Source organism: Podarcis vaucheri, assembly GCF_965113315.1.
Source record: "Podarcis vaucheri genome assembly, chromosome: 3".
Taxonomy (NCBI): Eukaryota; Metazoa; Chordata; class Lepidosauria; order Squamata; family Lacertidae; genus Podarcis; species Podarcis vaucheri.
Window position 1 is genome coordinate 9,756,916 of NC_138761.1, and position 288,358 is coordinate 10,045,273.

The 288,358-nt window shown below is 44.8% G+C and overlaps 1 protein-coding gene across 2 annotated transcripts; it reads left to right on the top strand.

The window, feature by feature from the left end:
- The first annotated feature begins 2,611 nt into the window (after positions 1-2,611).
- On the top strand, positions 2,612-160,068 carry BCL11A (BCL11 transcription factor A). 2 transcript variants are annotated; one of them, XM_082217504.1, is made up of 4 exons: positions 2,612-3,265; positions 10,376-10,705; positions 141,531-143,255; positions 158,754-160,068. In XM_082217504.1, the coding sequence occupies exons 1-4, from the start codon at positions 3,211-3,213 to the stop codon at positions 158,825-158,827; spliced, it is 2,184 nt and encodes a 727-aa protein (XP_082073630.1). In that variant the 5' UTR covers positions 2,612-3,210; the 3' UTR covers positions 158,828-160,068. The 2 variants fall into 2 exon arrangements, with proteins under 2 accessions (XP_082073630.1, XP_082073629.1); XM_082217503.1 differs by lacking the exon at positions 158,754-160,068 and having other exon boundaries at positions 2,613-3,265; positions 141,531-148,392.
- Positions 160,069-288,358: the final 128,290 nt, after the last annotated feature.

Sequence of the window (288,358 nt, forward strand, 5' to 3'; positions counted from 1 at the left end):
CAATGAGCTTGCCTATGAACGAGAGCCTAACGTGTGAATGAGGCAGCAGCTCCTGGGTGACCTCGTGTTAAAGAAAGTTAGTCGGTGCCTGGGGCGGTAGCGGGAACTGCTCCCAGTCTCCCTTGAACTCTATGGGTCTTCAGTACGATTAGGCCTCCACATGCAGGGGGCTGCATGATGGGCACGATCCAGCCAAAGTCCCGAAAGGCAAGCATCCACGGAACTGAATTCTCAGGGCACGTTCCTAAGTCAGTGTGCAGCCTGAAGCAGTTTTGAATCCCGTTGACGGGCCTGGTTCAGCAGCACGTGCCGAAGACTGCAGCTCCCAAACGCCCTTACTAGTGAGTAAATCCCCTTGAATCAAGTGGGTTTCTTTCTCCACAAACAGGCACAGCCTACACGTTTTTCCCAAGGAGGCTTTCAACTGCTTAACTTTGGCTGGATCGTGGCCAGTCGGTACGTAGCGCTTTGGGTGGCGCTTGCGAAACGCGCTTTGCCTGGCCAGTGACACGCGTCGCCGCCGCCGCCGCTTTATGCCTCTTCTTAGCTCAGCAAGACTTGTCCAAGCCCTGAGCGGAGTCTTCTCGCCCTTTGATTCTTGCAGACCTGCAGCTTTTTTCTTTTTGGGCATCCATTACTTAGATCCGACCCACCAAGCCCATACTTCGGCAAGACCATTCCTTAGCCTTGCAATTTCCATGCATTTTTGGTGTGCGTGCAACGCATAAAGCTGCAACACCTTCTGCCCCCCCCCATCTTCTGCTTCCTATCTGTTCTTCAATAAGGCTGCTTGCTGTTCTCCCCCTCTGCCCCATTTTGAACCTGAAACAATATAATTGGGGGGGGGGGGGAATCACCAACGCCTTCTTCCAAAGTCCACTTCCCAGAGTTTACCTTTTCTTTCTCTTCCTCCTTCTCACCCAACCCCTCTCCTTCTATAATTTATATACTTTTCATGAAGAAAACTTTCCCTAAACTTTATCCTTTCCTATACTTGTGGATCTCGTTCTTCCCTTTCCCCACCAAATAAAGGCTTTTTTTTTTAAAAAAAAAATTATTTTGATGGAGTGGGGGTCCTTTGCTGACCTTCAGCTGTGCTTCCCTTTCACCGTTCTACATTTTGAATACGGGCTTAATCGCTGGGAGACAGATGCACTCCCCCCCTCCTTCGTCAATTTCAACTCCCCCTCGTCTGGTTCATCTAGTCTGCCTCTTACCTTTAAAACGTTACACCCTTTTTCTTCACTTATTAGGTCTCTCCCCCTTCAGTGCAATGTGGGTGGAGAATCACAAATGTGATTTCCTTCTCCATTTTTTCCTAATCTTTTGCCTCTTTTAAATATATACGTATAGTAGACACCTTGCTTTTTAAAAAAACAACAACACTTAAAACATTTTCTCTTCCTTATACAGTATATATTTGTACAGTGCGTTGTCAGGGACTGAAAGACCAGCCCCAGGGTTGCTTCCTCATTTACAACCAGGATCTGCAACCCACTTACTTCAGAGTAATCCTATTGTCTTCCCAAAAGAATGAACCCTCAATGCTGCTGCTGCTGCAACAGGTCAACTTCTAACTCTCCAACCTGTTCTAACCTGTCTGATATTGCTGCTGCTGCTGTTTTTCTCAGTAAGATTTCAGTGCATAAACCCGGGCAAAAGATGGCTGTCACTGGCCTGCGGAGTGGGGCAGATGTGAGTTAGGATGGAGGAGTCAAGAAGGCTGGAAGATATTACGATCCTATGCATCTTTTCATCGAAGCAAAGTCGGCTGTTGTCAGTAAGGCTTCTTCTCAGGCTTTTAAGTATTCACTGGGTTACAGTGTCTACTCAGACATAAACACCACTGAATTCAGTAGAACTAGCTCTCAGGAAAGTATGTACTATCACACGGCCTCTCCCTCCCAAGTGGACATTTTAAACTGTGCGCGCTTTTGTCTGTTGCAGGGCGAGGATTCGAACTCCCCCTTGCTGACCAGGGAGTTTTTATCTCTCCCGCGGGGCACTTCATTTCGCATTAATTCACGCCACGGCCACTTGCTTAGATTTAGACCAATTCGAGGGAGGGAGCGCTGCCCATGGATGCGAATCCTGACAAGCCAAGGAGGAGCCTCCCTGGTTAGGAGCAGTGTACCTGCCCGCTGGAGCGAGGCAGGCGCGCGCCCACAAACGCCGGCTCTGCCGTGTGAACTCCCCGGGGACAACCCGCGCGACAACCCTGACATTCTAGGCACGCACTTCGCCCGATTGCCACCACTTCCCCCAAAACCCCTTTCTTTTTAATTGCGCGCTCAATTGCGAGCAGCAACTCGCTGCGAAAAATATTTTAAAAAGGCGACACCGGCTTGCCGTGGCTTTTGACTTTAGAGATGTTTGTTCTCTTTACGCGCTTTCCCCGCCCCTCTCCCTTTCTAGCTTTTAAATTTCCCTCCTGGCTTAATTTAAAAAAGAAAGAAAGGAAAGAGGCCCCCCTCCCTTTCTTCCGAAACCAACGTGCCTCCTTTTCTTCTTGGTCACTCACTCTCTTGCTCCTGGGCTGGTGCGCGCCTTTACGCACGCCTCTCTCGCCTTCCCTCTGCCTCTCCACCCCCCCCCCCGTCTTCTACCACTCCTCCCTCCGGAGGAGCAGCCGCCGCCGCCGCGTGTGCCTGATGCCTCGGAGGGTAACCCCCCCCTCCCTGGCCATTGGCTTGCCCTGCGCCGGGCTCCCCCCCTCACTCTTTTGCTTGATCATGTCCAGCCCCCGATGACTGTCCATTGGCGTGGCGCAGTCCTTCCCTCCTCCCCTTCCCTCCAGTTTCGCCCTGCCCATGTTTTCTATGTCTGTGTCCATCCAGTCGCTTGACGTTCAAGTTCGTAGGGACGTCACGTCCGCACTTGAACTTGCAGCTCAGGGGGGCTTTTTGCCATTTTTTTCATCTCTCTTTCTCTCTCTCTCTCTCCTTTCTCTCTCTCCTTTTTTTTCTCCCTCTCTCCCTCTTGCACAGAAAGGGAAAAAAAAGCAAAAGAAAAAAAAGCAAAGCCATGACTGCTATCCCACAATTCATCTTCCCCGCGCCATCTTTGTATTATTTCTAATTTATTTTGGATGTCAAAAGACATTGATGAAGATATTTTCTCTGGAGTCTCTTTCCTTGCTCACCCGGCGCTTCCCGATGTGATCCGAGCGAGAGAGCTCCGCGCGCGCCCGCCCGAGCCACCAACACCACGATGTCTCGCCGCAAGCAAGGGAAACCCCAGCACTTAAGCAAACGGGAATTTTCACGTAAGTAAAACCTTCTCGCCTCCTTCCTTTCTACCTCCCTCTCCCTTGCAAGAGATAGAATATATATAAAATAATTACATTTGGTTTGCATTTTGCAAATTCCAACCTTTTGTGCATGCATTTTTTTTTAGTTTGCAAGGAACACAAAAAGCAACTCACCTTAAAACTCAGCCCCCCTCTTTTTATCGCTACCACCTAGATTACTTTTCAAATAAGCTCATGTTGGCAAGCACGCTGTCTCTCAAAGTTCCGTTTATTTTCTTCTTTCTTTCTCCAGTTGATTCGGCTATATTTTGCCGGAAGAGAGCGCGAGTGTGTGTGTGTGTGTGTGTGCGTGCGCGCGCGCCTGCAGCTTACAAATGAATTGCAACTTAAAGCAAGCGAGCAAAGACACATTTTTGTGTGCTTGCGAGGTGGGGTGGGGGGAGGCGAGCTTTTGAAAAAGGAGGAGGAAAAAGTGAGAAAAAGAGATGTGTACGGTTTGAATCGGGACTCGATGCTCTCATTTCACACGGGCAAAGAGATCGAGATTAGGAACTCTTGGGGCGCCTTGTCATAGAAGGAGACATCCCCCTTTTTTTCAAATCCGCTTTGCTCCCTCGGTGGAGCCCTCTTTTTTGTAGACACTAAAAGGTGCAAAAGGGGGGAACCTTCTCGCTGCTTCTTTTGTCTCCACTGGCGAGATCTGGGGTGGTGGGAGATCGCCCACCCCCACCCTTCGCTGCGTGTCCCGCTCCTTTCTCTCTCTTTCTCTCTCCCCCCACCGCCAAGCTCCGCACAGCGAAAGGGCAACGAAGAGGGCAGACGTGGTGTCTGTTTTGGGCCGGAGATCGGCTGCTTTTCTCTGCTTCTACCGCCACGATTAAGCTCTCCTTCCTCCACAACACCGCCCCCCCAAGCTCTTACCAACAGTCTTTTTTCACCCCCTCCCTCCCCCTTCCCTCCTCAGCACCCAAACTCCTGCTTTGCAGAAACTTGGGTTTCTGCATGCATGGAGCGAAGAAGGCGAGAAAGATCGCAGCGTGTGCGTGTGTGTGAGAGAGGAATTCCCTTCCTCTCCCTTCCTCGTACTATTTTTTGGAAGATTTTCAAGAAAAAAAGAAAAAAAAGTGGAAGTGGATTTTGATTGGGAAAAATCTCGTGTCTGAATGTTTACAAGCGCCTCGTGTGCTGCGGAGTCGCTGCCAGGAAAACAGAGCAGGAGAAGAAACGGCTTTTGGAAAAGGGGGGAAATGAATACAACGTATACGCAGAGAGAGAGAGGCGCACAAATGCAAGCTATATAGATTTTCTGTTTAAAAAACCCAGAAGGCTAGATCCTGTTGTCTCTGATCACAATGGGAAAATGATTACCAATAGTAATAATAATAATTAACAACCAACCAACCCAGTCTTAGACAACTCAGTACCAAAAGGGTTTTTCCGCCCTCCTATTTTTTATTTAAATGCTGATATTTATTTAATGGTGTGTTGTTGTTTTTTTTGCAACGCACAGGCTTCCTTTCTCCCAGCCAAGCGGTGCACAAAAGCTTGAGCCGTGCTTGCTAGCAAACACAAAAGGGAAGTCTGGTCTGGACTTGAGATGGTTGGTTGAAGGCGGGCTGGCGAGGTGTGGGGGGTGGGGAGCGAAGAGAGGAAGAGATGAAATGTACAAGTAGTGTTTGCAAAAGAGAGAAATTTGCATGCTTTTTTTTTTTTTTGAAGGCAGGGGAGATGTTTTGTTGCCCTTTCCTCTTCTAATTTGCAAGATTAAAGCCCCCTCCCCTGCTTTTGCAAAAGTTTGTATTGTATCCTCCCCCCCCATCCATAACCTCTGTCTGAATTGCAATGCAAAGTAATATCGCTTTTGCAACACATTCGCTTAGTTGAAGTGACCTAGCGATAGATTTTAAAAGCAACACCCCCTCTCAAATTGCATGGGTTAAAGAAGATGTATTTTAAGAGCTTCTCCGCAGATTATTTTCCTATCTCACACCCCCTCTTCTGCTGATTTCTTACATTTTTTTTAAGATGCAGAACGGTGCGTTGTGTGTTGCAACATAACTGTCACACTTTAGGACGTCCTATCGCCACCCAAACACGTTGCGAGATTCTCCCTTCCTTCAGCCAAACTGATAACCTAATTTGACTCTTTATCTCCAACATACCATGGTGGGAGTGGGGGGGTGAGGAAAGAAAGAGCAAAACGGTTCTTTTTTGGGGGGAAGTCTTCCCCCCGTGGAACCACCCCCACTTCAAGATTTGCAAATTAAATCCCCAACCTTAAATCCCCTGGCTTCCCACCCACACCAAATTCCTAGAGATCTTAACAGTTTAAAAAAACGAATAGACACATACACAAAAATGCAACCTGTTTGTTTGTTTGTTTGTTTAAATCATATAGGGGAGTGAGAGTGTTTTAGGGGCACTAAGTACAGTTGCTATGCAAGTTTTGCTTTTCCTGTCCCCACCCCCAATTCTGAGCCTTGGGGCACAGGGTGGAAAAGGAGGAGATGTGGGGGGGGGGGCGATCTGTGTGGGAGTGGAGTTAAAACAATTCTTTGCCTTTTTTAATTTTAAAAATGCAAGTTTTGGCCACTAGGAGGCAGAGTCAGATCAAGAAACCCCAGCGAACTTGAACCTGATCCGTTTTGCTCCCATCTTTTAATTTTCTACATTTCTCGTTTGGCAAAGGAAGAAGGTGTGGGTGGGGTGCGCGTGTGAGTGTGTAGAGATCCCCCCCTTCTCTCCCTCCTGCACCCAATAATTCCACTCCTCCTTCTTTGTCTTTAGTTTTTATCTTAGGGTAATGCTTCAGCTTCCAAATTGCACCTTTGCAAGCAGCCCTCCTTCCAGAATATATCAGTTAAAAGCTTTCATTCTTCCTTTGAGACCCACTCCCACTCCAGAGAAATCCTCCCGCCGCCTGCCCACGTTAAGAAAAAACAGAAAACGGCGAAATTAAAAAGAGGGAAATAGTTGATCCTTTGACACTTGGATTTGCCCTGTCATACCCTCTTATTAAACATGTCCTATATAAAACACTTAAGTACAGAGCAAGCAGTGTGAGACCACCCTCCCCAAGACATATGTTAAAATCTTTCCCACAGATGCACCTTAGATTGTTAAAGAAGGCAAACTCTGCAAAGATGCCAGGATGTTTTCTTCCCGGCGACTTTTTGATTCTTTGGCCTGACTTGCAAGACCATCTGCTTTTGTTTGGGTGGCTTGGTGGGGATCTGTTATCCGCCCCTCTCCCTTTCCCCGGACCCTATTTGAAAGCTGATCGCTGCTTTTGAAAATAAATAGAGCTGGGTTTTTGTTTTTAAAGTAGATCCAAAAGAGAACGGCTGGCCCCAGTCAAGGAGGCCAGGAAATACCTTGGCTTGTCTTGCACGTGTTTGCAGATGAGGCTTCCCTGCCTAGCACTTCTCCCCCCTCCCCATTGTGTTTTCCGCTCTTTCCCAAGTTCGCTTCCAGATCTCTGTTCACCTCAATACTACACGGTCACTCCTTTTCTTTTTTCGTGCGTGTTTTAATTCATCCTCCTTCCACTTCTCCAGCTCCGCTTTCATGTGCTTCTTCAAACCACTAAACTAATCCTAGCATTCCCTTGGAAGCAAACTTGAATCTGGGTGACCAAATTCTATTTTTATTTTTTATATATATATTTGTTTAAAAAAATCTTTTTGGAGGGTGCTATGTGTTCAGTTTCTCTCTGTTGTTTCTGGTTGAGGTTTCATTGCTTGTTCCTTGTAGATCCATTTTTTGAAAATGAAAGGCACATTTTAAAAAAATTAATAAATCAGGAACATGCCTTCTTGTTTTTCTTTCCTCTTTTTTATCCTCCCTTCTGCTCTTTGGAGAGCATGGCCCCGTGAAATACTGAGGTATAATAATAATAATAATAATAATAATAACAACAACAACAACAATAACAACAACAACAACAACTCCTTATAAACAGCAGCTAAGATACCTATTTTTCTTGAGGATCCATTGATTTGAGCAGAAAAATCAAATGCACAAAATATAGTGGAACTGGTGGTCACTGGAAAAAAAACTAGCATGCAAACTAGGATTAGCAGTAATAATAATAATAAGAATTAATAATAAATAATTAGGTGCTTGTGTTTTGCACCTGGTTTCAAATAACAGCAATACCATGCTTTCTCTGCTTTAGGAAAGCTTTTGGAGCAAGCTCTGTGCCAATCCTGTTTCAAACACTACGCTATCATTCTTCTTAATTAGCAATCATTTATGTTAAGAGCACCGAAAATATGTGCAGGGTATGGGTTTTATATCTGTACATTTGAATATCTTGTTATTTTCAAGAACTTTGCCTCCTATAAAATTAATTGGCTGAATGCAGAGGTGTAATCAACAACGTTTTTCAGCTGCCTCTTCATTTACTGGTTTTGATGAGAATTCAACCGGTTTCATGGGCTTCACAAGAAATCTCTTTTGATGCCCATTATTTAGCATGATTTTTAACTGCCTGGAAAAAAGGTTCTGTCTCACCTTGCTTAACCATATTACTAATTTCACAAGCACTTCAGGCCTAAAATATTGCAGTTTTTTCTAATTGCTAGGGAGAAGTTGCTGTCGCTGAGAAATATTTACTTGTTCTGACATTTTTGCTGCTTAGACTATGCTCTGAAGTTTGCAACTGGGTTGGTAGTGATGGTGATTATTTCAAGTTTTAAGTGTCTTTCAAAGGGAGAACATGGCCTTGTGTTGCTTGCCACTTTGTAAAAATGCAGCCTGATAATATTTCTCCTGAAATAAAATAAAAATCGCAGATGTAGAAACACTCATATTCTCCATTTTCTCTCATTTGGACTATTAAATACTAACACACATGATTCTGTCAGTGTACTATTTATGTCACTGTACTATTTATGGTCAAAGGATCTGATATGAAACCTCTGTACAGGAGAATTTACAGTATAAGTAAAAACCTAACCTCTATATTTCTGTAATTGACCTTATCTTAAATTAGGAGCAAAGCTTGAGGCAAAATATGTATATAGAGAGAGACTGTATCTGTAGGGTACTATTTGGAGTCCAGATACGAGGGCTGCAGTCTCTTAAAATATTACGCTATTCTGCATGGTTGGGAATTACTCTTGATTCCCCCTTCTTCCAAATACTCTACCTAGATAGGACTGAAATAAATTTAACCTGAGTGTGCTGTAATTTTTTCATGCACTTTATCAAAATCTGTTCCAATATGGTGCAGTCAAATTAAAAATCTATTTTTTGATTCTCTGTGGCTTTAAGTTCATTAAACGTGAAATTGGCCGCATGCTAAAGAAGGTCAGGCTGATTAACTGTTGAGGTGTTGCATCCTGCCACACTTTCCTTAACTAGCTGCGTTTGATATTTTGTAAGGACACAATTTCATGTTTGTAGTTGTAAGTCCTGGCTCGTAGATCCAGAGAAATACACTCTGGACTAGATTTTTCTCTTTCTCTCTGAAAGACTCTTTTTGCCAGCAGAAAGTAACAAAAATAAAAAAGAAAGAAAAAGGAGTTGAGATTGAGAGCTTACTAATATGAATCTGCCTTGTTAAACTATCCACTGGCAATAGTGTGTGCAGAAACAAGCTCTTAATGGAGCTTTCTGGAGCTCGTTCAGGAAATTAATCAACTCTTGACAACATTAGGAAAGGTTGTTCAAATCTAAAGAAAGGACTTAACCACTCTGGTTATGAAAGCTGGAATTTAGTTGTCTTTATACAGATTTTTACCTTATCAAGGCCAGCAGTGTTAATACATTCTGAATGATTGGGGCATTCCTTTCTTGGGGGTGTGTGTGTGTGTGTGTGTGTGTGTGTGTGTGTAAATCCTACCTCAGGCTAATTGGCTTATTTTCTTAGATCTTCAAGAGTGCCTTATTTCTCAAAATTGTAAGGAGCAATTGTTCATAGATATATATTTGGATATAAAAATATGGGTGGTGTGGTTGAAAATCACTTTTAGAAAACACGACAATAATAATACAGTAGGTCGATTTATAGAATCATTACAGATTACCTTTGATTTTTCTGTTTGTTGGATTATTTTAGAGAGTTGTTCTTGGCTATCCTCTGCATTCCTACATGTACCTGTATATATGTGGCACAGAAATGTCCCTACGGAAAATGTAGGGCTCTTTGGGTGCTGTGTGCCACCTGTCAGACGCTCAAGCAAGCCTTTTTCATCATCTTGTGATGATACCTTCTTATAATATACATGTACATGCATGTTTATGCATACCTGCACCGTAAAGCAAACACATACCATCCCTAACATAAGATATAAGAGTGTAAGAACCCATGCAGATTTTCAGTAAAATAAAATAAAAATGTGCATGGGAATATAAAGAGAGAACTTTCTTAGCCTCACTTTTGGAGAACAGGAATAACCATATAATCGGTGATTTTAAAGATTATTCATTCATTGTTAATCTGGAAAAAGCAGCTTTTTCGGGGCCCTCTAAAAGAGAGAGAGAGTAACAAAAACAGGGAGAGGGAGTCTGAATTGCTCATAATTCATTATAGCTTCTTTTGCTTCTGATGGGACTGCTTGACATCGCTGATAAATTCGTTTTCCTGTTGAATGACAACATGCTATAAAGAGGAAGCTCTTTTGCTGTCTTGCGGTCGGGGTTGGACTGGCTTTATCTTGTTTGTCTTTTTAAAAAGCAAAAGAAAACTTTAAAAAAATGGGGTTGTGTTTCATGCCATGCCCCTGTGGTGTGTCATCCCCCGAAGTTTATTTTATGGAAGGGTCTTAATGACATTAATGTAGTGCCTCTTATTCCTGAAGGACTGCTGTTCAGAACACAGCGGATAATCTTTTATTTAAAAATACCCATAGCACTATTGCTGATTTTGGGAGGTGAGATAGCACAACTTTTCAGCTTTCCTGGTTTTTGTAATGTTTGGTCTGCTGTGTTCAAGGACAGTGCATGCCCCTTGCCCCCTGCCTCTAAGCCTAGCTTCTATTTCTTCTACTTCTAATTATCCTCTGCCAGTCAGTGTGGGCAGTATTGAGCTAGACAGGCCACTTCTCTTGACTCAGTTTAAGCTGTCTGTGTTCCTACAAGGTTCCTGACCATTGTCTTCTTCTCTTCCTTTGACTACAGCCGAACCTATCGAAGCCATTCTCACGGATGACGAACCAGATCATGGTACGTTGGGAGTTCCAGAAGGGGACCACGACCTCCTTACGTGTGGCCAGTGTCAGATGAACTTTCCTTTGGGAGACATCCTTATTTTTATTGAGCACAAACGGAAGCAATGCAATGGCAGTCTTTGCCTAGAGAAGGCTGTGGATAAGCCCCCTTCGCCCTCGCCGAGCGAGCTGCGAAAAGCATCCAATCCCGTGGAGGTTGGCGTCCAGGTCACACCCGAGGATGACGATTGTTTGTCAACGTCATCTAGAGGAATTTGCCCTAAACAGGAACATATAGCAGGTAAATCGAAGCGATGGGGGGGGGGGGAATGGGAACGTGGGAGAAAGCACCAGCATTTTGTTGGGGGGGGGGTTCCTATTAGAAATCTAGAAGGCCTGTTTTTCTGAAATTTCACCTGGCAGTTCACAAGATAAATATGTCCATGTCAAGTATGCACACACACACATACCTTCCTAAAATCACAATTCCTGTGCTGCTCCATTGAGTTAAGTTTCCAGCTGCTTTCTTTTCAACTTCCACACCTGTCCTTTTGACTCCTGCTGGCTGTTCCAGGTGTGGTCATCCAGAGAGTATATGAGGATTAGGTTCCCTCTACCCAATAGCCTGTCTTTGTGTCTGCATTTCCACTGATGCCTTCCTACATACTTCAAGGTGGGAGCATGCCATTGCAGCGTCAAACTTCACAGTCGTGTTTTAATGTGGTCACACTGGTGTTGACACAAATGTTTTGTGCAGTAAACGTGGTGGGACAGAAGCAGGAAACGCTTCTAGCAGGAAACACGTGCTAGGGAGACCTGATTGGCAGCTGCCCCCTGCTTGTTTCAGGGATGTGGGTCTATCTGCTGCATTTTATCTGCTTGTTGTGTGAAATGCCCACTATAACCCCAACACAGCTGTGCAAAAACGATTCCTTTGTAAACTATACATTTGGACTATAGGGTCAGTCCTTGCCTCTTGCTCCTGGTTCAGTTATTCTTGTTATTCTCTTGGATCCAGAGATCCATGAGGTTTCCTTCCCCTCACTTCCATCTCCACAAATCCAGCCCCACACCACTAAGCAACGATGCAGAGAGGGATGGAAAAAGCTTGCTTGGCCTTCTAGTTGGAACCGTCTCTGAAGCCTGTGCTTTGTTAGTGCCAGCCTGTCAAGGCACATTTGAAGATGGGGAACCCCCACCCCCAAGTGTTTAGATAGCTAAAACCTCAGCCTGATCACAACGGTCTGTTCCAGGGTGCCAAAAAAACTCATTCGAATGCCACAGGCCTGCTCTATCATTTATTTATTTTTAATTGTAGCTGCTTTCCTCATGTCTGCTAGAGCCGGTTGCTTTCCTTTCTCTTCTTTTAATTATTTTGTGTGTGTGTGTGTGTGTGTGTGTGTGTGTGTGTGTGTGCAAACTCTGGCTTGCAAAGGGTGTGTGTAGAGGAGGAAGGGTTAACTTCTCCCCCAGCCTCCGATCCATATTGGCTGTCACGGAGTGGGTTGTAATTAAAGGCAGCCCCTTGGCGAAGTGACACGGCTGACCTTGACTTTAAGATGCCATTTTCCACTGCCCAGGCCAGAGTAGAGAGGGCAGTTGCTGAGGCGCGCAGGCTCGCGTATTCGAAAAGTTTAAGGGCACGTTGGAAATTTCAAAAGGTTGGTTTGACAGGGGAGGAGGCCTGCTTCCTTGCAATCCTGCCTCTCCAGCCAAATGATAAATGCCCCCCCCTCCCGCTGTCTCTTGTCTCTGATGTGGTTTTGACAGATGTATCTTGATTTTCTTCAGAGGCTTTACACCGCCACATGCCACCCATACAAATGTCCAAGGTGGATTGGCTTTCCCCCCCGGGCAGTGGCACAAATCCCAATGCGTAATTAAACGGGGCGAGGGGGGGGGAAGAGAAAATAAAAGTAATGGATGTCGTTCCCTGCAGCTAATTATCTATCTATCTATCTATCTATCAATCATCTATCTATCTATCTATCTATCATCTATCTATCTATCTATTTATCTATCTATCTATCTATCTATCTATCTATCTATCTATCTATCTATCATCTATCTATAATTGTAATTACTGGCAAAGCGCTTTAGCATTTGCATGTATGTGTGTGTTTCATAAAAATAAAATCAAGTGAAAATATGTTTGGATGTTAATATGAGATCCGTTAATTCCGCCTGGCTAATAAGGGCCCTATTCGTTGTTACAATACAGTTGGCAAAAGGCGGCTATCCCTTTAAAGAGGAGGAGGCGGCTGCTTTTAAAAATATGCAGCATCAGAAATGACATAGATCTGTTAAGTAAAAGGGAAGGCTGGGAGAGTTAGCATAAAGTATCACTTGTGCTCTTGTTTTAATAGCCTAAGGGATATTGTGGTATTAGGAGAAGGACTGTGTGTAAATCACATGCTGTATTGCATCTCCCTGCCCCATCTGGCCTTATACACAATCTCTCTCTCTCTCTCTCTCTCTCTCTCTCTCTCTCTTGCTAAGTAAGGGTGCAGTTCAAAGTCCAGTTAAATTGGCATAGTCCTGTCTAAAGTTGGTAGGGCTACAGCAGCATAAGTAGTCTGGCATTTTCCCCATCTCAAATGTAGGAACAGAAGGACATTCTCAGTCCCCCCCCCCCACCTAAAATACAGTAATTAAAATCATCTTAATAGTTCTGGAACATAGTTGAGGCATCAAAATTTGTCACATTTTTGAAATTTTATCTTTCTAAACATTACAGTTTAGGTTTCGGGGCCGCTAAGATTGGAACTTAAGTGTCATTTGTGTGCACACAGGTTTTGCAGAGTCGGTTGTTTTCTTTAGTGGAATGGCGTGTGTGTGTCTGAGTGAGCATGCATGGGAAGCAGTGCTTAGATTTTATTGCCGAAATCGTTATTTTTCGTCAGAGTTAGAACACAACGAACATTGAAAGTGATTGCCAACTTCAAAGCATCCAAAAAGCCACAATGTTTAATTCGTCCATTTGCAGTTTGCTGGAATTCTGAATTTGAATGAAGTTTTGTACTAAATGACTTATATGTATAAATCACCACATACATTATTTTCTTCAGATCTTTTTTGTATGCATCTTTAGTAGAACTTGCATGTCCCCTCATGTTATTAAAACCTTGTACTTCCTCTGAACAAACAAAGAGGCAGAGCAAGCAAATAAATACTTTTTACTAGGCCAGCCAGATCCAAGTTTTCAGATTTTGTAGGATTCTTCTTCAGGTGTAAGTTTTCCAAAATAAGGCATAATGCAAATAAGCTATAGCTGCAAATTTTGGGTTGTTTTTTTGTTTTTGTTTTTTTGCTTTGTCTGAAGAAGAGTTCTATGTGATATGAAGGTTCCCACCCACTGTTTTGTGGATAGCAGCAACTTAGCTATTTTAATTTCATTTATCTCTAATTTTTAGTATACACATTTTTTGCCCTTTTAAACTTCTAACTGTAATTCCTAAAAGCTTGGCTTGATTGGTTTGCATGTTAAAAATGTAAGTCAGCTTCTATTGTGAACTTCAGTTATCCAGCAATCACTATCTGTGTTCCACATTCTGTATTATGCATTATTTTGTGGTTGTCCCCTGCATAACCCCATGTCAGAATTGCTCTGCATAAGCAACACTCCCATTTATCCAAACTTCTGATTATCTTAGGCTTTGTGTGATCCTCACCACTTGAATAAATAAGGCTAGTCCTTTATGTGTATTGAAATTAAACAGCAAGGCTGCTGATTGGGCAGGCTTTTTTATTTTTAAAAAATCAAAACTGCAGTGTGATTATCTTTATAGTATGTAGGTTAAGCTGCTGTAGCGTCATGTGAGGCTCTGACCATTACGTCACGTGCCATCCTTGTTCCGAACAGGAATGAGGTATGATTAGTGAGTCCAGCACTTTCCGGAAGGATTTTCAGATCTTTTGTGTACTGCAGGCTTGCTAAATCACCAAATATGGAGCAGCCCTTCTGTGATGTAATGTGGTATTTACATATTGAACAGCTTTGTATAAAAGACAGAAAGCAGTGTCTGTCAAGCAAGAATTAAGGGGTGTGTGTGTGTGTGTGTGTGTGTGAAGGGGAAGACCCAGCAAAAGACCCGCACTGTATCTAGGTGTTCTAGATATATTGTTTGGTTTGAGATGTGACAGAAAGGCAAGAGGAGAGAGATGGCTTTTGTTTAATGCATTTCTACTATTTTGCTGAACTTTGACGTGGGTTGCATTGCTGATGTGAACAAGCCATTGAATAAGTTGCTCACAGGTCCAGGATCAACATCCTACCAAAGGCTGGTGAACTCTGATTTGTGTCATCAGTCACTGGCGATTTGCTTTTCACCAAAGCAAAAACGCTTTTGCCTTCTTTCTATTGGTCCTTGCAGCAACTGGTAATATTGGTTTCCATTTTCGAGGAAACAAACCGAGGCTGGAGAGGCAAGAGATGTTCCCAAAGTCAGAATATGAGTTCAGAGAGGAGGAGGCAGTTCCAATTTCCCAGTTCTGTGTCTGGCGTTTTTCCTATGCTGGGCTTAAGATTTGGGGGCACAATTGTAGTGATACTTGGCATTTGTACAGTGTTTTCAGAAATTCAGAGCTCTTCATGTTACTATGGTGAGATGCTTTCATCCATCTTCTCTCCTCAAATTGCTCAGAGAGCTGATTTCTAACATCTCAACATAAACACAGTATATACGCAAGGTAGAGCGACTGATCCAAAAATAAGATCATACCTCTTGCTTGCAAATTTAGAATAACTGCTGTCCCCTTCATCCTCGACAACACTTAGAATCCCTACCCTGTGTATAAGCGTTCATTGAAACTGCAGATAAAAATACATAATTTTTTTTAAAGACACACACACAAAATTGATTCATATTTATACCGTCTTTTTTTTTTTAAAGGAAAAACATGAAAGGTGACTTGAGTGATTAAATACAATTGGCCTAGAGTTTTGTCATAGCCTGTTGATTTTGCTTTGCTGATGGTTGTGGGATAGGCAGAATGGAACATTGTTCCAGCAGACGTATGGACTAGATGCACTTAGAACTACAGTTCATCCAGTCAAATTGACTGGCAGTAGATTTGAGGCAGACAAATTACACAGTTAATTTTACAGAATTCTCTGCCACAAGGTGTGATGGCAGTCACTGGGATAGATGGCTTTCAAAAGGGATTAGACAAATTCATGGAAGAGGAGGAAGAGGAGAAGTCTCCCAGGGGCTATTAGCTTTGATGGTTAAATGAACCTCATATCCAGAGGAAATATGGCCCTGAATAACAGGAGCTGGGGGGGGCATAGCAAGGGAGGGGTGTTGCCTTCAGGCTCTGCCCATAGGCGTCTTGGAGGCATCTACTTGGTCATTGTAGGAGGCACAGTATGCTGGGGCTCCCTTTTGTGCCTTTTGTGCATATGCAAGAGTACTGTTGCAAGATTCTCTTCCAGCATATGGGACCTGTATGCATTATAGGTGATGAGGTGACTGTCTTTCACTGTTTCTTCCAGAGTTTATTAGAAAGTGAGAGTACCCAAAGAATTCTGGGTTTCTCTTTCTCAAGTGGAAAACAGTTTTCATAAATCGTTGATGCAGCCGGGGGTGGGGGATCAAATGTTGCTTCCTAACAATAATTATGATAATTCCTCCCCCCCTTCTATAATCTCATTTCATTTCCCCCTGCCCAGGCATTTTAAGCGATTCCAAGACAAATTTTGACACACCATTGAGCTAACGTTTCAGTATAAACTCAAGTGGTGATAACCTCTCCGTTCCCATTCTTTGAATTCCAAGTGAAATTAACATTTTCTCTCAGGCTGAGCTAAGGGCGGGGAACATTTCAGGGGGTTGATGGGATGCCAGAGAAAGGTGGCCACACGCCCACACATTCCTTTTTCCCCCGTCTCTTGCTGTGCCAGTCCTGAAAAAGAAAAGACTAGCTGACCATGACATTTGGATGGATGGGCAGGTGCTGGAGTGGGTGGGGAATCCGGTGTTTTAGATAACTGTTGAAGAGATGATCTTTCATGATAAGTGTCTAGGAAAAAACAGAAGCAAAATCCTCCTTTGTAGCAACGCAAGAGCAGGTCTAGTTAAGAATCCTGCAGTAAGGCGTTTATTGCCCTTTTTCATATTAAATACGGATACTCATTGAGCCATTTTCTAGTCAGTAAGCTTGTGTATTACAATAAAAGGCTGTTTTCTTAGGATAAATGATGCTTAGGGTTCACTGCTTTGAAGCAGAAGAAACAAGCTACTGAGTCACTCTGCTGTGCAGTGAGATGATGCATCTTTTAACTCTCTCGTTCTAGATAGAGGAAAGCTAGAACTGTCATTGATGTGATATTTCAACAGCCCACATTGTACAAACGATAAATTCTCGCTTCCTCCCCCTCCCTGCCCGTTCCCTGAATATGTGCGTTCATTAACATCTAAGCATATGGGTTAACTTGTCCACAGGCTCTGGAGTGACACAGAATTTTTTAGTTGATGTTGATTTGTTGCAGCAGCAGCAGCAGCAGGAAAAAAAAATCTAACCAGAAAATTAATAGAATCTGTGTATCAAAAAGTGCATGCATCTGGCCCTTTAAAACCTCTTATAGCAATGTTTCGCAGCCACTGACCAGACTTTGATGATGTGTGGGGAAAGGTGTGGTAGACATATGTGGGCAAGAAGATAAATGCATAGCTAGGTAATCTTTCTCTATTAGCTTTTAAGAGCCTGTCCATTATATAAATTTGGGTGGCATATAGCGGTGGGGAAATAGGATTCTGTGCTTCAGTTATACCTAACTGGATTATGATATGCGTATGTGCACCTATATATTTAATTTGCGAATATGCATGGATCTTCTATATGCCGTACAAGAGAGGAGACCCCCTTTAAATCATGACGCATATTTTTTGTAACCTTGCTTTCCATACAAACCCAGCCATACATTTCTCATGTCATAATCTATTGGGAAATTAACCCAGTTAAGTGTGATGTGCTTCCTGCAATTAGAAAGTAGGGGGTTTGTTTGCAACCCCCCTACCGGCCGATATCTTCAATAAACAGACTAGGTGTAGAACTAACCCATTTGAGGTTATAATGTTGTGGTGTGCAAATGGATTTTTTTTTTTAATTTAGCAACTCTGAGGAATTGAGATATTTTAGATTCCAGAAATTAAAAGTTGAAGTTTGGATGGGCAGGTGGGAAACAGCCCCAGTGCGAAGCCCCAGCCATTAGTTGACCTTTCTCAATTCAGAAGGACACAGAAGATTGTTTTAAGCTGAAAAAATTTGGAGGGATTTCCCAAAGGCAAAAGGAATGCTTCCTGGATCACACCATGTGAGCAGCATTTGTAAATAAGACACAGGAAAGGTTGTGAACTGGCAGGCTGGCTGTTGTTGTTTTTTGGTCAAAGCACAATGTCAGAGCGAGTCTTTCCAAGACAAATTGTAAATAGAACCGTCACAACAATTGCACGACTGAGCTACAGAAGTGCCTGCCTTTCTCTGGCTGGACCGTTGTCAGAAGACTTTGCAGAAGCTTAATTAAACCCAGAGGCCTGTTTGGATGTGAATTTTTACTTCTGTCAAGCAAAGAAAAGCCATGCTATGTTGCAGACGACCCCCAAGTTCTTCTGATTTGCACGCACAAGAGGGGAGCAGTTTTGGAGCGAGATGTATGTGTGATATAATTGGCATGTGTGTGCTTCCCCACGTTTGTTTCTCAAGTTGCAATTTGGGAGAAAGCTCCACGTGTCTCGTGTTCATCCTTTGTATATGGGAACAGCAGGTGGGGTGGAATTGTACTGGTTTTTCTCCACCCTCTCCATTCCAGATGATTGATGCAAAAATCAGCTGTTTCTTCAAACATATATATGGGATCTCTTTTTTTCTACACCACTTCCAAAGTGTGTATGTATATGTGAGTGAGTGTGTATCTATATTTATTGTGTGTGAATAAACAATAACAGCATGCAGAGAAGTTTCCTTCTGATTGAGCATAAGTATTTCAAAGCAGCCTCCACATGGGCTGAAGTTCCTCGAATTAACACAATTTCTTCTCTCACAAGAGTATCGTTCAGCACAAGGGATTATGAATACCGTCATTCTTTCTTTCTCGTTTGAGTGTCTGGCATTTAATTGTCGCACAGCCAATGAATCGAAATAGACCTGGATGCAAATCAAATAGATCTGTCTATTTATCCATTTATCCACATTTCAGTTTCCAGTCATTATATACAGTGCTTTTTTTCTTAAAAAAAAAAAAAAAGGTTTAGGGGTACCCTCATTTTCCTACTCATATTGAAATACTACCCCTCAATGAGGCCGAACTTAGATTTACAAAATGTTTAGCGGTATGTGTACTCCCAGAAAAAAGCACTGATTATATATATATCTATATCTGTATCAGCTCCAAAATAACTTAATAAATGCAAGGCCTTGTGCGGCTGGACTTGCTTAGACAATAAAAAGATTGATTTATGGGGGCTCAGCAGGGACACTGGAGGAGGGGAGGTTTGTGTGTGTGTGTCTGTGTGTGTCATGGGGGGGCAAGTAGAGTACCAATGAATAAACAAAATATTTTAGATCAAAATGAAGAGGAAGGAAATAATGCTTTCATGCAGGCTTCTAATATTGTGAAACAGATTGAAACTATTTCAGCTTTGTGAAATGCCAAGAACCCGCATTCTTTGTGTGAGCCTTTCAAACACAAAACGAGAACCAAAGTGACATAATAATTTCAGACAGTGTATGTGAAATATGCATGCGTTTGTCACTTAGAATATGCAGAATGTTTCGGACAAAATTCACTTTTCAGACCTCATTCAGTTTGATACAATATTGTACAGCAAAACCAACTTCTCTCCCCCCCCCCTCCACAAGCTGCAGTTAGAGTGACCAAAACCAATATGGTATTTTGCTATATTAAAGTAATAGTAGAATTAATACATTTTCCTATGTATCAATAATAGGGTTTTTTTTGGGGGGAGGGGCAATCTTTTAAGTAGCATTGCTGTGAGAATGAATGCTTTGTTTATGCATGTTTAACTGATTGGGTGCATGTTTGAATATAGAATCTCACAGAGCAATTCTAACTGGGGTGTGGCGGGAAAGGGATTCTTTACTGGATCCTCAGCCCTACCTGCCAAGGTGCCCCCCCCCCATTTTCATTGCATCATGTCCGGGCTGGTGCTGCACAGGGGTGCATATTGGGTCCCTCATCAGGAAAGTGTTGGCTTTCAGTCCAGCAGATCCAGCTCTACTCCTTGTATGCTCTGTCCTCAAAATTCCCCATTTGGGGGCTTTCCCCTAGCTACTGCTGGCAATTGCATGTGCTCCAATGTGGTGTCATGTAGGGGGGTGCCTTTGTTGTGGTGAAACTCCCCCTGTTGGCAGAGCCCAGCTGGATCAGGCGCTGTGATTACAGGCAACTCCCTGCTTCTGCGGGGGTTGCGTTCTGGGTCAAAGTGCTTCGGTGGAAAACACATAAGCCCACCCCATTCTGCCCCCCCCACTCTGCCCCCATTTCTCCCTCTTCCCGGTCCAAAATGGCATACGCGTTGGCAGTCATGCTTCAGTTGGACATGCCTAAAATTGTCACTGCCTGTACTCTGCTCAAGATTGCATTACACAGGAAGAAACCCTGGTTTGTATACTCTACAGGACGGCACCTTGCTCATTCAACCTCCCTCATGAGCGTACCTGTATATACACCGTGCTGGTAATGTGCGAAGAGGCCCTGTAAAGAGTCTTTCAGATTTTCTCCTTATTGCCTGGAAAATCTACATTTTGTATTGTGTACAGTGTGCTCGTCCAGTTTTGTTTGCTTTGGTCATACCGCTATATCAAATTGTGGAGTAAATAAGATTAGGAATGTCTTTTGTAAATAATATCAGGGAACATGAGCTCAGCCAATAGTACTTCATTAATTTTCATTTAAAATTGATTTTCCTTGTCCTCTTTTCCAAAAAGTCTTGTTCAGATGAGCATATAAACTTCTAAGTTTTATAGTTCAATCAGTGAATAACTTGATCCATGTCTGTTACATCAGTCTTATGTTACTGCTTAGATTTTTTTTTTACAGGATCCTAGAACAGTTGGTATTTCATAGGACTATGGGCTCACTAACTACAGGTTTTCATATATGTATACTGTGCTTACAGATTAAACACATAGGAATAGCTACTATATGCAGGAGTGTTTTGTATGCTGCAGTTCTAATGAAGTGCAAAAGTGTTCGGCAGAGAATGCAGCATCCTGAGAACCTTGCTTTTAATTTTTCTAAGCAAAATCATACAGGCAAAAAGAAAAACAAGTTTCTAGCCCGTAAAGATTTGAAGATAGGTGTGAAATCTCAGAAGCTGGGGAAGGGGGAGCCGGAAGAGAATTTCCAGTGACCAGGTCTTAGCTCTTTATAGGTCCTTGTGGCTGCAAAATGAAAGTAGATATGCAAAGTTGCTATTTCTGCATAGGTTATATGCTATTGAGACTAGGCTACCTATGTACTGTTCAGAATTATACATTCTGCATACATGAGAATTGTAAGTGTTGAAGGATGGTGCATGTGAGGAAATATTTGCTCTTTTGCCACTTGTGAAGCCAACTAAATTGTTCCCATCACAGTGAGCAGATAGTAAAACATGGATGTACAGAAATATAAACCCATGTTCTTGGGGACATACTTTCAGGAAGGTTGCCAATGTGTGTTTCTGTGCCTGTCATAACTGAAGGGATATGTAGGCCCAGTGCTGCCTATTTAGATGTCCTGGTCAGAAGATATCTCTGCTCCTCTTTCTGCTCATAGAGCAGCCTTACCATACCATCCTTCCTTTATGGCTTGCATCACCTTCCCTTTCATGTCTTCTCCACTTGGAACTCAAAGTTCTACCTCTACCTCCCTTCATCAGTCTTCCCTCATAGATTTACCGCCTTCCTCTTTTAGAAGGAAGACTGGTCTATTCCCTCCCTAGGGTTAAGCAACTAGGACAAATGTTGCATCTGCCCACTAGATGATCAAGCCTAGTGGCAGGAAGAAGTTAGGTGCAGTTTCTTTCCTCAGGGAGGAGCTGTCTACCCCCCCTCTCAAAACACATTTGTGTTTCAGATGGCATACAGTGGTACCTCAGGTTAAGAACTTAATTCGTTCCAGAGGTCCGTTCTTAACCTGAAACTGTTCTTAACCTGATACACCACTTTAGCTAATGAGGCCTCCCGCTGCCATTGCGCCGCCACCACGCAATTTCTGTTCTTATCCTGAAGCAAAGTTCTTAACCTGAGGTACTCTTTCTGGGTTAGCGGAGTCTGTAACCTGAAACGTCTGTAACCTGAGGTACCACTGTATTCCTGAATCATACCTTTGTGTCTGGTGACCCTTACTGAATCTGGGCTCACCATTTGGTTAAGAATAAAATAGGCATCTCATCTTCCATTGCATTAAAAACCAAAGGGAACGAACCTTTTGTTGATAAAAGCTGCTATAGATATTATGAGGTAGAAGAAAGTAACAACAAGGGCTCATAAAAATATACTGACTTCGTTTTTCGAAAAGCAATTTAATCTTGAATGTATCCCAAAGTGAGCCTTAGCATCATTCTGTTTATTTTCCCTGTCCCTGAAATCTTTGTCTCTGTGTTTCAAATGATATACTGCAACATTGCAATGGTGTGTGCCTGTGCTTGCGGGGGAATGGGTGCTTCTCTCCAGGACCAAACATCTTCTCACTGGGCATTGTTGGGGTGCTCATCTATATCAGCAAACTACCCTGGGCTGAGGTGTCTCACCCTTGCTAGCATGGTCGTTGATAAAATCCTGCCAAGTGGTAAGCAGGGTTTTGTGAACCAACAGGTGCAGATGTGTGGTTAAAAGTGGGATAGAAAGTGTTGCAAAATGGCTGTCTTTGCTCAAGTTTTAAACAGAACCGAAGGCGCATCTTTGTGTTGAAGCTCCTACCTTTGGAGGGAGAGAGAGAAGAGCTCCTTTTTCTCCATGCCAACCTAGTTTTGATGTTGTCTGAATTAGGAACATCTTCCTGCTATTTCCCAGCCCATTTTAGTATGCAAAGGTGCTCTTGATGAGGCGTGGTGGAGTTTGCTAGGCAGCCTTTTCCTCTGCTCCTCCTGCATTTTAAAAACTTATTTCAGGGAGGTGTGTTTTGCTTCCCTTCGTGGGGTGAGCCACCCCTTGCCAGCCCCTGAGCACATTCCTCATTCCGAGGTGGTGTTGAGTCAGGTTGGTGAGGGCAAGGTTTGAGGTATGCGTGTGTGTGTCTGTTTGTGGTGCGGGAAGGTTAGTCCCGATCCCTGCGGGGAATATGTGTTCTTCATTTGCCTTTACAATTGGAGCACCTCAGAGTGGCTTTCGGGTATGAGCTCAGATGGGCGCATGTAAATAATCTGTCAGATGCAACCCAAGGAATATTAATGTCCCTTCACCACCACACTATAATAAAGCTGTACACAGCAGGCTTAATATGGAAGCAGTCTGGGGAATTGTAGAAGACTTAGGTAGCCTAGAGAGAATGACAGCAGTGGGGGGAAAAATGTTCAATATGCCAGATTTTCCACAGGGTTGTTTTCTGTGATCTGAGATAAAATGAAAACACTCCCTTTTTATTTTTCATCCAATTTTATATAAGAATAAGACCTTTTCTGTCTCCTCTTCCCCACCCCTTCCTTTACATTTTAAACAAATGAATATAGAGATGGACAGAGATAATGTGAGGATGGCGTGATGAGAAATACCTTCCTGTTACTTGTTGAAATCTTTCGTTTTGTTCAAGAATGGCCACACATTAATTCTTAAAGGCAACAGCAGTCCCTTCATCTGATTGAAACAAAGGAAACACAGTTAACATATGCTATGTTCTGCATTCTCTTTTGCTCACTGCCAAAAAAAGAAGCAACCTGGTCCTTACATTCGGAGTTGGTTCTCTGTTGCCTTGAGATTTACAACAAAGCTAAATCAAAATGTATATTTGGGGAGGGGCTGTTCTGACACCCACCCACTTTTAAAATAATGCATTCATTTAGCAGAAGCAACAGCTGTCAAAGTTTAGCAAAATGTACAGAGGAGACAAAGAAGAAAGTGCCTTCCCCTTTAACAACTATATGCATTTTCTAATGGTGGAAAGAAATGAGTTTTCAGTAAGATGTTGAATTTGAAGTTTTCAGACTGTGCATGGAGGTATCCGTTCTCTTCCCTAGAGAACCAGACTAAATAGTCTGATGCAATCACAGGGGGAGCTTTACCTGTACAGATTTCTGTTTAAACAAATACACTTTTCTATATTGAATGAATATATGTAAACCAAGTTTGGATCAGGTGTTATCTATATATTTTATCATCTATAACCATATCTGTATCTGTTTACCCCTTGACTATGCAGATTGAATATCATGTTTTTCAGTTGAGATAACAAAATAGCAGCCTTAGCATCAAGAAAGCAATCGGATCTTAATCTTTCTATGAGATTGCCATTGAGGAGAAGCTCCTTTAGAGTGTGCTGCTTGTTTTGCAGATAGGCATTGTCAGTGTGTTATTTTGCTACAAATCGGCACCACTCCTTGAATTCACCCTGGAATAGTTGAACGTTGAGCATGATGACGAAGGGATATCCGGGGAGAGCTGGTCAGTTATAAACAATGAGCTCTTGTTTATATGCTCTCGGTTCTTTAATGCCACTGCGGAATGATTACACCGACAATTTGATCTTAGAGCTAGAATATTTTTTTTTTAAAAAAGCACACACAACATGATTCAAAAGCTCAGTTAAATTGGCCCTTCACTCCAACACCAACAATTATTTTTAAACAATAACAGAAGTCCGAAATAGCATTCTAGGTTCTGTTTTAAGAAATGCAAGTACTGGGGTCTTTGTTTGCCTGAGAGTTTGAATTTTAGGTTGGTAGCTTCAGTTGGGTTTAATTAGCAAGGTAAAACGTAATTAGTATTGCAAGCTTTAAGTGATGAATTGATGTGATTAATCAATGATAGCTTTAATCACAGATTAAAATTCCCGCCAGTTAATAAGTATGGCTAGCAAAAATGTGCGGGGCTTATGAATGGCTGATTACTTGTAGCCCACACAGATGAACTTGGTCTATTCCACACCAAATTTGATTTTAAAAAAACAACTTGAAAGATTGAGTTTCTTTCACCTTGTGTCTCAAGTTAGCCAATAGTTTCTCTTTCAGAATGAAAAATCTAAAGCCTTTTTCCTAATGGTAAGAACTATGGGCAACTGAAGTAGACGGTGATTAGCTGAAATCAGTATCAATATTTCTGCTGAAGAAGGGCTTCCCCACTTTTCCTTTTCCTTTCCCCTTTCCCCTTTCCCCTTTCCTTTTCCTTTTCCTTTTCCCTTTTCAAACAAATACTAGTGGGACTTGAACTGCTTTTTTTTTTTTTAACTTTACTTTGGTTCCAAGGCATTAGTGTTAATTCTATTCCATTTCTCCAAATCGGATGAAAAGTAAAATAGAAGGAAATACAGTTTCTTTTCTAACAGGAGTGTTGACTATGCCACACTAAAGAGAAATTACCCACTGTCTTCAGGGGATTTCTCACAAAAGCATCATCAAGCTTTTTTTAAAAACAACAACAATATTAAAAATGGACTTTTTTGTTTATGTTTATAGAAATCCCAGATAGTGTGTGTGTGTGTGTGTGTGTGTGTGTGTGTGTGTATCTTTTAGTTGTTTGCCAGTACTAAGCGCAATATTTACAAAATAAAATAGGCAGCGTGACAACATTTCATGTATTTTATATTTCACATACGGAACCATTTTATAGATCACAGTTTAGCAGCTGACAAAATGTGGCAAGGCAGGTGAAACGTGAGGTCCCTTTCAATAAATAAATAAATTGGACTATGCAAGTCTACCCCTGACATACAGAAATTCGTATTTATTTCTCATTGGAGCTACTCAGGAAAGTGTTAAATCTTTATATATTATTATTTATAATTACCACACTGTTAATTAGGATGATGATATTTTGTAGAGTAATCTACACAATAAACTTCAAGTTCCTGCCCAGAAAACTGAAAGTCTTAAATTTGTATTTTCAGTGACTGGCAAGAATCTCTGTGTTGTGGAAAAGTGAGTTGGTCTTCTCCCTTTCTGTGTTTTATGTGCAGCATACCACGTGTGTGACAATGTTTCTTCACAAGGCTGCCTGATTTGTATAGTCCCCCCCCCCATCAAACAATGGAAGAAGACGTCACAAACCTTCCTCATGTGCCTCCTCCTTGAGAGGTCTGGAGGGTGGCAACACGAGAACGGGGCCTTCTTTGCAGTGGCTCCCCGTTTGTGGAATGCTCTCCCCAGGGAAGTTCACCTGGCGCCTTTGATTTATTTGATTTGATTGACATCCTGTGCCCTTTTAAAATGGGTTTTTTTGGGGGGTATTGGTTTGTTTGTTTTTAAATTGATTATGTATTTTGTGGTTTTATATTTTGAATTTTTCTGTGAACTGCCCTGAGACCTCTGGGTATAGGGCGGTATATAAATTCAACAACAACAAAACAACAACAAAACAACTGATTATCTATGTGATTGGGCCACACAGTGCGCCTGTTCCTCTCCTCTACCTCAAGAAACTACCACCAGTAGCCTGGTGAAATGTACAAACCAGGTCTCAGTTTTGGCAGGCAGAGGCCATGGAGCCAAGAGGCGAGATTAACAAGGGACAAATGCGCGAGAAAGCTCATTTGCGTATATATTCAGGCTTCCTTTCTGCTGAGGCTGAGGATTAAAAAGTTAGTCTGAAGGGTTCATCGTGGGAAAGGAAGGTTTTGAAGAGGGATTTGAAGGAGGTAGCATGAGACATAGCAGCAGGTTAAATGAGTCCTGAGAGGGAGTTTCAAATCAGATAGATGATGAATCTGAAATATTTTCAGAACTTTGAAGGCCTAAAATAACCCCCTCCAACCTGGTGCGCTTGAGATAATTTTGGATTCCATCAGCCCCAAAATGGTAGTGCAAAACCATCTTAAGGGTTGTGATGATTTGACCTAAACCATTCCTATCCCTTGTTATTACAGTTCTTTGTTTTATTTTGTTTTGTCCTAAGAAGGCTCCATAAAATAGCTCTTTGTCGACTGCACACGTATTCCAGTAATAATGCTTTTTTTTTTTTTGCATCATAAGCATATGGTACCTCCTAAAGACTTACTGAGAAGTGTTACTATTTGGTAATAAACTGTACATCATTTTATTTACTGATAGGTTTTGTGTACCGCTAAGTGAGGCGGCTTGGGGAGAGGTAAGAGGTGGTCAATAAAGAAAAATTAAATTCTTATAAAGATACTCATGGATCTTTGAAAACAACTGATGTCCCTTTTAAATTGCTGCATTTTGAGGATCTTCAAAGGGGATAGTGTTTCTTCTGATCTTAAAGCTTGTGTGACTGGTAAAAAAAAAAAAAGGAAAAGGGGGGAACAAGGCCTAGTCTACATATAAGTTGATGGCTTTAACAAGGCACATGCTTATTTGTACCAATAGATATTTCTTTTTCAAAATTCTGTATGAAAAATAATTTGCTCACTCACAGCAGATGCTGTTGTTTGTCTGCCTTTTGCATTTCCCATGATGTCCAAGGTTTAATCATTGTGCCTTGGCCTTTTTTATTTGGGCTGTTTATTTGTTAAATTTGTACTGCAACTTTTGATATGTTGTGTTCCAGGTGACCACACCTCGACAATTGGCAAGGGAGGGAGGCTGGGGCTTGTAACATGTTTTGCTTGTGCACTTGAATATGTCATACATGCACCTCCAAAAACTGTTTGTTTTCCTCTGGTAATCACTCCAGGGAACCAATGTAGGCAAAAAAAAACCCCATTTGTTATTTAGTGCAAGATTCATCTTTCTGCCTTTTTCCTTCTTTTCAAGTTTCTGTAGATGCGAACATTTGCTTGAAAGGGCCAAACTAAGATTTGATCACTTAGTAATTGTGTGAATCATTATTTTTAGAAAGAGCAACATCACAGTTCTAACCATGCCTGCTCAGAAGTAAGTCTTATTGAATTCAGTGGAGCTTACTGATTGCAGACTAAATATCAAGTGTGGTTTAGATCTTATCAGAGAAGATGGAAAGGCTTTAACTCTTGACCTAATTGCACCTGCTATTTGCATTGGAAGGAAAGCTTCCATTCATCAGTGGGAACGTTGCTCCCAAATCTAATAGCAGAAGCAGGGCCCCCAACCTAGACTATATGACCACAGTGGAATACAAAGGGCTAAAGCCCCCTTTTTGCCTCTCTAAGGGTCCCAATCCAGATCAGACCCTGGACAGTTGTTGCTTACTCTAAAAGAAACCATTAAATCAGTTCCTAAGTGGATCAATTGTGCCACCTCTGCTTTGGCTGAAAGTGTTGTTCCTTGCTAAAAAAAAATAGACACAGGAGGGCATATTAATAGGACTAGTCATTCTTTGCCCTGTGCATGTTCCCCAGCCCTTCACCATAACTAGGAAAATAATTTATGCAAAAAAGCCAACAACTGCAGAATATACCATGCAATGTTTGCATAATCTATACAGGTGACTAGTATTTACTTTTTCTTGTTACAGATTTTTTAAAAGAAGTTTATTTCACACATAAGACTTTCTGCCATGTGTATCATGCATGTAACATGCAATATTGGAAGCAGCCAAGAGTTAGGAAGTGAAGTGTTCAAAAGGGATGTGACGTGAAGACAGCTTGAGCAATTTTGCCTTCAAGAGCCATCGCCAGGCATCTCCCTGCTAGTGTCTAAACTTTTGTTTTTAATCCGATTTCGATTTACTCTGTCACATTCCATATCCACCCTCCTCCTGCCTGACTCATGTAAAGTAATGTTAGTGTCAAAAAGAATTGGTCCAAACTGGAAACCTGTAGCTGATACAGATGTCTGTTGATGGCGCCTTTCACGCAGTCCTGAATCCTAGTCTTTCTAATAAACATTAAGATGTGATGAGTTAGCGAAGGACGTGTCGAGGAGAAAGACAGTCTAGGAAGTAAAGATGGCCAGGATTGTGGTATTCTCAGAGACCGTAAGTAATGATTAGCTATTGGGATACTGTACTTGGAAAGAGTTGGAGAACATGAAATTATATGGCTTTGCAAGAAGCTGACAATGACAGTTCACCTTGAAGGCAGACGACTTTCCCTTTTCTTAGAAAACCCAAGTACTCAAGATGTTTTCCTAATGTCACAGTTATCTCAAGACAAAGCAGCGGCATAAGCCACTGTGTGGTCCTTCTCTCAACAGCACCTATTATCTTCATGGCACATATTCAGACATCAGGAGGGCATATTTGCAAACCAAACACATTAAACTGGAAAGGTGTAAAAGTGGGGAAGAGGGAGGGGATTTACAATTAGTTACTACTAGTTGTAAAACTGGGGGTGGATTGGGTTGAGAGGGTTGTGAAGATTTGCGTTTGTCGTATGCTTTATCCTGTAGGATCAGGTGGCTTGCAATAACACACACACACACACACACACACACACACACAGTATATGTGTGTGTGTAAGTATGTCAGTGGTACCCAGTGGTGAATGACTGCTGGTGGAAGGAATGTGTTGTCCAAATGGAGAGGGGCGGTTTTTGAGTGCCCCCCTTTTCCCCTGCAGTGCCCGGCACCCTCCTAAAATCTCCTCCCATTATATTTATTCATACACATACAGGTATCTTTGTCCTTTTAATATTTAACCATCGGTATATCATAGGGCTTCAAACTGGAATCACTATATTGGATTGGTCAGTGTAAGATACAGCCTTATGCTCCCCAGAAGCTTGGCCAAGGGGGCCATAGGATGTGTTGGAGGTACTGCTCTGTTTGCAGAAAGAGAGACCCACCGGTGGAATGACCTATCTGCTTATGAAGGTCTCCTTCAGCGGTGCTGTGAAAAACTCCACTTCTGTCCTGCCAGCAGCGGGGGTTAAAAGCAAGGCATATTGGGGTGCTGGGGTGCCTGAGAAGATGTAAATCCACAGGATCCTGTTGATTTTTTTAAAATCCCGAAACTACACCACTTCTAGAGTTTGGGTAGTTGATTCCGTCCCATTGTAGTCAGTTGCGCTAGGAAACAAACCAAAGGGAAAGGAGTTACCCTCCACTCTCTGAAAAGCTGCACCCTCCACTTCTTGCCCTGAGGCTCTGGAAGTGGTGGTAACTCCACCACAGATTCTCCTCCCCTCCCCTCCATAGTATTATTCTGTAAAGCTTAAGTTGCTTGGTGGGGTACACATTTTACCCAGTGGTTTTGAGAATGAAGCGCTTACTCATTTTTTGAGGCTAGTTTGATCTTGATGGCATACTATAATAGGTAATTAAAAAGAAAACCATAAAGGTGTCCTAACATTGAATGATAGCTTTTGCGTATTGAATTGTAGTTATCTTACAGTTCTTTCAACATCACAAGAAGCCGCCAAATATTGTCTTTGGGAATATGCACATTTATTTAAACTTGATGAATCGATTAAAAGGTAGGTGTTTAAATGACTGAAAATTTTCCTGAATCAATTGGCAGCTTACCTTGCAAAATATAGGCTGTAAAGAAACAATTGCCGAAATGATCTCCTGCTGATTTTTTGGCCACCAAACACCTGCTAAAATAAATATAGCTGTGTTGCTTCCAGAAGATACTAAGGCTTTGTTAGGTGTGACTCAGTTGCTGATGGGGAAAACACCCGGCAATGCATAACGGGAGCTTCAAATCACAGCTGGAATTGCCTTCTCACGTGGGTTGGCAGCATTTTAGGTGAGTACCTTTGCCATTGTTGAACATAACCTTGTGTGGGGTGGCTTTCGTAATTACCAGGCAAGCTGGCTGACCAATGTGGAAAACCAATGGTTACAACATGGAGGCATTTTTTTCACCATGTAGCAATGTTTGAATTGCACCTCGGAGTTTCAATGACAGGAATTTTTGTGTTGATGGCAGTACCTACCATTAATTATTTTCAGGCCCCAGCTATCCCTGGTACAGGGAATTCTATCGAGATCCCAATCTCAGCAGACCATAGAGGTTGCCTGAGATGTGTACTTGGAGGCAAATGGAGATTATTGTTATTCTTTTTCTTGTTACTGCTATATTAAATGAGACTCTGGTAAATGTAACAACTCTCCATGCCACCATGAATCTTAGATATGTTGAGCAGTGCTTACTTCAGTGAGCCTTGAGTTCTATAGGTCTACTTCAGAGAATACCCACTAGGATTTGCCATTAAATATCGACAGTTTTTAGGAAGTAGATTCCTACATCATGGGCTTATATAACTGACAATCCCACTCCCCGTCAGCTGACATCCTCCTTGGAACCGATCCTCTAAAAATGGCAGGTGTTTAGATTTTTCTAAATATCACACAAAATCAAACAACTTTATCATGCTCTTAAACGTTTGCCTTCATTTTCATTCCTTCCTAGCCATTCTGACTTACCCCTTCTTTTCAAAGAGCAAACTTTTTCTTTCTTCCTTCCTTTTTAAAAAATTAATACCAGTGTACTTTGATGAGAATGTTTTTATAATACATTTGATGTTTACATGGAAGATTTGTCCGGAGGGGAGAGTGGTTTCTTCTTATTTTTTTCTTTGGAGGGTGGCAGAAATCTTGTTAATCTGTTCTCTGAGAGCAGCTCACAATATCACCCATAAGCGAGTCTGTGTTGCTTTTGATAAATTACCATGTTTAGAGATATGTTTGGCTCTGAAGGGCTTAGGTTTCTGAACAAAGTCCTCCGCATTTGTTTTTCGGCCTCTGTTTGTCTTCAGCGCCTTTAGCTTGACTCGGAGGCCTCTGTTGAAGTTGAATTGCAGTCTGGAAGAGAGAACAATTTTGCATTTTAAAAAAAGGAGGAGGAAATCATAGGAAGAAAAACCCTTTTTGCTTTTTGGATGAATCTTCCTGATAATTTGCTAAAGCTCATTTGAATTTTAAGCACTTCTTTAATCTTCAAAGGCTAAATTGCTTTATGAATATGCATGGTGTGGGCAGACTTTAGTTCATTACCTAGTTGTAAATTCTAATGACCATTAGGTCCTTGCAGTAATTGCGAATTGTTTTGCATTTTTGATTGGCCTATTAACATGTGCAGTCTGCACACATCAGGCCAAACTGTCAGGCTGCTGCAGGAGAGGGGGAGAGAGAGGGGAGGGGGGGAAAGGTGAAAATTGTTTATAGCGCTAAGATTCTTAGATTTTTTTTCCAATCTCAGAAAATTGATGATGTAGAAAAAAAAATTAAAGCAGTGTGTTTTCAACCTCCCTCCCTTCCTCAAGATTGAAAGTTCACCAAGAGATTTGACATATTTAATTTACATGATGACTTTGCACTCCTTCATTAATGCAATTTGCATATGAAGCTGTTGTTAATCACTTTTGATCATGTTTTGTGTATTAGCTGCCTCAGTAGCTCTTCTCCCTCGGATGCTTCAGTCGAAAGCAACAAAATGATGCCTTCTTTCTTGCCAAGTTTCCTTTAGTGAATTGAGGAATTAGAAGTGTAACCTGGAGTAATTAAATATGTTTTATCCGTTCTCTTTTAATGTTAAGTACAGTTTGTGGAAGTGTAGAATTAAATTGCTCCCATTTGGGGGAGACATTTCTTTTAACAAATTTCAGCCATATCTCGGTCTATAGCTAGCACATGCCCCCCTCTTAGGTAAAACAGGCATAGAAGGATGAAATGCACTAGGTTTCCCTGTTCCTCCCCCTCACCCCCGGCCAGAGGGCTGATAATAGTAAAATGGAATGCAATGCAATCTCTCACTTTTTCAAATGATTTACTGAAATGTTTGCTTAATGAAAAGGTATGGAGACTTTGTTCTTCCATTATAGATATAAAAAAACCTGGAACACACCACCTTGGTTTCCTTCTTGTACTCCCTCCCTCCAAAATGCAGTCCTCAAATGTAATGTGTGTGTGTGTTTGTTTGTATGTATGTATGTATGTATGTATGTGAGACACGGGATGTTGCTTTAGATTGAGCCAGACCATTGGTTCATTTCGCCCACTATTATCTGTTCCGACTTGCAGAGACTTTCCCAGCTGCAGTGCAGATTAAACCTGGAACATTCTACATACAAAGCCTATGCTTTATCCCTGAGCTATGGCCCTTTCCCAACATGGTGTAAGGCACAATTAGTTAATTAATTTCATTCATGAATCACTTCCCGGGAAACTTCTCAAAGCAATTAACAGCAAAAGCACATATAAAAACTTGTTTCAGTTTCATTGTTTATGTGGAACAACGGCGAAGTCCAGGGCAGCCTGCATGAATTAGGTGTACACCTTACAACCAGTAGTGGCCCATGAGGAGGGATGGAGCTGCCCTCCCAACACAGGTGTGGCTGCCGCTCCTGGATGGAGGAGGGCAGGGTGGTGGTGAGATTTCAACAGTGCACACACACGGGTGGAGCCAATCTGGCACTTCCACTCATGTGCCTGTGCAGTCTGCACTATGGACATGTTGAGTGGGCAGCTCCACCTTGCCACACCAGGGCTCTAGGTTACATCACATTCCCAAATCCTCTGCAGCATGGTAGAAATGGCTCCTGGAAGGTAGAAACCTGGGAAATTAGAGCTCCAGGGTATATCTGTTGATGGATCCAAGAGTAGGAAGTCAAGAAACTACTTCATTGAAAGTCCACGAAAGCTCATGCTGTAATAAATTTGTTAGTCTTTCAAGGCGTCACAAGACTCTTCGTTATGTTTAAGGAGGGAACTGCTAGCATAGGAGGCCACCAGGAAGAAGGACTCCGGTTCTGTTGCATGACGGCTATAGCCTACGTGAGTTCTATATTAACCTTGCAGGGATTCAAGTCCCAGGTTGATTGATTTTATTTCATAAAAGTTATACGCTGTTTACAGAAGGACAAAACAATAAAATCAAGAAAAAAATACAGCAATACTTTAAACATACAAAAGGTAAGACACTAAAACAGAATAAAATTATGTGGTTAAGACAAATGTTAATTCTTCTTGGCTTCCGTTGATATCCAAATAGTTTCAGAGGGTTAGTAATGCCAGAGTTAACCACAGGGTTGAATATTACAACAGACTTGCAGAATATTTACTCACTTGGTACATGTGAGAGTTGCCCACAGACCGCCTGGTAAGTGTGGGATATTGTTATAATTTTGAATAACGCATAGCTGGAATATATATATATGGACAAAACACCTCCTCCTCTCTCTCTCATTTCCTCTACTTATTGATGCTGAGTTGGTGCCTCTTCCTAGTTTTCTTTTGTTTAGCCCACTGAAATGACTGACACAGGTATGTAGGAACAAGGGGTTACAGAATTTTCTTATGAATTTTCTTACAAGCTTGTTCGCAAAGTGGCACTATTAAAAAACAACAGTACTGCTTCTCAATGGTCTCAGCCCTTTCAACGAATGTAACTAATATATTAATATTACATTGAAGCCAGTGAGGTTTCCTTCCAGGTAATATGGCATATAGTTGTGTGGATGCACTCATAAGGTAGCAGAGTGCTCCTGGCCTCTGAATATTCCTCTTGCCTATAGTTTCTTTTTCTCTCCCGCACCCCCAGTTCTTTTCTTTCTCGTGTCCCATTCATTCTCTGCCTGTGTGTGCAACAGGGTCTGGGTTTTAAAAACAAAACAAAGAAAAATTCCACATCAAGGAAACCCAAATTAGATGCTGAGACGAAATGATGGAAATTAAGTAAATTTGCATGTAATTGCATACTTTTTGCCTAGTTCATTCTACTTCTAAGATTCAGGTGTTGAAAGCATTTAGTGTGTGTGTGCCTGTGTGTTAGAGGGGTGGGGTGGATAGAGGCAGGGAGGTGGCTTTCAAAGAAGGCTAGATAAAATTCACAAAGGATAGGGCTATCCATGGCTGCTGGTCATGATGGCTCTATGTAACCTCCAGGATCAGAAACAATATGCCATAGCATACCAGTTGCTAGGAAGCAACACAAAGTGAATTATTGTATTAAGGTGCTTCCAAATGAGTGCTTGTTGTGGTCTTGGTGTTAGTAAATGCAGCTCCCCTCCCCCAGCACCCACATGATTCGTTATTTAATGTGGATTTTTTCCATTTCTGGGGAAAATCCAATAAGCCGAAAAACCTATTGCCAGGGGCCTACTTACAATACCTCTGTGATCTGTTTACAATATTAATAATGCAAGGGTGCCCTGGCTGGAGGCACCCTTAATGTTTTCCTTGTAGACTTTCCAGGGGCATCTGGTTGGTCACAGCAGGAAGCAGGATGGTGGGATAGATGGACATGTGGTCTTATTCAGAGAGTATTTCTTACGTTCTTAATGTATTATATATGTCTATGTATTGTAGTCATACACCTAAAAAATGTAAAATGCGAATGCCACAAATAACTGTTTGAAAACACTCGTATTGTACAGTTGTGCTCAATTAGAGAGGAGTGGCTGGCAGTAACTCCCCACATGGTGTACACAAACCTTTATACGTTGCTGCAAAATGTATGAGATGGCCCCTCAAGTCCTAACTGGTCTGGTTTCTGAGCTGCTTTTCACCATTTTTGAGAGTCATTGTAGCATCGCGGCCAAAAGGCAGCTGGAGGATGCAAGGTTCACAACAAATGATGCTTCTGCCATTAACCGTCAAGATGGCCTTAGGCAGGACCACAAAGTCTACCTGCAATATGTGGATAATGATACAGACCAGTCTTATAGGGTTAGTGCAGTGATTGTGCTGAAAATGACTGGTTTGAAGGCTTAAATATGCAAGAACTGTGCTAACATTTATTTTTAGAGAAGCTGTTGTCCCTCAGCCTTCCACCCACACTTACCATGGCTTGAGAGCTAGTTTGCTACTTTTAGTTAGCAAATTCACACGAGGACTGATACGTGCCTGTGTCAATCTAGGTCATTCCTCAACTTCCTGTGACTAGTTTCCAATGTTCTGCAGACTTCCTAATCGTTAGGATCTAACCCCACTTGCAGTTGTGGATTTCACACCTGATTTGTGTGTGATGAAATGGTTAGTACAGGACAGAATATACTGTGGGTTGTTGTTGTTTATTTGAAGAAATGAAATATGGATTATTTACATACATGGCACCAATTTTGTGCCAAGAAAAGGCGCATTTTGCAACTTATAAGCATTATGCAAATGTAACCTATTAGCTTATTTTGGAATGTTTATTATGCTCCGGCTTGTCATGGTAAAGGGCAAGAAAGGCAATGGAAGTTACTGACGCTGAAGCCCGGTCACTGAAAATCTGGGTCAGCCAGAATAATCTCAGCCTTGAAGATGTTTGGTGTAGTTTCAAAAACCAATCTCTTCATCTGTGAGGACTAAATGTTTGCTTGGCGCTTGCCAAGCTGGAGAAAGTGAATCGCCATAGCATGGTATAATTAGGTCTTACAAAGGAAAAACAACAACACAGGAAAGGGGTGCACAGTAAAACAATATAGCAGCACTTGTTCTCCTGGGGAATCAAAAATAAAGAAAAACTTGAAGCTCATTCACTTGGTCAAGAGTCAGGCCAAGGCTGAGTAAGCAGCTGTACAGTGGCACCTCAGGTTAAGTATTTAATTCGTTCCGGAGGTCCGTTCTTAACCTGAAACTGTTCTTAACCTGAAGCACCACTTTAGCTAATGGGGCTTCCTGCTGCTGCCGCGCTGCCGGAGCCCGATTTCTGTTCTCATCCTGAAGCAAAGTTCTTAACCTGAAGCACTATTTCTGGGTTAGTGGAGTGTGTAACCTGAATCATATGTAACCTGAAGCGTATGTAACCCGAGGTACCACTGTACTGAAATCAGGGAGTCCAGGTGAAAAAGACAGGGTTTCCGAACCTTTTAACAGTTGTATAGAAGAGGGAATTTCAGCAAGTGAGGCAATACCTCTTTCTACCTCTTTTTTTAATCCGGCCATTCTAACTGAAATCCCGACCCAGAGGTTTCCCAAGAAGAGGTTGCTTACGGTAAATAGCTTGAGCAAGCATGCTGGTCTGATCTCCAGGCATGGTATATTTATATCAGGCATAGCAAATCCAGAAGCTTCATAACACCTGCCAATCATCGGGGGGCAATGTTTGCACTCACATTTCCTTCTGCACCACGTGTGATCTCAATGGGCTAAGTGCACCCAATCTGTAGTAACTTGCCAGGTTAGGTTCTATTCTCAAATCTGGTATTGATATTCTCAGTCCCGCAGCTTACCAAAGTGGTTGTGTAAAGTGGTGAGGAGACGGGGCGGTGATGGCAGAGTGAAATGTGTCTCTGTTCCTTCATTGGCCCCATGGCTACTGCATTTAATGCAGTTGTGCTAAGCCTTTGCTCTCTAATGGAACTTTTTTCCAGTTCCTGTACCCCAACAAGCTCTTCCAAAATTAAGCCTCTTAATGATGCTGTTGTTTTCATTTGTTTTTATTTTATACACATTTGCTGCTGGCTTTAACAAGCTAAATTGGGTCACAGATACCTTTAATGAAAGAAAGTGGTTAATGAAAGAAAATAAACTGTGCGAAGAAGTAGCCATTTTGCAAGAAATAGCACCAAGTTCCCGTTTCAACCTCCAAGGGGACTTGGTGCTGCCCTTTGTGACTCCAGCCACACCATGCTAAAAGCATGCTTCAGTTTGAAGTTGTTAATATTCAGCTGGGAAACAGTATCCAGAACACCAATAAATTATTAAGCTTGTGAACTTTTTTAGGCAGTAAGATGAACTGATGAGGTCCATCTATGAGTTCCAGGGGTGTGTGTGTGTGTGTGTGTGTGTGTGTGTATGTAATGGTTTTGCCCTTCCTGACTTCCTAGCCTTTGGTCTGTGTCCAAGTGTATGTATAATTGATTCCATATGTGTGATCATTTTCTTGATGGAATTGCTTTGTAAGATATGAAGTGCCCTGACTCCTGCCCAAAACATGACAACAGAGGCTCTAACTTGTGTGTAAGAGAGAGATCTTTATTTGGGCCAGTACATCTACAGGCTCAGCAGCAGGCATAGCTATAGGAGTTCAGGAGCAGGCATAGCTATTCAGGAGTTCAGGAACCAAAATAGAAGTTCAGAACTGAGCAGAAGCAATGAAGGTGTCCCAATAGGTTACCATATCCCTCCCGCCAACCTGAGACGGAAGGTGGGAACCTCCATCTTTGGTGTCTACAATTTATCATCCCTTCTGCTTCTTCCACATTCTCCTCGTCGGTCTAATCCCAATCCTGACAAGGTCATGGATGTATCTGAAGATGCATGAAATGGATAAACTGGCTAACAGGAAATTTGGGAACAATAAGGAAGTAAGCATTTCCACCTATGTGCTGGAGCAGTAGAAAGAGGCACCCAATATCAACTTGAACCATTTCTCTTTCATTGTCGGACTGCTAACCCAACAGTATGATGTACAGGGATTTGTCCAAATTCCAGTAGAGCAGATAGAGCATTTTTACTGGTTGTAGCTTCTAGTGTATTTATTTGTGAACAATTGCCATACGTGCTTTTCTGATGCTAAAGAATGAAAATATTACAAAGTCCTCCAAAGCAGAATAAAGAGGCTTGCATTTCTTCGTTACCTTAAAAAGAAAGAAAGAAAGAAAGAAAGGTGCAGTATGGCCTCACTGGACTGCTTTAAAACATTATGGCATTCTCAGTGAAGCATATTGGTAAGTGTAAGCAGATTTTGTTCTGTTTCTGAGTAAATTGCACACAGATTTAAAGTCTGGTGCATTTGTGGCAGTTCAGAAACTTCTCAAATGTCAAATGTACAGATAATTCCAAATGAAAGACAAAAAGACTTCAAAAATCTTCCATTTTCTTCTGGTTTTGCCTTCTCCCCCCATATAGCCCCCTTTTCTTCTCCATATACAGTGGTGCCCTGCAAGACGAATGCCTCGCAAGACGAAAAACTCGCTAGACGAAAGGGTTTTCCGTTTTTGCGTTGCTTCGCTAGACGAATTTCCCTATGGGCTTGCTTCGCAAGACGAAAACGTCTTGCGCTTTTTTAAAAAAGCCGCTTGAAGAGGCGCAGTTGCGATGGACCGTGCTTCGCAAGACGGAAAACATCGCAAGACGAAAAGACTCGCGGAACGAATTATTTTCGTCTTGCGAGGCACCACTGTACCAGTTTTGTGGGGGGTTTGCCCATGTAACACTCATGCTATGCTGACATAATGACACTATTACAGCAACTGGGCAACCTATTACTGGGTTCCATCCAAAGCAGTGTTTTTAATTGGTCCAGTAAATTTTAGGATGAGGGCTACCAGCATAATTTGAGGGAAGTGGAAGGTGCTTTTAAAAGAAGAAAAGGCAAAGAACCCTGACTTTTTTTTTGTTCCCCTCCAAATATTTCTGATTTCAAAGCTCTCCACGGGTGGGGGTGGGGTGGGGGGAGTGTCTGAGGCCAACATGCATAACCGCGGCAAACAGTTTTGAGGCAAAGCCACAATAATGAAAGACATATGATCTGAAATTCGATCAGCAAACATATGCCGATGCCAAGGAATTTTTTTGCCATTCACATACCAAGATTCTCTTACTTACTAATCCGTTGCAATGGAACCCATTTAAATGAACCATAAATGGAGGGGACAGAACCAAATTGTAGCATACGTAATAGTAGACCAGGATTCTCTTGTTCAGAGAATGATTAATGGAGGAATGAATTCTAATAGGCTCACTTTTTATTGCATATGTTGCTATTGTTAAATACGTCACTACTTAACATTAAGAAGTGGACTTTCTGAATCTAAAATACATCCCCCGTAGCTCTAAATGAGGAGCAAGGTGGTTAAATTAAATTTTAAGGCTCTATTTTTTATTTTTTTATTTTGTCTGATAATTCCACCCCACCCCAACTCCTTGTTACATTCAACTAAAATGTAAATTATTTTCCGGTCCTAATTGGATTTAATTATTTCTTTAGGAGGGGATGGCTGGGAGGGGGTGGAGATGGCATGCAGCTGTCCTGGTGAAACAAAGGATCTAGCATGGGGGGGGAAACACCCACCCGAATCCCCTCCCCTTAGCCTCGCAATGTTGGTTAATAAACATTGCAGAGGATGCAAATTCTGAAAGGCAATTCATGTTTTGGATAGGAAGTAACCATGCAGCTGGGTCTTACTTACAAATGTGGAATCATTAGCTACCACCATTTTTTTCTCCCCCTTAGGTCCCGTTTGCAGTTTTCTGCTAGAACCTGTACCTGACTCATTAAAAAAATGTTGAGATAAAGCTAATTGAAAATGATATATTAGCTGAGCTCTACGCCCCAAATGGGGGGAAAAATTAAAATCTGCAATATTACAAAATTTTATTTTCTAAACTCATGGTAATAACATCATTCAAATAATACGGAGAACAATATTGTTAAATGCAAGTCTCTGCAAGTTTAGAATCAGTAGATATTTTGGATACCGATTCTAATTAAGGAAAAACATATGCTCATAGTTCCAGGAATTACTGTATATACTCGAGTACAAGCCGACCCGAATATAAGCCGAGGCACCTAGTTTTAGCACAAAAAACTGGGAAAACGTATTGACAAGTATAAGCCAGTTCACCACACCACAAACCTGGTGGTGGCGGCAGCGGTAGAGGAAGAACAAGCAGCCCGAAATGGCTGCTTTCTGGCTGCTCGTTCCTCCACCGCCAACAGTGGCAAAGGCGGCAGAGGAGGAAGGAGCAGCCCCAAATGAGCCCTCCTCCCAACCACGGCTCCTGTGCCTGCCCTTGTGAGAGGCGGGCAGCGGTGGCGGCGAGAAAAGGCTCCTTTCGGGCTGCTCATCCCTCCTCTGCCTCCACCCGCCTCACTCGAGTATAAGCCAAGGGGGCTTTTTCAGCATAAAAAATGTGCTGAAAAAGTTAGCTTATACTTGAGTATATACGGTAATTAGTATGGGTTGGTGAGCCAGATCCTATATTGTGCAAGATATACAGGACAGAACAGGATAGGCATAGGTCATTAGGGGCTCACAGCTGCTCTGGAACTTTGCAATGTGAAACGAGTCATGCCATTTGTCCGTCTAGCTCAGTATTGTCTGTTCTGATTGGTAGCTCTGAAGGTTTTCTCTCCTAGCTGTACTTGCTTTAGCCAAGGGTTGAATCTGCATGTGCTCTACCCCTGATGTATGGCCCTCTGTATAGGATAAAGGGGGCAGCTGTTTGGATACAGGGAGTGTGGCTAGCTTCCGACACTGGAGTAGATTGTTGAGTGATTGCCTTGTGGCACTGCAAGGTGCATAATTCATGTTTCCATGCTCTAGTGCTTCTGCATGCTACCCCATAGGATGGGCTATTACTCTTAACGAGAATGTATTGACTACATCACAATGTATAATTTGTTATGTAGATTTTTTTAAACCCTCCTTTTTGAAATCTTGGACTGGGTATGAATTGTTTAAAAGGGACGTCGGCATGAGGAGGTTGGCTCCGTTGTCGACTGGAACTGTTTCATTCAGTATTGAAGAAGCCACCAGTTAAATACACACGTTTTGGAAAAGACCTGTTAGGATAAGAACATAAAGAATGGGGACACTGCTTCATTTGACCATTTTGCCCAGAAAATGCAAAAAAAAATCATACTGAAAGACTTTCCCCTGGGGAGGGAGGGGTACAGTGTTCACTTTGTTGATTTATTATTCTGTATGATTGTGAATTTTTGAAAATTAAAATGATAATAATATGTTATTATTTTAAAAACCCACTGAGAAGTATAGAATAAAATACTTGTTTTAATGCAAGAGCAGTATCATCTAAAATTTTTCTGTGCTGAAAACAGCTGAACCCCAAAAAGTCTTTACCTACTTCATTTTAATAACAGTTTATAGAAGTATGTGCATTTGTGTATTTGCAGAACATGGGCTACTGGGGGAAAACAAATCCTTCCCAAAAGTTGTGGTGTGAGTGACTGTGGCATAGATTTATGCCCAGTAACATCTTTTGGGGGACAATTTTGTGCATGATTTGGACTCTCTGGTTCAAGTCCATTATGGTATACTGGATCCTGTGTAAATAATATGTCATTTGATCTGCAAGTACTGATTCTTTGGACACTGTGATTTGCACTATATTGATCGCTCTGTGCTCAGTATCTGTTTACATTTTAGATTATCTTGCTTCCATGGTGGTGGTGTAGTTGGGGTTATGCCAACCCGCCCCCCCCCTTTAGGGTTCCCTATGACTTTAAATGGACCAGAGTCTTGAGTTTTACCACTGTTTTGGTCCCTTGACCTGCATCGCTTCCCTAAAACCTCAGTGCCCGAATGCGATATTTTGACTGGGAGAAGGAAGGCCTTTGGATATTCTTTTAAAGATGGTTATACTAATTCTGGGTAGAGTCAGAAGTGGGTTTAATCATAAGGAAAATGAGGCAGAATCTGTCCACCAACCTTCTTAGTAGCATTCTTCTGCGCCTCCCACCCCACCCTACGGCCAAGTCAGCATAACAGTATTCCCATATAGATGACAGGCTGTTTTAAGGAAGACAGTAGTTCTCCTTGACTAAAATAGTACTGACAAGTCATTTATTCTTTGGAAATATAATCCTATACACACTGGCTATATGAAGTGATACCCATAAATGGTTTAACAACAGTGCCAACAACCCTGAAGACCTTTTCACAGAGAGCTCTAGCACACCAGGAGCCAACTTTTAAAACACACTATCAAATTTGTCCATCAGTTGATTACACATAATATTTTAAATTCTAGTCATTTGATTTTTACCCCTCCCCACATGATAGTACATTTGTATGCATGTTTTCTTGGAAATAGTTCCTGTTGCGTCTGAAAGAACTTGCTCCCAATTAAGAGCAGGTTGGATGGTTTCATTAGTTACAATGTACAGGAGCTCTTGATTCTTATACATGAGTCAAAAATTCTTGCATATCTAGCAATGTTAATGAGTGTAAAAGCATTGTGGGATTATTAGTAAGTGCTTAACCATTCAAAAAAAATAGTTACAGTTAATTTTGTTGTAAAAATACTTTTACTGTAACTGAACCGTATTAAACTACTGGCATTTGCTTTGTTGTTGTTCCTCATTGACTTACAGTTGTGCCCCCCCCCATACCCAACTCTAATTTCTGGCTACAGCCTGTTTTTAATTTTGGCTAGGCAATACTGGAGTGCCTGGCGTGCTCTGGTCCATGGGGTCACAAAGAGTCGGACACGACTAAACAACAAACAACAAGGCAATACTGCCTGGCTCTTAATTGATTGTGTTTAGTTTTAAATTGTGACACCCTCAGTTTTAGAGATAACGAAGACTGGACATTTAAAAATAATTTGTATGAATTTGTAAATCATCTTTATACCCACACCCACACCTTAAAATGCTTTAACCCACCTTGAGCCTCCGAGTAAAGATTGGGGTTGCAAAATTACTAATAAAACTAACGAAATCCTCACACCCCTCCCATTAAAGGAAAAAGAGAGAGGGAGAATGATTTTTGTGGTCAATAGCAACTGCTCCTGAGAAAGTGGTAGAGGCAAAGAGGTTAGTAGTAAGAGGGCAAGCACACAAAGGGAAAATTGTACATTGAGATCATTATTCTGTTGTGCCTTAGTGTGGCCAGACTGGTTTGGCAGACAGAATGATAGATGGCTTTGTGAAGGGTCCCAGGGTGTGCCCTGGACTTGAAGCGTTATGTTTATCTTGAATGGAAAGGGAAAAGCGCAGACATAATCGATGTCTAGTTTTTTAGGACTGAGAGGGTCAGGGAAAAGGGCCAGCATGGGGTGAATGGTGGGGGTGGTGGAGGGAGAGCGGGGAAGGGGGGGTTGGTTTAGACTGTGGTTGTGGCTGCCTATTAACGGATGAACTTGGCTGAAGTCCAGAGCATGATGAGAGAGTGTCACATCCCAAGAGCAGCGAGGCCTTTTCAATAATTTTTTTTTAATGCTTACTGACTGTGCATCAAAAGCTCCCAGGTCTTTTGGCTAAAGGGGAAAAGGGGGGGGGGAGAGGGAAGAGATGGAGACAGCTCAATTCCCCCATCCCCCTGCACCCCCCCAAACCAGTTGAGACCAGTCTTTTGGCCACGCAGACGGCTTCTGTCATCTTTCTTGGCTTGCTGTTAAGAAGAAGAAGAAAAAAAAGAAATTGTGTTAGTGCCAGTAACCTGAGGGCCCAAGACAAAAACGGGTTTCAGTTTTTTCCAATAAGCAAATTAAAGTGTGTGTGTGTGTGTGTGTGTGTGTACGAATTGTCATGTGTTAAAGAGTGAGGGAGATTACAGTTTGAAAAGTGTGAACGAAGAGATATTTGACACAGGAAAATAAGGAGACTCCCTTACGTTAACATCAACCAGAGGTTTGTATGGTTGCAAGTGAACAGATGAGCAAGCCATTTCATGGTGTTCTGTGCTGTGCATTCTCAAATCATGCTTTATTGATCAAGTCAGCATTTGTGATTTAAGTCACTGTGTGACATTTTGAAACTCGTCAGTGTGGGATGACTGCCATAGCCTTGTACTCTATACCATATTCCTGCACATATTGCAAAGACATGGTGGTTAAGAGTCTGAACTGTGTTCAGATTTCACTTCTGCCGTGAACTCACTACTTGACTTTAGGCAAGCTTTACCACTGCTTGCTTATTTATGTGGCGCTATTGATGTACCAGGTGCATCTTTTAGTTGCACCTCCCCATCTCCATATGGTTATAATAACCTTGGCTTGCCTTGCAAGGTTTTTGAAAGGATTACTGAGGTTTGCGAAGTACTTTCAGTACAGCACTCAAAAATATTGTATAAATTTAGTACAGCAGCATTGTGGTTAAACGGCCTTCCATGTGGCCGGACATTACAGGCAACTGGCACACTGAATGGCTGCAAGGCTCCCCACAGCCAGCTTTACTTATTTATTTATAAAAAAAATATTTATATACCACTGTTTCATAGAAAAAACATCAAAGTGATATACAGTTGTACACAAAACCATACAATAAAAACCATATAAAAATAAATTAAAAATTGGTTAACTATTGTGCAAAGATTTATTCTTAATTGCCTGCAACAGGCGTCACTTTTATAGGCAGCCATCTTGTGGCACATGACTGTAGTAGGAGAAGTCTCACATCAAACCTATTTATGTGCTACCCACTTTCTATATCCTGCTGAAATATTTGTTGGTTTTTAAACAGGCCTGTTACATAGGACGGCTTCACTCTGTTTATTTGAAGAGGGAACTCTGGTCAAACAATAACCTTTTCAGAGTTAAGGAGATTTTCAAGGCCTTGTTTTAGTTTAAGGCACTTCACTTTTGCATGTAAAATTCATGTCATGAAAAAAATAACAATAAAATTAAATTCATGTCATGGCAGAACCCAGTGACGTACTAATTCAGGCTTGTTGAACTCCAATCTGTAGGCTGGTTTCTGCCCACAAAACAATTTTATTGGTCCTTGGCAACAAAATTGTAGCACGCTTCATCCATAGCTCCACTTGCATGAAAAGGAAATCCAAAGTTGTGAGGGAGCAATGTTTGAATGTTGCATCTCTTGTTTTTCTATAAATGTGGAACTCTTGCTGCTAAGTGGCCCCAACTTTGCCGGATAGTCTGGCCTCCCATGAGGGTCTAGCTTCTTTGGCGAAGTCACTTTAGCTTCTCAATCTTTGAATAATCAAATGACTCCTGAGGATACAGAAGTTGGCTACCCTACTCCATGCAGCCCCAAACGTCAGGGCCGGCCTAAGACATTTTGCAGCCTGAGGTAACAGGCGACATGGCACCTTCCACATCCCATGCACAAAAGCTGACAAGAATGGCAATTGAATCTTCCTTCAGCACTGGCAATGAAGCATCCTCCTCCTCCATACCTGAGGCAGCATGCTGGGTTCAGTGGTTCAGGGCTGGCCTTATGGCAAACACAGCTCTACTGCCTGCCTCTTAGCATGCGCCGCCTGAAGCCACCTCCTCACTCTGCCTCATGGTAGGGGTGGCCCTGTCCTGCCAAGCATGTATTCATGCCAGTCTGGTGTAGTGGTTAAGTGCGGTAGTCTTGTAATCCGGTGAACCTGGTTCGTGTCCCCTCTCTTCCACATGCAGCTGCTGGGTGCTGGGAGGAAGGGAAAGGAGAATGTTAGCCGCTTTGAGACTCCTTAGGGTAGTGATAAAGCGGGATATCAAATCCAAACTCCTCTTCTTCTTTTAAATACATCTTTGTTTATCAGATATTATTATTGTGGTGGTGCATGTCTAGAGATATTTCATGAGCAGAACTGGAAATAGGAAGTGTTTATCCTGTAAAAGTGCATGTTGCTTGTAGTCTCATAGAAGGGAAACATATTTCACAGGGTGTGTTGCATTAAATAATAATAATAATAATAATAATAATAATAATCATTATCATCATTACTATATTTATACCCTGCCTTTTCCTCTGATGGGACTCAAGGCAGCTTGCAGTTCAAAACAAGAACCACTTAAAACACAGAAAAATCAATCATTAGAATGCAATTAAAGATTGATAGAATTAAAACTTACTGATGAAATGGCAATAAGGTATAGAGTTCCGTTTCTGTTGACAGTTCATGGGGTGAAAATGGACATGTAAATTTTATGACATGGTTATTGAATTGTAAATGCACTTTACAGGGATAGTCAACATTGTGAGGGACAGCTGGGTTTGTTTCTAAGGTTTAGGAACAGGGTCTTTATGTGCTAGAATTAGATGTTCTAGATTATTTATTTCCGTTTCTTCATCTGTTGCTTTGTACATGTACTGTCGCTGCCATGTGGAGCCACTTCATATAGCTTCATGTGGCAGAGCATTTGTCTTCAGTAGTACATCAGAATGTGGAAGGGCAATTATGCCATGGTACTTGAGACTCTTTTTTTGGCAACATGATAACTTCCGTAGCAGCCCCTAATTCTTAGGTGAATAAAGCTATTTTATGTTGAGTCAGACCATTCTTCCACGTAGCTCAGTGCTGTCTGCACTGCCTGGCAGTGGCTCTCCGGGGAGTTTTCCCCAACCCTATGTGCAAACACCTAGGCTTGAACCTGGGACCTTTCGCCTGTACTCTACCACTAAGGTATAGTCCTTTCCTGTGGCCCGCATGGTCTCGCACCAACCTTCATGCATCTGTCAGGTTTTATTTGAGCTGCCCTCCCATCACTTCTTCATGTATCTGCTGGAAGTTAGACTGAAAATTCAGATCTGTTGTCACTATTAAAAAATTGAACATGGTAGTCTAATTGAATTTTGCTTCATGGTTATGTTTGACCATGCTGAGAGGGCAGCATTGAGATTGACAAGAAATAGAGCCAGCAGCGTTCTTGGACAGACAGACCCAGGCAAGTAGTGCTGGGGAAAGCTACACATGCTGAAGTTCTGCCTTTAAATCAGAAGCCCTGCCAGCAAAACAGGCTACCAAACCTGGACATAAGGTGGGGAAGCCCAATATATATCTGAAGGGATGGGAAATGCTTTATGTATACTATTTAGTAATCTTGTAGTTAGACAAATCAAAATAGAAATGTGTGTCGCCCCCCCCCCACCTGATCGGCTGCAGGAAGGAAAAATCTTGAAATTCTGAAACAGAAGATTTTGGAAATCATTCCCATTTATATACATGTATGTGATTGATGCACTTTATTTAGGTTGTACAGTGTCCTTTAGGACAGTTACTGCAATATTTTAGATTTAAAATGATATTGCGAGTACAAAGGAAGGGTGGGTAGAACTTGTACCGCATGTTAAAGCAGTAGGTCGCACGGGTTTATAGGGAGTGGGAATGCTGAAGGGGATTCAGTTCTGTGCTGAAAAAAAGTAATAAAATATCCTGACTTCCCAAGACCCTATATCTCTGCTGCTTTCCAGTAATTTAGTAATCTAGCTGCACGTTTCAAGTTTAAATTCGTCAGATTCTCCATGAGCATTACAGACTTGCCCTCCCTAAAATGGTAAACAAACTCAAGATTCTTGGTGGGCTGTCAGGTTTCTATGTCAGATATTGTACTTTGTTTTCTAAATGCACAGCTCGTGAAGATTTCGCAACCTTCTGTCGAACGGCCTGCCTGGGAGAAGCAATGTAAAAAAAGGGCATGTTGCTATTTTGGCAGCTTTGTTAGCGACAGCAGCGTAAGCTCTCTCAGGTGCGACACTTCTGCTGTGTGTGAACTTGCTGGAAAACCAGAGGTCTCTCACATGAGAGCTACAGCTCCTTTTGATCGAAGAACTGGATATCCAAAAATGTACTTCTCTTAATTTCCCTATTCTAGGCTGGCTTCCATATGTGCTGTTAATTTTAGTGAATGTCTCAATAACACGCACTTCTATCACTCCTACATGTGGTACTAGCCATACATTTAATAAGGCCTACATGAATGCTGTTTCCTGATTTTAATCGTACACTGAAAAGGTAGTTAGGCCATGGGTGCTTGTGGGCGGACACGCCCCAATAATCTGAAGTGATCATCTACACCTGTCCACTGTCTTGACATGTACTTTGTGTTTCGTGAGCAAATACACCCAAGCTAGTATTGGCCCTGGAGAGGCTTAGTAGGCAGTCATTCCAATGTTTTGGCTGAATGAAAGTTCCTAGCATAGTGTCTTGTTTTCCAGTCTTCTGCCAACATCTTCATAAACATTCACTTTCTTTGTTTCCCCCTGTGAGATTGGGAAACATTTGCTGTTTCTACTTTGCAAGGGGAGAGGTGTGCCCAAGCAATGTTTGAAGTTGCCCTCAGCACTCAGACCAGAAAACTGTTCAGGGCTGAAACCTTTTGGAAAAATTGTCTATCTTTTCACACAGGTCATAAGAATTGAATTTAAAGATTCTTTGGGACTTTTATCTGATTCCACCTCTGTTTAGACAGCCTTCTCCATTATGGCTGCCATATTTTCAGGATTCTGGAAATTTTGCAAAAAAAAAGAGCTCAACAACTTTGCCGAATAAAGCTCTTCATAGTGGGTTTAAATTGCCTTTGGAGTCTCCATAATATGCACTTTTTTGGTCGTATTATGTTGCGAAAATTAGGGTGCACATTTTTGGTTTCAAGGTTTTGAAAATTGAGGTTCACATTAGATTCAATGTCAAGTTAGATTTTTGTAAATATGGTATTTGCCCACCCATTCACGGAGGAATCTAAACTCTGGACAAATGAAGCACCAGAGGGGGCGGAGCTTGGCAGCGCAACAGGCCCCACCCTTCCCACATTTTTTCTGTAGCTGAGGAAAAGGAACAGCCACATAGGACTAAGGCTGACACATAGGAGTGCAGTCATATGCCCAGACTACCAGAATGCTGTGTGGCTTTCTAAGTTTTTCACATGCAGTTTCCTGACATATGTGCTGGCAAGCTGAGCTTGTCGTATACAGCGATTCTTTCCCTCTCAGATCAAGGGCCCCTGCCTGGCTAACCACGCCCACACTCTCATTTTCTGCATTTGGGTGAATTTCAAGCTCAGCAAAGTTAACTTAGAAGGTCCCTTGAGATGAGCCAGTGACCTCCAGGTCAAGTACCTGGGCCTGGAGATTCCACAATAAATATTGTACTGTGGAAACAATGGGGGATTTAAAGAGCGCTGTAAGTGAAGAAAAGGGCTCCAGAGAGGAGCAGGCAGCTTCGCTTAAGAGGCTGCCAGATGAGCGGTGTAGTATTTCTAGTTCAAACTGATTGAAATGTCGACTAAAAATCAATGCTGTTGACTCGCGATAATTTACAGTTCTCTCCGTGCTAAATAGTTCTGTTTCTAAGAAGGAGTTTGCCGCACAGACGTCAGCTCTTTATTTGTTTCATCATGACTTTTACACAGTTGTCATGTAATTTATGGCTGCTTTTGCGTTGTCAAACATTTTCATTGCAAGCTTCTCCTTAGTGTGTGTGTGTGTGTGTGTGTGTGTGTGTGTGTGTGCGCGCACACACACACACACACACACACACACACACACAGAGCTTTAAAAAGACAACTGTATTACTTCCTAATCTGGGAGAGTGGAAGGCTATAAAACATCAAATTATGCTATCTTCAGGCAAATCTAAATGTGCTACAGATTGGAATCAGGGTTCGTTTGTCCCTGATGCAAATTATTAAGTTCTAATTATAAATATGCATTTAATTACCCCCACATTACTTTTTCTTTTCTTTTAACAGACAGAATGATGTGGTTGCTCCTTAGTCATTCTGCCTAAGACTACTGTGGCTATAGAGGGAGACAATTCTACACCAATGAATATGCATTTTCTAAATCAAGGGAGGCCGAGTGGGGCGGACTGTGTAGAACAGAAGCAACATTCTTTGGTGAAATTTGTAATCGAGGTGTAGAAATTTTGTGTGTGTTACGATTTAATTTTTTTTTAATTACTTACATGTGAATAGGGTTAGCATTCATCAGACACAAAGATGTACAGTATCTAGCACAACATTCTGTCTCTTAAGAGTGTGCAGCAGGCTGGGCAAGATGGAAACAGCTCTTCCTCTTGCTTTCACATGACTTTTGCGAATCAGAGGTCTACTGCCTGTGGACATGTGACATTCCCACCTATCATGGCTAAGGGTTACTGGTCCCGTTATGATAAAATAGGAATGAATTGCCCTTTGTTTTTCTGCATGAAACAAACAGCATTAGCAACTACTGTCTTTATACTCATTTTTTTGTGAGTTTGTCAACAGCACCAAGAATTTGTTGCGCTTGGCCATTCATGAATTTTGTGAATCTGTAGTAGGAAGCAAATGTTTTCCAATTGGCTGCTGCTGACCAAAATATACTATCTGGCTTGAAACAGAATTTCTGACTATTAAATATTTATTTTGCTAAGGAAACAAATACCACACTTTAAATCAAATAAAAGGGGGGGGGGGAGAAATATATTTTCTCATGGGATGTTTTCTGGTTTTAATCACAAAGGAATGAAACATTTTTGCTAAGCATTTTTGGTTAATCTTAATGACTCCACCTTATACAGTACGTTGAAATGTGGTTGCATTTGTTGTGCTTATCTTCTCGGACTTGAAGTCTAGTGGACCTCTGTAATAATATTGAGCTCATACTCTAGATGTTAATATAGAAAGAAATAGCCTGTGATGTTTCCTGGCCAGTAGGTATGGAATTCCTTTTTCGCAGAGGCTCATTAGAGTCCAAACTTAAGCAAGAGGGGATATGCAGGATCAATTAAAACAGATTACTTAAAATTCAACTATTAAATGTGCACTCTGTTTTATAAAAAAACTAAAAACCATAAGCATACCCTCAGGATCATGGTTAAAAATAAGTAGATTATGTAGGACTGTAATCAGCACACCCCATTGGGTGACGTCCAATAATTAACTGCTTTCACAACAGTAATGTTATCTTGCAATGGAGCTTCTACTTTCTGTTCTCCCTCCTCCAAACCGCTGTGGGGTCCCCAAAATCAGTCCCCCAACCCTTCAGAGCAGAATTTGGGGGCTGCAGGGGAGATGAGAGGTAGGAGAATTCTCGCTCACATTTCTTGCGTGGGCAAGAAATTACAGTGGTACCTCGCAAGACGAATGCCTCTCAAGACAAAAAACTCGCTAGACGAAAGGTTTTTCCGTTTGCGATTTGCCTCGCAAGACGAATTTCCCTATGGGCTTGCTTCGCAAGACGAAAACGTCTTGCGACTTTGTTAAACCGTTAAAACCGTGCTTCGCAAGACGAAAAATTCTCTAGACGGCAAAACTTGCGGAATGAATTAATTTCGTCTTGCGAGGCTCCACTGTATAGTAATAGTAGTTGTAGTAGTAGTAGTAGTACAACAACAACATCTGACTGGGAACTGTGGAAGTTTTAAAATGCTTTTCACCATGTTGAAAGATGCTCTAGACTAGTGGTTCCCAACTGGTGATCCACCTGGGGATCTGCGGCACATACCCGTCAACTTTCCAGGACATTCCATTTTGGAGGGCCGTGTTCTCGCGTGAGAGCACGGTACCAAAAAGCACTAGTTTTGGGGCACTGTGCTCTTGTGTGAGCCACATGACTCACACAGCAGTGCGGCCTGGAAGGAGCGTAGTCCGGTTTTGAGCTGGGACGTGTTTCAGAAACTTTTCTACTTGGAACTGGTTTGGATGACTAGTCCTTGAGGTTTACAGGTCTGTTTTCATTTGGGCTTCATTTTACAATTGCAGACTAGTGGCTGCATGCTTTATCCCCCTACCTGAGAACCACCTGACTTGAGACATAGGGATGTGGAGGCAAAGTCTTTAGAAACGAGTAAATACATACATACATACATACATACATACATACATACATAGCTATTAATCATACGTTATGGCCTCCCAGGTTCTTGAAACCCTTGTGTGCCTTTCTCCCACGCTCCATTTTTGCATTCCTTAGTTAGAAGGCTTGGTCTGGGAGTCGTTCCTAGATTTTGCTCAATGTGTACACAAATCCTGAATAGCCCATGCTCTGAATCTTCTGATCTCTTCAAAGTTAATGCAACCGTGTTCACCACTGGCTTGGCTGTGGAAGTCTGAGAAAGCAGAGGTGTGAGGGACATAAAAAAGAAGTTGAGCTATTCAATAGTTATCCACCTGCCACAGTTGCTTTAGAGTGTAGGTTCGGAGCAGAAGCAAGCATCCCTTGAGCACCAGAAAGTGAAATGACTTCTCTGGTTCACCCTCATTCAGTAAGAAGAACTTGTTAGTCCTACTATTCTCAATGTACGTTTGATTTAAATCACTTTCAGCAGTTCTTCAGAAAGACAACTTTTTAAATCTGCACATGGCATTCACAAAATCACATAAAACTCTAGTCCATGTCCTGGTAATCTGTTACCTAGACCAGTGCAATTTTCTCATATATGAGAAGGAAGTCATATGAGCTTTAAAATTCATATTAAAGCATCATCTCAATTTGTTACCCTGTCTCCCCAAATATCTAAATATATATTCACTCCACCCACTCACTCTTGAGTTTTAGTGCAGCTTTTATTGAAAATTTCCTTGGACTGACAATCTGCCACAAAATGAGGTTGAAAACAGCTAAAAATGCATTTATACAGTGCCTTTCAGGTTGTAAAACTGCATCTCAGTAATTGTTACCATAGTCATTCAGTCTAGAACAAAAGCGACCCCACATTGCTGTCGGGTGATCGAATATTTGCTGAGGTGAGACTTGAGCCTGTATGTTCAGGAATAATAATAATACAACAACAACAACATATTATTTATACCCCACCCATCTGGCTGGGCTTCCCCAGCCGCTCTGGGTGGCTTCCAACAGAATATAAAAAATACGATAAAACATCAAATATTAAAGACTTCTCTAAACAGGGCTGTTGTCTTTGTCCATGGAGTTTTCTTGGCAGGGATACTGGAGTGGCTTGCCGGTTCCTGCTCCAGGTGGATCGCGTTTGGTCAAAACTCTCCACTATGACCTGTCCGTCTTGGGTGGCCCTGCACAGCATAGCTCATAGCTTCTCTGAGTTATTCAAGCCCCTTTGCCATGACAAGGCAGTGATCTATGATGAAGGGGCAGAGGAACCAGAGACCAAATTGCAAACATGTGCTGGATTATGGAGAAAAGGCTAGAGAGTTCCAGAAAAAATCTATTTCTGCTTCATTGACTATGCAAAAGCCTTTGACTGTGTCGACCACAGCAAACTATGGCAAGTTCTTAAAGAAATGGGAGTGCCTGATCACCTCATCTGTCTTCTGAGAAATCTCTGTGTGGGACAAGAAGCTACAGTTAGAACTGGATATGGAACAACTGATTGGTTCAAAACTGGGAAAGAAGTACGACAAGGCTGTATATTGTCTCCCTGTTAATTTAACTTACATGCAGAATTCACCATGCGAAAGGCTGGGCTGGATGAATCCCAAGCCGGAATTAAGATTGCCGGAAGAAATATCAACAACCTCAGATACGCAGATGACACAACCTTGATGGCAGAAAGTGAGGAGGAATTAAAGAACCTTTTAATGAGGGTGAAAGAGGAGAGTGCAAAATATGGTCTGAAGCTCAACATTAAAAAAAAAAGATAATGGCCACTAGTCCCATCACCTCCTGGCAAATAGAAGGGGAAGAAATGGAGGCAGTGAGAGAGTTTACTTTTTTGGGCTCCACGATAACTGCAGATGGTGACAGCAGTCACGAAATTAAAATATGCCTGCTTCTTTGAGAGAAAAGCAATGACAAACCTAGACAGCATCTTAAAAAGCAGAGACATCACCTTGCAAACAAAGGTCCATATAGTTAAAGCTATGCTTTTCCCAGTAGTGATGTATGGAAGTGAGAGCTGGACCATAAAGAAGGCTGATTGCCGAAGAATGGATGCTTTTGAATTATGGTGCTGGAGGAGACTCTTGAGAGTCCCATGGACTGCAAGAAGATCAAACCCATCCATTCTTAAGGAAATCAGCCCTGAGTGCTCACTGGAAGGACAGATCCTGAAGCTGAGGCTCTAATACTTTGGCCACCTCATGAGAAGACTCCCTGGAAAAGACCCTGATGTTGGGAAAGATTGGGGGCACAAGGAGAAGGGGACGACAGAGGACGAGATGGTTGGACAGTGTTCTCGAAGCTACCAGCATGAGTTTGACCAAACTGCAGGAAGCAGTGGAAGACAGGAGTGCCTGGCGTGCTCTGGTCCATGGGGTCACGAAGAGTCGGACACGTCTGAACAACAAAACAAGGCTGCCTTCAGATGTCTTCTAAAAGTCAGATAGTTGTTTATTTCCTTGACAGCTGATGGGAGGGTGTTCCAGAGGGCTGGCGCCACTACCGGGAAGGCCCTTAGCTATTGCAGTGGCTTTTCAACCACTTGCAAATGCAGAATAGGAATTTTCTGGTAAAATATTCTGGCAAAACATTGTTGGTGGGGTGTGTGTGTTATATTTTCGTTTTGTTTTTGTTTCAACTATTTATTTTGTACTCTTATCCTGTTTTTTTGTGTGTCTTGTGAACAGCCCTGAGATCTTCGGAAGAAGGGAGGTATATAAATTTAATAAGTAATAAGCAATAACTATCTCACAAGCACGTCACAGTCTTAGCAGCTGTGATTTGTCAATTTACGGGCCCACTTACCCACATATGTACTTCACTTCTTCCTGACAAGATTTCTCTTACGTTTTCTATCATCTTTACTTTGTCCACACTTCCATTTGTCAGGTGCTTTCTAGGCATGGGCTCAAGCGGTTTTGCCTTTGCCCTGCCATTTTCTTTAAAGAACAAACGTCAGTCTGGAGGAAACAGAATTGTTGTTTGCTCGCTCGCTCTCTTTCTTAAAAAAAAAAAAAGTTAAAATAAAATTGGAGAAATTTGGAACAGCAAAATAAATTAGGAAACAGAGACTTTTATTGATGTTGATAATACAGTGCAAAAAACAAATCAGTGAAGAAAAAAGTCAGTGAAGGCAATAGAAATTGCCCTAGGAGTGGAGGTCTTGCCTTCTTAGTAAGGGAATACTTTTCAGAATGTATATTTTTGAATAGCTGAGGCTGTTTATTTTGTCTTTCATTGTGTTGCTTTGAGCTGAAATGCATGGTGGTTGTTGTTGTTGTCCCTGCATTTGTAACTTCACTTGACATATAACTACTGTATTTTTCGCTCTATAACACGCACCAGACCATAACACGCACGTAGTTTTTAGAGGAGGAAAACAAGGAAAAAAATATTCTAAACGAAATAGTGGATATATGATTTTTGTGTTTCATTCTGTGGCCACAGACATGTGATCTGACAGTGAGTTTGGAGTAGCCCAATGCAAAAATCCTGAGGATCCATGTGGATCCATGCTTTGTAACCACGGAGAAGGGAAGGAAGGGGAACCATGGATCCTCTGCTCACGACTGCAGCAGATCCCCCCCCCCCGCCACTCGCAGGCATTCGCTCCATAATACGCACAGACATTTCCCCTTACTTTCTAGGAGGAAAAAAGTGAGTGTTATGGTGCAAAAAATACGGTAATTCCCCATTCAGATTTTTCATCCTATCATGCCTACTAAAAAAAAGTGAAAGAAAAAAATCATACCTGCATGGAATGTCAGCTAAAGCGGGTTATGGTGCTGCGTGCTTTAATTTGTACATATTGTATTATTTCATGAACTGTTGAGTTCAGATAATGTTATTGTCCATAGATAAAATCCAAAATGGAAGCTATTCAAAGAACATTGCATTCAAAGATGAATCTGAGAGTTTCCCCTATGTAGCCTTTCTCCTTTCCTCTTTTAAGAATTATTATGATTATAATTATGGTTCTTCGCATTATTGTGTAACTGTCCTAGCGACTCTTATTGTCCGTGTACGGTCAACCATTCTTACTAGGACAGCCTTGAGTAGCTAATGGGGTCAGCCGTGTCTCCGTTTGATATATGGATTATGTTTACTGTGGCATATTTGGTTTGTGAACTAAGGTGGAAGAGCAGAATAGATGATAAATAAAGATGCACTTCACTTTTCCACTCTCTCTCTCTCTCCCCTCCTCCCAAGGTTGTGAAAATCGCCTTCTAAACGGGAAAGTGCCTTGCATAATAGTGAGGTGTTTGGGAGTGGGTCATTGACTTAAAAGTTGAAGATTATCGATGGCTGACTTTTATGGCACTAAGAATTTCTTATGTTATGGATTTTTGCTCAGATCTCCTCCTTGGATTGAGGCAAAAACCAGAGGTATTATATTTATTTAACTTATTAGTTTGTTTAAACAAGTGTCTACCTTATAGAATAATGATAGTGTTACACACCGCCACAAGCTTTGAGTGATGGGAGATTACTGGGGTACCAGGCACATTTACCAGGGTTTGTGTTTCCTTTTGGAACAAAGAGATACAGCGGAGACTGTGGTGTCTGTATGATATATGGTTTATTTACACATATATACAGCCTGAACCTAAGATGGGGAGAGTGCAGAGCATTTGCATCCCAAGAAGATCCTGTTCCTTCCATTGCTGCAGCCTCGGATTCCAAGAGACCCCAAACATCATGTCTGACCCTCTCTGTAGCATAAAATAGACTGCCTGCCTCATGCTTTGGCCTCCTCCTTCAGCTTGCAAAAGTGACACTTTTTTCCTATTTGCTTACCTCGTTGCCCACTGCAATTCTGCCCCTGCCTCCTGAAAATTTGGGCTTTTGTTTCTGCTATCTCTCACCTCAGGGAGGGGCTTTGCCCATTTTCTGTCCAGTCCAGAGTCATTAACTCTTCTTAATGGCTCAGCCATTCCAGTAATTACCTCTTGACGGCTCTTCTGCCAGGCGGTTTCCTGAACACGGAAAAACTATGTTAAACTCCATTCCCCATTAGACCCAAGAATTTTTTTTTTTTTGGGGGGTGTTGCTTAAATTCTAACATTTTACTGAATCCAGCTGATTGATAGGTGGGTAGCCCTGCCCCACTGCCAAAAGTGGCCAATGAGGGATTGCCAGATTCATTTCCCCACCCCTGTTTTTGTTCTCTTCCAAGGAGCTCACAGTGGGGGTGTAGATGGTTCTTCCTTTTCTTTCTCCTTACAGCAACCCTGTGACATAGGGTTGGATTAAACTTTAGTATTCACTATTCTTATTTCCCTGAATACACACTTTAAGTCTACTTAATTGGTATATTGACAGTTAAAATCCACTCTGATCGTTTTTATCATTTTGTAAAGAACTATACAGAAATTCTGGTTTTAGTATGCTGGTTGTTTGGCCTTCATTCATTCATTCACAGTATTCACTATCAGTGCCACCTGATGTAGACAAGGCCAAGAGATAGTCAGTATCCATTTTGCATATTATAAATTAATAATATCCGGCTAAGGCTTATAGCAGACTAATTCAGGTTTCTGCATTTTGGTGTTTGATGTACACTGCAAATCTTCCTAAATTAAGAAAAGATACTGGCCTGGTTCTGATGTTTAGTTGGGTGTCACATACAGCAAACCAGAAGGAAATGTGGAGAAATGTTACTGTTTGTCTAGAAAGTCCTACAGGTATAAGAACTTTTATCGTAATCCAATGTTAACAGTTCCCTTTAGGGAGGTGTAATGTAAGAGATGGATGGACTGCACACAACTGTGTGATTGTAAACTGCTTTTTCTCTGCTTTATACTCTCTTTTACAGTACTTTCCTTTTCCTTCTTTATTTGGAAGCAGGCTGTGGGGCTCAATGGACTTTGAGTGGCAGTTTTTACCTTCTGATTGCTTGTCCAATGACAGTGACTTAGTCCAAAGGTACGGAGATGTGACAGACAGAGGGACTGTGCCTGTTAGCAGGCTGCTGATGAACCAGTGCTCTCTTTTTGAGCAGTGTTTTGCGTTCATTGGCCTTGGTGTCTGAGTTATGGCTCCACTTGTTGCTGTTGGAACAGCCATGCTTGGGTGCTCAGCTCAAGACCACAACATTTTCTAAATCTCTTGTCTTTTCCCTCTCCATTCCTACTGCCCTCTTCCCCTCTTCTTTTCCCCCCGCTTCTTGCATCTGGTTAAGTGGACCAAAAGAATATGTGTGTGGCTGATTCTTGTGTGTGTGTGTGTGTGTGTGTGTCCTGAAAGATGTTAAGACCAACAAGCTTTTACCCGCCGAGTCTGTGGAGAAAACGGCCAGGCAATTTCTGTTTCAATCTACATGTCTCTCTGGAGCAGCAGTTCCAGAGTCTGATCAATAGGTTTTATTGCAGACCTCACTGTCTCTAAAAGCGCTGTGACCTTATCCTGTCTAAAAATAGCGTGTGCTCTCACTGCCGACAGAATCTTGACCTGCAAAAACCCATTTGGAACATAACTGACACATCCAGTCAGCTGTGTGTCCAAGACACACTTGGAGGACGGATTCTGTCCAGCTTCCCCACAACACTGACTTACGAGTCCTTAGAAGGCAAATGCCAGCTAGGAATAAAAAAATAACAACACAGAAGCTCTGGGTTTTATCCCTGACTGGAGTTCAGATGTTCAAGTAAGAACTGGAGTCTTATTCTTTTAATCTTGTAATCCAGTGGCGGGGAATTTCTCTTTAGCTCACTTTATGAGCTCTTGGGGCACACACATGCCCCTATGATCAGGGTAACCAGTTGGTGACCTGGCGGTTCAATGCAGCCCTTTAATGTGTATAAGAATTGGGGTCTACTATTGCTGAAGAAAATTACTTCATTATTGGTAGTGTTTAGGGATGGGAGATAAATTTCCTTGAGTTCTTTGAAATTCTCCCTTTTCCAATATTGCAGTACAGTTCTCCCACCAAGTAGTGTGCACACAAATGCACATGCTAGGTAAAGTGTGCATAAAGATGCATATATTAGTGAAAAATAGCATACAGAAATGCACTATAAATTGCTAGCAAAAATGTGTATATTTTGAGAAATTCGCACTGAAATTCTGAAGAGCCTCCATAAGGATTTTTTAAAAAATAATAATTGTGATGTGGAAATGTGGAGAATTGAATCAAAATTGAAAAAATGAGAAACCGAGAGAAAATGAAAGTGACAGATATGCCCATCCCTAGCAGTGCCACAATGCTTTTCTTAAAACAACAACTGAAGAATACAATTATCAGAAATTACTATAAGCTTATAAGGCATAATGTAGTCAATGAAAAAACAATTCATTGGATATATTTTGAGTCCACCATCTCCCTTAGCAGTTTTCATTTTCGTTTTCATTTCATTTCTTTCTTCCATGAGACTCAATTGCGGGAAAAAGATCAAAATTTTATTTGTGTGGTGGGGGGACAGTATCCAGTTCAGTAATTCCTAATTAGATTGGAGTGTGTGTGTGTGTGTTTTTAACCAGTTATAATACAGGCACTGACAAGGTTTGTTATCTCCAGCTCCTACTGAACACATACTGTGAACCCTAAATGCAGCCCCAGGGCCTTCTTATGTGGGAATACCCGCCCCCTTTAATTAGTCAGCAAGGGCTAAAGTACACCAGCAGCATTGGTTTCTGTCAATTGAGCAACTTATTCAGGGCTCCTTTACCAACATACTGTAACCTCAGCTCTCTTTCCCAAAATATAATCCAAAGACTTTTGAATCTTCGGTCCATCCTTTATATGTACTTAAAGAGCTCTTTGACTGTTTCCTTGGACTGAGCAGCTGAAGTTCAGAATAATGGGAGGCCTCTACTAAAACCTCTTTTGTTGTTCATACTGGGGAGGAAGGAGTTAAAGAGCCATTTGCCCATGTTTCAGTGTGAGTGCAGGATAAATTTGCTAAAGTGGATGTGTGGTAGAGTGGCTTTCTTGGGATTGGGGGCACATTTGAAGCCGGATAGGAAAGCCTCAGGGTCACATGGAGTCCTTGGTGCTAAGTTGCCTATCCTTTTCCTTTAGCAAACGTAACACGTTGGTTGACCAGTCAGTGTTTGCATAATCATTCCATATTTTTACACTTCTACCACCACCCCAGACTCTCCAGCCATGGCTTTTTAAATGCAGTCGGCCAGTTGACCATGGAGAAAATGTTCATTTTGAAAAGAGAATAAGTGAAGAAGATGTAAAACCATGTCCAGCGAAGGGTTAAGCAACTTTGCTGACATGGAAGGGCGTATCTTTGAAAAAGATGAAAAGGGATGAGTGCAATGATTGCAGGGCTGTAAAAAGGTGGCATTTTGTTCTGCTAACAAAAGCCAGGCCCATTGTTGCCTCCCAGCCTGAAAGGGAGGTCACAGGTGGGTATTAGCACAGCTAATCACATAAAGAGCCCGGGTGGGCTTCCCCCAAAATGCTCTGCCTGCAGCCTGAGAAACTGGGTCTGGCCAAGACTTATCAGTTCCCGTGCACAAGATATTCTTTGGTTATACAAAATGTCCGCTCCTAGTCTCTTAATGTACAGGCTATTATTAGTAAGTGTCACTCAGTTCTCTGAGAGTGGTGCTTTTAGCTGCCACCTAAGTGCTTGACACTTGGGTTTTACAGCAGATTAAATTAAATTTTAGGCCAGTTGGGCTCCACTGGAAGGAGACAAAAGGAGCAGCTGCTGCTGTGGAAATGTGCTCTGTTGACGGCCAGGGTGTCGTGACCGACTGACTTTTACTTGCCCATTACCTCACTCTCTCCTTGCTCCAGATGTATCTGGGGGAACAAGTGACTCCTCCTTGGAAATTAGCAGTTTACCTGATGGAGATATTTGTGCCACATTCATAACGCTCACACGCCCCCCCTCCTCAAGTGGACAGAAAGGGTTGCCTTAACAGTGGACAAATATCCTAGCATCATCAGATGACTAGAAGCAGCTATCAAACTGGACTCATAGGCTACAACCCATGTGGCCACAAACTCACAGCTTCCAATTCTAACTGTGGAATAATAAATCCCCATGTATATGTGGCTCTTATCCTTTTTAGCCTTGCCCCTGCTATTTCCATTCCACATTGAGGAAGACCAGGGATGGGTAACCTATGGCCCTGCAGATGTTGGATTGGAATTCTCATTGGCCCCAGCCAATGTTCAGGGATGATGGGAATTGTAGTCAAAAACATTTGCAGGGCAGCCAGTTGTGGAAGGCTAATTTAGAAACAATAGGTTGCTTTAGCAGGCAGCGAGAATATGGCAAGGACTATTATTGGTGGATTTGGGGGGGCACATAGGATACATATCAATTTATACAATAGGATCTGTGTTTGTGATGCATTTATTTAGCTTATTGAAGTGGGGAACATCTGCTGTTGTGAGCCAAAGCCAATCTGTCAGCAGCGTTCTTCAGGTTGAGATTTGACAACCACTTTTTCAATAGCCAGGACAGGCAAGCCCTTTAACCGGTAACTTGTCACGCAGTTTCTCAGATAATCTTTCACCCATTGAAGGCATTAGAATGTACTTTCACATGGAGTGGTTGACAGAGGAATGCTTTCACCAGTCACACATAATTTATGTAGTCCAAGGAAGGCAAGTTTGTATTTATCTGGGAAAAAATAAAAAATAAAGCGTTGCAGCAAACTGTCAAATGTCAGACTTCTGGTCTTCTTCATGATGCTCAATGTTACTTTTGGCAAGAGTTCGTTCTCCACACTGTCTATATTGCATCTGCAGTGTTCTAGGAATGAGGAAAGCTTACATAGCCAGGCAGGAGTCCCAGTCCCGTCCCGTCCCCCCAAAAAAACAGGTTGTTGTTTTGATCTTTTGGACCAAGGCAGAAGGTCCAGACTTCCTTTTCTAGTTCCAACTCATTGAAAATGTAGCAGTATGGAGTTGCATCAAATCACACCTTGCTGGCTGATGAATCCTAGACTTTAATGATCTGTTGTTACGTTCATATAATACATTTATGGCGGCAATCCACTTTGAGTTTCCTCTCTAGATGAAAAGTGGAATGTAGATAGATTGCAGTAAAACAACACCAACAGGTCTGAACTGCAAGGGTTTGAATGCAGCTTGTGACCCTTCCTTACATTCCGTTGTGATCTCTGAGGCCCTTTGGAAGCTCTGTGGTGTGTAAAGAAAGTTTAGAAACATGCAATCTCTCACCAAGAAATGTTGCTTATCTTATCAAAAACGTGTTTAGCTTCCTCAGAATATCCGCAGCTGTGTTTTGCCTTCCCATGACCCTAAAATTTCACTTCAGGCAAGACTGAGAGGCATAGAGCTGTGGAGCCCCCCTGCCTGCACATGAGAAATAATGCTAATTGTATCCCCCAATCCCCTTCCTATCAATGTTCTGAGCCACCTCCAATTCATGCTGAATGTTGCACATCTATTTGTCTGTCTATCTATCTATCTATCTATCTATCTATCTATCTATCTATCTATCTATCTATCTAAATTGCCCTCACATCCTTGATGCCCACTTCCCAGCTTGAGGGTGTGTTGGTATAACAGTGTATAACATTTTTGTTATACAGTGTATAACATTTTTTGCACTCTTCCAATGGGGGCTGCATTACTTATAGCCTCTTTTGAGTCCTCTTTTATCTCTCTTCTCCATAATTTGCTATTGTGGGCTACTAAATGGCCTTGGCCCTGTACCCCTGAAGGAGCGTCTCCCCCCCCATCATTCAGCCTGGACACTGAGATCTGACTCCAAGGGTCTTCTGGCACTTCCCTCACTGCGAGAATTGAGGTTACAGGGGACCCGACAGAGGGCCTTCTTGGTCATGGCGCCCACCCTGTGGAACGCCCTCTAATCAAGATGTCAAGGAGATAAGTAACTATACAACCTTTAGAAGACATCTGAAGGCAGCCCTGTATAGGGAAGTTTGATGTTTTATTATGTTTCTGTATATGCTGGAAGCCACCCAGAGTGGCAACCCAGTCAGATGGGTGGGGTACAAGTTGTTAACAACTACTAATACTACTATAAGATCTGTGCTAATAGTATGTGAATCTCATGTGGTCTGTGGGAAATGGATATGATGAATCAGCACAATAGACTTGTCATGTGACGTGCCACAAAAACTCCCAGTTGCATCTTTCGAACCTGTGCTAGATGTGGCCAGTTCATTCCAATTTTAGAATCACCTCCATAAAGGTGGTATAGGGTAAACATATGCCGAGGCACTTGCCAGACCCAGCTAGGCTTTGTATGTCCATAAATCAGATCCTGAAGTGAACAGGCATCCAACCACAGCAGAACGTGCTGAGATTAATTCCTCATAATGGAGAGGTGACGGCAGACAGGTTGGTCGCTGTGCTCTGTTCCTTTTAGCTGTAGCCCCATATAGTTCCCTGCAATTTAGACACTTGACAGTGGGGAGGTTTTCCCTTATCTGTAAAGTAGGCTGATTTCAGCTGAAGAAAGGAAAGGAAAGGAAAGATGCTGTCCTGGTGTTTTCAACATGTGAAGGATACATGTATCCACATGTGAAAAAGAAGCTGTATTATTTTTGAGGTGGTGTTGGCAGATCAAATATGCATCCTCTGATCAAGATGCAACTGGAGATGTTCCAAGACCACTTTCTCAACAACCACCCTCAGAAATGTAAAGGTTAAAGCCGAGGGCTTGCCAGCATTTGGCAAAGCTGCTAGCGTCAAGATATATACATTATGGATGTTCTATTAGATGGATGGCACTGTGTTCCAGGGGAGCTGGCATCTAGCCCTTGAATAAAGAGACACACTGTGCACATGGGAGACCTGCTGTGGGATTTTGTTGGTCACTGCCTTCCAGCATCTCCCCCCACACCAAATCCACAGTGTGTGAGTGAGGGTACGTTGACACAACACTTGGGTTTATGACAAACTTGCCTGTTTTTCAGTATATACAGGACTCAAAATGATTTTGAGGAATGACATTGAGCCATTCCATTTCTGGGTTGGAAAAACAGCATATACACATACATGGTTGGTTGGCATCCATCAGTCTTGGGAGACAATGGAGGAGTGTGCCTTTGTGGATGAAGTCACACTGCTGGAAGGTGGCTGCAGATACTGATATGGGGCAGATGAAGGCGATTCTTCCCAGTGCTACCACCTTATTGCTGTCTGGAGGGGCTATAATGCAACAAAAGTGGAACCCCCTCCCTCCACAATAACATTTGTGGTATAAAAAGATAGGAGATTTCAGCAGGAAGTTAAGGGTTGTGCACTGATTGGAAATGAAAGAGTGTAACCACTCCAAAACTTTTGCAGGCAAGAACAGGATTGGATCACGTGCGACTGCCCCATTAGCATCTTGAAGGCGAATCATCATGAACATGCAATAGAAAGGATTTCTGGAGGGATCTGTGATGTTAAATGCATGACTGCAGGTCTAGTTTTTCCCTTTTCTAAGTAACAGCTGCAGGAGGGAGGGGAATAATTAGAATCTGGGCTATGACAAATGGGAAAGAGGGTTAATCTTCTCCCCTGGCCTTGTGTTGTCCCCTTGCTTCCAAAGCAAACATAGATGTAAAGCTGTGGATCGGTTGTGGATCTTGCCTTTGGATAGGGAGATGTACTTAATTATTTCCCAACTTTTTACAAACACAGTTCTATTGATGTTTAGAATAGATTTTACTCACCTCAGTTCTGGCTCCAATATCAAGAAACCTCCCCCTTTTCCCCATCCTTTGAATAGTTTTACACTTTTAACAAAGTTTCTACTGTGATGATGATGGAAATAAATGAACAGCTAAAATTCCTGAAAGACTTCCCAGAGATAAATAGGGTAGACACAGCCCACCTGGAGAAGCAGGGTAGGGTGAGGGATTGCTGAGCTGTATTCGATTTCTTTGGCTGTTACTTAATTTGCAAAGTTGGGATTCTCTCTTTATACTATGACATCATACCCATATGTATCCCAAATAATTTTACATGCAATTTACATTTCATATCTGATGATAATTAAAAATGGAGTGGCTCTTTAAAAACGATCAGAAACAGGCAGGAGAGGTTTCTAAAAGTGTTGAAATTGCAAAAGGAGGTTTGCTTAGCTTTTCCTTTTCTTCAATGTTTGTTGTCCGAAATTGCTATTGTAATTCTATTTGCTAAGAGTTGGCATTCAACTTAAACACTTCTATCATAAAGATTAGTGGTGCTGGCCTAAGGCTCCTTTTTCTGAAGAGTAAGTAGACTAGATCTCAGGTGCTGAAAGGTGGTGGACTTCTTACCACTCATACTTTTTCTTTCTTTCTTTCTTTCTTTCTTTCTTTCTTTCTTTCTTTCTTTCTTTCTTTCTTTCTTTCATAAAAAAACCAAACTCAGTATTGTGACATGGCTAGGTGAAATGCATTTCTCTTGTGTTATGACTGTGGTGTTAAGACTTTACAGATTAATACTGTGCAGTCTCATAGGGTTGTAGCCAATGTCAGTCCTACACACAGTAGACCCATTGAAATTAATGGACATGAGAAACTGAGGTCTGTTCATTTTAACAGGCCCATTCTGAGTAGAATTAATGTGTGATACAATCAATGGGATCTGGCATAAGGATAGCTCAGTGGCAAAGGACACACTTTGCATGGAAAGTTACCAAGTTCAATCCCCAGCATCTCCTGTTGAATGGATTTTAGGTAGGTGAGCTGGGAAAGACCCCTTCCTGAGAGTACTGTCAGCCAGAGTAGACAGTGCTTGGCTTTTTGGATCAAAGGAGTGACTCAGTACAGTGGTGCCTCGCAAGACGAAATTAATCCGTTCCGCGAGTCTCTTCGTCTAGCGGTTTTTTCGTCTTGCGAAGCAACCCTATTAGCGGATTAGCGGATTAGCGCTATTAGCAGTTTACCGGCTATTAAAGGCTTAGCAGCTATTAAAGGCTTAGCGGATTAGCGGCTAAAAGGCTATTAGCGGCTTAGAAAAAGGGGGGGAGTGAAAAAAATCGGAACACTCGCAAGACGTTTTCGTCTTGCAAAGCAAGCCCATAGGGAAAATCGTCTTGCGAAGCAGCTCAAAAACGGAAAACCCTTTCGTCTAGCGGGTTTTCCGTCTTGCGAGGCATTCATCTTGTGGGGCACCACTGTATGTGTCTATTCAGCTTCTCGTACAAGTGGAAGTTGCGACAAAATGTCACATTGTGGAGCACTCCCATTCAGTGTCCCAGAAGGCCCTTCTTTAGGCCTTCAACTGCAGCAGTTAGTAGTCTGTGTCTGCTAAGCATGCTCCACCCTCTGCATTGTTTTTGGCTTCCCCTCCCTCTTCATTTTTCTTAAACTTATATGTACTTACAGAAATGTTAGGGATTCCTCCCCCTGCCTGTTGCTGTCTCCTTCTTGTGTTGTTTTGGCTACGTAAATGTTATGTATTCAGTGGTCTATGTTTGCCTTAGTTTGAGTCTGGACTAAGGTCTTGTGAATCTCTGTGTTCTGATACATGATATCCAATCACAGAACACTTCAGATTTGGGCCATTGCCATTGGCCCTGAAACTCTTGAGTTATGATTCGCAGCTTGGGAGTTTAGACAGCCAATCACGTTGCGAGTGGGAGTGGCCCAGCCCTTCAGAAATGTATATAAGCAGTTGCTTTGCCCCTGTTGTCCAGTTCTGTTAGTTCAATAAAGGTTCTTGCTGTTATCACTGTGTCTTGCTTCGTGGGAACCCACCTACACTTCAGTAAGTATAGGCACTCAAGAATAAGTTTAGTGTTAGTCTATACAGGTGGGACATGGAACAGAATATCCTGTGGAAAGGCATGGCTGGTAGGCACCCTGAATAGGCGCTCACCATGCCACAAAATTTTGTTTCAGGTCCCACCTGTATATACTAACACTAAACTTATTCTTGAGTGCCTATACTTACTGAAGTGTAGGTGGGTCTAGTGCTAATAAAAGTTTTCAAAGTAAAAGACACTGTGTTGCTTTAAAAAATGGAAGCTGAAATTCTGAGAAGGCCCAATTCTGCAACCAATAAAAAAAAACTGTGCTTTTGTGGTACAGTTGTCAGCTCTGCCTATAGGTCTGTTGTAGCTTATCGAAGCATTAGAGCCAGGTCAAATCTGTCTGACCAAAATAGCTAAGGGCGGATGCAGTGGCAGGGCTTCCCAAGGGTAGAATTGTTCCTTAGCTGTGCGGTGCAAGTTGCTACTTGTGTGGTTTAAGCTGAGGCTCAGGGTGTCAGGCAGTGTTTGTGCTGAGTAATTGGTCTGATTATTGTAGCCCTCCTGCTTCTTCTGCAACACTACAAGCTTTGCTTAGCAGCAACTCAGGGCTGATGCAAGAGTTTTTGAAGCAGGGTTTCCAGGCAGGGTGCCATTGGGGAGCCCCTGCAGGCTTCTTCTATTCAGCCTCCTGTGATTACCCCATATGCTAGTAGAGTGTTAGGCTGAGTGGCTCAGTCAGCTGGATTCTTTGGATTCTGAGCCCTGGTTGAGGCAGGGTGGACTCCCACCTTGAATGGGGCTCAGCTAGGCTGAAGGCAGCATGCATTCAAGTGCACTGTCTAGTCTGGCTGTTTCTCCCACAGAACATGCCTGGGAGTCCCCTCCTTAGTTACAGAGGTTTTGAGGTGGATCCAGCGCATGCTGGATTCAAGAAGGATGTTTTCCTGCTTGACTTCTCTGTCCTGACAGTATAGCAACAGAAATAGGTTGTCATCTGTGAACACTCAGGGCACTCTGCAATGACATTGCACAAATACAGAAGTTAGGCACATAATTCTGAATATCTCAGCTCACATTTCAAAAGATAGAATACATTCCTCTCCTCTAAGATTGTGAAGTTGAAACTTAGTGTGCAAAGTCAATAGCTGGTAAATGTTCAGAAGGGGGTGGGGTGGGGGTCTGAGGAGGATCTCTAGCTGGCCCCAAATAGTGCTTTGACTTGCCCCATTACTCTTTGAAGCAAACTAAGGGTGTAATCCTATGCACTCTCACTGGAAGCAAATAATATTGAACTCATTCTGGTTAATCCGGAGTAGATGTGCAAAACTATGCATTTGCATCATTTTGAAAGGTAGGAAAATCTAATTATGCTTGACACAGATTTTGTATCACTCAGGAGCATATGTGTCTCTCTGTGTGTATTAAAGAATCTCAAAGAGTTGGCAAGAAAGCTGGAGAGGTGGAGGATAAAGGTACAAACTGTGTAAACATTTCAGAGGGCCTCTCCCCAATAATTGTACAGAGGTGAGGAACCTCAAACTTGGCAGTCAAACGTGGCCCTCCAAGGCCCTCTGTTTGGATTCCTGGACTCTCCCCTTGTCATGGCTTTTATTAGCCCTTTTTGCATCTTGCTCTAGTGGTTTTGCCTGGCTGGAATGTGTCAATGAACTCTGATATTGCCTTTTGCTTGTCTGGATGAAAAACAGAGGGTTGGGTGGGTGTAGATCAGTAAAAATTGAATTCATTGTTCTGCTGACATTTTCCTCTGGTTCTGTCCACCACTGGCATTGGTATGTGGCCCCCAGGTTGAAAAAAGATTCCCCACTGTCATTCACATGGGGGAAAGATGCAAGAGATGTCTCCCTTGCCATTTTTCCACCCTGTGAATGCAGCCTTTGTTGTTGTTCTTAAAACTTAAGGTAGTGTAGCTCGCAGCTTTTCAGCATTAGATGGGTTTAAATAGTGCTGCATCTTTGGTTCACCTTTCCAGGATTAGCCTGGTTAGCAGTACAGGACGCCATTTCCTGAATGACTTTTGAACAAAGCAATTGACTATCTGTGTGTGTGTAAAAAGCAAAAAGATCCTGAGCGAGGGACATGTCAGAACATATCTTCTGCAAAACCTTGCCACACAAGAGCAGCTGAAACACACCCTGGAGTCTACTGAGTTGTAAATGGCGCTGCAGATCAGAGAGGAAAATCCTTTTAGGCTTTTGTGTACATTTTTCTTTTCTTGTTTCTTTTGCCGACTGTGCTCACAATGGATTCCTTACCACGCACACGCCCAAACAAGGTGACTTGAAGTTGCCAAAAGAATTGGACGGTTATCTTGGAGTGGGAGCGACCCCTGAGTTCATGGCTCTCTGCAGCCACTTGTTGCTGGGCTGAACTTCTGAAGTCAGAAAGGATGTGAGTCAGCCACTCTTCATCTCTTTGTGTCCTCGTGTTTTAGCTGGACATCTTTTCATCTGGGTTCTCCCCCTCCCCGCAACAAAGGAGTGGCTAAGGTAGTAGAGGGGGAGGAATTGAAAAACACATAAGAGGAAAGGCTTCTCTTGGGTTCTCTGTCTGCCAAGATCTCCTTTGTGGAAGGGGCACCACACCCATGTCTGCCTACCTGCAGGTTAGAGAGACGGACACATTTTTGGCACAAGGCGAGGGAAGCGTTCCAACATGTTTTAACCGACAGCTCCCCTGCCTCTCTCAGTCAACTACAGTGTCGTTTGCTGACTTAGAGGATGAAACTCATACAGCATTACTCGGAAAGGAAAGCATGCAAATCACATGCCAAAAGCTGCATTTTAAGAGCAACTATAGATGTATGCTACTCTGATGATTGCTGCTACTCGTACTACTCCTAATGAAATGCCCCCCTAATAATGGGAAAGTCTATAGGGCTGCCAACCAGTCTTTATTTTATCAGTCCAGCCATTTAAATTGTGTTTCGTACTGGAAGCTAAAAAGGCAGTAAGATTCTGCTCTAGCCAACAATTGGGCAGGTCCTGACCCAACTATACCCCATGACCTTCCAGGGTCTAACACTGGCTCTGCCTCCCATAACCTGCCAGCTCCCTTCCCTCTGGCCAGTAAACTACAGGTTCTTCACTGGTTCTGCCAGTACTGGTCGTTTTAAAAAATCAAACATTGGCCTTCCTGTAGGTCAGGGGTGGGGAACCATTGGCTTTCAATCTGTTCTTGGACTACAGCTCCCTCAGCCTTGACCATTGAACATGTTGGCTGGGACTGATGTGCGTTGTAGTTCAGCAACATCTAGAAGGTCAAAGGATCCTCACCCACTACTGTAGGTGTATTATGGAAATGTGGCCATAAATGACTGCAACTGGGAGGTGTTGGGTAAAGGGTCTCATTGCTCACCACTGTAAGGACTTGCCATTCTGTCAGCACATCTCTACCCATCATAATGTTTGGTTATGATGAGGAGCTTCTTTGGTGTAGGCTTGGGCAGGACAAATTGGCCTGTGTCACAAGCAAATCACACTGTATGAGAGATCTCACTTTTCATGTCTCCTTCTACCTTTATAAAGGCTTGTGTGAACTGAGTTGTTGTTCAAACTTGGAATGTGCCATATTATGTCATGGACCTGCATTCCAGTGTTTTAATTCATTTTCTGAAAATACAAAAATACATTAATTAAAGCCCTCACCCCCCCAAAAAAAACCTGATTACATTATGGTGTTTCCAGTAAGCAATAAAATGATATCACTTTGTTAGAAAACCACTTTAGTCTGTCCATTTCTTTGGTGAACCATGTCTGTTAATTTTTTCATGTTTGTGATTTACAGAGGCTTTGATCTATTGTAGTAAGAGAAACCCCCCCCAGCTTAATCTTAGCTGCAGCAATGAGCTTCATAATTAAAAGGTTGTAATTCCTTGGAATACCCTTTCCCAAAAAGTTTAAAACAACTATTAAAGTATCAGGCTCCAGCTTGACCCTTGTCACTGGATACAAAATCTGAAGAACATGCAACTCAAAGCCTTGGCCCTTTGGTTTCTAGTTGTGATTCGTGTGAGAGGATGTGAGATCCATGCTTGGTTTGGGATTCATCCAATATCATATGGAAATATTGTGCCTGCAACCAGCTGCTGTGGGGTTAATTATGGCTGTGGCATCAGGGTTGGCATGCACGAAACATTAACTGAATACTGCTATGTGGGGCTACACCACTTCACAGGGTGCTCAGTTGCCTTGCATCATGTGCCAGAGGGTAGGATGCAAATCTGTGGGTTCAAATAACAAGAGGATGTAGAGCAGTTCATGACAGTACAGAACATGTGGTTTGTCAGTGAAACGCATAACCCCAGAAGGTGGTGGACAATGAGAGGCTCAATGGCGTGGCAGTGGGTTTTGCATATTTTCAGCCCCATGATTTTATTATGTAATGTTAACAACAACAGCAACAACAACAGGACAGATTTTAGATATGGATTGGCATTCAAACACTTATTTGGTCTCCCCATGCTTTCTCTGATGCAGCATAGTCTTAGTATTTGTTTTAAAGCATCTACACAGAACACTTCAGCAGAAAAGGCCCCCATAGCGGTTTAAAGTTTGATTAAAAACAGCATAGCCCCTTCCCTCATGGTATGACACAAAAGGAAAAAAGGAATTGGGAGGGAAGACGGGGGAAGGCAAAACTCGGGTACCCAATTCTTTGCTTTATGAGGTTTGTGTAATAACAAGCAGCTGGGATGCAAATGGCCTGTCATATTTCGAAAACAGGCCTTGGAGGCCCCTGAGAAATAGTGGAGATGACAGTGGGACTTTTTAGGCACATCAACACTAGCAATGGTCAGTAGAGGCAGGTGAATGGAATGACCGGCTCGTCCTGGCTAGGAGCAGCAGGTGAGCACTGTCCTGATTTGCGAAGAACACAAGAATGGGTTTGCCTGATCACACCAGGGGGTGCTCAGAAGCAGAGGGCGAAGGCTTTCTCTTATCATTTTGTCCCCAGCATCTGGTATTCAGAGTTAACGCTGTCTGTATGTGGAGGTTCTCTTTAGCAACCACTGCTGACAGTTCTCTCTTTCATGAACTTTGTCTCATCCTTTAAAACAAGCCGTCTCAAGCTAGCAGCCCCCATTGCATTTTGTGGTAATGAAATTCCTTCTGAATCGACAAGTTGTGCGAAGAAAAACACTTCCTTATTTGTCCCTCCCACCAACACACTCGAGCTCCCAGTGGAGTGTTTCCTATTACATTCCAATACTGTTCTCCACCCTCTTAAGGACAAATATACAGACTTTGTCCACCAGTTTTGTGCAGGGCAAAGACTAATGAGCCTCCTCTTGTTAGGTGAAGATCTAAGTGTTCACCCTTAGCCATCTTCCCCCCACAGGCTGGTGTGAGAGGTTAGAGATTTTAGACTCTTCCCCCCAAAGTGTCAGCATTTAGGAGCTCCATTAGGATTGTTCAAGATGGATGGCAGAAATGAAGTGAGAGGATACATTAGCTGGTTGGAAAGCTCAACAAATGAGAAACCATTTGTGAAGAGGAGTCTGCATCTCCCCTTCTTTCCCTTGGACGCATGCTATTGAATCTTAGGAATCCAGAAAGTTGCCTTATCCTGAGTCAGGCCATTGGCATGCCCAGCTCAGTATTGCCTACACTGACTGGCAGCTGCTCTCCAGTCTTCAAATAGCATCTGTCATCTCAAACATTTAAAGGCCTGTCTTGTAAGTTAATGTTGTTTGTCAAATAAAGTATATATTTTTTAAAAAAACACATTTAAAGGCCTAATTTCTTAGGTGTGAGGCAGGAATGCTTCTGGATTCCAGCTGCTGGAAACTGCAGGAGGGGAGAGGATTCTTGGGCTCAGATGCTGCTTGCGGGTTTCTCAATAGAGGCATCTGCTTGGCTACTGTGAAAACAGGATGCTGGACTAAATGGACCACTGGCTTGATCTGGCAGGCTCTTCTCGTGTCCAGAGGAGGGCAACCAAAATGGTCAAAGGCCTGGAATGATGCCTTATGAGGAAAGGCTAAGGGAGCTGGGCATGTTTAGCCTGGAGAAGAGGCGGTTAAGGGGTGATATGATAGCCATGTTCAAATATATAAAAGGAGGTCACATAGAGGAGGGAGAAAGGTTGTTTTCTGCTGCTCCAGAGAAGCGGACACGGAGCAATGGATCCCAACTACAAGAAAGAAGATTCCACCTAAACATTAGGAAGAACTTCCTGACAGTAAGAGCTGTTCGACAGTGGAATTTGCTGCCAAGGAGTGTGGTGGCGTCTCCTCCTTTGGAGGTCTTTAAGCAGAGGCTTGACAACCATATGTCAGGAGTGCTCTGATGGTGTTTCCTGCTTGGCAGGGGGTTGGACTCGATGGCCCTTGTGGCCTCTTCCAACTCTATGATTCTATGATTCTATGATTCTTAGGTTCTTCCGTTTCAGGCAGTGGACACTCCCAGACCTACCTGGAGGTGTCAGGGAGCCTGGGACCTTCCACATACAAGCAGATGCTCCACTTCCTTATATATCAGGAGGGGTTAAAACAACCTTTTCCCTCCTGAAACCAGAACCAGGCAGTATTGGTTCCTGGGTAGTCCTATACATTTTGGTTCCCGAGCCCTTGCAAAGCAGGCAAAGATTCTCCCCCAGCCCCCAAAGAACTGTGCTAGAAGATTTGGAGGCTCCTGCTGACTGCCCTGCTTTTGTCAGTTAGCTTCCCATTGGGAGAAGAGGCCTAGCCATCTTTCATGTCTGGAAAGTACCACATGTGCTTTCTGGACTCTGCTGGAAACAAATAATAAATCTTTCATATTATTAATAATAAATATAATATAATATAATATAATAATAAATATTTCACCAAAGCGTGAAAGGGAGAGTTCTAAACACTACTTGCAGAGTCAAAAGTCGGCATGTCAAAGTTTGCCCCAGTTGTAAAGGCTGAGCGTAGCAAGAAATAGCCATCATCTTTACTCAATCCGTTGCTGGTGGTGGGGAAACCTTTTGCAATTGAGCAGGGGTGTACATTCTGTAAACACAATTCTTTAAATAAGTCCTGATGGAGTGTTTAAAGAACCCTATTGCTGTGCTCAGAAGTTTAATCTGTTCTGACTTGGGCAGTGGGTGGTAGCCTTTTGCCTTTTTCAACATGCACTGGTAAACTTGACAACGTTGAAACCACTTGTCTAAGCCACAGTGTTGTGGGCGCATATACTACATTTTTGCACACATAATTCCTCTTACTGGGCATCTTGCCTTTCATTATTTTCTTTTCTTTTTTCTTTCTTTTTTTAAAAAGACAAGGCTTTTAGCCCTTAAGATTGTAGATACTTCTTCAGAAATGCCTGCTCAATTCAGGGAGTGAGTTTTCCACTGGTTGAGGGTAGGACTGCTTCCCAGTGTTCTTCATTTCCTCTTCCAGTGATTCGCAAAACCAGAAAGGAAAGCAGATGCTTTGCATGCCGAAATCTCAGGTTCAGTGTCCAACATCTCCTGCTAGGGCTGGAAGTGTCCCCTGCCTGAAACCCAGGCAAGCCATTGCTAGCCAGTGTAGATGGAATGACTATGGGTAGATCAGCTTCCTAGGTTCCTAAGAACCTTGAGCTTGGACAGTTCTATGAATAGTCATTTGAGTTTGCGCACTTCATTTTTTAAAAAATGATATTTATTAAGATTTCAAAGAAAAGAATTACATGAATTAAAGAAAAGAAGAAAAAGAAAGACAAGAGTAAAAATAAAAGAAAAAATAGAAAATACAAAAAAGATAAAAAACACTTAAAAAATACATCAGTCTTTCCATACCTTACATTCATTTCCTTGTTTCCCTGACCTCACACCTCCCTTTTTTGTATTCCAATTCAGTTAATTAATTCAGCAATTTCTTTCCCTCTGTGTTTTTATCTTAGTCCTTTAACATAATATATTATAACTTTGGATTCTGAGTTTGCGCACTTCAGAGTGATGATGTGTATGTAGCCAGACATACAGCAGTGTTCTATCAAAACTATGTTTATTTATTACAGCAATATCCTGTTGGACCCTTTGGATAAATTTGTCTTGAAGGGTTTTTTGTTTTTGTTTTTAGTGCTTTTCTAAGTCTCTTCAGATTTCTCCCCCCAGAAACGAGGAATAATTATAACGAGAGGAATATAGTAATATTTTATTTTATTTTAATCTCAATCTGGCACTGAATAAGGCCTCATTTAAAGCTTGCCAGCTGACCGAGTTGAATCAGAGGTCGTGCGTGCAGCCTTGTCCGTGTTAGAATTCCTGGACGCCGAGAGACCGGCTCTGTCTCCACCACACCTTTTATCCCAGTTACTGCAAACCTTTGAAAGGTCAGGGTTTGAAAGAGACCGTGCGTCTCCGCTTGCTTTTCAGACTCAGGCGGTGGTTATTCAAGAGTTTAAATGGATTTCTACCCCCTCCCTCTCTTCTTTTTCTTAGTAAGAGTCTTTTGAAATTTGAGCAGGGAAATCCTCCCTTATCAGCAGACACCACCTCCACCTTGCCTTGCATTCCAAGAGAAAATGCACCTTTTGTGTTCAGAACTGGGACTCTGTCCCTGTCTTGGTTGGTACACAGAGGTCTAGGGAGGCAAGGAAGTGACCACTTCAAAAAGATTATCTTGCAGCTTAGACATATCAGTGGGGTTTATAATACTCCTGTAATTCAGGACTGAGAAAAGGGGAGAGAGAGAATCCCTTTCAGAAAAAAACGAAGTGATAGCTTTCTTTTTGGACTAGCTAATATTCAAAATCCTGGAACTGGCCCTGCTTTGAATTACACAGATCTCTTCTTCAGGCATAGATGTTGAACGGGAAAAAAGAAAAATAAAAGTTGATGCTCTGTGCCCAGTGGAACTGACTTTTAAAACAGGGGTCCCCACGTATCGTTATGAGGAAGATCATGAATTCGAAGTGAGGGTTTTATTTTTTGGGGAAAGGTTCTCACAGTGGTACCAAAGGTCTGAAACTTTTCCCTAGAAGAATAATAGATTTGTACAGTTGGAAGGGAATTTGAGGGTCATCTAGTCCAACCCCCCTGTAATGCAGGAATCACAACTAGATCATACATGACAGACAGTCCCCCAATCTGCTTAAAATAAAATTTACTGTGGAACTTTCCTGATTCACTGGATTTTGAAATTTGTACCTTTGAGGATATCCCTTTCACATTGTCTGCCAAGGAGTTACCCAGAAGCCCTGTGTGTTAAAAAAGGGTTGTGGGGGGGGGCAGTTCAAAGATACACACCCAATTGACATGGGTCAATTAGTGCCACTGTATTCTGCTCTGGTCAGACCTCACCTGCAGTACTGTGTCCAGTTCTGGGCACCACAGTTCAAGAAGGACACTGACAAACTAGAACGTGTCCAGAAGAGGGCAACCAAAATGGTCAAAGGCCTGGAAACGATGCCTTACGAGGAACGGCTAAGGGAGCTGGGCATGTTTAGCCTGGAGAAGAGGAGGTTAAGGGGTGATATGATAGCCATGTTCAAATATATAAAAGGATGTCATATGGAGGAGGGAGAAAGGTTGTTTTCTGCTGCTCCAGAGAAGCGGACACGGAGCAATGGATCCAAACTACAAGAAAGAAGATTCCACCTAAACATTAGGAAGAACTTCCTGACAGTAAGAGCTGTTTGACAGTGGAATTTGCTGCCAAGGAGTGTGGTGGAGTCTCCTACTTTGGAGGTCTTTAAGCAGAGGCTTGACAACCATATGTCAGGAGTGCTCTGATGGTGTTTCCTGCTTGGCAGGGGGTTGGACTCGATGGCCCTTGTGGTCTCTTCCAACTCTATGATTCTATGGGTCACTGAGCAGTTCTGTTGGGCCTCACCATGGCTTGCTAAAAGCTAAGACTTTGCCCTAGAGGGCACCCAGACCTATTTTGTTGCTGCTCATTGTAGGGGAAGACTGGTAAGGGTGAGCAAGCTATCTTTTAGGGAAGCTTGTTCACCAGTAACACTATCCTCCCTGAGGAGCCACCAATAATAGTTCAGAAAACGCTAAAGTCCCTGGAAGACAGTTTGAAAGCTAGTGAGCTATGGGTCTTCCCATGTGATCAATGCACTGTGCAGCAAATGAGCATCTGCTTCTCACTCATAGTGTACTGTCTGCACAACTTCTTTCAAGATTGCTCTCTCTGCGGTGGGAATGTCATGATCTAGTCTCCTTTAGGAAGAAGGGTGGGATATAAATTTAATAAAAATAATAATAATAAAGCTTCTCCGCAGAACACACTATTTCATAACGGGGAATATTCAACCAAATCTCTTATGAACTGCAGTTGGATGCCTTTCTGGCAAATGTTTGTAAGAATGCCACAAGCAATTCCTCAGGAGTAAAGGAATACCACATGTCTGTGTCATTAAAAAAACACACACGTTTTGCCGAATTTATTGTTGTTGTTTTAAAAAAGGAAGATGCTTGCTCTTCTCCTTTGCAACTTGAGTACATGAAAGCTGCCTTATACTACTGTAACTCAGGCCCATTTTCCATCTAGCTCAGTATTGGCCACACTGACTGGCAGCAACTCTTCAGACATTCCCATGCCTACCTAGAATGTCTGGGGTTGAACCTGGGATCGTCTGCTTGCAAGGCAGGGGCTATACCACTGAGCTACAATCCTTCTCCCCATTTCCTCTTTCGGTGTGCAAGTTTAACACTTTTCCTCCTCCTTCTTGCTGGTAGGTCTTGAAAAAAAAATCACACCCACCCATCTGCTGTTTAGCAAATAGAAAACTGAAAAGAAACAAAACCTCCTGACATGTTAAAAGTGGTCACACATTGCATGTACGGTACTTCAGAATACTACTATTTTAACTACTGTGTTTTGGGATGTAGAAAGAGAACATACTGAATTAGGGTGGAGGAAGGGAAAAAGTAAGATTCTACTGAAACTGTGCAACACGTAAGGGGATATATCTGGCATTAATGGCGCAATTTATGTGGACTTGGTTTTTTAAAGCTTTCAGTTTCAAATGCACATTAAAGCTCCTGTTAAGTAGAAGGAGAACTGTTGGAATCAGAGGCACAATATTAGCATTATGAAGCATGTTAACAAGCAAACCCATTAGCACTTTAAGCCTGCGTGAATGTAGCTTTTAGGTATTTTATCGGAGGCAGAGCAGATGGGCGGCGTGAAAATGGCCTTGTGTGGTTATTTTACCCTCCCCCAATATACTCCTTATCATCACTTAAACACAGAACATATTCTTACAAGCTTACATACTTTTTGTGGTGTGGCTGTACATTGGGTGGTTGCAGTGACCTTGGATAGAAGAAAAAATAAACTATGAAAAGGGGAAACAGGTGCAAATCCAGATGTACGGAACAGAACCACTAGAAAACAATCCACTTGACAGTTCTGGAGCTAAGCTTCCATTGAATTGGACAATAGTGTGTAGAAGTGCACCTTCAATGGGCCTTACCCAGGAGAACGTCAGTATGGATTGTACCTTTTTATTTCTTTGTGGCAGAAGCTCCTGAAGCAACATGCTTTATGCATCATGTAGAGAGTTGCCCATTCTTCTTGCCCTCACTATGAAAGTGAACGGGCTAGCAAATTTTACTATAAAAGTACAGAAACCAGAATAGTAGGTTTTTCTTTTGGTTTTTTAGGACACCTTTGTGTCCTAAATCAGTAGTATTCAATGTTTTCCAGCCTACAACCCACCTTTAAACCAAATATGCATTTGGGGGACTCATTTCTTTATTTTTTGCCATATATTTGTATGATAGTGGTATTTGAACCTTAAGAAGAGCTCTGCTGGATCCTGCCACAGGCCTGACTAGTCCAATACTCTGTTCTTAAAGTGGCCAACCAGATGCCTGTGGGTCGACTGTAGACAGGGCCTGAGTGCAGCCTCAGCCAGGGAGGGTGGGATACAAATAAATTTATTATTATTATTATTATTATTATTATTATTATTATTATTATTATTCTCCCCTCTTGTGGTTTCTGGCAACTAGCGTTCAGAGGCCTGCTGCCTTTGACTGTGGAAGCAAAGCACAGCCATCCTATGTAGTAGCCACTGATAGCTTTATCCTCCATGGATTTGAACAGTCCTCTTTTAAAGCCATCACTACTAATTGTGGGAGCAAATTCCATAGTTTAACTGTGCATTGTGTGAATAAGTACCGTACTTTCTCTGGTTCTGAATTTTCATGGCACCTCATTGGCCAAAAATTTTGCATTATCTCTTCAGCAACTCCAAAGCCGTAATTGGTTTCAGTGGAGTCTGCATGAGGCTTTCAGCCACAGGCTAAAGAGCAAACCAACAAAAACTGTTGATTTGGAGTTTTGCCCCATTCTTCCCCAATATTCCGAGAAGCCACAATTTTCCACAAATGCATTGAACTACATCCCGTAAAAATCCCACCCCCCCCATTCCGGCATGAAGGTCAGTATCTGGACTGAGACACAGAATCAGAAATGAAAATGGGTAATGACCATGAAACGCATGAAAATGAGGGAGCCGTGGTCCTGTTCACTAACTAATCTCTATTCAGATGGTTAACACATGGAGCAAGAGCAAGATTGCACCTGTTGGCTCTAATTAAAACAGTCTTCTTTGCCCTCTTTATCTTCATGTTGAACACAAAAGTCTGCAACTCATGTTGCAAATGAAACCCCTGCATGATGAGGTACAGCTGTTCATGCATATGTGCTCCCTGTTAGTTTAAATGTGTTGGGGATGGGTTCAGGATGATGCTCAATCCCAGAGGCAGGGCTAGGGTGCTCTACCCTGCTGCATGTTTCATGCATTTGCCTAGCTGTGGAGGATATTTGTGAAGAGAGCTAAAGTCAGAATGATACTTTGTGGAATGGAGATGAAAGTCACAAGAACGCCCTCCAAACAGGCTGCATTTGATGATCCTCCATATCATGGTTTGCAAGATCATCAGCCACAAGGAGTCTTGTGTGCTTACATGGTCCTTCCACCTGTCATAAGTGAAACAGTGGTAGGAGATAAGAAGTTTGTGCTTCTGACTTGTGGGAAAATTTGCTGTTTTGTCTGAATTTGGTGAGCTTTGGTTTTGTAAAGGTGCCTTCAAGTCCAGATTCCAGGGCAGGATCAAACTGTGGCTTGGGATACTGGTTTTGTGGGCAAACTATAGTTAGAGAAGACAGTATGTGTGAACTAGAAGCTTGCGGCTGCGCATTCCTAATTCTCTAAACCAGTGGTTTTCAACCAGTTTGCTGTGACACCCTGGGGTGCTTTGTATGATGGTCAGGGGTGCCGTGGGCAACACGGGCCTCTTTCCTCCCCTCCTTCTGATTTCCTCTTGCATCTCAGCCTCTCAAAGGCTTGCACAGCTGTTTGTTGCCACAGCCCGGACTATTAGCTCCACAGACACATCTGGGAGGCACCTCTCTTGGGGGGGGGGGCAGCTCAGAGACCAGGGGCAGCAGCAGCGGCTGCCTGGAGGACCCCCAAGTAGACGGGAGAGGAGGTTGAGAGAACACTCCATAAGGGAGGGTGCTCAAAAAAGGGGTGAGGGGCTGCTGGTGCTGCAGGCAAGGAGTGACATAACTGGGCTCCTGAGCCCCACATGGGTGCCACAGTAAGAATGTAGTTGGGTCAGGAGAGCCGGGGACTCAAAAAAAGTTGAAAACCTCTGCTCCAATCTGTGGTTTAGTTCTGGTTGGCGAGAATCTCATCTTTCCTGCTTCCAAATTCCTAGTCCCCAAGGCTTCATAGAGAGGTTTAGAAAGTGTGAGAGACACATCCTTGCAAAAGATTAGCAGGATTTTCTTCTGGAGTCAGGAGGGGTCAGTTGTAGAGACTTTTGTGACCTGCATAGCTCCTTGCTTCCCATGCTGAGTAGCAGCAAAATAAACAATGCAAACTGTGTAGCGATACTCATAATATATGCAGCTCACAGAATTCAACATTTCTTTGTGCAGAAAAAACAACAACAATTTTAAAGCCTCTTGGCCTTTTAAGCTGGAAAGGCTGGAAACTGAAACACTGACATTTGACATGCAGACCATGTTCCTCTGCTACAGAGTACCGGCTTCTCCAGCTAAAAAGACCTTGGGTAGCAGATCTGGAAAGGGCTTCTTTCTGAGATCTGAGAGGCAAGCTTCTAGTCAGAACAGCAGACAATTCAGTGTCTCAGTGTTACATACTGACTTGGTATGGAAGGAAATGCCACTTGATTGTTTTTCTGTGATTTTTTAAAATATAAAACGGGGACATGGTTATTGCATAGCTGAAACTTTGCATTTGGTTTGTGGGTCTTGGCCTGTAACCCTATGCACATAGGCAGGAACCCTCTACCAACCTGGACTCTTTTGGGAGGTAGGTTGGAATGAAAAATTTAAAAAATAAAATAAATAAAAATTTACATCGAGAGTATCCCTCATACTTTTGAATAAGCATACATAGGATTGTATGAATAAATTATTCAACCATCCATAAACTTTAGAGCAATGAGTGATATGGATGTGCTACAAAGGGCAGAATCTTCTGATCACCCCTTTCTTCAGTCATTTTTCCTCTGTGGCCTCTTGTGTTCTTCATCTTTATTTATTTGGCCAGATTTAGATACAGCACAATCAAATAAATAAATCTCTAAAAAGTTTTTAGAGAATGGATGTGGAAATGTGGTGTCATGACCTTAAGACTGGAATAATGAGAAATGGAGAGAAACTGGAATAGACAGGCTCTTCTTATGTTACCCAAAGTGTGCTTTGGCCCCTTCTTCTTTTTGGTAAAAATGGAGAGTTTTCTGGGTTCCACAGCTGTGCCTTGGAAGGTCCTTTTTCTCCCTCTCAACTTTGTCAGACGTTACATAACCCCACCATTGCATAACTTTTAAAGATGTGTGTGTCACGGATGTTTGTCTCTCAGAAACCAGCAGCCCTTCTTGTTTGTGTAAATGTCAGAGTCTGTGTAGTTATTGACTGCACTGCTGGACCTGCATGTCTTAGCGCTGGAGAGGAGTTGGCCTCAGGCAGTGCGCTGTGTAATGAAGCCTTTCTTCCAGCTTCTCCTGCCGATCATGTCCCACCCCCGCATTCAAAAACTCTGTGTGTGAGAAAACACATTTCTTCCCATTTTCTATTTATATAGTCTCTCCCGCCCCCCCCCCCACTTTTCGCTGTGGTAGAAAACCCTTGTGCAACAAGGTAAACCTGGTTCGCCACTATAATGCATAGGCCTGGATCCAGACTTGGAATTGACAATCCTCATTGATCTAACTGGATCTACTGCAAACATGAGTAACAGCACAATCCTAGCCATGTCTTCTCAGGAAAAAAGTCTTATTGAATTCAGTGGAGCTTACTCCCAGTTAAGTTGTGTTAGGATTGCAGTTTCAGTCTAGAGCTGTTTGACAGTGGAATTTGCTGCCAAGGAGTGTGGTGGAGTCTCCTTCTTTGGAGGTCTTTAAGCAGAGGCTTGACAACCATATGTCAGGAGTGCTCTGATGGTGTTTCCTGCTTGGCAGGGGGTTGGACTCGATGGCCCTTGTGGTCTCTTCCAGCTCTATGATTCTATGAACTAAGGCATAACACTGAATTAATACCGTTTTAACTAATACCGTTTTAACAAATTCATGTCTGATGAATTTCCCCTTTATCAGTACAGCTACATGCGCCATTATTTGGAAGGATCTCAAGTGAAGAGAGATGTAACTTGCAAGTAATCCCTCATCTTAGTTGATGAGGGGCAGTGGTGAAGTCCAGTAGGCCTGCCTCATGCCCTCCATGAATTGAGTATGCACTTTTGACCATGCCACAGAACCTTCTGCATCAGACTGGGTTCTTCTTCTTCTTCGTGGTATTTGTTATAGATCAACATTGAACTTTGCTGGGCTTGGGCCTGGAAACAAACCTGGATGAACAAATTTAGAAGAAACTTAGATGATTCAGCCATCTCTAGAGAGACAGTGTTGTGTAATGGTTAGAGTTTCAGTAATGGCTGGAGTGTCAGGACTAGAACCCCGGGAGACCAATGTTCATTCAGGTCAGCAGTGACGGTGTTCCGTTGCCCCCAGTAAGTACCTCAGAAGAGCCTTGCTGGATCAGGGGTCCATTGGTCCAGCATCTGATTCTTACAGTGGCCAACCATATACTCTAGCAGGAAGCCTGCAAGCAGGGCCAGAGCATAAGAGCATTCTCATCACTTGTGATTTCCAGAAATAGGTACAGTAGTGCCCTGCAAGACGAATGCCTCGCAAGACGGAAAACTCACTAGACGAAAGAGTTTTCCGTTTTGGAGGTGCTTTGCAAAACGAATCTCCTATGGGCTTGCTTTGCAAGACGAAAATGTCTTGTGAGTTCGTGCGGGTTTTTTTCCCTTTCCCCCCTTTTTCTAAGCCGCTTATCAGCTGATCCGATAAGCCGCTAAAAGCCGCTAATAGCGCTAATCCGTCAATGGGCTTGCTTCGCAAGACGAAAAAACCGCTAGACGAAGAGAATCACAGAACAGATTCTTTTCGTCTTGCGAGGCACCACTGTATTCAGAGGCATGCTGCCTTTGGCTGCATGGCTATCCACTTGCAAGTTTCCAAAACCCATGCAAGAAAGCACTTGCCTACATGCTATCCCACCCCTGTTCCAACATAAGTTGCTTTAATGAGTGTAAAACCCAAAGTCAGTGTTGGTTCCTTTGCCTAATGAAGAGCAAACCTCTTATTCCCCCCCCCCTTCTGTTTCTCTGCCACCTCCGTCCGCCCCATGCTTCCTTTTCATCCCTTCCTTTGCATTTGGCTCTGCTCACTGAGCATTTAATCCCTGGCCTTCTGTCTCTTGCAATATTATGTTTTTTTAATAGTGCTTGTTTATGACTAAGGTCAAAGACAGTATTTCAGCTCAAAAATTAGAGTTAGTTCATAATTGACTACATATGTATGTGACTGTTTATTTTTATAGTTTGCTAATTTATTTTTAAACAGCTCGGTTGAGCCAGCGTGTTTATGGCCGCATTTTATCACGTGTCGTGCCGGTCGGCATGCAGGAAGAACGGCAGATGCTTTTCATAGTGCCTCAGATCCGGAGTTAAATGAGATAATGCCGTCAGGTAGCAGTTTAATTACATTAATTGAATGTCTAGGCTGCGATGTAAGGGTGGGTTTGGGATGTGTTCTTCCCCTCTTTTTTTTTTTTTTTTACAAAGGCAATAATGAAATAATTTTTATAAGCAGTGCTGAATGAATCTTTGGCTTTCTTGATGTTATTCAAAGCTGTTGACAGCAACATGGAAATAGAACAAGCTTTTTTAAAAATAATAATAATTAAAAGACCTCCATAAAAGGGAAGCTTTTCCTCAACATGTCTGTGTTTTAGCAGTTGAAAGGGCACCACCTTTATGATATCATAAATGCCCCAAAGCAGAAAGGAACATAAGGAAGTTACTGGTCTGTGATTTTTAATTCATTTTGTTGTTTTCTTAGGATGGTTTTTACATAAAGGGGAACATGGACATTGCAGGGGCAAAGAGGGCCACTTTTGCAGAATGCAAACTACAAACCTCCATCTAGCAGTAAGTCCCATTGAATTCAGTGGAGCTTACTTCTGAGTCTATATAGGTTTGCCCCAGGGTGGCATGTTCCTGAGTTCTAAGGCCTCAGCACCGGAACAGCTTTCATGGGACTATCCTGTCAGTGAAGAGTATGCTATAACTGAGAAATGGCTGTAGCTCAGTGACTGAAAACCCACAATTTTGATCCCTCTCCCTGGAATCTCGGAGCCCCATTGCAAGACAGCCGTGGGCCATAGGTACAAGGATTTTCTATCATTTGAACTGGGCCATTAAAAGACTGCCAGGATGCCACCGTGTAGTAGTAGGATTACAAATCAAAACACGATGGGTGCTTCCAGGTGGGATTCAATCACATACCTGCATATTCATGTTGTGCAATTAAAGTGGATTTGGTGTTTTTGTTCAGTAAACCCACTGCCAGAAAACAAAACAGTAGCAACAAACCCACAGACCTTTTGAACAAAGGGACAGGAAAATACTTTAGAAAGTGGGGGATAACAGTTGGCTTGAAGTGACGGCTTATAAACTACCGAGCAAACAAATCGGAAATGAACCTTCGGTAAACATGTCATCTGGAAGTGGCCTTACGTCTTCCACCATCTTGTTTTGTCCATCCTTTCGGGCCAGCTGCAGCCCTGTTTTTGCTTCATACTTCCCCTGTCTTGCCTTTCTGCTGAAGTTGCTCACAAGAAAAGACATGCTTTGCTAAGGAGAGATGTTGGGAAGTTCTTAGCTCTGAATAAGAAAGCCAGTTTTTTGCAGCATGGGCAGCAGCGAGTAGCTGCTTGATCCTCGGGTCAACAAAAGTGCCAGTCGACACCCACTGCCTGGGTGAGTAGGCTGTTTGCACAGGCAAGGTGCAGCCCTGAGGTTGAAAAACAGCTACCTATATGCTGTGTTGATGGAAAGATAAGGGGGTGGAGAGGCTGTGAGCTGGCAGAAAGGGCAGAAAAGTTTCACATGGGTTAGTGTAGGTGAAATATTTGTCCAGCTGACATCAACCCCTCTGGGCTTTATACCTGAGTGATTTCCCAGGCTGACAATTGCTGGATTTCATTAGCAAATAAATTACACAATATTGGATTGGCTTCATCAATGTGTGAAGGGCTCCAGGTCAGAGTTACGGGTATGCCACAATCTTGCAGAAGTATAAAAAGTGTAGGATTTAGGACCCTAAGAACCTCAATTCTCTCTCACATATATATATATATATATATAGAGAGAGAGAGAGAAAGCTAAGTATTTAGCCTTCCAGGGATTTCTGAAATTTTGAATGGTGTGTGTGTTTATGAATATGGGCAAGAAACATAAGAGCATAAGAGCTCTGCTGGATCAGGCCAGAGGCCCATCTTGGGCATCTCCAAATTGTGAGAAGGATTTAAGCTCATACTGGAACTTTAGGATTGCACAGTTAAATGGATTAAAGGGCTTTGTCCTCCTACAACAAATTCCCTTTGAAAAAGAATAAGATTTTTTTGCAATTTGGAAAGCGGTGGGAAAATGCACTGAAATATTCGTTGATCAGTCTTGGATGTTCTCTACTTTCCCTTGGGAGCAGTGGGTTGACATCTGCAGTTCCCACTCAGGCAGCAAAATGTCTTGAGGTAACCCTGGTTTCAGTGCCCCATTTAGCTTCTGGCCCCTCCCCTGATTAGCAAAATCAGGATGAACTCCATCAGAAGGTGTGGACTCTGCTTCATTAGATGTTTTTCCGCAGAGGTTGGATGGTCACCTGCCAGGGCCACCGGTTAGGGATGCGTTGCAGGGGGTTGGACTAGATGACCCTCAGGGTCCCTTCCAACTCCACAGTTCTATGATTCTGTGCAAAAAGCACACATATTACATAATTTATTCTGTATTCTATTTCCCACCCAAGTTAGTGGTCATCGCCACATCTTGTGACTGTAATTGCATAAATTAATTACAGACTGCTGGAAGAAGTAGAGTATTTTTGGATGGAAATTCAGTGTTGTGCTTGTTGAATTACTGACTCACATGCAGCTGTTAAAGGCACAGGATCCTTGTGAGATGCAACGGGTTACAGGGCCCTGGAATATATATCTAGGAGATGTAGATCAGGAGCTTTTATGTGTGGAAAATATTGCCAAATGTTGATTGCAAGCTCATCAGTACAGATGTTTTCAGTTTCTAAGCATCATGTACATGGTTGATGCTGGTATTTTTATTACTATTACTAATAACAACTCTGATAATACCACCTTAATCTGTGTGCATGGTGCTTACAAAAAGAAGTTTTCTGTTCCGATTAGCTTACAATCAACTACCAGCAATATTTTCTCCAGGTCATGGTCAGCTAAGTGTTCCAAATTCCATTTAAAGAGAAGAATTAAAATGTGCAATGCAGCATAGCATAATGTTTTCCCCATTTTCTCTCTGCTTGTGCGTTTGGAAGAAAGGCTGTGAATGGACTGGACTATGCTGCCAAGATAGGGAAGTAATCCTCGGTGTAAACTATGGCCTGATAAGGCTCTGGAGATAGAGAAAGTGAGATACCTTGTGTCTCCTGTAAGAGCACACAAGAATTCCAGCAATGGGTCTTTCTAGGATAAGGCAGAAAGGTCTGGGGGGAAAGCTTTCCTTTTTTGTGTGCCTGCTTCCAGATGCAAGGTGTTTTTTGTTTTTGTTTTGTTTTTTACAATATCTAACTATCTGTTCCTTTCCACTGAATTCTTTGTTCATGAATGATGAAGGAGGGAGTAACGTTTTAAGAACTGCATTTTGTTGGGAGAGACTGAGGGGTTGTTGTTACTGTATTCTAATGGAGAGCAGCAGATGTGTATAATTAAAGAACCATGAAGATAGAGGGCCACAGTGAGGACATCCATCCCTGCCATCCGCAAAGTAGTTCCGCCATGTACTTCTTCTGGTGTTGTCGTCATCCTAAAACAAAAGTACCAAACCTTTTTGCTTCTTGATTTGAAACTGTGGAGCAACTTTTCAAATGGTAGACTTTAAATTCCACACCACAAATACAAAATTTCAGGTGAATTTTTTGTAGGTCAGATGAAGAGAGGAATGCCGGGGAAACTTAAATTTGCTCACTTACTGTAACTTTAGGGTAGGAGTTAGTGCATCTCTGAGTATCCTAAGAATGTAAGAAGAAGAGATCTGCTGGATCAGGCCAGAGGCCCATCTAGTCTAGCCTCATGTTCTCACGGTGAACAACCACCTACATATGGGAAACCTAAAAGAAGGAACTGAGTGTAACACCCCTCTCCCAGCAACTGGGATTCAAAAGCATATGCTGCCTCTGATGCTAGAAGTAGAACATTTCCATCATGGTCATTAGCCACTGATAGATGAACAAGTCTATTAGGCACATTAATGACGAATAACTTAACATGCTGAATCCTCTTTCAAAGCCATCCAAGTTGGTGGCCAACATTATACCTTGTGAAATCAATTTCTATAGATTAATTTTGTACATAGTTTAACTATATTCTATTCGCGTTCCTCTCACTGGTATCAACCACCTCCTAGGATTGGGTCTGATGCAGGAGTTCTCTCTATGCCAGGTATTTGGACCGTAGCTGGTGCTACATTTGATAACAATGGCCACAGTAAATCATCACACATGGAGGCTGTTTCTGAGCGATATTGGTAAAGGCTGCTCATGACTTTTTCTCGGCAAGAAATTTAAACTAGTTTGAAGGTAGAATAGTTGGTTGCAGTCCTTGAAAATTGACGTCCCTTCTCCTTCATTCTGGACTCTTATTTTTTAAATTCAGTTTATTTAATTAACAGGCTTATACCCTGCCTGTTAGCAGGATAAACTCTTTGCAAGGCAGCTTACAAAAGATTTAAGAACAGTATAAACCCCAAATAAGAAGACCAAGCAATAAAATAACAAATTGGCACTTGTAATAAAAAAGCCTTAATAGCAATTCCATACAAAGCTAATCAATAAAAGACACGTTCCTTAATAAAAGTGTTTTCAAAGCAGGCCTGACACTACACCCTGTGAGGTAGATCAGTCTAAGAAGATATTTTAATGGTCTTCTTACTGGGATAATGACAGGGCATAATCAGCCTTCGTTTTTCCAATGATACCCACCCAGCTAGTTCTGTGGAGCTGGCCCAGCTAGTTAGCATAAACTAAATCCAGGAATTTCTGTGCTCAGCACAGTTCAATCAAACCTTGATTAAGTCTTAACTTTTACTAATTCCAGTCATTACTTGCAGCCACAGACTCTGACCCCTAAAACTTACAACAGTATTAAATTTTGTGTGTGACATTCAGGCATTAAATGTTTACGGGCTCACACTTAAGATGTCAAGTGTACACCTGAAAGCACACTGTGTGAGCCGCTCTTGGTAATCAGAGTTCTGCTAGGCTTGAAATTCCCCCCTTCCTTTTCGGTTGCTTTGCTCCGTGTCAGAACAACAGCTTCCGACAAACTGCTTGCTGTTGAATCAGGACAAGGGTAATTATGCAGAACTGCACAACCCCCTCATTCCCCTCTCTCTGTGTGCGGTGAAGGAATAGCCTCTGTGACTACTACTTGAGGCCTGAGGTTGCAGTGGTAGCCATGGCATATCATTGTGGCCTGAAGATACATCCCATAATGGATCTTTCCTGTGTGAAGTCTGTTGACTCAGGCTTCCTGCCAGGACTAGCGTCTAAACATATGGGCCTTGTCTACCCTTGGAACCGGCCCAGCTTTTCAGCCATTGTTGCCGACGAGCAGCTGAAAAAGGGGAAGCTACACTTTGAATGGCTTCCGCGTCTCCCAGCAGGCCTGAGAAATGATGGCTTCGTGTCACGCTCGCCCCAGTTTGCAGTCCTTATTACACCCCTGCTAATCTGCTGTAGGTTATTCTTCAAGGGAGGTGGGGGGGGGGAGAGAGAGTGAGAGGAAAGATGTATCTTGCTGTGGACAGAGAATTCCCTCAGATCTCAAGAAAAAAGCAAGGCAAGCTACTAACCCCAATGGCTACATTCTGCCTCCACTGTTGAAGGCAGTATGCATCTGAATACCAGTTGCTGTAAGCCACAGGATGGGAGAGTGCAGTTGCACCCGGGTCCTGCTTGTGGTCTTCCCATGGGCTTGCTGTATGCTCTTAGGTTGGTATTCAGTATAGTGCTGAATAAGTTGTTCTGTCAGTGCAAGGATTCCTCTTTGTGCAACGGACCATCTCCCCCTGCGCATGCGCAACTGCTAAGTATGTGCTAGAGGTCCCTCCAACCCTCTGGAGCGGTGTGTGCGTGGCGCACACATGGGGCAGAGGGGGGATGCTCCATTGTGCTAGTAGTAATCCTCACTAGGACAGTTTACTTAAAGACCATCCTTACACTCTGTTGTTCTCTGCACTGCAATGTGCATTGTTGTATATAAATGCGTTACCAAAACACAAGACTCTTTACAGTTCAAAACTGTCAAGAGTGGTAGCAGCTTCCTGTGTTCCTGTGTCTTGGGAGTTGTTAGTTACGTGTTGCATTCTTTAGTAAAGTGTGTGTGAATGTATAATATACCTGGTACATAAAGACCCTTGTGTCTTATTGGCTGATTGACACACTTGTAGAGTAATGCATCTTTTTAAAAATATGTATATATATAAAGTTCTAACACTGGAACATACAGAGTCTCTGTTTTCAAGTCACAGAATCATTCAAACAAATCAGTCATATGAGTAATGTCTCCTTTAAGAGCGTCCTCTCATTTGCAGTGCTTATAAATAATTATATTTTTAAGATGATGTATAAAAAACATACACCATTAATGGGGAGCACCAGTTTAGCTAATTAAAAGTTTTTATTAGTTCATGCAATTGACTAGTCTACATTCAACTCCAGATGATGTTGTACTGCATGCAGACCTAACATCTTCAGTATTCAGGGTTGACGAGAGTTCTAATCTAACAACATCTCTGGGCTAGTGAAAAGATTGTTGCATGCCTGTATAATGCAATTTTTAATGTATGTCTGTATGCAGCTGTAAAACGTTGCTTGAGAAACCTAGTGTCCCGCTGCTTTCTAAAAGTCATATTCTAGTCTTGGAAAGGCAAGAATGTCTAGTTGCTCTTAGCGAAACCATAAATTAGGGTTACCTCCCTCCACCAGCATGCACATGCACACATGCATACAGACACCCACAAACAATAATTCTTCCTCTACACACTTAAAAGATTCCCACCCAGCCTAGCATAAGCCAAGAAGAATTTTGGCTACTGAGGGCTATTTTTATATGAGAGTGTGGAAAAAAAGAATTACAATGGAAGTTTCAGGTATAAACTTAAATTATAGCTGTCACTTCCAGGCGATCGCCCTCATACAAAATGCTTATAAGGATTCCATCTCACTTGGGAAGGATTCCAGCTAGTTGGACCAAAGCGTATCACACACCTGCCAGTGCTAGATTCACGCATCAGTGACATGGAATGGCCCCAGCGTGCCTCTGGAAGGTTTGTAGCATATTGTGCTTCTGAGGGATGGGTTTTAAGGGCTGAGGCTAACAGAATATTTAGTGGTGTTATGGTGTCAGTACCTGCACATCCCTGTTCAATTAATTTAGACCCCAGGTTGGCAAACATTTTCATAGTGAGGGCATCCTGGATCTAGAAAATGTCATTTAAAACTCATTGTTAAAATGTTTTCAGGTAGGAAGATTGGAAACTCTGTTATACCGAGTCAAACCATTGGTCTGTCCAATGCAGTATTCTCTACATTCACCAGCAGCAGGTCTCTCTAGAGTTTCAGAAAGGGAACCTTTCCAGCCCTACCTGGAAATGTTGGGGATTGAATCTGGGGACCTGCTGCATGCAAATCAGATACTATGAGCTATGACTTTCTCCCCTAAATCAAGTTGAAGTAGGTTTACAGCAAACTACAATGGCCATGAACTTAAGCTGAAATCAGCAAATGAAGTTGAGATACTGATTTTCTTGCTGTTTGTTGAAGACATGCTGACTCATGGTCTGAGAGAACCTAGCTAGCTATAGTTCCCATTTCTGTAACATGGCAAGCTCATGCCACATCTGCTTTCACCTAATAGATGACTGTTGTGATAGTGTCTCACCAAACAGCAAATTGAGATCCCAGGGCTTAGTATCTTGGAATCTTTCTAAGAACATCTTGGCAGCTGGAATGTTCATAAACACCCCATAACTCCTTGGTTTATCTGATTGAATATATATTGGTATGGAAATCTGCTAGTTTTCTGCAACCTACATGTGCTGTGCTTTAATTTAACCCTCCATTCATTTCTCTACTACCATAAGAACAGCCGTAACAGATTAACCGAAGCTGCCTTTGCAAATAGAGATATAGGTAAATGAATGCACACATATGACTGGATTGTGGCAAGGGCTGTTGAATCCTCACCTCTTCCACCAATTTCTAGGCCAGCATCTATAGAAACGGAACTATATTTTCCTGTAGATTAACAAGACAAGCTGACACTGTGTCCCCGCAAGCCATGGGAAGCTGACAAAGTAGCGTCATTTAGTTGGTAAGCGGCCCTGCTTAATTCCCAGCCCTTCTGCACCAACTGATTGCAGGGGCAATCATCTTTATTTTATAAATCCTCCAAGTTAAGATGCTTCCTGCAGAAGTGAAATGCAAGTTAAATTAAGTATGAATTCTGATTGCAAAAGCAGCTCATCTAGAGCATTTATCCGAGTGTGACAGTAAACAGAAGGATTGAAAACACAACCTTTTTGCTTGATCTGTGGAGAGCTCCCCCTCCCTCCGCCATCCCTTTCTTGGCAGGAAAACAACAACAACAATGCCTAGTGGTTGGCTTACTTGGACTTTCTCGGTTAAGTAGTACCATAGCCTGCTCTGCAAAGTGTACTTGTAGATCTAAACCCATCCATTATTAGAGCAACCTTGGTAATAAGAGGAGGGTTGTTCTTCTGCGTGAGACATGGCAGTAGCTTTCCAGCTTCCTGTCTGTGAGGAAACTCTTTCACAGTGACTCATCTGCCATGAAGCTGCAGTGCATGGCAGAAGATATGGGATGATGATCTGGGGCACATGCCCTAGACCTACACGTAGGTCCTTCTCTGAGTTGGTTGGACGTCACCATTGAGGATGTAAGGGTAGCCAACTTTGTGCCCTCCAGATGTTTGTTTTAATGTATTTATTTACTTAGCAAGTTTTATATACTTGCTTAATAATAATAAATATCAAACAGTTTACATAAAATAACATTATTTTTTTAAATAATGAAAAAAGCAGACAAAAAAACAGTAGACATCAAATTGTCATCAAAATATTGATAAAACTAACAGCTTTAAAAACAAATATCATCTGGGTAGGTTGCCAGAACAACAATTTTTTTAAGCCAGTGTTGAAAACAGTACAACAAAGGTAATATTGATAGGCAGGGAGTGCCAGAGAATAGGTGCTGTCATACTAAAAGACTGATTTCTCGCAATTATTTATTTTGTATATAATTATTTATTTTGAAAATGTCATAGTGGTTCTATATTTAAAAGAAACACAAAATGATGTACCATATAGAAATCAAATACAATATAGTAATACTCAAATAAAAATCAATTAAACTAACAGTATGCTTTCCAGCTTAAAAATAGACACGATCACACACCCATCTATATCCCTCAGTACAAAATTCTAACCAGTCATTTTATACAACAAAGACAGCTGACTAGATAAAAAGTAATACAGGCTCATGAATCAACTACAGCTCCTATCTTCCTTATTAATAGGCCATTCTGGCTGATGCCGATGGGATTTGTAGTTCACAAAAACTAGAGGGCACCATATTGGCTAACTCTAGGTTAGAGTATTGTACTAAGATTGGGAGTCTCAGCTTCAAATCCCATTCAGTTGTAAAGTTTACCTGGTGAGCTTGGCCCAGTCACTATCTCTCAGGTTAAGCTGCTTAAAATGGGGCTGGAAGTAGAGTTTAACTAAGTAGAGTTTAGATAACTAGGAGAGCAACAGATGGGACCCGCTCTTTGCATGAATTTCAGTAGCAGATACAGTATATGATAAACTGTGTCCTTGTTTTTGTTGGTGCCAAGATCTAGGTTCGGGGCAAGTATTCTTTGGTGAGAGAATCCCAGGAGAGATTTAAAATCAGAAAACAAGCAGCAAAGTAACGCATGGAAATATAGGCTGTTAGGCCTTTAAAATATGCCCGTGTGAGTTCCAAAGCTTCCCTCTTCCTTTAGTACAGGATAGGAGGAGGAGACCACACCTTTGATAAGTTAAAGATGGTTTACTTACAAATTCTCCAAAGGTCAGATTCATGTGCTTTTCCATACAGCATTCAGAAAAGGTTGCACAGGCAGTAAAAATCGGCTTTGTTACAAAGTGGTGAAAGTTCCTAAATTATTGGTATAGAAACACCAGAATGGCTTATAAGAACCATGGGGTCTGAGTTTCCGCAATCAGCTCAACCCTCACATATTGAGCTTTTCAAGTAGACCAAAGGGGAACAATAGCTTCCTCCCAAGGTGAGGAGGAGTGACCTAGCTAAGCCTGGCACGACAGTTTACTCTATGCCATTAACCACTCCATGCATTAGACTTAAGCATGTTGCTTATATGAGGCTGGTTATCCCACAGTTTTCTCATGAAAAAGAATCTACCTTGTTCAATAAGTACCTCCCTTCATGTATGTTAGTTTACATCCACTTTTGCATTAACCACATATTGTTCAGATATCCAAATAAGGCAGACTATAATTCAACAAAATGCATGCTCTCTGCAAACCACAATTACAAACCCACTTCAAACTGACATCTTCGCAACGGGGCCAATGTAACTCAATTGTAAAATCAGTGTTACGATAAAACAACGCAGCCAGAGCAATATAAACCAGACAGTGGCCAAATCTTGAAGGTTTGTGACGATGACAGTGCTTTGACCAGGCACTGAAAACCGTAATGGTTAGCCTGGCAGACCTCCCACGGGAGATTGTTCTATAGGTATGTTAGTACCACTCAACATTACGACTGCACCAAACTTCCAGTGGATTTAACTTGGAAAGAGAAGCAGCCTGAGAGGAGCTCTGTAAGATACACTGGGTCCAATCTATTTTCACCCGTGCCCTCAGTCACATCATTCTCACGTGGCCCGCTCATATTTCGATAACTGCAGCAGTAATGGTACAGTCCTAACCCTGGCTGCAGGCTGCTTGGGGTAGAAAGGGCTGTGGGAGGCAGATCACAGTGCCAGACAAGAGCTGGTGCAGCAGTTGGGCTCAGTGCCCAATTGTGATGGCAGCGGGGCCAATTTGGGATTCTTCTAATAACCCTACATTTAATTGGACTGCTGTTCCGGTGATGTTGTTCTGGCTTGTGAATTTATGCTTTTACAGTGGTGCCCCGCAAGACGAATGCCTTGCAAGACGGAAAACTCGCTAGACGAAAGAGTTTTCCGTTTTGGAGGTGCTTTGCAAAACGAATTTCCTATGGGCTTGCTTCGCAAGACGACAATGTCTTGCGAGTTCCTGCTGGTTTTGTTCCCTTCCCCCCCTTTTTCTAAGCCGCTAAGCCGCTTATCAGCTGATCCGATCAGCAGATAAGCCGCTAAAAGCCGCTAATAGCGCTAATCCGCTAATCCGTCAATGGGCTTGCTTCGCAAGACGAAAAAACCACTAGACGAAGAGAATCACAGAACGGATTCTTTTCGTCTTGCGAGGCACCACTGTATTGGACTGTGCTGTTTAAAGGTTTATGTTTATCGCTGGCTGTTTTGAATTATTGGTCATATTGTGGTTTTTGCCTTTAAGAATGTTGTTCCATTTTATATATTGTTATTACTTTGTTTTTGTAGGCTACCTTGTAGGGAAAGTTTTTCAAAAGGCTGGGGCATATAAATTGATCAAATAAACAAACGCTACTTCCTTCAGTTGCCCCAGAGGCTCCAGTTTCCTTAACTCTGCTCACTCTTCCTTGCTGCCCCCTTTTGGCCTTGAACCCACTTCCAGATCAGCTGTATGATGTTGTCTTTCTCTTTTCCTTCAAATCCCTCCTCCTGTCAAGACCCACCTCTTTGGCTGAAGACTCTGGTTTCAGCCCTTAATCCTCCACTCCACTTGAAACAAAGACCAAATACGTGTGACTGAACTCACTCACATTTCTCCCTCCTGACTTTTATCTCCACCTAGAATGAAATTTAGATTGAAAGCTTCTCAGGGCAAATGCCTAATTTGCCTGGAAAGCTACAACTTATAAGACAAAATAAATGCGGGGGGCGGGGGGAGGATAATCATTGGAATAGTTTCTTGCCTCATCACTACAAGAAATACTTTTTCTGAAAAAAGAATGAATTTCTTTTATAAACTCTGGAAAGCGTAATTTTGGTTGTATGTATCAATGCCATACAAACAATTCTCTGTTGTATGAATGTTTGCACAGTTATTGTACTGTTACAATCCACAGTTAACCCCCCCTTTTAAAGGACACCTATTTCCCTCAAGTTGCCGAATACTATTACTTAGAGAACTGTCAGCAATATACTTTTTCCCTTTTTTTAAAAAACCAGAATCAAATTTCCTAACCAACATCTGGCGGAAATCCGACCAAGCTCATGAATTAATTAATTATTATTAATGCCGTGAATGAATGGTCGCTGGGAAGTGTGTGTACTTTAGAGCTGTAATTAAATATTCTCACTCAGGCACTTCCCTGTTTTTGTAAATTAGACTTGTATTTTATGGTCCTTTTGTTTTGTTTAATAGGAAAAAATTGTTCACTGTGAATTTTACATTTTCGTCAGGCGTGGAATGCAAGAGAGCTTTTTAATATTCATACTTCCCATCCTTACCAAACACATCTTCTTTTGGCGACAGTTGTTTTGAGGTTTTGCAAAGGAGACACGCCTGCAATGTTGCTGTTAGGAACACCGTAGGATTAGAACATTCTTCCTGCTGTGTTTGTTTATAGATTTCATGGCAAAGTTCCACGAGTGAACACCAGGGAACGTGAGGTACCTTGCCTCAGTAATCCTGTCTTGCTGGAGTATGTTGAAGATGTGTTGCTCTCAAAATCTTAGGGGACTTCAGAGAAAGAAATAGGTGGGCACCAGCAGTTGCAAGGGTTCAGTATGTCATCAGCCTGTGGAATTCACTGCCTCATGATGTTGTCACAGTACTAGAAATCAGGGACACCCACATGATGCTCAGTGTTGTAAGCTTCAGGACGGAGAAAAGAAAGTGCTACTTCACAACACACACGGTTAAACTGGAACTCACAAGAGGCAGTGATGGCGACCAGTGTGGGTGGCTTTTAAAGAGGATTAGGCAAATTTATGGAGGATAAGGCTGTCAGTGGCTGCTAGCCAAGTTGACTGTGCTTTTCCTTCACTGCTGGAGACATCAATGCTTCTGAATACCAGTTGTTGGAAACCACAGGAGGGGAGAGGGCTCTTATGCCCAGATCCTGCTTGTCGGTTTCCCACAGGCATTGGTTGGCCACCGTGAGAACAGGATGCTGGACCAGGTTCTAGCAAGCTCTTCTTACAGTGGTGCCTCGCAAGACGAAAAGAATCCGTTCTGTGATTCTCTTCGTCTAGTGGTTTTTTCATCTTGCGAAGCAAGCCCATTGATGGATTAGCGGATTAGCGCTATTAGCGGCTTTTAGCGGCTTATCTACTGATCGGATCAGCTGATAAGCGGCTTAGCGGCTTAGAAAAAGGGAGGGAAAGGGAAAAAAAACCTCAGGAACTCGCAAGACATTGTCGTCTTGCGAAGCAAGCCCATAGGAAATTCATTTTGCGAAGCACCTCCAAAACGGAAAACCCTTTCGGCTAGCGAGTTTTCCGTCTTGCGAGGCATTCGTCTTGCGGGGCACCACTGTATTTGCTTATAAACATATACACATTCTCTCCCCTCTTTAATAAGTATATGGATTCACAATATTCATTATTTAAAATAGCAAATAAAGCCAAGCATGTGTTGTGGTTACTTTTTTATACTTCATACTAGATCTACAGATGGCTCTGAGGAATAATCACATGTGGTTTTGAAAAACGTATTGTTGTAGTTTTCGCCGCCAACTCCCCTCTCCCAGCTTTCCTATTCTTTCAGGTTTCGTTTATTTTGTTTTAAATTTATTTATTTAGGAGTGAGCAACCTTTTAGGTGACAACTAACATTTTGTCACAGCTGACAAATTATTCTGGGTTACTTTAAAGCTGATGCCTTGCTTTGCCGATTTTGGCGAAAGTCAGCCCGTGAAATTTCAAACTCAAATACGGTCCAGTATACCTCTTTTAACAGTAACGACATCGTGAAAGTGTTTACATGCACAAACAAAATTAATCGAAACAGTATCTGGAGGAGTTGGCGGTGAGAAGTGTTTTGCATAAACTTGAAACCTAGGGAGGAGGTCAGGGAAAATACATTCTTTCCAGATCTGCTTTTGAGGGAAGAGACGTACAGACAGAGCTGCCTTCTACCAAGTCTGTAACTGTCTAGTACATTCTACTCTTAAAAGCTTTGAGGAATTCTTTCCAATCTCCTTATAGGCCTATGTTTCTGCGGACCCAGCTTCTTCACTGTCTCCTTCATGCATGTGAACTAGTAGGACCCGGCTGCAAAAGTTCTTGCCACCACAAAGTTGTTAAGTCTTTCTGTGCCACATAATTCTTTGTTTGCTTAAAGTGTAAAAAAGGCATCCTACAACAACCATGTTCCTGTGAGCTTTATATTTTTCATGGTATTATGAAGCAAGCCTATTGTTGAAAGTCATCCTTAACAGTTGCAGATGGCAAGGAACACTTTCGTCCACTTGAGAACTGCAAGAAAGGGCTGGCTGGACTGGGTGACACAGTGGTTTTCCAACTTTCCTTATCACGGATGTGACGGCTGCATCCCAAGGAGGGTGTTTTGTCTAATCAGTAACTTAACATGTGAATTTCATCTGTGTCGCTGGAGGCCAAAGCCACTGCTTCTTCTCTTCCTATCAGTTCCTTCTGACAACTTTTAGCAAATGCAGCTGAGAGAGGGGGAAAGTTAGGATTGCTAAAGTAAACAATTTGCTACACGTGGTACATTATCACTTTTTGACATTTGGGGTGGGTGGGGTGATTCCCCACCCTCCTGGGGCCATCTATCTTGTATCTTCCAGCTATGTGTATCTGTATTGGTAACAGGTAAAATGTTGTTTTTTTGTCCAGCTGGGTAAATAGGTTTTTCTGGTGTGTTGACCTGCTTGCTAAATCTATTTACTGTATATTATACACACACCCCTTCCTCAAAGGAGCTTAAGGCGTTATATATCATTTTATCCTCACAACAACCCTGTTAGATTGAAAAAATAATGACTGGCCCAATATCATCTAATGACTCAGTGAGAACTGGAACCCAGATGTTTCCAAGTCCTAGTATGACACTTTAACCACTACATCAAACAAATGGTGTTCACTGAAGTGCACACCTAAAAAACATAAAAGTGTGAACCTGACAAAGAGGTGTTTTGCAGCATGTGCATTGTATGGGACATGCAATAACCTGGGACTGGCTACAGTTTCCTGTTGTGTCTACATTTGATGGCAAACCAAGGTTTGTTGCTTTGTGGCTGGAAGAGGGTATCAGGGTGATGCCAGCAATATAAGGGCACTCAGCAGCATTGCTTGGTGGGCTCGTGAGCTCCCGAAGGAGGAGAGATAAATGTTTCTCTGTTTTGGGTTGCAAAATTGTTAAGAGTATCAACTTGGCTGCTTATTGCCACTTCCTTCTGTAGCTGGGTCTTTGTTTTGGAACAAGTGCTGGTCAAATAAGCTTTTGTTTGCGGTCCATCAATTGGCTGGCAACAAAACTTTTCAGGGAGGCAAACAATGAGGAAGCTGTTGGCTTGGCGGCCAAGGGGCATCTGTGATATTACTGGCAAGGCATACTGATGCGAAAGAAAGGAGGTTTGTTGGACATGAGTGTGTGGGAGAAGAGCACACAGTAGCAGGAGGAGCTCTTTGGAACGTCATGCTCTTCTAGTCAAAAGTGCACTCTGAAGTGTTTTTTGTATTTTTTTAAAAAGACCTTAAAGGCAGGGCTGTGCATTCTTCTTCTTCTTCTTGGCAGGGGTGGGAAGAGAGAGCAACCAAATTATATGCCAGATTCTGGACAAAGCTGGAAAATTTATTGTAATTCAAGAATCATATGTCACCTAAGTGGAATGAATAAACATAATAAGTTACTATTTAAAGGAAACCTCTCCATTTGCTCAACCCTGCATGGGCTACATGTCTTCCAACATGGAAATTGGGGGCAGTGGGGGGGAGGTAGGGGAAGACAACAAGGAGACTTTTGAGGGGCTATGGCAAACTGGCAGCTGGGTTAGAGGAATTGCCATCTTTAGCCAATAAATTTGGGGAATAAAATAATGGTTTATGTGTTGTGGCTCTGAATAATAATAATAATAATAATAATAATACAACAGCTTATTATTTATACCCCGCCCATCTGGCCCATTCTGTTGGCGACTCCCAACAGAATATTAAACAGAATAAGACATCAAACATTAAAAACTTCCCTAACCAGGGTTGCCTTCAGATGTTTTCTAAAAGTCATATACTTGTTTATTTCCTTGACATCTGATGGGGGGGGGCATTCCACTCTGCCTGGCTCCCTGTAACCTCACTTCTCGCAGTGAGGGAACCACCAGAAGGCCCTCGGACCTGGACCTCAGTGTCCAGGCTGAACACTCGGAAACGTACTGGGAGCCAATGTAGGTCTTTCAGGACTGGTGTCATATGGTCTGAACTAGCTCTAGGCATCATACGATAAATATGGTGCTAGTAGCCTCCACTTGGGTATGACAGATCCCCATAAGTCCTCATCAGCAGGCACCTTAAGGACCCTCTACTTTCTCTTCTACTAAATAATACAATTTATTTATTTTATTTTTTTCATCTCAAGGAGCTCAAAGTGGTGTGTCCCCCCCCCCCCAGTCTTTGCATTTTATCCTCACAGCAGCTATATGAACTAGATTATGAACACTCAAACCACTACACTGGCTCTGCAGTAAGGTTTGAATGGGGATTTCCTGTTTCATAGCTCAACTTTTTTTGTCTTGTTTTTAGTCACTAGAATATGTGGGTTATCAACAGCTCTAAATAGCATTAGGAAGCTTGGATCACTTCCTATGTCTTTCCTTAGAGATATAATGTGTAATTGAAGCAGTTTCTTTATATCATGCAGTAGAAGTAAACTCTTCCTGGTTGTAATACAGTGTTAAAGGAACGGTCAGCAGTACTCCCAAACAAAACAAAAAGCCCCCAAACTGATTGCAGATGCTGTTACTGAAATGACATTACGTCCGTATGCCCTTTCCTTCACATTTTCCTGTAATCCTGTTATGGCACCGTCCCATTACCTCAAGCACTGTCATCTTTAAATGCTGTCAAATCTTAACTGGATTGCCAAGGGCATCAGGAAGGAGTTTAGGAGGTGAACCTGATGGTAATTTCAGCCAGAACATTTCTATCTATCTGTTGCTTTCTCATGTAACTCTACTACACCACCACCACCACCATCATCATTATTATTATCACAAACAAAATACTAAAATCAATTGAAATAAACTCAATCAATAACAACCTGAAAAACAAACATACACACATGTATACAAATTCAAGACAGGTGTAGCGGATCCTGCTCCAACAAAAGAGACCACAAATACTTAAAAACCCTTCAAACTACATATGATGTGCATAGTGTATTTTAAATGAAATAATTGAGGTAAAATAAGCACTTTACATCTTTTTGGGCTGTACTCAAAGTGAACAAGAAGAATAAGCTTTTTTATTTTTTTAAGGGGGAAAGAGTTTGGATGAAGTTTTTGTAGGCAGGATTCCCTGCATCTTTTCTTTGTTCTGTTGTTCAATGTGCCTTATGCCACTGTTACTCAATATAATTGTCAGATCATGGAACTTCATCCTCTGACCTATTGGTTGGCCCAGGTTTTTTTAAAACTGTCTTTTAGGCTCTTGGATTTGATAAGACTTTGGTCTGATTCAGCAGGGTTCAACTTATATTTACATGCCTCTTATCTGTTCAGTATAAGAAAGGACCTGCTTGTAGCTTTGTGCTATTAATTCCTGCCAAATTCCAAGGCTGTTTCACTAATATAATGGTAAGAATGTGAAGCCACAGCACAGTTATAATTATGTAGAAGATGATGGTTCTCCAGAGCTGCTCTCTTGAGTTTCTTGGAATGAGTCACAAGGAATTTCACCAGGTTCATGACATGCACTTCTGCTATTTGTATTACCCAGAGGTTAAAGAGCTAGTATTGTGTGTTTCGTAGTGGCTGAAGACATGTTTGTCATGGTAGTGATGAGATTGTGGTTGCAGCAATACAACTCATTTAAGAAGTTTGAATTCATTAGCCCGGTCTGTGTAGACTTGCATATAATTGGGCTGTATTTTAAATAAGATTTACAATAAGGAATAAACTTCATGTGGGGCCGTTCTTGAATTTGGTCTGGAAGCTGCAGTTGGTGCAAAATGCTGCCAGGCTATTGACAACATTTGAAACTTCTGCTGAATGCTTTGCACTGGCTGCCAATTTGGTACCAAGCTAGATGCAAGGTTTTGTAACTGGTGTACAAAACCCTAGATGGTTCTGGACCAGAGTACCTGAGAAGCTGCCTCTCCCACCCACTTAGATCTATGGATGAAGATCTGTTGATGATGCCACACACCCCTACAGTAAAGCATGCTGTGACTCAGGCATGTGCTTTTAGTATCGTGGTGCCAGTCCTCTGGAATTTTCTTCCTTTGGAAGCAAAGCAAGCTCCGATACCATATTGTTTTCAATGCTTGTTTGTTTACTTCCAGGCAGTTTATTTTATGTCTTGCTGGCTTTTACGTTTTAAATAATGCTTTATGGTCGGTTTTCTGTTTTATTCTTGTACTGTTGAATGTACAGTGGTTTCTACATTGTGAATAAATAAATACATACTGTAATTCATTTGCTACAATAAATTGAAGCCGTTATCAAATGTCCCTCTCTTTTGAAACTGACTTAAGCTTTCTTCAGATGTTCAAAGGCATGTGCCCTAAACCTGGGCAGGGGCCTGTGGGACGGACACTTGCTCCATCCCAGTGTCCCCATATGACCACCCTGCCCTCTGCTAACCTCCACAGTAGATGCCTTTAGAATCCCCCCTTATGAGAAGTTCCAGATTGTAGGGATGATTCTAATCACCTTCTGAATGCAGTTTGAATTCCCTTTCACAATTTTGCACTAAATGTGCAATGTTTAGGATGGGAGTTGACGGCAGGGTTTGTGTGTTCATCCCCTCTCTACCTTAATCCCTCATTGCTCTTTCAAATGAGGGCTTTAATTGCAGGACAGGTTTGAATCTGAAAAGCTGGCTTTATGAACTGGATCCAGAAATGGGAAGCACAACCTGGTGTGAGGCCTTACCTAGAGTCATGGAGATGTTGCTATCTAGAGAAACACAGATTGTAGGCAGACCACTTCTTTCCTTTTTCAGCTCCCTTGCTTGACTAGAGCTGCATACCCAACTACATGAGAACATGAACACAGTGGGATTGACTTCTGAGTAGACATATTTAGTATTGTGTGGTTAGTGGTAGGGAACATGCTTTGCATGTAGAAGGTCTCCTATTCAATTCCTGGCATCCCCTGAGAGGAGAGGGAAAGACCCTAGTTTAAAATTGTGGAGAGTGGCTGTCGGGCAGAATGGACAAGAATGAGCCAGTATGCATTGTTTTATGCCAAGTTTATCTCTTAGACTCTCCTAGATGGCCGCCTGTCCAGTTCTTCTTTCGCTGTTGTCTTCCAAGCTCATCCACCTCCCCTCTCATTTCCTGATACCTTAGTGCCATGAAGATAATAATATAATAATAATAATTTATTATTTGTACCCCGCCCATCTGGCTGTGTTTCCCCAGCCACTCTGGGCGGCTTCCAAAAATATAGTAAAATATCACAGATTAAAAACTTCCCTGAACAGGGCTGCCTTAAGATGTCTTTTAAATGTCAGGTAGTTATTTATCGCTTTGACATCTGGTGGGAGGGCGTTCCACAGGGCGGGCGCCACTACCGAGAAGGCCCTCTGCCTGGTTCCCTGTAGCTTTGCTTCTCGCAATGAGGGAACCGCCAGAAGGCCCTCAGCAGAACGATGGGGGTGGAGACGCTCCTTCAGGTATACTGGGTCGAGGCTGTTTAGGGCTTTAAAGGTCAACACCAGCACTTTGAATTGTGCTCGGAAACGTACTGGGAGCCAATGTAGGTCTTTCAAGACCGGTGGAGGTTTTTCCTATTTCTTACCATGACTGCCCATTTTGCCAGTTTTTGAGGAAAGAGAAGCACATTTCTAGACAGATTCTAAACTTAGCCTGTTAAGAACAGAACGAAAAATTACCCCCACTCCAAATCTAAACTATGGATAGCAGCTGAGGCCGCCAGAGAATATTCTCTGTGGTATCTCCCTCGCTATCCCAAACTTGTTAATCAGCAGAAGAACCAGATCCTGATGCCTCTTCCTCACATTGCCCAGCAGTTTGATCCTTGAGCAGTTCCCGTTGAGTTCAGTAACGCACCGTTTGCACTGAACGCTCCTTTTATGTGGAAGAGTTTCAGAAGCTGGTCCACTGAATAGCAAGGAAGATTACGCCATTAATTTGTGCATTAGGCTCTCATACAAAGGCTCTCACCGGTAGCTAAGTGCTACCAATTAACACACTGAAGTGTGTGTTGCCTCCAACGAAACGCTTATCTTGGTAAATGTAAAGGGCTCTCTATGAAAGGTAACAGATGCTGAAAAGGCCCTTTTCTCCGTTGTGAAGGCCATCCTACTGTTCTAGTGGCTGTCCTTCACATCCACACAAGGCTGGTCACAGAGACGTGGCTGTCAGGACAAGAGCCAGGAATCCCATACCTGCTCACTGCTTGTCACCTTGAGGGTCAGCCCCTGCAGAAGCAGGGATGAGGCAGCGGTGCAGATCAAATGACAGCAGGTTGTCACTGATTTCCTGTATTATTATGGTTATGTTTACAGAGAGAAGAGGGAGCCATTTTGGATTTTCTGCCTTAGGTCTCTCCCACTTGCAGTATCAGTCCCTTTCCTCAGACATGAGGCATCTCTCTCTCTCCAGCTCAGCTAAGACACAGAAACAACCCCCGCTTGTGTTGTATGTTGCTGAGCTGCGCCCTTGAGGTTGATGTTATGAGAAGGGGGCCCTTTGAGAGCCATGTTGCAAAGATTTCTGGAGCATACAGGACGTCTGGTACTTCAGTCTTGTCCTGGGTGAAGTGATACAGCAGCCTGGCATGAGACACTCAGTGCATTCCTCTGCTCTTGTGCAACTGTTAAATATAGTTTGCATTCTTCTGACCTAGATATGTTCCTGGCTACCTCTGCAAATCTCCCACCCCAGTCCCAAGAGAGCTGTGATGTGTGAAGGTGGAACTGTCCTCCATTCTGTTGAGGTTCCTGACTACAACTGTTGGCGCTGCAATTCTAAATACGCTAGCGCCTAAATAAATCTCACACAGCAGATGCATGGATTAGACTCCTAGGCTTCCCCCCTCCCCCTCAAAGGAAAAGCAGCAGCAAGAACTGGCCAGTTTGTGTAGTGTGGGGTGGCTAACCTGTGGCCCTCCAGATGTTGCTGAACTGCAACTCCCTTCAGCCCCTGACCAGTGGTCAGGGATGAAAGCAGCCATGGTTGATCAACATCTGGAGGGCTGCAGGCACTCCTGGAGAGCAGGATGGGAAGATGCTTAATTGCCTCTCCAGTAGCTCTTTTTCCACGCAAATACTTTCTTTCAGTCCGCATTTCCACCAGTGGGAGAAAATTCACTGGTGGGATAAAAAAAATACAGGTAGTGTAGGAGGATTCTAAGGAGGAAAACAGCTGGTGTGGAAAGGGTTAAGCAGTGCTCATAATAACATAGGATGCTGCCTTATACCCAAAAACCAAACCGTTGGCCTATCTAGCTTAGCATTGTCAACACTGATGGCCAGCAGTCCTCCAGGATTTCAGTGGTCTCTCCCTTCTCAACCTGGATATGACAAAGATTGAATGTAGAAATGTTCTACCACTAAGCTACAGCATTTCCCCAGTTCTGTGACTACTGCTGTTGTTGTTTGTGTTACCATTTTCACCATCATCAATAAAAATAGCAGAAACAATCATCGTCAGGAGATGGTTATGTGAGTTTGGTCCTTAGGTAAGTGAATAGAAGTGTGTAGAAGTGGGCAGAAATTCACTTGCCCCTACATCTCAGAATGCCTTAAATCCATGAGTTGTGGGTCTTTCCTTCCACTGCAGCCAGCATATGCTCATTTGTTATGTCTGGTTCTTCCACTTTTGATCTTCCCTTTTTGCGAGAGTTTCTTTTTCCATAAGGTCCCAGGAATATCGTCTGCCTAATTACTCTACATAGGGTTTAATTTTAATCAAGAGCCCTAGCATGCCCCATTTTAAGATTCTTCCAGCAATCATAGATGTACCCTGAGTGAGTGAGACCTAGGATCATATATATTTGTATGTCAGTATTTCTTTCTCTCAGTGAAAATGTAAACTGTGCATTGCCATAGGGCACGCTGAGCTTTTTCAAGCCTGCCATCCCTTGGGATGAATTCTTTTGGGTCAGGCAGGACCTTACTGGGAGATGTAATTTATGCTTCAATGCATCATCTGGCTATGACAAAGTTAATATATTCTTGGGCATTTTGTAAATTGTTTTTAAACCCCTTGCCATATGGCCCAATAACCAAAGATAGGAATCAGGTTGCAGGAATAATATCCTTAAAAACATGCATATAAATCTATCATCCTGAAAGCTGGGCCACCAGCACACACACTCCAGCAAGAATGGCCTTAGTTTGTTTATTTACTATTTGATTTATTACATACAGGACAATTGTGTGTGTGTGTGTGTGTGTGTGTTTTAAAATTTATTTATTTATTTTCAGGCGTTAGTTCTAACCCCTGAACTCCAGTTACCTTGGTGAAATAAAGTGGATCACTCTGCAGAAAGTCATTTCACATAGACTCAAGCCTTTCTACTCTTACCTGATAGACTCTTGTCTATCTTAGGTTTCATTCTAATCATTGTGTGCTGAAGATGATGCTAATTTAGAAATAATAATAGATTGAGCATAGCTTCCGATAGCTGGGTTGGTTTTTCCCTTCTCTGTTCTGCACTTTAAGGAATGTACAGTGGTGCCTCGCAAGACGAAAAGAATCCGTTCTGTGATTCTCTTCGTCTAGCGGTTTTTTCGTCTTGCAAAGCAAGCCCATTGAAGGATTAGCGGATTAGCGCTATTAGCGGCTTTTAGCGGCTTATCTGCTGATCAGATCAGCTGATAAGCGGCTTAGAAAAGGGGGGGGGGAGGAAAAAAACCCAGCAGGAACTCGCAAGACATTGTCGTCTTGCGAAGCAAGCCCATAGGAAATTCGTTTTGTGAAGCACCTCCAAAACGGAAAACTCTTTCATCTAGCGAGTTTTCCATCTTGTGAGGCATTCGTCTTGCGGGGCACCACTGTACCTATTGCTTTAATGTGGGGTGACCTGGAAAGAAAGGACCAGATTACGAGTCTATCGCTCTTAACCACTACACCACACTGGCTCTCCCCACTTGTAATTCCCAGTGCTGGTAAAACATAACTGTTGGGGCTAATGGCCATTGACAGCCTTATCCTCCAAGTATTTTTCTTAATACCCTTTAAGAGTCATCCATGTTGCTTGCCGTTGTTAATATTACCACTGAGGGAACCCTGATAAGTTTCTGAGGAACCTCAAAAGACAGTTTGCCTTAGCAATTTAAAGCATTTTTTCCTTTTTGAAAAAGATAAAAAACCAGCCATAGTTATTGCATCATTTCCCTTCTCTCATATGATAGTGAGTGAGGTCAAAAGTATCAGTGCTAGTTTGTCATAAAAATACTCACTTTTTTAAAAACACACACACAACCCTTCCCTCTTGAACGAGGAACTGAATCATGCTGGGCCCCAAGGTGACAGGGACTGAGTGCTAACAGGTGTGATTCCTGCTCCCTTTAGTAGCCCCTTGTACTGAAAAAGATGGGGCTGGGGTGGAAGGACTAGATGGGAAGCATTTCCTCACAAATCACTGCTTCACTGACAGCGAGGAGATGCTCTCTCTAGAGGCTTGAGGCTTGGCTGCCTTGTTTTAATAGCACAGGTGTACTTTCTTCTTCATCTCCCTATAAAACTACACATTTCAAGCTCAACTGGAACCGGCACCTCTGTGTTGAGTTCTTCACCTTCCAATCACAACATGTAACATCTGTGTACACCATATATCGTGACATCATCCCATGGCACATGGGAATCGCCTACTTGTGATCAGGCTGGGAACCTTTGAACATCTTGTCTCTATTCTTATGGGGTCACCAAGGTCTGTGGTACATCCCTGTAAACATGTAGGCTTGCATTTTATCTAAATCTATGTGCAATATCGAGTATTGAGTCCTGAGATTAAAGAAGGATGCTCTTAGGTATGTCATCTGACCCAGGTGGAAATGGATTGCTAGACGGGCTTTTGGTCTGATTCAGCAGGGTTTTAAAGCTTTTGAGTGCAACACCTGACTGTTTACCAGGGGCAAGGGCCCTTTCTTATGTTGAGGGACACATCCTCTCAAGGCTGAAACGTTAGGGGCAACATACACGCAGTGAGACAAAAGTGGGTGGGGTTGGAACCACAGTACTTGTACCCTTCATTTCTGCCACCCAGACCCTCCAACTTTTCTCTGATGAAGGAGGACATCCTAAGGAAAAGCAGGACATTCTGGGATGAAATCAGAAACTCAGGGATGTCCCTGGAAAATAGGGACACTTGGAGGGTCTGTGTCACCCCCTTTCTCTTTTTAAAAAAATATCCTTGCCATTCACATAAAATTAGGGCAAAGGCCACATGAAACTGGACTGAGGGTTGCAGGCTTCCCACCTGTTTCATATGCTATAGTGAACTTCTCTCCAGAAGTGCCACGGATGTTTGCTTGCTAGTCTACCGGTTGGGCACCTCTGTTTTAAAAATAGGTGATGGGAGAGCAGATAAATGTGCAATGTAAATACTAAGTTTTGTTGTTCTTGTTATTACCAATAATAATACTAATATTAATGCCACCACCATTACAAACTCCAACACTGTTCATGTGCAGAAAAATACTGTCTTTTCTGCCCGCCCTGGAGAATCATTAATGAACATGACTAGAATTGCCTTTAAAAGGTATTTTACACAGAGTAGTCCCATTCACAAACCTACCTTAGTCATTTTGACTAATTTCAGTGACTCTACTCTGAGCATTAGTATCATTGGATTCTACCCTGTGCTTAAAATAAATAAATAAATCCATGTTCTTTCCGTGCCAAAGAAGCTCAGTCTCCATCCAGAAAATGCTAATTCTTTGCTTAAAATAACGGATGTGAATCATTCACATTTTAATGTCAGTTTTGCATAAATGTGTTTTAGTTCTGCACCTGGTATCAGAGTTTTTGGACAACTCAGGACTCTTCATTTATTATTTATATTTTTTTGAGGCCAGGAGTGATCTTGCAGCAGGAAGAGAAGTGCCGATGAGTGAGGGGTGAAAGCTTTGTACCAGGAGAGAAGGACAAGTGAGCCAGGGCAACTAATCTTTCCTCTTGCACATCTGATTGCATTCTGTAAATGCCATCCTAGGCCTGGAATGCTGCACATGGGAATTTGCTGGGGAAACAATCCTGATGCTGCAATGGGGAGGGGTGGTGGTGGTGGATGGAGAAAAAAAAGAAGAAAGGAGGAAATGCAAATATCCTTGGGACATAACACTGCAGTCTGTATGCAGAGAGCAGGGCACAATGGCCCTTTGTGTAGGTGAGCAGGAGGAAGGGCGTGGGCAAGGCTTACTCGTTTTTTCCTTCCTTTTCCCTTCCTAAGCCACTCAGCAACAAAGGGTAAGAGCTGTTCCTCTTCTCCTGGAATGCTAGTGCAGAGGAGAAGGACACAGTAGGCCAGCCCAGCTTATTCCCTTCTCTTCACCTTTCTCCATCTTATCTAGTTTCCCAGGTTGCAGCACACTTCCCCACTGAGTAGGCACTTCTGGCCCTAGTGTTATGGGTGCAAGGTATGCCCTAATACCGTATTTTTCGTCCTATAGGATGCACTTTTCCCCCTCCAAAAATGAAGGGAAAATGTGTGCGCGTCCTATGGGGCGAATGCAGGCTTTCGCTGAAGCCTGGAGAGTGAGAGGGGTCGGTGCGCACCAACCCCTCTCGTTTTCCAGGCTTCAGGAAGCTCTGCACAACCCTTGGGAGACTGGCGTGACTTCGCCGCTGCCTGCAGCCCCGTGCTTCGCGCAGCTCTGCGCGACCCTAGGGTGCCCGGCGTGAAGTTGCGCCAGTCTCCCAATGGCTGCGCAAAGCTGCCTGCAGCCCCGGGCTTTGCGCAGCTCTCCACAAGCCTGGGGAGACTGGCGCAACTTCCTGCCGGGCTCCCTAGGCCTGCGGATAGCAGGCTGTTCTCAGGGCTGGGGTTGGGGGAAGCTCGGGCTTCCCCCGCGCCAGCCCCGCGCCTGGGGGGGGGGATAATATTTTTTCTTTATTCGCCCCCCCAAAAAAACTAGGTGTGTCCTATGGGGCGGTGCGCGCTATGGTGCGAAATATACGGTAGTATGTCAAGGCTGGTTTTAGGGGCAAGAGACTGCTGTGACACTCAGGGGTCGATTAAATAGTCCAAATGGTTCATGGTGCCCTGATCCCTGAAGTACCCCCAAGATCAGTTAAACTTTAAGCCAAACTTGTCCAATGTGCTGCCTGTAGTGAGAGTGTGAAGCTGCGAGGAACTGGTCTTGAAGAAGGGGCAGCACAGGCAAAATCCTACAGCAGCTCTCGCTGCCCATGAGCAATAGATTCTTCTCAGGCTTCCCACACCTTTCCCCATTTTAATTAGTTTCCCTTAGCAATTAGATCCAACCCTAGATAAATAATATCACTGCACATTTCATTATGCTAATATGTGAGCAGCTAGCGCACGAGAACCGGCGCATGATGAACAAGTGCAATTTATACAGAAGAATTTCCAGATTAGCTGGCTTTGCAGGCAAGACAACGGTCAGTTTAGCAGGAGTTAGGGACAGATTAATCTTAACGCTAAGTATGCCAAAGGCCATTTCACACAATATGTGTAGACTAACCCAGGTTTGCCACAAAATTTGTACCCAACAGGGAGCTGCAGCTAATTCTGGCAAGTGTACCTAGGCAGCAGTAGATGTATTGCAAAACGTGTGTTTTGTTGCATTCATACCTTTTGACAACTAGTATAAAATCCCTCATAGCTGGTTCTCTCCCCTCCCCCCTCACATTGAGATTCTGGAAGAAAAAGAAAACACACAAATCCTCCAGAAATACATATGTGTATATCCAGTACATGTATTAAAGTATTGGATGTTTTGGGAGCATACAAATTCCTTAACTTGGGGTTTTATTTTCTTGGTTGTGATATTTTCCATTCCTTACAAAATCAAGTCTTACGCCTTAGTGAGTGGCAAATCATTATTCTTATTGTACAGCCACATTCTTTAAGTGGGTTGTTGGCTGTCTTTCTAGTTATATTCTTGGTTGGGAAGCAACCATCAAGAGCATTTCTTTATATGTCCTTAGTACGTCTATGTTTGTGCCTGTATATGTGTTAATGCCTTTCTGCCCAAAAAGGGTGGCTTGCATTAAAATTAAAATAAAACAAGCAAAAAAGAAATGGTTAAACTTAGCCAAATTACAGTAGCAGTAGTGAAACACCAGAATAAAAGCAGGCAGTGAAACAATTCAGACATCATGCCAAACCATGGTTAACGAAACTTAGTCGTGGTTTAGTGTGATACCTAAATTAACAAGTCATGGTTGCAGCCGTCAGCAAACTAGTGTGTTTGGGTTACTGTTTTACAGCAGCTCCTGTCCTTCAAGGACATTAAATCACGGAAGGTGATGGAGGAAGAGAGCCTGCTTCAGCCCGTGGCCTCCAGCACTCTGGAGGCCACAGAGTTCTTTCTTATCCCCGGTGCTCTTTAACTTCTACATGGCTTGTGATTGGCTGATTATGGCCAGCTGCCAATCAAATCTCACCTTGGTCCCAAGCCCCTTAAAGCAGACTGTCACCATATAGTCTTTGTCCCTTAAAACCTCTCAGCTCAACTACCCATCACATGAGAAGATCAGAAGCATCTTTATAAGTAGCTAATAATAGGATAGATAGAAATTATTATTATTATTATTATTATTATTATTATTATTATTATTATTATTATTATTTTCTTGAAGGAATGTTCTGTATCTTATTTGCCCACTTCTTTCTCCTTTTTATTCTTAAAAAAAACTTAACAAAATGGGTCTCGGGTGCATTTGTGCTAAACCCTCAGAGTACTCCAGCTTCCCAACCAATCTCGTCTTTTGGTTCATGCTACATTTGTTTATGAGTGGGGCTTGGCAAAGTAAAGCTAGCCATGAAGAGGGGCAATTGAGCTGGATGCTATTTCTGCTTCCCCTTTTAATTTACTTCGGATCCCTGAAAACACTTGTTTCGCAACTTGTTTGATAGCCACTGGCATGACTGGTCTTCATAAGGAGGTAGTCATGGAAAGGAGAGTGTGAAAAGTTTGTTTACCCCCTCTTCAGGGACAAGAGAAAAGGCCTTTTTTGGTTGTGGCACCCAGATTATGGAATAGTGTGTCAATAGAGAGAGGCTCTTGGTCTGCTTTAATGTGTTCATTGAAAGCTGTTTTATTTTAGTAGGCTTTTTTAAAAGGGTCCTTAAATTGCTTTTGTGTTTATTGCAACTGACAGTTCCTGGTCATTCCTTTAGGATTTATTTTTTTTACGCTATATGTGTTGTATTTTAATCTTGCATGCTACCTGGAGTATACTTATGTATGAAGAGTGGGTTATATGTTTTGAAGCAAATAAATCCATATGCTTTGGTGTGACACTGACTGCTTCCCTTGAAAGCTGTCAAGTGTATGACAGCCTTAACCATCCTTTGAAAAAGTCCAGGTGGAGAAGAGGCCACTTTGCTATATTTTCCTGTTCTGGGAGTGCAATAAGTAAAACCCCCAACTCCCAGTATGTATTTGTCAGCCTAATAAAAGAAGGTGGAGCTACAAAGAGCAGGGAATCCTCTCAAGATCTGAATAAGTAGGAAGGGTTACGTTACATTATTGCATTTATATCACAAATTTCCCCCAAGGAGCTCAAGGTGGCACCTCCCACCTTCATTTTATCCTCACAACAATTGTGTGAGGTGGGCTGCAGCTGGCCAAAAGCTACTCTGCTGAACGAGGATTTGAATCCTGGTCTCTCAAATCTTAGGATGCTTCCAAACTGTTTCTGTTTTGGGGTTGGATTCAATACAGGTGAATTCAGGTCACACATTTACAGTTTATTAGGAGCTACTGTGCAACAAACTCCAAAAGAAAGGACTTCTTTGCAGTAAGGCAAGTGACAGTGATATGCACTGGAAAGCATGGGATAACATTTGCTATGACACTGTATTGTTTAACCTTTCCACATCAAATCAGAATGAATGCTCAATAAATAGCCAATGTAATATGGTCTCCCTACAAATCAAGATGAATTCTCAATAAACAGGTCATCTGGAAACACCACTATTGCAGCACTCTTATCACAACATCACCCTGGACATCATTATGTTTGGAAAGGAAGCACATAAAAATAAGCCTATCATAAATAAAATCATTTAGAGATGAATATAGGATGCCTCTCAGGTGATAGTCTTGATGTGAGAAGTTGATCTGCCTTGGCTTAGCCATGATACCATTTCACAAGCTCAGAATGTGATTCACCTAGCTGTATGGTTTCTGCGGGTAGCATGTAGTAAAAAAGCATGTCATGTGTGAATTCACTCTTCATCTTTGTCATCTATGGGAAATTTTGGGTTGTGATCACCTAGCTGTTTGGGGTGTCTATTGTTGAGATGGCACAGGGTATATTATCAATTCAGTACTTTTGGGGGAAATGTGGTAACTTGGTGGGGGGAAAGTGGGATTGCCCCAGAAATCAGTGTTCTTGTAGGCAGGGGTGGAGAACCTCAGACCTGAGGGCTGAATGCAGCTCTTCCAGACCTCTCTCCCTGCCCCTTGGGACCCTCCCTAAGCTATGCCTGCTTCCCAGTTCACTACCCTCCCTAAGCATGCCCATCACTGGTCCTATTCTGCATCCTCATAGACTGCCAAACTGTAATGTGTCTTTGAACTCAGATGATGCCTGTGTGTCGCTGTGCGTTTGAAGAAACCTTGACTTTTGTGTGGCTGGAATTAAAGCTATTGCTCCCCCCCCCAACGTTTGCATCTGGATCTGCCTTCACTGACATAAGGACTCCGAAAGTCTTCATCACCCCATTCTAGGAGATAGCTCATTGGATTTGAGCCTAACATTGGAGCATTTCCATTCCATCTTGAATGGCCTTGGGCTAGTCACTAGCAGGGCCCTGGTTTTGCTGGACACCAAAATATCTCATTCCTGTTATATTCAGCTGCCGTAGTTTTTAAACAAAACATATGCATCTTCTGATCCTGATATTTCCGTATTCATGAACTTCACTCTTCCACTACTTCCAGCTTCAACTGCTTAGAATCATAGAAGCATTGAATTGCAGAGTTGGATGTGATCCCATGGGGCATCTAGTCCAACCCCCTGCAATGCAGGGATGCTTGTTTGTCTAAAGAATTGTGTCCAGTTCTGGGTGCTGCACTTATATGGGCAAACTTGAACCAGGTTCAGAGGGAAGCTAAACAAAGATGGTCAGCAGTATGAAAAAATGAGTCTTTGAGGGGAAGTTTAAGGAACCACATCCTTTTCTCTCAGTGGCCAGCAGTGGGAACCCTGCAAGCAGGACTGTTCACAGCAAGTGGTAGGCAGAAGAAACACAGTGCCTCCAACACTGGAGGTACAACATAGTCATTGATAGCCTGATCTTCCATAAATTTGTCTAATCCCCTTTAAAGCCATCCAATTTGGTGGCCAGCCTTATATTTTGTGGGAGGGAATTCCATAGTTTAACTGTGCATTGTATGAAGAAGTACTTTCTTTTGTCTGTCCTGAATCTTCCAACGTTCAGCTTCAATGAATGTCCACAAATTTTAGTGCTACGAGAGGGAGAGAAATTTCTCTCCATCCATTTTCTGCATGCCATGCATACTTTTTATACCCTTCTATCATGTTACCTCTTTTGTATGTTTAGCCAGGTGAATTGAAGACTGTGGGTAGACCTGGGTGCACTCTTCAAATACTCGAAAGGCTATCACGTAAAAGAGGGCAAATACTTGCCTCTGCTTCCCCTGAGGGCAGGATGAGATTTAAGGGACTTAAGTTACAGGAGGGTAGATTTTGGTTAAACACTGGGAGGAACATCTTACTGATTTAAAAGCATTTCTAAACCACTTAGCATTTCAAAAATCTGTAAGTGGTATACACTGTGCACAATATAAAAACAATATAATTAAAACAAAAATGCAAACGATAATAATAAAGGAACATTATAAAAGCATATAACAGCAAATGAAACAGGGATCCAGAGAATTCAAGTACATAAAATAGAGTTAGGGAAAGCCCAGGAAAAAAGACGAATCTTTATAAGATGTGTAAAGCAAACTGGTTTGACTGTGGAACCAATTACCTTTGAACGTGGTGGTCTCTTCTTCACTGTTGGTTTTCAAACAGAGACTTCACTGTCTTCTCTAAGGCATGTTCTTGCCCTGGAATTCTTACATCAGGGTTTGGCCTGCAAGGTCCCTTCCAGCTCTAGGATTCTGTGACCCCATCCATTCCCTTTTGCTGTCCTTGTGAAGGCCGCTGCAGTGGCAGCCTTTATTTTCAATCCAAAGGACATGGAACGGGACGTCAGTCTTACTTGCACTGGGGCGCACTTTTAAGTAAATATGCTGAGGAGCAGCTGGTAGGCTTCATTTTCCCTATTGCTGTTTATATGTGAACACAATGAATTACACATCCAGTATACTTACGACTGAGTTGTAAGCTAAAAGGAATGAAAAGAAAGCCACCATTCAAATAACCCTGAGTGGGCCTATCTGGTTGTGATATTTGAGCCCCAGAATATATTTTTGTCCCATACCAATGTGCATAGTGATCCTGCGAATTATTTGCTTTTTTACTTTCCTGTACAGATTAGCCTCCCATCTAAACCTTTGTGCTCTTTAGATGCCTTGATGAGATGCACTTTGCAGCCATGATCTGCTTCTAGTTTTGATGATGTGTGTTAATCTGGGGAGAAGGGAGGGGCGGTAGTGGTCATGCACAAAATGTCCAATCTTGAGGCTCATGGATTAGACTTGCTGACTTGCTGGTCTCCTGCAGCCTATAATCTTTTTGGCCAACTTTGATCACATTTGTGGCTCTTCCCTCCCAAATTGTGCTTTTAAAGTGCATGTAGAACGAATGGAACCAGCTGAAGAGGCAAGCCTTCATAGGTTGAAGAGGAAAGTATGAAAGATAGAGCCAAAACCCATCACTGGTCCATCATCTCCATGTGGGACTCCTTTTGGGAGGGGGAAAACAAGGTATAAGATTTGTGTTAATAAGTAAAATAAATGTTTTAAGCTTGTTTCCAACAGCATCTGTATGGCAAAGAGTTGTCTTTAGTCATTTCCTCTTGAGGTAGTTGCTTGGGGTGGGGAAGAGCATCAGAACTGAGCCCATCTTATTAAGCAGCTATCAGGGCGGTCAGGGCTCAGTGTAATTCATGATTACAATATGCAAGCACAAAACATAGTATCAGGCAAGCAAGGTTACAAAATGTTCAACTCTGCATAGATCATGTCTGGTGTAATAACAGAAGCTAGAGATGAGACTGGACATACATATCCATTGGTAAGGGATGGGATACAGTGACCTAGAATTCTGTGTCCCATTGCAATTAGAAAATTAAATTAAGTAAAAACAGTCAAACATACGTAAGTTGGGTAAATGGTACACTTCCTTGTAGAGTACCCAGCCTTGAAAGTGGTTTCTTTTGCAAAAGGCATGGCTGAACCCACTTCTTAAAATCAAGAAGCAGTTAGTGTGGGGTTTCTGCTCCACAATTGCTTGCACTTTAGAAAAATAAATAAATGGAGAAACAGCAATTTTACAAACCTGGTTGTGCTCGCTAACAAACTTCCCCTTTTCACAAAACCACTCCTTTCAAATGAACTTGCCTGAATGGACATTTTGAGTTCAATATAGCATGGTTGGTGAGGTGGGGGGTGGGGAGTGAATATCAAAAGCTATTGTTAGTCGATTATACAAATGAAGTTTTCACCAATGTTTGTTTAATCTGAAGATGCAAAATATGCACATTCCCACAAGGCTTCTGGAGGAGAGCCTTTACCCTCAGAATGGCTGTTCCTGCAGGGCCACATGAAGGTGCTTGCTCTCTTTTGTTGCATCCTCCTTAAACTTGCTAACTGTAAATCTCCAGGATCATGAAAGCCAGACTAGTGCCTGCAGCTCATGAGAGGCAAGTCCAAAGAAACAGCTTCATTTAAAACATGTAAAGTGTGAGGTGAGCAGAGCTAACCCTTTCCCCAGGAAATCTGAGAGCCTTTCTCAACCTGTGGGTCCCCAGATGTTGTTGAACGACAACTCCCATCACCCCTAGCTAGCAAGGCCAGAGCTCAGGGATGATGGGAGTTGTAGTCCACCAACATCTGGGGACCCACAGGTGGAGAACCGCTAAACTGGTAGCCCCTCCCCAATATATCTGATGAGGACACAACTACAGATTATTGTGTCTTCGCTCCCACTTTGCTTCTAAATGGATAGATCCATCCTTTGCCTTGGCTGGCAAAAAATCACCGTAGAAAGGTCTGATTACGCTATGCAGCAGATGGGCTTAATGTCCAGGACTACAGTAAAAACAAACAAAAATCTGAACTATGCACCATGTAGAAGTCATGCAAATTTGCACAATTTCTCATCTTGTGCATAGTTTCTTTTGTGTGTAATTTATTCTGCTTCATTATTATCATTTTACATACTTTATTCAGATTTTTGCTAGTCACAGGGAGGGACCAAAAGCCATGAAGGATGCTGAAGTTTCGCCAGCAGCCGCAGTAAATCTATTTCAGCACCTCTTCAGCTTTTGCAATCTCACTTGCTATGGCGGGCCCATTTGCAAACATATCTTCATAAAGGTTAGAAACTTCTAAAAACAAATAAAATTTATGAATTCAACATATGATAGAACCACATACAGTCACATGACTCTTAAATCTGACCAACCTGAAAGTTGAAGGATTGCTGCACCTTTATGTGTTTCACAGAATTGCCTACCATTGAATAAGTAATACAGGAGGAGGTCAGGAAATTGGTAGACAGGGATAGGATCTCATCAATGGTTCCTGGTGTCCACTGGAATTGATAGGGTGGAAGGCAGAGGACAGGTGTCTGTGTGTGATGTAGAAGCAAATGTAAGAATCCATTCCATTACTCCACCCACTTTTGCCTTTGGCTCCACCCATCACTGAAATGTAGCCCCCAGAGTGTTTCCTATGAGAGAACGTAACCCTTGGTCTGAAAAAGGTCTCTCACCCCTGGCGTATAGTAAAGGTAAAGGGACCCCTGACCATTTGGTCCAGTCGTGACCGACTCTGGGGTTGTGGCGCTCATCTCGCTTTATTGGCCGAGGGAGCTGGCGTACAGCTTCCGGGTCATGTGGCCTGCATGATTAAGCCACTTCTGGCAAACCAGAGCAGCACACGGAAACGCCGTTTACCTTCCCGCCGGAGCAGTACCTATTTATCTACTTGCACTTTGATGTGCTTTCGAACTGCTAGGTTGCCAGGAGCACGGACAGTACAACGGGAGCTCACCCCGTCGTGGGGATTCGAACCGCCGACCTTCTGATCAGCAAGTCCTAGGCTCTGTGGTTTAACCCACAGCGCCACCCGCATCCCTTCCCCTGGCGTATAGGAGCTGAAATAATCCAGAATTAGGGTTCTGGTGCTAGCACAAGGGGCCCTAGCTGTCTATGGAGTCCCATATTGATCTTGGCCACACTAGAGTGTGACAGGATATTAAGAATAGATATATATTCAGTTTTCCTGCTCAAGATTAACCTATCTGAAGGCTGCAGCCTGGATGAACAACTCTTTTTAAGCTGTCTTGGAGTGTGTTTATGAGCAATTCCTTATCCTTGTCATTATTTGCACAAAGCAAAACATAAATCACTCGGCCTAATTCCCCCCTTTTTTCTCCCCCCCCCCAAAAAGGGAGGTGGTAGAAAGTAATCAAATCCCCAGGCACAGATTCTGTTGCAGTGGATTTCTCTCTAAATCATCCCCGCATCACCACAAGGGAGAGGAAGAATATCGGAATCAAGCCTTCTTCTGATAATGTGTGTGAAAGATGTGAGCTTGTTTCTCTGGGTCTGGGTGCCAATCTGTAATCTTCCAGCTTGATTCAGCTATCAATTATTGCTGCAATTATTTGTCTAGTTGGATATTTAAAATGTCATCCGAGAGAGATGATTATATATTCCAGCAAGGCAGTTGGTATAATCAGATGAGCTGAATCCAGTTTGAGTGCAGTGTGGCTCTAACCTGTCTTTCAGCAAGGAGACTGACAGTGGCAACAGAATCAGCAGTATTCAGCTGTGTTGTAAGGAAACAGGGCTAACCTTTCGACCCCCTTATTTGGGGGTGGGTGGGGTCATATGATGGCTACAGTGGATGAGACCTTCAGAGGCATAGTGTTGTGAGGACATCTATCAGTCTTAATTTCCAACAGTTAACTTTAATAGAGTTATTAAACTTACTGCAATGTGTTCTTGCAATACATGGCAGATTTATTTATTTATTGCATTTCTGCCCAGTCTTTCCTCTAAGGAGCTCAAGGCTGTGCACATAGTTCTTCCTCCATCTGCATTTTTCTCTGCACAACAACCCTGGGTGGTGGGTAAGTTTAAGAGAGTGTGACTGACCCCAAGTCATCCAGCAAGCTGTACAACTGAGTGAGGGTTTGAACCTAGGTCTTCCGGGTCTTACATAGTCCAACACCCTAACCACTATACTACATTGGCTCTCTATCTGAAATTGAAATTTTAATATATTCAAGAGCAGGTATTTTAATCTTGTCCCCTGCCCCCCCCCCCAAGCCTGGGTTGAAACACTCAGAGACCTTGAGAAGCTTCAGAAATATCCATGATTTGGCAGAACATGAATGAACAGACTTCTTACCCAGACTCACGAGGGAGGTGGTTCAGAAGTTGCATTGTAGTTTTAAAGCCAAATGTAATACAATTTTTTGAAAGTAATCATTGCCTAATAATGCATCTTGATGTGGATACTAAACTGGTTTGAAACACACAATTGCTAAGGGCTCCTGAGACCCCGGAGGATGTTCCTGTGTTTTTTAACCTGTGAAGAGGACAGGGTATCTAATCTACCACCTGCATTTTAACCTTATTCCTTGGGAGCACTCAGGAAATCTCCCAACGTTTTTATAGCATTTGTGAAGGATGATCACACAACACAGATTGTTCTTGAGGCAAACAGAGAAGTTCACCCATGCCTAGCAAGTGTCTGTTAAGGAGGGAGTGCCAGAAGAACTAACTAGAACCTCCATGTCCATGTGCAGCCTATCTGAATGCCAGAAGCTGGAGGACAAACAGCAAGGGAAGGCCTTAACTCTGCATGTGAGCTTCTCAGAAGTGGTTGGGTAGTTCCTGTTGGGAACAGAATGCCTTTTTAGACAGACCAAGGCACTATGATATTATTATTTTTTCTTCATTCACTTCAGCTTACACTACAGTGTGTGGTTTGGTTTACTTGCTTGAGTCATCTGGAGCTATGTGCTCTTCAGCCTTCCTGGAAATGTCAGGAATTGTGTGCAAAGCAAGGGCTTTACCAATGACTTTTGGGCCATCCTCATGAGTACTGCTGGTCTAAAACTGAACGGGTTTTCCATTCTAACTTCCACTGATATCTAAAGTGAGGTTATTCTATGTCAATGGAGAATCCTGACTCAGTGCATTTTTCAGTTTATAACCCGAATTCAAGCTGTATGTGACTCTTGGCCTTTTTCTGTCTATGGGCAGAATGAGGATCATAGTCTGTGATGCTTGACTGCTCATGAGGTGCTAGGCTGGACTATAGCACTCCAGACTGTGAGAGAGAGTAGACCCACAACTTTGAATGGTCTGCTATTGAGAAACTCTCACTGAAAAGTAAATTATCACAGCAGAGAGTAATTGTTGTTGTTGTTTAGTTTTTACTTGCATGGGGTTGTGCTGTTGTTATTGTTTTAGAACAACATGGGCAGTCGCTGTCTGAAATGGTACAGCTCCTTTATCCCTTCAGCACTTTGCTATCTCATTCCGCAGGCTAAAGCCAGCGTACAGGAAGGCAAAGTGTATTTAGGGCCAGGAATGGGGTGGAGCAAGAGTAAATCCATCAAGCAGGGGTAGGAACTTACTGGACTTCCATCATCCCAGGCAATTGGCCACATTGTCTGGGGGCTACTTGGGAGTTGGGAGACTGTTTTTATTCTTCTCTGTCTTGGTTGCTTCCCCCCCCCTTGCTTAAAATAAAAAAATTCCTTCCAGTAGCACCTTAAAGACCAACTAAGTTAGTTCTTGGTATGAGCTTTCGTGTGCATGCACACTTCTTCAGATACCTCGTGTGCATGCACACGAAAGCTCATACCAAGAACTAACATAGTTGGTCTTTAAGGTGCTACTGGAAGGAATTTTTTTATTTTGACTATGGCAGACCAACACGGCTACCTATCTGCAACCCCCCTTGCTTGTAATTTTTAAAAAACTTTTTTGGTGGGGGATCTTTACTGATGCTTTTCACTCACTCACTCACACACACACACAAAATTATTTTAAGTTGTTCACCAGTCTGGTCTCGTTACCTATGAAGGGGCGGAGCTGCTTTTAAGGAAATAAATAAATCCAACACTGCAGAATCGTTATTTAATGTGTGTGTGTATCACATACCCCCGCATCCCGTGGATATTTCTTTTCCTTTCTGTTTGGGTTCAGTCCTGACAGAGACTGAAAGGGAATATATATATATAATGGGAAGGAAAAATAGGATGTAATTCGTAATTTGAAAAATACTGCCTGACAACCACTGGCCATAGTTCTGAACTTCTCCTACCACACTGTAATTACAACTGCATTTATAAGGTGAATGATTAACTCAATTGTCCCTAACGGCCAGCAGGTAAATACATAATTACGGGCTGTTGAAACAAGGTTATTGTTTACCTGATTGTCGAGCACCTGCTTTGAAAGACCTTTGATCTAGCAGGTCGAGGCTCAGGTGAGACATGGAGCTGGCGGGGTCATTGACCTGGGGTCAGGGTATGTGTGTGTGTTGAGGGGGGTGGTGGAGAGAAACACCTTTCTGGCTTCTTAAGGAAGCCTTTGCTAGACTTAGGATTACGTGTTCTGCTTTTTAGAGGAACTGTACTTCTCAGAGGTTTGGTGACTCATATAGAGAGAGACGGCCATTCATTTGAAACAGTGAATTTTAAACCTAATCACAGTCAGGCTGAAACTGCACATGAGATGCAGTTGGGTGATTGTCGTTCCTCGCCCCCCAAAAAAACTCCCCACAAATTTTCTTTTGCTTCTCTGGGAGGGAAGGAAGAACCTGGAGAAGGACTGCTTTTCCCCTTCCCTGCTTGTCTTTTTTTCCTACTAAATATTGCCCTGCTAGCTGCTTTTCTCCATAGCAGATGAAATATAAATATTTTCTTCTGCAGTTAGAAAAGCAACTTGGGTGGGGGGAGGTGCTGAGCAGAAAAATGGCTGGTGAGGGAAAGGGTTAAGCATACCCTTTGGCCACTGATTCATTGGTCCGGGACATAGTTTCCAGCAGCTATTCTTGGATCTTTGTTTATTGTTTGAGTCAAATGCATCATGGAAAAACATACATGTAGCCTGCATGTCATTTGTACTTTCAGCCTGAAGCTGCAATCCAGCACACCCATGGGAGTAAGTCAAACTGAACTCAGTGGGGCTTAGTTCTGGGTGAACGTGCATATGATGGCATGAGGGTGGTCATATATCCTAGAGTGCAGTTCTTTGTTTCAAGATATCATCTATTTGAAGGGCTATCTGGACCAAGACAAGTTTAAAGTTAAATACGGGACAGCAGAAGGGGCTTTGAAGTTGTCCACCAGCCGTTGGCAGCATTTAGACAGCAAACTGAACAAGCATACAGATGACCTAATCACAGTCTTCTATGCTATGTTGAAAATTATTTCTATTAATTTCAATAGTGATCACTTTCAAATAAATCAACCTATGCTAATCTGTATTCCTCTTTTTGTAGTGGATGGGTGATGCACTGCCTCCTCTTTAGGGATGTGTAAGTGCCCACCATAATGTGAATCTGTGAAATCAAAAAGATAGCCACACTGGCTGCTATTATTCTTATTTAATTAAGCTAACGAGTTTGTGCCAAGGCCATTTTTTGACCTGCCAGGAGGGGAGGTATTTCCATCACCTGTTACTTGACACTCTGGGACTTTTGTGCATGCAAAACATGGCACTCTACCACTGAGCTATTAATGCTTGAGAATAATTGCATTTTATCCTGTTCTTTGCCCAAAGGCACCATATGCGAGCCAATCAGTTTATCTTCACAACAACAACCCATTGAGACCCATGTTAACCATAAAGGTTGGTTAAAGGGCCTGTTTTGTGCAGGCGTGGGTGGTTCTCATAGAATAACAACTCTGGGATAACTTGTGTATGTCTGTTTTATTTGCTACTGCTAACCCTTGTTCCCTGTTTTATCATTACTTCATTCTGTTTTTTAAAAAATCTTGCTTACATTTTCTCTGATAGATGGATTCATTGATTAATGGCAGGGGTTGATTAATTAACACTTTCAGTGTCCTGCTTATGCCTGCTGAATCGATTCTCATTTGCCTGAGTTTCTTTTGAGGATTGTGTTCTGCATTGAACGTTTGCCACCAATTCCAGCCCTTTCCAGTTCCTTCCCACACCCTGGTTTGAATGCAAAAGGGACAGCTTTCAACCTTCCTTCCCCAACACACCACACCCTGGCTCTAAGCCTTTAAAAATTACTTCCAGACTGACAAATTAACTTGCCAACTTGAAGACAGAAGTTGGGGAGGGGGGTTTGATAGCCAAACTATGTGAAGTCCAATAACAGAATGACAGTTGATTGGCAGCTGCGCTATGCTTCTGAGGGACGGCACAATCCATCTCTGTTTTTGCCAAGCATAGAGCTGTTTCTTGTTAATAGAGTTTTTTTTTTAAAGGAGCAAGAAATAATATAAAGGAATATTCCTCCCCCTCCCGCTTTTTTTCTCAATCATTTTCTGCAGCTCCTATAAGTGTCTGAACCAGCATATACATAAATCAATTTAAGCCTTACCACAGGCTTTTATGCATATTGGAGTGGTCTCCATTTTCTTACAAATGTGAACTTGTGCATTAATGAATAAACAGGCTGTTTTCGCACCACCACATGTCTGCACTGTATACCTGAACAAGTTTAGTTATAATTCCCCCCTACCTTTTAATGGAACCTCTTAAGGCATTAGGGCTGGCTTATGAGCCATCATGGGCGGCCAGTGCCTTGGAGCCCTCTTCAGGCACAGAGCGGAACTGCAGCGCAGCATTGGTTCTTCTGATTGGCAGACAATATGAAGCCTGTGGATTGGCTGGACGTGACATAAATATGAGGAATCTGATATTTTCCTGTCAATGGGTCAGTTCTGTGATTCTTCCTCAATAGTACTGCATTACTGTTGTCTGGAGTGGGAAACTGCTTTTCTAGATCCATTTTAATCAGAGTTTCGGCACCGCTTTGTGGCGGTTTTGGTCCTACTTGGATGGTTGTTTCCAGGGGGTGATTCTTGAGGGGAGTGATCTTAGGCCCCATGGAGCCTTCACTGTGGGGTTCCTCAGCGTTCAGTTTTGTCCCTTATGCTGCTTAACATCAGATGACACCACCCAGTGGGTTTATCTAGGAGTTTTGAAGTAGTCAGCAATATGCTGATGACACACAGCTCTACGTTTCCTTCACATCTGGTGGCAGTGGAGGTGCTGGACCCTTCTTTTGCCTTGGTAATGGAAAGCCAACAAACTGAAGCTGAATCCTCATAAGACTGAGGCAGTGTTAGGCCAGAGGGATGGGAGTTTGCCTGCTCTGGATAGGGTTACAATCCCTCTGTAGGAGGGGATACACAGATTGGGGATACTTCTGGATCCTTTGCTGTCGCTTGGTGTTATGTACTGAGTTGAATAGGATCCAAACTGCAGCAGTCTGATTGGTCCTAGAACAATAGGATCCAAATTGCAACAGTCCGATTGGTCCTAGAACAATGCAGCAGTATGATTGGTTGGCAGGAACCACCCAATCACGCTCCAGATAGAAGTGAATCCACAACCTGATTGGCTTACAGTAGAATTCCAGAATTAGCCAATCATGTGCAGCCCATTGTGTAAATAATGTATATATAGCAGATACTTTGAGGGGACATTCATTCATTCCTCCTCACCACTATGAGCTGAATAAAGAGCATGAAATCACTTTGCGACTCTTGAGTATATTTCACTTGGTGTCCTCTGTGGCCTCTGTGCAATGCGTTATAGAACAGGCTGCCTCTGAAGATGGTTTGGAAACTTCAGCTGGTGCAGAATTTGGTGGCCAGGTTGCTCACCAGGGCAAGATGGTTTGAGCATATTACACCAATCCTGGCCCAAATGCAGTGGCTGCCAACTAGTTTCTGGGCCCAATTTAAAGGGCTGCTTTTGACCTATGAAGCCTTAAACAGCTCAGGACACCATACTTCAAGGACTGCCTTTCCCCAATATGAACCAACCTGGACTCTGTGATCATCATCTGAGGCCCTTCCTTATGTGTCTCCTTCACAAAAGGCTCAGAGGGTGGCAACATGGGAATGGGCCTTTTCTGTGGTGGCTCCCCATTTGCAGAATGCTCTCCCCGGGATGGCTCACCTAGTAACTTCATTACATATCTTTAAGTGCCAAGTGAAAACATTGCTCTAGAACCAGGCCTTTGGCTGATTAACATTCTATGTCCATTTAATTGTCTTTGTGGGTGGAGGGTTATTGGTTTATTTTTGTTGTTGTTTTATTATGTATTTTGTATTTTTTTGTTGTGAACCACCCTGTAATTGTCAAATGATGGGCGGTATACTACTACTACTACTACTACTACTACTAATCTTGCACTATAGCACAAGAAAAGCAGGACAACCCTGCCCCAAATATTTGCAATTAAAAAAAGTTACAGGAGTACAGCTGGAGGTTATGAGGCATGCACTGATTGGAAATGAAGCCATATGTTCTCTCCCAAGCTTTTGCAGGCACAAATTGTATTGAAAGCAGGATAGTGTGTTACTGCCCTGATACCATCATGAGCACAAATAGTCATGATTGTGCAGTGAAAGGGACACCTAGAAGGGCTCATAGATTTGCAAGGCAGTCTCGGGCAGAGATACACATCACGGGAGGCACCAGACTGCTTCTGAAAACAACATCTCTGTGTTATGTTCCCCCCCCCACCAAAGTGTTCTACATCTTAACCCCATGCTGTGACATCTTGAATTTTTGTGTTTCTCTGCCACCAGCAGCTGGTGAAGAGGGGACAGGAAACGCACAATGCAATGATGTCGCAGCATGAGGTATGCGAAGCTCCATGTTATGGGGGTGAGAGGGAGATCTTTAACACGGAGATGCCATTTTTGACAGCTTCCCTATCTCCTGAAACATGTGTTTCCACTTATAGATAAGTCATTGTGTCAACTTCAGGTCCAGTTTGGGAAATATAATAGTTAGTTCTGTTTTAGTTTGCTTAAGTAGTGGCCTGTGTCCTAGGCTTGTTGCAAGGATGAACAAAATGACGTTGTACACCGCTTTGAGCACTTGGATGAGTGATTAGATTTCCTTTCCACAGTTTAAAACCAGCGGGAGTGCACCTTAGGAGTACCATTTCTGTGGAAACATGTTGATAGGAGAAACTGAGCTTACCTTTTATTTTTTAGTGTGCTTTGCTTGTTTGAATTAACTGAACAAAAATTTATATGAACAGAAACAGACTGTTATTAAGCATTAACCCTTACAGAAGGGCTAATATATCTGTGTTCCTTGGCTGTAGCAAATAAGCCATTCTATACAATGAGGGACATTTGGAGTGAGATGGACAATTCATCTCTATTGCCATCAGATAGTTGCTTGAGTGGTTCGCATTCTGCAGAACTGAAAGACTTGTTGCAAGCTTGAAACAGAGGATCATTCAATGGAAGCTTTTGCTGATGAGTTGGTAGGGGGGAAATTGTGACAAAAAATGGCAGCAGGGTTAAATATGGCCTTGTAACCATGAGTCCTTGTTTATGTCCTTCAATATCTAAATGGAGTTTTTTATAACATGCATATTAATTAAATTTAATCAATTGATTAACCAGTTAAGAGGTAAACGATTACTCAACTAAGAAGATTGATAACCCAAATCATTATGTATTTATAAAACTGTGCTAGTGGAACAGTGGGGCACCACATTTCCTTCTTTGGAGAGAAGCTCTCTCTAGAAAGAGAACTAGAAAGCTATCTCTAGTGTTTAATCTAAATTTGATTTTCTTGTAGTTTAAACCCAGTACCAGCTTTTGTTTTCTTTATTAGTTTTTTATATAGGTATATGCACACACACACACACACACATTCTTGTAAGCGCTTGATAATGTCGTCATAGATTTTAGAAATTGCCAGTTTAGCTTTAAATAAAGGCAACTTTACAGTGAAGGTAAGAAATGCATAAAACAAAAAATAAAAGTATGCACCAAAAGGAAACAACAAAACCCAAATTGGACTTTTCACAAAACAAACGGAACAAAAAAGTGTTTGCCACTTTCCTAGGAGTTATGTCAAAGGAGCCTAGTGGGTAGGTGAGTACTGCTGAGTGGGTGAAAAGGCTGTGCTGCAGCTTCGCTTCCAAAGTACAGGGCAATCAGGCCAGAGCAGTAGCAGTTGGCAGAGGAGGCAGTACTTACCTGACCTCCCATCCCCACAAATAACGAGAGTGAGGGGCGAGGTGGCAGCAGAAGCAGTGCAGTGCAAATGCACTGGAGGAGCCAATCTGGCATTCTCACCAGTGTGTTTGCACTGCATCAACCTTACCCTCCCTCCACACATGCATGCAGGGAATTATAGGGGTGAAACCAATCCTTTGTGAGGCCCAGAAGATGGTCAGAGGTCCTGTGAAGGAACTACATTGTTGGGGCAGAGCAGACTGCTGCCTAGACACAAGCCGGTGTCTGATTCTGAAACCACGTGGCTGCTCTGAGCTTTGGCAAGGAACAGGAGATATGAATATAATGTATATATGAGGGCTGCTGCCTGCTTGTCACATTATCAGTGGAAACAACCAGTGGTGCCACTCATGCTGACTCTGCAAATCCTCCCATAATTCTGTTGACATAGACTATCCACAGGTGCCCTATGGTTTGCAGGGAGAAGCACTGAATCAGCAACACTAGAACTCTGGGGAAGGAGTGTGGACAGACGTCATATCAGTTTTAACTCAGGTCAAGAGTATGGATTTCTTGAGGTAGCGAAAAGGCTTTGGATACCATCCAGCCAAGTTAAGCACTTAAAAGTTGAACTGGGAGAATTAAACACATGTTTAAATCTTCCTTGCTGAAATACATGTGACTTGTTAGTGCTTAGATTTGACTGGAGTGTGTCGGTGTGTGTCTTTTACAGGCCAGATGGAGAAGAGAGAGAATCTAGTGCAAGTGGTAACAATTAATTATTCCCCCACTCTGGTGTGTGTTTCTCCCATTTTCCATGCCTTCAGTACTGTCGCGTCTGAAGACAAGCATTCATTTGACATTTAAGATGAATAAAAAGAGATTCCTGGTTTAGCTTCAAACTGCTGTTCAATTTTTGTTTTAAATTTAAAAAATCCTGGTAAAGAGAGAAAAAGGAGAAAGAAATGGAGAATAATTCCCTGGCATCTGAGTTTAAATCATTGGGCAAGGGGTCTTCCAGTAACAAAGGACACACACGTCCCATTTGGGTGCTTTTAAAAGAAACAAATTATTGGTTCATAGTATGGAAAATGCTTTGTAGCCAAAAAAAACATGCAATCATACAAAGAAGAATTGTTATTAATTGGTCAAGTGGCAAAAAGCTAGTAGAGCCCAGCCCTATTGTTAGGTAGGATAAAGACATCCAGATTTGGGGATGCCATTAAAAGCAGCACAGGAAACTTAAGGCTCTGGGGCTAAATGTGGCCTTCTAGTTCTCTCATTTGGCCTTCAGGACTCTTCCCAGGCTCCCCATCCCCAGCCGTACCCTTCACGGGTCCAGCTTTGTACCCTCCAGTGTTTTAGCCTGGATGGGATTTATCTTTGATCTATACTAATGTCCCTTAACTTGCCCAGATGGAGGATAGGGAGGGGTGAGTGTAGAAAGTAGCTAACAGTACAGGTAACATTTACATTTTTTTCTTCTGTCCGTCACTAGCATGTGCCCCTCCCAGAAGGTGACCTTGATGGGAATGCTGCCCTTGGGCTGAAAAACGTTCTTCAGTCCTGCATTGTAAGAAACCAAATTCCCAGAGGAGGCGGATGGGGGAGAGAGATAGAGACAGAATACTGTTTGGGTTTCTTGCCTCAAGCACCAAAATATCTTGGACAGTAGCTCTGATGGTCTGATTGATAACATGGTTTGCCTATGGCAGCCGTTTCAGCCATTTTGAGGTCTTTCAAAAAGCTGTGCTTGACTTTGCTCAGAAAGTAAGATGGAAGTCAGAGATAAGATGATTCATGTTTGGAGGTGAACTTTGAATCACCTTCGTTATTAGAAGCATGGCTCCAGCTGAGAGTGAAACGTGATATCACCCCACCTAGCTTGCACATCTGCTTTGATGATGCTTTTAGTAACTGTGGTTGACCTATACCCATAGAAGTGCCAGGTGCAAATTGAGAGACTGGTCAAGCCCAGGATGCAGCCGGGAATTAACTCCACCAAGTTACTGTCAAGACCTTGTCACCTTTCAGATAGATGTAAGTTATCTGAATGCCTTACAAAATCAAAACCTAGCTGTGGGACAGTCCCAAGAACCCAAACTAAAATTGTCCTCCCTTGGGCATTTTTTCTAGTTTAACAGTTAATATTCTCAGTTTATGGGCTTGGCCTATGAAAGATGACCATATTTATCATCTGGTAGTCATTTCTATGAGCTGACTGCAGTTGACTCCTAAGGACCAGTCATGGTGCTTTGCCTTAGTTCAGGCAAACTTCTTTCTTAAATCTTTTAATTTAAATTTGAAGCCTCTTTTCCTATTAATCAAGTCACATTTTTTAAACTTGTATCTGTTGGTTGCTGATATAGTAATCTTGGTATGGCCGAGTTCAGATTTCTCTCACCTCTAGTCATTACACTTAATTCTTCATATTGATTTCAACATGGATACTTTCTCTTTCCCATGTAAGATTAATCAGTCTTTATATGCTGTAACCTTCTGTTTGTAAGGAGGTTCTCATTTTCTCCTCTCTTCATATTGTTGTTGGTCTGATATTTGATAGAGGTTGGCAAAGAGGAACATGCTCTGAACCTTTGGATCATTAGAAGCTCTTAATGATCCAAAACACCCACCTATCAGCACGCCTATAGGGCTGAGTGGAATGAAGACTGGCATGCTTTTGGACTGAAGTTGGATTGTAGTTGTGAAATTTCTGTGGACTATTAGACTCCACTAGTTTGATCTATATAGCCCCAGGGAAGAGTCAGAGCTTAGTGGTACAGCATTTGTCACCTTCAGTTCCCAACATCTGCAGATCAGAAATCTTGGAGAGCTGCTAGCCATCAGTATAGACAATACTGATCTAGATGGACCTCTGGAAACTGTAATTTTTTTAGATCCTTCTCTTTCAGAGAATCCTCAGCATCCTCACAAAACTATCATTCCCAGAGTTTTCTGGAGGTAGCCAAGGTATTGTCCATGCAGGTCTTAATCATCTTTGGCCACTGAGATCAAGGTCTGTTTGCTTCCTTGGTTTGAAAATTTTCTAGTGAGCTATTATAGCCTAAAATTTGGTTCAAAGTGGAAGGTTGGTTGTGTGGATTTTTATTTTTATTTTTAGCAACTTGATTCAAAGCCATAGGAGTGGACAGTGAACTAGCAACTAAATGTGTATAGTTGGAGGGTATGTAGCAGCAATCTTTGAGCAGATCTGCACCATGCAATTAAAGCACACCCAATGTACATTTAAAGCACAAGACTTCCCTAAAGAATCTTGAGATCTATAGTTCCCCCACAAAGAATTACAACTCCCAGCACCCTTAAGAAACTACAGTTCCCCGGATTCTTTGGGGAATGTGCTTTAAATGTAACGGTGTGTTTGCTAACTGTGTTGTGTGGGGTAGATTGTTATGGGCTGCCCACTACCGGGAGTGGGAGCCTATTCTTAACTTGGACCTCAGCAGTAAGGGAGGTGCTGCAGTACTGCATCCGGGAGGAGGGATTGCTGACATGGTTGTTTTGTGTGCAGGAGATACCAGGTTTGATCCCTGGTGTCTCCGGGTATGGCTGGGAGAGTCTGCTACCTGAAACCCCAGAGAGCTGCTACCATTCATTGTAGACAGTACTTAGCTATATTGACCAGTTGGTCTGATTCTCCATAAAGCAGCTCCCAGTGTTCCATAGCTTGGTGGTAGAGCACATTCTTTGCATGCAGAAGGTCTCAGGTTCAGTTTCTGGCATCTCCGGGTAGGGCTGGGAATGTCCCCTGCCTGAAACCCTGGAGAGCTTCTGCCAGTCAGTGTGGGCAGTACTGAGGTAGATGAACTAACTAACTTGCTATCAGGCAGCTACCTATGTTCTTACACACAATGGACTTGTTAGTCCATTGTGAATCTAGCAAGTGTTGTAGCTCAGTGGGAGAGCCTCTGCAATGCCTAGTATCTTGTGATAGTGTCGGGAAAAGACTCCTGCTTAAAACCCTGGAGAGCCACTGCTGGGCTCATCCACACTTCCGAGAGGTTTTCCCACCACTTTCTGTGGGAAAACCCACTGTTTATAACTGAATCAAAGCAAACATCAACCTGTGGAAAACCCGATTGATGTTTGCTCCGATTCAGTGGCAAAGTGTGCGTTTTCCTAGGGGAAAGCAGTGGGATAACTGGAAGTGTGGAGGAGCCCTATACTGAGTTAGATGAACTCAGTATAAACAGTTTCCTATGTTCCTCTGTTTCACTGAACCCTGAATGGCTACTTCTCCTATAAATGTCAATTGTGTACAGATACTAAAAAATGTTGGACGCTGCCTTTCCTTTCACAAACAAGGAAAGCTTTCCCAAAGCCTGTTGGCGCATTGGCTGGCATATTCTTCCATTACTGACTTGGCAGAATTAAGTGCTTAAATGCTTAGCTCTAGAGCATTTTCCCTCTTGCCTTCCCCACAGCAATGGCATCTTCGCTTCCGCAGTTCCTTCCCAATTGGCCTTTCTGGTTTGCTTTCTGGTGGTGGCTGCTGTGGACATGCCTGGAGGCCATTATAAACCAGCTTGAAAGGGTTCCCCCCCCTCTTTCTCCCCCACCCCCCCAAAGAAAAATAAGAAAAGTGGAGCATTACTTCTTTAAAAATGTTTAAATGTTTGCTAACTTTTAAAAGTGAACATAGCTTAGGACTGTGGACTAGTTTGTGAAAAGTTTGAATAAATGCAGGTTGTAGGTGTGTGTGTATATATACCGTTTAATGCCAAAACAGGTTTCTGAGCAGTTCACAAAGTGCAAAAAGCAGGAACACAGACAGAAACTACCACCACCACTCCTCCATTTTTCCTGTTTGGTCACTTTTTAAAGGGATAATTCAACTTGGGACCCTCCAAAGTAAATTCAGCTGTTTATTGTGACCTGACTGGTCTTTGTTTTTGCAATCCTAGACAGGCATTGAAAGGATTAACAAGCCCACTAGGCCACTAGGTGTGACTGGCTTGAGCCCCCTTCAAACCAGTGGGTATTTTGGTGAGTGTATTCTGCAGCATATCATTGATGCAGTAATATTTCTTTAATTGTGGATTTATAATGGACTGTCCACACGTCATTCCACTTTATTAGTTATTTTGCGATGCTTCCCCAACTTAACTGTTTGAAGGGGCATTCTTGTTCTATACCGAGGTATGAAAAGTTGCAGAATTTCAGTAGGAAACTACAGGGCATGCACAGATTGGAAATGAAACAGTATGTCTCCTTTTGCAGACACAAACAATATTGAAAACATGATTGCGTATGGCTGCCCCAATATCATCATTAGCGCAAAGCATCCTGAATGCACAAGAATAAAAAAAGACATCTGGCTGGCTTTGTACATACATTTTAAACTTTGCAAACCTGCTTTGAAATCAGCCTCATCATTTGAATTGGCAAGCCTCATTTCCAGAAACTATCACCCACATTTTAAAAGTGGCTATCACCCCCATATTGTGTGCTATAATACCCATGGTTTAAAATGCAACCTAGAATATCTGGCTGAAGAGCCTACTCTGATTCAAACTATACCTTGAAAGGAATGACTTTAACTTTCTGCCTCTCAGTCAGCCTGTTTGTAAAATGGAATAATAATGAATCTAATGATGGCATTGCAGGGGGGAATGAATGAGTTAAGGATTGTAAAGCACTTAGTACTGGTAGCGTATTTCATGGAATGATACATACTAATAATTAAATTTTCTTTGCTTTGTACATTCATGAAAAAGATCTCATGTTATGGGGTGATTTGTCTTCTTAATTGCGTCCATGTACCAATACATACTCCTTCTAAGCCTCTCTAATGGCAAACAAGGTATCTGCACAGCAGAGAGTGATTCATCCCACTGTCGATTAGTATTTCTGCTCAGTTTATTACCCACATGTTATTTAGTCATACCTCCCTTCTCTCCCTCTCATCCATCCTTCGGTCTACTCTAAAATGGTCCAAATCGGACAATTTATCTTCAGAGAAGAAAATATGGAAATTGGATAATTGACTGAGACCAGGTATACGAAACATACTTCACCAGCCTTGGAATAACTGTTCTGGCTTCCCTAGAAATGTCCCCCAGTCCATTTCTGAACACAATTCAAAGTGCTGATTTGCATTGTTAATGCCTTAAGCGATTTGGGATCGGAGCCCTTAAAGGGCTGCCTTCTTCTGCTTGAACCTGCTCAAGTACAGAGCCTGCAAGATCAGGCCAATGGCCTGAGGGTGCTGATCTCACAAGCAGCATCGCCCCCAAGCAGCATCGCAACATTTCCCCCACTCATTAATTCCAGCATTTCCGAGGTCTTTTTTAACATACTAAGGGACTATTCAGAAATGTAACTCCCTTAGCTGCGTTCCTTCCTATTACTGTAAGTAGAATTCCCACCTGATTCAGATATATGTGTAGACCAGAGTTCACACAGGCTGTGCAGAGTTTGAGTACCGTACATTCAGAAGGTGGTATGTGACTCTGCGCTTACTCTGGCATTTTTCTAGCTATCGCAACAAATTCCAGAGGAATTTAAGGTCCTGAGAAGATTTGCTGTAGCAACTCAGTTCTAGTAATGGTTTTTGTTTGCTTGTTTGTTTAAAGGCTTGCTTTGACTCTGTTCCTGAAAAGTTGATAACCCTTGATTATCCATAACCTTGGTTAGGCAAGTTCAACGAAGGCAAAGCTGATCAGCATAAAGGCAAAGTCTTCAGCTGGGGGGGGGGGAGGGAAGGGAAGGGAAGGGAGAGAGAGACAGGGAGAGAGAGACAGAGAGGAGTCAAAAACTCTTGTTGTCTCTTGTTGCAAGTCAGAGAGTTGGCAGGACTGCTTCTCCAGCAGGCCATGGAAGGAGGTGGCACAGCAGGGGCCCTTCTATCTGGCCCACTCTCTACTCCATGTTCTCATTTCCCTTCCTGGCTCCTAGGAGCAAACACAGCGTGTTTTCTCCCCCTCCTCCTTCTGCCACTTTGGCAGGGCAAAGAGAGAGCCCAGGTGGCGCTCGCCCATTGATCCAGCCTTGACGGAACAGTGCAATGGCTGGTCATGTGACGGGAGTCACTTGCGGGTATCCTTGCCTCATGGACACTCCCGCTTGCTCTGCTTCCATCCAGACTTGTTGCCTTCAAACTTGGATTCCGCAGGAGCTTCAAGACTGGGGCTTGCCAATTTGTGCAGCATGTGGTGGGAATATATAATAGTGATAGACCCCCCAAAGCTGCAAGGGAGAAAATGTAACCACACCAGCAGCAGTGGTTGACCAAAATGTCTTTTACCTTTTTTTGTACTCTTCAACCAGCATGGTCCAGATGAAGAAATTTGTGGGATGCATGGATTAAAACTGTCTCAATGGAACCAGTTAAAAGCAAATATTGCTTACTAAAAATTAGATGTGCTTATTCCACTTGATGTTCACATCCTTTAAATGGACTGCGCTTAATTTTTATCATTATCTTTGGTGAGAGAAAGATTCTATGCAGATGCTCAAAAACACTCTTCATTCTTCACTAGCGAATTAGGCATTTTCAGAGCCCAGCAGTGTTTCAGATTGTAAAAACGGGGTCTGTTTTGGATTGAAGGTAAATGTCCTTATTTGGCACTGAATGTTAAGGTGGTTTTCCCAGTGATTATGCTATAAAAAATATATGCAGGGGGAGATTCCCATTTCGTTAAAAGTATTATCTTAGGCACACAGGTACAGTATTGTTCTCCAAAACTACATTATTATTGATGTTCAGTGGGGCTATAGCACAACAAAAGTGGGGCAACCCACCCACCCACCCACCCTGAATATTTGTGGTATGAAAAGTTACTGGATTTCAGCATGAAATTACAAGATGTGCATCAGTTGGAATTGAAGCCACCCCAAAACTTTGGTAGGCACAAAATGTATTGGAAGTGGGCTTGCATATGACAAGTGATAGCATCACAAGCACAAATCATATTGAATGCATAATAAAAAGGAGGTCTGGAGGAGCGCTAGGATAGAACTGTTCCCTTCAGACCCTGTTTGTGAGCTTCTCCGAACAACCGGGCTAGCTACATTAGGAGACAGGACAAAATCCTACTGACATGCAACATCCCCCCCCATCCTAAAACTGCATACAGTATTAAGGCTCCCTCACTGCTGAAATGTGAAACAAGGTTTCACAGATTTTAAAATGCTTCCTTCATAAGCTGCAGACAATCCTGATGACAGTTTTGAGGCAGGTTAGGGAAAGTTCCATCCTTGGACAGCGTTAAGGGTCTGCCTTGAGTCTTGGCAAAGCAGCGCTCCAGATTGGCTGGATTAGTATGATTTACTAAACAGAGGCCTCCTCTGCCATGCTTGGCCTGGGTCCACTCCAGCCCTTGCCTAGCAGTAATCCATTGCTTAATTTTCATATGCTGAGAGAAACTGTGCCGTGGCACTTGTGGCTGAAGGGGAACGTAGCCTGGGATTTTGCCAGATCTGTACAAGCCTTTGCGCTAGAAATTAATAAAAAAAATCTGTGCCAGGGTAATTCAAACATTGCACAAAGAAAAACTGAACTCTGCATTAATTATTCAAAGCAGGTAGATTTTCATATATTTGCATTTTACCCTAGTTTATTGTCCCCCTCCCCTTTCTAACTACTGCAGGAGATATCAAGCATTTCAAAATGTATTAGAGGCCCAGTCTGTGGGACTTCTAGATTCCCACAGAATCTCAAACTTTTCTTCCAAAGCTTCCTAGTGCTGAATTCAAGACACAGTCCCCAATACTGTGCTTGTGCAGAATGACAATGCACAGCACTGGACACAGGTGTCTTGAGAGTTCGCTTGAAACCGGTTTCTTCTTGCACTCATGATTTGAGAACATTAATGCTTAGTCAGGTGCATGGGAAATATATTATGGAAACTTATTTGTTCTGATACAGTCTTGTATTATCCATGCAATTCAGCCATATGCTGCAAACTTTATGTGGCGACCATATAAATCCATGTGGTGACCAGGACAGTGCAGTTTGATGCACTCCACATTTCTGGGTACCATGGCTGCATAGGAACTCCGCAGAGCTCTTTCTTACAAGGGAATTCTGTTGGCATTTCCAAAGGGAATTCTGGGATGTCACTTTTCAAGGCTCATCTTCACAGCTTTGAGGGACAATAAATATATAAATGTTTGGGTTTTTTTAAAGCTGAGCTGCTTGGGCTGTTGATTCCTATGTCTGCTTACCACAATCTATGCTTTTCCCCCTGCACTTCCATGCAACAATGAAGTACGCAGAGCCATGTCTCTGGTCAACATGGTTAAGGGATCAACATCCCTTAAACTGAGGCTGTTGCATTTGAGTTTGTGTGTGACTCAGAAGAAGAAGGAGGGAGAACATGGGCAGGTTGCTAGTCTTGCAACCACCGATGGTGCTTCTCCCAAAACCTCTCTTGGAGCAGCCTTTGTGTAGGCCTTTGTGTTTGCAGTTTTTATGCCCAGATGGTTGCAAGCAGATGAAGACATTGAAGAGAGGAGGAATGTGGGAGGGAGGGACAGACACATGATGTGCCTAAGTGTGCATGCTCTCCTACCTAGGCTTTCAGGAGCATCTCTACCCTGAGTAACAAGGTGTGGGGGCAGGACCTGCTAAATGCAAGAGAGCCCCAGATTGGGTCCACATATTCGCAAATTTTGATACTGCCTGAGTGCAGCAACCCTCTTCCTGTTTGTGATTCCCAGCACATATTCAGAAGCATACTGCCTCCGGCAGTGGAGGTAGAACTTCGCCGTGATGGTTATAGCTTTATCTTCCGTAAATATGTGTAATCCTCTTCCTAAACTAGGGGGTTTAGGAAACAGCCATACAACCTTTTCTCTTCCATGGCTGGGGGTTGGGGAGGGACCCTCATGCCACTGCAGTAAGCTGCCGCCACAAGTTCATGGGGAAAGGGGAGGGAAACAGGGAGACTCTAAGTTGTATAGACACTTTGTACATTGCCCACAGGCGGAGGAGAAAACAGCTGGGAAAGGGTATCTATTGTATGAAGGGTTGAGTTTGGATGGTGTCCATGCTACAAACAAAATATTGCCGCTTTGCGTTGTCCTGAGCAAAAGCTCGCTCACTTATTGTTAAATTTGCCCTTCCTAGTTGGACCCCTCTTTCCAATCCTTAATGCACCAGCAATCTTGCATCGACTGTTAAAACATCTCCAGGAGGTAAAATGGTCAGTCAATAGCTTTCATAATTAATCAAGTACTAATAGACAAATTAGAAATTGTGTTTCTTCAAAGCAGGAGGTAAATCACTCATGGATTTTAACTGTCTTTCTCGCCTTGCATTTTCTTTCTTTCTTTCTTTCTTTCTTTCTTTCTTTCTTTCTTTCTCTCTCTCTCTCTCTCTCTCTCTCTCTCTCTCTCTCTCTCTCCCCCCCCCCCCCCACCATACAGGAATGGTAAAAGTGGAAACTTGTTTTTCATCTGAGCAAATGAAGAAAAATATTACATTTTATACTCCAGTAAATAAATGAAGCCTTTCCCCCCCTATGTAAGAAATCGATACTAGCCTTTACAACAGTTGAAGATGTTATGAAGAAAGTCATTTACCAAATTATGGGACGTAAGGCTTTTATTGATGACTGTAGGTTAGAAATTTTGGCATTGTGAGCGCTGTAATATAATCTGCTGCCCCAACAAGAAGCTGAATGAAATACAGATTATATGGTGAAACTGCAATGCATCATTTGCTATTAGTGGACTGGTAATAATTACCAGTTTCAAAGCTGCTCCCCCCTCCATGTAATCTTTACTCTCTGCCGTAACAGCCTTTCTCATTGACATTATGATTATACCAGCTGCCCTTCTGATCCAGAATATCTAGTTGATGGGAATGCTAAAATGCAATTACAAAAACTGTTATGTTGTATCCTCATTATAAGATACAGTGCTATTTCCACTGACCTAATACATAAACTAGCAAAGCAGGGGTATGTTGCATTGTTAAGCAGACCAGAGGGTGATAGCATCACTTGCTGCAGTTTTTATAAAAAGCTTCTAGTTTATAACAGCAAAATGAAATGAGAACTATCCACATTGCCAACTGCTTTGACTTCCCTGTTGCCTTCCCCACCCCACTTTGTCCTCTCTGGACCCTCACCCAAAGCCCACAAACAAGCGTTCAGAAATCTGCATGCCCAATTGAGTTTTCCTCTTTCCAGAAGATTTACGTATTTATCTGCTGCCGTCTTCAGCGCCCTGTGCTAAACATCACAGTAAGGTTCATTAAAAAGCTGGCATTGGCAGAAGAATGAAATGTTAAATATTATTCCAAAGGGGTTCCTTTAAAGCAACCAAAATGTTAAACACCTGCCAGAGATGGCTGAATCTCTCTTTTTCTTCCTCCCTCCAATTTCTCTCTCTCTCTCTCTCTCTCTCTCTCTCTCTCTCTCTCTCTCTCTCTCTCTCCCAATTCAGATTGTCAGACTAAATGTATAATAATAGAGAAACCTGAAGCTACGAGCAGGGGTTGGGGGGGGGGCTCTGTGTGAGTCGCAGTAGACATAACTGTAAAGCTGCCTGCCTGTCATTTTCCAAAGTCATTTATTCAACACATTGTATAATGAAAATCCCCCTTATAAAGCTTTTTCTTCTCCTTCTTTGAAGTGAGGAGGAAAACAAGAACAATGAAGATCACTTGATAGGGGGACTTCAGCGTTTTTCTTTCAAAACCCATCCACTTCATACTTCCCTCCCTCCTCTCTACCCGCACGTACATTAGGCATATGTTTGGAAACCTAATTTTGGCATCTACTGTCTAATCTTGTAAAAAAGATTTGCCCACAAGTGGGTTATATTGAGTGAGATTATAAACACCGCCGTAAAGTAAATCACAGGTCAGCCTAGAAGATCAGCACACAGTCAAATACCATTGTAAGCCTTGCTTGTTCAAAGACTAGTACAGTATATATAAATAACACTGTGTGTGTGTGTGTGTGTGTGTGTGTGTGCGTGCGCGCCCCCCCCCCATGCATTCCCAGGAAGAGCTCGGTAGTTTCCGCATTTTCAGAATGGTTTGTTAATGTCACAATTAGCTGCCAAGATATTTATTTATGCTAATTTTTGCTGTCCTCTCAATGCCCCCCATTGTTTTTGGTGGAAACAGACCACTGAAAGAGAACAATAAGGATTTATCCCTTTTACAGTTTATTTTTTTCTCTCCAATTCATATGATGCTGCTTTATACTGGTCAGACAGTTGGTCCATTTAGCTTCAGCAGCAGCCATCCCAAAACCTCATAGAGAGGTATTTCCTTTCTTCCAAAGAACCTTTATGTAAAGATGCTGGGGATTGAACTTGGGACCTTGACATCCTCTCCCATCAAACCACAGTCCTTCGCCATTTTGTTGGACTGCATTTCCCATCATGCCCAACCATTGGCAAGACTGGCTGGTGTTGATGGGCATTAAAGTCTTAACCATTTCTGGAGGGTCATGGTTTCCTCATCTCTGGCCTGGCAGAACTGCACTGAATGTGACAGTCGTGCTCCTAATGGGAGAAGCAGTATTTCCTTCAGTGAGCACATAAATGCTGTGAGCTTCAGGCAGGCGCCATTAAGCATCTCTGTGTCCGTGCATCAGGGCTCCCACATATTTGTACAAGCTATTTATGGATATATGTCTGCTGCAGGTGTAGCAGAATTGCAGTGTAAAATGTGGAGTCGCTCTTGGGAATGACAGCACCAGGGATTCCCAAGTGGGCAACTACCAAGGGGGTACAAAGAACCGTTGTTGGTGATTGTCCAAGCTACCTGACTATTTGCAAGGGAAAACTAAAGGGGATAAGCATCACTGCCCTTTTCTGTCAAGGGACTAGACTCAACAAGTAGATGGCAAACAACAACCACCACCTTCCACTGTGTGTAGGATTGATGGTACAAACTAGTGGGTACATGTCTAGCATATAGGGTGACTTGAGATTCGCTATGGAGTTTAGGGCTTAACTAGAGTGCACAACTGGTTGCAGTCGCAAGCTCAATGTTAGCGTGTAGCCCTATGTTAGCATGTTGCTCTCAGCTGTGGTGGAGGATGCTGACCAATCACCAGTGCTGACGTAAGAGTTAACTGCAAGTCCAGAAAGCAAGGTGGGAGGGCCATTTCGTCCTTGCCTCAGGCTGCTAAATGTATTCGGCCAGCTCTTCTAGGTGATATTTAAATTACAGTACACCAAGAAATTCAATGTGGGGTAGCAGAGTAGACTTAATACTGGGTAGGGCAAAGTTGAGATCCTACAGCCAGAGACGTGAGGTTGCCCCCAAGATTGGGAGGGCGCAATGCTGTTGCGCGTGTGCGATGTCATGCGCATTGTGGAAGGCCGAGTGCTCTGGAGGAGATGGCCACTGGACCTGCGGTGTGTGACATCACATGCGCATAGGGCTGCCTGAAGATTGAGGGAGCCCACCCCTCCTAAAACAAATATTGAGGGGATCAAGGTGTCAGCCCCCAATAGTTGGCACACCTGCTTATTGGCCAACCACGGGCCAGTCACATGGTTGTTATCAGTATAGCAGGAAGCGGGACCATGTCATACTGGTTAAAATAAATTGTTACTTATACAGTAGATAGATATATCAAATTTCAGATATATAGCTGCATTTCAAAATGACATTTACAGTCTTAAGCATTTTAAAGAAAAGCAAGATGGCTCCTGTAGGTTTCTTCTATTTAGCCCCTCTAAATTTGGATATTCATCTAGTTTCTTAGCCAGATGTTGGATCCAAGTTATCCAAATCCATGTTTATCTAGCTATCCAGCCATCTGGTTATCTAGATTTGTTTGGGTGACCCATAAGCCAGTTGGAGAAAGAAAGGCTGTACTATATCATATATTTCAGGCTTCATTTTCTCAGCTGACAGCTTGAAACAAGGTTTTTTACAGAATAATTTTTTAAAAAAAACAAAAAACAAAAATCACATGCTTCCAAATGAGGACTGGCATATAATTAATTGGCTTAGGCTCTGATCCTATGAGATATGCACCCTTATCTTTGGCATGTATTTTCATAATTTATTTAAGCAGGACTTACTTGGAAATAAGTATGGTTAGGATTGCAACACTAGACCATAACCATGTGCGCTAAAATACTTCCTTGGAAGTAAACCAGAAAATGTATGTTTAAATAATCTCATTAAAAATTAGTGGAGGTACCTAAATTTGAAGTTATTCAATGCCCATAGGTTAAATACTGTTAGGATCACAGTATCCTATGATCCTCCAATAATGGATCAGATTAATCCCATGAGACCATAGCAGAACTACTCCAAATCCAGAGACTTGATACTTCTGGCTTTAGATTACAATTATAGCAGTGCATATCTACATAGCAGTATGCCCCACTGAGCTCAATGGGTCTTACTCTTAAGTAAACTATGCTTAGGATTATGGCCACAATGTGCATTGGTATAAATTGGACTAGGATCAAGGCCTTAGCTATATGTGGAGTGTATCTGCTTATGTGTTAAAGTGTTTGCACTTACTGCTGAAGTTTATTTCTGAGGAAAGGAATGACTTTCAAGAAAGAGTAAAAAGAGTCAACAAATACCAGGCATATAAAGCAGAGGTTTACAAAATTATTCATGATGTAGAAATATGAAATACTAGAACTTAGGGGTCATCAAATGAAATTGGTTGACAGATGACTGGGGATGGCTTTAGAAAAGGATCAGACACAATCACAGAGTTGAGAGGTCTATCTTGATGGCTCAGTGGAATCTTCATGTTCAGAGGTAGTTTGTCACTGAATGCCAGTTCCTGGGGATCATCAACAGTTGGAGTTAGCTATTGCCTTTAAGCCCAGCTTGTGGGTTTCCCGGAAGCATCCAATCGGCCATGGTGGGAAGCAGGGTGGGAGACTAGAAAGATCTTGGGTCTGGTCCAGCAGCAGGTCTTGTCTGACGTTCTTAAGGAAGCTATTTGGTTTATTAAACATTGATGCTACTGTGGTGTTTTGTTTTGTTTTTTGCAGGTAAAGATGAACCCAGCAGCTACACATGTACAACATGTAAACAGCCATTCAACAGCGCCTGGTTTCTCTTGCAACACGCACAGAACACTCATGGATTAAGAATCTACTTAGAAAGTGACCACGGAAGCCCCCTAACACCGCGGGTTGGTATCCCATCAGGACTAGGTGCTGAATGCCCTTCACAGCCACCGCTCCACGGGATCCACATTGCAGACAATAATCCCTTTAACCTCCTTAGAATACCCGGATCGGTTGCAAGAGAAGCTTCGGGTCTCGGAGAAGGGCGCTTCCCTCCCACGCCGCCTTTGTTTAGTCCCCCTCCAAGGCATCACTTGGATCCACACCGCATAGAACGCTTGGGTGCCGAAGAAATGGCCCTTGCAACCCATCACCCCAGTGCCTTTGACAGGGTGCTGCGACTCAACCCCATGGCCATGGAGCCCCCAGCAATGGATTTCTCCAGGCGGCTTCGGGAGTTAGCTGGAAACACCTCTAGTCCGCCATTGTCACCGAACCGGCCCAGTCCTATGCAAAGGTTACTGCAACCATTCCAGCCAGGCAGCAAGCCACCTTTTCTGGCCACGCCGCCTCTCCCTCCTCTTCCCGCTCCTCCCCCTTCCCAGCCTCCCGTCAAATCCAAGTCCTGTGAATTTTGTGGGAAAACCTTCAAGTTTCAGAGCAACTTAGTTGTCCACCGCCGCAGCCACACTGGAGAAAAACCTTACAAGTGCAACCTTTGCGACCACGCGTGCACTCAAGCAAGCAAGCTAAAGCGCCACATGAAAACCCACATGCACAAATCCTCCCCAATGACAGTGAAGTCTGACGATGGCCTCTCCACGGCCAGCTCCCCAGAGCCTGGAACCAGTGACCTTGTTGGCAGTGCTAGCAGTGCCCTAAAATCCGTGGTGGCCAAGTTTAAGAGTGAGAATGATTCCAATATGATTCCAGAAAACGGGGATGAAGAAGAAGAGGAGGAGGAGGAGGAGGAAGAAGAGGAAGAGGAAGAAGAAGAGGAGGATTTGACTGAAAATGAACGGCCAGACTATGGGTTTGGCATTAATCTAGAAGCAGCTCGTCACCATGAGAACAACTCCCGGTCTGTCGATGAGAACCGCTCCATGCCGGATGTCATGCAAGGGATGGTTCTGAGCTCCATGCAGCACTTCACCGAGGCCTTCCACCAGGTCCTTGGAGAGAAACATAAACGAGGGCATTTGTCCGAATCTGAGGTACATAGAGACACTTGCGACGAAGACTCGGTAGCTGGTGAATCCGATCGCCTCGACGACGGCGCTATTAATGGTCGGGGGTGTTCCCCTGGTGAATCTGCCTCTGGAGGTTTGTCAAAAAAGCTGCTCTTGGGTAGCCCGAGCTCCCTAAGCCCTTTCTCCAAACGCATCAAACTTGAAAAGGAGTTTGACCTTCCCGCAACAGCTATGCCTAACACTGAAAATGTTTACTCCCAGTGGCTAGCTGGGTACGCTGCTTCTCGGCAGCTAAAAGATCCATTCCTCAACTTTGGAGACTCCCGACAATCGCCTTTTGCTTCCTCCTCTGAACACTCCTCCGAAAACGGAAGTTTACGCTTCTCGACGCCTCCTGGGGAGATGGATGGAGGGATATCAGGCCGCAGCGGTACAGGAAGTGGAGGGAGCACCCCGCATATTAGTGGTCCAGGCCCTGGAAGGCCTAGTTCAAAAGAGGGCAGACGCAGCGACACTTGTGAGTACTGTGGGAAAGTCTTCAAGAACTGTAGTAACCTCACTGTCCACAGGAGGAGCCACACTGGGGAAAGGCCTTATAAATGTGAGCTGTGTAACTACGCGTGCGCCCAGAGTAGCAAACTCACCAGGCACATGAAAACGCATGGTCAGGTGGGGAAGGACGTTTACAAATGTGAAATTTGTAAGATGCCTTTTAGCGTGTACAGTACCCTGGAAAAACACATGAAAAAATGGCACAGTGATCGAGTCTTGAATAATGACATAAAAACTGAATAGAGGTATATTAACATGTCCCCCTTCTCCTCCCTTTCCCCAACCAACTCCCCACCCCACCCCACCCCCACCCCACCCCGGTGTAGAGATTTTCTAGTCCCTTGTGAGTAAAATAATGGAAGCTAAGGATGATATTAAGAAAGTGCTAGTCACCAGCACACCTGTTTTCATTTTCATTTTTTATTTTTTTTTATTTTTTCCTCTTTTCGTTTCTGTTTTCACCATTTGAATGCATGATCTGTATTGGGGGCAATACTACGCAAACTTTGAGCCTTTCTCTTGTGCAATAATTTACATGTTGTGTATGTTTGTTAATTTTTTTTAAAAAAATTAGACAGCATGTATGGTATGTTATGGCTGTTTTTTTAAAAAAATTGTCCCCTGATTGGTTGCTGAGCAAACAAAATGATGATACCCACCCACCCACCCAAATACTAACTCAGACAGCTATGTACCCATTTCCTGTAATGTTCTAGGAAAAAGAGGGGGGAGGAAAATCAGAGTGAAAACATTTTTTAACAGAACCAACCATGCTACGTGCATTCTGTGACACATATCATGCACAGTTTTGTTTTGAAATGTATAGGGGCAATGTTCTTTGAATTAACCCTCTCTGGACAGATGGATAACACTGAAAAGGGAAAAGGGTATTCCACAGTGTTATCTCAATTTCTGTCTTTAAAAGGATGTTAACGTATCAGTTGTTTTTGTGGTGGGGGAGGGAAGGGAAAAAGTAGGCCTTTAATTGAAAAATAAGGACATAAAAGAAAAAAAGGTAAATTTGTACTATCATTTGGTTTAAGAAATGGAAATCCGAGTGCCTTGAATCTATTTAAGCCATGTTGGTGGCAACCCTACTTGTTCTAAACTTGTAGCTCAACTTTCGCACTGGGCAATGTAAACGAGTCCTTTAGGACCTAGCCGATAACTCTATATTGTATTTCTCACAACAGTGGCTACCTAAATCATATAATTAAGAAAGGAAACCCAATACGTCCTAGTTAATCATCATTCGATCCTACCCATGCACTCCTGTTCCAACTAACCTCAGCCCAAAGTCACCTAATTCAAAGGGTTGTAGCCAGTCTTAGTCCTACTTAAGAGTAGCTCCGTTGAAAAGAATGGACAAGACTAATTTAAGTGCATTGATTTCAGAGGATTTACTCTGAGTATAACTTAGTTGAATACAACCCAAATTGATTCCCCTCCAGAGTGTTGAAAACATCCCTGGACCATTGCAGATGATTTTTCTCTCATCCTGTTACCCAACCGGTACCCTGTCTCCCTCTCTTTGCCCCGCCCCCTTGCAATTTTGAGATTCTGATCATTATTCTGATGATTAAAAAATAAGAAGAAAATGAATGTGAAAAGTGCAGAAGGCCTTGAAAGATGATTAAATACACTAGGAAGAAAATTCATGTTTTAAAGATTTTACCAATATCTTTTAGTGATTCTGGCACACAAAAGGACACAAAACCTAAAAGGAAGAAGAATGAAAATAAGTAAATATCCGAATTAAGTTGGTTGTCAACTTGACAATCAAATTAGAAACGTACAACCTTGCATACCTACCGCATATCAATCTATTGATCTCTCTCTATATATAGGGAAAGACATATAAAACAGTCCGGCAATAATATTTTACTGAGTGTAACACATAGCAAAAAAACAAAATAAAAAAACATACAGTGATTTATTAGCACAATGTGGTACTGCTTGCCATTTAAAACTAAGAACAGGTTATAAGCTAATATTGATATGATGATTAACTATGAGCTATTAAGATTTGCCTTGAAGTGTGACATTCTGAAAAAGAAGAAGAGAGAAAGATAATTTAAAAAGAGTAGCAGAGAGTATGTCTGTGCTCCCTAAAAGTTGTACTTCATTTTGTTTCTTTTTACCATATGCTATGTGCTCGTTGTGTTGACATGGGAAAAGGATTCATTGTTTTTATGATTAAGCTAGGATCTGCCCCGTTGGATGTTCACATAGCACTTGACTCTGCCTGTTGTGTATGTCTCTTTTTCCTTTAATCAGAGGTACACAGGTTGAGTATAAAAAAAAAACCTTTTAAGACTGCTCAGATAGGACAATTTAAATGCACTGTACAATTTTCCCAGTTTACAGGTCTCTATACTTTTAAGGGAAAAATTGCAAGATTAATGAAAAAAAATTAAAAAATATATATGAGCATGATCTCATGAGGAGCATATAAGAAACTCTGCCAGCTTGCCGTTTTACTTGACTTAATGACTGCGACTCAACGTTACGGCGCTGTGAATGGGAACAGGTCGTACAATTATATAAAAAATAACGAATGATTGCTCTCACTCCTACAGTGCAAGGATGGGTTTGGTTTTTTTTGTACAAAACTTTTTAAAATATAAATGTTATGATTTTTTTTTTAACGAAAACACTTCATTTTGTTTAGGGGAGAAAAAAACAAACTTGTATTTTAGGGTTCATTGTCTTGATGGTGTACAAGACCTGCTCTTCATTGAAAACCAGTAGTGGAAAATCCTATGCCTTGGTTATATACAGAACTCTTCAGGTTGTAAAATAAATACATTGGGGAAAGGGTTAAGAATATATAGTACTTAAAATATAGGAAAATGCACACTCCTGTTGGTTCCTATGCTAAGAAGAAGAGAAAACAAACAAACAAACAAGAAGAAAAACACATTTATGGTCTCTTTTTTCTGTAATTTCTAGAATGGTATTTGAATTTAATGTTCACCTAGAGTAGGCACTATAGTATTTATAATGAAGCTTGTATTTTTAACTGTTGCTTGTTTCTCTTTAAAAAAAAGAAAAGAAAGAAAAGGTATCATTGTACCTTTTTTTGGTAGTGGAAAAACACACATACACACACGCACACACACACACACAAAACAAACAGGCTGCCACAGTATATTTTTTTAATTTGGCAGGATAATATAGTGCAAATTATTTGTATGTTTGAAAAAACCATTTTTTTTTTTTTAGAAGAAAAAGTGTGACATTGTACAGATAAGAGGCCATATAATGGCTGTTTTGGGGGGAGGGTGGGGAGGAAAAAAAGAGAGAGAAAGAATCTGTTTGAATGTCGCACTTAATGAGCGTTGCAGATGGTTGTACATATCAAAGGGGGTTACTTTTCTTTCCGCTGCCATATTGTATGCAGTAATGCAAGGTGATGATGTTGGTTTGTTCCGTAGTGTGCTCTTTCGTCCCCTTTTTTCTTCTTCTCTTACCCCTTTACATTCCAGCATCTTTAAAAATAAAAATCTTCATATGCAGTAAAAGGAGAAAAAAAATTAAAAAAAACTAGAACGAAAGGAAGAAAAAAAATTAAAAAGTTTCGCAGGTTTTTTTTTCCATTGCCAAAAAGAAAAAAAAATTAAATGGTGCTTTATATATTTAGATCGGAAAGGATTTCATATGCAAAGCATATTAAAAAAAAAGAGAGAGACAGAGCGAGAGAGACAGAGAGAGCGAGAGAGAGAGAGGAGCCCCTCTGGATACGAAACCTTTTTTGTATATGGCAATGCAAAATATTTTGTTATTATGGGCCTTTTCTATTCCTGTAATGAAAGCTGTTTGTCGTAACTTGAAATTTTATCTTTTACTATGGAAGTCACTATTTATTATTGCTTACACGCTCTGTTCAGAACAGAGGCGTTGGATTTGATCTTTGTTTTTTTTTAATTGTTTTTTTATTATTATTATTTAGATGACCAAAGGTCATTGGCAACCTGGCTCTTTATTGTATTTTTTCTTTTGGTTTTTGTTCTAGTCTTTGTTAAGTTCTATTGGGAAAACCACTGTCTGTGTTTTTGGGGTTTTATTTTTATTTTTTATTTTTTTATTTTTATAAATCGGGCAGTTGTCTGCATTACCCTGTTCATTCACCCATTTTGTCCCTTAATTGAAAAATAAATAATAAAAAAATAATAAAAAAACTGCTTAAAGTACATTCCATAAGCTTTGCGTGTCCTCATTTGACACACTCTGTAAATTTCCCTCAGCGAGAGAAGCAGCTTTTAAGAGAAGACCACGAGGTTTTCTTCATGGGGGCATTTTGATGTACGTATTAGTAGCCTAAAGACCCAGAAAGCTCCCTATTTATATCACAATAAAATGCTTTGCCCCTGGGAACAGTGTCTTGTATTAAGAGCAAAGATCTTGCTTTATTTTATTTTTTCAGCGGAGGGGACCTTTCTTTTCCATACGGATGCCCCCCCCCCCATTTCCCCTCTTAAGAATGGAAGATGAACTGATTGGCCACAACATCCAATTCATTCATATTCGTCTGTGAAAAGGGACTCTCAGCCAGCCCTCCCCCCCAGCCCCCACTTCCTGCACCATTGCGTACAATCACAGACAAGCTCAGAAACGGAAACAATATGCAACTCCCTCCCTGCGAGCCCCTCCCTCGCCCACCTTAAAATAAACTCAAAACCCAACGCGACAGGTGAACTGGAAACATCTCTGTTGTGCCACCCAGTGCCGTAGCAAAAGCAGAAGCTGCTTGTGGGCGCGCCTGCCTGCACTCTGGGGGCGCATGGGGAATGTCTGTGCTGCGCACCCCCAAAAGCAGGCCCAGCTTGGCCCAACCACTTGGGGAACATTTTCTCTTTCTCACATTTTGTCCGGTTGGAACGAAAGCCGGGATGGGAGCTGCTCTTCTTTTTATATATTCTGTACAATGGATAGGTTTTATCAAAACGTTGTGTATACATTGTCTTTAAATATCTGGACTCTGGTTCTGATTACATATATATATATTTTTCCTCCTGAGAGGTCTGTATATGTTGTCAAGTTTTACGAATACTGCATGTTGCAGCATCTATTTGCTTTATTAAAAACACATACCTCTGTGATACCGTCTCTTGCTCTTCCTAGTGTAACAGAATGGCTTCTTTCTCATTTGCCTTTTTAATTTGTAAGAAATTGTCACATTGTTCTCATTCAGTAGCATTGCCTTATTTTGTCCAACGCCTCCTCAAAATGCATCACTTGTTTTAAGTAACTGAGGAAATTCTATATTTCCCCCTCCTGCCGGCCCCCGTGCCCCCATGCTTTTGCATGGGTTGGTCTCATGTTACGCACCCAAGTGGAAAGGACCCAAAATACATCACCGCTCAGTTGTCCATTGGCTGAGGACTGAACTCCACTAGGAACATGGGAAGCTGTCTTATACCAAGTCGGACCATTGGTCCATCTAGGTCAGTGCTGCCTATACTGACTGGCAGAAGCTTTCTGGGATTTCAGGTGGGGGACATTCTGCACTTCACCTGGAGATGCCTGGGATTGAACCTGGGACCTTCTGTTTGAAAGGCAGATGCCCTACCACTAAGCTATGGCCTTTCCCCACTGCACCCCCTAGCTGGGCAAACAACATGGTAACCTAGTGCAGCCACCAACCTGGTTGGCATAACTTTCAAAAATATGTCAGCAACTGGTCCATCTCACACTGCTCCAGGTTTTTGAGGCACTGAGTAGCGTGCAGCTCTTTAATGTTGGGAGAGCTTCATGTACAACGCCACTACCATGTCATAGAATGAGGGAGCCCTTGCTTGCGTAGAGCTCCTCGTGCGCAACAACGATGATATTTAATAATAAAGAAACAAGATTAGCTTGCCTAGCATTTCACATACAATATCACAGTACAGTGGTACCTCAGGTTAAGTACTTAATTCGTTCCAGAGGTCCGTACTTAAGCTGAAACTGTTCTTAACCTGAAGCACCACTTTAGCTAATGGGGCCTCCTGCTGCCGCCGGGCCGCCGGAGCCCGGTTTCGGTTCTTATCCTGAAGCAAAGTTCTTAACCTGAAGCACTATTTCTGGGTTAGCAGAGTCTGTAACCTGAAGTGTATGTAACCCGAGGTACCACTGTAAAGTGAAGGGCATCTGATTTTCATTGCATGGGAACTAGAAATGGTCACCTATGCTTAGTGAAAGTCCCACTTCCCAGCGCCTACGGTGGGGGTGGGAACAGGGCAGGAGGAACAGGGAAGCTCCATTGTGCTAGCAGAAGTCCCTGTTCAGGCTTCTACTAGTGGACTCATTTGTTGAATCTGGCCCACGCTATGTTTATTATGATATCACCATGAAAGGTGTAGTCATGGTTTATGACGTTGCTGCTTCTGCCTACTCTTCCCTGTACCTACTTCTCTGGTCCATGAGCAACATTTTAGCTCATAAGAGAATGGCAGATGTATGTATAAGTAAATGACCACATCTTAAAAAGTAGTCTTTGAATGAACCTAGTCCCTGAATTACTCCCTGAATCCATCTAGCCTAGGCCATTATTCACTATTTTCACTGGCAGTGGCTCTCTTAAGTTTTACAGATGGAGGCCTTTCTTGATACCGGGAAGCCTTTAGCCAGCAGTGCCAGTGTTTGGACCTTGCACATGCAAACACATGCTTTGGCAATGGAGATTAGGGGCAATTTCAAGACTAACATAGCCATGCCTCTGGAAATTCATAACAAGAAGCCACGATTCTGGAAATCCATGGACAAGTACAGAAGTTGGCCCATTCTGATCAAAACTTCTCTCATATATAAACATAAGGCAGGCAACCCAGGAATCATTTTTGGGGACAAAATGTCCCATCAACCATATTGACACTAAAATTTACGTCACTTTATTCCAGTTTAGCTGTCATGAATAGATCATAATTTGAAGAGGGTGCTGAGGATCTGGGGGGGGGATCACTCACACACCTCCATTGTCCTGGAGAGAAGGAATGGCCATGGAACCAGTTAAAAGTCGTAAGAAAATCCCTTGTCAATCAGACCAAAGGCCCACTTGGTCCAGCAATCTGTTCTCACAGTGGCCAATCAGATGCCTATGGGATGCCCACATTCAATACCTGAGTGTAACAGTAGTCTCTCAACTTCTGATTCCCAACAATTGCTACAGAGGCATACCGTCTCCTACAGTGGAGGTAAAACATAGCTGCTATTATGGCTATTCTATAATACACATTCTGCCACCCCTTCCTTCTTCAAGCTACCCTTTTAATTTCCAGTTTCATACCAGCCCTTTTACCCTCCCTTTATGGTGCTTTTATTGCACTTCTGGATTCTCTTTCTCCAACAGTAACTTCCCCCCTCCAAAAAAATGAAACATGCACTTGAATATTAAATCCACTGGAATATTAAAATCATGTGGAACAATCTGTGGCAAAACTAGGGAGTGTCTCTTCCTAGCAAAATCAATGCTCCATGTCACTTGCCCCTGCCCACCTGATGGGCATCCCTCTGTGGTAGAAAACACTTGTATCCAAACGGGCTTTGGATTCTCAGTTTTCTGCTACCCACTCTCCTTCCTTTTCTTCCTGGCTTCTATATAATTTGCTGTCTTCTTCAAATCCTCCACCTTCCTCTTCATTGTTCTCTTGCAGTCTCCAGATTTGGTTGACCTTTATGGGGCGATCTCTTAACCTGCCATGTGGGGATCCCTTGCAGATGACCAGAGTGCCTGGAGACTTATCAGGTCATGCGTCCATAGGAATGACTGCTGGGAGGAGCACGGAGAGAAGAAACATCCTGGTTCACCTGTATCAGCACAAGCGGACACCTTCAGCTGCCCCAGATGCAACAAAACAACTCTCTCCTGTATTGGTCCCTACAACCACAGCAGTTGCTGTAACCTTCCAACATTTTGACACCACTCCCAAAGACGCGCTCCTCCATTGTCTCCCAAGGCAGACCGATGCCAACAATTATCCACATTCCTTGCTGATTCTTTGTGGAAGAAGACAGATGAGGCCCATCTTAGTCCTGCATCCTGTTCTCAAAGTGGCTAACCAAATGCCCTTGCGAAACCCTGAGCATTACAGCAGTCTCCTCACTTCCGCTCTCCAGTAACTGGTATTCAGAAGCATACTTTCTCCAACTGTGGAGGGAAAACAAAGCCGCTGTGGCTGGTAGCCATTGATAGCCTTTCCCTTTTCTGGTCTCCCACCAGCCTCACAGTTTTGTAGTCTGTTAGCTAAAGAGTTGAGCTAGAAGTCAACAAAGCCCACATTTGCCATGGACTCACTGGACTGTCTTAGGCAGGTGACTGCCAGCTCCCTGCCTCTAAAATACAAATCTCACAGAGCACTTGTGAAGGTGAGTGACAGTGAGTTTGCATGGTGTGAACAAGACCCTCTCGTTGCCTGTGCTGTTTCTTCTGCGGTCGTCTGGTAGTGCTTGCATGCCATGACTTCTTAAGATCCAGGGAGGGAGGTGGCATGGGCTGCCTTGGAGTTTGCAAATTTGACGTTCAAACATTGTCAACTGACTGCAGAAGAATATTCATTGGTGATGCTCGCTTGCCAGAGGCACCCTAGGGGTTGTGTAGCTTTTTGTGCAGTTACTATATATGCAGAAAAACAGTTTCTTGAGATTCCCCTTTCTTTTGGTTCAGGTCCGTCCCTTTCCTTTGCACATTGTGAGACTATGACTCCCCTCGTAACTGACCGTTGGCCATGTTGCAGAGGTTGGTAGGGACTGGAGGATTACAGATTCCCCCACCTTGCACTAAAACTGATTAAGAAATATCATGGGCCTCCTCATTCCTGCTAATGGAATGTTTCCATTCCCTTTTAAACTCCTCAAGTGAGACCTGTCCTGGATGTTCCACTCACCACACTTACACCCTGAGCTCAGGACATACTGTTTAAATTAAGAACAGCTCCAGGCCAGCATGTTGATAGAGTGAAAGTCCCCACCAGTAAACACGACTGACATGGGCTGAAGGCACCCAGAACGAAACAGTTCAGACTGGCACATTGTGCTCTTCACTACACAGCCGGCGTTTACTAAGGAGGTACCAGTCCCCATGGCAAACATTTTTTAGACTGGCTTTGAGTGATGTATTTATTGTTTATCGATTCTCCTTGACTCCCCACTCCTCCAGTTTGGCTTTTTCAATTTCTTTGCTGAAACCATAGTTTTAAGATAAAGTTTTTCTGCATGATTCTCATAGATGGCCATCAATTAGTCCCAGATAATAATTCTGCCATCCTCAACTTTCTTTCCTTGGTGAACTTCTGTGACACTTTTCACCTCTGCTCTTCCTAGATCTCCAGCTTCTCATCATTTTGATTTTATTTTTTATTTTTTAAAAAGTAGGGTCTGCTTTGTCTTTTCTCCTCCCTGGACAGGATCCAGAAGGCAGCCACTCTTGATGCCTCTGCTCTTCTCACATCAGGACCACTCACAGGATGCTTCTCTTCACATCTCTGGCTTTAGTTTATCTCCTTTGTGAGGAGAAGCTCACCAATTTGCCTTTTCTGCCACAGACCTTCTGCTTCATCCTAGTTCTAAGGGACATCTCACTAATGCTTCTCCCTGCTGTTATGACAATGTCTCAAGCCAAAGACGAGGATTCTTCCCACCTGTCTTGTTGTACACAATCTTTGAATTATCTCAAGTAGCTTCCTTTACTCCCCCTTCCTTGCAGTCCATTTTTTTATTCTTACCACCTTTCCAAACGCTTCACTCTTCTCTCCCTGTATTTGTGTACAGTGTGGTGTTGTGGTTAAGAGCGGTGGACTCGTAATCTGGTGAACCGGGTTCGATTCCCCACTCCTCCACATGCAGCTGCTGGGTGACCTTGGGCTAGTCATACTTCTCTGAAGTCTCTCAGCCTCACTCACCTCACAGAGTGTTTGTTGTGGGGGAGGAAGGGAAAAGGAGATTGTTAGCTGCTTTGAGATTCCTTAGGGTAGTGATAAAGCGGGATATCAAATCCAAGCTCCTCCTCCTCCTCCTCTTCTTCTGACTCCTCTGTGCCTTTCTAAATTACTATATCTGTCTCCATCACTTGTCCCTTCCCTTTTCTACTAGCAACAGAGTAAGGTGGTGAGGTGGAACTCACCCCCCGAGGCGAATGGTCATAGCACCTCCTTTGCATGCAGAAGGTCCCATTTTCAATCCCCCAGCATCTCCAGGAAGGTCTGGGAATATCCCCTGCCTAGAACCCTAGAACCCAGTCCGTGTAGGCAGCACTGAGCTAGATAGATCAAAGGTCTGATTCGAGGTAAGGCAGCTCCCTGCATCTCTTGGGGTGTAGAAAAGAAAATGTTGGCATAACAGGCTACTGCTGCTTAAATCCCCCTCTTCTGTACAACCATAGAAGTTGCAGGAGCCCTGTCCTCTTTTTCAGCTGGCTACTTCAATGCAGAGCTGGGTCCATTGCATGACCAAAACATGTCTAAGTCCCATTGAGTTCAGTGGTGCTTACTCCCGAGTAAGTGTAGGAATGAAGTTACAGCTCCATCCCCATTTGAAATCAACATGGGTGCAAAAGGCACTTAGGTCATGGGTTATCAAGGGCACGTCTACAGGGGTCTTCTCAGAGCCTGTACCGAGTCGTGCGATCCTGAAAAGTCCTGTGGCAATAGTGCCTGCTCCTTGCACAGATACATTAGAGTCCACATGGTGCACCGGTCAGATCATGGGGCCAATGCAACTGCTATAGTCCTTGTCGGAGGCCACTATTCAAAACCTCCTTTCGTTGGGGGGAAAACCTTGGAGAGGGATTTTCAATGCAACCTGCCATTAGTGTTGCACACTGAACACTTTCAGAATCTGGTGCAGAAACCCCAGGAAATGGCAGAGGGGGAGGAAGCCAGGGAAAAGCTGAATTGAGGAGTCATTCCACCTGACACCTTCCTTCCCCCAGTTTGTTTGGGTTTTTTTTGAAAGCAAGCCTTCCACTAATGTAGGTGCCTCCAGAATACTAGGAAGGGGCACAACACATATATTGTGTTCACATAAAGTAAATATGATATTCTGCAGAACATCCATATCCTTTTGGGGTTTTCAGATGCTAGGTGACCACGACTGGGCCATTAAAAAATACCCCAACCTCAGATCAGTTTGCCACCCTATTGCTTTCACCTTGCAAATAAGCCTCCAGGCGTCTTTAAATCATTTACTTAGACATACCCACGTATATTAGATATTTTGTGGCACACAGGGAGAAAGGAGGAGATGGGAGAAGAAGAAAAATCCTGTTCTGATTTAAAAATGCTTGCCGGTCTGGTCACCTGGAGACTATTCTTAACTCGCCACAGGAGACTTCTATACAGTACATATATCATAGGGAACTGTGTGGAAATTCTCACTAGAAAGCTGATGAATTTCCATGAGGGCTTTAAAACAAAAACAAACCCAAACAAATTTGCAACTTGATGTGGAAAACTGAACTTGGAAATGGAGGGGAAGTGGGGACAAGAGAAATGGAGAAAAATCAACAGTTTCACCAATCCCTTTTCAAAGGCAGTACAGGGCTCAGGTTTTGCTTCAGCAAGAAGCAAGCCAAGACTGAGTACCAACAGAGTACCAATCGTACCAACAGTAGCAATTGCATCTTGCTTGTTAGACCTGGGAGGTGCTGCTTTAGTTAAAGGTACCCAGCTTTCTCCAGTAGTCTCCCAGCAGTGTGGAAGCCTCTGGTCTCACTGGGACATCTGCCAAAGACATCCTTGGGCTGGCCCCACAGGCTCGCATGGTAGCAGTTCTTCTGGGGCTGCCCCTTCATCCCCTTCTTCTGGTTCGGAGTCCTCGACTCCATCTCCTGAAGAAGAGGACCCTGACTCCAAGTCCCTGACAGTCCTCAGTGCAAAAGCTTGTGGGGGAGTGGACAATTTTGCATTATCCTTCACCCCTTTTATGGAGAAGAATTACATCATATGGCTCCCAGCATGGAGCACGTGCCTCAGACTGAACATGGAGGGGGAGGATGAATGCCTCTGTCGTTCCACCACATAAAGAGGACAGTAATTTGAGGGTGGGAAGTAGCTTACTCCAACCAAGATGGCGGCGCCAAACAAACTCAGTCTCTGCTCTTCCTGTGGCAGCAAAGACTCATTATTTTGATTGGCTGGGCCATTATATTTGATCTTTAGGCATTAAACATTATTAAAAGAGTTTTATGCCATTCTATTGTGTTGGTGTTATGGAGTTGTTTGTACCATGGGAGTGACTTCCGATTTCATCCCCCCCCCTTTTTTTAAAAAAAGTTCATTTGGTTATGAAACAATCATAGCCATTATTTAAGTTTCCATTGCATTGCGCAGGTATAGAATGTGAAGTATGAATATGTCACTCCATCTACGTCTGTCTTCATCTCTGGGGGGGGGAACCCCAGCAAATTAAGTCTACAAAATAGGCTTTACAAATGCCTGCAAATCACGTTATGGCTGGGCATCTTCAGTTTTTCATACTGAGAAAACCAGCTAGGATCACTGGGCATGCCGCCAGATCCCAGAAATCCTAGAAATAACATTACACTCACCCAAACTCCTCTTACAATTCAGTTAAGAGTTTGGGGAAGGGCTGTAGCTCAGTCATGGCCCAGGTTCAATCCCCAGCATCTCCTGGTGGGACTGAGAACATCTCCAGACTGAATCCTAGAGGTCCATTTCCAGCAAGAGTCAACAGTGCTGAGGTAGACTTGGTATAAGGCAACTTCCCGTGCTCCTCTTCCTTAGCTTATACAAGGGTGTAGGCAGCTATGGTGTTTCATAGAAGGATGCCTAGGTGGAACCTCTGTAGGGAATAAGTGGGTGAAGCCCTGTGTTGCTGTCCCTTGAGCTTCCATCATCCCAGACCAGTGGCTATACTGTTGGGTCTGTGGAAGATAGCATCCAGAAACATCTGGAGGGCAGTGTCTTGGCTACCCCCACTTTACTGAGTTGCAAGAGAGATTGCCACTCCTGTTCACCATATGGGAATAAATAATCTGATGCTTATTCGTTTGTCCAACATTGGGGTTGAGCTGCACGGCATTGATAAACTGAAAGGGCAGGCCACAATTATTTATTTTCAAATATATATATTTTTTTAAAAAATGCCAACCAAGGCTCAACACACTGGACCATTTCCAAGAGCTAAGAACACCAGGAGTGCCCTGCAGGATCAGACCACAGTCCTATTTAGTCCTGCCATATTGGCCAACCAACTGGGAAGTCCATAAGCAAGACCTATGCACAGCAGCCTTCTCACCATTTGCGAGTCCCGGAAACTGGTGTTCAGAGAGGCATACTCTCAGACGCACCTTGGACTGGGCTTGCAGTGACATTTGTATACAATACAGGGAGGTGCGATGGCAGGAATGCCGTAGGTGAGAAAGACGGTCACTGTGGGAGCCACATAATTGTTGGAAGGCTTGGGGAAGAAGGAAAGGCGAACTGGGGAGCTGAGGCAGCAACAGAGGTTGATGGCAAGGCAACGTTTGGAAAGTTCAATCTCTTTTAAGAGCAGCTCATGTTTGAAAACTTTAGCCCTGTGTGTGACCTGGTTGGAAGGCGGACCTCTTTACAGGCCACGTTCCAGGGCGCCGCTTGAGTAACTGGAACATAATTAGGTGGGTGGGTGGGTGGGAAGGGAGGCCAGTCAACAAGAAGCTAGTGGGATGGAAATAGAATAATAACACAACTTTTTAAGATGACAGTGCAGGGTGGCCAGAACACTAAAGCAAAAAAGAAAGAGAAAGAAGTAGTAATACCTAATGTGACATTTTTCCAGCGGTGTGATAAATTAATGGTGTTATAAAAGCATGAACCATTGAGGCCCATTCGCTGTTTGTTAGTTTTCTGAAATGGATTCTGACGGCAACCGTAATGTATTCTTAAGCTGTGCCAACATTCTGTACAAGCCTGACCGATGGTCCTGTGAAACATTTCCCTATTTATATATATTTCTGGTGAGGGAAAGGGAGAAAACTCAATAAAAGGAGGGAGGTGGTTCAAGGCAGCGGGACAGGTAGCAGAAGCATTGTCACTGCACATCTTGAGGCCAAGGAACCTCGGAAGGGGAAGCCATTGCAAATGGAAAGCCTCTGTTGTTGGCCTTCTCCAGGTTTTGGGTGGACCATGAAATTACCGAAGGGCTACAGCGCTTTGGCCTGAAGAGCTGCACCGACTCAAAGAATTCCATCTACATAGAAAACTGGGATGTCAAAGAGGGCTATGCCTCAAGCTTGTCCTTAACATGCTAGATTTCTATCTGTGGGAATTTGGGGGGGGGGATTGGCACCCCGTCATGAACTCTCGGTGATAACTAGTCTGTAGAACCTTCGTACTAAACAAAAACAGCCAGGAGGAGCCTCGTGAACCCAGAAAGTAGTCAGGGCTGCTTCCTATGTTACAAATCAATGACACCAGAGTTCTGCTATGACTTTCTTCTGGCCATGGAGATGTATCATGGGAAAAATGGGTTTGTAAGCAAGGATATAATGTCCCTGCTGGGTTTTGCAAAGGGTGTGTGGTGTACCTAGGGAGAACTCCTAGCCCCCCACGGGTCTACCAACCACCATCTTTTCCTCCAAGCAGACCTCTGGAGACCATCCCTCACCCCACCGTCTTGCATCTATTTGCTTACATTTCAAGAAAGCCATTGGGAAGCCCTAAAGCAAAAATCACAGCACAGTGCAAATAATATAACCACCTTTCAATCCAGAACCCCCATCCTATTCTTAAGTGGTGTTCAGCTGCCCACTGAGCTCCGTGTCATGAGTCACACTGGTGTTTTCGGGTATCAGTCCAAAGAAGAGAGAGAAGAACATCAGGTCAGAGAACACAAGAGGCACAAAATACGGAAAGAATTCTTCGTATCAGACTTCCACGTCCAGAGTTCCTGACAAGTTTGGGAGGCCGCAAGGACAGTTGCCTAAATCTCATGCCATAGGAGGTCGTCCTCGTGGGATCAGATGGCAACCTTCGCAACTCAACGAAGACCTTGCATTGACTAATTATGATTTTTATTTTGATGAGTATGCTGTGTGTTGGTCTCGATTCAAAGGCTCCAATCCTGCAATCCTGCAAAACCTGTGCAACAGCTGATGCAGATGTGCATCCAGAAACCCATGTGGAGGGCCAATCACAAGTAATCATGTCCCGCTCCTTAAACACGAATTCCCACCCACAGCCACGTGTGTGTGTGTGTGTGTGTGTGTGTGTGTGTGTTTGTGTGTGTGTGTGTGTGAGAGAGAGAGAGAGAGAGAGAGATTAATTGCATGTGCTGGATTGGGACCACTGGATTGCTATGCCTAGATATTATAGGAGTCTGTTATCTTGGATGAGTCGCCAGTCACCTAGTGTGTTTCTGCCTCTTAATTGTGAACATGAGCATTTTGACTTTCGGTCCATATTACACCTTTTTCTTCTTCTTCTCCTTCTCCCCGCCCCCCCCTCTGCCCCCCTGTCCTTTCTTCCTTTTCCTTTTCCTTTTGCAGGCTGGCGTAGCGCCCAGGGGACGCTTGATGCATGGCAGATTCCGGACGGGAGCCCAAGGACGCTTAAATTCTGAGAGAATGTGAAACGCAGAAGGGGATGTGCTCTGCGTCCACGTGGGGCTTGCTCTCGGGTTGTTTTTTTTTGTGGCGCCGTCTGGCTGAGCAGCTCCAGAAGTTGCCACGCAAAAGGCGGGAACCGACCGAGCCCATTGCTACTACTGCCTGCCCGAAGACTCTTTATTTATATATTTTTAACAGAGTATAAAAACCGCGTCATTAAAAAAACACCCAACTTCCATCAAGGGCTTCCCATGTTTCCCCGCTACCTCCCCTCTCTTTTATTTGACAATCTTCCGTCTTCGATCTGGAAAGCCACCTGAAAACGGGTTGATGGAGCAGGATTGGGGAACCTTTGGCCCTCCAGATGTTGCTTGAACTACAATTCCCATAATGCATAGCAAGCGTGGTCAATGGCTGGGGAAGATGGGAGTTGCAGTTCAGCCACATCTGGAAAGCCAAAGGCTCCTCACAACTGTGACAAGTGTGACCTAGCGCAGTCGACCGCAAAATAAATCTCAACACATACCTGTTCTGGTAATTTGCAGAACATCCAGAATGTGACAGGACCCCTCCCACCTAAAAAATAAAATAAAGAGTGGGGGGGGGGAAGTCCACGGCTTTTTTGTAACGTGAAATGTTGGCTCAAGATCTTGGAGCACCGCTATCAGGCAAAGTAGAGATGATGAGGCTGTATGTGGGCCATCCTAGGTGGTGCCCTGGAGATATTGTTGAGCTCCAGCACTTATCAACCCCAGCCAAGGATGATGGGAGCTATATTCCTCCTCCACCGGAGCTCACCAGTAGTCTGGCTCAGTATAAGGGAATGGCCTTCAACTCTTTACTAACCAAGGTCCAAGAGGGAGAAGGGATGTCTTTCCGATCTGCAAGAGTCTTCAGAGGCCAATATTACCGCGAGGTTGCTATTATTATTATTATTATTATTATTATTATTAGCCCTAGCCACTCTGGGCGGCTCCTAACAAATCAAAACACACACAATTAAACACCCGCACAATCACTGCTGGCAGCAACTGCCATGGTAGGAGCAAACCTGAGTGTCAACCCTGGGCATGAGAAGAGCCGGCAGGATCAGGCCAGTGACCCATTGTAGACTAACGTCCTTTTCTCGCAGTGCCTGCAGGGAACCCGCCAAGCGGGACCTGAGTGCAAGAGTCCTCTTCTTCCCAATCTGTGGCTTCCAGAAACTGGTATTCAGAAACATACCGGCTCCGGCCATGGAAGCAGAGCAGAGCCATCATAGAATCATAGAGTTGGAAGAGACCACAAGGGCCATCGAGTCCAACCCCCTGCCAAGCAGGAAACACCATCAGAGCACTCCTGACATATGGTTGTCAAGCCTCTGCTTAAAGACCTCCAAAGTAGGAGACTCCACCACACTCCTTGGCAGCAAATTCCACTGTCAAACAGCTCTTACTGTCAGGAAGTTCTTCCTAATGTTTAGGTGGAATCTTCTTTCTTGTAGTTTGGATCCATTGCTCCGTGTCCGCTTCTCTGGAGCAGCAGAAAACAACCTTTCTCCCTCCTCTATGTGACATCCTTTTATATATTTGAACATGGCTATCATATCACCCCTTAACCTCCTCTTCTCCAGGCTAAACATGCCCAGCTCCCTTAGTGGCTAGTGGTCCCTGATAGACTCATCTTCCATGAATTTATCCGATGCTCTTTTAAAGTCATCAGAGTTGGCGGCTCTCACCGCCTTCCCTGGGAGTTGTGTTCCATAGTTTAGCTATGCCTTGGTACCTTGAAAGCACTGAGAGTTTCCCCTCACTGGCTGAGGGGGTCTTGGTTATTTGGCCTGTCAAATATCGTGACTCAGCTGTAAGTTAAGAGAGGCAGAGGCAATGTCAGGTCCTGTTCCTGTGGGTCTGCCTCCTACGCTGGGCCAACTTCACATTTTATATTGGATTGTTGGAATATTTTTTAAGATTGCACTCCACCTTGGGTGCCTTGGCAGGAAAGGTGATATATATGTATATATAGAAATGCAATAAAGTATTTGAACATGATCAAGTACTATAAAATGTCCCATAAAAATACTAGGGAAGGGCATTGCATGATTTGCATGCAAAAGGTGCTCGGTTTAGTCCCCATCATCTCCAGGTCTGAAAATCTTGGAGAGCAGCTGCCAGTCAGTGTAGACAATATTGAGCCAGGTGGACCAGTGGTCTGACTTGCTATACGCTTCATGTGCCCAGAGCGCCCTTTAGGGTCAGACTCACCATTTAGGCAAAACGAGGCAGGCAGGGGACTGATTTTTGGATTTCATGAGCTGGCAGCAGATGTTTAGTTATTTGATTTATCTGTGCTTCATGTTTGTGTCGGAGAGATGCTTACAGGATTCTTATTTTTCCCCTCGGGTGCCAAAATAACTTCACAAGCCTTGGGCACTGTGCATCAGGACTTTGCAAGGTGACACCATTGGCTGCAGGCAGGAAAATGACTTAGGCCTGCCCTTGTGTAAGTGGCAGGATTGAGGCCCCTGCTGCCACCTTCCACCACGCCAGTTGTGGCTTCCTTCAGGGTTTTAGAGGAAGCAGGAAGGTGGCACAAACAGACATTAGAGGAGCACAGGTCATGAGTGCTAGGGGACACCATAGAGTCATTGCTTTCTCTCTAGAGAAGCAGGGTCTCCATACTGTAAATGCCATGGCAGACTTCTGCAAAGCCGATACAATGGACTGGTTGCCAGAGTCTTAGAGAAGGTAGTATTTACTTGTTCGTTTCTTGAAAAGGCTCGGCGCTGTACAAAAACGGGTCCTGCAATAGGCTTGGCAACCTCAAGGATTTGTAGTTAAGAACCTAGGAAGCTGCCAGGCCACTGGGGCAGCCAGCTCAGGGGTGAATGAGCCCCGGGGCCAGGGGACAAAATGTGGCCCTCCAGGCTTGGGTTTTTCAATCCCTCGGTTTCAAATGCTGAGTCCCATCCCCATCCTCAGTCACCACACATCTTTGTATAGCCAACTGAGGAACACTGAATTTAACCAACGTGGTTGGTTCATCTAGCTTGCTGGGTTCATGTGCAACTCTTTCAAAATGGAGCACTGGCTCAGAGAGGCAGCTGATTAGCTTGTCAGGTTTGCTTATAGGGAGCAGACTTATACTGAGCCAGCCCATTGGTTACTGTTGCCCTGTATTGTTTACACTGCGTAGACTCCAGGGTCTTGGGCCAGTCCCATTACCTTAGATCAGGCATCCCCAAACTTGGCCCTCCAGATATTTTGGGACTACAGTTCCCATCATCCCTGACCACTGGTCCTGTTAGCTAGGGATGGTGGGAGTTGTAGTCCCAAAAAAGACGGAGGGCTGAGTTTGGGGGTGCCTGCCTTTTGCTGGAAATACCAAGGACCAAGTTACTCAAGGACCAACTTACCCAAAATGGTGTGCTGCAGCCCCATCGTCTCTGGCCACGTTGGCTGGAGCTGATGGGAGTTGGTAGACTGAACATACGGAGGGCACAACATTGGCTACCTCTGGACTGTGTAGCTTCTATGCCTTTGAATCAGAATTAGCTAACATAGCACCCTCCAAGTGTCACTAGACTACAGTTCCCATCATTGGCCATTGACCTTGCAGGCTGATGGTAGACGGATTCCTACAACACCCGGAAGGTTGGCTATTCCCGCTTTAAAATCATCTACGACATTTCCTGTTCCAAACAAAATAACAAGCAAAACCATATATATCCACACTGGACGATTCGGATCCGTGGGTGGCATTAATTTCCCAGAAGAAGCACTGAATTCATTCTCGCAACTCTGCATTCTAACAATCATATTGGTATTTATTCTTGTCGCACTCCATGTGAGTTTCCCAGCCGTCTTAATTTATCATTTGTGTGCAGCTGGGTGATGCTGATTGTGATGTACCGCATTTCTGTTGCTTAAATGTGTACTTTGGGGGCGGGGGCGGGGCAAAGGGGAGAACTGTGCGGGGGAGGGGAAACACAACATGCTTTACTTTGTGTTTGTTTTTTGGGAGAAAAAAAATAAGAAACAACAACAAAAACCTGAAACGTATTTGTGTCAACCAGTGATTGCGCATCGGCGGCAGCTATATTCTCCTGTTAAAGGGGGTGGGGGTTGCTAATAAATTTGTTTTAACAATGGTCCCCAACACTTAAGAGATGGTTCAAAAAAATCTGCCTTATCCTGGCTGTTCAACAAGGTACAGAACCTAAGTTCCTCCTTAAAGACCCAACTCAGTTGATCTTCTAAACCTGTTTCTATAGAGTCACTGTTTTCAGGTGGCACTCACTCTCACACCAGCCCATTCCAATCAGGCAATGGAGGTGGATGTGGAGCTCCTTTGAAACAGATCTGCATCCCCCTCTAAAACCAGGCTTCTTGTGCTAAGGAAAGTGGCCAGAAAAAGCACCGGAAAGGGCGGGATAACATTCACTTGACGCAGCGTCATCTAGCGTCCCCACCAAACAATCAGAATAGATGGATGAGGTCATCTAAGCACCGTGTAAACTTGGTGCAAACGAATCAGGATAGCTGCTCCATAAACAGGTCACCTGGCAGCGATGCTTCTTAACTCGACAGGTGGTCCATGGGTGGAGTCAATGTTCATGGGAGAAGACTCAGCGAGAGGGCTGGGGTAGGGTGTGGGGAGCAGTGCTGTCCACTGATCTCTACCCCCTTTTGCCAGCACGTGTTGCAAGCAGCAGAGAAATGCTCTGTGCAAAGTTATTCCCTGAGCAATTAAGAAAACACCCCACTTGTGCAGGTGTTATATTTCCGGGTACTGTGCGTATACATGAAATCGTGTAGAGTGGGGAACACCATCTAAAAAGCTGGTAAAGGTAAAGGGACCCCTGACCATTAGGTCCAGCCGTGACCGACTCTGGGGTTGCAGCGCTCATCTCGCTTTATTGGCCGAGGGAGCCGGCGTACAGCTTCCAGGTCATGTGGCCAGCATGACTAAGCCGCTTCCGGCGAACCAGAGCAGCACACGGAAATGCCGTTTACCTTCCCGCCGGAGCGGTACCTATTTATCTACTTGCACTTTGAGGTGCTTTCAAACTGCTAGGTTGGCAGGAGCAGGGACCGAGCAATGGGAGCTCACCGCGTCGCGGGGATTCGAACCGCCGACTTTCTGATCGGCAAGTCCTAGGCTCTGTGGTTTAACCCACAGCGCCACCCGCGTCCCTTAAAAAAAAAAAAGCTTGTACATACCCTATAAACATCTGGAAACCCTCTAAAAACCAGCAGAACTTACCAGACGAGTATGAATGGTGGCAATGGCTGCTCTTAGTCTTCCTTGTACATGGAAACAACAGCTGGGGATGGGTGGGTAGACTTGTATCCTGAACTGCCTGGCTGTGAATCAGAGGCAGACTGTGCCTTTTTTGCAGTTTAATTCTATTTTTTTAATCATTTCCCAGTGCCATGAATATACACAGTCACACAAAAGTAGTGGGGAGATGCCTGTACAAGTAAGCCAAGCCACACTTTGGGGGGGTGGGGGGTGAAACACGCACACGCACCTCCCTGATTCAATGGCCTATCTGATTTTAGGAAAACTTCTTTCCATCTCCTAAGCAAAGTCATGAACCATACGGTGAGAAATAATAATAATAATAATAATAATAATAATAATAATAATAATAATAATAATAATAATTTATTATTTGTACCCCAGCCACTCTGGGCGGCTTCCATAGAAACAAAAAAATACACTAAAATATCACACGTTAAAAACTTCCCTGAACAGGGCTGCCTTAAGATGTCTTCTGAATGTCAGGTAGTTGTTTATCACTTTGACATCTGCTGGAAGGGCGTTCCACAGGGCGGGCGCCACTACCGAGAAGGCCCTCTGCCTGGTTCCCTGTAGCTTTGCTTCTTGCAATGAGGGAACCACCAGAAGGCCCTCAGCGCTGACCTCAGCGTCCAGGCAGAACGATGGGGGTGGAGACGCTCCTTCAGGTATACTGGACCGAGGCTGTTTAGGGCTTTAAAGGTCAGCACCAACACTTTGAATTGTGCTCGGAAACGTACTGGGAGCCAATGTAGGTCTTTCAAGACCAGTGTTATATGGTCTTGGCGGCCGCCCCCAGTCACCAGTCTAGCTGCTGCGTTCTGGATTAGTTGTAGTTTCCGAGTCACCTTCAAAGGTAGCCCCACGTAGAGCGCATTGCAGTAGTCCAAGCGGGAGATAACCAGAGCATGCACCACTCTGGCAAGACAGTCCGCAGGCAGATAGGGTCTCAGCCTACGTACCAGATGGAGCTGGTAAACAGCTGCCCTGGACACAGATTTGACCTGTGCCTCCATGGACAGCTGTGAGTCCAAAATGACTCCCAGGCTGCGCACTTGGTCCTTCAGGGGCACAGTTAACCCATTCAGGACCAGAGAATCCTCCACACCTGCCTGCCTCCTGTCCCCCAAAAACAGTACTTCTGTCTTGTCAGGAGTCAACCTCAATCTGTTAGCCGCTATCCATCCTCCAACCGCCTCCAGACACTCACACAGGACCTTCACTGCCTTCACTGGTTCTGATCTGAAAGAGAGGTAGAGCTGGGTATCATCCTCATACTGATGAACACCCAGCCCAAATCCCCTGATGATCTTTCCCAGTGGCTTCATTTAGATGTTGAAAAGCATGGGGGAGAGGACAGAACCCTGAGGCACCAGGGGTCTGAACACGCATCCCCCACCACCACTTTCTGAACAGCCCAGGAGGAAGGAGCGGAACCACTGTATAACAGTGCCCCCAGCTCCCAGCCCCTCAAGACGGTCCAGAAGGATGCTATGGTCGATGGTATCAAACGCCGCTGAGAGATCCAGCAGAACTAGGAAACAGCTCTCACCTTTGTCCCTAGCCCGCCGGAGATCATCAACCAGTGCGACCAAGGCAGTTTCAGTCCCATGATGAGGCCTGAATCCCGACTGGAAGGGATCCAAATGGTCCGCTTCTTCCAGGAGTGCCTGGAGTTGTTCAGCAACCACTCGCTCAATCACCTTGCCCAAGAATGGAAGATTTGAAATAGAACTGAACCATTATATATATATATATATATATATATATATATATATATATATATATATATATATGCAGGTTTTGGTGTCTTCGGGTGTCTTCCCGTGTAAGAGTCGGGGTGTCTGTGCGACGTTTCGACGAGGTCTCACTCTCACTCGTCATCTTCAGGCTGGTGCTTTCGGCTTCTTGTTACTGGAACAGAGCAGAATCTGGTGTTTGAGTTCCTATAAATACTGTTGAGGGGTGTGGTGTATGGCCTCCAACGTTCTGGGCAGAGAGGAAGTTCCTAGATTAGTGTGCCTCTTCTTCTTTTGTTCCTTAATTACTTGAGGGATATCTTGAGTGATTTCATGAGTGATATTCTGAATACCACTGGGTGGGTCATTAAGTGTAGATTAGTTGCTAAATCTTTTGTGTCTTGACCTCTTGAGCTTGTGAAGAGTTTTTCTGAGAAGATGGCTGTGCTGCATTTAGTTGTGCTCTGGCTTGGCTTCGTGTATAGGGGCGAGCTGTGGTTTTGTGCCTTGTGCCAGCCAGATCTGTGTAGGGATTGCAGGGGGGTGCAGCATCCGGAGGTGCCACTATAGTTTGGCTACTGGATGGAGTCTGTAATATGTCTGTGGAGAGGGTCTGGGTTTGGGTCTGGTGTGGTTGATTGGTGACGGCGTTCTGTGTGCCTCTGGTTCTGGTGTCGGTTTTTGTGGGGAGGGCTAATTTCCAGATGTCTGGCAGGCGGGACGTGTCGTCACGCTTGTTCATGTTGTGAGGGTGTTTCTCTATCTCGATGGCTTCCATGATTATTCTCTTGTGGTGATGTTCCATGTTAAAGAGCAATTTGGAATCTGCAAAATTAATTTCGTGTCCTGTTTCTTTCATGTGTTGGAAAAGAGAAAGAAACATGAAAGAAACAGGACACGAAATTAATTTTGCAGATTCCAAATTGCTCTTTAACATGGAACATCACCACAAGAGAATAATCATGGAAGCCATCGAGATAGAGAAACACCCTCACAACATGAACAAGCGTGACGACACGTCCCGCCTGCCAGACATCTGGAAATTAGCCCTCCCCACAAAAACCGACACCAGAACCAGAGGCACACAGAACGCCGTCACCAATCAACCACACCAGACCCAAACCCAGACCCTCTCCACAGACATATTACAGACTCCATCCAGTAGCCAAACTATAGTGGCACCTCCGGATGCTGCACCCCCCTGCAATCCCTACACAGATCTGGCTGGCACAAGGCACAAAACCACAGCTCGCCCCTATACACGAAGCCAAGCCAGAGCACAACTAAATGCAGCACAGCCATCTTCTCAGAAAAACTCTTCACAAGCTCAAGAGGTCAAGACACAAAAGATTTAGCAACTAATCTACACTTAATGACCCACCCAGTGGTATTCAGAATATCACTCATGAAATCACTCAAGATATCCCTCAAGTAATTAAGGAACAAAAGAAGAAGAGGCACACTAATCTAGGAACTTCCTCTCTGCCCAGAACGTTGGAGGCCATACACCACACCCCTCAACAGTATTTATAGGAACTCAAACACCAGATTCTGCTCTGTTCCAGTAACAAGAAGCCGAAAGCACCAGCCTGAAGATGACGAGTGAGACCTCGTCGAAACGTCGCACAGACACCCCGACTCTTACACGGGAAGACACCCGAAGACACCAAAACCTGCGCATATATATATATATATATATATATATATATATATATATATATTTATTTTACGGGAAACATTTAGAAACAATGAAAAACATATAAAAGTATGCAACGCTACCACATACTGTACTCCCACAAGTAATAACTTTCAGGTTGTCAGGATCGGTGTGTTTCGGCCATCAAATGCTTGGGTCAACAGGAATTGTTTCCAAATCCTTCCTGAAAAGTTAACAGTGATGCATCTCACTAGGGAAGGCGTGCCACAAATGCAGACCCACCACCAAGAAGGCCCTGTCATGAGTCACTGCCAACCACATAACAGACAGAAGCTGCATCACCAAAAGGGTCCCCCCTGCTAATTGCAGGACACGGGATGGTTGGTACTGAGGGAGACACACTTCAAAGTACTTGGGCTCCAAGTAGCTTATGGCCGCTGGTGGAATGCTTTCTGCAATACATGGAGTGGTGTGGGAGAACCTCCCTGGTGTCTCCTCACTTGGCTCCAGTAAGAGGAATACAAGCACTATGAGGCTGGAGCAGAACCACATGGGAAGGCATGCACCAAGACTGGTCCTCTGATCCAGATTCTGACACATGCTTTGTCTGGTTGGTTTCTTACATTACTGCAACAATGTGGGGTGGAGTCAAAAGCATAGGAGCCCAGGAAGATTTCAGGTATTATTCTACCAAGCTCAGTCTGGAAAATTTGAACGCCACATAGTGAGACACAGGCGAACATGGTGTCCAGTGTTCAACGCCCACAGCATTAATTCAGGGCACCCTTTGCCAAGCTGGTGCCCTCCAAGTGCATTGGACTGCCAACTGAGTGGCTGGGGCTAATGGGAATTGTTGTCCAAAAGGCAGCAAGTTAGCGAAGGCTGAAATGGAGGGTACAAGGTTGGATCAATCACGAGAATGAACCAGTTTAGTTCAGGAAGAGCCAAACTAAGGGCTTATCCACTTACCCTTTGCCCTACCCTTCCCATACAAAGGTCGGCACTTTAAAGCTCAGTGTCCAAGAACCTCCCCCCCCCATTGAAAACCCACTCTTTGAAGCTCAATTGGAGCAAACAACTACTTGGGTTTTCTGCAGATTGACGTTTGCTCCAACTGAGCTTTAAAGAGCAGTTTTTCCCACGGAAAGCATGGAGCTTTAAAGCTTGGACCATACCTGGATAAGCCCTAGAAGCCAGTAAACCTGGCAATCATGTGATCAGTTCCTCCTCTGCAGCATCAATAGGAACCTGGGGGAGCCATCATGATGCCCCCATCCCCAAGATATTGCGGACTACAGCTCCCATCATTCCCAGTCACCATGGCCTCCCTGTCCACAGGAAACTGCCTTATGCCAAGTTAAACAATGGGCCCATCGACATTCGTCGTCCTTAACCTGATGCCTTACAGATCTCTTTGGAGGACAGTTCCCATCAGCCCCAGCCAGCATGGTGGATGGTCAGGGATGATGGGAGTTGTGGTCCTCACCATCTGGTATGTTTAGACTGGAGAAGATAAGACTGAGAGGCAAATATTTGAAGGGCTATCCCATGGGAGGAGGAACAAGCTTGTTTTCTCCTGCTCCATAGGGTAGGATGCAAACCAAGGGATTCAAGTTACAAGAAAGGAGCTTCCAATGAAACGTCAGGGAGAACTTTCTGACGGTAAGAGCTGGAAGGCGGTGGGCTCTCATTACTTGGAGGTCCTTAAGCAGATGTTGGGTCATCATCTCGCTCAGATGGTTCAGCTGCAGTTCCTGCATTGCAGAGGCTTCGACTAGATGACCCTTGGGTTCCCTTCCAGCCCGAAAATTCTTTGAGTCGATGCATTTGCATTTCTCTGCCCTGTTCTACACCAGCACAGAAAGTCACAATATCATGACATGCAGGAGAGGAGACCTCACGTGATGGCAACCACAGCTTCATCCCTGCACCTGGTATGGCCCAAAATACAGTGGTACCTCGGGTTAAATACTTAATTCGTTCCGGAGGTCCGTACTTAACCTGAAACTGTTCTTAACCTGAAGCACCACTTTAGCTAATGGGGCCTCCCGCTGCCGCCGCACTGCCAGAACACGATTTCTGTTCTCATCCTGAAGCAAAGTTCTTAACCTGAAGCACTATTTCTGGGTTAGTGGAATCTGTAACCTGAAGAGTATGTAACCTGAAGCATCTGTAACCCGAGGTACCACTGTAGTGAACTCTTTTTGGCTCCCCAAATCTAGCCTTTTGCCTGTGAGGATCTGAAAAAAGCGAAAGGAAATGACAGAAACAAGATGGCGCAAAGGCATTGGCCTGATGGCGCTGCTTGGAGCCTATCGTGCTTCTCTCGACATGCCGTAATCTTTAACAGAGTCTCTTGGCAGTAAAACATAGCAAAGGTTAACCCATTTGTGGCACCGCCTTCCCCTCAACCCCAGACCTTAAAAATTACATTGATTAAGACATCACGAGCCATCGGCTCGGCGATATAATTTTTTACAGGGTGCTAATAAAACGGAAAGGACTTGCTCGTTAAAGCACACTAATTTCAGAGGCTCTCAAGGAACCGACATCCTTATTGAAATCTCCAAACAGGATCTTAAAAGACAAACACAGAGAAAACAGCGGCGCATTCTCATTCCAGCTCCGCAGAGCACATCCTGCTAGGTAATCCAAATAGCCAATAGCAATACTTGAAGCCTGTCAGCTAGAATATTTAGTTCTGTTCTGGAAGGTGGCAGGATAACTATTAACTTCAGGGAAAGGTGAATTGAAATGGGCTCCTTCGTGGGCTTTTAGAGATTATTCTGCTTAATATGCCATTTATTTGGCACTCATGTTTCCAGGCAAATGCACAGTTCATCTTACTCCTTTTGATTTGGTGTGTCTTGCCCTGTTATTGAGGCACTGAAATGTCTCCTCGGCTCGTTATTAGATCTTCAGTATTCACTTATTCTAATGGGGTGGTTGTTGTTGTTGCTGCTGCTGCCAGCAAACCCCTTGATTTGCATTAATATTTCGGACTAGAGGGCTGGGATTGATGGCTGGAGCTTGCATGCATCTCGCTGCAATGGCATCTTAAAGCAGCCGCTGCAGCATTTGAGACCAGTCACCAGGGCACATTCATTTTTTTTTAATCCAGGGGGCCACATTCCTTTTTTTGGAAACACCCAAAGGCCACAGGTGGTGGTGAGCAGATGCAAAACAGCCATAGCAAACTTAACTTCATAACAACCCTAGATAAAGGTAAAGGGACCCCTGACCATTAGGTCCAGTCGTGACCGACTCTGGGGTTGCGGCGCTCATCTCACTTTATTGGCCGAGGGAGCCGGCGTACAGCTTCCGGGTCATGTGGCCTGCATGACTAAGCCACTTCTGGCGAACCAGAGCAGTGCATGGAAACGCTGTTTACCTTCCCGCCAGAGTGGTACCTATTTATCTACTTGCACTTTGATGTGCTTTCGAACTGCTAGGTGGGCAGGAGCAGGGACTGAGCAACGGGAGCTCACCCCGTCGCGGGGATTCAAACTGCCGACCTTCTGATCGGCAAGTCCTAGGCTCTGTGGTTTAACCCACAGCGCCACCCGCATCCCTTAACAACCCTAAGAGGTAGGCTAAATTCTACCTTTGCTACTTTCCACAAACATTCACACAGCCCTCTGTATCTTCATCCAAAATAAAAAAAATCCTTCCAGTAGCATCTTAGAAACCAACTAAGTTTGTTATTGGCATGAGCTTTCATGTGCATGCATACTTCTTCACGAAAGCTCATACCAATAACAAACTTAGTTGGTCTCTAAGGTGCTACTGGAAGGATTTTTTTTATTTTGTTTCGACTACGGCAGACCAACACGGCTACCTTCATCCAGACAGGCAAGAGGCCTGACCAGAGATCAAGCACACATTCCAGCCAATAGGGAATAACTTTTCTTTTCATGGGTTCATCGTTCCTGAGTTTGCCACTTCTGCCAGTATGGAGACGATGCCATACACTGCAGAAGTGGACCACAAGCTTAACATGAGTCCACAGTGTGATACAGCAGCAAAAAAGAAAAGGAAAAAAAAGGGGGGGAGAGCTAATGCTATTCTAGGCTGCATCAGAGTCCAGACCAGGGGAAGTAATAGGACCACTCTATTCTGCCTTGATCAGACCATACCTGGAATACGGTGTCCAGTTCTGGGCAGCACAATTTAAGAAGGATGTTGACAAGCTGGAACATGTGCAGAGGAGGGCAACCAAGATGATCAAGGGTCTGGAAATAGCATTTGAAGGAACTGGGTATGTTTAGCCTGGAAAAGAGGAGACAGAGAGGAGATGTGATAGCTATCTTCAAACATCTCAAGGACTGTCACATGGAAGATGGAGCAAGCTTGTTTTCTCCTGCTCTGGAATGTAGGACTTGAACCAATGACTTCAAGTTACAAGAAAGGAGATTCCGACTAAACCTCAGGAAGAACTTTCTGACAGTAAGAGCTGTTTGGCAGTGGAGGTTTTTAAGCAAAGGTTGGATGGCCACCTGTCAAGGATGCTTTAGCTGAGATTCCTGCATTGCAGGGGGTTGGACTAGACAACCCTTGGGGTCTCTCCCAAGTCTACAATTCAATGATCCTAAGTACCTTTCAGGTTGAGGAGTGCTCTTTCGAAGAGGAAAGCTCATTGTTTTCAAATGGGCTAGTGACAAGGAGCCTTGCAAAGGAGGAAACGCTGCCTCGGGAGCAGAAATGGGGTGGAAGGTGCGATAAATGGAACTAAATAATAAAGTAAAAATTGCAGCCGGTATCTCATGCAACTGGTGAGGCAGGTCACGGGGTCAGCACCATGCGCTCCCAGTTGTGTATTAAACATCACCTTAATATTCTAGTGACAATGTTTTATAATTAATCTAAATGTAAAAGGGTGAGCGCAGTGGAGATGGTGGCTCAGCGCAAAGAGGCGAGTGGAGGCTCGACAAATCCAGGAGGCTGATTGCAGGGGACCACGTTGGGGTCCATTATCCGCCGGAGTTTTTGCGTCGGAACAGCAAAACGCCCTGCACACTTTGGGAAAGTGAAAAACCTTTAACTCATCACGGCTGTAATGTTAATACAGAAGGAAAGTGCTTTCAAAAGATTACATTTAGTTCACAGACGTATATTGAACTCAGGAGGGGCAATCTGAGCCCCCGAGAGAGAGCAGCTAGAGAGCTGAGCTATAAACTAGAATGATAACATCCTTATTATAAGATGCAAATGAAGAGGGGGTGGGCGGGCGCAATTCACTTCAAAAAGGCATTAGGAGTGTTTAATTTTTCTTGTGGGAATAACGCTCAAGTTGGCCCACGTAGGGTTGTGTGTGTGTGTGTGTGTGTGTGCTGAAGATTTGTCTATAGATGTCGGTTTGACAATTTTGCACAAAACAGAAGGCCTCTCCTCTTGCGAAACCTCGAGAAGGAATGACGACACAGCGCTAGAACTGTTCCTCTCTTCAGCTAGCATCCTGGCCTGAGGAGGAAGAAGAGGAGCAGGGAAGATTACGTCACACCAAAAAACAGCAGAAGTTCCATGTCCAGATGCTCTGGATTCTGAGATGGGATGAAGCTGGATTCTGGGTTCCGTATAAATTATGCAAATTAAAAGAGAAGTGCATTACCGTATATCTCAGATTCGGTGCAATCTATTATGCATCTGCCATTTTGCATAATTCATCCTGTGGCTGTTACTCATGAGGAACTGCTCTTCCAGTTGCAGAGAGTCATATCCCACGACCTCTGTTAGTTCAGCAGCCCATAGCCTTTCCACAGCGCTGTTAAGTAGAAACAAGAGCTTATGTTCAATATGAAAAGTGCAGCTGAGTTCTGCACCTGTTAGCATGTTTGGAGCTTTTCCCTTTCTAAAAAAAAGTTCCTTCTTCCCATTTAAAAAATGTTCTTGTAGAATTGTCATATTCACACAACCAGGAGAGCACCAATAATTGCTGCAGCCTTGGCAGATCTGCCATCATGGATGAGAGCATGACTTCAAGCAAGCAACCGCTCCTCTTTCCCCCTCTTTACCTACGTGAGAGATTTGCACCTGCAGAGCAGGTTGGGGTGGTTCCACCGGAAGCCCTCCCAGCTAGAATATTTGATGTCCCACACCATGTCCGGACCCCATGGGACATCACAGGATTCATTCATGCATTCCAGGATTAGCTGCGGGGTTTGGGATGTCGTCAGGTTTTCTGCGGGTTTTGGGATGTCGTCTACTGTACAAAGGCAAGAGTCATGTTCATTGCCCCAACCATTTTGCCACTAGCCCCTCCCACCACTGCCATGTGGCCCTTGGAAGGTTGTCCTAGGGGACCGCCTCTTCTGGTATGCCCCACGAAGGACCTTCAACAACACCTTGAAGATCCTGGGTCTCAAGGAAATTAGACTGGCCTCGACTAGAGCCAGGGCCTTTTCGGCCGTGGCCCCGGCCTGGTGGAACACTCTCCCTCAAGAGACCAGGGCCCTGTGGTATTTGACATCTTTCCGCAGGGCCTGCAAGACGGAGCTGTTCCACCAGGCCTTTGGGCAGGATGCGGTTTGACTTACTTTCCTTTTTATGAAACAAGCCCGAAGGAGGCCCCCAACACACTCACAGGTCCTTGTATGATCAGTGGAAACAGTTGGTCCTGGCAATTATTAACCACTCTCAATTCCACCCTGATCATTGCCACCTGCCTGGATTTTAACTTCTCTGAATTAATTTTAAGATGTATTTTAATTCATTGATGTCTGTTTTTATGCTTATTGTGTTGTTTTTATGATGTTAGCCGCTCTGAGCCTGGCTTAGGCTGGGAAGGGCGGGATACAAATAAATATTATTATTATTATTATTATTATTATTATTATTATTGAGATCATGTGGCCCTTGGCAATAAAAAGGGTCCCCTCTACCCCTGGTTTATAGGGCTAGGGCGGCCTTTGGTACAAGCATCATCAGCCGTTTCTAGGATTTGACCCTGGAAGGCTCTGAGACACTCCACAGCGGAGAAAGAAGTTGTGTTAGGAACAGAAGACTTGCACAAAAAGAGACTGGCCGCTGGATCAGGCCAGTGGTCCACCTCGTCCAACACCATGTCTTCACAGTGCCCAACCAGCTGCCCTCAACAGGAAGCCAGCAAAGAGGAACTGAGTACCACTGCCCAGTTGCTCATACGGCCTCCAACAGTGGAGACAGGCATGCAGGTTTTACAGCTGACCGCAGTACCATTCACACACTTTTTTTGTGTGTTTTTATCTCTAGAAAGGAGCTCTTTCAGGACGGCTAGAATCCCGCCCCTTGCCTTTGACCTTGCTGTTTGCCAAACACCGGAGGCCAAAGTCTGGCGGGGAAGGAATGCAAGGTGTAGGGTGGCGAGATAAAAGAGGGGCCGGGGAGAGAGATTAAGTGTTTGGTCTACTCTCCAGCCGGCTTCTGAGTTGAAAGGTCAAGAATTGTTCTAAAATGGCAAAGGAGAAGTGGGGGTGGGGGGGGGGGAGAGATGGGAAGGGGGAGGAACCACCTCTGCAACTCCTTGGTTCACATTCCTGGGGACAAAAGGTGGTATTGAAATGCCTGCCTGCTTTACGGATGGACAGGAGAATTCGAATTTCCTCCTGTAGTTCTTCTTTAAAAAACAAACAAAGGAGGGAGGGAGACCCGGGAAAGGCAAAATACACCTTGAGAGACAAAGGGGCGTTATTCTAAAGAATCTCCATTCCTAACTAGGAATCTACTTGCTTGCCTGTGTTGCTGTTGGCAATGACCTTCTCTAACATTAAGCCAGGGGGCAGGGAACTCTTTTTCCAATGGAGGGCCGCATTCCCTTATTCTGGGGGCCACACGCCAGTGGGCAGAGCAACACACACACACACACACACACACACACACACACACACACACACACACTTTTATACGGTAGGCATCTCCCTGAACACAACCCTCTCTGTCCTCTTCCCAGGAAATTAACTTCAAGGGCAAATTCCAGCATGGCAAAAACACTGAATCATATCATCATAGAACTGCAGAGTTGGAAGGTCATCTCTCAGCTAAAGCATCCATGGCAGGTGGCCAGCCAAGCTCTGGCCAAGGAAGGAGGGTTCAAAGCAGGCCTGGTGAGAGAGGTGACCTGGGAAGAGTATGGCTGGTGAGGGGCGGTCCTGGGGCCAGTCAGAGAGGCTCAGGGGGCCGAATCCGGACGCCAGGCCTGTGTTCATCAGGGGCAGCCCCCCCAGCTGTTCCTCCTCAGTCCCTTAGTCATACCCTTCTGCTGGGGGTACCTTACATAGCTGTCAAAGTTTTCCTTTTTTTAAGGGAAATTCCCTTATTCTGAATAGGATTCCTCGCAAGAAAAGGGAAAAGTTGACAGCTATGCTACCTTGTCCCATTGCCAATATCCAAGTGAGATGCAATTGCTACTTCAGCCAGTTCTGGATGGGGTCACCCTTCCACCAGAGGAGCAAATGTGTGGCTTAGGGGTATCCCTGGAACAAACCATTGTCACTAGAGACCCAGGTGTCCTCTGTGGCTTTGTCTGATTTGCCAGCTCTGGCCGTTCCTGGACAGGGATAGCTTGACCACTGCAGTCCATGCACTGGTAATCCAGATCCTAGGGAAGCATAGGATTGGCTGCATTGGCTCCCAATGGAGTACAGGGTCAGATTTAAGGTGCTGGTTTTGACCTTTAAAGCCCTTCACGGCCTAGGACCCTCGTACCTACGGGACCGCCTCTCCTGGTATGCCCCACGGAGGACCTTAAGGTCCATATACAGTGGTACCTCGGGTTACATACGCTTTAGGTTACATATGCTTCAGGTTAAAGACTCCGCTAACCCAGAAATAGTGCTTCAGGTTAAGAACTTTGCTTCAGGATGAGAACAGAAATCGTGCTCTGGTGGCACGGCAGCAGCAGGAGGCCCCATTAGCTAAAGTGGTGCTTCAGGTTAAGAACAGTTTCAGGTTAAGTACGGACCTCCGGAATGACTTAAGTACTTAACCTAAGGTACCACTGTATAGCAACACCCTAGAGGTCCCGGGCATTAAGGAAGTTAGATTAGCCTCAGCCAGGGCCTTTTCAACACTGGCTCCGGCCTGATGGAACGCTCTGCCTCACGAGACCAGGGCCCTGCAGGATCTGATTTCTTTCCGCAGGGCCTGTGAGACAGAGTTGTTCCACCTGGCCTTTGGCTTGGAGCCAATTTGATTCCCTCCCTCTCTTTCTTTTTCCTTTCTCCTCCTATGAAGAGATTGCACCCTAATGTTTTAATGTTGTATCTTAATCTTTTAAATTGTATTTTAATTAACTTGTTTTTATTATTGGTTGTTAGCTGCCCTGAGCCCGGTCTTGGCTGGGGAGGGCGGGGTATAAATAAAAATTTATTATTATTACTATTATTATTATGGCATGGATGAATGAATGAATGGGGAAAGGTCATAGCTCAGTGGTAAAGAATCTGCCTTGCACGCAGGCGATCCCAGGTTCAATCCCTGCCATCTCCAGGTAGTACTCCTGCTTAAACCCCTGGAGAGCTGCTGCCAATCAGTGTAGACAATACTGAGCTCAATGGACCAGCAGTCTGGCTCAGTATAGGGCAGCTTCCCACGTTCCTGTGTTCACAGGCTGCATACAAGAAAATGCTGGTGCAATGGTGCCTTCCAAGAGGATGGGTCCGTTGCGTGTCGAGGTCCCCAGGGCCACCCCAATAACTCACACATCACACCAAATTTTTTGTTTAAGGTTTTTGGCATAATTTTGGCCACAACTTTATTAAAATACAAACATGTGAGTGGTTGCTTAGGCATTGGTTGCGACTATCTGCCCCCACCGTGGGGGACAGACTGACATTCCGCATGCCTGCGAAAGTCAGAAAATGGGAATATACTTGGGGGTAGCGACGGAGCAGGGAACCTGCCCTCAGCCCTCCCCAAATGCAGACAGGAGCTCATTGCTGTGGCCCGAGCCCCCTTGACCGGGTGGACAAGCAATAGTGAGCCCCCGATTCCTTTAACGAAATTCCCGTGCAGCAGCAGCATTAGAGGGGCAGGCACAGCCAATCCATGCCCCTCAACCAACCAAACCATAAACCAATGCCTAACCGCAACCTTACAAGTTGTGACGATTTGCTACACAGTAGGCAAAAACCAAATGGCCCCAGCCAATCAGCCAGATGGACAAAATTCCTACCGGGCCCCTGTCCCAAGAGCAGACGACCCCATGACAGGCATAGCAAGGTCAAAGCGAACGTCCCTAAATATAGGGTCCGATCCACGGGGCGAAAAGAGGAAGCTCTACGCCTCGTGGAGGGAGTTTTAGCATTTCTGGCTGTCAATCAACAAATGGCAACATTAACTTCCTCCCAACAACAAGGGAAGCCCAATCGCATCAGTGGCCAACGATCAATTAGCCCGCCCCACAACTTTGGAGTGTCCTGTCGGCCCCCACCGTAACACGTGCTCTCCATGAAGGAGAACACGCTTTTTGTTTTTAGCTCCATTCGCAACTGATTCTTGGAGCACGCTATTGAATTGTTGCGTTGCCGTTGCCCACTGACCACGGGCTCCGAGGGAACCGAAGAGCTCTTTCCCCTACCCCCCTTTAGGAAAGAAAGAAGCTAAATCTAATATATCCTTTTATCTTGTTTGGGAAGAACCATAAATATCAGCTGTAACAGGGTTAGTGGACCAGCTAGGCCGCTACATGAGGTCAAAGGCTAATTAGGCCGGCAGTATTTATGACGGAGGGTTTACAGGGCTCTTTGGCAGTTAATTCTTAGCGCAGGGATGCTCTAACTCAGGAATCAGACAGTCTCTCTTCTCTTCTCTTGTGGATCCACCTAAATATCTGCCCCCTTGTAAAATCCTCCTTCCCGCAGAGTACAGGATCCTGGTTCCCCTTCTATGGCTTGGACTCATATTTGTTGACTGCGCAGCATTAATGTGAGGGCACGGCAGGCTTCCCCTCCCATCTTGTGCCCTTGAATTCAAGAGTGAAAGCAGTTTCCCACTGTCGATGTGGTGGCAAACCTAGGTTTCCTGGTGCATCAGACGCAACAAAGAGGAGCCGCCAGACCCACCTCAACCAACAAATAAACCATCTGTGATCGTGCCTGACACACACCCACATGTTACGTTCTTGGGTGTAAACTTAGAATATCTTTTAAAAGTTTTGCTGCTCCGCCGCCCTGCGTTCGTTGGGGAGGAAGGGTGGGATAACAAATAATAATAATAATAATAATAATAATAATAATAATAATAATTTATTATTTATACCCTGCCCATTCTGGGCTGCTTCCAACCAAATATTAAAATACAGTAATACATTAAAAGCTTCCCTAAACAGGGCTGCCTTCAGATGTCTTCTAAAAGTCTGGTAGTTGTTTTTCTCTTTGACATCTGATGGGAGGGCGTTCCACAGGGCGGGTGCCACTACCGAGAAGGCCCTCTGCCTGGTTCCCTGTAACTTGACTTCTCGCAATGAGGGAACCGCTAGAAGGCCCTCGGCGCTGGATCTCAGTGTCCGGGCAGAACGATGGGGGTGGAGACGCTCCTTCAGGTATACAGGACCGAGGCCGTTTAGGGCTTTAAAGGTCAGCATCAACACTTTGAATTGTGCTCGGAAACGTACTGGGAATTAAAAAAACAAATTCAAAAAGTGCACAACTCAGAAGAGAAAAGGGGCAAGGAGACCCTGAGAACCTCTCTCTATCTTTTTTTCGAAAATAAAAATCTGCGGTGTGCCTCTCACAGAAACAGGAAGGCTTTTGTGGTTTGTTCGATTTTTTTTTTTGTTCTGAGCTGCAAGTTGCGAGGGGGAAGGAAGTTGGCCTTATTTTTGCAGTTCAACATTGCAGCGAACTGAAGTTAACACAACATCTGCCAACCTTCCCCTTCTGAAGACATTTCTCTCTCCCCCTTCCACAACGCAACACCCCAACACACACACACACACACACACACACACCCTCTCTCTCCTGGCCACCGCAAACGCCCTCAGCTATTGCAGCGTATTGAGAAAGCCGAACCACAAATGGGAGTCCAAAATGGGATGTTGAACGATAATTGCCCGAGGAGCTGAAATGCGAGTTTGGTGTACATTTGAGCTGCCTACTTGGAGGTGTGTGTGTGTGGGGTGTTGCTGCTGCTGGGTCTGGCTAGCAGCTCATAATGGTGTTTAGAAAGAGAGAGTCTGTGTTATGTCTAGGGGGCCGGCGTGTTTTGTGTTACGCTGACCCTGGCATTGTACCGCCTTTTTTCTTCCTTTCTTTCCCCCCCTTCTCCCCGCCTCGCTCCCGATTCAGAAACTGCTTTGCAAACTTTCAGCGCCGGCTCCTCCGCCGACTGGAGTTTGTATCCCAGCCAAATCTACATTTCAGATTTGAAAAAGAGGGGCAAAGGTCAGTGTTCACAGGTTTGAGATCATGTTTAATATCACATGACACCTTTGACAAACAGTGCTATGTTAGAGAGAGAGAGAGAGAGAGAGAGAGGAACGAGTGGGGTTGTGGTGAAGGGGGGTGGAGAGGCCTTCTGGATTTCAGCAGTTGGGGAACCTGATGCCCCTCCAGTGCCAGACATCTCCCACCCCCTTCCTCGTTGGCATTTAACCCTTTCAGATTCCCGCCCGCTGGCTCTCGCTCGTTTTGCAACAGGGGCTGAGCTTAGGAACATGTGAAACGTTCCAATTCTGAGCCTTCGAAATGCATATGTAAACCTGCTCGCTTTTTTTCAAGGACAGAAGAGGCACACGGTTAAGAGATTGCGGGGGGGGGGCAGTTGAGGCATCTTTTCCCCATCTCTTACTTCTGTAGGAGGACGGAGATATGTGCAGGCAGGCAGGGATGGGTGGATCTGTCAATTTCAGTTTCTCTCATTTCCCCAGTCTTAAATTCAGTCAGCCACATTTCCAAATCGTTTTCTGACTGCTATTGCTATTTTTAAAAGCCCCCGTGAAAATTCACCAGAGTTTCAGTTCGATCGTCTCCAGATATACACATTTCTGCATGGTGTTTTGCCTAATAAACACTTCTTCTTTTTTGCAAAGCAACATTCTGCAAATACAATGGATTTCTGTCCATTATTTTCACTGATATATGCAGTTAAATGCACAGTTTAGTTTAGTATATGCATTTTTGTACACATCTCCTCGGCTGGTGGGGGTTCGTCAACCCAGGAAGGAAAACTCTGGCCCTGAACTTCTGCTGCCTTGTGGTGATATTCATTTGTGAGAGTTAAAGGTAAAGGGACCCCTGGCCATTAGGTCCAGTCGTGGCTGACTATGGGGTTGCAGCGCTCATCTCGCTTATTGGCCGAGGGAGCCGCGCACGGAAACACCGTTTACCTTCCCACCGGAGTGGTACCTATTTATCTACTTGCACTTTGACGTGCTTTTGAACTGCTAGATTGGCAGGAGCAGGGACCGAGCAACGGGAGCTCACCCCGTCGTGGGGATTCGAACCGCCGACCTTCTGATTGGCAAGTCCTAGGCTCTGTGGTTTAACCCACAGCGCCACCTGCGTCCCTAGAGTGAGAGTTAACCCTGGGTGAAAATCTGTACTCACTGCCTTGTGATACATCTTCAGGAGAAGAATAGGCCAAGGAGTAAACCCTACACAAATCTTCATCCTGAAAAAAAGTGAAAAACAGGGTGCGACAAGGTTTTGTTTTGGGCCCATTATTGTTCACCATCTTTATAAATGACTTGGATTAAGGAATTGAGGGGATGCTCATCAAATCTCTCTCTCTCTCTCTCTCTCTCTCTCTCTCTCTCTCTCTCTCTCTGTGTGTGTGTGTGTGTGTTTAAAACCCTAAATGCAGTATCCCACAGTTCATAAGGTTACTCTGATTTTAAAAAGCCAATTTGGAAACTTTTGAACTTGATATCAGATAGCCAGATGGCTTGATGGTCCCTTTTATTCAGCCCAAACAATTAATCTTGCTACTGCTCCACTGATTAGATTAGTACAGAAAAATGGCCAGATATGAGAATTAACTGAGGCACAGAGGTCGCAACTCCCCCTGCCCCATGTTTAGGCTGATGTTCGTCGTAAGACACTCTCAAGAAGACGGAAGATTTTTTCCAGTTGATAATAACCAGTTGAGATAATTAACAATGCCCAAAGGGTAAAGAATGAAGTGGCACAATTTTATCTACAGGAGGACGACTGAAATAGAGGGCAGGGTGGGAACAGACAGGACACACCAGAAATGATTTCTTATGCTCCCCCAACATCTCCCCCTAAAAAAAACTACTCAGTATTTGCATCTGCAGTTTAAAGCAGCAGTAGTATACTCTACTGTGGTCACATCAACAGTACTTCTCTACTGTTTGCATTGCCACTTACTTGAAAGGGGAGTTTTTTTATTATTAAAAAAGCTACTTGCCGTTCCTCTCTAGATTTGTCCCCTAGGCTGAGAAGCAAAGCATTAAGGCCAAACTAGACATGTTAATTGCATCCGGGCTACTAAAACGCACCCATCTATCTATCATCTATCTAAACAGCAGCTGCCACAAAACCTGAGCAGTCTCAAGATGGCGAGATGTTTTTAATTCTTTCCCTCCTTGCCAGGATCTGGGTAAAACACGTCGCTCTCCAAAACTGCCGTTTGCTCCCATTTGGCAGTGCTGTAGGCTTCCCTTGCAGATCTTAGATTTGGAAAGGTTTTTGTCAGGAGAGAGAGAAAGTGTTACACTCTGCACCCCCCACTCCAAGCTCTCAAAGCTATTTAAATAACCCCACCCTCAAAGTGCACATAAATTGCAAATACACAATGAATGCCAGGCTCACTTTAGCCCTAAGCCCCATTGCAGACCAGGTTCACAGCTCTTTGCAAGTGGAAAAAAGCTAGTGGATGGATGGCTCTGCCTCTCCAGAGGGACACTCCTTGCCAACTCCCATTGCTGCCCATGGTTTAAGATTGGCCATGATTGTGTGTGTGTGTGTGTGTGTGTGTGTTGCTCGGAAGGCAAAAGGAGCACGGAAACTACCGTATTTTTTGCTCTATAAGACTCACTTTTTCCCTTCTAAAAAGTAAGGGGAAATGTGTGTGCATCTTATGGAGCGAATACAGGCTGCACAGCTATCCCAGAAGCCAGAACAGCAAGAGGGATTGCTGCTTTCGCTGCGCAGCGATCCCTCTTGCTGTTCTGGTTTCTGAGATTCAGAATAATTTTTTTTCTTGTTTTCCTTCCTCCAAAAACTAGGTGCATCTTGTGGTCTGGTGCGTCTTATAGAACGAAAAATACGGTAGTTGTGCTCTTCTTACAAGGAGTTTGCAGTCTCTCTTTCAAGCAGTCAAAGGGAAGCAACACCAGCAAATGATTTACCATATTTTTCCATGCATTAGATGGGGTTTTTTGACTCAAAAATCATGTAAAAAACCTGGGGTCGTCCTATACACGGATAGTGGCGTAGCGTGGGGAGCTGCTGGCCCGCCCATCAGCTGGTTGGTGGCCAGCGCTCCAGGGAGCTTCCTGCCACAGTGGCTGCCCACTTTGCCAACCCCCAGCAACAGCCCTGCTGGGGGTGATGGTGTGCGTTCAAAAAAAAAAAAAAAAAAAAAAAGCTTTGGGCCATCTCCCCTAATTTTCTTTAAATTTAGTCCCCCAAAATAGGGGCCGTTTTATACATGGGGGCATCTTATACACAGAAAAATATGGCAATTACAGTGGTACCTTGGGTTACATATGCTTCAGGTTACAGACGCTTCAGGTTACAGACTCCACTAACTCAAAAATATTACCTCGGGTTAAGAACTTTGCTTCAGGATGAGAACAGAAACCGTGTTCCGGCGGCAGCGGGAGGCCCCCATTAGCTAAAGTGGTGCTTCAGGTTAAGAACAGTTTCAGGTTAAGAACGGACCTCTGGAATGAATTAAGTACTTAACTGTACAACACTGCTCTTATATGTAGGAAGACTGGCACAGCGCTCAAACGTAAACCAAGGATGGAGAACCTGAGGTCCAGGGGGCTATATTTTTTTTCCCATAGAGCCGAGAGCAATTTGAGAGATGGAGGGTTGCTTGCGTATGCTGTGCTCTGAGTGGCCAGCTAGATGCCTATTGGGAGCCCTCAAACAGGGACCGAACACGACATCTTCTCCGGCATGCTGTCTCTGATGGAGACAGAACATAGGCATCAGGGTGAGTAGACACCCATAGGCTTATCCTCCATGAATTTGCCTAATCCTATTTAAAAGCCAGAGGTGGTTGGTGTTTCCATGCAGCAGTGCTGGGTCCCCTTTCCCAAGGATGCTCCCTGTTGCTGCCTGGCCTGATCCTGCCTGGTGCTTTTAGCTGGGGATCTGAGGGATGGAAATGGGGAGCTTCCACATCCCAAATAAGGTGCTCTTTGGCCACCTTCTCCTCACCTGCTCTCCTGACTTCCCTCCCTTCGGAAGAGCTGCGTTACGTCAAGTCCGACCCAGGGAAGGAAATACTAACGGGGTGATGGCGAGGAGTGGAGGCTGCAATAATTAAAAAAACATCAGAAAGAGAATGATTAAGCTGGCCGGCTTCTGCATTGCATATTTTAGTAGCGCTGGGCTAATTCTTTAAAGACTGTGAGCTCCGAGGCTTAGGGGAAGAGATGATAAATAATAAATAGTAATTAAATTAAAGATGTACATACTGCACTGCTCCAGATTTCCTGGAAGTTTGGAAATGGACTCGTGTATAATCATAATAATTAAGATCTCTTTGGCTGAGCACAGCCTACTGGGTGCCACATCACACAGAACCTTGAAGTCGGCTCGCATGCAGAGGCTGCCGAAGGATCTGTCAGGCCTGAACCAGGCTGGATTTAAGAATTTGAAAGAGAAATCTGCAATACGTTTGGCGGCGGCTCCTCTTGATTTCCAACTGCCCCAGGGAAGGAAGCAAGACGACTTCTCAGCCGGCCTCAACGTACCACTAGCCTGTGGGCTATACCACGAAAGTGGAACGGAAGGGTCTCTTTCAGGGTCCTTGATGGAGGAAGGCCATAGCTCAGGGCCGAAGCGTCTGCTTGGAATGTAGAAGGCCCCTGGGTTCGGTCCCTGGCATCCCCAGAAACTCTAGAGAGGTGCTGCCAGCCAGTGTTGACAGAACTAAGCGAGATTGGCTAATGGCCTAAACTGAAGTTCCTAGTCAGTGGTCATTTTAGAACGACCCTTTTGGAACGCCCTCCCATCCGACGTCGAGGAGATACAGTAAAGGGCTACGCAAATGAAGGCAGCCCTGTATCAGGAAGTTTTTAATGTTTGATGTTTTATTGTGTGTTTCTATGTGCTGGAAGCAGCCCAGAGTGGCTGGGAAAAACCAGCCAGATTGGTGGGGTAATAATAATAATAATAATAATAATAATAATAATAATAATAGACCCTTCTGCTCATTCTGTTCTTGTTCTGACATCAGTGGGGCTTACTTCTGAGTAGGCTCGTATAGGAGGGATGGGGGACTGCTCTGCATTTGGAAGTCCGCATCCCCTCCAATACTTGGGAGGTTATACGTATTAGTAGGGATGGAAAAGAAATGTGACTCAGTTTGCATTCAAAGGCATTCGTATCTCGTTTGCGCCTCCTGAAACAATACGTAGACCAAAAGACAGGCATCATTTGGAAATTTTCAGTTCTCTAAATTTTCCAGGGCAGTTCTCCAGCAGAGCGGTGTGTACAAAAAAATTACAAATATTAAATTATTTATTTAGCTATTGAATTTATATGCTGCCTTTCACCAAGAGCCTGCAAGGCGGTTTACAACATAAAAATGTAAAATATGTAATATAATAATAGTGAAATAGGACAACGCTATCCCTTGCCCACGTTTGCCACTAAAGGGCTACAGAATCATTGGCAACCAAACGCCTGGTTGAAGAGGAATGTACTAACGCATATATTAGTGAAAATTAAAACAGCGGGAGTTTTTTTTAGCAGGAACTCGGGGGAACTGAGTTCCCTAATCCTTTAAAAATTAAATAATTCTTTTTTTTGTCTAGGGGTGCTGGAACAGATATGCACCCAATGACTGAGCCCCAAATCCATCTTTTTCTGTGATCAATAAAGTTGTGGCCGTTTCTCACGGTCAGTTTGAGTTTATTAATCACATTTTAGAATTAGCCACTGCCCCAGGGAGCAGGGTGTGGTGCTGCAACTGGGCCCACAACTAACTAACTAACTAACTTCATGGTGAGTTCCCCTACCTTTGTTTCAGAAAAAAAGGACTGAAAATCATGGCTTTTTTTCAGCCAGAACTCAGTTCTGGCACCTCTCAGGTGGGCGTCATTGCCATTCTAAGAGATCATGGTGAATTGTGGCACCACTTTTTCTAGAAAAATAGCACTGATTAAAGTTTAAATTCTTAAATTCTTTATATTAGGGGAAAATGCTTTAGAAAAAAAGGTGTATACTAGGCAATATTGCACAGAAACCCAGGAGAAATTCACCGATGAATTATTATTATTTTTAAATAGCAAACTGCTGTGAAAATCCAGAGAACCAGGTTTAAGATTGGGAAAAAACGAGAAGCAGAGATAACCGAAATAAGACAGATTCGCCTCTCCCTACTCGGCAGCCCAGGTTTCACAGTTCATTTACTCTCCTTTTCTCATGTGGCAAAGCTCCAGCAGCTATCTCTCAATCCAGCGTAATAAATCTGTACCCACAGACTATAATTAAGTACGTAATCCAGTTGAAGCCCGACACCCCAACCCCAGGGCAGAGGGATGAGATCCATGCTGCAGATTCTTCCCTCCTTCTCGTCTGCTGCCCTTAGAGTTTCCAGAGCGATGGCGTCTACACAGCGGAGTCTTTCGCAAGGCCCAAGGACGAGCCAAATCTGGGGCTGTCTTAGGGACTGGTTTGGCAGACAACACTCCGGTGGGGCATTTATGGATGCCAGGGACTAGCTGAGTGGTGTCTGGGTTTATGGAGATGGACTTGGAAGAAGGAATCAGTGATCTGGGGGAAATCTGCAACGGCCAGGAGATGAGAGTCAGAGGCAGGAGAAGCTGGAGGGCCAGAGAGTGAAGGACAGGTGAAGGAGGAGGAAGAGAAAGGTCAGGCAGGTACAGAATCAAGGGTTCCATGACTCCTTCTCCTGCTCTACCTCTCCTGCTCCAGTGTCTCCCAGGATCAGAAGAGGGGTGAAGAGGGAGGAGCAGAAGCAGGTTACACATTTGTTGTCGTTTAGTCGTGTCCGACTCTTCGTGACCCCATGGGCCAGAGCACGCCAGGCACTCCTGTCTTCCACTGCCTCCCACAGTTTGGCCAGACTTATGTTTGTAGCTTCGAGAACACTGTCCAACCATCTCGTCCTCTGTTGTCCCCTTCTCTTTGTGCCCTCCATCTTCCCCAACATCAGGGAGTCTTCTCTTCTCATGAGGTGGCCATAGTACTGGAGCCTCAGCTTCAGGATCTGTCCTTCCAGTGAGCACTCAGGGCTGATTTCCTTCAGAATGGATAGGTGTGATCTTCTTGCAAGAGTCTCCTCCAGCACCATAATTCAAAAGCATCAATTCTTCGGCCATCAGCCTTCTTTATGGTCCAGCTCTCACTTCCATACATCACTACTGGGAAAACCATAACTTTAACTATATGGACCTTTGTTGGCAAGGTGATGTCTCTGCTTTTTAATGTGCTGTCTAGGTTTGTCATAGGGAAGGTTTTTCTATTTTTTTAAAAACAAAATGTTTAATGTTTTCTTATGTTTTTACATATGTTGGAATCCGCCCACAGTAGCTGGAGCAACTCAGTAAGATATGTGGGATATAAATAGTAAAATTATCTTTATGGAATGGGACGTCCCTACTTTCACCAGATAAATGTGGATGGGTATGGATTTGGTTTGTTTTGGGAGGCGTTTCGTTCCATTCTCCTCCCTTCTGTTTTTCTCTAAAAAGATATGTAAGGGGTAAGAGACCTCCAGCAACTATGCCACGAGAGGACTGAACAATGGCCCAAAGTACACTGAATGGAGTTTATTGGAATCGGGTGAGACAGAAAACCAGGGCTATGGTGGTGGTGGAGGAGGACGAGTGAGAATGAAATGGAATATCCTGGAAAAGGGCATGGCTGGCTGGCACCTTTCCCCCCAGAAGGGTAGCCAGTCTGCTAGCATGTTGCAGCCAAAAGCAGGGCCCTCTTTTCATATTCTTAGTGGGGAAATGAGTTTTCCAAAAGGCCTTTAAGAAAGCACCCCAACATGAAAAAACACAGCCAACTTCCTTCCCCAGCAGAGTTACAGGTTTTCAAAAAATATGATTCTTCAACCCGGTTCCTTACGTCTCCCTTTCCCCACTGTATATAAACTAACGAGACAACTTGCTTATTATCTCTTCATCTACGTGTCTCCTTTACAGCTAATATATCATGTCATCACCCTGAGGGTTATGGTGAGGCGGCCAAAGCTAACTGCAGGCCTCAGAAACAAAAGTTCCTCCTCACTTTTTGTTGTTGTCACGTTTCTAGCTTCTGCCAAGTTAAGTCCATTTTGGACAGGAGTTGGGAGCCGAGGAGGGGAGAGGGCAGGGTCCAAGATCACTTTCCTAGCATGGATACTCTTACGCTCCTTTATTCAGAATTTCTAGCCTTGCCGCAAGCAGGAGGTGGCGAGGTGGGCATCCGCAAGGGGTGCAGGCGATTGGGGCGGTGCACTGCAAAATCTGCTAAAAAATGTGTCCATAAATATAAATATTGATTATTGCCTCATAAGAAATGGTTTTAAATAGAGGGTGAGTTGCATGGGTGGAGGGGTGGGTGGGTTGGAGGAGAGGCGGAAAGAAGAATGTATTTTAGTGTTCTGTTGGAAGCCGCCCAGAGTGGCTGGGGAACCCCAGCCAGATGGGTGGGGTATAAATAATAATAATAATAATAATAATAATAATAATAATAATAATAATAATAATAAAAAGAGCTAATTTGCCTGTGGCTAGGGGATGCAATCTGGACGGTTCTGCCAGGGGCACAAGATTACCTAGCTACGGCTCTGGCCGCAAGCTAAGATATCTCAAATAAAAAATTGGATAAAGAATTCTGGAAGAAGGTTTGTAGATCTCATCAAGGAAGCTTGGAGCGATCAACAGCTGTGGCAGCTAAATGCAAGCTCAGTCTTCAGAGGAAGTGCACCTCTAACTATCTTGAGGCTGAAGAGCCAGGAACATCTTGTTGGCTCCTTGGAAATGTTTGGTTTGATCCAACAGGGCTTTTTTATATTTTTAAGCTATTCGTTGATGGTGATCAGCTTGTGGAAGGGCCGTAGTTCTGCAGCTGAGCATCTCCTTTGCACACAGAAGGTCCCGAGGTCAAATTCTGACATCTTCAGGTGGGGTTGCCTGTCCTTGTAGACTGTACTGAGCTAGGTGGAACAGCGGTGGTGACTCATGATGTGTGGTCTTCTTCTGCCATGCCTTCCAAGATTTCTCCGATGAAAATAGGGATGCCTGATTCAATAATAATAATAATAATAATAATAATAATAATAATAATTTTATTACTTATACACCACCCATCTGACTGGGTTGTCCCAGACACCCTGGGTGCCTTCCAACATATAAAAAAAACAATAAAACATTAAACATTAAAAAAGCTCCCCTATACACACTATTCAGATGTCTTCTAAAGGTTGTTTTGTTACTTATCTCCTTCGCTCAGGGGTTGCATAACTCCACACCCTCCAACATTTCTCCGATGAACATAGAGATGCCCTAAGGCAAAACAGGGCATTCCAGGATCAAATCAGAATTTGGGTGGCGTCTGTAAATCCAGGACTCTCCCTGGTAAATAGGGGCACTTATAGAGACTAAAAAAGCTATGGTTTTTCCAGTAGTGATGTATGGAAGTGAGAGCTGGACCATAAAGAAGTCTGATCGCCGAAGAATTGATGCTTTTGAATTATGGTGTTGGAGGAGACTCTTGAGAGTCCCATGGACTGCAAGAAGATCAAACCTATCCATCCTTAAGGAAATCAGCCCTGAGTGCTCACTGGAAGGACAGATCCTGAAGCTGAGGCTCCAATACTTTGGCCACCTCATGAGAAGAGAAGACTCCCTGGAAAAGTCCCTGATGTTGGGAAAGATTGAGGGCACAAGGAGAAGGGGACGACATAGGACGAGATGGTTGGACAGTGTTCTCGAAGCTACAAACATGAGTCTGACCAAACTGCAGGAGGCAGTGGAAGACAGAAGTGCCTGGCATGCTCTGGTCCATGGTGTCACGAAGAGTCGGACACGACTAAATGACTAAACAACAACAACATCATGGGGGCGGTTCTGCTGCATGTTTATTAGAATCAAGGATCAAGGTGTTCCGCAGATTGAATAATGACCCCCCACCATGGGAAAAAATCTCCCCGCATGTAGAAAACTAGAATGTCAGGGAAGGAGATTTGCTGTGTTCACCATGAACAAACCAACTCACATTCTTCACTAACGGATTGGTGGGTTGCTCAGTGAAGAATATAAGCTGGTTTGTTCTGGTATTATGGGAGAGGAAGAAAAACATCTGCCTATACGCACCCTCCAACCATTGCATAAACTAACTCACCTCAGACACATGTCTCCAAAATGGCTCCCCACCACCACCGGGGAAGAAGGGGTCAGTGAAGATCTACATCAGGGACAAGGCAGGGATAAAGATGTACATTGGAACCTGCCGACCCTGTTGATTCTGCTGCCTGAGGCAGTGACCTCACTTTGCCTCACGGGTGTGCCGGCTCCAGCTGCATAGACCAGCGACCTGACTTGATACGAGGCACCTTCCCACAATCCTAGGACTCCACCGCTCGATTGTGCTGCCTATGCAGGATGAGTGCCTCTAGGTTATAGCTCGCCCCACCTTATTCTCCCCTCCCCACGTTGTGTTTTTTTTTTTTGGGGGGGGTTGCAACTTAAGACATGCCAGGCCTTATATCACAGATTTAAAACAAACAGAAACCCTTTTTAAAATAATTTCTATTCTTTATTGCGGGGGGGGGGGGGGGAAGAAAAGAAAAGAAAGGACAATCGTCCCTGCCCAGCCTCCAAAATCAGCTTCACGGTTTCCCATCACAATTATATATTAGCAGAGGGATAGACCTGGGGGCAAACCGTTCTGGCAGCCGTTCAACACTTTCATGCCTGTAATCCTGCAGAGAAAAAGGACACTCATGTGTCTGACCTGTTCTTCTGGACTCCACTAAATCAAACTCGAGCCTCAGGTAAAAATTCTCTGTTTATCTGAAAGTATTATTTTTGGGGGTGGGCAGGGTGAGGGAAGTGGTTTTCTCCTCCCTCGCACCCCACCTCCTTTTCTCTGGCAAGTTCCAACCTTTTCTTAGCCTTGACATAAAAACGCAGCTGAGAAAACGCTGCAACTTAAAAAAAGAAAAAGAAAAAACCAGCTACTGTGCTAAAATATAAAAGTATAGTGCAAAGTAATTATGGCGTCTTAATCCTTAACCCTCTTTGAAATAGCCACGGACCTGAGCAGTGGTGCCACCTGAGTAGGGCTGAGGTTCTGGGTCCCACTTAGCAGAACGTGCAGGAAGACCCCCTAAATGCCACAGGCCTGGCTCACCACATTTTGAAGCAAGCGGAGCATCACATATTGTCGTCAAAAGGAATGGGTGGCATATAAGTACAGGTTCTTAACATTACTGGAAATAGGGGATAGGACATCCTCTTCTATTGAGGCTAAATGGGGCTTGACCGAGTCAAACCATTGGTCCATCTTACTGGCTGTTCTGATTGGCTGTTGGTTCCCAGCCAGGGTCTCTGACACAGTGTCAGCTAGCAGCATGGACTTAGAGAGAACGTATGCTCTTTTTGTTTTTTTAATCATGGACTTGAATGAAATAAAGTCCTGTATTTTCCTTACAGTACTCACTGCAGCCATCTCTCTTGCAGTCAGTTGCGCTCTCTCTCTCTCTCTCTCTCTCTCTCTCTCTCTCTCTCTCTCAAGTTTAAGTTCAGTCCTTAAGTGCAAGTCTCTATAGGTGTGTGTGTGTTTATGAAAATTATCCGGCCTTTTAGTGCAGATTTCTCCCAGTATATACATATTTGCACAGAAGTTTCATCTAATGCAGTTTTGTATGTTAATGCTCACCAACACATGCATTTTCTTGCATGCTTTCTCCTAGCGCATGCACGTTTCTACAGACTGGATAATTGCATTGCAAAATTCAGAGAAATGCAAATTTTGGAGGATGGCTGCGTTTTGGTTTGCACATGGTTTATAAAAGTGTGAGCTGGGTGAATTTCTATGATTCTATATGTAGAATTGCATTTAAATGCAAACGGAACCAAATCTCTCCCCTGTCTTTACTTGTAGTTGACATCCACTCTTGACCGCAGACATTGGGGTTGTTGGACACACTGAAGATCACTTGCAATTTACTCCAGCTTTTTCCTAGTAGACTGTATGCTTAGAAAGCTGAACTCAGCATACTGTGCATTCCAGGGCTCTTGAGACAGGATCCGACCTTCAACCTGCAGGCGCCCTGCCACGGTGTTTTCTACTTCCTTTGCAGTTTTGCACAAATTGCAGCATTTACATGGCCCTCCCTCCGGAGGCTCAGCTGGCACCATCGTCATCTATCTTCCAATGCCAGCTAAACACACACACACAAACTGAGGCTTTTGTGCAGAGCCGACCTTGGTGTATCAGTTTCCAACTGGTGTTGTTCCCTGTTCAGAAGAAGGGCCAAAGCTCTGTGGCAGAGCATGTGCTTTGCATGTCGAAACTCCCAAATTAAATCCCCAGCATCTTCAGGTAGGGATGGGAGACGTTCCCTGTCTGAAATCCTGGAGAGCTGCTGCCAACCAGTGTTGACAGTACTAACCTAGAAAGGCTGCTGGTGTTGACTCAGCACAGCAGCTTCCTGTGGCTTTCTTAATGGGCCTGATAACGTCAACTTTTATAGGCCTGTTGTCTTTGTCCATGGAGTTTTTCCCCCAGTAGTGATGTATGGAAGTGAGAGCTGGACCATAAAGAAGGCTGATCGCCGAAGAATTGATGCTTTTGAATTATGGTGCTGGAGGAGACTCTTCAGAGTCCCATGGACTGCAAGAAGTTCAAACCTCTCCATTCTGAAGGAAATCAGCCCTGAGTGCTCACTGGAAGGACAGATCCTGAAGCTGAGGCTCTAATACTTTGGCCACCTCATGAGAAGAGAAGACTCTCTGGAAAAGACCCTGATGTTGGGAAAGATGGAGGGCACAAGGAGAAGAGGACGACAGAGGACGAGATGGTTGGACAGTGTTCTCGAAGCTACCAGCATGAGTTTGACCAAGTTGTGGGAGGCAGTGGAAGACAGGAGTGCCTGGCGTGCTCTGGTCCTTGGGGTCACGAAGAGTCGGACACGACAAAACGACTAAACAACAACAACAACAATGTCAACTTAGCTGACTTTGCCAGTTGCAGTTTATTGCTTGCTATATAAAATGAGAGCCAACAAACTGAAGCTCAATCCAGATTAGACTGAGGCTCTGTTAGTAGCTGGTTCCCTAGACTAGATGGCTGGGAGGTTACCAGCTCTTGATGTGGTTACGTTTCCTCTGAAGGATCAGGTTCTCAGCTTGGTGGTATCCTGGATCCTTTGCTGTTGCTCGAGGCTCAGGTGGCCTCAGTGGCCCGGAGTGCCTTCCATCAGCTTCGGCTGGTAGCCCAGCTATGCTCCTATCTGGACAGGGATAGCCTAACTACTGCTGTCTATGCGCTGGTAACTTCAAGGTTAGATTACTGCAATGTGTTATATGTAGGGCTGCCTTTGACGACGGTTCAGAAACGTCAGCTAATGCAGAATTCAGCGTCCAGGTTGCTTACTGGAACAAGACGGTTTGAGCATATTACACCGATCCTGGTCTCACTGCACTAGCTACCGATTAGTTTCTGGGCCCAATTCAAAGTGCTGGTTTTGACCTATAAAGCTTTAAATGGCTCTGGATCGCAATACCTCAAGGACCGCCTGAGATCATCTTCTGAGGCCCTCCTTCATGTGCCTCCTCCTCGAGAGGTCTGGAGGGTGGCAACACGAGAACGGGGCCTTCTCTGCAGTGGCTCTCCGGCTGTGGAATGCTCTCCCCAGGGAAGTTTGCTTGATGCCTTCATTACACACCTTTAGGTGCCAGGCAAAAATGTACCTTTTTAACCAGGCCTTTGGTTGATTTGATTGACATTCTATACCTTTTTAAAATGTGGCTCTTTTTGCGCGTGTGCGTGCGTGTGTTATTGGATTATTGTTTTTATTTTGATTTGATATATTGTGATCTTTTCTGTGAACTGCCCTGAGACCTCTGGGTATAGGGCGGTATATAAATTTAGATAGATAAATGATAGATAGATAGTTGATAGATAGATGATAGATAGATATAGATAGATAGATAGATAGATAGATAGATAGATAGATAGATAGATATAGATAGACAGATGATAGAATGGTAGAGCTGGAAGAGACCCTGAGGATCATCATAGAATCATAGAATCGTAGAGTTGGAAGAGACCACAAGGGCCATCGAGTCCAACCCCCTGCCAAGCAGGAAACACCATCAGAGCACTCCTGACATATGGTTGTCAAGCCTCTGCTTAAAGACCTCCAAAGTAGGAGACTCCACCACACTCCTTGGCAGCAAATTCCACTGTCAAACAGCTCTTACTGTCAGGAAGTTCTTCCTAATGTTTAGGTGGAATCTTCTTTCTTGTAGTTTGGATCCATTGCTCCGTGTCCGCTTCTCTGGAGCAGCAGAAAACAACCTTTCTCCCTCCTCTATGTGACATCCTTTTATATATTTGAACATGGCTATCATATCACCCCTTAACCTCCTCTTCTCCAGGCTAAACATGCCCAGTTCCCTTAGCCGTTCCTCATAAGGCATCGTTTCCAGGCCATTTTGGTTGCCCATTTTGACCATTTTGGTTGCCCTCCTCTGGACACGTTCCAGTTTGTCAGTGTCCTTCTTGAATCATCTAGTCCAACCCCCTGGTTCCCGCCCTCCAACAGTGGAAAGTCAACAGTGAATAGCCAGTGTCGTTATCTGCCATGTGTGCTAAAAAACCAAGTAGACAAAATCTGATCTTCCTACAGGAACCCTGACAGCAACCCCAGGGCAACAGCAGTTGGGAACGATGGGACAACAACCCCATAGTGAGCTTGTGGCCCAGGTATGCTTTGAACCTGGGATTTGGTGGTTCAAACACAGCTCATTCTGGTGTGTAACTCAACTTCTGTGGTGGGCGGGGCCAGAGGCAAAAGCAGGCGGAGCAAAACATGTGACTTGTACCATTATAGAATCATAGAATTGCTGAGTTCAAAGGAACCCTGAGTGTCATGGCAGGAGTCACAATTTGCGGTCCCCCATCCAATTTGAAACAGTGCCAGATCCTGCTTAGCTTTGCAGATGTGCTAGCAGTTTTATTGCTGCATCCCTTTGTTAGTGCAAAGGGCTGCCACACTTCCGGGAAATCCCGAATAGGTCCTCTTTTCGGGGTGGGGGCAATGTGCTCACCTGTGGGGATTTTTTACATTTTAAAGGAAATGTTTGGTTTTTTGGGGGGTTGTTTGTTTTTCTCAGGTTCAGTCTCAAGCGTGGGCTGCTCTGCATGCCACGGCTGCTGCCAGCCTGAGCTGGAGAAAGAGGCACGATGCACCTCTTTTCCTGGGTCTGGCTGTCCTCTTCTTTTGCTCTTCAAGGCATGACAACCCTACACTAGATGCATTCCTCTCTGGCCTCCATTCAACCAAGGAAGAATCATGGAACCACAGAATTGTAGGGGCGTAAGGGACCCCAAGGGTCATCTAGTCCAACCCCCTGCAGTGCAGGAATATACTGTTGTCCCATGTGCGGATCGAACCTGAAACCTTGGTGTTGCGTAAATATGTGAGGGAAACACATATAATTGTAAATATATGTGAGGGGATATATGTGCGTAAATATGTGAGGGAAAGACCGCAGTACCTCAAGGACTGCCTCTTTCCATATGAACCTACCTGAACCCTGAAATCATCTTCTGAGGCCCTCCTTCGTGTGCCTCCTCCTCGAGAGGTCTGGAGCGTGGCAACACGAGAACGGGGCCTTTTCTGCAGTGGCTCCCCGGCTGTGGAATGCTCTCCCCAGGGAAGTTCGCCTGGCACCTTCATTATACACCTTTAGGTCAGGCAAAAACGTTCCTTTTTAACCAGGCCTTTGTTTGATTTGACTGACATCCAATGCCCTTTTAAAATGTATTTGTGTGTGTGTGTGGGGGGGAGTTATTACGATACGATACAATAATATGATACGGTAATCTATATTGTCATTGTCCCATGCAGAACAGCGAAACTGAAAAACCTACATCAGACATTCAAAAACCAACAAGCCTGCTATCCCAACTATCCCAGCCTGGTTAGCCCCTATTGGGTTGTTGCTTTTATTTTTATTATGTATTTTGTGGTTATATATCTTGATTTTATTCTGTGAACCGCCCTGAGACCCCCAGGTATAGGGTGGTGTATAAATTCAATTAACAACAACAACAACAACAACGATAATATAAAACAGCCTCAAACCTTTTTAAAAATTATAATATGAATGAATGAGGAACGAAGGGGCTGCACTGTCCTCTCAATACGAGGCTTCGCTGTGTTTAGGAGGCAGCCAAGAGGTCTAAACGGGGCTCGCTGACCCTTGCTTTCTCTTGGGGACGCGGCAGTTGCGTGACCTCCCGGTGATCAGAAGCTTCAGATGCCTCGTGTAACTGAATCACTGGCTTGGCTGAAGCGTTTTGCTGGACAAATGCGGTCTTCGGAGGCATCAGCCGCGCTGTAAAGGGGACAGCTGGCCCCAGGGAAAGCGGAAGGATGGAGGATGAGCAGTGACGGGTGACCTGCCTTGAGTTCAGCCAGCCAGCCCGTCCGTTCCTCTGCCCCGGGCATTCAAAGGGCAGCCTTGTCTGCAGCAGAGACCGCTCTGCCTTTTCTTTCCAACGGGGCGGTGGAAGGCGAGCGATTATTATTGCTAATGCATTTCCACGGCGCTCTAGCACAGTGGCTTGTGATGGTTAGGAGCGGCCGGCTAGGACATGGGAGAGGCCAGGATTCGCACCCACAACCAGGTTGCTTGGTGAACCTGGACCCAGTCACTTCCTTTTGACCTAGCTCGCGGGGTTGTTACGAGGGATGAAATAGAAGAGGGGAGAGCCCCGAACACCACCTCGAGGCCCTTGGAGGAAAAATGTGGCACATAGCTGTGATAGCATAGCTTAGTTGCTATAGCATGAGACTCTGAATCTCAGGGTTCAAGCCCCACACTGGGCAAAAGATTTCTGCATCGCAGGGAATTGAACCTAGATGATCATCATGGTCCCTTCCAACTCTACAGTTCCATGAATCGTTCAATCTTCTATCTTATGTATTTTATGCTGAGATCTATGGATGAAGGGCAAATTTAATAAATGTATAAAACAAATAATATTTTATGCTTGCTTATGACGACCCAGCAAAGCAGGCCTTTAAGATTTTCCAGGAGGCAGGATCAAAGTCTCCAGCTAGGCAGCTCCGTGATTCAGAAACACTTGCCCGGAGCAAGAACATAAAAATACGATATTTTCATTTAAAACATGGCGCAGACTATACTGGGTGTGTGTGAGATAGCAGCAGCAGCAGAATCCAAAATGATTGATCGATTAGGGCTCCTGGTATCAGAGAGCATTGTATCTGCATTTAGCGGGAACGGCATAGGTGAAGATGCAATTCCAGGATCTTGAATAGGATAGCCAACGTCTACAAACCTCAGCCTGTGAAACGATTCCAAATGCCAGACATTTAAGGAACATCAGCCATGTCCTCCAAGACAATGACACCCCTCTTTTTCCTCCCCCCCTTTGCATATTTCCCACCCATCAGCTGTAGGCAGGTTGAAGAGGATGTCCCCAAGTGGTACTGGACAGAGGCTGCTCTCCCATGTTGTTTATCATCAGCGTTTGGTCAAACAGAAGCACTTTTTGTGTGTGCGTCACACATAGTGTGGAGCTGGAGGGGCCATGCCTCCTTCTGCCGCCCCCCGCCAGGTTGAACAGCCAGCAAACCCTGCCCTGACTTCCACGCATCATCATCATCCATGCATCATCACATGCGAACCTCTGCAGAGGCAAGCATAGATATGCATACAGGATGTGGGTGGTGCTGCGGTCTAAACCACTGAGCCTCTTGGCCAGGCAGAGGCAAACTCCGGCCCTCCAGATGTTTTGAGACTACAATTCCCATCATTCCTGACCACTGGTCCTGTTAGCTAGGGATGATGGGAATTGTAGTTCCAAAACATCTGGAGGGCCGGAGTTTGCCTATGCCTGCTCTTGGGCTTGCTGATCAGAAGATCGGTGGTTCGCTTCCCGGCAATGGGGTGAGCTCCCGTTGCTCTGTCCCAGTTCCTGCCAACCTAGCAGTTCGAAAGCACACCAGTGCAAGTAGATCAATAGGTACCACTGCAGCGGGAAGGTAAACAACGTTTCTGTGCGCTCTGGTTTCTGTCACGGTGTTCTGTTGCGTGAGAAGCAGTTTAGTCATGCTGGCCACATGCCCCAGAAAGCTGTCTGTGGACAAACGCCGGCTCCCTCGACCTGAAAGCGAAATGAGCGCTGCAACCCCATAGTCGCCTTGGACTGGACTTAACCATCCAGGGGTACTTTACCTTTTACCTAGATATGCATACTACAGTGGTGCCTCGCAAGACGAAATTAATCCGTTCCGTGAGTCTCTTCGTCTTGCGGTTTTTTCGTCTTGGGAAGCACGGCTATTAGCGGCTTAGCGGCTATTAGCGGCTGTCAGGGGTTCAGGGACAGAGGCACAGGGGAGGCAGGAGATGGAGAGCGATGGGGAAGAATCCCAGGACAGCGAGGAAGAGGATGGCAGTGGGTCGGAGGATTCCATGAGCCTCTCCAGCGAATCTGAGGGGGAGGCGCACAGGAGAGGGCGCCTGTGGTCAAGACAAGGGGAGTCCCAGGGGGGACGCAGCGAGGGCAAGGGGCCAGCAGGGGATCCCAAAGTGGCAGCTGGGAGTCAGGACCAGCTTCCCCACCAGAGCGCAGCGAAGGGGGAGGAGGTTCCAGTGTGACAGGGGAAGCAGCTCCGGCAGCAGAAAAGGAGGGGAGGTCGGAGCAAGCCATCCTCCCGGAAGGGGAGGGGAGTAGTGAAGGGAGTAGTGTAGCTGTCAAGAGGAAGGTTAGAAGTTGGGCGCGCGCGCCAAGTTCAAATGTGCAGGCGCGCGGAAGAACAGGGAGCCCGGAGGAGGAGCCAGGTCCCAAAGCCCGCAGGAGGGAGGGAGAGCAGTCTGGGGATTCAGCGTCAGGGGAATCCAGGAGGGGCGAAACCCCAGCGGGCAGGAAGACCCTGCGGAAAAGGAGAGAGAGGAAAAGGTGGAGCAGCGCAAGCTTCTTAAACTGGTGCAGGGGAGGGACTGATTCAGAGGGGACTTCAACGGTCTAAGCGTAACAGACGTGGGGCTGCGCGCCTCGGCTGTGGAGCGGAAAATGAACTGCAATAAACTTCTTTGTATATAAAGTAAACCTGGCGTTGGTCCTTTGTGAGCTGGGACCTGAGGCAGCCCTGACAGCGGCTTAGCGGCTTAGCGGCTATTAACGGCTTAGCGGCTTAGCGGCTATTAACGGCTTAGCGGCTTTAAGAAAAAAGAAACAAACTCGCAAGAACTCGCAAGACGTTTCGTCTTGCGAAGCAAGCCCATAGGGAAATTCTTGTGGAACGACTCAAAAACCGGAAAACTCTTTCGTCTTGCGCGTTTTTCGTCTTGCGAGGCATTCGTCTTGCGAGGTACCACTGTATCTTGGCACTTAGGCTTTCCATGAGTTTTGGAACCCTGATTGGGCAAGCTTGACGAACATGTCAGAAAGCTTATGTGTTCGGGAAGCCTGTGTGTATGAACCTGCCACAGGTGTAGCCCTGCAGGCCTGCCACATTTGTGGTTCTCCTTCATGTGATGCATTGAGACAGAGGGACTTTGAATGTTTGCTTTCCCCCCAATACGTATAGATAGTTTGCAGCTCTACCAAAACATAAGCAGGAGTAGCAAAATTTAGGTAACTGTATGAAAGGTGTGTGCATATGCAAAGGTGGAATAGGTGTTTTAAAAATTAAACAAACAAACAAACAAAATATGATGAGTTTATGACTCCACCTGCATTCATTATCCTGGTTTCCCTTAAGGAGTCTATTTATTTTTCTTAGGTGCCTACTGCTAGAAATCATCTTGAAATCAACTTACCTTATACAAGTACTGTACAATAATATAAAACGTACTAAATGTGCATTACTTATGTATTGCACTTTCCAGTGGAACATAAATTGAGAACGTAAGAAAATCAGGCCTATCTGGCCCATCGTTGTGTTCTCACAGTGGCCAACCAGAGGCATTTTTGGGAATCCCGAAAGCAGGACATGAATACAACACTCTCCCCCACTTATAATTCCCAGTCACTGGTATTCAGAGGCATCCTACCTCTGAAATTTTGGGGGGTTTCTGTCAGGTGCAAAAAGCCCTTTTGCAAACTACAGTTCCCAAGGTTCTGTATAGAGGAGCCAGGAAAATCAAAATGGCTGAACTTTGCACTTGAGTGTTCCTTTCATACTCGAACCACAGGCAGACTCAGGTCTTTCAGATGTGAGGGGCACCTTGTGCGCGGCCAAATTTCGGTGCCCCTGCATCTCGCCTTCAAATCTGCTCGAATCGCTGTGGCATAGTTGTGGTGCCCTGTGGCGCCCCCAGGCTTGGTGCCAGTGGAACCAGTTGCACTGCCATAAATCTGTCTCCGCTCAGCACCCCCTCTTTGTCCCAAGAAATCACCATTCAATCCAGCGCAGTCCCCACATTTCCCCATTCGAGAGCCTCATGTTTGCTACAAATGGCAAAAAAAATAAAATGATTTCCTATATGTATATTTCATAAGACTGTTCCGTTGGTTCCCATGCCCTATAATAATAAAAAAGCAACTTTGTTATGGCCCTGCATCAAAAACTCAAAGTAGGTTTTCTCGTGACTATGGCCTGCGGGATACCTTCTGTAAAAATGAAAAATGAATGAATTACTTTATGTTATCGATAGAGAGCCGAGCATTGATCAGTGCGGGAGGCAGCAGTGCGATTCCTCGCACTCCCGAGCGCTGCGGCGAGGAGGAGGCAGGGACACGGCCGCCTTGGCCTGGGCAGCGTTCGGCTTCATTTCCCCAACATTCAGATCTGTCCCAGCCCCCAGCCCCCACCCCCATCTCGATTGCTGGGCTTCCAGAATGACTCTCTGACAGCCAGCCATTAATTACTATCATCCGAGTCTAATTCATTCATCCCTTTTTCTCTCATGCAGAGGGACAGCTAGGGCTGAGGGCACTCAGGAAATGTAGGCACGATTCCATATTCTTTATGCAGAGTGCACAGCCTGCTACTTTGTTGGGTTGCAGTGGCTTTAATTGAATTGGCTTGCCAATAAAGCCGATGTCATTCAGTAAGTGGAGTGTTGTACTATCCGCACCACAGCTGCTGCATACAAGCAGGCGCGGCCTGAAGGCAAGCCAACCGTCCACTCTCCAGAGTTGCCCATTTCCTCCTTCTTCTTCTTCCTCCTCCTCCTCCTCTTCCTCTTCCCTCCCCCCTCTCTACAGTCACACCATCCATGCAATGTACTCAATGTGGGGCTTGCCTTGTGCTTGATATGGAAGCTGCAGTTTGTGCAGAATGCTGCAGCACGATTGCAGACAGGAGCGAGGCCTTCCCAGCGTGCAACTCCTGCGCTCGGAGATTTGCCTGTGTTGCCAATCTGCTGTTGTTGTTTAGTCGTGTCCGACTCCTTGTGACCCCATGGACCAGAGCACGCCAGGCACTCCTGTCTTCCATTGCCTCCCACAGTTTGGTCAAACTCATGCTGGTAGCTTCGAGAACACTGTCCCACCATCTCGTCCTCTGTTGTCCCCTTCTCCTTGTGCCCTCCATCTTTCCCAACATCAGGGTTTTTTCCAGGGAGTCTTCTCTTCTCATGAGGTGGCCAAAGGATTGGAGTCTCAGCTTCAGGATCTGTCCTTCCAGTGAGCACTCAGGGCTGATTTCCTTCAGAATGGATAGGTTTGATCTTCTTGCAGTCCATGGGACTCTCAAGAGTCTCCTCCAGCACCATAATTCAAAAGCATGAATTTTTTGGCGATCAGCCTTCTTTATGGTCCAGCTCTCACTTCCATACATCCCTACTGGGAAAACCATAGCTTTAACTATATGGACCTTTGTTGGCAATCTGCTACTGGGCCAAATACAAGGTGGTACCACTAGTATTTAAAGCAGCTGAACAACTTGGGACCGGTTTACCTATGAGTTCACCTTACCCTCATATATGCCCACTTAGCCACTTTGATCTGCAGAACTGGCGGCCACATAATACTTGCTCCATATTTGTGCGAACTTGGTTTTTTAGTGTGGCAGCACTTAAAATTTGCAACTGCCTGCCTATTGACCCCAGGCAGGTGCCTTCACTGTACTTTTCCTGGTATAGTACCTGCTAAAAACATTTTTGTTCAGACAAGCCTACCCAGCTGCACCTAGACACGTAAAAAAAAACCGTTTCAGGAAAACGTGTTGTACAGCTCATAATGGGAAATCACATTTCTGAAGGATCGAACTCTACAGCGCCACCTGTTGACACAGTGTTATAACACATTTAAAACACGTTTTTGAGTAATGTAGCTGAGTCCCCAGATGTTTAGAATGCTGACGTGAGTTATAGTCTGTTTTTTGTCTATTGTTATTTTAACTTTTTAAAGGTCTTAAATTATTGCTGTTAATTTTTCTCACGGATAATTTTATCCTTTCATGCTTTTTGTAGGGTCTACTTTGAGTAAACCTTAATTGAATACCACTCTCGGTTTCCTGCAACTCTGAAGTTTTCTACCAAAGTAGGCATTCAGGGGCACTTAGTAAATAATAATAATAATAATAATAATAATAATAATAATAATAATAATAATAATATTGTAAGACCACAATGGAAGGAGACTTGGGCTTAAGTAATTTATACTCTTTCTCCTTCCCTTCCCATCTTTTCTCTCACACACAGCTTAAAAGGAGACTTCCTGGCTTCTTAAATCTGTTGACTTCCAATGTGGAAGAATCTCCCGGTTTATGTGCTGCTACAATTCTGGTTTGCAAAAATGATGGTTTGCAATCCTGGTTCATAGGTAGCATCATATTCAAGCCACTCCACTATCTCAATAAAAGGCTGCGTATAAGAATATCTGCATTGCAAAATTCGGGGAGCGCGAATTTTGAAGGCTGACTGTGGTTTTTTGTTGTTGGTGTATTGTTTCAAAAAGTGCAGATTAGGTCGGTTTGCCTTTAAATGTGAAATAAGCCAAATCTCTCCCCCCCCCCATTCCTACAATTATGGCTCAAGAAACAAACAACTAAACAGTATCAATGGGTTTTTTATGCTTAATATTGCCTACCTTATAATGAATTTAGAAATTGTAAAGTTATTTATAATTTTTTAACCATTAAATTGCTTCGAGATGCTTTCTGGGAAGCAATTCATAAATGGAACGAAGCAAACAAACAATATCTCAGATGGTTTTGCGGTGCTCTGAAACGAACGGGGGCAGGAGACGGGGTTGTCATAATGTAGTATTGACATGTAATTTTTGTTGCTGTGCTGCTGATCTTGAGCAGCCTGTGCCTTTGGGGCACATTCATGCAGAAACGTGGCCGGGAAAGCAGCATACACCACGGGCAGCGAGACTGCTCCATAGGCAAAACCACCTTCATCTGGTTCGTGCCAGTGGAGAGGGAAGGGATGTGGCTCAGAGGTAGAGAATTCGCTTTACAAAGGGAGGGTCTCAGGTTCAATTCTCGGTATCTCCAGGTAGGACTGAGGAAAGGACTCTGGTCTGAAACCCCTGTATGGGCAATCTATCCGGAAGATATTTGTATGCCAAGGAATTAGTGATCTGACATGGTTATCCTTCCTGCCCCCTCTTCCTTCCTTTCCCCTATCTTTTGTTAAGCTCTTTGATGGCCAAGCACAGCCTTGAATGTCCTAATCTGTTGAAAGGAAGAGATAGTGATGAACACCTTCTTTGATGTTGGACATTGTCTGGAGAAAGTGAGGCATTGGGAGAGGGTGGCTAATGAATAATCTGCACACAGTCAGTAAAAAAGGTAAAGGCAAAGGACCCTGGAGGGACGCGGGTGGCGCTGTGGGTTAAACCACAGAGCCTAGGACTTGCTGATCAGAAGGTAGGCGGTTCAAATCCCCATGACACGGTGAGCTCCATTTGCTCAGTCCCTGCTCCTGCCAACCTAGCACTTCGAAAGCATGTCAAAGTGCAAGTAGATAAAGGTAAATGGCATTTCTGTGTGCTGCTCTGGTTCGCCAGAAGCGGCTTAGTCCTGCTGGCCACATGACGCCTGGCTCCCTTGGCCAGTAACGCGAGATGAGCGCCACAACCCCAGAGTCGGTCATGACTGGATCTAATGGCCAGGGGTCCCTTTAGCTTTCTCTAAAGGACCCTGGGCGGTTAAGTCCAGTCAAAGGCGACTATGGGGTCCGGCGCTCATCTTTCTGGGTCATGTGGCCAGCAGGGCCATACCGCTTCCATGATGGAAGCCAAAGCGCACAGAAACACCATTTACCTTCCCGCCCCAATGGTACCTATTGATCTACTTGCAGTGGCATGCTATTGAACTGCTAGTTTGGCAGGAGCTGGGACAGAGTAACGGGAACTCACCCTGTTGTGGGGATTCAAACCGCCGACCTTCCGATGGGCAAGCCCAAGACGCTCAGTGGTTTAGGCCACAGCGCCACCCGCGTCCCAACATAGTCAGTAATGTGTGGCTGCACGTAGCCAGTTAGGCAAGCCACATAGGATAGCTATCTAGCTATCTATAAATTGGATGGTTTTGGGCAGGGTTTGAGAGAAGCTCCTGCACAGACTGATGGCTGCAGGGCCGTGCAACTTGAAGCTACCTGGGGGAGTCACTTCGCCACTTCTTGAGGGCTTCCAAGTGGCAGGTTGAGGTGCTTGCTTTGTGTGGATATATTGCTTGCTGTTTAGAATAAAATCTTTAATTGTCTCACACACTTGTGTTTTGCATTACTTCTGAACCTCATTTTAAAAGAGCCGCCTTGCATTTGGCAAAAAGTTAGCTTGCCACCAGTGTAGACAATACTGAGTCCGGTAGACCCATGGTCTGATTCAATATATGGCAGCTTCTTATCTTCCTGTGGAGTTCTTGTCTATATTTTTGTTATGTACTGAGTGGAATAGGATCCAAATTGCAGCAGTCTGATTGGTCCTAGAACAATAGGATTCAGAATGCAGCAGTCTGATTGGTCCTAGAACAATAGGATTCAGAATGCAGCAGTCTGATGCCACCCAATCCAACTCCAGATTGGTCCACAACCTGATTGGCCTACAGGAAAATCCCAGAATTAGCCAATCACGTGGGGCCCATTGTGTAAATAATGTATATAAAGCAGACATTTCGGGGGAACTTCCATTCCTCACTACTATGAGCTGAATAAAAAGCATGAAATCCACACCGAGTATATTTCAATTGTTAAGCAGTGGGAAGCAGCAGCGGAGGAAAGGGGTCATAGACACAGACTTCTAGGTTCCAAGGCACTTTGGGCCCCCCAATGTATTTTTTGAGGAGGCCGCCCCCATTGTTCAGAGGGCAAACGCAGAGCTGACTGCAGCATGGCTCAGTGTCTGTTGGTTCCTGCTGCTGCTGCCACTGGCTGGGGGGGGGCAGCTTCTCCCCATCTTTCCCTTGTGTAGCGGGGGACGGGGGGCGGGGATGGCACCTTCTCATTTTGCCTCAGGCCCTGGCTGAATGAACCTATCGGAGATTGGATGGCCATCTGTCATGGCCCCACATAGAAGACTCCCTTACCTTGGTTGTGTGGTGGCAGGTCCCCGCAAGATCCCAGTGGCAGCGGGGCAGGAGGGGTCCCCGCAGGGGCACTGCCTCTTGGGCTTTGCCACCTGAGGCGCTTGCCTCAGCCTGCCTCATGGTTGGGCCAGGCCTGCGTCTAGCCATTTCTGCTGGCTGCTTGAGACATGAATGAGTCAAGTACATGAACAAGCAAGCATGGCTGCCCCATTATCTTGGAAGTGGCTCCTTCTCGCCAGAGGTGACCAAGAGAGTGGCTATTTTAAAGCCTGTCTTGACAGAGTCTCACCAATTCAAACAGCATCCACCCCCCACCCCCCAATTCATAGGGGAGGACAGGAACAGGCTTGTAACAGTCAGACTGCCTTATCAAGGATCTCTAACCCTCCCACCTCTAGTCCATTGTTACTAAAGCCTCTGCGCCACCTTCTTTATACAGTCCTATTGGTTTGCTGCAGTCACCTGCCTTTCACCACTTTCAAAGCCTCTTTGTTTTCTTCAGATGATACCATGACCTGTCGTTGACATCAGTTGGGAACAAGCCTCACTGGAATATGAAATATGGCAGGTCTGCGCACCACAGTGGCACTCAAACGCTTTTGTATATGCATTCAGAAACGCGTACAGTGGTACCTCCAGATATGAATGGGATCCATTCCGGAGCCCCGTTTGCATCTAGAGGTAAACGTATCTAGCGACGGCACGTCTGCGCACGCGCGCGTCACATTTCCCTGCTTCTGCGCATGATGTCATTTTGAGTGTCTGCGCATGCGCAAGCAGCGAAACCTGGAAGTAACGCGCTCCGTTACTTCCAGGTTGCTGCGGAGCGCAACTCAAACTCGCTCAACTTGAAGCAAATTTAACCCGAGGTATGACTGTACAGTGGTACCTCTGGTTACAAACGTAAATCATTCCGGAGGTCCATTCTTAACTGGAAACTGTTCTTAACCTGAAGACCACTTTAGCTAATGGGGCCTCCTGCTGCTGCCGCGCCGCTGCTGCACGATTCCTGTTCTCATCCTGAAGCAAAGTTCTTAACCTGAGGTATTATTCCTGGGTTAGTGAAATCTGTAACCTGAAGCGTATGTAACCTGAAGCATCTGTAACCCGAGGTACCACTGTTTTCGCATTAGAAAGAAGATGCATTGACTTATCCACCTGGAGATCCAACATCTGGAGCAGACTTTGCCAAAGTGGGGTCCTCCTGGTGTTTCGGACTGCAAATTTCCATCAGGTTGGCAAAGACTGGTCTAGAGAGGAATGGGGAGGAGCTTGAAAAATCCAGGGCCCCTGCAGCCCAGAGGCCCTCCAAATGACCACCCAGGGAGCAAGAGATGATGGAAGTTGCAACAAATACGTCCTGTGCATGCACCTGGGCTGGTGTGGGCATGTTGGGGTGATGGACCCACCAGCACCTCTTTTTTCTCTTTATTTTATAATAGATGGTGGCTGGCTGGGCAGATGTCATGTACAAAACAGCCTCCTGCACATGGTCACAGATCCCCATTTTGCTATTTATTACTTCATATTATTTTCAACAACAAAATGCTGCCTATTTCCAAATAAGTGTGTTTTTTTGCATTAGGGCAGCGGGAACAAATGCCATTTTGCAATGATTTAATTAAGGTTTAGAGTGCAAAGCCTCAATTAGAGGGGGAGGAAAAACCAGGACTGGCCAGTTGTTTTTGGATGTGTGTGTGTGTGTGTGTGTGTTTTGCTCTAGCATACTGGGAAGGTAGATACAGAGGCAAAACCTGGAATGGCGTTTGTCCGCAGACAGCTTCTGGGTCATGTGGCCAGCATGACTAAGCCGCTTCTGGCGAACCAGAGCAGCACACGGAAACGCCATTTACCTTCCCGCTGGAGTGGTACCTATTTATCTACTTGCACTTTGACATGCTTTCGAACTGCTAGGTTGGCAGGAGCTGGGACCAAACAACGGGAGCTCACCCCACCATGGGGATTCGAACCCCCGACCTTTTGATCGGCAAGCCCTAGGCTCTGTGGTTTAGACCACAGTGCCACCCGCGTTCCTGCCCTGGGACCTTAGGACCTGCAATAAATTAAAACCATCCTCCTGCTTCTCATAGGGGTTGTTGCAACTGCATGAAATAGATCCCTGCCTGTTAATTGGTTATTAGTTCAGCCCTGTAAATAAGTTCACAAAAGTTTCTAGCTTTCCAGAAATTAATACTAGCCTGCTCTGCCCTGTCAGAGGAACACCATTACACCTGCAGTAGCCAGCTGCATTTAAGAACATAGTTAAGCACCACTGGATTGGGCCAGATCAGCATCCTGCATCCTGTAGTGGCCAAACAGATGCCACTGCGAAGCCCACAGACAACAGACGTTTCCACTGTTGTTCTCCAGCCACTGGTATTTGGAGGCTTACTGGGATACTGGTACAAGCACTCAGAAGCTTCACTGCTCATAGCTACTGACAGCCTTCCCTTCCATGAATTTCTCCAACCCCACCTTGAAGCCATTGAAGTTCACAGGCATCACTGCGGCTTGTGGTAGCAAATTGCACAGCGATGCTTTGCAAAGGCCTGCAATGGAATTTGCCGGAGAGCGGAGGGATTGGGTGTCCAGCCAGCCGGTGTGTTTTTTCAATTAAGAGACCGACTCTGACCCCTCTGCTACTCAGCCCTGGCTCTAATAGAATATCATTGTTTCTCGCTGCAATTTTTTTTTTAAAAAAAATACCGATGATGACAGTTAATACATTTCGTTAGCCTAGGAGCTTAAAGATCTCATTAAGAAGTCAAGCTGCGTTGACGAAACGAGGCAACATTAGAGGAGAGCATTTGTTATCCAGCCCACAAAGCTGTTTGGACGGCAAGATCCTAACTTTCTCGCTGCAGCTTTTGCGAAATGTTAAGGGTGGGGTGGGGTGGGGGGGTTAGGCTCGCTTGATTTATGAGGGCTGTAAAGTGATAGCAAGAGTGGAGCGAAAAGATCTGAAGACGCTTTGCAGCCTTCTGCATTTTAATGCGCAAGTAGGAGGAACTGGATAGGACGTCTGGCACACACAAAGAAGGAAATATGTTACAAGGCAGCCACTGTTGGGCCTGCATGGCTCCTTGTGACCTACCAAAATGAACCTAACCCACAAGCCATATATTTTAGCCTGCAAGGCAGCCCCCTTGTTTTTACAGTCCTCAGGATGCGGCCAAACAAAGAAATTTATTGAGCTGCTGTTAGACTGCACAGTTGAGTGACAAGCTGCTTTTGACGTGGTGGCTTCCCCAAGCAGGAACGGGCAAGTCGGTCAATTTCAGTTGCCTTCCCCGTCTTATTTTTTCCCAATCTTAATTTCAGTTTGAGATTTCCTTGCTTATTTAAAAAGTCATGAAGATCCACCAGTGCATTAATGTGCATTTATCCTATTAAACCCGTTGTGGTTTTTTGGTATGCAGTTCTGTCTGATAAACACAACTTTGCAAAGAATTCCCTCCTAATTTATAGCACCTTTGGGTGTTATTTTCATGAACAGGTGCATTTTAGAAGCACATTTTACCCTAATATGAGGTGTATGGGGTTGTTAACATCTGGTGTGGGGAACATCGTGCTCCTTCTGGGGTTGTCTTACCACCTTTGGTCCTCATCCTGCACTCAGCTCTCACCTGTAGTTCCTAGAAGCTGTCAGCATGCAACAGTGACCACACCCCGGGACACGGCTTCAACTGGCCAGCTAAAGACCAATGGTGGTTCCAATGGTAAAGAAGTCTATTTGTGCATGTGCTGTAGAGGAAAGTAAGGAGCAGATGAGGCTCGTCAACCTGGAAAGGGAGCCCATCTAGAAGCAGGAAAACTCTGGTCCTAAACTTCTTCTGCCTTGTGGGTTATCTTTGGGAGAAGAAAAGGCTAAGGAGTGGAGTCCCTATGTTTTGTACGCCTCCTGGCAGCTAGTAAAGGCAAAAGGTAAAGGACCCCTGGACAGTTAAGTCCAGCCAAAGGCGACTATGGGGTTGTAGTGCTCATCTTGCTTTCAGGCCGAGGGAGCCAGCGTTTGTCCACAGACAGCTTTCTGGATCATGTGGCCAGCAGGACTAAACTGCTTCTGGCACAATGGAACACCCTGACAGAACCCAGAGTGCACAGAAACACCATTTACCTTTCTGCCACAGTGGTACCTATTTATCTTCTTGCACTGGTGTGATTTGTACTGCTAGGTTGGCAGGAGCTGGGACAGAACAATGGGAGCTGACTCCATCACAGGGTTTCGAACCGCCGAACTTCCAATTGGCAAGCGCAAGAGGCTCAGTGGTGCAGACCACAGCGCCACCCTAGTTCAGCCAAGCTGGTGCCAAACGTATTGCTCTGCTTTCCTTTGGACCACATCAGCGAAGCCAAGAGGGAGGGTCTTGTTGTCTTTTTTTGAGCTCAGGTTCCTTCATAAGCCACATTCCACTTCAGGAAGGAAATCGGCATCAGACTTTCCCAAAATACTTTCACCGTTGCACTTAGGCCGTCTGCAGCGAAGGCAAAGGATTTAGAAAGCATCTTTCCCCATACCATAAAGGAGTGGCCTTACTTGCACGATTCCTTCCTTGTGGAACTTCCCTGTTTACAGGAGGATTATGAAAGCCAAATGTTTCTAGTGCAGGAAAATGTACCATCATCTTTCCCATTAAGAATGTTAAAATTGACTTCTCACACCAAGGCACAGAGGACACAGTGTTAAGGAAGCTACACTAGAACTTTATTGTCTCTCTCTAGAAAGAACAGAACAGGGATTGGGAAGAGTTCTGGTACCTACATTCTGTACAAGGACATTGTACAGAGGAAAAAGATGGCTTCCACCATAGGTCCGTGAAGGGAGCCTTTCTCCCACCCCCAATTCCCCAAGAAGGAACTACAGGTTTTACCACATAGACATGGAGTGGCTGGGGCCAGCCAGTCAGATGGGTGGGTTACAAATAATAAAATTATTCTTATTACTGTGGAGCTACTCTGAGCACCTTAAACCATTAAAAGTGCTAAAAAGGAGACCGTCCTCAGACTACTTCGTAAGTACTTTTTGTTGCTGTAAAAAGTGGGTGGATTCTCCAGGCTGTTTTTCCTCAAAATCTGCACAGAAAAGGGACAAAAGAGAGCTGGTTTAAACACACACACACACACACACACACACACACACACACACACACACACGAGAAAACTACCCATCCCTTAGAAAAGGACAGAAATACTTCCTGTCTTCATCCAGGAATAATAAGGGCTGTGTACACACCATATATTTAAAGCACACTCACAAAGAGTTCTGGGAACTGTAGTTTGTTAATGTCGGGGCGGGTGCCAGGTGCAGGTCAGCAATAACTCACATGACATGGCTTCAGTGTTTATTCAAAGAAACAAGACAGCTCTGGAGGCCAGGCCTAGAGAGCACGGCAACTCTTCCTGGTAGAACAGTTGGGGGGCCTGAAGGTCCCTAAGTCTCCTCCGCCCCCGGTTCCTTCCCCAGCAACCTGAGATTTCGTCACCTTGTCTGCTCTGCTCCACCCTCTTCTGGCAGGGAGCTGGTTGCTGCAGGGAAGGGAGACCCATTGGCTTCCTCAGCAGCCTGCCTCATCTCTGTCTCCTGGCTCCTCTCCAGCCTCCGCTTCTGGACTGCTCTCTGTCACAGCCTCTCCCTGCTCACTAAACCTTGTTACCTTCTCAGCTTACGACACCTCCGCTCTGCAGTCTGCTCGCTCTTCTTTCTCTGACCACTCATCGTTGTCCCACCACCAATCCCTCAGCTCAGAGCCTCTTTCCCTTGGGTTTTCCTTGGGGGGGGGGTCCCTATCTGATGTCTCCTCTGCATCCAGCCAGACCATGACAGTTAATGGTGCTGGGAACTGCAGCTCTGTGAAGGGTAAGAGACAGGATTTTTCGGGGAAAGCCATGTGCTTCAAATTCATGGTGTGTGCATGTCACCTAAGTGCCATGCTCCCAGGGAATAAAATATCTCGTGATATCATAATAATAATAATAATAATAATAATAATAATAATAATAATAATAATAATAATTTATTATTTATACCCCACCCATCTAGCTGGGTCTCCCCAGCTACTCTGGGCGGCTTCCAACAAATATTAAAAATACATTAAAATGTCACACATTAAAAACTTCCCTGAACAGGGCTGCCTTCAGATGTCTTCTAAATGTCAAGTAGTTTCTCTCTTTGACATCTGATGGGAGGGCGTGCCACAGGGTGGGCGCCACTACCAAGAAGGCCCTCTGCCTGGTTCTCTGTAGCTTTGCTTCTCACAGTGAGAGAACTGCCAGAAGGCCCTCGAAGCTGGACCTCAGTGTCCGGGCAGAACGATGGGGGTGGAGAGTCTCCTTCAGGTATACTGGGGTGAGGCCGTTTAGGGCTTTAAAGGTCAACACCAACACTTTGAGTTGTGCTTGGAAACATACTGGGAGCCAATGTAGGTCTTTCAAGACTGGTGTTATGTGGTCTCGGTGGCCACTCCCAGTCACCAGTCTAGCTGCCGCATTCTGTATTAGTTGTAGTTTCCAGGTCACCTTCCAAGGTAGCCCTACATAGAGCGCATTGTAGTAGTCCGAGCAGGAGATAACTAGAGCATGCACAACTCTGGAGAGACACTCTGCGGGCAGGTAGGGTCTCAGCCTGCGTACGAGATGGAGCTGGTAGACAGCCGGCCTGGATACAGAATTGACCTGTGCCTCCATGGACAGCTGTGAGTCCAAAATGACTCCCAGGCTGCACACCTGGTCCTTCAGGGGCACAGTTACTCCACTGGGGACCAGGGAGTCCTCCACACCCGCCTGCCCCCTATCCCCCAAGAATAGTACTTGTGTCTTGTCAGGATTCAACCTCACCTATATGGCAACGTGCCAGGGGACGATGACAGGGGACGGGTATGCTAGTTCATACAATCGCCTTGGAATCCGCCTGGCTGTGAGATGTGCTGAACGAAGATGGTTATCTCTTTTGAGAAGCCAATCTCTCATGCTCCCTCTGCTTCTCACACAGCCCCTGATAGGGAGCGCCGGCCAGCTTTGCCACACCTTGTTCTGTTTGATGTGTCAACTCTTCTGCCAGCTGGTCTACTTCAAGTCTCTGCTAGCCACCGGGAGGCTTGGATCCCAAACACCCAATCTAGGGGTAATTATCTGTGTAGGTGGTAGAAAAGCCCTGAGGCTCCTGGGATACTCAGCAGGTTTACGTTTTTTCACATCCTTCTTGTTTAAAGAGAGAGAGAGAGAGAACAAACCAAAGATTGAGAGCTGGAAGAGAAATGCCAGTGGAATGCTGATGTGCAGTTTTGAAATCTCATGAGAGAAGGTTTTTATCACTGCTGTCGGAGTTCCTGCCCTGCGATAGGAGGGTTACCTTGGAATAAGCGCCATCCCCCAGAAAATATCTAGAGTTAGGGGTGTGCAGGGAGGTGGCCTAGTCTGCTGATGGTACATACTAAACTGTTCAGGGCCACCGAAACAAAAAACAGCTTCAGAAGGACCTCTCCAAATGCGTGGTAAAGCGGCAAATGCCGCTTTAATGTAGACAAGTGCGAAAAACAATGCATGCCAGGGCACAAAATATTAATTTCCCGTATGAGCTTATGGGGTCTGGCTGACCAGGAATGAGGTCCTTGAAGTTGTAGTGGATAGTTGGATGAAGATGTTGTTGACCTGTGCATGACAGCTGTGGAAAAGGCAAATCCCATGGAATCCTAGAGTTGGAAGGGACCACGAGAGTCATCTAGTCCAACCCCCCACGGTGCCTGAACCCCAGCCAAATAATCCATTAGCAGGTGGCAATCTAACCTCCAGTGATTCCAGTTACAGATAGGTAGCCGTGTTGGTCTGCCATAGTCAAAATAAAAAAATTCCTTCCAGTAGCACCTTAAAGACCAACTAAGTTAGTTCTAACTTAGAACTAACTTAGTTGGTCTTTAAGGTGCTACTGGAAGGAATTTTTTTATTTTAACCTCCAGTGAAGGAGAGTTTTTATTATAGGAACAGTCAGGGCCTGAGATACCAGCTTTTGAGGGTGATTGGGGGGTGGGGGTGTCGCCTGTGTCTCTGTGATGGCCCTGGACTCAGGCTCGGACTCGGAACCAGAGGAGTCTCAGTCTGCACCGGATCCTTTGCCTCAGGCATCATCTGAACCAAGTCTGGGGCCTGATCCTGAAGAGTCCCAGTCTGCACAGGTGCCCCTGCAACAAACACCAGCTGGGCCGAGTCAGGGGCCTGAGCCTGCCCTGGCTTCAGATATGGGGATTCCCTTGCTGCCTTCAGCTGGGCCATCACTTACAGCTGCTCCACTACTGGTTGGGTCAGGAGAGGCTGAGGTGGCCCCTGGGTCTAGTAACCCACCGACGTCTCCCGAGCTGCAGAGACTAAGGTCTGAGAGAAGGAGAGACCTGAGTACTTGCAGGAGGAGTGCTCGCTTTCGGGCGAAACAGGGAGGTGAGTCGCCGGGGGATCAGGACCGGCCGTTACCCCAAAAAAGATAAAAGGCTGTTGGACCCTGTCCCAGGTTGCAGGAGCAACATTGCTGTATGCCAGATCCTGTACCTGTCCTTGCCTGGTTTCCTGCCTCGATCCTGTCGGACTGACTCCTAGCGGAACCTTCAGATTCTGGACCAGACCTGGATCACGGTTCTCGGGTTACTCCCGGGCCCAGCACAGCTTCCTTTCCTAAGTCGGGAGAAACTTCCCAGGCTTTGAGAAGCAGGCACCAGGCCTCTGAGAGGACGCTGGAGCCCCCCGACCTCCTCCCCAAAACCAGGCGGGCTTTGGGAAGGTGGCGGGAGGTCTCTTGGACCTGTTAGAGCATCATGCCCCCCTCCCTAAACTGGGAAGAAGCTTGCTGGGCTTTGGGGAGGAGGCACCAGGCTTTAATACATCAATAATCTTATTTTACCGGGAACATTTAAGGGACTAGTCTAGTCCCCCTAGTCCTCTGACCGCACACCGCTGGAAAGGCCAGTGCTCCCCCAACCTCTCTTGCACTCCTATCTCCCAGTACTAGGAGGGGACTGAAGAGGGATGAGCAGAGGACGTTTCCATGCAGGCGCAGTCTCCAGCAGTATGTGCGCAACCCATCGGGGGAAAGGTAGATAAGCTTGTGGAGAAGGAGTGGCCCTTTGATTCTGCTAGTGCTCCATGGGGCACAGACCTGGGAATAGCTGCCTAGATGCTAAATTGGTGTGAGTAGGTCTCCTGAGCTGTAGAGGTGACTGTGGTATCTTTGATAGTACATACCGTATTTTTCTGTGTATAAGACGATGGGGTTTTTTTTATTTAAAAAGATAGTTAAAAATTTGGGGCCGTCTTATACATGGGTAGTGTATAGGGGGTACGGGCGATTGCTGGCAGCCGCGAGTAGGAGATATACAGTGGCGATTTGGCGGATGATTGGTGTATGTGGCAAGAGCTGTTAAGGATTGGCTGTTGTTGCAGCAATTGCGTGGGTGATTTGTGGCTGCTGGCCACGATCGGGCAGACAATTGTTGACTTCTGCGAGGTGTGAGATTGGCAGCTGCGGTCAGGCGGGTGAGCGATTGTTGGCAATCCCCCCCCCAAAAGCTCAACAAGTCTGAGCAATTCTTCCCCCACAAAGCTTAGCAACTCTGGGCAATCTCCCCCCATTTTCTTAATTTGAATTCCCAAAAATACAGGTCATGTTATACAGAGGGGCGTGTTATACACGGAAAAATATGGTACTTAACTGTCTGCCGTCTGCATTGCTTGGCTGGAAAGCGCCCTTGAAACTTTTACCTTTTATTTTATTTTTACAAAAAAATCCTTCCCTCCTGTGCTTTAACAATGAATAAATAAATGAGCCTAGAGTCGCATTCCCCAAACTTACAACGATCGCGTACCCCTTTTGAGAGTTTAGTCTTACTGGCGGGTGAAGATAAATTGGGGGTAATTTTAATAATGCTATTTTATCTTTGCATCATTTTTTTTTTTGCACCTAAAAACCCTCTACGATAAAGTAAAATGAAAAATTCTGCCATGTACACTTTGAAACTCTCCTGTGTACCTCTGGGGAAAACACTAACATAGGGAAACATTGAGATGTGTAAGAAAACATAGAGAAATAAGTTGCAGGAAAAAAGCAGAGTAGCCCAAAGCTTTGTAGGAGCAGTGATAGACTTGTGGTGGGTTATTGGCCATACACGTAGACTCAGAGGGGCAGAGAAAGACCCCTGAATCACTCCATTCTTCCTGGGCATCCCCACAGCAGATAAACACCCTTAACAGACATATTAAGAGATATCAGATATATCAAGAATGCCATCCTCGATATGGATTCATTCTTATCCAAGGGGCTAAAGAGGTTAGAGGCACAATTCAGGACAACAGGAACAGACCAGGTCCCAATTCTTTCTTCGGTTGCCGCTGCTGTGTGCTTTAAAGGGAGACACAGCTATTTATACTTGCATTTGCCCTTCACAGCTGATGGTCTGTGTGCCTTGTACTCGGGTATCTGTGCCCACAAACCGAGAGAAGCCGCTCGCTTTTAAAGTTTCTGCCAGCAGCCAGGCGCCCGGTTCTGGGCCGTGACCGAAGGCAAGGCCCTGGGAAAGGAGTGGTGTGAAAAACTGCCTTCACGCTGGGAGGCCTTTTGACTCAGAGACGCCTTCTGAGTCATACAGCTCCTTGCTCAAGGGGTTAAGAAAGGTATGGCTCTGCTAACTGTGGATCTAGCTAGCTTGCAGGCTGCAATGCAAAAAAGCCTTTGCCCATTTCCCTCCTGGTTTGTTTTGGGGAAGGGCTGTAGCTCAGGAGCAGAGCATTGGCTTTCCAGGTTCATTCCCAGGCATCTGCAGGCGGGGCTGGGAATGTCCCCTGCCTGAAGCCCTGGCATGCAGCTGCCAGCCAGTGTAGGAAATACTGAGCTAGGTGAGCCAATGGCCTGATGCATAAGGTAAAGGTAAAGGGACCCCTGATCATTAGGTCCAGTCGTGACTCTGGGGTTGCGGCTTTCATCTCGCTTTATTGGCCAAGGGAGCCGGCGTACAGCTTCTGTGTCATGTGGCCAGCATGACTAAGCTGTTTCTGGCAAACCAGAGAAGCACAGAAATGCCGTTTACCTTCCCGCTGGAGTGGTACCTATTTATCTACTTGCACTTTGACGTGCTTTCGAACTGCTAGGTTGGCAGGAGTGGGGACCGAGCAACAGGAGCTCACCCCATCGCGGGGATTCGAACCGCCGACCTTCTGATTGGCAAGTCCTAGGCTCTGTGGTTTAACCCACAGCGCCACCCAGGCCTGATGCATAGAATCACACAATTGTAGAGGTAGAAGGGACACCGAGGGCTGTCTAGTCCAACCTTCTGCAATTCACGATTTTCAGCTAAAGCATCCTTGGCAGATGGCCACCCAACCTCTGCTTACAAACCTCCCATGTTTTAAGTGTAAAACGATGATTTCAGTGTCAGGCAGCTGCCAATGTTCCTGTGTTGAACTTCTCCAAGCATAACAAAGGCTGCAGTCCAGTGCATAGGACGCAGATGGCAAGCTCCATTGCAATCGGAGGGCTTGCTTCCGAGTAAGCTTACGTGGGATTGGGCTGCATTATAAAATTGTGGGCAGAATTTAGCGTGCTACATGGATGTTGTTAAAGCTCTCCTGCCCATGTTTATGTCAACGCGTGAAAACCCGTTCATAAGCCATGCGAGAAATTGCATTTGCAGCAAACCACCATTACTCTGGAAGCAAAGCTTTCTGTCACAAGAGTCAATGGACTTCTTTCATCTGCATAGAGTTCCCTTCTTCTGCTACCTCTGTTTTTCAGATGAAGTGGAACATCATCACTTGCTGGTCATGCTAGTGATTTTTTTAAATCACCTGTCTTTGTCCAAGGACCGCTGAGCCCCTCTCTTGTTTAATCCACAGCAAAACATCTGTGCCAAGACGACAGATGGTAGCCAGTCCTACTCTGAGTAGGCCCACTGAAATTAAGGTGCACAACTATTAATTTCTGGGGGTCTACTCAAGAGTAGGACTCGGTTGACTACAATCCAGTGTCAGGGCTGGGCTATGGGCAGCAGTCTGGAGTAAAAGGTAAAAAGGTAAAGGACCCCTGGATGGTTAAGTCCAGTCAAAGGCAACTATGGGGTTGCGGCGCTGATCTTGCTTTCAGGCCGAGGGAGCTGGCGTTTGTCCACAGACAGCTTTCCGAGTCATGTGGCCAGCACAATGAAACTGCTTCTGGCGCATGGAGCACCATGATGAGTGCCAGAGCACATGGAAACACTGTTTACCTTCCCACCACAGTGGTATCTATTTATCTACTTGCACTGGGGTGCTTTTGAACTGCTAGGTTGTCAGGAGCTGGGACACAGCAATGGGAGCTCATCCTGTTGCAGGGATTCGGACTGCCGATCTTCTGATTGGCAAGCCCAAGAGCAGGTATAGGCAAACTCCGGACCTCCAGATGTTTTGGAACCACAATTGCCATCATCCCTAGCTAACAGGACCAGTGGTCAGGGATGATGGGAATTGTAGTCTCAAAAGGGCCAGAGTTTGCCTATGCCTGGACAAGAGGCTCAGTGGTTTAGATCACAGTGCCACCCGTGTTCCCGAGGATCTAGAGTGCATCAGGGCCAAAGAACAATTAGGATCATAGAATAATAGAATTGTGGAGCTGGAAGGATCCAGGATCAAGGCCAGAAACACAAGATGCTCCAAAGTTCAGGTAGACCATATTGCTCATCCATTGCTCAGTGGGGAAAGGAAGACTTTTTTTGGCCTCTCCTGCTTGGAAGGATCCAATAGTCTGCCTGGGTGAGAGGAGTCAGTCCACAAAAATCTTCACTTCCAGCTGCAGTATGGCGGCTCAGTACACAGGGCAGCGACACAAAGATTTCAGCAGTTCCTGGGCCAGATTCTGTAACCCGTATAAGTTACAGCACCTGTGCAATGTGTCAGGATACCTCTGAGTGTTGCATAACATTCCTGAATTAAACACCATTTTGCATAATTAATTCTGGCTGTGTTAATAATGAGGAGGGGCAGAGAAATATGCAGGGCACTGGAGCAGAGCCCACAGTTGCTAGTCTTACTTGACTATTCCTCACCTGGCTTCTGTCTTTAGGCATATCTTTGCAGTCCTAAGGGCTTGAAACTGGGCCTTAGCAAGGGATACCTTAGTGAAGGATTGGCAGATGTTGCAGATCTGCCAACTCTCGTACTCTTAGGGATCAGGAGAATGTTAGGTTGACGCACCTCTGCACACAGAGACACGATCTCTCGGATTTGCTTTCCTCTGCGTCGGTTTTGCATTCTCCGACGTTTTCTGCGCAAAGCTGTTGACCAGTTTTGCAAGAACTGAGCTTGCTAGATCAAAGCAAACACTTTGCAAGGCAGCTCCTCTGTGAGCAGCTTCGAGTAACCCTTTGCAAAATAGGAGCTGCTAATTCAAAGCCGAACCAGATAGCTCTGGTCTAAAGTTTGGCAGGCAGACCTTGCAAGACTTGAGCTCTCAATTGAGATCAACCTTTTTTAATAAATTGGAACTGCTACATGTCTCAGATCTAGGATTTTGCAAGCAGACTTTGCAAAACCAGGCCCCTTTGATCAGCGAGCGAGCAGGACATGCCTAGAATTTTGCAAAGAATAAAGACTTGAAATCTAGTCTTCATCCTTCAGCCATGGCAATATGGAGTATTGTAAATCTTTTGCATTTAGCATACGCTATTAGATTATAGGAATATCATCTGAATGGATTAAAGCAGATACCTTTGCTTTGTTGGGCTCTTCCTTTATGGTGGGCCAAGCAGAGAGGGACTGGTGACACAGCCATCAAGGGTAAAGAGGACCTTCTCTCTCCCTTGGGATTTTTCTGAAGTTGGCAGGCACTGCTGCTGATGGACTAATTTTTACATAAGAACCAGCGGATTACCCAATCAGGGAGAAACTTGATAGCCCAAAGCTGCCGAAGGCAAAGAAAGAGAATGATGTAATCTTAATTTCTGCTGTCAGTCAAGCAATCTTGGTGTGAAGGAAAAATCCTCGTGAAGCACATTAAGAAACAAGCCAACATCTCTGAATTCAAATGGAAGCAGAAGATGTCAATTAAAACAGGCCTAGCTAACCCAGGGGCCCATTCTGGGGATTAAACCATCCTCAGAGCATAGCAATTCAGCAGTGACCACAGGTTCAAACCTGACTCGAGTGCCGCGCGGCTGGCTAAGGAAGAAAGAACTCGCTGGAAAAAGGAGTTCCCACACCTCTTGTGCAATAGAACTGCATCAGGGAAACTTTGAGGATAACAACTAGCAAGTAGATGAGAAATGGTAGGGCCAGGCATCTAGTTTTGGTACCTGGAGCCAGTGGCGTAGCATGTGGGAGGGGCACAGGGGAGGTTGTCACGGGTCCAAAATTGCTAGGGGGCACAAAAATTCACCACCCAGTGATGCCCAATATAGCTGTGTTCCTGGGTTCTGCTGAAACAGCTTCTCCATGTGAACAAAGAAACAACCTCGCTAGACAACAACTCCATGCAGCCCCTGGTGCTAGCAACCCTTGTTATGCCACTGCCTGGATACCTTAGGCCTCCAATTTTGGTCTATAAGGACCATACAGCCCTAAGGGGGGGGTCATATAGGGAAAACCACCGCTAGTCAGTGTAGACAGTATGGCGCTAGATGGACCTGTCATGGTATAAGGTAGCTTCGTATGTTCTGTGTGGGGCATTAGGGCCACCACCATAAAGGATCAGGGCTGGCCTGAGGCATTTTGTCTGCCTGAGAGCAAAGGGCAAGAGGATACCCACTGCCACTCTGTGTACAGACCCCAACCAGGCTGGCAGGTTAGTCTTACTTCAACAGGGGTGACAGGCCAGTATCTGCTAACGTACCTGAGGGTAGTGGGACAGTTTAGGGGGGCAGGCACAGCTCTGCCTGCCAGCACTCACTGCCCCCCAGCTTCTGCTTCAGGACAGAGGATACCTTCAGGACAGAGGATACCCCTTACATACCCAGTTGCAGTGCCGACCCATCCATTGGCCTCAATGAAGCAGTCGCCTTGGACGGCAGGTTAGGGGCAGCTGCATGAAAAGAGAGGGGCTGCTGCTGTTCCTCTGCAGCCTCTTTCAGCCTGCTGAGGTTTCCTTGGCTTGCGTCCAGTCACCTCAGGCAGCGGCGGAGGCAGCAGCAGCAGTGGGCAGGGGGCAGTGACAGGGATGCTGCCATGTTCTGTTTTGCCTCAGGCGGCAAAATGTCCTGGGCTGGCCCTGCCAGTAGATTGCTGCGGTCTGCAGAAGAATCTTTCCTGCAAGCAGTTCCAAAGATCTCAGAAGCCCTCTCTGCTGTAACTCAAGGCAGGGCTTTTAGTTTGGCTGTCCTTGTTCTGTAGAATAGCATACCTGTTGAGATACAATGCTATCTATACTTTCTGGAAACAACGGAATACATTTTTGTTTCAATGGGTTTTCCCAGTTGGTTAAATGGGTCTTTACCACGAATATCCACTTGTTAGCAATTTAGTCTTGTTTTAAATGTAAAGGTAAAGGCAAAGGTACCCCTGCCCATACGGGCCAGTCTTGCCAGACTCTAGGGTTGTGCGCTCATCTCACTCTATAGGACGGGAGCCAGCGCTGTCCGCAGACACTTCCGGGTCACATGGCCAGCGTGACAAGCTGCATCTGGCGAGCCAGCGCAGCACACGGAACGCCGTTTACCTTCCCACTGGTAAGCGGTCCCTATTTATCTACTTGCACCCGTGGGTGCTTTTGAACTGCTAGGTTGGCAGGCGCTGGGACCGAACGGCGGGAGCACACCCTGCCGCGGGGATTCGAACTGCCGACCATGCGATCGGCAAGTCCTAGGCGCTGAGGTTTTACCCACAGCCCCACCCCATCCCTGTTTTAAATGTACCTGTTGCTAACTTTATTTTTTGAATTTTATTATATGCAAATTGCCTTGAAATGTTGTGAACCGCCCTGAAATCTCTGGATGCAGGGCAGTATACAAATTTAATAAATAATTATAAAGTGGATTTAGAATGCTAATAAAAGGGACATGGGTGGTGCTGTGGGTTAAACCACAGAACCTAGGACTTGCCGATCAGAAGGTCGGCGGTTCGAATCCCTGCGAAGGGGTGAGCTCCTGTTGTTCAGTCCCTGCTCCTGCCAGCCTAGCAGTTCGAAAGCACGTCAAAGTGCACATAGATAAATAGGTACCACTCCAGCGGGAAGGTAAATTGTGTTTCCGTGTGCTGCTCTGGTTCACCAGAAGTAGCTTAGTCATGCTGGCCACATGACCTGGAAGCTGTACGCTGGCTCCCTCGGCCAATAAAGCGAGATGAGCACTGCAACCCCAGAGTCGGCCACGACTGGACCTAATGGTCAGGGGTCCCTTTACCTTTTCCTTTAATAAATAGTACGAAAGAAAGTAGTTCTTCACACAGTGCCCCCAGTCTGGATAGTGACAGAAGAAGATTCTTTCTTTTAATTCACCCTAAGGGCCCAGGGCAGGTTACAACAATCAAAACACAACATTAATATTAAAAACACTGTATTGCACAATATTAAAAACAGTTCAAAACAACTTAAAATTACCAAGGTAAGGTGGTGTCCTAAAAAAAAAACACGTATCCCTAGTGTCAAAAGCGAGGAGCTCCTTCAGCATTAGACAAAAGTCACGGGGGATAAAGGGTAGTACTTGAACCAGTGGCTTCAAGTTACAAGAATGAGATTCCGACTAAACAAGAGGAAGAACTTTCTGACAGCAGGAGCTGTTTGACAGTGAAACTGAGGACTCTCTATCACTGGAAGTTTCTTAGCAGAGGTTGGATAGCCCTCTGTCATGGATACTTGAGCTGAGATTCCCGCATCGCAGGGGTTGGACTAGATGACCCTTGGAGTCCCTTCCAACTCTACAATTCTATGATTGTACCTGCGGCTACCAGCCAGGATGTCTACGCTCTCTCTCCATGGTCAGAGGCAGCAGTCCTCTAAATGCCAGTTGTTGGAGAAAGCGCTGTTGTACTCGAGTCTTGCTTGCAGGCTTCGCATGGGTGCATGGTTGACCCCTGTGACTACAGAGTGTTAGACTAGATGGGCCATAGCTATGATCCAGCAGGGGTCCCCCCCCCCTGTTCTTACACCTCCTGTGGTAGCTGTCTAATGGTTGGGCCGGCCCTTTGGAAGGGATGGATGGTTCCCTAAAATTCCATGCCAAGGAACTGTAAGGCAACCATCTGAAAATGTTCCACATGGAGCGGCCAATTGATGCATGATACAAATATACAGGGGACGCAGGTGGCACTGTGGTTTAAACCACTGTGCCGCTTGGACTTGGCGATCAGAAGGTTGGCGGTTCGAGGCCCCGCGACGGGGTGAGCTCCTGTTGCTTGGTCCCAGCGCCTCCCAACCTAGCAGTTTGGAAGCACACCGGTGCAAGTAGATGAATAGGTACCACTGCGATGGGAAGGTAAACTGCATTTCCGTGCGCTGCTCTGGCTTCGCCGGAAGCGGCTTAGTCATGCTGGCCACATGACCCCGAAAAACTGTTTGTTGAAGTAGACAAACGTGGGCTCCCTCGGCCTGTAGAGCGAGATGAGCGCCTGACTTAACTGACGGGGTACCTTTACCTTTTACACATATACAGTGCTGAACCTGGAAGTGACCTGAAAATGTCACTAAAATGTCATTAAAGGGTGGAATGGGAGTGGAATGGGGGGGAGGCAGAATGTTTTACATGGGCCCCCCAATACACACAGGGGTCCAGAACGTAACCCCCACGCAAAACGAGGAATGGCTATTTCCCTCTTCATTCATTTCAGTTCCAATTCCTCCTTCCCTTAACATTCAAATACCTGATTAATGTCACTATTTTGCTTCCACTTAGACGGTGAGACCGGATGAGTTCTAGGTGGGTGGCTGGTGTGCACAGATTTATTTATTTTTAAAAAATAGCCACCGCAAATCACCTGTCATCCTGGAGAGCCGGGGTTGAAAGGGGAAGCTATTTACATAAATTATTGGAGAGCAGTAAATATTATTTCATGATATCACATCACGATTAAGTTAATGAAACTTGATATTAAGAGGCAGGAAGATTTGCTCTTACTCAAAGACAATTAAAGAAGGTGCTTGAGGGTATGGCAGAGAGCCTACTTAGCAATGTTCTTTCTTCCTAACACAGAGGGCTGGTGGACCTCTAAGCAAAGGTCACTGCGATTTTACAATTTATACAGAAGATGCTAATTTAACCATGTTCAGTGTGTTTGCTCAGGTTTCCAACCACTCATCCTCTGCCCCCGTCTCATTCTTTCGTTTCGTATTCTAGCTGTTCCAGCACAGGGCAAGCCATTTTAGGAAAGATGTCCTTATGAGAGGGGTGGGGACAGGGCCGTCTTAAGCATATGCGTTGCTGGGGTGCAAAGATCTGCCCGGCGCCCCCCCCATCGACCTTTTTTTAAGGGGGGGACCCCAAAGTTGTTGACCTTCTTTTAGGCCTGGCCGGCCATCTGAGCATCAACAGAGGAGCCTGAAGTGGTGGCGGCGACAGCAGAGCAAGGCACCTGGGGACATGGGGTGGGCAAGCGGAGCCCAGGGCAACAACAGTTGAGCCCAAGGCGGTGGAGATGGCAACTGAGCGAAGCCAAGCACCTTGTGTGAGCAGTGTGCGCTGGCCAGGCCTCTCCCAGGCACGCAGGAGGGTGGAGCTGCCCCAGTGCCTCACTCGCCCGCAGCAGAAGAGCTGTGGTGCTCTGACGGGCTCTGCTCCGCTTGGCAGCAGCTGTCGGATCTTCCCAATCCCCAGACTCCAAATCTCCAAAGCTTGGTCCTCTGAAAGCCCGGTGCCCAGGTGCCCCGCACCCCTAGCACCTATGGGTAAGACGGCCCTGGATGGGGAGAGTTAGAGACAGGGGCCAAATGCAGCCACCTGGGGCTGTCTGACTGGCCTCCAGGACCAACCCTGCTATTCCTGGTTCCTGATAAGACCTCTTCATTTCAGGGACATGGGATCAACCCCCCAGTTTGGGCAAATATTCTTTCATTGCAGGGTGTTGGACTGGATCAGGGGGTTCCCTAACTTGGGCCTCCAGGCGTTGTTGGACTACAGTTCCCATAATCCCAGACACCTGGTCCTGCTAGCAAGAGATGATGGGAGTTGTAGTCAAAAAACAGCTGGAGGCTCAAGTTTGGGAAACTCTGGACTAGATGATCCTCGTGGTCCCTTCCAACTTTGCAATTGTATGATTCTGTTCACTGTTTCAACCACCTAGCATTGCCCCCCTTCTGGAACCCTGTCCTTGGGTTGCAACCTGGCAAACTTCTGCATCCATGCAATTGCTAGTTATTCAGGTTTTTGCATACTAACGTGCAAAAGCTTTGCCCCATCTCCCTTGCCCACACATGCTCCAAATCTCCATTTTGGAGGATTTACATCATGAAATACCGTTATCGATTTAATCAGTGTTGCTGAGATGGCTACCAGGGTGATTGCTGACTACCTCCAGTTCCACAGTGAAAATGTCTGCCATGGCTGCATTCGCAGGGCGGTTCGTTCCATTTCCCCAATTACTTCCCTAGCTGTTAATTTCTGCATTCTGTTTGGATTTCCATACCACGTGAAAGCCACTTTGGGAATCGGCTTGCAAACCCCTTAACGCAAAGGGACAATTTGAGGGATGGGTGTTTATAACCGTCACACTGCTCTTCTCTGCTGTTCTCATGGGAACAGATGAAGGAATAGAATCATGAATGTGTGGACAGGGGGTGGAAGTAGGGGCACTGCCCAGTACCATTCAGTGTTGTGTGATACCATGCCCACTGGTGTGAGTGGAACTGAGCGTGGCATGTCACTCCTATTGGTCAAAATGCCACAGGTCTTGCAGCATGTAAGGAGCACTGGAGACCATTGGGTAGAAGCCCCAGCATTATAGCCAGGAAAGCTAACATGATATTCTTCATATCTGTATGATGGTGCGAGGTGAGGATATTTATAGGAAGAGTAATAAAAAGAAATTGTTATTTAGGGGAATTTAATTTAATTCTAAATTATATTCCGGAAATGTGGGAGATTTCAAGGGGTCAAAAAAAATATGGATGTACCGGGCTATATTAGAAGCAAAAAAAAACACTTGTTTTGGTGAATTGGAAGAGCCGCAAAAAGATTCCATTGAGCACATGGATTGATAATATGGACAGATTAGCTACATACGAACAAATTGCATGTCAACACAAATTAAGAATGGATAAATATGAAGAAATCTGGAATGAATATTTAAGCCGTAAGATGGATAACGGTGGGAGGTGGGGGGAGGAGAGAGAGGTGGGAAAATATTGTTTAAAAGGTGTAGTCATAGGTATATCAGTGTATTCAAATCTGAATTGTCAAATTGTGTTATTATTGTTATTATGGTTTTTGTTGTATGTGTCTTTTGCGGTTATTGTTTGTATCGAAAAAATGATTAAATAATTTTTTAAAAAAATCTGGATGATGTTGTGGACAGAAGGCAAACAGGGAGGCAGATAAATGGCGTAGAGCATGGGTCTGCAAACTAAGGCCCGGGGACTGGATCCGACCCAATTGCCTTCTGAATCTGGCCTGTGGACGGTCCGGGAAGAAGAAGAAGAAGAAGAGTTTGGATTTGATATCCCGCCTTTCACTCCCCTTCAGGAGTCTCAAAGCGGCTAACAATCTCCTTTCCCTTCCTCCCCCACAACAAACACTCTGTGGGGTGAGTGGGGCTGAGAGACTTCACAGAAGTGTGACTGGCCCAAGGTCACCCAGCAGCTGCATGTGGAGGAGCGGAGACGCGAACCCGGTTACCCAGATTACGTGACTACCGCTCTTAACCACTACACCACACTGGCTCTCGCCGCATGGATTGGCGTGGGGATTGGGCTGTGCCATTTCCCCCCTCCCTCACACACCACGGTGATGTCTCCTCCCTCCCTCCTCCTGGCTTCTCCCTGCCCTGCCTACAGGAGGAAGAGGGCTGGGCTTTGTTGAGCCTCGGTTGGCTGTGCACCATTTTAAGCAGCCCCTCTCCGGAGCCAGTCATTTCATGCTGCTCATCGTCCCTCCATGCCGCCAGCCCCCGCCGCTCGCAAGGCACAGGTAAGCAGCCACTGGGGCTCGTCCGGTCCTGTGGAGAAGGGAGGGGAGAGTTGTGGGGGGGGGTCCCCCCAATATAGTCCAGCCCCCCACAAGGTCTGAGGGGCAGTGGACCGGCCTCCTGTGGAAAAAGTTTGCAGACCCCGGCATAGAGTTGAGAGGGATAGAAAGGAGTAGCTGGCACTCTCATGGAGGAGGCACACAAAGAAGGTCTCAGAAGATGATCTCAAGTCCCAGGTAGGTTCATATGGAGACAGGCTGTCCTTGAGGTATGGTGGTCCTGAGCCGTTTAAGGCTTTATAGGTCAAAACCGGCACTTTGAATTGGGCCCGGAAACTCATTGGCAGTCAGTGCAGTCAGGCCAGGAACATGACAGCACGGCACGCACATGTGCTCCGGCGCCACGGCAATGACCAGGCCGGGGCCTGCGCCTCCACCATGGGGCCACTGACACACCCCAGAAGCACATCTGCAGCCCCACAACACAGGCCCCACGGCGGAGGCGCAGGCCCCGGCCCGGTCGTTGCCATGGCACTGGAGTGCCAGAGGTAAGGCGGCAGCTGGGGCCAGCAGCCAGCAGTATGTGGTGGTGGCGGGCAGAGGCCGGGCACCCACAGCAAAAAAATTGTGGGTGCCCAGAGCCCTCTGGAGTTGAAGCCAGTGCCAGGATCGGTGTAATATCCTCAAACCATCTTGTCCCAGTGAGCAACCTGGCTGCTAAATTCTTCACTAGCTGGGGGCACTGTTATACAGTGGTTCTGCTCCTTCCTCCTGGGCCATGTCCAGAAAGTGGTGGTGGGGGATGAGTGTTCAGACCCCTGGGCTCTCACTTGTGAGGTGCCTCAGGGTTCTGTCCTCTCCCCCATGCTTTTTAACATCTACATGCAGCCGCTGGGAGAGATCATCAGGGGGTTTGGACTGGGTGTCCATCAATATGCAGATGATACCCAGCTCTACCTCTTTTTCAAATCAGAACCAGTGAAGGTGGTGAACGTCCTGTGTGAGTGCCTGGAGGCGGTTGGAGGATGGATGGTGGCTAATGGATTGAGGTTGAATCCTGACAAAACAGAAGTACTGTTCTTGGGGGACAGGGGGCGGGCAGGTGTAGAGGACTCCTTTGTCCTGAATGGGGTAACTGTGCCCCTGAAGGACCAGGTGTGCAGCCTGGGAGTCATTTTGGACTCACAGCTGTCCATGGAGGTGCAGGTCAATTCTGTATCCAGGGCAGCTGTCTACCAGCTCCACCTGGTACACAGGCTGAGCCCCTACCTGCCCACAGACTGTCTCGCCAGAGTGGTGCATGCTCTAGTTATCTCCCGCTTGGTCTATTGCAATGCACTCTATGTGGGGCTACCTTTGAAGGTGACCCGGAAACTACAACTACAACCTGAAGGAGCGGCTCCACCCCCATCGTTCTGCCCAGACACTGAGGTCCAGCGCCGAGGGCCTTCTGGCAAGCAGCAAAGCTACAGGGAACCAGGCAGAGGGCCTTCTTGGTAGTGGCGCCCACCCTGTGGAACACCCTCCCATCTGATGTCAAAGAGATAAACAACTACCTAAGATTTAGAAGACATCTGAAGGCAGCCCTGTCCAGGGAAGTTTTTAATGTATGACATTTTAATGTATTTTTAATCTTGTTGGAAGCCGCCCAGAGTGGCTGGGGAAACCCAGCCAGATGGGCGGGGTACAAATAATAATAATAATAATAATAATAATAATAATAATAATAATAATAGTTTCAGAACTGTCTTCAGAGGCAGCCCCAGGTATAACGCATTGCAGTAATCTAACCTTGCTCTACTGTTCATGCTGTACCTGGTTGCCTTACGTAAGCTGGATCACGAACCTCGGAAGCAGGTTCTGGAAAAAACAGGGTTCCAAATTCCATGTGGAGCATTCACAGGTCTCTTCATGTCAGAGGCTTGCCCTCAAGCTTGTGGAGGGCAGCAGTGAAGCACCTATTCCATTTTGGGGTCCCCTCTTCACATTGGATTTCTTTTCTTCTCTTCTTTTTGCAGCTGTGCATTTCCTGGGGTTACCTCCTGGTATTTCTCTCTCCATGAATGGTGAGGCTTTGACTACACAAGGATGGGAAGACTTGGATCAGTATTAAAATACAGACAGTCGCTACCTGCTAGATCTGCTTACGAACCACAACGCAACCCATATATCTCCCGCCTTCCTGACCTCAGCACTCGCTCTACCCATGTTAAACAAACAACTGGTTTTCGGGAGGGAGGAGGATAGTGGGGGTGGGCACACACCAGTCAATTGTTTCCTTTAAATCTTAATGTTTTAGGCCTCGGGAACATCTGAGCAACTGTTTAATGAGAAGACGTCTGGTGGAATGTAGGTAAGATCTTAAGGAGTTTAATTGCTCCCAGGAGGCGTCTGTCAGGGTTAAATAACAGTGCTGAACTTGTATACAAAAGCACAAGAGCGCCAAAAGAACGGTTTGCTAAACGGGAGACCAAAGGCAGGAGCTGGAATGTTGGATAAGGCAACGTTTCGTCTGTTTTCTGAAGAGCTCTTTGGTACAGAAAGCCGCAACAGAGGTGGTTTGCCGTCGCCGCCTGTGATGCCTCCCTTGGTAAGATGCCTGATCGGCTTCCGTTTTTCCCTAGGCCCCCAAAGCCATGACGACGGAGGTGCCTTGTCTGCAACACACACACACACACACACACACAACCTCCTGAGTGCCGAGGGTAAGCTGAGAGCATGGCTGTCGTTCCCACCAGCAATGGCGAAGCGGGCCTCTCTCCCCTGTGGCGACCCAGCCACCAGAAACGGAAGGCAGGGCAGCTGGGAGATCTTAAATTTCAAAGGTTGCAGGCCTGGTGGCGGTGGGGAGGGAAAGCAGCAGAGGTGCAAGTGCTGCGTTTCCAAGCAAGCGGCTCTCAGAAATGAGGCAATGCCTCATTCGCGGGTAGGCATTTCATTGGGAGGTCAGCTGGTCAACTGGTCGGCTCCTAGTCTCAAGGGAGCATTCTACAATTGCTAGGGGGGGGTAAAGAAAAGGTAAAGGAACCCCTGACCATTGGGTCCAGTTGTGGCCGACTCTGGGGTTGCGGCGCTCACCTCGCTTTATTGGCTGAGGGTGCCGGCATACAGCTTCCGGGTCACGTGGCCAGCATGACTAAGCCACTTCTGGCGAACCAGAGCAGCGCACGGAAATGCCGTTTACCTTTCCGCCAGAGCGGTACCTATTTATCTACTTGCACTTTGACATGCTTTCGAACTGCTAGGTTGGCAGGAGCAGGGACCGAGCAACGGGAGCTCATCCTGTCACAGGGATTCGAACCGCCGACCTTCTGATCGGCAAGTCCTAGGCTCTGTAGTTTAACCCACAGCGCCACCCGCATCCCAAAGGGGGGGGGGAATACTGTTTTTTTTTTAAAAAGAGAAAGCTGGGAATCTGTGGGTCATGGTGGTGGGGTGGAACTGCCCCCTTTGCCCCATCCATGGCAGGCTATTTTCTTCTTCCTTCCTGTTATGTACTGAGTTGAATAGGATCCAAAATGCAGCAGTCTGATTGGTCCTAGAACAATAGGATCCAGAATGCAGCAGTCTGATTGGTCCATAGGAGCCACCCAATCCAGCTCCAGGTGGAAGGGAATCCGCAACCTGATTGGCCTACAGGAGAATCACGGAATTAGCCAATCACATGGGGCCCATTGTGTAAATAATGTATATAAAGCAGACATTCTGGGGGAACTTCCATTCCTCCTCACCACTTTGAGCTGAATAAAGAGCATGAAATCCACTCTCGACTCCGAGTATATTTCACTTCCTCTCTCTCTACTGTAGCCTGATGGAATAGCTGCTGCCAGGTGACAATTGAGGGAGGCTGGACCCTTATGGAACCAGCTTTTCAGTGGAGCTGGGTAATTCTGTGCCGGTTAGTCATCATACAGTTCAACAACGGAGTTAACTCTTTATTTGCAAAGATGAGTTCTCCACAGACTTGGCTGAGAGTCAAGCCTAATGAGCGGAGTGGCTCATTCCAGGTGGCCTTCCCCTGTGAAAGTCCCCGCCTCTTCAACAGGGCTTTTTTCCTAGTGATCGGAGACCGTGCCAACCTCTCCTCCACCCTTTTCATGCCTCTTCTGGTTCTAGGAGACAAGGGGAGAGAAGAGCTTGTCGCAGCAGCAGGAGAAACCTGTGACTCTTCACCAGCCTGACTCATCTCTGACTCTTGGTTTGATTCTAGACTTCTGTCTGCCACAGACTCAGATCACTAAGCCCTGTTACCTCTTCAGCTTCTGATACCTCCAACTCCCTGTCTTCTCCCTTTTCTCCCTCTGACCATTCATCATTCTGGACTCACAGCTGTCCATGGAGGCGCAGGTCAATTCTGTGTCCAGGGCAGCTGTTTATCAGCTCCCATCTCGTACGCAGGCTGAGACCCTAGCTGGCCATAGACTGTCTCACCAGAGTGGTGCATGCTCTAGTTATCTCTTGCTTGGACTACTGCAATGCGCTCTATGTGGGGCTACCTTTGAAGGTGACCCGGAAATTGCAATTAATCCAGAATGTGGCAGCTAGACTGGTGACTGGGAGTGGCCGCCGGGACCATATAACACTGGTCCTGAGAGATCTGCATTGGCTCCCAGTACGTTTCCGAGCACAATTCAAAGTGTTGGTGCTGACCTTTAAAGCCCTAAATGGCCTCAATCCTGTATACCTGAAAGAGCACCTCCAACCCCATCATTCAGCCCGGACACTGAGATCCAGCACTGAGGGCCTTCTGGCAGTTCCCTCATTGCAAGAAGTGAGGTTACAGGGAACCAGACAGAGGGCCTTCTTGGTAGTGGCGCCTGCCCTGTGGAATGCCCTCCCTTCAGATATGAAGGAAATAAGCAGCTATCTTATCTTAAAAAGACATTTGAAGGCAGCCCTGTTTAGGGAAGTTTTTAATATTTAATGCTGTATTGTTTTTAACAGTTGATTGGAAGCCGCCCAGAGTGGCTGGGGAAACTCAGCCAGATGGGCGGGGTATAATAAATTGTTGTTGTTGTTGTTGTCGTTATCCCACCACCACTCCCCAGGCTCTGAGCCTTGTTCCCTTGGGTGTGTCCCCCCCCCAGCTAGGAGTCTGAACACTACACAAACATATGTTGTTGCTGTTGCGACCCTCACCCCCACCCTCTGAACAACACTCTCAATTGTTGTAAACCACGCAGAGCCTTACTCATAGCATTCAGTGTCAGCTACACTGCAGGGCTGTCGCAAATAACTCTCTTCCGAAAATGAACTGCACTTGCTTTGGATTCTGCCCCATAAGGGTTGTTTCTTCTTTTTTTTAAAAAAAAATTGTCGTACTTAATAAGAACTGGGTTAAAGCAGGCACTGTTTTGTATGCTGCTATACATTTGGGTTTGGGGTTCTTTTTTGGTGATGGTGGTATTTGTGGTGGACAAACTTGCTCCCAATCCCAGCCGATGGGCCTCACTGGGCGAAGAATTCCCCCTCAAATACGGACGAGGCCACCACTCACACAAACGCATTCCAGATGTGTGTTGCTGCAGATTAGGGCAATTAATGCAAACTTGCCAAATTAGCTCCAATGGCAAATTTGGGTTTTCCAGTTACAAAATTCCAGAGCTCCCAAAACGGTTGATGGTTCTTTCAGGCAGGGGCTGCCTTCGGAAATAAGGGACATCTGGCAGGCTTAATTCCCCTGGCAGTCATAAACTCTGTGGTCAGTGATACTGTATTTCTTTTATTTGGAGAGGACTGTGGGGTGGTGGTGGTGGGGAGAGATGTTTTTGGATTGCTTTAAATTAGCTTACGAGTCTCAGATTCAACAGGAATCTGACCCCCCCCCCCCGCTGCCCCAGACAGGCACTATGCGTAGTCATGGGCCTGTGGACAAAGAAAGATAACACGAGAAAGTTGAGGTTGAAAACCAGAGGTAAGCATACAAAGGGGAGATAACTAACAGTTGCTCTTTCTTTGAGTAATGCTGAAACCAGGAAGCGCTGGGTTGATGTTATGGACAGATGAACGTTGAAGACTTTGATGTAATCCTAGACCTCAGGCACGAATACTCGGCTTGACCTTTTTTCTGTTGGGTTCTCTTTATGCAACGCTACTGGACATTTAGTTGCAAAAAAAATGAAAGGAAACCAGGAAAGGATATCAGTTCAACCACATGTCAACCCCGAGATGTAAAACGACAGGGAAAGGAAAGCCTTAGCTGTGCAAGGAGGAACTGGTTAAAATGCAATAGCTGCTACCAGAGGGGTTCCCCATCGTCGCTGCAGGGAGGTTGTTGGTTCAGACCCAACTCTGGTCAACGGGAACTGAAAATGGGGCAGTTGCTCCAGTAGCTGGAAATAACTGGATAATGTATGTCTGTGGCCATGCTGCCTTTTAGCTGACAGTTTGGACTCGAAGGATTTCCTGGGAGACTTGGTCCTTTCTGATGCAGCCAATCGGTTTGCCCACAGAAACCAGTTGAAGATACTGACGTTGGTTGTGGTAATGTGGCAGCCCTGTGCTTGCACGCGAAGCAATTATCATGCTTATGTCTCTTTTCTTTTTCTTTTTACAGGCGTTTTGTGTATTCGTTCTGATTTACACCCTGCCCTACCTCAAGGACTCAGTGTAGGTTATGGATTCTGTATTTACCAGTGCAAAGGTGCCCATGTTATTGCATTCAAATACAACATTTGCCTTCGAGTTAAAGCTATGGTTTTCCCAGCAGTGATGTATGGAAGTGAGAGCTGGACCATAAAGAAGGCTGGTCGCCGAAGAATGGATGCTTTTGAATTATGGTGCTGGAGGAGACTCTTGAGAGTCCCGCGGACTGCAAGAAGATCAAACTTCTCCATTCTGAAGGAAATCAGCCCTGAGTGCTCACTGGAAGGACAGATCGCGAAGCTGAGGCTCCAATCCTTTGGCCACCTCATGACAAGAGAAGACTCCCTGGAAAAGATCCTGATGTTGGTAAAGATGGAGGGCACAAGGAGAAGGGGACGACAGAGGACGAGATGGTTGGACAGTGTTCTCGAAGCTACCAGCATGAGTTTGACCAAACTGCGGGAGGCAGTGGAAGACAAGGGTGCCTGGCGTGCTCTGGTCCATGGGGTCACGACTAAACAAAAACAACAACAAAATTTGCCTCCTACACAACTTAGCCTCTTGACTAGCCTTACTCAATCTGGTGCCTGCCAGATGTTTTGCACCACAACAAGGAATGTTGGAAAATTCCTGTCCAAAATGGAGCAGAAATGGATGGAGTTCACTTATTTGTTTCGTGTCCAGAATGGAAATCGATGTGGCAAATATGACCCGTATTTATTGCTGGTGTTGTTTACAGTCTGCAAACAATATGTAATAATTTGTAATTGGTGGTGTTTCCTCCCTCCCTGTTGGCATTGTGTTTCCTTTTGTGTGGAATAATGTAATGACAGCCTAATTAATTACGTAATTCATTATGTAATTCATTGCATAGGGTTTCACCATAGAGGACAATAAAATTGTTTTGTGTCAGGAGCTGAACTGCAGTGGAACAGAGACAGCGCTGCATGTGACGAATATGGGGCAAAATGGAAGGCGATGAATAGTTTGCATCTCTAAGCACAGCTCCCATCATCCCTGAGCTTTGGCTGTGCTGACTCAAGCTGATGAGAGTTGTAGTCCAAAACATCTGGACCACATCAGGTCGGGGAAGGCGGTTCTAGACTCACCACCTTCTCATGTCTTAGATTTAAGAGAAATCCCGCTGCAGGCCTGTATTAAGAGCCCCTATCAGTGAGATGCAAAGCACCCTGTTAATAAACCTGTGTAGTTGCCAGTCCACTTCATGGGGTTGGAATTCCTGTGTTGCTCTTAGTGTTCGTGAGATTCTTCCATCAGCTGAATTGAGTCTGGCAGATGCAAGTACAGCTGGATGAATCTCTCAGTTTCTGTTTCTTTCAAGTATAAGTTCGGTTAGCCACATCCCTTACACCAGTTTGCAGAATGGAGAACCACACTGCAAAATTTGGATAAGTGCAGATTCAGAAGGATAGCTGAGTTTTGGTTCATGTATAGTTCTCGGAAGGATGAATCTTGTTGGCCATTTTGAGAGCCGGATGGTGGACTAGATATGCCTTTGGCCTCATCCAGCAGGGCTCTTTTTATGTGTCTTAGGGACACGGGTGGCACTGTGGGTTAAACCACAGGGCCTAGGACTTGCCAAGCAGAAGGTTGGCGGTTCGAATCACTGCGACCGGGGTGAGCTCCCGCTGCTCGGTCCGAGCTCCTGCCAACCTAGCAGTTCGAAAGCACCTCAAAGTGCAAGTAGATAAATAGGTACCACTCCGGTGGGAAGGTAAACGGCGTTTCCGTGCGCTGCTCTGGTTCACCAGAAGCGACTTAGTCATGCTGGCCACATGACCCGGAAGCTGTATGCCGGCTCCCTCGGCCAATAAAGCGAGATGAGCGCCGCAACCCCAGAGTCGGTCATGACTGGACCTAATGGTCAGGGGTCCCTTTACCTTTAGGAAGCATGCTTGAGAACTGAATGTGGAGGAGACTGGAGCGTCAGTTTTGGCGTGCTCGCTTCTTCTTCTTTTAAAAATAAAAATAAAAATAAATGAATAAAAACTCAGAGTCAAATCACAATGGAAGTCATGATTAGTTCCATTCGGTCTCATTTCTGATGATTTGAAATAATAGTAAGAAGAATCTTACCGGGCTCGTTTTGGTCAAAGTTTGAGAACAGACGAAGAACAGAAACACGGCCCCGCAACACACTCCCCCCCCGAGCACCCAGCATGTTTCCACACTGTTGCTGTTGTTGGTTTTTGCTCTTTCCTCCTTTCCTTTCCTTTCCTTTCCTTTCCTGCCCCGCCTGCCCCCACTCCCCAGCACCCTGGGCAAGGCAGACATTACACAGAGAAGTCACGCACCAGATTGTATTCTGAACATTGGTTTCTTCCCCTTGGGCACTGAAAACAAAGAGCAGCGGCTGCTCCTGTTCTTTCGGCTTTCTGGATGATCTTTTATATTTTACTGACCCCGGGCAAGACCACAAACAGAGCATGGGCTGCAGACATTGAGCTGACCTCTTTATTTCCTTACTGGGTAGAAATTTGCAAGCCTCACCTAAACCTTTTTCTAAGAAGCAGCTTCATGCGTTTGTGCTGTGTTGTCACTTTTCCCTTTCACAGATGGACTACGTCTGTGCGTGTGTGTGTGTAATTTCTGAATTCAGAATCCAAATGGCATTCATTATCAGTTTATTCAATTGGTAGCCCACCCTTCCCCAGAGACTTGGGCTAGGTAACAATCAGGTTCAACATACTTGTATTAATTTACAAAGCCCTGAGCTTTGTAGGTCTAGGGTACCTCAGAGATCACCTCAACCCTTTGAATCCTCATGAAAACTTGTCAGCATTGCAGTGCAAATTTCTCCTAGTGAACATTTTTTAAAAATATGCAATTGTACACCAAACACACATTTTTGCAAATGAAATTTCCTAAAGTTATATATTTTTGAATGTCATCTTCATGAACCTAGGCATTTGGAAACACATCTTCCCCTGATCTGTGCATTTTTGAACCTCTTACCTGACGGGATAACAGCATCGCAAAATTCGCAGAAATGCAAATTTCAAAGAATTTTTTAAAAATAAGGTCTTTATTGTGCAACCGGTATTACACCCATCACTTACACTGTTACAATGAAATTAAATTCATGGGGTGAGCATCCCTTCCTTATAGCCCCTTACATATGTAAGCAGTAGAGATACACCTGGCTGCCGCTCAGAAGTGCCACAAGCTGAGAGGGTAGACCATCTGCTTTTCATGTTGGAGAAACACCATGTAGGGCTCAGATTGTCCCCAGTATGAAATACTGAAGGGTCAGTAACACAGTATGAGACAGCAGATCCCCAGTGCCTACGCCCAGTGCCTATCAACCATCACTTTGACATTCAAGTCTTCTGTCACAAGAGCCAGACACCTAGAGTTCCAGTCTGGCCCCTTTTATTTTCCATGGACATCATAACTTGCTGGACCTTTTATTTTCCAAGGACATCATAACTTGCTGGACGTGCATTTGATTTTTGCTCATCGTTCTACTTAACTTCTTGAGATCTGGTGACGAGGACTGAATTCAGAAGAAATAAGAAGTTACTGTATAGAAACTTATTCATGTAAGTTTCTTACATGCGGCAAGAATGCTACTTGCCCCAAAATGGAAAGAAGCAGAAGTCCCAGCAAAGGAAGAATGGATACAAAAACTTATGGAGTACGAAGAAATGGTGAAACTTACCAGAAGAATAAGAAACCAAGATAACAAACTTTTTAAATAAAAGAATGGAAATGGTTTATTGAATATTTACAGATAAATTGTAAACAGATAAGAACATCGGCAGGATTATTGCAAAAACCTGTAGTTTCATAAGCGTATATATTTAAAGTAGATGAATGCACGAGCAAATTAAGTTAATTTGGATATGCAGAAGATATTAAAAATAAATGTAAGGAAAAAGAGGGGGGAGGAAGTCAAGTTTTGAAATGTTAAAATTATTGTAAAATTAGTGAAATGTATGAACCTGAAAAGCATTAAAAAAAAAGGAAGGGAGCAAAAGTGAAAAAAGGTGGGAAAAATCAGAAGAATGACAACCTCCTGCTAGCAAGATTTTGAATAGTCATTGCAACAAAGTTCACCCCCCCACTTTCCCCAGGACTGAATCACGCCTGCCAGTCCCTGCCTGAGCTTCTGAAGCCGCCTTTGCAGTCTCTAGTTACCAGCAAGTGTCTCTTAGTTGCTGTTTGAAGATCCCTTCTGTCTGATCTTCCTTAATCCGCACACGCACATGGTCTCTTCCTGTAAACTGCCGTAAGTAGTTTAAAGGGATACTTTAAAGATCGTAAGCAGGGGCGAGAACGCATTTCCAGCTCCAGAGCAGAGCGAGAGCAAATCATTCTCCCCACCTGTCTCCCTTTCTGCTTTGCTGCTGATACAGCCAGGCTTTGTTTTGTTTTTTAAAAAAGAATCCCTGATATTGTTGTTGTTTAGTCGTTTAGTCGTGTCCGACTCTTCGTGACCCCCTGGACCAGAGCGCGCCAGGCACTCCTGTCTTCCACTGCCTCCCGCAGTTTGAGTTACAGATAGGTAGCCGTGTTGGTCTGCCATAGTCAAAATAAAAAAATTCCTTCCAGTAGCACCTTAAAGACCAACTAAGTTAGTTCTTGGTATGAGCTTTCGTGTGCATGCACACTTCTTCAGATACACAGTGTATCTGAAGAAGTGTGCACGCACACGAAAGCTCATACCAAGAACTAACTTAGTTGGTCTTTAAGGTGCTACTGGAAGGAAATTTTTTATTTTGTCCCGCAGTTTGGTCAAACTCATGTTGGTAGCTTATTCTTATTCCCTCCCCCCCCATTTTTCCTCCCTCCCCCCCACATCCCGCATCTGTGGACTGCTATTACTTTAGATCTGAAAATTGATTATATTTCTGTAGGAGTTTACATGCATAACATCTGAGCATGGACTGCTTTACTTCTGTTGTGCCATATGGGTCACCTTAAGAAAGAAATTTTGTATCTGTGGATTGCCAACACCTGTTACTCAAACCAATACAGTGGTACCTCGGGTTACAGACGCTTCAGGTTACAGACTCCGCTAACCCAGAAATAGTACCTCGGGTTAAGAACTTTGCTTCAGGATAAGAACAGAAATCACACGGTGGCGGCGCGGCAGCAGCGGGCGGCCCCATTAGCTAAAGTGGTACCTCAGGTTAAGAACAGTTTCAGGTTAAGAACGGACCTCCGGGATGAATTAAGTTCTTAATCCAAGGTACCACTGTATTGTGCTTGTCCATATAATCCTGCTTCATAACAGTCACTGCCTACTGCAACCACTACTATGCTATAAGATCCAGTATCCCTGTAATATTACATATGGTATGTACAATTGTTTATGGTTTTTTAATATTAATTTTGCTGTAAAATGTGTGAGATTACGATATTGTATTTATTTGCATTACCTAGAGCCTGTTCTACTGATGAAGCCTAGGATGGCGAGACAAGGCTAATATTCTGGAAATCCTTGTCTTAGACTCTGTGAAAAGATTCTGTGGAACTGGAACAACCCTTCATGTGGATTATTGGACTCTATTAACAGACAGGTGGAATAGATACTTATATATGTATGGACCTTATGCATGAACTGACTAGAGAATGGACTGATGCACTGGGTCTTCTGCTTTTTTCGTTGAACTTTATGAGACTTCCGTTGAAATCTACAATTTGATACAATGAATATTATACCTTATTTATTAAAAATTACAGCCGGTTACGTCTTGTGTGTTTGTTGGGTATGAAAGGATCTGCCCTACCTTTGCCCCCTTTTCATGTTTATGGCTTCCAGCGTCCGGGTCTCAAATGTGCTCTTTTTAAATAGCTAACACCCAATGGAAGAATTAGAAATTGACCCATGGCCTCCTAGATAATCATGCTGTGCATTACTTGCCCCTTATGCCAGAGTGGTGCATGCTCTAGTTATCTCCCTCTTGGACTACTGCAACACATTCTACTTGGAGCTACCTTTGAAGGTGACCCGTAACTACAACTAATCCAGAATGCGGTAGCCAGACTGGTGACTGGGAGTGGCCGCCGAGACCATATAAGACTGGTCCTGAAAGACCTACATTGGCTCCCAGTACGTTTCCGAGCACAATTCAAAGTGTTGGTGCTGACCTTCAAAGCCCTATACGGCCTTGGCCCAGTATACCTGAAGGAGCATCTCTACCTCCATTGTTCAGTCTGGACACTGAGGTCCAACTCCGAGGACCTTCTGGCGGTTCCCTCCTTGCGAGAAGTGAGGTTACAGGGAACCAGGCAGAAGAGGGCCTTCTTGGTGGTGGCGCCTGCCCTGTGGAATGCCCTCCCAGCAGATGTCAAGGAGATAAACAACTATCTGACGTTTCGAAGAGATCTGACGGCAGCGCTGTTTAGGGAAGTTTTTAATGTTTGATCTTTTATTGTGTTTTTAACCTTTTGTTGGAAGGCGCCCAGAGTGGCTGGGGAAACCCAGCCAGATGGGCGGGATATAAATAATAATATATTATTATTATTATTATTATTATTATTGTTATTATTATTATTATTATTATTACCACCACCTTTTACTGGATGGTGTGAGATAACTTGCAGCTTTCAGAGCAATCCTATATAGGATCCAAAACCTGTCCTCTGTTACTGCCAAGTTTTCTTCCTCTGCAAAAGGGGCTTTCGGTTTCATAGAATCATAGAATCATATAGAATCATAGAATCATAGAGTTGGAAGAGACCACAAGGGCCATCGAGTCCAACCCCCTGCCAAGCAGGAAACACCATCAGAGCACTCCTGACATATGGTTGTCAAGCCTCTGCTTAAAGACCTCCAAAGTAGGAGACTCCACCACACTCCTTGGCAGCAAATTCCACTGTCGAACAGCTCTTACTGTCAGGAAGTTCTTCCTAATGTTTAGGTGGAATCTTCTTTCTTGTAGTTTGAATCCATTGCTCCGTGTCCGCTTCTCTGGAGCAGCAGAAAACAACCTTTCTCCCTCCTCTATGTGACATCCTTTTATATATTTGAACATGGCTATCATATCACCCCTTAACCTCCTCTTCTCCAGGCTAAACATGCCCAGCTCCCTTAGCCGTTCCTCATAAGGCATCGTTTCCAGGCCTTTGACCATTTTGGTTGCCCTCCTCTGGACACGTTCCGGTTTGTCAGTGTCCTCCTTGAACTGTGGTGCCCATTCCTGGACACAGTACTCCAGGTGAGGTCTGACCAGAGCAGAATACAGTGGCACTATTACTTCCCTTGATCTAGATGCTATACTCCTATTGATGCAGCCCAGAATTGCATTGGCTTTTTTAGCTGCCGCGTCACACTGCTGGCTCATGTCAAGTTTGTGGTCAACCAAGACTCCTAGATGACTCCTAGGTTTCCTACACCGTTCTTGGGGTGTTAGAATTTCAGTCATTGTGGGGATTTTGCGCTTACCTCATTGATATGAGGTATCTAAGGGTTGCACATGTGTTTCTTTCCAGGGAAGATTTCTCCAGCCATCTGCAGCCTCCCTGGTTGCCTATCTTTCCTGGCTGGGGAAAAAAAAGCCTTATGGGCTTTTAATTGATATATGAGCAACCGTGGAGGCTGCAGAGTACTGACCACTAGTGAGATGATTTGTAGAAAGGAGACTCATAAACATCCCTCAGCCACCACAAAAGTAAGCCTGATAAAAAGACCCCATGCAACCTGTTCATACTCGATTTCTTTCTCTCTCCCCTTTTCAAATGCATTTTCTTTTTTATTATTTATGATTTTTTTAAAAAAACCACACAAGAAACATTTGGAACACCACCAACCCAATGCATATTTATTCAGAAGATTGTCTCACTCTTTTCAGTGAAGCTTACTCACAGGAAGTATATCTTACTTTCCTGTTAATTAAAAAATCAGCCCACAACCCACTCTACATTGGAACAGGAAAAGCCACCTCCAATAAATATATATTAATTCCTGTTTGCAGGAAGCTGCCTTATCCAAAAGTTCATCTAGAAATAAACACATGTGCTCTTGACTCTCAGCCCTACTGATTGAAATTTGCCGCCTCTGGTTAATTAATCTAACTTTTAGCAGATTAATTGGCCGATTAAACCAGTTAAAGTCCGCAGACCTAGATCTATTTGTTTATATCGTGTATTTAGCAAGATTTATATATCGCTTAATAAGCACAATCTCTCAGCGGTTTATGTAAAATGGTACAAAATATTCATTAAAGTAGCAAGAAAAAAACACATTAAAAACAGCAGATGTGGTAAAATTATCAACATACCGATAAGATCAGCGGTTTTAAATACAAGTGTACTTAATGAAATTGCATGCCTGGGTAGGATTACCTAAACAAATTAGGTTTTAGCAGGTGTCTAAAACAGTACAGATACTGGCCTACGAGTAATAGGCAGGGAGATCCCAAGAAAAAGGTATTGCCACACTGGAAAATAGATAGATAGATGATTGACTGATTGATTGATTGATTGATGATTCTAGCTATCTATAATTTTGGTACTCCTCTCTTCGCTGGTCCTTTTTAGCCAGCCTTTTTGAGACATGACAAAATTATGTCATTGCAGCCTAAGGATCTATTGATCGCTGCCATGAGAAATTTGTGCAGGAGGTTAGAGATCCGGTACTTTGCATAATGCCCTGCTCATCCCCTTTGTTAAGTCTCCCCTCCACCCTAAGTCCATATCAACATCTCGCCTTCCTTGTTGGAATCGATAATGGATCTCTGGACGTTTGCAAAACTGGACCCCCGACCACGGCAGCTGCGTGACCAGCTATGCTGATAAGGCTGTCAAAAACAATTGTAATTACTGCCAAGGCAAAGGCCAAGTGCACGACCCAGACATTTTGCAATGCTGTGTGGGGGCCATGAGAAATGTGCAGGCATTGGCTTGGCCACAGCAGAAGAACCCTCTTTCAAAGAAGTGGAAGAACTTCCCAGTTCCGCTTCTCATGGTTTTTTACACCTGGAGATGATGATGTGAATGATTTGTACATATCGGCCGCTTTTGAAGTGTCTCTAAGTGGCTTACAAAATAAGGAATGGGAATGACAAGGAAAGTTAAAACCAAAGGCAAAAACAGCAATAAAGTAGCTAAAAATGCTCACCCACAGATGTATAGGAAAAGGACGAAGGCTACCCACCCCCGTAAAAGGTCTACTTAATTAAATATGTTTTTAGCTGATTACCAAAGACAGACAATTATAGAACCAGGTGTAAAAGGTTAAAAAAGTGTGCTTTTGAACTGCTAGGTTGGCAGGAGCTAGAAGAGAGCAATGGGAGCTCACCCTGTCGCGGGGATTCGAACTGCCGACCTTCTGATCAGCATGCCCAAGAGGGTCAGTGGTTTAGACCACAGCGCCACCCACATCCCTATGGAACCAGGTATACTTCCCTAGGGAAGGTATTCCATACCTGTGAAGCCACCACCAAAAAGGTCGTTCTCATATTGTCAGCCTTTGGAGGAGTCGCATTAAATAAGCAAAGTATAAGGGAGAAACAAGCTTTCTCCACCTTCCATGTGACAGCCCTTTAGATATTTGTGATGGCTATCATATCTCCTTTCAGTCTCTTCTTTCCCAGCTCCTTCGACCATTCCTCATAAGGCTTGGTTTCCAGACCCTTGAACATCTTGGTTGCCCTCCTTTGAACCCATTCCAGCTTGTCAACATCCTTCTTAAATTATGCTGCCCGGAACTGGACACGGTATTCCAGATACGGTCTTGACCAAGGCAGAATAGAGTGGAACTATTACTTTCCTTTATTTGGACACTATATTTCTGTGGATGCAGCTTAGAATAGCAGTTGCTTTTTTGTTGCTGCTGCATCACACTATTAAGCTTATGTTAAGCTTGTGTCCTACTAAGACCCCTAGACCTTTTCCACATGTACCTCTGGCAAACCAGGTGTCCCTCATTTTACATTTATGCAGCTGGTTCTTCCTGCCTAGAACATTTGTCCTTAATGCTTCAAGTTAAATTCATTTTCTTAGTTTTGGCCCAGTTCTCCAGTCTGTTCATCCTGCATCCTGCTTCTGTCTTCAGCGGCATTAGCTACCCCTCCTGGCTTGCTGTCACCTGCGATTTTGACGAGCATCCTCTCAGCCGTCTGGTTGGTCGCCGTGAGAACGGGATACTGGACTAGACGGGTCATTGGCCTGATCTAAACAGGGCTCCTCTTCTTATATTCTCATGAAGAAGGGATGTGCCCAAAACAAAGCAGAGCAACGGAAAGGCAGTCGAGAGAAAGAAAAACCGGCCCTTTTCCCGGTCACACAAATTCCCCAACCTCTTTCTCAGCCTTGGCTCTCCATTCTCAGCTGTCCTAAAAGCTTCATTTGTCGAGACAGATGAGCCTTCTCCGTTCCATTTGCAAGAGTCTCCCCTGCCTGTGCTCTGACTTTGAACGTGCGTTTGGGGGCCGTAAGTCTCCGTTCCGACAGGCATTTATGTTTACAGCTCAGCCCCAGCCTTTCTCTCTTGTAATGGCTGTGAGGGACACTTGTACTGGGTGTTTAAAGCAGACGGTTGCCTCAGGAGAGAGTGGAACCTGGATGCAGGCTGCGCCGTGTAATGGGGAGCAGTTGCCTCTTTTACAATCCGACCCATGGCCCCCAAATTCCCAGGCCTCCTATTTGAGATGAAAGCTGACTGGGGGGGTCACGGCAAGCTGACTCCCAATCCTAACTGTGTTTACTGCCGGGCTTGTAATGGCATCAGAGGATTCCTGAAGGAAATGAATTGTGTCTGGCGGTGTCCTCGCTTTTGGGCCACAGGCACTTCTGGAGAAGCAAAAGGAAGGGGTGACACACACACACACACACACACACACACACACCAGCTTTTTAATTGGATCATCTTAGGCTATCATGGAAATACACAAGCTTTTGGGTTTCACGGAGCGCTTCATCAGATTCTGGGCCACGATGGCAAAAGTGGAACGCTTTGCAAAATGCAAATGTTTTCAGCCGCTGGAAATCTTTCTTTGCAAACAAAGCTCTGGCGCAGCACTGCAGATGCTTCTTGTGTGAGTGTGTGGCTTTCCTTAAACGCTCCCATCTTTATCTCCAACAAAATCCATTAAATCTAAGAATGTGTGAGATGTAGACATGTGGGGAGCTCATCCAGAGAAGCCTTGGAAGACCTAGTCATGAGGTCAGCTGATCGGCAGAAGCCTCATGTGACCTGGCCGTAATGTCACCTGACCTGTGGAAGCACCATGTGAGTAGACTTTAGAAGAAGAAGAAGAAGAGTTTGGATTTGATATCCTGCTTTATCACTACCCTAAGGAGTCTCAAATTGGCTAACAATCCCCTTTCCCTTCCTCCCCCACAACAAACACTCTGTGAGGTGAGTGAGGCTGAGAGACTTCAGAGAAGTGTGACTGGCCCAAGGTCACCCAGCAGCTGCATGTGGAGGAGCAGGGAATCGAACCCAGTTCACCAGATTACGAGTCTACTGCTCTTAACCACTACACCACACTGGCTCTCCCATGAGAGTTGTCTTGGGGCAGGACCTTAGTAGACCTCCAGCCCTTGGTGCTGTCCAGGGTAAGAGGGAGATGCCAAAGCAGTAAATGGACAATGTCAACTCTGAACTACAAAGATGTCTGCAAATGTGACATGAAGGCTGACGACATCAACCCTGGCATGTAGGAAACGCTTGCAGACGGCTGCAGAGCCTGGAGACAGTCAGGCTGTGCGTCCATAGCAGTGACCAGAGGAGGACTCGCCGCAGGGAGGAGCATGGAGAGGAGAAATGCCACGGTGAATCTGCAGCAACACAACCGGACACCTTCATCTGCCCCAGCTGCCACAAAGCATGTCTCTCCCCGTCCACAGCGGGTGCTGTAACTCTCCAAAGGTTTGACATCACCCAGTTGATGCCAACATTATGAATAGAGTTTCCATTGATTATTAAACTATGCAGTCCCGCGTGATCCTAAGCTTCCCAGCTGTGTATTTTGTGGCTTTAAAAACCAGCGGAGGCACAACTCCCTGCTTGAAACCCCAGAGAGCTGCTGAAAGTCAGTGTGGACAATAATGAGCCAGGTGGATTTTACAAGCAGTTTCTGATATTTGGATGCTCCCCTCTCTCACATACTTTTGGCAGCTGGAAGCTTCCAAGGAGCAGAAGTGGCAATACCTGGGGGCCCAAAAACTTGGATTTGTGATCTGTCAAGAGGCGAGTCCCTTCCTCTTCTATCTGTCACCAGGTGGCAGAGTATCCTGGCAACCATATCCAGTGGTGGGTTTTTGGGGGTGGAAGGAAGAGGATACCCAGTGACAGCTTGTAAGCCATCCGTAAGATAGAGAACTAATTCATCTTACTGTTTTAATTAATCATATTGAGTGAGCTAGGAATTGGGGAGAAATTTGATTCTGTTCAGTGTGTTACTACTTGATTCACATTTCTTGAGCCAATATGTAGAGTTTGCATTTCTCTGAATTTTGCAGCCCGGCTGAAAAATGCATTTATTAGGGGAAATGGGCATAAAAATGCAGATATTAGCGAAAACACATGGGGTTGCGGCACTCATCTCGCGGGTGGTGCTGTGGTCTAAACCACTGAGCCTTTTGGGCTTGCTGATCAGAAGGTTGATGGTTCGAATCCCTGTGACTGAGTGAGCTCCTGCTGCTCTGTCCCAGCTCCTGCCAACCTAGCAGTTTGAAAGCATGCCAGTGCAAGTAGATAAATAGGTATCGCTGCAGTGGGAAGGTAAACGGCATTTCTGTGCGCTCTGGAATCCATCACGGTATTCTGTTGCACCAGAAGTGGTATAATCCTGCTGGCCACATGACCCGGAAAGATGTCTGTGGACAAACGCCGGCTTCCTTGACCTGAAAGAGAGATGAGCGCCGCAACCCCATAGTCACCTTTGACTGGACTTAACCATCCAGGGGTCCTTTACCTTTACCTAGGTGGCTCTATCTACTTTTCTTGGCCCCTCTTCATCAAATTAACACAGCAAACCAGTGGCTACCAAACCCCAGGGCATATCTGCATTGGTCCAGCAGAAATCCATTCCCACCAAGGGGGAAAAAATCTTGACACTCACAAGCCAAGGATGAAGAGATGAGATCACTGGCCAGCCCAGCTGTAACTCACCAAAGGTTGACATGTGTACCCAAGGAGGCCCATCTTAGCAGGTTGTTTTTTTTTTAATGTTGCCAGCAAAATAAGGGAAGTGATGCTTTGTTGTTGTTGTTGTTTAGTCGTTTAGTCGTGTCCGACTCTTCGTGACTCCATGGACCAGAGCACGCCAGGCACTCCTGTCTTCCACTGCCTCCTGCAGTTTGGTCAAACTCATGCTGGTAGCTTCGAGAACACTGTCCAACCATCTCGTCCTCTGTCGTCCCCTTCTCCTTGTGCCCTCCATCTTTCCCAACATCAGGGTCTTTTCCAGGGAGTCTTCTCTTCTCATGAGGTGGCCAAAGTATTGGAGCCTCAGCTTCAGGATCTGTCCTTCCAGTGAGCAGTCAGGGCTGATTTCCTTCAGAATGGATGCATTTGATCTTCTTGCAGTCCATGGGACTCTCAAGAGTCTCCTCCAGCACCATAATTCAAAAGCACTATTCCCTGGCAAACAGCAGAGATGAGGCAGGCTGCTGAAGAAGACAGCTTGGTCTCCTCGAACCTGCAGAGGTATGAAGAGGGCAGAGCAGAGACGGATCAAGTGGTGAAGTCTCAGGTTGCTTGAGAAGGAACTGGGGAAGGAGGGGCCTTAGAGAGCTGTGGGAAGAACAGGACCTTCAGTCCTCGCAGCTGCCTCATTGAGGCAAGATCTCCTGGGAAGATGACTCACTAGGCCTGAGCTGTTTTGTTTCTTTGAGCAATAATAATTTATAATAATAATAATTTATTATTTATACCCCGCCCATCTGGCTGGGTTTCCCAAGCCACTCTGGGCGGCTTCCAACACAATATTAAAATACAGTAATGCCTCAAACATTAAAAGCTTCCGTAAAAAGGGCTGCCTTCAGATGTTGTCTAAAAGTTTGGCAGTTGTTCTCTTTGACATCTGAGGGCATTCCACAGGGCAGGTGCCACTACCAAGAAGGCCCTCTGCCTGGTTCCCTGTAACTTGGCTTCTCGCAGTGAGGGAACCACCAGAAGGCCCTCGGTGTTGGTCCTCAGTAGAACGATGGGGATGGAGACGCTCCTTCAGATATACAAAGAGTTAACTTCATTGACACCTTGTGAGCTTTTTGCTGGCCCTGCTCCCGACCCCCACCGTGACACCATTTCATCCTCACAAGAACCCTGTGAGGTAAGTCCGCCTGAGAGAAACTGGCCCAAGGTCACCCAGTGAACTTTATGGGTCAAGTGGGGATTTGAACCCAGGACTCCCAGGTCATAGGTCCAGCACTCCAACCATCACACCACACCGGCTCTTTAGGCTATGCAAGGTGAATGCAGCTACAAACACCAGGTGCTTGATGCAACCCCTCCCACCCTCTGGCCCCTCAGCCCAAACCGGTTTTGCAGTCCCCTGAGGAAAGCAAGGCAGGAGGTTTATCCGGCCCATGGCGGCCCGTCACGCGTGGTTGGTGGGCCGTCACATTCCACTTCCTCTCGTGCAAGTTACGCAGGACGGCCTTGTACCTTTTCGAACCACAATCCGCTGTGCTCTTACTGAGGCGTAAGCCCCACGAACCCAATGGGCTTCACATCTGCGTCAATAGCTGTGTGTTTGACAATAAACTCAGGAACAAAAGGCTTCTGAAAAAAAGGAGTTTCACTTCTACCTTGTTATTTTCATTTCCCTTCTCTCTATCTTTGTGTGTGTGTCTGTGCGCACCTCCTTTTTTTGCAGATTACCTTTCTCTGCATGTGAAGAACTGTTCCTCTTGACTGGCCTCTGTCTCTCGTCTTTGGCTTTTTATTTATGGTCTCGCCGTTTTAATGAGAGCGCAATCAATATACGTCGAGAGGTGCGGAAGACATTGCAAAGGAGCAAAACCCTGCGCTGGGATCCAGATGAGGTGTGCTCTGAAGAACCAACGAAAGTGTTTTTTTTCAGAAGAGTCCCACGCAGATCTTTTCAGTATGAGTTCAGCAGATTCTTTCAGCATCAAAACAACTTTATTTTATACAAAGATGATAGAGGATAGATGGATAGATAGATAGATGATGATAGATAAATAGATAGATGGATAGACAGACAGACAGACAGGCTGGAAGAGAGCCAGTGTGCTGTGAAAGAGGGGCAGTGCAGTGGTTAGCGTGTCAGATCAGGGTTCAAATCCCTGCTCAGACATGAAGCTCACTAGAGGACCTTTGGCCAGTCACTGCCTGTCAGTCTAACGTACCTCACAGGATTGTTGTGCAAATGAGGAGGAGACCATGTATGCCACTTTGATTTCCTTTTGGGGAAAAGGTAGGATGTACATGCCTGTGTGCCAGCTCTGTGCTCTGCCTGCTATCAGATCTCCTCCCTAGGACAAACCCGAACTGCTCTGATTTGGCCTCTTGCCTGGCCCTTTGTTGTGGGCTCAGCTTGCTTGGACTCTGACCCAGGGCTGGCTCCAAATACTTCTCTGCTTGCTGCCCCATGGCTGCTAGCAGGTGTGGCGTGATGGTTAGGTGGTTGGGCACCAATGATCTGATTCAGTATAAGGCAACTTCCTAGGTTCTTATGTCTGAAAGCACAATTCACTCAGGCAAAAGCACTTCAGGTGGACCAAGAGCAGGGCCAGGGAGAGGCGTGGCCTGTGGAGAGTGGGCGTGGCCTGGACAGAATCCCGAGGGCTAGGTAGGGGAGACTGGGGGCCACATTTGATTCCTCAGCTCCTCACCTCTCCTGTAGTAGACATTATTCTGGTGGGTTCGGGCAGGAGAGAGGAGCAGCGAAAAACAATGCAAATCCTTAGGGAAGGAAAACAATCAAAAGGAACAAAACATGGTTTTGCTTCTCTTTGTGCATGTAGCGAAGGAGGCCTGTGGATTACAGGAAAGTTGGATGCTGAAGGAATGGACCATGAGAGAGGAATCCTGTACGATAACTGGCACAACCCCACTCTTTCCCGACCTCTGCCTGCGTGCAAGGGTACAACGAGGAAGAAAAAGAGCAATAATGACCTCTGATAAAAGGGACTGTACCGTGAGACTGTTTTCCCAGACACAGAGCGACCTTTCAATTCAGGCTGGGGCGAGGTGTGTCTGTGCGGAGTTTGGACTTTCAGCTCGCCACGTCCTGCTGGGCTGCTCTGTTTGCCAGGCCAGGTCCACCCACCCCTCTTCCCTGCCCCCCTTTTTTATATGATTATCGTGTCACAAGGGAGCGTTCTGTATGCAGAGCAGGCCTGGCTGGCAGGCCTGGACCTTTGCAAATCAATTTGTCTGTGGAGAAGGGAAAAAAAGAAAGAAAAGCGAATCCGCTGGGGTGAAAGATGGCCGGGGGTGTGGGACAAAACTATGCCTCCCTTTGTGACGTCACGGTGTGGGGCGCTCCCGTTGCCAATGTAAAAGGGGCCATTTGCAGATCTTGCTATCTCTGTGCAGACTCAAAGCCCTCAAAGGGGAATATCGGAGGGCACCGGAAAGCATTAGGGTTAGAGCTAGGATTAAGGTGATGCGTTTTAATTTTCTTATGCAATCTGTACCCCTACCCAAGGAGCTCAAGGTGACATGTGTGGCGTTCCCCCAATCCCTCTACACCCCCACAACAAGATAGGCTTTGCTAGAAGACATTGACTGGCTCGGGGTCACCCCAGTGATCTTCATGGCTGAGTTGGGGGGTGAATTCTGGTCTCCCGGGTCCTGGAGAAACCACAACATCCCTTTGTCTGTCCGAGTACTCAGAGGGGTTGCAGAAAAACAGTGGCTTTGGCAGTGCTACCTGACATCAGTATCAACCGCAAAAACAACACCACATCTGAAAGACACATGGGCTTCAATTTTTTTTTAAAAAACGATCCTTAGAATTGATGCAGTGGTTCGGTGTTTTTAATGTTCTATGCTTTTCTACATGCTGGAGTGCCTGGGGGAACCCAGCCAGATGGGCAGGGTACCAATAATAAAACTATTATTATTATTATTATTATTGTTGTTGTTGTTGTTGTTGTTGTTGTTGTTGTTGTTGTTGTTGTTGTAGCATTCCATGCATTCACTTAGTCACCTGTACAACACCCTTTGTTTGGTAGGTCACAGTCAGAGGCCCCATCTTCCGAAGAACATTGGGGAGTCTGATGTGCACCGAGCTCTGCATTCAGTCTCAACAAGGCCCCCCCCCCAGCCCCTTCAAAAAAAGATTGATGGGGCCCAAAGAGCCTCCCCCCCCCCGGAGCTGGTGCATATGGCCACAATTGTTTCCTCTGTATTGTTGGTCTAACAGAGAGTAGCTCTTGTAGATTTATGTGACGCTGTTTACATTTCCCACAAGGCCCCTGAGTGACACTTACCTCTAGGGCATTGTGGGTAGTTTAAATGGCCGCCAGCTGACTCTGGCTCTGGGCAAAGGGAGAGTTCAGCGCTGCACAAGTGTGGGCCTCTTTAACTCTCCAAATCGGGACTCCAGATTGCTGGACTTCTGTATCGCTTTACACTGAAACAAAACCCAAAAGCCTCTCTTGCACACAATGAAACCGCATTAAATCTTCGCACGAGATCAGTACAGCAATAATGGTTTTGAAAAAAACCAAACCCAGACACCGGAGCCCAAATTGAGTAACTGTAACACAATATCATTAAAGCTGCCCATATGGTGTCAAAAGTGAAGATGGTACCCATGATGCTCTCTAGAGAGAGCATTTCAAAGATTCCCCAAAGGTGGTGGTCCTTTGGCTGGGACACAGAAAATGGCGTCAGATGATTATCACAGTGTCCAGGTGGCTCTTTAGGTATTGGGGTCCTAAGCCATCTAGAGCTTTAAAGATAAATACTGTCACTTTGTATTGAACCCATAAATTTATTGGCAGCTAGTAGCACAGACGTGTGTGTGTGTGTGTGTGTGTGTGTGTGTGTGAACTTGCCAGTTTCTGTTTCTCCTAATTTCTCATTTCCCCCAGTCGTGAGTTTGGTTCTTTACATCAGTCTGCATTTGACTTTTAATATCCGCCAGGGGAAAAAATGACCAGCATTTTAGTACGGTTATCTACTAATAGGCATGCAGTTTTTTGGCATGCGGTTTTATCTAATACTGTATATACACATTTGCTGCATTTACATTTTATTGAACTGTCTGTATAGTTAAAGCTATGGTTTTCCCAGTAGTGATGTATGGAAGTGAGAGCTGGACCATAAAGAAGGCTGATCGCCGAAGAATTGATGCTTTTGAATTATGGTGCTGGAGGAGACTCTTGAGAGTCCCATGGACTGCAAGAAGATCAAACCTCTCCATTCTGAAGGAAATCAGCCCTGAGTGCTCACTGGAAGGACAGATCCTGAAGCTGAGGCTCCAAGACTTTGGCCACCTCATGAGAAGAGAAGACTCCCTGGAAAAGACCCTGATGTTGGGAAAGATGGAGGGCACAAGAGAAGGGGACGACAGAGGATGAGATGGTTGGACAGTGTTCTCGAAGCTACCAGCATGAGTCTGACCAAACTGCGGGAGGCAATGGAAGACAGGAGTGCCTGGTGTGCTCTGGTCCATGGGGTCACGAAGAGTCGGACACAACTAAACGACAAATTCACAAATATATGCATTTTTATGGACGTCACCTTAGTACATGTGCTTTTGTTACGCATTTCCTTGCAGAATTCTGGGAAGTGTGGATTTGAAAGTGTGGCTGTGCTTCAGTTTGTGCGTGTGTGTTTTTTGGTTTTTTTGCAAACTGCAAATTGGATCGTTTCACCTTTCAGCACAAACTGTATCTACTTTCTCTCCAACCCTAGTCTAGACTGTGTTTAAAGAGATGGCTTAGCCAATGCCCCATCGAGCCCAGCACTTGTCGTCTGAATATGGAACAGGGATAAAATCAGAGCATTGCATTGTCAACTTTGGGCGGCAGAGTGGGAGATTTTGACGCTGCCGTTCTCGAATCCCCTGTGTCTCATTTTTACGGAAATGCATTTTGCTTTAAATTCTGCAAATTGCCGGGGCCCTCTGTGAAAGGAAGGACAGGATGAAAACCAATCACTACACCGAGATAAATAAAACAGGGAGATAGAAGGAGATAGAAAACATAAGCACGGTTTTCAACGGGTTCTGCTTTTGTATTTAAGGCTCCTTTCTAGCGCGGAACCACCTCATTTACATGAACAAAATAGTGCCTTTACATTGCTACAGTAGCCAAACCTTGAATTACAGCGTCGGGGGTCATTCTAAACCCGCACAGCATGGGGGCTTCTATCCGCCTGTGTATTTACGACCGGCGAAAACGTGGGGGTGGGAGGGAGGGAGGAAAAGAGCCCAGTTTTTCTCTGCGGAGGAAAGAAATGTATAATCGTGGTGCAAAAAACATTGCCGCACAATGGTATTGATTTCTGACAGGCTGGGCTTAAGATTAATCAGTACTCCCCACCCCCCGCCAGACCCCAACACCACATCAGCCAAAAGCCAGAGAAATGCAATTATTTTGTTTCCCTAAGTTTCAAGTCTTCTCGTGACAAGGCCTTCCCAAAGCTATAGATATATTCTGTGTTTTCCATAGAGCAGTGAAGCAGATTAGTACTGATGTGAGCAATTAATCTTTTGAAATGAAGAACAGGGAGCAAAATTTGGTTGATGGAAGCTGCTCTGAGTGTAAGCTGGCCTGTGAAGGCAGCGAGAGAGTGCTGGTCTTATCTTTCCGATACGCTAAGCATTTGTTGTTGTTGTTTAGTCGTTTAGTCGTGTCCGGCTCTTAGTGACCCCATGGACCAGAGCATGCCAGGCACTCCTGTCTTCCACTGCCTCCCACAGTTTGGTCAAACTCATGCTGGTAGCTTCGAGAACACTATCCAACCATCTCGTCCTCTGTCATCCCCTTCTCCTTGTGCCCTCCATCTTTCCCAACATCAGGGTCTTTTCCAGGGAATCTCCTGTTCTCATGAGGTGGCCAAAGTCTTGGAGCCTCAGCTTCAGGATCTGTCCTTCCAGTGAGCACTCAGGGCTGATTTCCTTCAGAATGGATCGGTTTGATCTTCTTGCCGTCCATGGGACTCTCAAGAGAACCTAGCAAATTTGGGACTCTCAAGAGAACCTAGGGAACCTAGCAAATTTGGAGAGGGTTTTTGGAAAACCTGGGGGCCTCCCGGTTGTCACTATCTTGCAGGAGGTTTACCAGAAATGTTTGTGCAATCAAAATACACTAAAGCGCTATGGTGCCCTTCTCCGAATTTCACAGTGTAATTCTGCAGCCAGGTGATGTGTGCAAAAATGCATATACTGGGGTGAAGTTTACATAGAAATGCATATAATATCAAAGCACATTCTATTTGGGGAAACTGCTTTGCAAAAGTGTGTATATTAGAGAATATTACATACAGGATATGTGTACACTGGGGGAAATTTTGCCCCTGCCATCTTGTTTCGTTGGCTCCTTGGCCGAGTCACACAACCCTGTAGAAACCTCTCCTGTTCTACTGAAGGCAGAATCGGTGTAAACTGGCGAGACAGCTTGCATTGATAGAAACTTAAATCTCCCAGCTATGTTTCTTTCCTGATGGCAAAACCCGTTTACTTAGAGTGAGCAAAGTTCCCCAGGGCTTGGCCCCTTTGCGGATATATGTCAAATGGAGAATCTACTCTGGTTTTCCTTCCTTCCTTGAATAATTCATCTCAGTTGAAGCTTGAACAAAGAGATATGGAGTAGAAACTGGTCTTGTATGTGCCTGCCCAAAAACCAGTTTGAAAAGACCATGCAGATGGACAAGATTTTGGACATGTTGCATTGATGCTCATCTAACTAGCCAGGGAGTAATTAAAAAATGACAGCATTATCAAATGTTTTGATTAAAATGTGGTCCACAGAAGCAGTAAGAGAAGAGGCTGGGCTGGACTGGGCTGTAACATTCAACAAAACAACAGATGTTCTCTCTCTCTCTCTCTCTCTCTCTCTCTCTCTGTGTGTGTGTGTGTACACACACACACACACACACACACACACACACACACACACACACACAATACAATAACCATTAAACACATGTCCAGCAGTACAGTGGTACCTCGGATTACATACACTTCAGGTTTCAGACTCCACTAACCCAAAGATAATGCCTCGGGTTAAGAACTTTGCTTCAGGATGAGAACAGAAATCGTGCTCCGGCGGCGCGGCAGCAGCGGGAGGCCTCATTAGCTAAAGTGGTACCTCAGGTTAAGAACAGTTTCAGGTTAAGAACGGACCTCTGGAACGAATTAAGTACTTAATCCGAGGTACCACTGTACATCTAATGGTGTTTGTTTTCTCCATTGTCTCTAGACATATACTTACACATTCAACATTCAAACATATTACTTAGTTTAATCTCTCCACTCGGAATATTGAGCAAGGTCTTGATTTTGGACACTGACATAGTTAAAGAAAGGGGTCCACATTTATTGGAGGGTGCCTTTATTCACCTCTTCAGGATTCTCAAAAATCAGCAATTCATGTGATGGCTCTCCCCCCCCCCCGACCCACAGTGGATTGAACCACTGACTAAATAGCTGCATAAGAGGAAGCGTTGTTTAGGTCATTCAAGGAACACAACTAGACAGGAGGGGTGCCATCAACTTGGAAGGCTTCCAAAGAAGTTTCAACAAATTTGTGGAGCAGAGTTTTCCAAACTTTTCGTGTCGGTGACACACTTTTTAGACACGTATCATTTCGTGACACAGCAGTTCAGTTTTACAGTGGTACCTCGGGTTACAGACGCTTCAGGTTACAGACTCCACTAACCCAGAAATAGTACTTCGGGTTAAGAACTTTGCTTCAGGATGAGAACAGAAATCGTTCTCTGGCAGCGCGGTGGCATCAGGAGGCCCCATTAGCTAAAGTGGTGCTTCAGGTTAAGAACAGTTTCAGGTTAAGAACAGACCTCCAGAAGCAATTAAGTTCTTAACCTGAGGTACCACTGTAGTAGCAAACCGCAGGTTGGACTAGCCCCTTTCCAGCCCCAAGTGGCAAAACTACACACTGCAGCTGAAACACTAATGTGCCGCGATGCATAGTTTGGAAAGCTATACCCTGGAGGTTCAGGCGATTAATGCCTACCAGCCATGATGATGATGATGATGATGATGATGATAATAATAATAATAATAATAATAATAATAATTTATTATTTGTACCCCGCCCATCTGGCTGGGTTTCCCCAGCCACTCTGGGCGGCTTCCAACAAAGATGATAAATACACTAAAATGTCACATATTAAAAACTTCCCTGAACAGGGCTGCCTTCAGATGTCTTCTAAATATCAGGTTTATCGCTTTGACATCTGATGGGAGCGCGTTCCACAGGGCGGGCGCCACTACCGAGAAGGTCCTCTGCCTGGTTCCCTGTAACTTGGCTTCTCGCAGTGAGGGAACCGCCAGAAGGCCCTCGGCGCTGGACCTCAGCGTCCGGGCAGAACGATGGGGGTGGAGACGCTCCTTCGGATGTACTGGACCAAGGCCGTTTAGGGCTTTAAAGGTCAGCACCAACACTTTGAATTGGGCTCGGAAACGTACTGGGAGCCAATGTAGGTCTTTCAAGACCGGTGTTATATGGTCTTGGCGGCCGCTCCCAGTCACCAGTCTAGCTGCCGCATTCTGGATTAGTTGTAGTTTCTGGGTCACCTTCAAAGGTAGCCCCACGTAGAGCGCATTGCAGTAGTCCAAGCGGGAGATAACCAGAGCATGCACCACTCTGGCGAGACAGTCCGCGGGCAGATAGGGTCTCAGCCTGCGTACCAGATGGAGCTGGTAAACAGCTGCCCTGGACACAGATTTGACCTGTGCCTCCATGGACAGCTGTGAGTCCAAAATGACTCCCAGGCTGCGCACCTGGTCCTTCAGGGGCACAGTTACCCCATTCAGGACCAGGGAGTCCTCCACACCTGCCCGCCTCCTGTCCCCTAAAAACAGTACTGATGGCTGTGTCCTACCTTCAGCATGCTTCTGAACATCGGTTGCTGGGAATCAAAGAATTGCAGAGTTGGGAGGGTTTCCGAGGGTCGTCTACTCCAACCCCCTGCAATGGAGGAATCTCAGGTGGGGGAGAGAGCTCTTGTACTCAGGTCCTGCTTGCAGACTTCCTGGAGGCATCTGGTTGGCTGCTGTGAGATCAAGATGCTGGACCAGACAGGGTGACCCCCCCCCCTTGCTGGGTGTTAGAATTCCTGCTCCATGATTGCAGTCATGGGATTGTTGTCTTTCACATGACGATATATGTTTTGACTCCACAGAGTGGGAAGTCACAGAGACAGGATGTTTGTGTTACTGTGTTCCGTGAAGTGGGACCATTGTCCTTTGTTCTTTTTCTCTTCGCTGTCTGATGCTAGGGAGAGAGGGAGCCATGTTGCAGTGCTCCATGTGTGTTTATATGTAAATAAAGTAGATTAGCCAAAATGCTGAGTTGCTGAGGTCTGCCACGCAAAATGCCCAAACTCTGCGGATCCCTAAGTGTGCCGATGTCTGTTGGCATCGGTCTCTGTGATGTTCGGGCTGAAGAAAGCTTTTGAAGCTCCTGAATGATCGACCAGGAGGGAGAGAACATGCCAGTCGGGTATGTGTCTTTGCCAGGGTCCTACTCGAGTGTAGGCTGAACTCCTAACACTGGAATCCCCTTCCTCTTCCCCATCAGCTTGGCTCACCCAACAGCGCTGGATAATAGACAAAGCCTGCTTTAGATCCGTATTTCCCCAAATTTCCAATAGCCAACACGATTCTCCTCCTCCCTTGGTCGTGTTGGCTTTTGGAAGTTTGGGAAATATGGATCTAAAGCAGGCTTTGTCTATTATCCAGCGCTGTTGGGTGAGCAAAGCTGGTGTGTCATGAACTGGCAGGACAATGGGGAGGAGGAAGGGGACCCCAGCAAGGGGGGCAGCCGAGACTGAGACACAATGGGGCAGAGGAGAGGTTGGTGTAGGAAATACTCACAGGGTGACAAGGGGATGGGGTCAGTGCACAGGAACCGGAGCAGGAGAACCCATCACTAGAGCTAGAAGGGCCACTGTCTCCATGAACACGGTGGGCAGGCTGTTCCTGGAGGCAGAGGCTGGCAAAGGCCCACAGCTTAGCTCCCTAGCTGGCTAGGTGGGGCTCACCAGCACTGGGATGAGGTGTGTGATTCCTCAGCTAGAGTATCTTGGAGCAGGTGAAGGTCACATGCCTCCACAGACCCAAGTGCTGCAATCAGCATGCAAAGTACTTGGTGTGGCCAGAAAGTTCGGTGAATGGTCACAGAAACTGGACAGCAATAAATATTCAAACATACATATCTTACGTTGGGACATGGGTGGCGCTGTGGGTTAAACCACAGAGCCTAGGACTTGCTGATCAGAAGGTCGGCGGTTCGAATCCCCGCAACGGGGTGAGCTCCCATTGCTCGGTCCCTGCTCCTGCCAACCTAGCAGTTCAAAAGCACGTCAAAGTGCAAGTAGATAAATAGGTACCGCTCCGGCAGGAAGGTAAACGGCGTTTCCATGCGCTGCTCTGGTTCGCCAGAAGCGGCTTAGTCATGCTGGCCACATGACCCGGAAGCTGTACGGTGGCTCCCTTGGCCAATAAAGTGAGATGAACGCCGCAACCCCAGAGTCATCTGCGACTGGACCTAATGGTCAGGGGTCCCTTTACCTTTACCTTACATATCTAACAGGCCTTCAAAGTAGGTAGACCCATCTGATACAATGCACCATTGACAAAGTTCATAGAACTGTTGGAAACTTCTGGAGAAGTCCTCTTTTCATACTGCTTTCAGTTCCCTCTTCTCAGCAGCTTGGACGTGTGAAATCTTGGAAAATCTGTACCTTTTCAGTGCAGATTTCAGTTTTGGAAAGAGAAAGAAATCTGGTGGGGCCAGATTGGGAGAATATGGAGGGTGGGACAACTCAGTAACCTCAGTAACGATTTCACGCGGAATATACAATTCTTCCGCCATCATTCGGACGGACAAACGCTGATCCCGCATCAATAACTCATGAACTCTGTCGACATTTGCTGCCGTTCTGCTCATCGACAGTCTGCCAGACCGGGGGTCATCTTCAATGGTTTGCCGCCCTTCACGGAAAAGCTCAAACCACTCATACACAGAGCCAGTGTGGTGTAGTGGTTAAGAGCGGTAGTCACGTAATCTGGGAAACCGGGTTCGTGTCTCCGCTCCTCCACCTGCAGCTGCTGGGTGACCTTGGGCCAGTCACATTTCTTTGAAGTCTCTCAGCCTCACTCACCTCACAGAGTGTTTGTTGTGGGGGAGGAAGGGAAAGGAGAATGTTAGCCGCTTTGAGACTCCTGAAGGGGAGTGAAAGGCGGGATATCAAATCCAAACTCCTCCTCCTCCTCCTCCTCTTCTTCTTCTTCTTCTTCTTCTTCTTCTTCTTTGAAGTTACAGCTTCATCTCTGTACACAACTGTGAGCATTTTGTGGGTTTCCGATACTGATTGTATATTCGAATATTTCTCACTGTCCCATTTCTGTGACCATTCACCGAACTTTCTGGTCACACCTTGTATAGAAAGGGCAGCAGAGCTGAGGTCTGAGTGTCTGCTCAACTGTCCATGTTGATGGAGCTCAGTTTGGATGCTCCAGGATCTTTGAAGGACTGTGCTTGACCCTTGACTGGGGACTTGACATGCCAGCTTGCCGCCAGGTAGGCCAGGGGTAGAGGACCCTTGCTCTCCATGATAAGGTCTCCGTTGCAATAACAGGGTCTCTCTTTGTCAGCCTTTGAAGGGATGAGCAGAGGAGAGAGATGGGGAGAAGGCCTAATGTTTTATGGGGACCGTGCTTGTCCCATCTGCGCAGGCGCCTAATTAGATCTGACACTGTGGAGGCATTTCCCTGACATTTATGCCACCGTCTTTCAATCTTGGGAAGCGTTTAAAGTCTTGTGGGAGGCACAACAAACAATGTCAGACATAACATAAAACCCTCCAGTGGTTGTGACCCACAGAAAGGAGAGAGGGGGGGAAGGGGAGGGAAAGGAAGGACAAGGCAAGAGAGGGTCCGGGGCGCGTGCGAAGCGAAGGAGAGAGAAATCCCACACGTTTTACAAGGAGTGTTAGATGTGAGAGAGGAAGGGTGGGGCCGTTTTATGTGTGCTTGTTGGAAGGCATAAAAAGGCTCCTTTGGATTCTTCAAAAAATGCAGAGGGGAGCAGAAGGCGAAAATGAACATCTCCAGGAAAGAAGAAAGACAACGATGAAAACATCAAAGGACACCATGACACCTGAACAAACTAATCACATGGCAATGAAAGGGGAGTTAGGGGGTGGCCCACAGAGAGGAAACTCTGGAAGAAGTTCCAGCAAAACACAGTAAAAGCACTATCAAGCGACACATTTACTGTACAGTACCTGGGGTTGCCGATGCTTCGGGTTACAAACGCTTCAGGTTACAGACTCCACTAACCCAGAAATAGTACCTTGGGTTAAGAACTTTGCTTCAGGATGAGAACAGAAATCGCATGGCAGCAGCAGGAGGCCCCATTAGCTAAAGTGGTACCTCAGGTTAAGAACAGTTTCAGGTTAAGAACAGACCTCCAGAACAAATTAAGTTCTTAATCCAAGGCACCACTGTATTATTTAAAAAGTGTAACACACAAGGAGGGCATCTTTCATAAAATGAGAGAGAGCGTGGGGAAGGGGAAGGGTGAATGCCAAGATATCCCAAGCTCTGCATGCCCACAAAGTGTGCTGCCATATGTTTGCTTCTGACTGGTGTCCCCCCACCACAAAGTGAGAGTTCCATTGTTGGTAGTACCAATTCAAATAAATGGACCAAATTTATTTGTTCACTTCAGTTCAGTTTGTAAGCTTATTGCAGCTAAAGACCATGACAAACTTGTAGCCTCTGCCTCTTGACCACCCCCAAGAATGCAGTGGGGTAATCCAACCATGAAGGGACACGGGTGGCGCTTTGGTCTAAACCACAGAGCCTAGGGCTTGCTGATCAGCAGGTTGGCGGTTCGAATCCCTGCGATGGGGTGAGCTCCTGTTTTTAAGTCCCAGCTCCTGCCAACCTAGAAGTTCGAAAGCATGCCAGTGCAAGTAGGTAAATAGGTAACGCTCTGGCGGGATGGTAAATGGTGTTTCTGTGCGCTGCTATGGTTTGCTAGAAGCAGCTTAGTCATGCTGGCCACATGACCCGGAAGTTGTCTGCGGACAAACGCCAGCTCCCTTGGCCTATAGAGCGAGATGAGCGCCGCAACCCAAGAATAGTCTGCGACTGGACTTAACGGTCAGGGGTCCCTTTACCTTTAAGCCAACCATGAGGTTACCAATGGATAAGCTGTCCCAATCCAGGAACAGTGGTGGGCCTTGGGGGCCTCAAATTTCAGTGGTGCCTCCCCCCCCGGCTCTAGCACTCCATTGTAAATCATCGTTGCGGCATCCCGAGGCACCGGGCCTAGTGTGGCCAAACCAATCACAACCCACCTCTGCCAGAACAGCCATAGCTAACCCTTATCAATGGGAGTTTTTATGATGTATCTATGCCAACCTAGCAGTTCGAAAGCATAAATAGGTACCACTCCGGTGGGAAGGTAAACGGCGTTTCCGTGCGCTGCTTTGGTTCACCAGAAGAGGCTTAGTCATGCTGGCCACATGACCTGGAAACTGTACGCCGGCTCCCTCGGCCAATAAAGCGAGATGAGCGCTGCAACCCCAGAGTTGGCCACGACTGGACCTAATGGGCAGGGGTCCCTTTATCTTTACCTATCTTTCTATCAATGGATTCTATTTTTAGCACAAGCGCCATATTATGAAAATCATGGGCTCCAAACCAGAGCTTTTTAAGGGTGCCTGATAAATCTGACCCTTGTTAAAATGTTCATCGGAAAAATAATAATTCAGGTGCAGGTACAGATATTTACGAGTGTTCAGCAACCTTTCTGCCCATCACCTGAACGGTATTTGTGTACCGGCGGTGCTCAGGGGACCGCAGTTTGAGATGCTGTGCAGTACCGTATCGAGAAAGTTGCAGATTTCGCTATTTGCTTCTTTGCGTGAGGGCAGTATGGAAGGACACAAAACTCCAGAATTATACGAGTCACTTACACTGTCAGTCATAAAGATTTAATTACGGTCCTATCTTTGACTGGAGATTGTAAAAAAAGGAGTCTGGGTGGTTGTATTAATTGTATTCCCTCCTCACCTTGCTGTTTCCCTTGCCTCCATTAAAAGGACGATGGGCTTTGAATGATGAGGGGCAGCTTTTCTTGGAGGTTGGGGCTGCCCCGCTGAAAATCTCCTCGAGCCCCCACACTGGTTTCGCGGTTCCTCCGGCGGCAAGGCGGACCCAATGGCATTGGCCTTTCGGGCTGACAGCGCTGTAAAAAGTTTAAAGCCGCGACTGCTTTGAGAAGCCAAAGAGAGGAGAGGAGATGGGAAGTCTAAAAAGGTTAGCCTGAAATGCACTTTACTGTTATTTAGGAGAACAAATGAGTTAGGGGAAAAAAAATTTCAAATACCAGAATACCCTACAGGGAGGAGATATAACTATTAAAGGGCTGTTACAGCGGCCATAAATGGAGGAACAATAAAAATAAATTGATGAAGTAAATGTCAGCTCCGGTCCCCTGAGCTGCCCCTCACACCTTTGTCCAAAAGTAGAACATCTCCAATTACGGAAGGTTGGGATCAGCCTTCAATGACAGCATGACAAGGACACCACACACGGAACGCTGGCAGGAAGAATACAATTATGCGCAGCCTTGAAAAATTGTATCATAGTACAATGTGCATGTGTGTGTGTGTGAAATCAATTAATGGCGTTCGGGCTCCCACTCCGGCCCAATAATCCTGTAAAAGAGGAGGAGGAGGAGTGGAAAAAACAACAACAGCGACAACACACGTGTGATCTTTCCTTCGCTCTCACCCCCCCCTTCCATACCCCCGCCATGGGGAGGAGGAAATGTAAAATAGATGACCCATAAGTGAAAGTCAGCATTTTGCTGTGTGGTTTTTAGAGCATGTGCAATCTTCCTCATTATTCTTCTTATTTTAAAGAAACCTTGCTGTTGTGGTGGTGTTTTGTGTGTGTTTTTTTAGCTGGTTTTTTTTTTAAAGGGTATTTAAGTGAAAATCACCTTCTTCTTCTTCTGGCTGGGATCCACGGCGAAGGAGCAGTTGTCTTTGTTGAGCGGGCGGCAAGGAGAACGGAGAATGCCTCTCCGCGGTATGAAAGGGAGAAGGTAGAAGTTGGTGGTAAACAGGGTAGAAGGTGGAAGACCATTTATCTTGTGCAATTTACAACAGGTGCTAAACATTACGAAAAGCAGAGCTATTAAGCAATCAAATTAGGCTATAATTAACAGAAGAAAACCATACAAGAATTCTAATTAACTCATATCGAAACATGTCCGTGGTCGCCTCCAATAGCCCCACTTAAAGCTGAAACTGAGGAAGAAAAAAAAACACAAATCAGGGAAAAATATAACCCTAGAATAATGCTTTTTAAGTGGGTAAGAAATTGCAGCTATTGATGGCTTGGGTTTTATTTCTGATGTTGATTAAACTTTGTATTCTGCGGGATAGAATCTTTTATTTGAAAAGGCACTGGCTTGTATGGGTTGTTGATTGCACCTGTAAGGCTGAGATCCATAAATCACTTAAGCAGGCTTAATAAATTCAACGTATAACCCCATCGTATTCTATAAACGCAGGATGGCTTGGAGCGTTTAAAGACTACCTTGCCCACAACTCTAGTTCAGAAGTCCGTGTACTCGGTCAGACGTTTACCAGACGTTTAAAGCACATACAACACACCTGAAGCGCTTTGCTTCTCCCAAAGAATCTTGGGAGCTGCAGTTTGTTAAAGGTGTTGGAAACTGTAGCTGTGTGAGTGAAAACTGTTGGGGATCATTCTGCAAATAAACAGTAAAGATGTTTGTACCTTTAAGAACTGTTTCTGTGAGCTTTCGGCAGATTGGGTACAGCTGGTCATGGCTACAAAAGGAGGGAAAGTTGCAGTTTGAACTTTGCCTGCAAGGAAAAACACCCACAAGTTTTGTTGTTTGTTGTTATGTTATAAAACCGTCATTTGATTTGGTTTTACACTGGTCTCATGGTGTCATAGTTTCTGTCATCTGCCACCAGAGGAAAAAATCCCTCTAACAAATGCTTCCATTCCACCATGGAAGATGAAGGCCACATTTGCCTTATACATCTATACAGCGGTATCATACCACTTTAAATAGCTATTGCTTCTTCCCCCAGAGAATTCTGGGAGCTGTACACTGGACGCTCGGGTTGCGAACGTGATCCGTGCGGGATGCACGCTTGCAATCCGCAGTGTTCGCAACCTGCGTCTGCGCAGGTTGCAATTCGGCGCTTCTGCGCATGCACGACTGCCGAAACCCTGAAGTAAGCCGTTCCGGTACTTCCGGGTTTCAGTGGTCCGTAACCCGAGAAAAACGCAACCTGAAGCAGCTGTAACCCGAGGTATGACTGTACTTTGTTAAGGGTGCTGAGAGCTTTGAGGAGCACCCCTAGTCCCCTACCCCAGCTCCTGTTGCAAGATGTTCCCTGGGAATAAAGGCTGTTTGTTAAAATGCTCAAGCTGTGGGGGTTGTTGGCAGCTGCCTGACACTATGCGAGAAAGCCACTTCCGTCCTACGGAGGAGGTGGGGTTGCGGGCTTCACGGCCCCAACATGTGCACTGCGGCTGGAACCAGCCCTGGCGTGATTGGGGGGGGGGATTCCTGGCCGCATCACCCCCTGGGGAGGTGAGGGCCTAAGACACACCCCCAATCGGTGATCCCGGGGGAGTTCCTAGTTGATGTGCATCAGCAGGACTCCCCCTACTGGTGGTTAACCCTTCCTGGACGTCAAGCGGATGGGCTGAAGTCGGATATAGTCGGTTAGGACCAATGCCTAAGACAATACCGCTCATCACCTGTAACCAATAAAGTTGTGGCCTTATTTATCCCATTAACCTTAATAATTGTGTCATGTGTCTTTATTTCCACTGGTGGGGGCGGGAACTCGCCACGCAAAGGAGATTCTGACTAAATATCAGGAAGAACTTCCTGACAGTAAGAGCTGCTTGACAGTGGAATGGACTCTCTTGAAAGGTGGTGGACTCTCCTTCCTTGGAGGTTCCTAAGCAGAGGTTGGATAGCCATCTGTCATGGATACTTGAGCTGAGATTCCTGCATCGCAGGGGGTTGGACAAGAAGAAGAAGAAGAAGAAGAAGAAGAAGAAGAAGAAGAAGACGAGGAGTTTGGACTTGATATTCTGCCTTTCACTCTCCTTAAGGAGTCTCAAAGTGGCTAACGATCTCCTTTTCCCTTCCTCCCCCACAACAAACACTCTGTGAGGTGAGTGAGGCTGAGAGACTTCAGAGAAGTGTGACTGGCCCAAGGTCACCCAGCAGCTGCATGTGGAGGAGCGGGGAAGCGAACCCAGTTCACCAGATTACGAGTCCACCGCTCTTAACCACTACACCACGCTGGCTCTCTAATCTAATGAGACTAGATGACTTTTGGGTATCATTTCTAACTCTGCAATTCTACGAACATCACTGCCATTGTACTGAACTGGGAGGAGAGGTTTTACGGATTAATCTAATGAGTTGGGTCTGGGTCTGCATTCCAATGATGGGGCTGAGTTTGGCAGAGAGGCTGAGACTTTCAGCAACTGCCACTGTCTTAAAACAGCAGCAGCAGCATATTAATCTTGCGTTTATTGTGTGCTACTTGTTCCCTTCTTTCCGTTAGCCTCATTGGAGGCATGTTGTCGGGCGGAAAAGTGGGCTACGGTATACAAAAGTATGTGAAGTCAATCATAAAATTAATACTCCCACAACACACAGTGGGAGCGACCGTTAAGCGCTGTTTTAGACTCACGATGCGGTGTGATGGCTGGTCAAACACAAACATACAAAAAACATCTGGTAGCGTTCTCTCCTTTCTTTTAAAGGGAGGGGTTGAGTAGAAATCAAATAGAATCCATCTGGAGCCCAGTTGTTGCATAGTCCATGGGAAGGGGGAAAAAACCACTGGGAAGGGAAGTAAGACTAGCTAATTGGCTTTGTCAAAACTTTGCTGTTCTCCAGAGCCTTTGGGGTAGGTTCGTGGGAGCAGTTTTGCTGATTTCCACAACATGTGGGTGGCAACCATAGAGATCCCTTCTCAGCAGTTTAGGCCCCATTTTCTTTACCCAGGAATGCCTTAAATGCAGCACATTCTACTTCCACTGTCGGAGGCAGTATGCTGGGGATCACAAGTTGCTGGGAATTACAAATGGGAGAGCAGCAAGATCTGCTGGCAGGCTTCCCATGGGCCTCTGGTTGGCCGCTGTCAGAACAAAGCCTTGGTCTAGATCAGGGAGGTCTAATTTCTCAGACCAAGTGGGCCACAATTGTCCTTTGACTCAGAACCCGGGGGCTGCACACTGAATTTAATTTCCATATCGTCCATTAAAGAGTTCACAATATGGTTAATACTATTGAATACACACAGTTAGTAGATTTAAGGGTAGGCACTCCTAAACATCATGGCACCTACTCCCGAGTAAGTATGAGCTGGATCGGGTTGCTAGGCTGCAATATGTAGAATAGGATCACAACTCTGTGAGCACTGACCTGGGATTAAGCCCTGCTTAGGTCAAAATGCAGTGTAAACCTACTCTTAAGCAAACACTGATAGACGTACTCCAAGGTAAATACAAACTGTACAGGGATGCAGCCTTAAATATATATGTGCAGGTACTTAGTTGTCCATACTTGTGTGTGTGTGTGGGGGGGAATACCTCTCTTGCATATTATTGCTTTGATTATTATGTTGTTGTTAATATATTTGCAGAGGGGAGGACAGGCCCTTTGGGCCTTTCAGGGGTTCAGGGAGACACGGCAAATGCCTTTGCTGTTTGTTTTCACACACACCTCACAGCAGCAGCAACCAACAAGCCTGAGAAGTCCTGAATGTTGCTGAGGGCCACCTAAAACAGCCTTGAGGGTTGCATGTGGCCCCTGGGCCATGTGTTGGACCTTGATCTAAATGGACCTTTGGCCACCACAACAGGGCTTTTCTTGTGTGTGTGATTGTGTGTTTGGTTTGTAGGACACTACAAAGCTCGCAGGCAGTGCAAACATTGGGGGCCCCAACTGTGGCAATGTTTTGTTTGTGGTGGGTGCCATTTTGATTCCAAAATGCTCTCAAAAGCTACGGGAAAGCAGCCCTGAAAGACGTGCATCCCGGTTTTCCACTGGGCCATGTTGGAGGGTATGAGTTGATGGTAGGGACCCAGGTTTTTTCATTCCCCCAAACCATAGCACCAGTGAATCCTACTGCCTGATTTCTTTCTTGTCCCAGCACCTGAAACTGGGGACCAGTTAGAAGTCCTGGGGTGTGTGTGGGATGACAACAACAGGCAGATTGGGTTCTGGGCCTTCACCCAATTCCTTATCCCCCTCCCCACATCCCAAAACAGCTTCTGCACTTCCGTAGGGTTTTATTTTTTTAAACTAAGAAGGCCATGCGAGCTAATTAGTTAACAATTGTTCCGAACTTTCAAGAGCTGAGCATTTAATAATACTACCATACCCTCAATCCGAGAGGATTTATTGTTTCTACAAGATTAATTGTAAATCCAATGGAAAATAATACCATATCTGAGGTTCCAGCGAGATAATTATTGCAAAGATGGTATTAGCAGAGGGCCATTCTGACAACTCACCATTTTAATTGGTGGTTTCTAATTCTTTATAAATATCCCTTTACCGAAAAGAAGAAGAACAACGCACACACAACCTATCCTTCATTTCATTGCCTTGTTAAGCATTTCCCAAGCAAATCTGCAGATCTTTGGAGCTGAATGCAATACTGCTGCCATCATCCTTTGGCTTCCCCTACCCATGGTTGTAAGGTTGGTGGTTTGAATCCCCATGACGGGGTGAGCTCCTGTTGCTCAGTCCCTGCTCCTGCCAACCTAGCAATTCGAAAGCACGTCAAGTGCAAGTAGATAAATAGGTACCACTCTGGCGGGACAGTAAACGGCGTTTCCGTGCGCTGCTCTGGTTCACCAGAAGCGGCTTAGTCATGCAGCCACATGACCCAGAAGCCGTCTGTGGACAAACGCTGGCTCCCTCAGCCAATAAAGCGAGATGAGTGCTGCAACCCCAGAGTCGTCCACGACTGGACTTAATGGTTAGGGATCCCTTTACCTTTTTTACCCATGGTTGTATACTGGCTGGATTAAAAATCAACAACCACATAAGCCCAACTTCTTTGCTATAACTGCCTGACTTCTGCCTGACAGTTAAACCAATTATTATAACCTGGAAAAAGTATGCACTCTCTAAACAAATGTGTACCTGCGCTAATTCTCTTCTCATAGTGTTGTACAAGCAAATAAGCATTGCTGCGATTACAAAAGCCTCCAACTCTTCCTCAGCCTTCCCCAGATTTCAGAAACTTTGCACAAAGTCATGAGTGGTAGAAAGCTTCATTTTCAAGCTGGAGTCCTCTGAATGCTAAATGCCGAAACAGATACCACATTCCACACCTTTGTGGTGCATTTGTTGACCTGGGAATAATAAGTCCCTGTCTTAGTAACTGTAGTCAAAATAAAAAAAATCCTTCCAGTAGCACCTTAAAGACCAACTAAGTTAGTTCTTGGTATGAGCTTTCGTGTGCATGCACACTTCTTCAGATACACTGAAACAGAAGTTGCCAGATCCTTCTATATAGTGAGAAGGTGGGGAGGGGTATTACTCAGAAGGGTGGTGGGAATGGGAGATTGGCAGATAGCTGAGATGAGCCTGTTGACGACTCTTAACGACTGTAATAGGTCTTACAGGAAAAGGCAAGGGGTGAGAAGGTGAGAAATGGCTTAGTCATGTATAATGAGATAAGAATCCAATGTCTCTGTTCAGACCAGGTCTCTCCATGGTTTTAAGTTTGGTAATGAGTTGCAATTCAGCAGCTTCTTTTTCCAGTCTATTTCTGAAATTCCTTTGTAGTAAAACAGCTCCTTTGAGATCTTGTATAGAATGTCCTGGGAGATTGAAGTGTTCTCCTACTGGTTTCTCTGTTTTGTGATTCTTGATGTCAGATTTATGTCCGTTTATTCTTTAGTAACTGTAGATTTATGTCCGTTTATTCTTTAGTAACTGTACTGTGTTTATTATTGTTTTTAATTGAGTATTATGGTCCAGTGTGGTTCAGCAGATTTTTCGATGGCTAAAGTATTTCATAGAATCACAGAACTGCAGAGTTGGAAGAGACCCCGAGGGTCATCTAGTCCAACCCCCTGCAACGCGGAAATCTCTGCTAAAGCATCCTTGGAAAACCACAATCCACCCTCTCCTTAAAAACCTCCGAAGATGGAAAGTCAACCACCTCTCGTGGGAGACCGTTCCACTGTCCGTTCCACTGTCGAAAGCTCTTCCTGTCAGAAAGTTCTTCCTGATGTTTAGTCAGAATCTCCCTTCTTGTAGCTTTATGCCATTGGTTCGGTTCCTACCCTCCAGAACAGGAGAAACCAAGCTTTTTCTCCATTTTCCACGTGACAGCCCTTGAGATATTGGAAGGTGGCTAAACACACCCCTTGATATCAGGAGCGATGAGAAAGAATTTCAGGCTCCAAGGTTTGGAAATGGGTCTTCTGCTTAGGAGCAGAACCGATTATGCAAAGCCAAGCGAGCCTACAAACATTTCTACCAATTCCTGAACTTAACATTCTGTTCTAGGCTAAGGATATGTCAGGTCACGGCTCCTGGATCCCATGTACAGGGCTGATTGTCTTGGCCCTTGGTCCACGCAAGGTACAAGGCAGGAAAGCGAAAAAGGTCTTTTGTTACCAGGCAGTGATGTACTCACTCAGAAGGTTGAGGTTTAATTGCATTCTGAATCGTTTTTCAAGACTCGCCTCTGTCTGCCGTTGGCCTGCTGCCAAACTCATGCAGAAGCAGCCTTGAACACATGAGCTCCCAAGGTTGGTTTTTTTCCTCCCAACCACTCACCTAGCAGACCTGCTTTCTCCCATGAATCTGCCCACATTTCCCTCTTATGATTCTCTCCGGGCGAGGGGAGAGGCTTAGAGAATTGAAGGCAGCCCAGCGGATATTTAAAGGAGAGACCTGAGCCAATTTCACACCAGACATTCAAAACATTGTGATGCTACTTTAAACAGTCATGGCTTCCCCCAAAGCATTCTGGGAGTTGTAGTTTGTTTAGAGTGCAGAGAGTTGCTAGGAGGCTCCTATAGGAGTGTCTCTATTTTCCAGAGACAGCCCTGGATTTACAGAAGCTGTCCCTGTTTCTGATTTGACCCCAGAATGCCCCTCTTTTCTTCAGGACGTCCCTGTTTTCATCGGAGAAATGTTGGAGAGTATGGAGTTATGTGACCCCTGAGCTATAAAATCAGAAACAGTCCCAGCTGATGGAATACGCAGAGATGGCAAAACTTACAGGAAGAATAAGAGATCACGATGAGAGACTATTGTTTTTAACAGAATGAGGAAAATTTGCTGTATATATGAAGACAAACTGCAAACAATTGAAAACGTTAGCAGGATTGATATAAACCCGAGCAGTAAAAAAATAACTTATAGAGAGCAAAATGATTAAATTTATAAATAGGTTGGAACTGGTTATGCGGTAAGATTGTGATATAAAATAAGGAACCACAGAGAGGCGGGGATGGAAGTTGAATAAAATGTGTGTTGTTTTTTTTTGCTTAGATGTAATTTTTGTTATAGAAACATTGTAAAATGAAAAACAGGAAAAATAAAATATTATGAAAAATGTTAATCTCTCTCTCTCTCTCTCTCTCTCTCTCTCTCTCTCTCTCTCTCACACACACACACACACACACACACACACATCTTTACAAGACATATGAAGGCAGCCCTGTATAGGGAAGTTTTTATGTTAATGTTTTTAAATGTTTTTATATATGCTGGAAGATGCCCAGAGAGGCTGGGGCAACCCAGTCAGATGGGCAGAGTATAAATAATAAAATTATTATTATGGAATAAGTAAAGGTAAAGGGACCCCTGACGATTAGGTCCAGTCGTGGCCGACTCTGGGGTTGTGGCGCTCATCTCGCTTTACTGGCCGAGGGAGCCGGCGTACAGCTTCCGAGTCATGTGGCCAGCATGACTAAGCCGCTTCTGGCAAACCAGAGCAGCACACGGAAATGCCGTTTACCTTCCCGCAGAAGCGGTACCTATTTATCTACTTGCACTTTGACGTGCTTTGGAACTGCTAGGTGGGCAGGAGCAGGGACCGAGCAACAGGAGCTCACCCCGTCGCGGGGATTCGAACCGCCGACCTTCTGATCGGCAAATCCTAGGCTCTGTGGTTTAACCCACAGCACAACCCGCATTATTATGGAATAGGACACCCCTATTTTCATCTGGGAAATGTTGAAGGGTACCCCTCACAGTTATGGTTTCCAGCGTAGTTTAATAGTCAACCCCTCTTACCAGGCAACTCTGGGAATTGTAGCTCTGTGAGACTGAATAGGCCAGATTAGTTTCATTGTGAAGGCTAGCCATTTATTACCAGTTGCAGATCCGAAGAGGTTGCCATAGAGACAAATGGGCAGGACTTTTCCTACTTCACCTGACTGGATGCCACACCATCCTAGGATGGGGAACAAGAGACCAAGGGTATCTGTGCATCTGTGGGTCTTGGCTGATGCTGGAAGCTGGAGACACAAAGGTGTGTTTTGCTCCATGCTGGAGCCAAAGTTGTTGGCCTAGGGCTTTCCTGGAAACCTAAGGGGGGGGGGATAGTTAATGCTGTGAGTTCCTCCATCCTGTGCCGAGGTTGTAAGGTAAAGGTAAAGGGACCCCTGACCATTAGGTCCAGTCGTGACTGACTGTGGGGTTGTGGCGCTCATCTCGCTTTACTGGCCGAGGGAGCCGGCGTACAGCTTCCGGGTCATGTGGCCAGCATGACTAAGCTGCTTCTGGCGAACCAGAGCAGCGCACGGAAACACCGTTTACCTTCCCGCCAGAGTGGTACCTATTTATCTACTTGCACTTTGACATGCTTTTGAACTGCTAGGTGGGCAGGAGCAGGGACCGAGCAACAGGAGCTCACCCCTTCGCGGGGATTCGAACTGCCGACCTTCTGATCGGCAAATCCTAGGCTCTGTGGTTTAATCCACAGCGCCACCCGCGTCCCTGCTGAGGTTGTATATATGTGTAAATAAAACCATATACCCTAAAGACACAAGAGTCTCCAGTGACATTGGAATGAAGGAAACTGAACCCTGGGAGAAAGCTGGCACCCTGGGGTCTCTCACAACCTAGAGATTGGTGTTTGTCTTTTCTCCAAAATGTATAATCTGTTACTAGAGTGGGAAACAAAAGATGAGCTTGTTAAATAGATATAGGCATGAGATATAGGTCACAATATAGATTTTAACCTCTGGGAAAATCTCTGGAAAAGTGATTTGAAGTTCACAGCATGTTCTTTGAAGGAGAACTACTTGAAAATGATTTACAGGTAGTATTTAACTCCAAGTAGGCTTGCTAAAATGTATAAGACTGAATCAGACAAGTGCTGGAGATGAAAAGGGGTCGAGGGAATGTTCTTTCATATGTGGTGGGCTTGTAAAAGGGTAGAAGAGTATTGGGAAATGATCCATAATGAATTGAAAAAAATGTTTAAAAGTGCTTCCCCCCAAAAAACCCCCCAGAGTCTTTTCTGTTGGGGATAATTCAGACTGAAATTTCCAGGTGCCAAAAAAAGGTTATTTATGTACACTACTGCGGCCTGTGTTTTGTCAGCCCCAAAATGGACAACGAATGAGGTCCCAACCAAAGAAGAGTGGCAACCTAAGTTGACAGAATATGCACAGCCTGCAGACTTAACATTTAGAATAAGAGAACTGTTAAGTTGTGGGTGAACATATCAGACGACACAGCGATTCTTCGAACAGCTCTTGTTTATTCACAGGCCAGAACAGAACTGAACTGAAGGGTTCAGCCAGCCTGCTTATATAGAGCTCCAGTACAACGTAACTGTAACAATTTTCTAAAACTATCCAATCACTGAACGTTACTTTCGATCCCTTATTTGCATAACTATCTACAGTATCCCCCTGCTGGTCCAGGGTGAGAACTTCAGTACATAAAAAGAACAAGAAGAACATACATTTAGAGAAGATTGGAAAACGTTTATTGAATATATGGGAAACAACTATGTGCAGCTGAAAACGCTGGCAGCATTAAGATAAATTCAACAGTGTAAATAAGTCATGATGGATGTAATAATGGAATACTGAATGGTATGGTTTCTGTAAAATATGCAGGGGTTTATGATATGCAAAATGAACCATGGAAAGAGAAGATGGGAAATCAGTGATATTTTAAGGATGTGAAAATGAGTGCTTTAAATTGTAAAACAGAAATTTTAATAAAAATTATATACAAAAAAGAGAGGGATTGGTGCACCACAGTATCTAAGAATAACTCTGTCTCTGGGTATCTCAAGATGGAAAGGCCTGTTGTGCCCAGGTCCTGCTTGTAGGCTTCTCAGAAACATCTCGGTCAGTAGAGCAGGATACTCTGAATCTCAGCGATGTGGGTTCAAGCCCCACGTTGGGCAAAAGATTCTTGCATTGCAGGGGGTGGGGTGGACTAGATGACTCTCGGGTCCCCTTCCAATTCTACAGTTCTGTGGTTCTGTCTTCTTGGCCACCGTGAGAGTGGGATGCTGGACTAGATAGGCATTTGGGCTGATCCAACAACATCTCCTTATGTTCTTATGCGCCTCAGTGCTCTGCAAAACTATGCACACCGTCAAAAACCACTGGCCCCCAACAACAGCACATTCACCCACATTTATATTGTTCCACATAAAAAATGTTCTGTTGACTCTCGCAAGGCCATTTACATGCAATGCACTAATCCCAATCAGACACTCTGCAGGCTCCTGCTCTAAATTAATAATAATTAACAATTAATTAATATTCCCTTCCTGCACTAATGAATTCTAACCCTCTCTTTCATAGCTGGACACAACGGCATAAATGACTGAGGAGACGCCAGCTTTGAACGGGAATCTCTTGCCACTGCTTGGTTAACATGCAGAGTCCGTATTAGGCTCTCCCCTTCCCCTCTAATATAATTGTCCCCGCACCCCTTTCCCGGTTTCTGTTTGCAAAAACCGCACTCTGTTTTCGGTGCTCGCCGGAAGGAAAGGTTAATAGCAGCGGCAAGGACAGAAGCCTTTGGAGAACCGTTGAAGTTCCCCCGTCCTGCGCCACGCCAATCCCCGTCAGGGTTGACCCACCATTCCCCAAGACTCCCAGCCCAGAGATTCTCTTGAGCCAAGGCAGCTAATTGTGTTGGAGAGCATGGTGGGTCTTGCGGCATGGGCAAACGTCTGCAGGGGACTTCAGAGAGAGAGAGTACGTTGCTGCTTCTATTTTCAGCCCCTGGTAATTTGCTTGGGACAAAATGGAGCCGGCAACGATTAAGAAAGAAACGGAAGGTGTTGCAGGTTTTCCATGCCATCAAATAATAATAATAATAATAATAATAATAATAATAATAATTTATTCATACCCCGCCCATCTGGCTGAGTTTCCCAAGCCACTCTGGGCAGCTCCCAATCGAGTGTTAAAAACAATACAATAATAATAATTTATTATTTAAGTCAGTTGGGATGTTGAGTGCTGAGGTCTGTTTGAATGCATGCATGTTGAAAATGCCGCGTCTAACCAGCCTTGCTCCAGTGAAAGGTCCTACAATATTTGCATTGTACACAGCAGCAGAGGAAGCTGCTTGCGTGCCTAGGGCGGTGCACCCAGGGGTGGGGTGAGCAGCCCATAGGGGCAGGGCACACCGCTGGACCTCCGGAGTCTGCCTGCCTCCTTCCACTCAGCTACCCTACAGCTGGGGGGGGGGAGGCAGAGGGCGGACCGTTTGGGCAGCGTGGAGCCAGCGTGTGCCCAAGACACCGTGTCTCTCCCAGGAGACATACGTGGCTCGGAAGCGCTGCAGGCCCCGCGGTGAGTGCTGCCTGGCATTTTGTCACCCCTCTCAGTGGTGACACCCAGGGCGACCCGCAGTCACCCTCCTCCACCCTGATTGTAGTTATAATATATTACAGCCATACCTCGGGTTACAGATGCTTCAGGTTGCGTTTTTCCAGGTTACGGACTGCTGAAACCCAGAAGTACCGAATCGCAACCCGTGCGTGCGCAGATGCACAGCTGTGGGTTGCGAACTCTGTGGGTTACGAACGTGCATTCCGCACGGATCACATTCGCAACCCAAGCGTTCACTGTACAGTAATACCAATAGAAGTACTAGCATATGAGACCATTAATGTGCATGGAACTTTGCAGAGTAGCATAAACTTGTAAACCACCCTGTGATCTTCAGACGAAGGGCGTTATACAAATTTAAGAAATAATAATAGACTTAGATAATATGTTCCTTCTCCTAGGAATTTGCAATCTAGATACTAGCAGTATAGGAGACAAAATCGGAAGGGGCAGGCAAATCACATTAAGGATTGCATGTGTGGTCTCTAACTCAGAGACTTCCACCCCACTTTACTCTTCTCCAAATCTGCTCCAGAGAGCCAGGGTGTTATGTACTGAAGTTCTCACCCTGGGCCAGCAGGGGGATACTGTAGATAGTTCAGGTCCACATATGCAAATAAGGGATTGAAAGTGACGTTCAGTGATTGGATAGTTACAGAAGGTTGTTACAGTTACATTGTACTGGAGCTCTATATAAGCAGGCTGGCTGAACCCTTCAGTTCAGTTCTGTTCTGGCCTGTGAATAAACAAGAGCTGTTTGAAGAATCGCTGTGTCGTCTGATATGTTCACCCACAACTTAACACAGGGAATGCCCGGAACAGATTTAGAGACACACAGAATGAGAAGAGGGAGGAAAGTTCAGTTGTGTAAGCGAGCATCCTTGCACTGATGCAGCAAGTTACTCAGCGCTACATTGGATGCAACCCCACATAGTGACAGAGAGGGAGAACAATTTGATAAATCACCCTAAATAGAACTGAAGAAATTCCCCAGTCATTTCTTTCTTCCCCCTTCCCCCATAATACTTGGAAACAAGTGAGAGTCATACCTCACCTAATCAGAATACACCCCCCCATTTTATTAAACCCCACCCACCCACACTTCCATTTTCTTCACCCTCCCTCTCCTTTTTTCTCGCTGGACTTTGACAACATGCTTAAGTTAGTTTCACATCTGATTTGTCGCCTGAGCTTCCCAAAGTTCGGGAAATTAGTATTGTGTGTGCAGTTTGATTTAATTAGCAATTGGGGAAATAGGTCTGGCATGTTTCAGGGAGTCTTGGGGAAATTGTCAATTAGCATTCTGTTAATTGGTGTCTGCTGTCCTTGCTTTTAGTTTTTAACCCCTTTTACCTTGTTCCCACTTCCAGGGTGGAAAAAAAATCTGGCTGCTTATTATTCTTTAAGTAAAGGATTAATTGCTTCAACTCCTGCCTGTGCATAATGTCCCTTTTTCCCTCTCCCAGCGTGGCGAGATTTGCAACCGTCAGTAGAAAAGACACTCATTTCTTTCAAGTGCAAGCCTCCTGCCATTTATTTGAGATGTGTCAGGAGAGTTCCTCTATTCAGCCGGCAATGACCTCTTGCTTTAAGGCATATTCATTGGGGTTTTGCCTTCTTCGACTTTTAAGTACTCTCAGAGAACTTTCGATAGCGAGGTTTTGTTGTCTGTGCATAGTTGGCAACCTCATCAGGAATATTTTTGTTTTGCTGGTTTGTGAGCTCCGCGTAGGAAAGTGCAGTTCTCTCTGGATAAATCTTGCCGGTCTCGCAAAAATCCCTTAGATGTTTCTCCTGAAGTGGGATTACCCCGACTGTTATTTTGGGCGAAATCTGATGGTGGCAATGGCATGTGCAGAGCTTTCCGGAGAAATTTCACTGGGCTAGCTAAGTTATTTTAGCTTCCCCCCGCTCCAACCCCCTGCAAAAGAAAAAAAGACTCAGATGTTTCTCCTGAGAAGCCCCAACTCCAAATCATGCTAGATTCAGCTTTGGAATCTCTTCTGAAATTTTGTGCATTCCAAAATTCTAATTGTACTATTCAGTGGCAATAGTTAGGATGTAAGTAAGGAGTGCTTTCCAGTTCACCCTGTTTTGGGTCACATGCAACACTGATTCCCTTCTCCTGCAGTTCGTCTTCTACCAAAAATCACTTTCTTTCCTTTTTTCTTTCTTTATATACTGCCCTATATCCGGGGGTCTCAGGGTGGTTCACAGAATAAAATCAAGACATAAAACCACAAAATACCTAATAAAAATAAAAACAGCAACCCAATACCACCCCCCAAAAAAACATTTTAAAAGGGCATAGGATGTAAGTCGACTAAAGAGGAACATTTTTGCCGGGTGCCTAAAGGTGTATAATGAAGGCGCCAGGTGAGCCTTCCTAGGGAGAGCATTCCACAGATGGGGAGCCACTGCAGAGAAGGCCCCGTTCTTGTGTTGCCACCCTCCGAACCTCTCTTGTCTCATTGCCTGCTGTGGTGAAATGACGTAACTTGCGTAAATAATTAATTAGGTAATTTGCGCTGCCATTGCGTTGTTCCACCCCGTTGATTTCAAAAGCCAAGGTGTGCTTCTTGTTGTCAAATGAACCTTGCAAACTTGGGGAATGACCAACGGCACTCCTGCAAATCATCTCAGTGATCAACAATGGGGTCACATGTTGTGAGCCAGATGCCCCCATCAGTGATCTACACCAGGTCAAAGGGCAGCCCCACAAAGAGTTCAGTACAGTAATCCCGCCTCGTGGTACCAATGCATGGCCAGGCTATCGATGATCAGATGTTGCCATTGTTTAGTCGTGTCCGACTCTTTGTGACCCCATGGACCAGAGCACGCCAGGCACTCCTGTCTTCCACTGTCTCCCGCAGTTTGATCAAACTCATGCTGGTAGCTTCGAGAACACCGTCCAACCATCTCGTCTTCTGTCATCCCCTTCTTCTTGTGCCCTCAATCTTTCCCAACATCAGGGTCCTTTCCAGGGAGTCTTCTCTTCTCATGAGGTGGCCAAAGTATTGGAGCCTCAGCTTCATGATCTGTCCTTCCAGGGAGCACTCAGGGCTGATTTCCTTAAGAATGGATGGGTTTGATCTTCTTGCAGCCCATGGGACTCTCAAGAGTCTCCTCCAGCACCATAATTCAAAAGCATAAATTCTTCGGCGATCAGCCTTCTTTATAGTCCAGCTCTCACTTCCATACATCATTACTGGGAAAACCATAGCTTTTACTATACGGACCTTTGTTGGCAAGGTGATGTCTCTGCTTTTTAAGATGCTGTTTAGGTGATCAGATACTGCCCCACAAATGTCACAAGGCTCTGGTGGCCTCTCCTCTCCTGCTATGTGTATGATCAGGGTGAAGGAAGGAGGGTGAGGTGGGGGTGGGCCGCCCTGGCTGTCACCACTGAGGGTGCTCAAGTTGCTTCCTCCACCGCTGACTAAAATTTTAATATATATGTGTGTGTATCGATGTCACGTTGAGAAGAAGTAAAAAGTCAGTGGTTGGGTTTTTCCCCGAGAGCGGGGGCCGGTGGGGCAGAAAGTTAATGATGGTAGCCCTGTGGTTTTCCTAATCATCATCATTTTAATTCCCCTGCCATTTCCCCACTGAGCAAGACTTAGGGTGGTCATGTATCCTCCTTTATAGAGGGCGCTCATGGGATGGAATTGGAAGGGATCACAAGGGTGATCTCGTTGGACCTCTGCAATGCAGGAATCCTTTTGCCCAAGGTGGAGCTCAAATCTACGACCCTGAGATTAAGAGCCCTCTTTTTGTAGGGATTCTCCTGTCCATAAGACACATGAGAACACAAGAAGAGTGTGCAGGAGGTGTTGTTTGCTAAGGGTGGCTGAGAGTTGTGAGGAGACTCCCTCCCCTGCTATTCCACCCTCGGCTCTGCAATTCTCAGAGTGGTTGAACAGCCAATCCCTATTCCTAGGGCGTTCTGAGAAGTCTAGGCTGTGAGAGGGTTTCCTAAGGACTCTCAGCATCCTGAACAAACTACACTTCCCAGGATTCCTTTGGGGGAGGGAAACCATGGCTGCTTAAAGTGGCATTATACCTTTTTAAATAGATAGTGATGATTGGTCTTGTTTGTGTGTCTGGGTGGGTAATAATAATAATAATAATAATAATAATAATATTTATTTGTACCCCACCTATATGGCTGTGCTCTGCCCACTCTGGGCGGCTTCCAACAAAGATTAAAAATACGTCAAAATGTCACACATTAAAAACTTCCCTGAACAGGGCTGCCTTCAGATGTTTTCAAATGTCAGGTAGTGGTTTATCTCTTTGACATCTGATGGGAGGGCGTTCCACAGGGTGGGGGCCACTACCGAGAAGGCCCTCTGCCTGGTTCCCTGTAGCTTTGCTTCTCGCAGTGAGGCAACTGCCAGAAGGCCCTCAGCACTGGACCTCAGCATCCGGGCAGAAAGATGGGGGTGGAGACGCTCCTTCAGGTATATTGGGCCGAGGCTGTTCAGGGCTTTAAAGGTCAACACCAACACTTTGAATTGTGCTCGGAAAAGTACTGGAAGCCAATGTAGGTCTTTCAAGACGGTGTTATGTGGTCTCGGCGGCTGCTCCCAGTCACCAGTCTAGCTGCTGCATTCTGGATTAGTTGTAGTTTCTGGGTCACCTTCAAAGGTAGCCCCATACAGACCGCATTGCAGTAGTCCAAGTGAGAGATAACTAGAGCATGCACCACTCTGGCGAGACAGTCTGCGGGCAGGTAGGGTCTTAGCCTGCGTACCAGGTGGAGCTGGTAGACAGCCTCCCTGGATACAGAACTGACCTGTGCCTCCATGGACAGCTGTGAGTCCAAAATGACTCCCAGACTGCGCACCTGGTCCTTCAGGGGCACAGTTACTCCATTCAGGACCAGGGAGTGCTCCACACCAGCCCTCCCCCTTTCCCCCAAGAACAGTACTTCTGTCTTGTCAGGATTCAACCTCAATCCATTAGCCGCCATGAGAATGGCATGAAGCAGGGCTGAGATACAGCACCCAGCTTTTCAGGTCTGAAGTTTGTTAACTCCATCCCCTCCCCAAGCCTTACTGAAGTGGTGGAGGGGAAGTTGTGGGCCTGGTGGAGAGGCCTCCAGGGGCCACATCTGGATATGGGTTGGCCATTCACACACATGCCTGCCCTGCTTCTAAGCCTGGACTGGATCATCACCTGTTTGTGGTGAGTGGGCTTGCATGTCCCTATGACACTTGTGAGCGAAGCCGTCAGGAGTCTTGTTCTCCCAGCTGGGTCACCCAAGGCGGTAAGGTCAAAGGGGAGGAGCTAGACAAAGAATGACCCCAAAAGTCCTCAACAGCAGAACAGGCGGAAGATAACAAGCGGTATGTTACAACGGGTGTGAAGGCGGATAAAAGCTGCAGCAGATAAGAATCTACTGGTTGTCGTGACTACTCATGCCATCGGAATAGAGCCTTACTGCAAAGAAGTGTGCACTGATCTACACACATAAAATGAATTCACACACAGGCATCTTCCAAAGTTTACCAAAGGTGTCATGAGCCTTGAAGATGCTCAAACTCAGGACGAAAGGGAGAGACGTGCTAAGAGGAAGATATGCTTGGCAAACCCTCACCATGATCAACTCCTGCCCAGAAACCCATGTCCTCACTGTGGAAGGACGTGTGGATCCAGAATTGGCCTCCACAGTCACTTATGGACTCACGGTTAAAACCGTGTTTATGGAAGACGATCTTACTCGGCTATGAGTGATCGCCAAAGAAGAAGTCTGAATTATAACCCGCTTAATGAGGAGACTGTTCTGTCTTGGTTGGAAGCAGCATACTCTTCAACATTTCTCTGATGAAAATAGGGGTGTCCTATTCCATAATAATACTAATAATACTAATAATGATTTTATTATTTATACGCCAGCCCCTCTGAGCAGCTTCCAACATATATAAAAATATTAAATATTAAACATTTTAAAACTTCCCTATACAGGGCTGCCTTCAGATGGCTCCTAAAGGTTGTATAGTTACTTCTCTCCTTGTCTCATTGGTTGGATAACTCCACACCCTCCAACATTTCTCCAATGAACTTAGGGATGTCCTAAGAAACAGGGACTTAGGTGGCGACAGGGATGCGGGTGACACTGTGGGTTAAACCACAGAGCCTAGGGCTTGCCGATCAGAAGGTCGGTGGTTCGAATCCCTGTGATGGGGTGAGCTCTCGTTATTCAGTCCCTGCTCCTGCCAACCTAGCAGTTCGAAAGCATGTCAAAGTGCAAGTAGATAAATAGGTACCGCTCCGGCGGGAAGGTAAACGCCGTTTCCGTGCACTGCTCTGGTTCGCCAGAAGCGGTGTAGTCATGCTGACCACATGACCCGGAAGCTGTACGCTGGCTCCCTCGGCCAATAAAGCAAGATGAGCGCTGCAACCCCAGAGTTGGCCATGACTGGACATAGTGGTCAGGGGTCCCTTTACCTTTACCTTAAGGAAAAGCAGACATTCTGGGTTCAAATCAGGAATGGGGATGCCTTCTGTAAATGCGGGACTGTCCCTGGAAAATAGGGATACAGAGAGTTTGAAGTGGCGCCTGATCTGAATCAGATCATTTAGGACTATCAGGCAAAGGAGAATAAATTAAAAGAGGAAAATACAAAGCCTGGATCTAAAGAGATAATAAAGGTATGCTTTCACGTATTACAGGAACCAAACAGCGAAGGCAATCTCTCTCTTTCCTCCGACACTTGGGAAGTGTAAAGTGCCCAGTCTAACCAAGTAATAACCTCCAGAGGGATGGCAGAGAAAGAAAACCTTTGGGTTAAGATAGTTCATTTTAACTTCCAACCGTAATGGAGATATTAATGTCCAAATCAAAAAAAGTGATGCCAGAGAGAGGAAGCTCAGACAGGCTCTCTTAACAGCTGCAAAGTGCTAACGGGGCCCCCGGTATAATAAATCACAATCAGTTAGGTAAAATATGAAATTATCATTTTGAGAATCGCTCTCTTTGAATAATTCAATCATTGACTTTCACATCAAACAACCATTCCGGGCCCACCCCCACAACAGTTCAGTCCTGCGCACCCGCTTAAGCTCTCCTTAATTATCGGAATTAACCTATCCGATTATGACTTCGTTCTTAGGGAATCGTGGGGGAGGGTTGGTGATGATGATAAATCGCAAGGAGCAGGAAGTCTTTCAGGTACCCTTCGGGGGAATCCGCTTCCTGCTAGGGCCTCTGGGATGGGGCTTGCAGCTGGGAAACAGAACACAGGCTTGCCTTTGTCCTGAACGACAGCAAGGGCAGATAGGAAGCATCCCATTATTATTATTATTATTATTATTATTATTATTATTATTATTATTATTATTATTATTATTACTACAGTGGTACCTTGGGTTATAGATGCTTCAGGTTACAGACACCACTAACCCAGAAATAGTACCTCGGGTTAAGAACTTTGCTTCAGGATGAGAACAGAAATTGCGTGGCGGCAGCAGGAGGCCCCAATAGCTAAAGTGGTACCTCAGGTTAAGAACAGTTTCAGGTTAAGAACGGACCTCCAGAAGGAATTAAGTTCTTAACCCGAGGTACCCATTGTATTTTTAAAAAATCCAAGCTCAAGTTGTCTGAGTTGTGTGCATTTTAGCAACTGCCAGGAAATTTTATTTGGGCAGATGCCAAGAGAAGAGAAGAGAAGAGAAGAGAAGAGAAGAGAAGAGAAGAGAAGAGAAGAGAAGAGAAGAGAAGAGAAGAGAAGAGAAGAGAAGAGAAGAGAAAATATTGGACATTTTGTCAGGTATTTACTAATACAGGCCCTGTAGGTGCCCTGGTAACACCTCTGGTGCCTGTGAAATGTCTCAGTGAATATCTTCTCAAAAGCCCATCGTTTATGAGAGACTATCTTTCTCCTCCTTTCTTTTTGCTCAGCCTCTCCTCCATTTCTGTTTTTTTTTAAAAAAATATATTTATTAACTTTTCAGAGGTTATAAAAAAACAACAAAAAACAAAAATACAAAAATAAAAACACATATAATTTCATTCACTTATTTTCTTTTAACTTATTTCTCGGACCTCCTCATACCTCCCCTTTTTGTATTCCAATTCAAGTTATTCATTCAGCAAATCCTCACCCTTAATTTTCACTTAATTTTACACCTTTCTTTCTCCCCCCCCCAATTATTTTAATCATTACAGCTGGTAACCACTTAACTTCTTTTTATCCAACATCATTCTAACATTCGCTGATTTTATAATATTTCCCAAGATAGTCCTTAAATTTCTTCCAATCTTCTTCCGCCGTCTCTCTTCCCTGGTCTCGGATTCTGCCAGTCATTTCTGCCAGTTCCATGTAGTCTATCACCTTCATCTGCCACGCCTCTCCTCCATTTCTGAATGGCAGCCATTTTGTGTTATGCTACAGCCCCACCCTAAGCTGGGGCCCACAACATTACCTCAAAATAATAATAATAATAATAATAATAATAATAATAATAATAATAATAATAATAATAATAATAATAATAATTTATTATTTATACCCCGCCCATCTGGCTGGGCCTCCCCAGCCACTCTGGGCGGCTTCCATAAAAACCAAAAATACAATAAAATATCACACGTTAAAAACTTCCCTTAAGATGTCTCCTGAATGTCAGATAGTTGTTTATTGCTTTGACATCTGGTGGGAGGGCGTTCCACAGGGCGGGCACCACTACCGAGAAGGCCCTCTGTCTGGTTCCCTGTAGCTTTGCTTCTCACAATGAGGGAACCGCCATAAGGCTCTTGGTGCTGGACCTCAGTGTCCGGGCAGAACGCTGGGGGTGGAGACACTCCTTCAGATATACTGGACCAAGGCCATTTAGGGCTTTAAAGGTCAGCACCAACACTTTGAATTGTGCTCGGAAACGTACTGGAAGCCAATGCAGGTCTTTCAAGACCGGTGTTATATGGTCTCGGCGGCCGCTCCCAGTCACCAGTCTAGCTGCCGCAAATGTTTGGCGACTCCTGTGTGTATATTGCCATATTTGAATGTGTGCCTGGAGGGAAAGTTCTGCGAAGAACATTTGGAAAAAAAACGAAATCTAATTTGGGACCAACAACACCCAACAACCACCTCACAGCAGCAAAAAACAAACAAACAAGGCCTACTTGAAGCCATTAAATCCATACGATGGATGTGTTGTGTCCCCACTGCTGCAACTAAATAAATTGCACACCTAAACAGAGACACACCTTTTCACCATAATCATAAAGCAAAGTAATCACATTACTGCCTTTCATGTCGCATTAGAGCAAATGGATACGAGCATGATGCATATTAATATAATCGGAAGGGAAATTGCTAATACAATTAGACTTTCACATTTTATTAGACCAGAGTGGCAACATACATGAGAGAGCGGCTCACTTTGGCAGCGCCTGAAGCAAGCGCATATATTTCTATATTAATGAAATGGAAGTTTGTCGGCAGTGCTTCCCGGGGACGACTCAGGGCAACGTCTACGAGGCATGATGCGCAAGAAGCCAGCCAGCCAGCCCCACCTGCCAAAGTGAACGGCCTGCTCCTCCCTTGGCGGGAAAGAGGAAATGGATTGCCCCAAAAAGAGAGGGCACAGGTTTGCACAGCTATTATGCATATAACGAACATTTGGAAAGAAGGACCGTCATTTAAACAGAAATACAATCCACTCCACTGTGCTGAGGAACAAGACTATGATCTGGTAACGTGTGTGCCTGCTCACTTTGCTGTCCAGGTACATTTCTCTGATGAAAATAGGGACATCATCATCAACATTATTATACTATTTATATCTCACCCATTTGACTAGGTTTCACCAGCCACTCTGGGCAGCTTCCAACATATATAAAAAAACATAATAAAACATTAAACATTTTAAAACTTCCCTGTACAGGGCTGCCTTCAGATGTCTTCTAGAGGTTATATAGCTACTTATGTCCTTGGCTCAGGGGTTGGATAACTCCATACCCTCCAACATTCTCTGATGAAACTGGGGACGTCCTAAGGAAAAGCAGGGACGCGGGTGGGTTAAACCACAGAGCCTAGGACTTGCCAATCAGAAGGTCGGCGGTTCGAATCCCCGCAACGGGGTGAGCTCCCATTACTCGGTCCCTGCTCCTGCTAACCTAGCAGTTCAAAAGCACGTCAAAGTGCAAGTAGATAAATAGGTATCGCTCTGGCGGGAAGGTAAATGGCGTTTCCATGCGCTGCTCTGGTTCGTCAGAAGCAGCTTAGCCATGCTGGCCACATGACCCGGAAGCTGTACGCCGGCTCCCTCAGCCAATAAAGCGAGATGAGCGCTGCAACCCCAGAGTCGGCTACGACTGGACCTAATGGTCAGGGGTCCCTTTACCTTTAAGGAAAAGCAGTACATTCTGGGTTCAGATCAGAAATGAGGATGCCTTCTGTAAATGCAGGACTGTCTGTGGAAAATAGGGATATGGAGAATTTGAAGTGGCGCCTTATCCAAATCAGATCATTTAGGCAAAGTTAAAAAAAAGGAAAGAAAACAGCCTGGAATTAAAGAGATAATAAAGGTATAGGGACATCCTGAGGAAAAGCGGGACATTTCAGGATCAAATCAGAAACCGGGGCGGATTCTGTAAATCTGGGACTGTCCCTGGAAAACAGGGATGCTTGGAGGGACTTTTAGTACAGTGGTACCTCGGGTTACAGATGCTTCAGGTTACATACACTTCAGGTTACAGACTCTGCTAACCCAGAAATAGTACCTCGGGTTAAGAACTTTGCTTCAGGATAAGAACAGAAATCATGTTCCAGCTGCGCGGCGGCAGCAGGAGGCCCCATTAGCTAAAGTGGTGCTTCAGGTTAAGAACAGTTTCAGGTTAAGAACGGACCTCCGGAACGAATTAAGTACTTAACCCGAGGTAACACTGTACCTGTTGATGGACAACTTCAATATCCCCACCAACTCTTCTTTCTAATGGTGCATTTTCCGATGGTCCTTAAAATCACAGACCTCTTATAGTGGAGACTAGTCTATTAGGGTGAATGGGGCACAGCTGCGCCAGCCTCATTCGATGCTCAGCCAGTCCCCACCTACCGCTGGCGCTGGGTATAGGGGGTGATAAGGGGTCCAGCCCCCTCAATATTTTGAATCGGGGCCCCCAGAGCCGACCCAATATTGATGGTGCTAACAGACACTGCCAGGCACCCTCTGTGCACCCTAGCCCCCAACTGGGAGCTGGGAGGGGGCTGGGATAAGCGATGGAGAAGATCGCCCTCTGTGCGTCCCACCTCCCAGGCACGTGCTGTGGGGAGGAGGCCCAGTGGTGGAGCCATGTAGGGAGAAGGAAGCTGAGTGCAGCATTGGGGCAGGGAAGGAAGAGGTGGACTACAGCGCTGGGCTCCATGTTCTGCCTCCTTCTCCCCGTGGAATGTTCCACTGGGCAGGACTCATCACGTGATGCGTCAGGTGTTGTGTGTCCCCCCCAATGTGGGCAGAAATTTGATGACCCTGCTTCCTCCCTAGTTACAGGCCAGAGGGAGGCACTGCTTCTTTTTTAAAAATAATAATTTTTATTGAGTTTTCCATATTTATCGTAATCAGATTTTGTTACATACAACAATAACCTTAAGCATTGCTCGACTGAGCACCGACTTCCTTCCCTCCCTCTTTCTGACTTCCAAACGTCTTTTCTAAATTCTTAGCATCTCTGTAACCCCCTTTTTACTTTCTATCTTCCTGTTAACATTTCACCTCATTATATGTAAATCATCTCCTTATATTCACATTACAAAACATTTCAGCTCAAACCTACAAACATTTTCAAATGTTTACAATTTTCTTTCATATAAAATATAAATTTGCTCCAGTCCTTTTGAAACAGTTCGTCGCGCCAATTCCAGATCTTCCCCATCAGCTTTGCCAACTCTGCGTATTCCATCATCTTTATCCGCCATTCTTCCAATGTTGGAAGTTCCTGCTGTTTCCATTTCTGAGCCAAAAGTATCCTTCCAGCCGTTGTGGCATACAGAAACAAATTTACATCTTTTTAAAAAAATTCCTCTCCAATTAGACCTAGCAAGAAAGCCTCTGTGTTTTTTTTTTTTACTGAAATTATATTTAAAAACCTTTTTTAATTCATAGTATATTAAATCCCAGAAGGCTTTCACCTTAATACAAGTCCACCACATATGGAGGAAATTCCCCTGAGGGAGGCACTGCTTCTTAGCTTCCTTATCACTCTTCTCCATGCTGCCCTCGCCAAACTCTGCAGAGGGGAGGTTGGGATGAAACTAGATTTTTAAGCAGAGTTTGCCTGGCCACCTGCCATTTATGCTTCAGCTGTTGCTGCTGCATTGTGGGCGGTTGGACTAGACAACCCTTGGGGTCTTTTCCAACTCTATGATTCTGTGAGTAGGCACTGCCTGCCATTGGCTCTGGCGCCACCTGCTGTTGGGCTCCGGCCCCACCAGTCCCAATGGGGAGTGGCCACGATTGATTCCTAAAAACATGAATGTCCATAGACAGCTTCTCAAGCAGAGGAGTGTAAAGTAGGACACACGGCTATCAAGAGGACAACCCTCTGCAAAATATATGACAAATGCTTTGGAAAAGCAACAAGGTAGTTTAATTAAGTGGTATCTTGTGCCAACCTTTGGTCAAGGCACACCCCACAACAGGGGCATTTACCAGAGAATCATGCAGCTAGGGATGGCTGGCGGATGACATCTTCTTCTGTGAACTTTGTGAAAACTATGGAACTCGGTTCTACAGGAGGCAATGATTTGAAGTCCACCTAGATGGCTTTAAAGAAGGATTAGAGAAGTTCATGGAGGAGAGGGCTATTGAAGGCTACTAACATTGACATCACCATGATAATGATGATGATGATGATGCCCATCTGACTGGGTTGCTTCCAACAAATTAAAAGAATTAAGCACAGTATAAAACATCAAACATTAAAAACGGCGGTTCGAATCCCTGCTATGGGGTGAGCTCCCGTTGCTCGGTCCCTGCTCCTGCCAACCTAGCTGTTTGAAAGCACGTCAAAGTGCAAGTAGATAAATAGGTACCGCTCTGGCGGGAAGGTAAATGGCATTTCCGTGCGCTGCTCTGGTTCACCAGAAGTGGCTTAGTCATGCTGGCCACATGACCTGGAAGCTGAACTCCGGCTCCCTCAGCCAGTAAAGCGAGATGAGCGCCGCAACCCCAGAGTCGGCCATGACTGGACCTAATGGTCAGGGGTCCCTTTACCTTTACCTTATGTAGCTAACAGCACCCCTGGTGTGTGGACTACATTTAAGTGAAATTTCTAGTTTTCTGAATTGATGATGTATTTTCCACCTGGGCTTCACTGCATTTCCCTCTCTATATATCATGCCACCCTTTGCCTGAATTCCTGCATATGCAAATGCCCAGGATTTCCCCCCCCCTTTATAAAATGATATTTCATTAGACTGGTGCTCCCTTATTTACCCGTTTCGAAACTGACAGTGTATTTTTCCTTAGCACACATATTAAAACCACCATGCGGCTAGTTCTCAGGATTACATCTCGAGCCGGCTCTCACTGTTCCAATCCCCTATAACAAACAAGACTGATTATAAACCGGGGATATATTTTGTAATTATAATGTGCCCCAAACTTCGTTTTGACTGACATGCGGCGTATTTAAACAGGGAGGATGGAAAAAATTGTGTTCGAGGCACCGTCCTCGCCTTCATTTCAGTGCCACAAAAAATGGGTAGCAAAGTCAATCCAGCTTGAGAGATGGACAGAGATACAATTCTGCTTCGTCTAAAAAATCCTGCTTTTTGTGTGTGTCTCCCATTCCCCTTTCTTCTTCTTCTTCTTTTTTGTGTGTGGTCAAAATCAAAGATGATTCAGTTTGGAGAAAGATGTACCTTGTGGAAATAAATAACAGAGGGCACAGCGCTCTCCCGTCAGCTGGCCATGCTAAATCAATAACACAAGCAGTCCATCTTGTCTGTCCATTCAACTCCTTATTTATTCTCTTGTACGATGTAAGAACACCTGCCTCGCAGCCCAGTCCCGTAATAAGAGCTCTTGTTGTGAGGTGTCCTGGATAGCAAATAATCTCGCGCCGCTTTACCCACTCTCTCCTGGCAATGCTCTGGCAGTGTGCCTGAGGAAGGTCTGAGGATGTTAATATCCTTTACCTCCAGATCATATCAATTTGCATCCATTATAGTGCCAAGCAGGAACACCTGGGCTGAGTCTTCTGTTGTCTTTCAATGGCCCAGAGCTTATAGAACAAAACCAGCAATGAGCACGGACGGCCGTTTTAGTATTCTTGTGGCGCTCCTAATGGCCGCGGGAGGGGGGTGGGACACGCAGCAGCCATGCAAGTGAACCGAGGCACTGTAAGAACACTCTAGGGAAAAGGAGAAAAAGA

Bases quoted from the DNA above. Each gene is read 5' to 3' on its own strand.
- BCL11A (XM_082217503.1), top strand. From the start codon at position 3,211: ATGTCTCGCCGCAAGCAAGGGAAACCCCAGCACTTAAGCAAACGGGAA. The intron at 3,266-10,375 runs GTAAGTAAAACC...CTTTGACTACAG, and splicing joins AAGCAAACGGGAATTTTCAC to CCGAACCTATCGAAGCCATT. The intron at 10,706-141,530 runs GTAAATCGAAGC...TGTTTTTTGCAG, and splicing joins TAAACAGGAACATATAGCAG to GTAAAGATGAACCCAGCAGC.